Source organism: Lampetra fluviatilis, chromosome 34 (assembly GCF_964198595.1).
Source record: "Lampetra fluviatilis chromosome 34, kcLamFluv1.1, whole genome shotgun sequence".
NCBI classification, from domain to species: Eukaryota; Metazoa; Chordata; class Hyperoartia; order Petromyzontiformes; family Petromyzontidae; genus Lampetra; species Lampetra fluviatilis.
Window position 1 is genome coordinate 983,003 of NC_136308.1, and position 261,845 is coordinate 1,244,847.

General features: G+C 48.6%; 1 protein-coding gene across 4 annotated transcripts; it reads left to right on the top strand.

Annotated features, from left to right (window-relative positions):
* The first annotated feature begins 13,207 nt into the window (after positions 1-13,207).
* LOC144944271 (protein bassoon-like) lies at positions 13,208-171,825 on the top strand. Of its 4 annotated transcripts, XM_078872285.1 has the most exons (15): positions 13,208-13,586; positions 20,353-21,136; positions 23,757-25,040; positions 88,263-88,727; positions 89,495-96,178; positions 97,147-99,652; positions 101,310-101,491; positions 104,457-104,604; positions 105,400-105,537; positions 136,145-136,208; positions 139,096-139,203; positions 141,334-141,537; positions 163,813-163,931; positions 164,759-166,449; positions 166,749-171,825. In XM_078872285.1, the coding sequence occupies exons 1-10, from the start codon at positions 13,336-13,338 to the stop codon at positions 136,183-136,185; spliced, it is 12,483 nt and encodes a 4,160-aa protein (XP_078728411.1). In that variant the 5' UTR covers positions 13,208-13,335; the 3' UTR covers positions 136,186-136,208; positions 139,096-139,203; positions 141,334-141,537; positions 163,813-163,931; positions 164,759-166,449; positions 166,749-171,825. The 4 variants fall into 4 exon arrangements, with proteins under 4 accessions (XP_078728411.1, XP_078728410.1, XP_078728413.1 ...); XM_078872284.1 differs by having other exon boundaries at positions 164,759-171,825; XM_078872287.1 differs by having other exon boundaries at positions 101,331-101,491; positions 164,759-171,825.
* The last annotated feature ends 90,020 nt before the right edge of the window (positions 171,826-261,845 follow it).

Here is a 261,845-nt window from a genome sequence, read left to right on the forward strand (position 1 = left end):
GGCTCAGGTCGGTGTTCTCCAGACAATTTTAAGCCGGTGGACGATCTTATCTGCAAAGTGAGTTCCCAGACAGTATGTTGTGCAGTTACTCATTGGAAATTCACTGTTCAATGTAAATCCTCTCAGCATTTACAGCTATTGCAAGAACTGTCAGATATGGAGGACGTGGGAGTAGAGGAGCACTTTATTTAAAGCGAAGCGATGCAATCTATGAGCAAAATGAGGAATTAAAATAAAATTGAGCACAGCCTATGTACATCATTAATCTAACGAGACCGTAAGCGAGTACTTGCAAAGCACTAACTAGGCTTAGGATCATGGTGCTTGTAAAACTACAGAACCCAGGAAACACTGTAACCATGCGTAACAATGGGTGTGCTGAAGGTTCTGCTTTTCAACATTCCGAAATAACGACTTGAAACTTCTAAACTGGAGTATCCATCTCTATTCATGACCGCAGCCACTGTAACGACCACCTACGCCTGTCACGCTCTAGCTTTGTGAAAGAAATGTGGCACTGCCGTGTCAGTGGTGCACAAGCATACTCCCAACACATTAGTCAATAACACTCCACCATCAAAGGTGAAAACACACAAGTGATTGTTGGCCCTTTAACACAATGGCCCATTGTGCTATGAAGGAGGGCCATTGCCTAAAAAGCCGTTGGCTGTACATCTTCAGTCCCAAATTAAGGGCCAAGAACGCGCCGTGAGCGTTATGCGTGCACCGTTTTTGCGCAGTTGCCGGCTCTGACCCTGCCACGTTATTCAGGCCGTCGAGTGGGTCCAAGCCCCGCATCTAGCACGTGCGCGAGCTGCACCCCGTGCCTCATCCAAACACATTCCCTCGTTCAGGCCCCGCAACAATATTGACCAATCCGCGCCCCGACGCGCACACACCCTGCTTATCTCCCAACAACCCCGTGGGCCCCCGCTCAACTGTCCACACCGTGCAGCGCAGCTTGTCCCGGGCAGTCGCAGCACAGCGCAATTCGGCAACTCTGGGCGCTGTTGGACTCATGCACCACATTCGCCGCCACGCCAGTAGACTATGATGGCACGTGATCTTCGGCATGATTCCATTACAATTGCGATTAGAATTGGATTCATATAAATGCAACTGCATATCAAGATTCTGTAAAACATCTATCCAACGATCTGATCTTACACCACCACTGCTAAGACGATGTTAAGTTGTGCACAGGCACGGCTACATTTTACAAGCTGACATCTCACTGGCTGGATTGCACACTTCGAGTGCAGTGTGTGCAGCAGCTGGCTGCACGCATGGCTTGTTTTGGAAAGCCAACCCCATTGCATGCTGCAGCCTCAATGATGATTTAATGCTACGGCTTCAGTGGCTGGCTTTTGTATGCATCTGCATGGTTACAATTCCTCCCGCGGAGAAATCTCCCTTGTATGGCCCAGTTGTCCTGCTCTCTCACAAATGCAGTTGAATAGCACGCATGCCTTTGGGTCTCAGGTTCGATGTGCAGTGGCGCTGTGTTTTAAATGTTTAATGCTTAACACGGTGTTCGAGGCACCTCTGTAAATCCGTCACAAAGCGTGCCATTGAAGAGCACGAGCTTCACCTCTTTATTGTTTGTGCCTCCGTCTCTTCTATTATTTACTCCTTCGAAGTGGCCACTGGTAATATTGCTGATGCTGCTGATGCTGCTGATGTTGAGAGTGGTGTGGCCTAACAGCCATGCGTGTGTGTATCGTGTGTATGCACGCAAGAGTATGTGCAACGCCCCGAGGGGCAGACGACTGCTCTTGTACATGGTGCCTGTATGGCCGAAGGCAGGAATAGGGTACCTCCATTCATCACTGATATGATGGTAATGGTATGGAAATGCACAGATACAGTGCGTGACAACAATTCACAAATCTCAATACTGAAAGTAGAAAAAGCATTTATGGAAGAAAGCACTTTTTCAAATTTCCTGTGTATAATTTATTTAGCGGAACAAACAATGACACATTCAATGAATAGTGTGGTTTGTTAAAGCAGCTGCCAAGTCAGCTGCTGGCTTATAAAGAATGCATCGACTGACTGCTGCATTTATGTTCTGCCAGCGTGTACGAGCCTAATGTATCTATAAGCTGACGCACTTGCATTTAAAGTATTGCTGGGTGGAAATGCATTCAGTACACTTTAAAAAATACAATATAGAACGTTGGGTCGTAAACATTGTAAACGTTAAAGTCACAGCTTGCCTCGACAGCCCAGCCATATATTCATTTTCGCCACGTTTCTCCAATGCTCACTGTTGTAAAACGAATATCAACCATTCTCCAGTTCTCTATAGTTCTATATAATTTTATACACATCTGTCCTGGATAATTTACCGGAATACGTTGTTCTTTGGAATGTCACATTCATGATATGTTCTTCCAGTATATGTCATTTTCCAGTGCTTGTCTCCCAGTCAGCTCTGGCTAGGCTATTAACCCTCCACCACCCGACAGAGCAAATAAGATCAAGTTTTCACGTCCTGTGAAAATATGCCAATTTATTTTTTGGCTTTTCAGAAAATTCGGACTGTTTAAAAAGTTCGAGTAAAACACACAAGACGTTTTTCTGGAGGTTACAACCAGCATCATTATCAACATTCCTCCGCCTTTGCTGATACACCAAATACATTTGCGTATTTGCCCCAAGACGTGAAAACTTAATTTGATTGGCTCCGTCAGGTGGGGTGGATGATTATAGTTAAAAGTTTACATTATGCCTACACGGCGATCTAACCCAAAAGAAACCCATTATGAATAATAATATTGGTCGTAAAAGCTATTATTAAAAACAATTCTGACTAAAATTAAGCGCTGTAATGTTCACCTGCTTGGATATAATACCACAGTTCCCCACACAGACACACACATTTACGAATATTGGATTATAAAGCACACATCGATAGCGCTACATTATATAAAACACAACACATTCGTTGATAACACTGTGGCCTTGAAAGTAAAAATATATAACTTGTAACTTTTCGGGGAATGTCCCTTCACAACACATAAGATTACGTATGCGCTGTTTACGTGCGATGAAGATATGTGCTGTACACAAGAACAGCACTCGTGACCTTTCCTATCTCCGTTTGGTCTGTGTCTCTTCTATGTCAACTCAGCCTTGAAAAACTGCCTGGTCCAGTGGGTAAATTTATATCTCAGCAATGCGGAGACAAAAGCAGCCGGGATTGATTCTGGCCAAATCACCCTCCACCGTGTGTAGTGTCTGCCTTATTTCTAATTTATTTATTAAAAAAATATATTTTTTGGAAAAATACGTTTGCTGGATAATCCCTTGAGATGGAACATCCCATTTATAGAGGCGTTCAGCGTGTCGATTGGCACATGGTAAATGCGTAATGACACGTGCACAGACGGTTTAAATCTATAACTTATTCAGTGTGCATTCAAAACATGAATGTCACGCCCGATCAATAGTAGGCGCTTACGAACAATACTTGTCTCTCTATTTAGGGCATGGGGGAAATTGGGGGTGAAACCTTTGATGAAATCCAACTTTAGTTTCCTACTGGAATTATGAACTACTGTGTTCAACCCACGCTCATCTGTAACACAGGCTAACGGAGTGTCTTTTAGTGAATACAGCATGGCAGTGAGATGTTCTCTTAGAGATCCTTCACATTCTGGATGGACATGCTTTAAAATAACTGCAGTCTGTGCTTCAGGTGTCACGGCTGAGGGTGCTGGCCGTGATGTATGGGAAGTGAGATTAGCAGTCAGCTCTTGGTGTTTGGCATATACTCCAAACGGATGGCTTGGCCAAAGCAGCCCATTGATTTGGCATTAGAATGCCCTTACAAGCACCGTCAGGTCTGCGTAATGCATTGCGAATTGATGTTCCTCGACGCCACTGAACGTGCACCCCAGCCACTCTTGATCACATAATGTTGGCTTTCATAAAGAAGTGTGATCTAATTTTCAGGTTTCGGTCAATGGATGGCAAATTCGTAGTCCAACCTGCAAAGAGGAAAATAAACATACACGGTGTACAAAGGTCACCCCCTCCCCCACACGTGATTCGATGATTGTCAGGATGCAGGGTCACAACTCCTAGCATTCTTGTTTCCTTTTTACTGTCTATACAACCTATTTAACTTTAATTTTACCAGGTAAGGCCCACTGAGTTGTATAGCTCTTTTTTGAGAAGTGACCTGGCCACAAATGATAGCTCAACGAAGTGGCTTATCACGTGGACATTTTTAGCAGCCAAACACTCTAAACGTGTGTTGCTAAATATGGGGGGGGGGGGGGGGAAACCCGGAGGACCCGGAGAAAAATCCACGTGACCACAGGGAGAGAGAGACGCAAACCCCAAATGTACAGCAGGCGTCAGGGTCGGGATCGAACCCACGACCTCCTGTAGACCAGGCGAGGTAGTTAACATTTTTGAATTTTGTATCGAGTTCACTCTCTCGCGTGTGCCGAGTCCCTTTAACACTCTCTTTGCCTTGCCTCGTCCCATACGTACTGTCTTGTTTGTACTTCCCCATATGTTCTCACTCACAGTCTGTCTTACTCGATGAGTCTAACTCCAATGGCATAATCATTTGCCTAGTTAAAAATCGATTATGAAGAACGCAATTCAGTGCACGTATCCTGAGCGTTACAATCGATTTAAATACACAAAGCCGACGCGTCGCTATACACCTTTCATGTTTGATACGTGAGGAAAATCTCATTAGGATCGTATCTCGGAAACTGTGGCCAATTCCTTGAATATAATAACGTCCTTTATTCAGCTGTGGGAAATTCAGTCTCAATATCTTGTCACAAGGGTCCTGCATAGGACGTTTTGACTAATTAATTTAATACAATAACGTAGTTTATTCATTTAGTAAAGTGCCACTGAGTGTCAACATCGGGACCCTGCAATGGGATGTTTGACAATTTCTTTCATTTAATAAAACTAATCTGTAATGCACTCCGTCCAGAACAGCTCGTCTGCATCACAGATACTCCTTTTGAAGGCTCCTTCATGTCTGTGCGATTCCCTTAAGCAGAATGTTACACGTGGGAGCAAATCTGAATCCAATTTCAAATATACATTCGAGTCTGCATCGTCGTCTGATGCCCACCTTTCTTTAGTCCAGCAGCAGGTTGGATGTCTCGTGCACATTGTGATCTTAGCATGAGCCACCAACCCCAGAAGTTCTCCTGCTATACGAATTTCCTACAGGGAGCAATGATTCCACCTTTTTAAATGATATAGGCGCGGCACCAGAGGTAGGTCTAGAGAGCAACTCTGGAGAGCATTTGGCCTACTCTTTCGTGCAGGGCAGCCGTCGTGGATGAGGTGGGGGCACCCACACTTTACCCCACCACACGCGATCTCCTGATTGACGGACGGGAGGAGCTATTTAACTGCCTCGCCCCTAAATCGATCCCTTAACCTCTGTATTGCAAGTCTAGTGTTGCTACCCATTACATCACGGCACCATCCCCTGGATTGTATCGACTATTAATTATTATCCGTGTAAATAAAATATACGTATTCAATATATTTTAAGACCAAAACAGTGCAATCGATAATACTGTTGTAAAAAGTCTGAGATCGTATCTTCACCCAAGTCATTATTTATATGGCCACGTGACTTGCTGGTTGGTAAAGATTAGGGCCCAGTCGTTACTCTGCATCCGGCCTTCAAATTTATTTCCCTAAGGCTCTTCGCCGCACGTATTTTTTTTTACTTGGAAGAAATGAGAGGACTCCCAAGAATCCGCGACTGACCTTTGACTGGTGGCTCGCGACTGCCCTCGTCGTCCGCGGCGCGCGCCGGCGGATTGAAATCGCTTCGCGGACCGCGAATCGCGATCAATCGACGGCGACAACGCAACACATTCGCCAATAACAGAGCGTGTGGCTTCAACGTATGTGTTGTACTCTCTCTCCGAATCGCAGCACAACAGCCATTTATCCGTTGACCATATGCATGACTATTCTATCCCGTGCTGCTCTGAACCTTGTTATTCTTATTCTCGGGCCATCCGCGACCCTAGCCCTGACCTCGGCGGATGAACATGTGTACTGCTCGCAGCACTCCATCACCTAACACCTGGGCTCTCCAGCAAGACACGGCCGATGATACACCCACGCATGGTAGGCCACGCCAGAGGTACACTTTCCCGCACCTCCGACTAGCACGGTTAGGCTACGTACGGGAGCGAAAGAAGTTCAACATACATACGACAGTGCTTTGTCACCTATGGTCATTACTCGGTGTTGAATTATATAATTGCACTATTTATTTAACCACGTTAATGAGAAGACATCCAGCCAGGTGGAACTGCAGATCGCGTGCTGAACTTACAACCAGAGGGTTTCTGGTTAAACTTCCATAATTCCTCCATGGTCGATACATCGTTTACCGCTTTGTGGGAAGCCGGCAGTGGTTCTGTGGGGAGACTGGCCTTGCCATGGGGATGTGGAATTTCTCCCACTGTATCGAGGTCAGGCGATGACTACACAAAACGTGTAAAGTTATTTCCTGTAAAAATTAGCATTGAGACAGTGCTAACCTCTCCTGATTATAGCGCTGAGCCAATGGTGGGAATTCCACATTCCTATGGATGGGGATGAGTCTGCGCATAGGACAATCGGTGTTTAAATCCCAACAAAGTGGTACCAATTTTGACGACCGCAGAAGGATGATCGGCTGAGTCAACCGTCCGACGGGGATTTTAACTCACGACCTGAGTATCGCGCCGCTCGCTCTACCGCAGAGCCACGTGGTTGGTTGCCACTGCCGCGTCGCTCCATGGAGCGGTCAGAATCTTTGGGCTCTCTTTGTTTTTTAACGACCAGGTCGGTGACATTCCATAACTCAGTCATGGAATGTCACCGACCTGGTCATTCTTTTATATCTGGCTGAATGAACGTCGGTCTCGAGTTTGTATCACATTCACTGTCCAGCGGTGAATTATTCACAGACACATTGATATTCTGTTGGTGTGTGCACGCGTGCGCGTTGGAATGCAGATGAGTGAGAGTGAGTGGGATGCACTCCACGGCATACAAACACTCAGACTGGAACGCAATCCAGTATGTGATTACTAATTACTCTAGACTTTAGAAGGATGTAATTCTACGCTTGTTTTTTTTCAAGTATTCTGCTCCCTAGATTGCTTCGTATGATTAATTATTCAAATGAATGTAAATTATACTTACGCATAGGTTTTCAGGGATGTGCACTACAGCTTTCCGGAACGTGTTCATGTTGTACCCCGTGTTAATAATAAAACTAGTTTCAACTTGGAATGCGTCGCACAACATTCGCTCCCTCTTGAAGAGAGATATCCAGAGAAGAGCGGGGAGGCAGCCACGCCGCGAGTCGGTGCTACCAACAACTGCCCATGCTCTTATTCTTAGGTTTTTTCGGTAAAGTCACGTAGGTAAAACATCAAAATTAATTAAAATAAAATAAAATAAAGATCACGACGTTTCGGAGGCAACACAAGTCTCCGTCATCAGGTGGGACCGTCACAGCCAGATTAGCTGCATCAAGTGAGGCAATGATTCAAGATGTAATCCCTTAAAAGCAAGTTCAGGGGGAGGAGAGGGGGGGGAGCTCATCAGAATTGGCTACCACATTCTGATGAGCCCCCCCCCCTCTCCTCCCCCCTCAACTTGCTTTTAAGGGATTACATATTGAATCATTGCCTCACTTGATGCAGCTAATCTGGCTGTGACGGTCCCACCTGATGACGGAGACTTGTGTTGCCTCCGAAACGTCGTGATCTTTATTTTATTTTTATTAATTTTGATGTTTTACCTACGTGACTTTACCGAAAAAACCTAAGAATATGAATCCTTGCAGTCACGAAAGCTTCAAATCTAGAATTAATGCCCATGCTCTGCCGTCCGATATATATCCAGATATTAATGATCAATTCATGAGTGGGAGGAAACCGGGGCATCCAGAGAAAACCCACGCGTGCTAGAGGGCAACACTCTGTCCCGTACAGACGGAACGGGTGGAATTTACATTTGCTGAAGCGCCTTCTGGCGAGCCAGGGAACGCACCTCGACCGATAAGGGAGTGTGGCAACATCGGTGCGGTGCTCCACCAACCCTCGCTGCATCCACAGTGCTGGGTCACAGAGCGTGCGTTACCACTGTCCGACATTTTTGTCCAAAGTGCTGGGAACTTCTTCAGCGATGTAATGTTGTTTTGCTCCCAATACAATCGAGCGAAACGTCAAACAATGCTGAACCACAGGCGGTACAAATCCGAAAGCACCGAGAGCCTTTGCCAATGGTGGAAAGTCAATTTTCCTATGGTATAATCTGGTATTGTCATTGAACAGACGCTGTTAACGTTCCAAAAATCGGTTCTCATTGTATTGACCGTGGAGGGATGATTATATCGCTGACTGGGATTTGAACTTGTGACCTTCCGATTTGATTCAGACACGATACTCACATTGTTTCTTATTATCATCGGGTGGCTGGGATTCAAACCCAGGGCCCCGATATTACTGGCCAGATATTAGCAGCGAATGCATCTGAAACATGAAGCGGAAACTTCACGTACATTTGATGGCCTCTGTGAATGTCATTTGTGTTCCTTTTATCGCTTGGTGACGCATTGTGGAGTGCCTATAAACAATTATCAACGGTGCTGCTGTTCCTTGGGTTTTGTGCCCGTATCGATCATATTGCTGTGCGTTGCTGTTGGAATCGGTCGATAGATTTCCATTGTAGGCAGAAAATCCCTCATCTCATGATCAATTGCTGTCCAGCAAGAAGTTGAAATCTCAGTCGGGGGTTAAATGAGCTCATCATCTCTCTGAAGTCGATGCAATAATTAATTACTCCCGTAATGTGTTCATCAGATTCGCCTTCCATTGTTTAAAGTCTCCAGTTATTAGTAAAGCGATGAACCACTGTGCACAATACTCGACTTGAGCAGCACAGGTGTGTGGTTACCCTCCCCCTAATCCGTGCCACCTGTGCACCCGCGCCACTCCGGGGACAATCGCCCCCCATCACGTGCCGTGCACAATGCACAGGGCACGTGAGTACGATACCGATCCAGCCGCGTTTGTAATCTCACCTGATGGCACTACATGGACTCGAAGTAATGATAATGTCAACGTGTACGCACCGCGCAGTAGCCACTCTTGCTCAAGCAGACAACAACTCGTAGCGACGATGAGCTACAAGGCCAGCAGGAAAGCAGCCACCACCACTAACCCTTGTCCAAACTGTGCGGTCATCTGTAGGCGTTCTCAGCCAATGAGTGTTTACACGCGGCAGGAAACCGGAGCATCCGGTGAAAACCCCCACACGTGCGAGGGGGGATACCCCGGAGAGATCATACAGGTGGAGTTCCGCTTGCTGTACCGCGTCCACGTGGCGAGCCAGGGTTATGGCTCAGCGACGCCGCACGGGAAGCGAGTTTCGCGACGGTTGTGTGATCCACCAACCCTCGCGCGGGACTGCAGGCCGCGTGGGTAACCACCGCCACCACCACCGTGGGGCTAAAATAAAAGAGGTACAGTAAACCCAAAAACAAGATCACATTTCCTCAAGGCACATTTGGTTCAAATGTGCGTTTGTGTTTCTATCAACCACACACGTAATGTGTGTTGTAGTAATTCACAGATAGACAATTGCGTGCGTAGTGGCAATCGGTACCTAGTTTGGGATTCCCCTCTGTTGACTCGGCGTCAAATGAATGCTCAGCACACGCCGTCGTCTCTCTCGCGTCGTGGGGGACGAACACAAGAGTTGAGGGCGCGTCGCGTGGGCTCCGCCACCGCTTCGTCTGCGACGCTGGCCGCAATCGACGCGAACAAGAGCACTTGGCCTGACAGCCGACACGGCACGCGCGTTTGTGTGCGGGATTTGCGCACACAAACCGTCTCAGTACGTCAACGTCTCCATCGTTGAGTGAACAGTGGGCAGTGCTCTTCTCTAGTGTTGGCACTGAGATATCGGCAACGTTTCCACGTTCATGTGTCAGGGCCCAGTCGAACCTTGAATCCGACAACTGCCGAGTTCTGAACAAGTTGTGCAGCCTTACCCAGGCAATGCTTATTTCTGCGGACTTCAAATGATCACGATGATGGGCAGAGTTGACTCTTAATGCAATTTTGTTGTCTAGTGCACCTCATTATCTCTGATCCCACGAACCCTTATTTTGGTATGAATATATCTGGCACAGCTTTCATCTGTCCATTCACGTGGCTCCGTTAAAAGTCTGGCGTCAAACATGACTCACCCGCTGACGACTGAAGTTGCACTGCCCTTATTATGCGCAATTTATTCTCTGTTTTCTCTTGAAGTCACAATTCAGCTGGGAGGCAAGTGAGAAAATGTCAAAAGATTTAAAGTAAAGGTCATTTGGTTTGTACCGCCCTTCATCCTGTGCAGAACACGCGAAGGGGATCATTCACTCACGGTACAAACGGATTTGTGATAGCTACCTCGATTATAATAATCACGTTTACAATTTGTACAAAGTGTTATGGCCTAGGCGGTGTGGCATAGCCAACTAGAACGACAAGCCAATGCCTTCATTAAATCTCAAACCATCGGAGTACGTATGTTGAACTTCTTTCGCACTGTACGTAGCCAACCGTGCTAATCGAAGGTGCGAGTGTATACAGCTCATGGAATAGGCTCATCCTGACTCGCATCCAAATTCAAGCGATGATCATAGCCAATGTTGATGCCACGACACATCGCCATTGATATGCTTTCTTACTTCCTTTCGCCAGATCTATCCGATTTGTAGCCAACACTCAACCTCCAAGGTCCTCTCTCACAGCACCACACTATTCAGCTTCGCGTATTCCCCTATTCCCCGGAGCTCTGTAAATTCCACCATCTTAGTAACCCGCCTTCGCCCACCCATGTCCCTGGTTATATCTACGATGCTTTATCACGTTCTTTTCCTCACTCCCCGGCTGCGTAACCTACCCTGCCAATACATTAATAGCACCCTCTTATACTCACAGCACCCTCCTATACTCAAAGGCCAGACGCTTATTTGGTATTTGCGTCCAAGGTATAAGCAAATCTCTCTGACCTCAGAACCCCGTTATTAATACGAAAATGTACATTCCGACTCTTCCACAGGAATGTATGAAGTCTGTGAACCAACCTCTGCCCGTAATATTTGTTTATTTTCTTCTCACAACCCCGTGCTTTATGCATAATACTCTCAAAATACAGAACCTATGCTTACACTGCCATTTTGGACCAGAGCCAGAGCTGTAACCACCGCTATATTAGGCACTCGGTTCTAAATTGGCTGTAGCTATATTAGTAACGAGTGCCTTTCTAAATGGGCTGGATTTAAAATGGAGCTTTAGGTGCACGCGCGCACACACACACGTTCAGACAGCCCTCGGCTGACAGGCCACGCACGAGTGCGATTCCCATACTGATGCAGGCATGGAGACATGGTGAGCGGCAAAATAAATGTAAAAATTTTCAAAGGTTCATTTGATAGTATGTTAGATTACACGCCTAACTCACGTGATCCAGTACTTTGGACCTAAGGGTTTATGGATCGCGCAGATATGTTACACTGCTATGCCAGTCATCCAGTATGTACATATAGGGTTATATTGTCGTCGGATTTCGATTTAAAGCTTTCGTGACTGCAGGGATTCATCTTCTTGGTTTTTTCGGTAAAGTCACGTAGAAGGGAAGTAATAAAAAAAACATAATAAAATGAAACAATTCTCACTGAGAATTGTTTCATTTTATTATGTTTTATTTTTTATTTTATTTTTATTATTTTATTACTTCCCTTCTACGTGACTTTACCGAAAAAACCAAGAAGGTTGTCGTCGGATTGTCTGCGGGGATAATGGTCAATGGACGAGAGAGGATATTTAATGAAAGATATGGAGTGAGGAAGTCGGGGTGATGTGCAACAGACCGTGAAGGATTGTGACAATGTGGTGAGGCCTTCACTCGGCAATGGATAGACAAATCGTCGGCATGGCAGTCTCGGGAGACCATTGATGTCTTGTGTCTTGGGGGATTAGGTCTGCTGTGACTGCTGTGACTGTGAAGTCCAATCCGCGAGAGGCAGACTCGGCCGCAGTTGTCACAGTTGCAGGCCGGCCCGGATGTTGTCGATGTTGTTGTGGTGGTGTCCTGATGTTCCTTCCTGGATAGACAACGGTCGATGAGTCATTATAGCCGGGCTAAGCTGAAACAAATACTAGTACTACTAATAAAATACATATACGGTGTTTTGGTAAAGTCGTGTTGACCCGGCAGAGACCGCTCATCAACTCCCCACGCTTGGTACCAAGCTGAATGAGAGGTGGTAGCTGGAATCCAAAAACTGTAACCCAGGGTTTAGCAGTGCTGCCACATTGGTCTTAACATGGCCGTGAAAAGTATCCCGAGCCACCTGGCAACCAATCCATTCATGGTTAACCCTGTCATGGCCACCACACCGGTGGGTGTCTGTTTTCACGAGTTGGGTTTTTATCAATGCTGCATGCACCAAGCCCAATGTACAGTGTTGAGTCGTCCATTATTCGAACCGGGGGGTGGGGGAGGCCTTCAATGCTCGCTTCGTGTCGGGAGGGGTCGCTGCTGAACGCATCGTTAGTGGGCGCTGTCCGTGGTGCTGAATCGTCCATGAACCACGCGAGCCCGGAGATTGCGCTCGCTACACAATCACACACGAGACGCGTCGCATCCTCACGCCAGACCCATTTATCTGTCGCACCTTTAGCCCTGTGGTGTCTTTGTAAAATAATAAGACCGGCGTGATTTTTTGCCTATATGCACATTCGAGCAGATCGCCGAGCATTGTGCTATGGATTATATAAGGCTTGCGTTTGTGAATCGGCATTACAGAATTTCATGAATGTCGTGCATTCGTGTGAATGAATATAAGCAGCTGATGTAATTTGCTGCTATCCACACTCAACCGTAGTTACGTGCTACACAGCCGTGTGCCACGGTTGCGTGCCACAACAGTTGCGGTGAGTGCACACTGCTGCGCCGGCCGCGTATATCGGCAAAGCAGTGAGCTTGCCAACAAGCGCATGCGCGCGTCCCTCTGCCGGAGAGAGCAAGAGAGCGAGAAAGAGAGAGAGGGAGGAGGAGGAGAGGAGATCTGGAGAGAGGGGAGGGAGGGAGATAAACAGAGCGAGGGGGGGGGAGATAGACGGGGGGAGGAGAGAGGATAGGAGAGAGAGAGAGGGTGCGAGCGAGAGCAAGCAACACGACTAATCCGCATCGTCGCCAGCCAAAGATGGTGGAGTAGCAAAAGCAAGAGAGAGAAGAGTCAAGCGCTGCCCTCTGCGTCGTCGGGAGAAGATGGGAAATGAGTTGAGCGGCGAGGGAGAGGCCATGCCGGGGGCAGCCGCTGCAGCAGCAGCAGCGGGAGGAGCAGCAACAGCAGCGGGGCCGGGTGCTGGCTCGCTCCTGCAGGGCGGTGCCCCGTCTGCTGGAGGCCGAGGACAAGCGCCAACCTCCGTCGCGTCCTCCGCCTTCCCCCCGGCCTCTGCCTCCCCCTCGTCCGTGCAGAGGGCGTCCGTTGCTGGGCCCGGAGACCCATCGCTCTACCGGCACGTAGCCCCCCCCCCTTCGCCCCACTGTGTGATCTTGTTGTAGCAGTTGTGATCCACTGGTCCACACGTCGATTCCACACGCGAGCACATCGGATGGATTTGTGTGCGCGTGCCTGGGTGTTGCTTGTGTATCTGTGGCTCACCTGTACGTGTTGCGTATAGGTCACTGTATGGGTGATGGCTAACAGGCAACACGGAAGGTCTTTGTATGGATTCCTATGCTCGTGTAACATGTCCGTATGTGTTTGTGTATATTAATTCATCTGTCTGCCTGTATGTGTGTGTGTATGGATGAGTGTTCACGTGTCTGTCTGTATATGTATGTATGGGTGTGTCTGCCTGTTGATGAGCATGGGTGTGTGAATGAATGTGGCTGCCTGCTACCTTTTACTGTATTTGTGACAATGGTGTTACTCGTGTGTCCGCCTATGTGTATGGGCGTGTTGATGTGTCTCTGTGTTCATGTGTCTACGTGTGTGTCTATCTTGGTGTTTGTGTGTGTTCGTGTCTGTATATGTGTACGTGTGTTCACCTACCTGCTTGTGTGCGTGCTTATGTATGTAAATCCAATGTATATATTTGCATAATATATGCATATAAGGTGGAGTGTATGGATGTATGTGTTTACTGTGGACGCTTCATATGTCGGTCCGGTATGCAAATGATGTATTTAAATATTGTGTTGCGCTGTGTGTGGGTGTGTATGCATGAATGCGAGTGTATGTGTACGTAACAGGACATACATGAAGTATTTTTTACATATAGTACGGTATGTAGATTTAGCGTACAGATGTGTAATGTGAATGATACTCCCATCTTTGTCTTCCTGAGTTTCGGACCGGGTAACACGTGCACCAAATGCACCCATTCATATATTTGCGTGCACACACACACACACGCAAACTCATACCTTCGTGATGAAGACGAGAGTCCACTGAGTAAATATATTTCTTTAGAAGTGCAACCTAAAACAGAAGACATTTTATCTCTAGGTACGTAATGTGGTTGTGCCCGAATGTTTACAAAGCAGGTAACGATGCAATGAACGGCGAAGAATGCGAGCGGGAGGCAACGCTGGGGGGAGCGATTGGGCTACGTGCTGAGAGCTCGACTCACGAATTATTGTCAGAGCATTGTTATCTCTCCCGAGTCGATAAAATAGGTACCACTTTGTGAGAAGCCAACAGAGGCCGATCCATAGAAAGACTGACGCTCGCCATAGGAATGTGGAATTTCCACGCATGCTCGTGGCCCCCCCAACGGCGACGAGCCCCGTGTATTATAAGAGACAGAACAGTATATATATCGCGGTGCTGAACTATGGCTCCCACGTTCATGCCTCCGTCTCCATCAACCCGCATTGACCAGCGCGGTGAAGTATGGCCAAATCACTCTCCCTCCCCTCCCCCTACCCACACGGCGTGGTGTGGCCCTCATCCAGCAGTGGATTGACACAAGGGTTCTCCATGAGCACGTGTCTCTTATAATCGTCAACCAGCAATCTGCGTTTCAATACCATTACAGTGCAGGCGACAATCGCATACTCTCCACATACACACGTATAGCCCCGCCCCCTATTGGGGGATATTTGGCCATACTTCACCACGCTGGTCATTGTGGGTTGGTGAAGATTGTTCTCTGTGTGTGCAACATAGACATCTTTCGTCCATTGTCAGACATGGTGTGCAAATTCCTTGACCTACTTACAGGGAATAACGTGTGTGGGTGTGTTACCATCGTCTTAATATTGTACTAAGTGATGTGTGTACAACCCATCCACACCTAACGTGACATTTGAAGGCAGATAATTGGTGTAGTAGATGTGTAATGTAATGCTACATAATGTATCAAAGCGCATAATGCAATGTAACTTCGTGTATGTACCTATGTAGGACGTTTATAATGTGCCCACTGCATTATAAAATGCCCAGTTATGCATGTCCTTGTGCATTACGTGGGGTGGTGTGTATGTATAATGCACATATACATGATATTATGTAATGCACTGCAGTTGATTATGTGTGCAGCGATGTAATGGCACGCAATGCACGCGATGCCAGTGTGATGCAGGGTGGTGCTGTGAATGAAGACGAATGTCAGGTAATGATTCTGATGGTGGTGGCGGTGATAATGCAAGGTGATTAATACGGTGATGGTGGTGAATGATTATTAATTCAAGGTGGTGGTGAGGATGATGATGCTTGTGCGGATGAGTTAGAAGAAATGATGCAAGGTCGAGATGTGGATGACTAATGCGAGGAGGTGGGTGATGGTGGTAGAATGAGGAATATCCGAGAATGACGTAGTATGCGTGAGAGAGCTGTGTGTGTGTGTCTACATGGGTGTGTATGTATGTGTGAGAGAGATCGAGGAATAGCTGGATAAATGAAAGAGAGCTTGTGTATACGTGTGTGTGTGTGAGCTATGTGTGGTGTGTATGAAAGCTACCCGTGTGTGTGTGTGTGTTTGAGAGTGAACTGTTTGCATGACCGGGCGTGGTGCTGGCCACCCACCCCCGTGTGTGCCATGCCAGCCTTCACAGGTGCTACTCGCTCACAGCACTTGACACAATAGCCTGCGTGGGTTACATGGGGGATCTTTGTCGTTGTCTGTATGAGAGTGCGCTGTGTGTGAGCGAGCTGTTTGTATAATTGTAACGACTTGTGACAGGCATCACCACTGTCACCATCACTCCTCTGTTTGCAGATCACATGCATAGCAGTGCATTTGGCATTCTCTTCTCCATGACACGAGTGTGCACTGATTGGAAACCCAGGCACATTTCTGTGTTGCCTTCATGGATTTAATTAACTTTGTTTTTTAATAAGTACTCAATATTTCTCTTGCATGTATCTCCATTTAAAATGTTGATCCACTTACTGTATATATATAAAAACATGTCATGCAGGATAGTGCTGATTTTCATTGGAATTGCAGTACACACAACGCTACCACTGTTCATCATTGCAACATTATATTACATGATAAGAATGATGTTTAATAATTTGTTAATGTTATCGTATACAATATTACATGATACCAGCCATCACGCATTGATCAGAAAAATACAGACGCTGTAAATTAATGTGAATATAGAACAAAGCAGCTGCTGAGAGCCGCCATCCAGCAGCACGGCGGCGAGATGCGCTTCTTGGGATCGCACCGGGAGGAGTCGAGAGAGGGAAGACATCGGAATGGGGAACGAACGTCGCGTCAGGCTGACTACAGCGAACAGTCTTGTTGAGTGACGGGGGGCAGCACGCAATGACGAGAAGGGACCGATGGTTTAGTGACTGTGATTAGAAGACACCGATGATGCCGTGACCTATGACTAAAAGGAACAGATAATGTAGTGACTGTCACCAGAAGGGACTGATGATGGAGATGACTGTGACTAGCAAGGTTGATGTGTAAACAATGCTGCCAATGCGATGTCAGCTGGGCGTGACAAGGTGCCTGGAACTTGTCGCTGTTGTCGACGGCATTGCCCTTCGTGTGCGAAGGTGACGCTGCTGTGCAGACCGATGCGTGAGTGGAGAGCTTCTCTTGGTTGCCACTTGTAGCTTGGCGTGTGAAGGGATGGTGGTTGCCTGTCGGGAGATCTTACATGGTTTAAGTAGAGGACTGTGGGTCCACACCATGGCGGGGCAGCGATGACATCGGTTTGTGCGCAGGAGTGAGATGGATTGTGACGTCATCGCAGGGCCATGGAGGGATGGGCGATGGAGTGAGGAATATGAGGACTGCTGCTGCTGATGATGATGGTTTCTATAATTGGATTATTATGTTGGCACGTTGGAAATGATGAGACGGAGGGGCTCCAGATCGATAGCAAAACGTTGATCTTGAATAGCTGTGAAACGCAAGGTTATGGACGTGTCGCACCGAGCGGGTCTGCATCAGGCCACCCACTGGCCACAACCAAAATTGACCGCCCGTGTAAATGCAGGAAACCGACAGCAAATCAGGGACTTCATAAACAAAGCCAACTTACAATGTCGCTACAAAAATAACGTGCTACAATTAATATTGAGCATCGCTATTCTACAAAGTGGTGGAATAATCTATTTATAGGTTTGTTATCTATGGGACCTTTTTCCCCCAGTATCGAAGTATGAAAAATAAGAATAGGTATTGGCAATAAAACAGGTGTTCAGATGTTAAAATACCAAATAGATACTTTTTTTGCAAGGCATCAAATCTGCAGAGAACGCCAAAAGTCGAACAGCAGGCTGAACAGAACGCCAAAAGGCGAACAGCACTGTCCGCCTTTTGGCGTTGTCTGGTTTGACACTGACGATACAAGGCCATGAAGAAGGCTGTCTCTGGTGTAGGCCAATCCGTTTCAAAGACAATGCATATTTGATCAAAGCATGAATGTTTTCATGTGTTGCCACAAGTGCGTGTGGTTTTACTACTTATAATATACAGCATTACTGCAGTGGAAATTTAGGTCATTCACACATTTTCATTTAATTAAAATTTACATCATGGGACCTCCTTTTGCCAGTAGCAAAATATGAGAATAGGTGTTTCCCCTTTTATCTAGCAACAAAACAGGTGTTAAGGAATCATGTCTGCATTCTGACCACAAGCATTGTGGTTAATGCAGACATGATTCCTTGTCAAAGGTTTCAGTTTGGTGTTTTAACAACTTAACACCTGTTTTGTTGCCAGGTAAAAGGGGAAAAACCTATTCTCATATTTTGGTACTGGCAAAAGGAGGTCCCATGAAGTAGATGCTCACCCCGAGCTCTCATTACTCGGATAGTTCATTGTCTTTGAGCTGTACGCCTTTTGGCGTCCTCTGGTCTAACACCGTTTGAGACGAGGCTCTAAAGAAAGCTGTCTCTGGTGTGGACCAATCAGTTTCAAAGACAATGCATATGCTATCAGTGTGCTTTTTGTTTGCATTTTGTATTGTGGCTAATGCAGACATGATTCCTCGTTCAAGTTCAGTTTGGTGTTTTAACAACTTAACACCTGTTTTGTTGCCAGATTAAAGGGGAAAAACCTATTCTTAAAATGTACATGTTTATTGTAAAGGTAAAACAGATAAAGGTGCAGCCCCGACTTACTTGCTCATGCCACTGCTGGCGGAAGGGTCTCCAGAGAGCCCCTATAGAGCGTATTTGGTCTCCTCTTCCACACTAGCCGAATGTCTTGGAAAAGAGGTAGGGGGGTACCCAAACTTTAACCCACCATAGTCGACCTGCCAATCAACTAACTGTGGTTGTTACTCATTTAAACCAACGGGTCGACAGAGGCGAGGGGAAATTTAAGCAACTTGCACCGCTCTTTCAACTGTCACACCAGGGAAATTATCTGGTGACCCCAGGATTACAAGTCCATCGTGCAAACCATTACACCACCAGCATGGTGCGTCAGTGAATAATGAGTACATGTGGAATACAGTGCTTAAATGAAATAGTGCATACATTGTGTAGCGTGACACATTGGGGTTTTTGGATGGGATCCAATGATGGGGAATGGTTGTGCGGCGTATATCGTTTATGCCAGGTGAGATTTTTGTGATCAGTAGTCCGGTGCATTGCTTCATATTGAGTGGCTTGATTGATTTTAGTTTAATGTAAAGTTGTGTAAGGGTCAACAGACAGGGCCTAGTGTTATGATAAATCAGGATCGATATATAATCAATCGTCGGGTGGCCGTTGAGAGTAGTTTAGCACTAACAAATCCGTTTATAAACTGGTTGCTTAAATTTTTGTTTTGTAATTTTGTCTCGTGGTTGTAGGTTATTAGGCTTATAGGTTTACAAAAGTACTGTGCTCCCCGTATCCCCGGCAATATAAAAGATCCATATCATGGATCCTATCCGTTAATTTACTCCTATTATCTGTGGGGTAAACACGTCGATAACCCATGGATAATAAGATGAATATGCCACGTGACGACTGTCATAATAACCCATGCCATTCCATTAAGACTTATGGTAAAAATCACGGATAATAGGAAGAATAGGGCCACGGATAATAGAAGTTTTCACGGACCCTGCAGCTGCCACAGATAATAGGGGTATAGATGAGAGTTGTGTATCTTATTGTATTGTACATATACACTGACGTGTTAAGGCTGAGGTAGAAAAAAACTGATAAAATGGGGATATCTCACAATACTGAAAAGATATGTGAACTATTTGACAATTATACTTTTTTTTGTGCCATATTATTATGGAACAGACAAAATCCGAGACTTTAATGTGCCTGGAAGCCTAATAGATTTCCCAGAACTCTGCTACCTCAGGGATACGACGATCCTGGAAAAACCGGGACCGGTGGCAACCCAAAATGCAATCCTGTACTTCTTGATTTACTCAGGAAAACCTCATTCAGTCTCATGGGACTTGTTTCACTATCTTGGTGCAATAAAGATGTAAGTTGTTAAATAACGACGTATTTATTGTTATGACACCTTTCGGAATGAAGTCCTCTTAGACGAGATAATTAATAAAGTGCTGAGGAAGAAAAATAGACAATGTATTGTTTGTTGCTTTATGGATTTTATGACATTAATTTCACTGGCTCAAATGGGAATTAATCTCTAAATGCCTGTTTTACCATGATGACCTTTTCCATTTGATATGTTTTTAGTATCTGATATAACTACTTGCTGTGCATTCGCCTTAAGTTTCAACATTATTTCCATATACTAAGTTGTGATGATTCTCATTGTCATACAGATAGTGTTTAATGACAAAGTTGTTCAATAATATATGGAAACTTGTTTCCTTACTGTGTTACAGAAAACCTGATGCTTCACAAGGAGACTACAGTTTACAAGGAGACCCAGTGCGGGTTAGGCAAGGTGAAGGCTTTCAAAGAGACCAAGGCAGAGCTAGGCAAGGCGAAGGCTTTCAAGGTGACCAAGGCCGGGCTAGGCAAGAAGGCTTTCAAGGAGACCAAGGCCGATCTAGGCAAGGGGAAGTATTTCAAGGAGATGCAGGCAGGAGTAGACAAGGGGAGGGCCTACAGGGGGATGGTGCCGAACGGGGTCGACACCAAAACCGGGAGCGCCGCTCCTCTCGTGCGAGGCAGGGGGAGTCCGGGGAGGTGTCTGGTGGGGAGGCGCAGGGAGGTAGGGCTCATCGGAGCCGTAACCTGCAGAGGCAGCCATCCTCTGCATCTGATCACCACCACAGCGGGGGCAGCAGTGGTGGAGGGGAGGCAGAACGTGGGTCTAAGCGGGGATCCCATCGCGACTCCACTGGGGTGCAAAGGCAGGGTTCGGCGCGTGGGCAGGAGGCCACAGGAACCCGTTCAGAGCAGCGGGGTCGAGGTGTCGGGGCGGCCGCTACCACCGCCCCCGCCTCCGCCGAAGGCCAGGAGAAGAGGTCTCGGCCTAAAAGCGTCCACGGCACGTCCACCCGGGGTTCGGCAGCCCCGCCAAAAGTAACGATGTGCCCCCTTTGCAACACCTCGGCCCTGAACCTGAACTCGGCTGATCCACCCAACTACAGCAGCTGCACGGAGTGCCGAGCCACGGTGTGCAAGCAGTGCGGATTCAATCCCAACCCACACCTGTCACAGGTACACGGGGAAGCGGGCTGACGCATGGGGCTGTATACGCGTGTGTGTGTGTGATGCAACACAGGTACACATACATGCAATCACATGGAGAGATATAATGCCAGAGCTCCACACACACACCCACACAACCACAAAGGGACCGTCACAGCAATGAGCCAATGTAAATGAATATTGGTCTCCCAGGTACAAATATTCAGTGGATATTTGTGCTCCCAGGGAAACTAACATTTGTTCCCCTTGAGAGGGTTCGGGCAAGGTCAGACTCCATTGGTTAAAACGAAAATAAGGCTCCGTTGGGTCGATTTGAGCGAACAAATGGTATGGGAATGTTGTTGGGTAGAACACTGTAAAACTCTTGCCTTTTAAAAGCAATCGCTGTCAGTAGAACATTTTAAATGTATCAGCAAGGAAAGTTTTTTTTTTATCAAACGTTTAAAAAGGGCTCCTGGTACCGCTGAGATCGCGGATTTGAATTTTAGCCAACCATGATTTAGTGGGAGAGTTGATGATCTCAGCCTGCCCACCAATGAATACGAATAAAATATTAAATTTGGTTGCTCAATTAATTACCTTTTTCAAATCTCGAGTATAGAGAGTTTTATACCATGTGACAAACGCTCTGTTTAGTGATATAACGATGTCGTGCCGAGTATGGAACAGAGGCATATTAAAGGAGAACACGAGCAGGATGGAGTGAGTTTAGAAAGTTGTGGAATAATGAAAAAGAGCATCCCTTTGAGTCTGAAGAAGAACAATTTCAATTGGTGCACATTGCCAGCGATGACACGGAACGGACACTGACAAAGGCTATGGAACAAAAGCTGAAAAGTGAACAAAGAAGCACGGAGAGAGACGCGTGCTTGGAATTGAGATCGATAATTGAATGCATAGTTTCAGGGAACACAGACAAATCGAGGATGTCACGTTGACTTCAAAAGTAACTGGGCCTACGCAGCGCTCATCGCTAGACATGTGATGGACGAGACTGGTAATGAAATAGCAGCCAAATGAGGGAATGCAGACACGGAGTGAAGTGGATTGTAGCAATTCTGGACCATGAGGCAACGTGATGGCTTGAAAAGGCCTTCATGCAGCAGTGGATAGACAGTGGCTGATGACGACGATAAATAAAAAAGATGAGGACCGTGTCTGCATCTGCGTGTCTACCATTGTTTGGTTCATCCATACAAAAGAGATCATGAATGTCAATGGATTCTCACCTAGTTAAGTAAATTAACTTTGAACTGAATGTAGAGTTCACCTTCGTATTTAAATTCTGTAAATTATAGCATGTACGTGGGTCTGCAGGGATGTGCTGTATTTTTAATGGAATGTTTGGCAGATTTTGGGTGAAAATACTGACCAAATGGTTTGATCAGATATAGAATTATCTCACCCGCTTTATTGGAAACCCAATTTAATTTTGGCACACCCGAGAACATAATAGACCAATTATGTTTCTTAGCGATTTCCCCCCTCCCTTATTTGCTGATATAATACACGCTTCAGACACGAGCTGATGAAAGTCCCCGCTTTTACAGCACCCATATTTGCGAGTTGAGGGTCCTGCAATGTGTCACCTCATGGCCATTTGGGGTTGCTTTGTAAAATTGAGCAGGATTGCATCAATTATGCCGCCTCAATCAACAATTCATCTGAAGGATAAACATACAAAACCATCCCCATCAACAGCCTTGTTACAGATATGTATGTTGTATATATAAAGAGTATAGAGTTATCGTGTCTTTACGGCTCTGAATACATTTGGAAGGTCATCAACTAGTGGTGGAAACACCGCTAATCTATGGCGGGGTCGAGTCTCCCCATAGGACAGCCGCTGTTTACTCCCATCAAAGTGGTTTTCATGAATGCATTTATAGGCTCGATGTATGTACATTTGTACAGAAAGCTATGCTCTCCCAGCGTTCCATCGATTTGTACTGTATCAATTTAACAAGTAGTGCTGTGGATAGACTCGCCCACACCATAGCCGTTTGGAATTTCCATCGTTCGACCCGGGGCTACCAGCGGAGATTACCACTGGCCAATACTCGTTTGTGCACGAAGACAATATGCCCGTGTAGTGTGTACATTTCCCGTTCGGTACACGATCGCTTTACCATGAGCAGCACCTTGTGCTTCGATCAACTTGTCCAGATGGCACCTTGGTTGGAACACTTTGACGCACGCACTTGGAGGTTACCAGTCCGGGTGTCGGCACCCATCATCATTCTGAGATAGATAAAATGAGGAATTATCCCGTGCAGAAACTGACCACTGCCAGAGGATTGTGAAAATTCCACATTCCTATGACCGGAATGTTGAATTTTCCAAATTTATATGATCGTCATCACAATCCATTGGCAGATAGCCCCGTAGGTGTCCACTGCACATTTCGTAATTTGTTTCCACTTTCCTCTGTCTTGTGCCAATACGCTCAAATAGTGCCACATCTTTCTGTCACCAATCTCTTATGTTGTCCTGTCAGAGGAATGTGGAATTTCCACCACTGGTCCAGAGTCACCAGAGGTGATTGAAACCGCTTTCCGCGCTCGTTCGCACGTGAAGACAAGTAGGCAGCGTTAATGGTTGCGTGTGTCGCCGCTCTCCCTGCGCGCAGGTCGAGTGGCTGTGCCTCAACTGCCAGATGCAGAGGGCTCTCGGAGCGAAGCCGACCGCTGCCCGCGAACCTCCGCCGCACGCTCTGGGCCAGCCCAGCGCCGTCCCTGAGTCGCGCAAACAGCCGAGCGAGACGGACGCCCACGCGCAGCACCGGCCCCAGTCCCAGCCGCAACCCCAGCCACAACCCCAGCCCCAGCACCAGCCACAACACCAGCCCCAGCCACAACCCCAGCCTCAGCACCAGCCACAACCCCAGCCGCAGCACCACAGCATCGCTCAGCAAAAGCGGCAGCCGCACGCCACTCCCGCGGATAAGCCGGCGACGGTCCCCGCCGTGAGCAGGGCCGACGTTGAGCCGCAGGTGGATTTGAAGGCTGCGCCATCACCCAGAAAGCAGCCGCTCGGCGCTCCGCCCGGCCCCGGGGTCCACGATGTGGCTCGGGAACTACCGCACGACCGTGCTCCTCAGCAAGTGCAGCAGCAACAACAGCAACAACAGCAGCAGTTGAATCAACAGCAGAAGCAGCAGCATCAACAGCAGCAGCAGGATAGGAAATCCTCCTTCTCCCCGCATCCTCCAGATCCGAGGCAGCCACCCGAAACCAAGGCAACGGCAGCACCATCGGCACCATCGGCACCATTGGCACCATCGGCACCATCGGCACCATCGTCGTCATCATCCGAAGCCGGTGTGGCGGGAAAGCTGTTCGGCTTTGGGGCCAATCTGTTCAGCCAGGCGACCACCATCATGGGCGCCGTCAACGCTCCGGGCTCTCAGCCCTCCAGCCGCCCGGGGTCCCAGCCGCCCAGCCGCGGGGGGTCCCAGCCACCCAGCCAGCAGGGCTCACCCCTGCGGAGGCCCGCGACACCCGCGGATCCCAGGCAGGTGGCGGCGGACGAAGCGCGTGGCGCTCATCCGGCTTCGGCAGCTGCTGCGGCGTTGGGTCAGCTGTCGGACTTGCAGCATCAACAGCAGCAGCAGAAACCGCAGCAGCAGCAGGCAGCGCCAGATGTTTCGGGGCAGCGGCTACAAGGCCGGAATACAGATGCGAGGGGCAGGGTGGATGAGATGGTGCGGCAGGGAGCGGTGGTTTCGGGGACGCCTGCCGCTGCTGCCGTGGTCGCTGCCCCTGCACCAGCCAAGCCCAAGGTCACGTGTCCTCTCTGCAGAGAGGAGCTCAACGTCGGCGGGCAGGAGCCGGCGAACTACAGCACCTGCACGGGGTGCCGAGCACAGGTCTGCAACCTCTGCGGCTTCAACCCCTGCCCGCATTTGCCAGAGGTGCGTAGAGGGCCATCGTGGTAATGAGGCTTGTGGAACAGTTGCATTGTAAACGTGTTTTTTATTCAAATGAGTGTGACTCTGTGGTCATCTGTGTTAGCAAACACGAGGACATTTCACATTTCTACTCAGAAGCATGTTTATCCAAGGGATAAGCATTGCTGACTTCCATAAAGTTGCTACTTTTAAACCAAGGCTTCTGACACTACTTATAATAGTCGCCAGATTTTATTCTGGCACCTTGTGATTATTTAATTTTTTATTTATATTTTCTTTGTATGTATAATTTTATTATTTTACGAGTATTTTCACCCTCGTCTTTGTAAATATTTTTTTTGTCTTATGTGAAGTGCTGATAAACATTTTTTGTTGATCAACCTGTTCACAGTGCAGTAACAATAATATTTAATCCGAGTTGACCAGATTGTTGCTTTACAAATACCTTCAATAATAAAGCCTGAAACAGGAAGACATCTTCACAATTCTGAATAATCGCCAGTGATGGAAATGGCACATTCCCATGGCCGGGGGTAGTCTCTCCAAAGGACAATCTTTTGTGGATTGAATTTAATTGCTACCAGTGAAACAACACTTACTCTGTTGATCAATGAGCATTAAGTATCAATGTATGCGAGTAGCGTTTAAACATTAAATACCCTGGAATGGTTTCTTGTCACCGAATCTCATCGGCACAGTGTGGTCTATTAAATCAATGTCTGTTGAAAACCCACTGCCACTTGTTATGGGCAACATCTATTCACAAACGCTGTGGCCTAAAACAAGTTTCGCGGTAAAAAATGTAACTTGTGACATTCGGCAGGGACGTTTGCCAAAATCTCTGGATGAAACTTGTCTTTGCAGCTGGAGAGATGATAGTGTTATGGGATAGTGTTATGAGATAGTGTTATGAGATAGTGTTATGGGATAGTGTTATGAGATAGTGTTATGGGATAGTGTTATGAGATAGTGTCATGGGATAGTGTTATGAGATAGTGTTATGAGATAGTGTTATGAGATAGTGTCATGGGATAGTGTTATGAGATAGTGTTATGAGATAGTGTTATGAGATAGTGTTATGAGATAGTGTTATGGGATAGTGTTATGAGATAGTGTTATGAGATAGTGGTATGGGATAGTGTTATGAGATAGTGTTATGAGATAGTGTTATGGGATAGTGTTATGAGATAGTGTTATGAGATAGTGTTATGAGATAGTGTTATGAGATAGTGTTATGAGATAGTGTTATGAGATAGTGTTATGAGATAGTGTTATGAAATAGTGTTATGAGATAGTGTTATGGGATAGTGTTATGAGATAGTGTTATGAGATAGTGTTATGAGATAGTGTTATGAGATAGTGTTATGAGATAGTGTTATGGGATAGTGTTATGAGATAGTGTTATGGGATAGTGTTATGAGATAGTGTTATGAGATAGTGTTATGAGATAGTGTTATGAGATAGTGTTATGGGATAGTGTTATGGGATAGTGTTATGGGATAGTGTTATGAGATAGTGTTATGGGATAGTGTTATGAGATAGTGTTATGAGATAGTGTTATGAGATAGTGTTATGAGATAGTGTTATGGGATAGTGTTATGAGATAGTGTTATGGGATAGTGTTATGAGATAGTGTTATGGGATAGTGTTATGAGATAGTGTTATGAGATAGTGTTATGGGATAGTGTTATGAGATAGTGTTATGGGATAGTGTTATGAGATAGTGTTATGGGATAGTGTTATGAGATAGTGTCATGGGATAGTGTTATGAGATAGTGTTATGAGATAGTGTTATGGGATAGTGTTATGAGATAGTGTTATGAGATAGTGTTATGAGATAGTGTTATGAGATAGTGTTATGAGATAGTGTTATGAGATAGTGTTATGAGATAGTGTTATGAGATAGTGTTATGGGATAGTGTTATGAGATAGTGTTATGGGATAGTGTTATGGGATAGTGTTATGAGATAGTGTTATGGGATAGTGTTATGGGATAGTGTTATGAGATAGTGTTATGAGATAGTGTTATGGGATAGTGTTATGAGATAGTGTTATGAGATAGTGTTATGAGATAGTGTTATGAGATAGTGTTATGAGATAGTGTTATGAGATAGTGTTATGGGATAGTGTTATGGGATAGTGTTATGGGATAGTGTTATGAGATAGTGTTATGAGATAGTGTTATGAGATAGTGTTATGAGATAGTGTTATGAGATAGTGTTATGAGATAGTGTTATGAGATAGTGTTATGAGATAGTGTTATGGGATAGTGTTATGAGATAGTGTTATGAGATAGTGTTATGGGATAGTGTTATGGGATAGTGTTATGAGATAGTGTTATGAGATAGTGTTATGAGATAGTGTTATGGGATAGTGTTATGAGATAGTGTTATGGGATAGTGTTATGAGATAGTGTTATGGGATAGTGTTATGGGATAGTGTTATGAGATAGTGTTATGAGATAGTGTTATGGGATAGTGTTATGAGATAGTGTTATGAGATAGTGTTATGGGATAGTGTTATGAGATAGTGTTATGGGATAGTGTTATGAGATAGTGTTATGGGATAGTGTTATGAGATAGTGTCATGGGATAGTGTTATGAGATAGTGTTATGAGATAGTGTTATGGGATAGTGTTATGAGATAGTGTTATGAGATAGTGTTATGAGATAGTGTTATGAGATAGTGTTATGAGATAGTGTTATGGGATAGTGTTATGAGATAGTGTTATGGGATAGTGTTATGGGATAGTGTTATGAGATAGTGTTATGGGATAGTGTTATGGGATAGTGTTATGAGATAGTGTTATGAGATAGTGTTATGGGATAGTGTTATGAGATAGTGTTATGAGATAGTGTTATGAGATAGTGTTATGGGATAGTGTTATGAGATAGTGTTATGGGATAGTGTTATGGGATAGTGTTATGAGATAGTGTTATGGGATAGTGTTATGGGATAGTGTTATGGGATAGTGTTATGAGATAGTGTTATGGGATAGTGTTATGAGATAGTGTTATGAGATAGTGTTATGAGATAGTGTTATGAGATAGTGTTATGAGATAGTGTTATGAGATAGTGTTATGGGATAGTGTTATGAGATAGTGTTATGGGATAGTGTTATGGGATAGTGTTATGAGATAGTGTTATGGGATAGTGTTATGGGATAGTGTTATGGGATAGTGTTATGAGATAGTGTTATGGGATAGTGTTATGGGATAGTGTTATGAGATAGTGTTATGGGATAGTGTTATGAGATAGTGTTATGGGATAGTGTTATGGGATAGTGTTATGAGATAATGTTATGGGATAGTGTTATGGGATAGTGTTATGGGATAGTGTTATGGGATAGTGTTATGGGATAGTGTTATGGGATAGTGTTATGGGATAGTGTTATGAGATAGTGTTATGAGATAGTGTTATGGGATAGTGTTATGGGATAGTGTTATGAGATAGTGTTATGGGATAGTGTTATGGGATAGTGTTATGGGATAGTGTTATGGGATAGTGTTATGGGATAGTGTTATGGGATAGTGTTATGAGATAGTGTTATGGGATAGTGTTATGGGATAGTGTTATGAGATAATGTTATGAGATAATGTTATGGGATAGTGTTATGGGATAGTGTTATGGGATAGTGTTATGAGATAGTGTTATGGGATAGTGTTATGAGATAGTGTTATGGGATAGTGTTATGGGATAGTGTTATGAGATAGTGTTATGAGATAGTGTTATGGGATAGTGTTATGGGATAGTGTTATGGGATAGTGTTATGGGATAGTGTTATGAGATAGTGTTATGAGATAGTGTTATGAGATAGTGTTATGGGATAGTGTTATGGGATAGTGTTATGAGATAGTGTTATGAGATAGTGTAATGAGATAGTGTTATGGGATAGTGTTATGGGATAGTGTTATGGGATAGTGTTATGAGATAGTGTTATGGGATAGTGTTATGAGATAGTGTTATGGGATAGTGTTATGAGATAGTGTTATGGGATAGTGTTATGGGATAGTGTTATGGGATAGTGTTATGAGATAGTGTTATGAGATAGTGTTATGGGATAGTGTTATGGGATAGTGTTATGGGATAGTGTTATGGGATAGTGTTATGGGATAGTGTTATGGGATAGTGTTATGGGATAGTGTTATGAGATAGTGTTATGAGATTGTGTTATGAGATAGTGTTATGGGATAGTGTTATGGGATAGTGTTATGGGATAGTGTTATGAGATAGTGTTATGGGATAGTGTTATGGGCAAAAGGTCATTGTGGAACTTGTGGTTAACTATAAAGTTGTTGGGCTAACTCCAGTTGTGCTTTTGACGTGTGTAGAGGCAGCCATGCATTTGACAGGAGGAGTCATTTAATTAGCCGAGGCTGTGGCTGCGGATGGATTTCCTGTGGGCCCTGTCAGAGCGTTGCACGAGCACGTCTCAGAACCTGAGTAAAATTTTTGGACTTTGCAACTCTTACACTCACAATACCGTGCGACGAGTTGGCCTATAGCCGCGTCTGCTGCACTAGCGGTATGCGCTGCCTGCTGCTGCACAACTTGTAGTCTATGCTTGTCTTTCCTTAGTTCAACAGAGAAGTGTGTAACCTCTTGAGTCCCTGCTTTCTTCCTCCTTAGGCGCCACCTCTTCCTTGTTAGTTCCCTTCCTCTTGTGGCTTTGCACCTTTCCTTTTGAGGACGCGACCATTCTCTTTCTGGTTTAGGAGTGGTGGGGTTGTGGAAGGGTGGAGGAGGGGGGCTGCAGCCGTGGATAGGCATAGGTGGGGTCCGTAGGGGTGGGTAGGGTCATTGGGGGTAGGGGTGGGTGGGATCACCGGGGGTAGGGGCAGCTTCCAAGACCAAATCCCCGTTAGAACAGCGATGCGACGGGTGCGTCTTCACTTGTACCTGTTGTCAGCCATTGCACGGCATCCGGGGTGGTTAGCTGAGTGGAGTCCCCTTGTTCCACCTGCACACACGTGGATGTATTGTATTAGAAGGATGCAAGGGTGGACTCAAGATACATTTTACTAGAAACAAAAGCAGGTACAACAAGTTCACTACACAATTGTGCATGCGTAATCAGATTGACCCTTGCAAGATAGTGTGCAGTTGTCTTTGATTGAAATGTCATTACAATTAGCTCACAAGCTGGTGCTTCCTGGATGGTGCCTATTTACTCAGTGTGGTATGCATGGTGTGAAGCCTACGGCGGTTGTACTGTGGACAAACTGGCCTCGACTACAGGGAATGTGGAATTTACTCCACACGCTCAAGGTCTGCTCTTCGAAATGTGCACCTCAATTCTAAATTGAAGAGAGAGACGCTTTGCTTCCCTTGATATGCCAAATGCTTCATTTGGAATGTGGTTATCGAACGTTTCCATGCCGCCCTTTTCTTAAAGGTTTCTGGTCATGTCGAGACTGATGTAATATTTGTCAACATAATGGGCTGCCTTGTTCGGTGTGGTGAGACAAGTGAGCATTTCAGGACAAGGTTCAGTCAATCGAATTGACAGACCAATAGGTGTGATGTCCGTGTTGTTTGCAAAACGATACAACTCGCCTTCATAAAGCGTCAAAACACAAAGGTCATTTCAACGTTCCGCAGTGTTATGGCAGGGCAATATAGTCCTGTAATCACGAGAGGGCTGGGCAAGGAACAGTACACATCTTACAGTGCTCGCCAGCCGAATACCCCAGACTCTTCCACCGTTTTCTCAGCGAGCACCTATCAAGGCTAGCGCGTCACACAAAATGATATGGTGGCAAGCACCACACATTGCGCAGCCACCTTTGTGTCCCCAGTACTTATGTTGACCCCATCACAGCAGGCACCCATTTTTGACTGAGTTAACCTCATGGAGGCCTATGTGAAGTTCTGTGATTTATTTCACGAACCAAAACTAATATATTGCTGCGCTAAGCTATGACACAGCCACACGCAAATACCCTCATTTAGCGCTATAGACTGTAGGAGCAGATGTTGTTAGCAAGCACTTATTTAGGTGGTCAGGTGTCTTCGAAATCAGAGCACTGAGCTGGCACGACTGATACCTGGGTTCGAATCCAGGCAGCTGCTTGTGATTAAAACGGCTTCTCACTCGATGGTGCCAGCCTGGTCACCAATGGAGGTACAACACAAAAACCATCGCATACAATGTGGTGCTGCACTGTGGTTTCCGTAAATCCCAGCTCTGAGATTTAAACTCAAACGTTTGTCCATCATGTGACGGATATTACTCTCAACGGCGGGGCAGGTGAGAAAGGGATCTGAGAAGTAGATCTGTTGCATCCACTTCCGTGGGCTGTTTTTTTTCTTCTTTACGGGAAGCATTGCATTGTTGTGCAAGAGTTCCGAATGGATTATCGCGTCTCCTGACACCGACAGCAAGATCGGTACGAAGTGGGGTTTGAGACGCGCGTTACAAAAACAGGTTCACATGGCACGTGTTGGGGTGGTGGTGTGGTCAGAACCCGCCATGCTCGGCCACCTTCGTCTCCCCAGTGCTGATGTTTACACATCGCACCAGATACTCATCTGTGGCTAAGTTGACCCTTGGCGAAGACGATAGAAGGGCAGGTTAAGATGCCTTTTTGCTCCTCGTGTGTGGTGATCAGGGATGGAATGTGGGAGGTTTTAAATCGAGTGCAGTGTGCACGGTCCACAAACCCTGGCTCTTAAATCAATGAGATTAGATTTATTGTTAATTATAGAGAGTGATCCATTAATAGATACCCCTCGAAAACAATAAGGAGAAATGACACCGTTATAGACTGTGTTATAGAGCATGGCCTCCTCAGATCTTACAGCCCTCGCACTGATTTTCTTAACGCCCTTAATTCTTATTCTCATTCTATCCGATGGCAAGGACTGTGGGTGCACGCTATGCGCGCAAGCCACGCGAGAATGCCTTTGGGAGGTGCCGTGACTAGGACTGTCGAGTCCACGCCGGCGAGCGGGCGTAGCGGTCGGTCGATCGCGGTGTGGTCCTTTGTTAGGTCCGTGTGGCCAGAGTCTCACCGTGGGTCCACGTTCTCCCTGACCCCGCGTCACAGAATTTGCGATGCGATTTGGTAATCGTTTACCTCTCACGGAATCGATGCCGGGCCCGCGTGTGTGAGCGCGGGAGCGGTGGTGTCGCGATTACGTGCACTGCGCTACGAACCTGGCAACCCAGGTTCGATTCCAGCTTGCGATCAACACCAGCGACGATTATCTGAGCTAGACCTGGGCCTCCCCTAGGTCGACTCGGCCTCAAATGAGTACCTGGTGCGATGTGTAAACATCGCCACTGGGGAGACAAAGGCGGCCGGGCGTGGTGCTGGACACCCACCCCGTTCTTGTGCCGTGCCGGCCTTCGTAGGTGCTCGCGAACTGCACTTGCCCCAACAGTCAGTTCCAGGCTATACGGGGGATCTTTGTCTTGTGGTAGATGCATGAATCCCCACCTATGTCCACCACCTTCCTTTTGTGTTTCTCTGGAAGATGCGGATATTCAATTGCCTGTTGAAAAGACAGAAAAGGAAATCGTCAGAAATCAGTGTGTTCGGAATACATGGAGGAGGATAACTTTAGCCAGAAAAGCCGAAGACTCGTTACCCTCGCAAACATATTCTACATTGTCCGGTGCTTTGCATGCGTGTGTGAAATCAGCGAAGACCCCAGAGAATGCCCACGCACACAATGGGTCACGGACACCATTTGCTCGACTGCCACCTCCAGGCCACCTCCGAGGCCATTTGGGCTGGGTTACAGATCCGCGTCGTCAACCACCCACAACCCACGACGCCACGCAGCCACAACAGGAACGAAACACGATCCACGCGAAGCAAAAACACATTCGAGTCGGCGGTGCTGCATCGGGAAAACTCGCTCCCAGCCGCAGCGCGCGCGCGAAGGCAGCCGGCGTGCATCCCGGTGTTCCGGCGGGGTCTGCTCCGTGCTCTCCGTTTGAAATCCGCGCTGTTGCTGCACGCCCAGAGCGAGGGGCGTTCATTTTAAAGGTCGGAGGGGGGGACCCGTGAGGAGCCCCCCCCCACCACCAGCTTGCCCCGGGGGAGCTCGCCACAGGGCGTCTGCGTGGATAAGAACCGGCGGCGGCGCGGGGTGGAAGTCTTTTGTGTCTGCCTCTGTGTTCTGACATTGACTCATCAAAGGTCCCCGTGCCTTTTTTTTATAATTCCATGAGCTGTGGCTACAATGTCGCCCTGCCCATTGTGCTGCTGCTGCTGTCCCCGCTTTATCTTTGCGCTCTCAGTGCGCGCAGTGAAAGGCGTCTTGATGTTTGGCGAGAAATGGCATTTAAATATACATGGCTCTGTACATTCCTAAAGGCGGTAGGTTGTATCTTACACACACACACTCGGAGTGTGTGGCACCCAACACTCCTACAAAAACAAAGATCCCCCGTATAGCCTGTAACAGACTGTTGGGGCAAGTGCTTTTAGCGTGTACGCACGAGATGGGAATTGAACGCCACCACCCTCGTCTCCCCAGTGGCGATGTTCGCACACCGCACCAGGTACCCGTCGAAGGCCGAGTCTGTCTCGTGGAGGCCCAGGACCGGTACAGGTATTCGTCACCGATGTTGGCCATGGGCGGGAATCCTATTCGGGTTGCTGGGTTTGTAGTGCAGTGCGCTGACTACTGCGCCACCGCTCCCCACACTCGTACACGTGTGTGTTTGGACTCGAGCATCGGGTGTCATCATCTCCACACTCAAACGTGCAATGGAGTGGCGACCTTTTGTATTGGTCGTCTTAATCTTTTAGTGGTGTTCGTCCCACATTCGTATGGCAGAAGCCAACCTACGTGACTTTACCGAAACAACCAAAGAGTATGAATCCTTGCAGTCACGAAAGCTTCAAATCTAGAAGAAGCCAATGTCTCCATAGAATGTCCCCGTTGATCTCAACAAAGTGGTGTACAACTGCGATTTTCTATCTTAACTTGACGGAGGGTAGGCTGAGGGCTACGCATTCAGAACCTATTTTCTGGACTGCTTCTTACAGGCACCACATTGTTGCCTTTGTTGGTGTGTCTCACGCCCTCCGCTCCATCTCCGTGTGGGCCGCCAACCCCACATTGCAGTGACGAGATTACAGGAAGGCGCCATTGGCAATGGCTCCTTTGTAAATGCGGCCCTGTGTGCAGAGAGGGAGAAGAGGCAGTCTTCCAGAGACAACGACAGAGGCTGGAAGAGAGACAGACAGAGGGACATGGAAGGATATCAACAATGAAACACTTACAGAGACATGGATATATACAGACTCGGAGACAGACGCAACGAGAGACTTGGAGACATGCAGGTAAATGGACACATAGAGACACGGAGGTGAGGCGGACAGGGTCAATGACAGGGACATATTAAGAGACACAGAAGCTGACGTAGGGAGAAAAATATGGAGACGTTTTACAAACCTTGAGAGAAAATGGTGACACATTGAGAGATAAATACAAAAAGAGACTTGAAGCATGATAGACAGAGAGAGGGAGAGACACGCAAGCAGCAAGAGTCGTGGAGAGGGATACAGCGAGAGACCCTGGAGGTGACATACACGAGAATTATGGGGGGGGGGAGCCATGTTGTCCGCTCACGCGGTGCACTGCACCATCTCATTGCGAGCGGAGAGTCGGCTTTGCGCCACGGCTTCCAGACCGTGGCCTGAGAAGGCATTCGCATTCAGAAGATGTCGAGGGCCCATCGCAGGGAAACTCTCCCCCAGCCCCCCCCCACCCCCCACCACTGCAGCGCGCCCCCGTGGCCACGCCCCGCACACCGATCCGAGCAGCGCACATTGTGATGAGGATTGGTGACGAGGATTTCGGCAGCGTCCACGAGTCGGTGGAGGCCGAGTTTGGCGCAGCGTGCCGCCGCATTCATTGACACGGCCAAAGGGTCTCCACGCTTGAGGACAAATGGAGCGACGCCCATCTCCGTCAGCGACCGCGCGTGGCTCTGGCAGGGCCCAGTCCTCCCTTCCCCGGCGATGACGATATTCTCCCCACAGGAGCGGGACTCGTTTTGCTGACCCCAGGTGTGCTGGGATTTGCGTTTGACCCACTGACAGGATTGCAGCCATGCGATCACGAGCCAGGCGCAGTGACAACGCCGTCACTCAGCTGGGTGGTTTTGAATATTAACGCCCGTGTGGAGTGCATCGTACGCGAGCAGACAACGTGTGTACCCAAAGCCGTCCCTAGGGTACCGCGAATCTGGGCGACTGCCCCGGGCCCCGAACTTTGGGGGGTGTCAGATGTAATACGTCTGATTTAGTTTGAACACAAAGGGTATAAGTTGCCCCGGGCCCCTATGGACGGCTCTGCACGTACCATCCATACTATCTGGGTTGTGACGGTGCGCGCACTGGGCTTGCAATCCAGAGGTCGCCGGTTCGATTTCCTGGTGCGGCAATTGAAACAAACGGTGCCAGTTTATTAAATACCCCACCCCCGCAGTACGAGTGGGTACAGCCACAGCCGGTCGGCAAGTCGCATGCGGTGGGGTAAAGTGTGGGCCCTCCCATCTCTTTTCAAAACATCTGGCCATCATGGAAGAGTCGGTAAAATGCCCTCACGGGGCACTCTGTAGAGCTCCCTGTCGTGGCTGCCCTTCCACAAGAAGTGGCGTGAGCAGAACATGACGAGGCCTTGTGACCCGAGTGATGTGTTCACAACGCCAAGGTAAAGGCGTCTCCACCATCAAACGAGCATGGGGCAGTTTTCACCTCTGCGTTTTCTGGCAGCCCTGCATGAGCCGAGGAAATTCCACATTCCCATGATATCGGTCAATTTTTACCACTGGACAACCAAGTGGCACTCGTTGTATAAACCCCACATGATGAAGGGCCTAGTTGAAGGCCATTGCATAAGGATATCTCTGACCTTAACAGACGCTGACCCATGAGACCATACGCATTCGTATTTTCACCGTACTCAAACACCGACGCTATTTGTTTTCAACGCGGTGACTTTGTAAATATCAAAGGAGCAAACGAACGGAAAAAAATAAACAAACGAAAACGCATCTCGTACTGCCTCAGCACTCGTGAGCTGGAGTGTAAATTGTGCCTGCGTGAGGCAGCCCTGCGCTGTGACATCCACGTTTACCATGGGATATAACATCCACGTTTACCATGGGATATAATCACGCCCACCACGGGCTGTGACATCCACGTTCACCACGGGAAGCCAGAATAGCGGTGACCTGGCCACTCCTCCGTGCACCACGGACACTTCTGGAGCCACCAACGTCTGCATGGCCGTGTGCAGTGGCACCTCAATATGGCCGGCTGCATGGAACCAGATTTTTTATGTCATAAGAGCGAATATAATAAGTATACAGTCATCGTAATCGAAGTACACGGATACATTCCGAGTAATATTGCCTGTGCTAGTCTGATGACGCGAACACGTTCCATGTACCGCCTCCGCGGCGGCCCGACTCTGCGTGTCGCTGTTGGTGTCGCTGAGCCACCGGTGCCTCCTTTGAGACGACGCGGCAATGGGGCCTCTTGCACGCAACGTAGACGATTCACTGCTAAGCACCGTGACTTCAGGCTGTAGTGGCTGGGGGTTGACGGCTGTAATTGCTACAAATTGCCCATTCCCCGCGCTCTATCGGGCCCTCGTCCCTCGCAGAACCGAAAACAGCCAATGCCACCCTGACATGCGAGTGAAAGGGCCCTGTCTGGCTCTAATTACTGCCCTGAAACCTCTAATGCCACTCGCAAAGCGAAATAGATTCCAGGGTGCCACGGTGTTCTGAGCGCCCGTAATGGCCGGGTCTTAACGGCTTGACACTCGGCGTGAGCTGGTGCCGTGCATAAATTCATTACGGGAATAACTTTTAACTATTTTCAAGGAACAGTTACACATTGTGATTGCTCTGTCCTGTAGCCAGTGCTGTCATGGTGTGATGGCTAGCACGCTGGAGGTCGCGTATTCTATTTGGTCTGGGCAACTTCCTCTGTCCACCCATGAGTATAATGATGGGTACACCACAGTATAATAATAATGATGATGGTGATGATGGTGATGATGATGATAGTGATGATGATGATGGTGATGATGATGGGTACACCACAGTTTAATAATGATGATGGTAATGATGATGATGATGGTGGTGATGATAATGGTGGTGATGATGGTGATGGTGATGATGGTGATGATGATAATAATGGTGATGATGGTGATGATGGTGATGATGATGGTGATGATAATGGTGGTGATGATGGTGATAATAATGGTGATGATGATGGTGATGATGATGGTGATGGTGGTGATGGTGGTGATGATGGTGATGGTGGTGATGGGTACACCACAGTGCGTAGTCGACTGGCACGATGTCTGACCGGCGTGGAAGAGTAGGCCAATCATCCCCTTTGGCTCAGACTTATCCACTGAGGAGTATCGTGGGTGTCGATTGCCAGTTGTAGTGATGTGGTGCCTATCTTTCAGTGCTTTGTGGGTAGGGTTAGTGGATTAAGCAGAGATCATCTTGTGTGCAAGATACAGTGGTTGTTTACGGATTTAAAACGTCACGTGTAGCTCTTCTCCAGGTCCTATGGAAAATGTCCTTAGCGAGGCTTTCCTAGGTAATAAAGGACCTTTAATATTACTTATTCATCGTGAGCATTACGCCCCATTGGATGTGTAATCGTAGAGCTAAAGTTATTCCTGAGAGGCAAAATAAACACTATGTAATTTCCTTGTAGCACTGATTATATCATAACGTGTTGTGGGAATTAAATAAGAAAGAAGATACAGGTGTCATGTATTGCTCGTGAAATGACACACGACGATGAAGGTACTTGGGCTTGATGGGAGTGCGAAAGGCGTGTAACAACGTTCTCTTCCCGTGTGTGTTTCGTCGTAGCTTGAGCCATCCCGATAATCATGCGGGGATTCGACTGTGCTCTATTTACATCCCATGCACTCAAAGCAGCGTGGGAACTGTGCACAAAGTTTACCCCGAGTGGGGAATCATCGGTGCATCCGGCCAGGTGGCACTGTGGCAAACTTGTCGCGCAATCAGAAGGGTTCGCGGTTCAGAACCTGGTTATGAGGCTCAGCTCAGTCTGTGTTGTTCTTCTGGGGTCGACACAATTAGTGCGGCTATTGGGGGGTGGGAAGTCATCAATGTTTGTCCTCGCTATGAGATCTCTTTTACCAGTGGCAAAATACAGTAGTAGGTTTTTACCCTTTAAAACTGGTACAAAACTGACACCTTTATTCAAGGCATCATGTTTGCAATAACCACAACACAAGTAGTCAAAAAAGCAAACAAAAAGAAGCAACTCTCATTATCAGAGTTGCTTCTTTTTGTTTGCTTTTTTGACTACTTGTGTTGTGGTTATTGCAAACATGATGCCTTGAATAAAGGTGTCAGTTTTGTACCAGTTCAAAAGGGTAAAACCCTACTACAATGTTTGTCCTATGGAGAGACGGGTCCAGACCGTGGAAACGTGGGATTTACACCACCAGCTGAGGGCTGGCAACAGAGATGAGCGCAACCCCCTGTGCTCGTTGGAGAACACAAGATATATAAACTCGTGTTCCACTGCCACATCAGAGCTGAGTCACTTGGGGACTCTCGAAGTAGGTGGGTAGTTTTCTGCACCTTCTCTTTCCTGAGCCGAGCCAGAATCAGGCCGTGATTTGCTGGCCTCTCAGGACTTCTGAATCTGGTTCGGGGGCCAAGGGCGGAGTTTTGATCATTTTCGTCGTAGATTCAATGCGCGTGACGTCGGTGACACAGATCTGGATCTGCAGTGGATAAACGACCAACCTGGTGCTTCCTGAGCTGTGCTGGGCTGGCTTGGCACAGCCCCAGCGCGGTGGAAAAGAAAGAGGTGTAAGGACCAGGTCTTTATGGAACGTTCATTGCGTCAGATTTTTGTTTGATTGCTGCTGCTGCTGAAAATGGGCGAATGTCTACCATTCCCAACAACGGTGCATTTTTGACCGTTTTTGTCAAGAATTCACGAGTCTCTTCCTGCCCGTAGGCTCTGGCTTGACCTTTCCCGCATGTGACCCCCGCATGTGAGGCCCTTACGCGTGTGTTTTCTTTTTCTTGTTCTCGTTCTCGTAACGTTGATCTCAACGTGGTCGGGAGGTGCCGGCGTTCGCGCATGCCATCTGCATGCGAATGCGCCGGGCTGCACGGTTGGGCCGGCGCTGGCGCGGAGAAGATGGGAGAGGGGGGGGGAGGAAAAGGCAGGGTTGCAAATGGGGTTTTACTGAACTCTCCCGCGTTATCTCGTCCGTGCAGCTTGCCCCGGGATGCATGGATTTCCTAAGGCAGTGGCGTCTGGGGCCTTTAATGGGATGGCGCTGAGAGAAGTGAGGGCTGTGATGTCTGGTTGAGCACCCATGATTGTGCCACCGTGCGCTTGAATGGATAATGGCGATCGCAGTTTTTAGTTTTAATGTCGGCCAAGATCGATCCACCACCGGATGAAGGCCGCCCCAAGCCGATGGCTTATTTGTCATGGTCAAGCAAAGTGATAGCAGAAATGTGTGTTTCTCCATCATGTCTGTTTCTATTAAAATATTGTCCAGCAATATTAAACGCCATTAGCAAATACAAATGTAATGGCTTCATCGTCATTATCTTCATCATCATATTATTTAATCATCATCATCATCATCAGTGGCAGCATTATCAGCAGCATCACCATCATAATCAGCATTACCACAGACTACCATAAGCATAATTATCATCATCAATAGTAGCATCATTATCACTATCATTCCAGTAACATTACTGCTAACAGCGGCAGCTTAAATGTGAAACTATATATCCTTATATATCCTTGTCTGTTAATATATTGACATGCAATAGTCACCTTATATCTGTTGAATGTTTCTGCGACTTGTAATTGTAGCTGTGGTCAGTACTTAAACAATTTACTGGAGCTGACTTAAGCGCCGCGGAATTCATTATTTAACTTCAGATTTTGTGTTTGTGCAATATTTTCGATCACTCACGTGACAATGCGGTTAAAAAAAAAACATTTTACGTAAAAAGTCTTCATTGCTGAACTTTTATTTGATTTGCTTCTGTCATGTGCGGTGACTCAGGCCTGGCTCTCTCGGGGGCTCACGTGGACTCGCACAATAAACGTGAACAATCATCATGGTCATTACGGCATCTTACTGTCGCGCGCTATTTTCATCAACTGCAATGGCTTTTACTTTACGTGCAAAGCGAACACATCGTGTATATCACAATAACGGAACAAGATGAAAACGTGGAGACCGAGCAAGCTCTGAAATTTAAACGCATCGAGACGTTCATTGAAATTACCCTGTCTCGCCGGACGGCGAACATAAGCACTTTGTTGACAAACTATAGCGTCGCTAAAGCACCAGCTAAAGATAGTTTAACCCGAGTGAGTTAAACTAGATAGAAAAAAATAACAACTGTGAAGTTCCAAGTGATATGGAAGATGTGGCGAGCGGCACTGGGACTGATTGTCCTTTTATTGAATCGCTCATTTAATCATCTCGTTACTGACTTGTGGGGGTAGCGCAGGTAACCCCCCCCCCCATCGCACCGCCACCTCTGGACACGCAGAGTACGTAGACTGTTGCGACCAAGCGCTGTTAGCGAGCGCCGATTGAGGCCGGAGGAGTGGCATGGCCACAGCGCGTCACAGCACTCTCTCTCTCGGTGGCGTGGCGTCTTTGTCTCTCCAGCGCTGATGCGTACACAGCACGTCCCTTGCTCGCTTACGGATAAGTTGGCCCTGCAGCAACCCATACCGACCGGCGTAGCGAAGCATGGTCCAACAAGCCCCCCCCCCCATTGCTGTCGTGTTGTGCAGACAGACTTTCAGCCAACAGCGGCGGGACAATGGCTGACGATGACGACTGATGACTTCTGAAACTTGGAGTAATCAACAATTAGGTGGTTAACTTTTTTAAAATTAACCCCGCAACGAATGTACCGTACATATGTTGAAGATCCTAACAGAGTAGCAAGCGCTGATTGGATAATGTTTAAAAATGTATTTAATAATAATAATGATAATTTCAACTCGTAGAACGCCACGTGGTAGTCACGTGCTCTCGAAGAGAGAGAACGAGTCGGGGGCGGGACGAGGAGCCACGCGATGAGCCGGTGCAAACAATTGCCCAAGTGCTGCGGTCCTATGTATATTAAGGTGTAATTGGCTAAAGAATGAGTGCTTACATGTTCGAGGGAACCGGAGCACCCAGAGAAAACCCACGAGTGTGAGGGGCAATAATCTGTCCCGTACAGAAGGAACAGATTGGTCTGCACGTTGCTGTCATGCCTTCTCTTGACGAGCTAGGGTATGGCACCTTGATGGAAACATGTGTGCGGTGATCCACCGACCCTCGCTCCCTCCGCAGTGCTGGATCACTGGTCACGTGTGTACCAACCGCCACTTCGCTACAAAGTCTGTATGTTGACATTTAACATGCGCGAGCTAAATGTACCAACATATGGAGATTAAAATAACAGCTCCCTTAAGGCATGAATATTGGGGGGGGGGGGGAATATATTATCATATATCAAAGTAAGGGTGCGTAATTAATATTACGCTCTATCAACAGTGAAACAAAAAATACACTTTCCATCGTACGAATGAGTTATATTCTGTCTCACATGGGACACTCAAATGCACGACACGGCAAAGGCACAGCCCTGAAATGACGTGCTCAAGCTACTGCTGGCAGAAGGGCCTCTAATCGAAGGAGCCCCTCTAGAGGATATTTGGCCTCTCCTTCCTCGCTGGCCAGATGTCTTTGAAGATGTTGGAGTACCCACATTCTACTCCAACACACACCTGGCCTGCTCATCAACCAACTGTGGTGCTGCGTGGAGAGAAATGGGGGGATGGGGCGTGGGGAATTGAAGAAACTTTCTCCGCCCCAGGAGATGGAACCAGGGACCTCTGGATTGCAACTCCAGTGTGTGCTAACAATCGTACCATGGCAGACACACCAAATACATCTTTCGCGTTTTAAACTAAAGTCCAGCGGACCTTTTTTTTATAACCTGGTAACCATTTATGTATTTTCCCCGGTGGAAAGTGGACGGCATCTCCAGCAAAAATCCGGAACACGCAGCGGGGAGATTTTTTAGTGGAGCGAGATTCAGTTGGCTTATCTTGGCCATCAGGGCTCTCAATTGTGAGCCATTTTGAATGATTTCCAAGGCTGCAATTCTCCTGCAAGAGTTGATTTTGTCCCCCAGTAAATTGCCAAAGCGCAATCTGCTGCACGGTGTGTCCAAAAGAGTAATGACCCCATGACATAATTTCCAAGGCGTAGGCCCTCTGTAGGCTCCAGTCAAGCCCCAAATATAAGCATTTTAAACGTCCGGCAAATAAGTTACAGAAATTTCAGAGCAATATTTTTGTTCAATCTGCTGTTAAAACATTTTAAGGGGTCCCATCGCTTGGATTTGTTATGCTCGTCTACAGCATTTCATTCTGCTCTACTTGGAATTCTGTAGTTGGTCATGGCTTAACGATCCCTCATTCTAACCCTTAACTCTGCACCTATTATGCTTGGTATAAAAAATGCAGCTGTACAACTACTTTGCAGAGTGAATCTATATGAACAATTGCATTAGCTTAAGTTATTTGCATACACCATTCAAAAGCTTTTTATGCTTTCGATGAAAGATAATCCATTGGATTGCGTCTGGATATCAAAGTGAGCTCATCACACTGTAGACATGACTCGTTTATCTTCTGGCAGTTTTGTCAACCCGTCTGGCCAATCCTGGCGACAGCTTTTGTCAATTAGTTCCAGTCTTACTGGACTACTTTCCATTTCAACGTTGGTCATGCTTTTGTCTGGTTTTGGGTCAAGATTCTTCGAAGCTTTCCTCTTTTGGAAATGCATTTCACTCTGAGTAAGGCTAATTCGAAGAGTCTGCATGCGTGTGTGTGTGTGTGGTCTTTGTGGTTGAATAGACTGATTCGCGGGACTGTCAGTTGAGTTTGTTGTGAAGAACATTTGATAGTGTTGCCATTCTTATAGCACGAGGCGAACACGAAGGGCGTGATGTTTCACAGATGAGTGTAGTCCGCCATTAGACGGGGATGTTTCTCTGTGGTTTATCCAATGAAGTAAATTTGTGGTATTTGTTTTATTTTGACCGTATCGCTGGCACAAATGGCTTCTTTCACGTCCACAGTGAGAAATGATGGGCTGAGCTCATTCCTGATTAACATTTTAACTTGTAATTTTTTTGTGACGTTCTTATCGGCGTTAGTTCACCCACCTCCTCCAAAATGTCTGATCAACAAGTCGGCCAAATACCCTCCAGAGGGGGCTCTCAAGAGCTCCCTCTCGTGGAAGCCCTTCTGCCAGCAGCGGCGTGAGCGAGGAATTGCAAGGCTGCGCCTTTATCTACTGTCATCTCCTGGGGCCAGTGTCTGACTGAGTGGTGTCCTGCTCACTGTGGTAGTTGCGAAAGGAAACTGCATCGTGTCCCGCCCGACACGGTACCAATGGCCACATAGGAATTTATTTAGGTGGCACAAAGGAGAACCAAAGTTCTTGGTTCTTTCGGTAAAGTCACGTGACTTTACCGAAAGAACCAAGAAGATGAATCCCTGCAGTCACGAAAGCTTTAAATCGAAAGAGAACCAAAGTAAATAAAACACTGAAATATGTCGTGATATTATAAACAGATAAATATGGCAAAATGCATTTAAAATTATATTTTTACTCTCATCTAACCTCATTAGAAGCTTGACGACAACATAACAAATATGATTTTGGTTTGTAATATATATTTATAAATATTTAACACAAGGCAGCTGGGCAGGCATTCTCGTGAAGCCATAATTCACTGCAGTTGGCACGATTTTGTTTCCGTTAACTTTCCCATTTGCACCGCTCATCTGTAGGGACTTTTATTTTGGCAGGAGGATGTCCTAAGTGGCTCGACACACACTGCCTGTACACATCCCAGATGTACGATTCTGCAAGCTCTAAATGAAATGCTTATAGTGCTCTGGTATGCGCCACCGGTTCGCACATGCATGCCAAGGCTCATTTGCGATAAAATATGCAGAGCACGTTACCATTATCATGGCATAATTATCATTTAAGGGGCTCATTGTCTCAATGTAGGCTCTCATAAGAGATATGCAAAATGTCGGTGGGTGTCGGTGACATCCAGGGCATATTAATGAAACATCCTTTATTTAACCAAACAAAATAAAATTCATATTGCAATGAAATTGCAACGGGCAAACCTGGATAGCTGTACAGTAGTTACAACGGAACATTTATATTCCTGAGTTGTCCTTGTTCTGACAAGTGTTGGGTGGTGCGTGTCTCTCCAGCTGTGAATTTCGTGGTGTAAATTCTACATTCTTGTGGCAGGGCCCAGTAGTGTTGATGCTCACAACGTGGTACATACTTTATTGAAACCAGAATTGATTCTTGTGAGCCGAGTGATCCTGACCACACCAGCACTTGGACACATGAAGCAAGATGTGAACATACAATAGAAAACAGCATGTTGATTGTGGGCTGAGTTGATTTTCCAATTAAGATTTGAAAGGCTTACCTTGCCATTGTGAGTATAACTACTTAAACCACAGTACTACTCTACCTGATAGCTGGTGTTTGATGCAGACCAAAAACATGACCTTGTGATTGAGTTTATTTTTTTATCTTTCTCCTAATTATGTTTCAATTGTGAATTCGGAAATGCGTAATTAAAATAAAACTGTAATTCTCAGCTCTCAAAGCAGTGATTAGTGCCACTACCTTGTGAAATAATGCCCCCTGAAATATTACATCACAAAACTTCCCACTAGAAGCCTTTAGTAGGCCCCTCTATCCCCACAACAGGTGCAACTTTAATATAATTTTCAAAATAGTGTTTTAACATGGTAGCAATACTAAAAAAACATTTTGACTTGGAAAATACCAAATTCTCTAGGTGTAAAGGTTTCCTTTCACATGTGAGCACTTGTTAATTGGTCGATAACACCTTAATATATAGAGGACTGCAGAGCTCAAGTAATTTTTGGCACCGGCTCACCACGTGGCTGCCTTCCTGTTGGGCTGTGGTTCCTTCTTGCACCTCCAAAAAATAGTACTTTATCGACAATTATGATCTCAGCGGTTGAGCCGCTCGCAATGAAACGGTGACAGTTCCCTGGGCCCCGTTCTGCCGTCTCTGTTTTTGTGGAAGGAGCCATCGCCTCGCTTTGCTGCCATCTTGAAGGCATCCACGTGGAAAGGGACTCGGTCTGTAATGCTGTGATCCCGCGGTACCCTTGCAAGATGGACGTGTGACTTTCAGAAAAGTTTAGAATGTTACGTGTCGCAACATTTTAAGATGACTCTGTCACAGTCGCAGTGTAATTTTTTTGTTCTGTCAAGGAATTCGCGGTCAGAGTTATATTTTCACTGTGGATGAGATGCCTATCAGACCTGTACATGTCTTGCCATGGAGGAGCAGGGATAAGCGTTCGAATGGCTCTGTGGGTTTGTACTCTGTGCGCAAAAGCAATGATGCTATCCTTGTTCAGCCCGAGCTGAGTGAATGCCTATTAAGGCCAGCACATCCAGTAAAGAAGTCTTATCACCAGAACAACACATGCCCAACCACCTTTGTCTCTACAGTGCTGATATATAACGCAGACACACAAGTACGGTCCTTTATCAATCCACTGCTGAGTGAAAGCCTCTCCACGCTCAGGTGCTGAGGGCGGTTTGCTTGACAACGCTTAAACGCAATTGACTAGCAATCTGTGTTTGTAAAATTTCTTAATGAATGATATTGTTTCAAGACACGTATCTTTAAACGCTAGAGCTTGTTTGCCATGTTTGCTCGGTTTGTTTGCTGCACAGAGCTTGAATTACAGGACACGCAGGGAGGTGTGTGTGTACATTACGGTGTGAGTCTACGTGCTCATTTTTAAACGCGTGCAATATCTGTGGGGAATCCACACGTCTTGTTTCGTTGACCATTTTTGTGTCCACAATATAGGATACACCTTCATATTCCATATACAGATTGTATGTTGCTTGTGTGGTAAACTGTAGTTCCTACTCTCCTCCGGGGGCTGAAATAAGACAAATGTAGCAACAAAATCACATTCGTTGATAGGGGTTTTTCCCCCCCACAAAGTAATTGGAGACTGAGCGCAGACCATCAAATTGCTACATGTGCAAGTCTGGTTTAATGGCGCTGGTCTCCTGGGCCACGACAAAAAAAACATTGAAACTAATTGAATAATTGTAAGTACGCTTCTGCCGTTATGAGAGTTTCACTTTGGTAAATGGATAATGCATCTCAGTGGGGTCCCGGTCTGCCTCCATAAATGATGTGGCACGTCACTATAGTGCTTCTTCTTTTTTGATAGGCACTTCATAAGGGCAACCATTGGTGGAGAGGTGCATCAGACACGCTGGATAAAGATCACACCAGGCTGTGGATATTTTGGTTTTTGCTTTGGGAAATTGACAGAGCTTTAGGCAACTTCTCTCCAATTATTTTTAATTGGTCGCATGCTCTGAGGATTTTCTCGTGCGGGAAGTGTCACAGTCTGTGCTGTTATAAATGTTTAGAAGCGGACCGATGTGTAATCACGCCTTATACATATTTCTGGCTTGTTTCCAAATTATATTCGACTGGCGGTGCATCGTAAGACGAGGCAAACTGAGAAGTGTCACAATGAACGTTAAAACGTTGCTTCGTGTGAGAGAATATCGTGTAACTACTTTCTACAGTCGTTCCAGCGGGCGCCTCATCCACACCTTTCACACGCCCTGCAAGGAGTGTTGATTCTGCGGCAACTGGAACCGGAATGAAACAAATTACCTAAAAATCCATATCGGTGGGTCAGTCGGTCAGTTTATTTTGGGTAATGCCCATTGATTTGAGAATCTTTTTGTTTCCAATGGCAACCCGGACAAAATGGCTGACACGATAGGAGGCAGCAAGTTAAATGGGAAGGGGGAGGGTTTCTAGCCTTTCAACAAAAGCGAGAAGTTATTTTTTTAAACATGGCTTATATACAACCAGAACTATGTACAATGTATATGTCGCTAGCAATCCTAAATAGCACTCGACATGACATTGTGAAAAGAACAGGGTATGTGAAAATAACAGATCTGTGAACATCTGTAGAAAGTGACAGTTACCGGGTGTTAGTGGTATATTGGTGACGATTGGATATGGGGCATTGTACTGTATCACGGTTTTGTGTTCAGTCGTCGTTGGAGGGGCTGCCTGGAGTCGAACCCAGGCTCTCTGTCGTGCCACTGGCGCGGCTGGTATTGGCCCCTTGAGACGACAAGCTAATTTAGCGCCTAATAACCCCTAAAGCCTTCCTGTAAACATGTCACCTCAATGAAATTATGCATACAGAAATCAATTATAGATGTTCTGAGATGCATCAATTAGGGATATCGTAATTATACAATTTCCATCTAATGTTCTCGTACATAATATATTTAAAGATGTACAGCGCTCTCTTTTTACATTTTCTACTTGAGACTGCTGTGCCCTGAAATCCACAGCATTTGTACTTACCCAGACTCAAAGCCAGACGCTTCGCTGCCGGTTGTCGTGTTGATGCCGACCCCTGTAAACGACAAGAGCAAAAGAGGGCCCTGCAAACAAACGGTGATTCCCATTGTTTCATTTCTCACCGAATATGATTTGCTACTGCACGTGACTGGTAGCTCCAGCTATAGTGAGAAGTATGTCGTAGGTACATGGTAAGTAGCTACAGCCATAGAGTCCGAGGTAGAATCATTCCCTGATTATACCTATTTAAGATGTAACACTCTCCCATGCCACTATTCACTTCAACGTGGAATGGAGACAATCATAATGACAAAGCATTTCTCCTTGTGCTGTATTCGGACCTCACTGCATCTCGGGTGAGCAATGAGATGTTGCTCATGTCAATTGGGAGCTCTCTAGCAGAGGTGGAAATTCCACATTTCCATAACGGAGGCCAAACTTCCCATAGGACAATCTCCGATATTGATAGTGATTTTTTTCACTTTTTGGAATCTGGACAGATGATAGTCCGTGCCTTCCCCTGACTGACCTCACAACCTTCCACTTTTCAGTCGAACGCTGTAACCACAGCACTGCCTGGACATATCACAGTTCTTCATGAGTATTTATTTGTCATTGCACATATTATTATCATCACATATTATTGTACCGTGCATTCCTGGCCTTCTTTTTCTTGCGTTTTTTGTATTATTGTCAACGTAATTCACGCTTCCCTTGAAGTCCACAAAAGGCTGAGCAATTTCATTTTTTATTAAAATGCCAGTTGCCGTGATGCATTGCCATTTTGGAAGTCGGGGGCTTTGTGAGGAGGCCCCTGTTCTCAGAGAGCACAGAAAGAGTGCCGTTTTTTTAAATTTCACGCTTGACTGCACTTAATGAACTTGCCACACATTTAACCCCTATTTTTGCTTTGCCATTGTCCGTCTGGTGTTCCGGCAAAACTTTCTAGAAAGCCAAACCCTCATAATGAGGAGACAGATTCAACTTCATAGAAAATTTATATACACACACACAAAAAAACAGATGTCTAAGGGCTTCAGAGAATAGCGGTGAAACGTCCAGCTGACGAAAACTACATCAGTGCATGCTCGTAATGAGTGAGAAACAACGTCTTCATGTTTACTAAGTCCTTATCTTCGTAATCATTAATCATCTTCAGTATCAAATGTGTTCCTGCCTTCATTGCAAGGCGGCATTAAAATTCCGCGGATGTGCTCGCGCTAAGCAGGGAACAAAACGTCGCTTCAAGTTGCATTAATATTGTCCATTACTTTCTGTAATACTTGAAAGTGCGTCTAGAATGAAAACAGCAGAGGAATTTTAAAATACTTCAATAATGCCCTGTGCTTAGAACCAATGTGATCAATGCAGCCAAGGCTGCAGGTTTCTTTGTTTGATAAAGGAATGAAAATCGTTTAACTGATTACAACTCTGAAAGGCTACAGCGTTGTCTATAATGAGCTCGCATTCTTTACATTCATTCAGAATCTCCATCAAATGCTCCCCCCCTCCCCCCCCCCCAAAAATGTGGGTGGTTCAAGACAACCATTAGCTCTACACTTCAAAATGTCATTCATGACCAGATGTGACAAGTTAATATGTGCAAGGCATTATGGGAAATATCCACAACACCCTACGAGAGACAGTGCCGTGTATGGTAGATCTGGGACAATTAGTCAATACAGTGCGTTGATTAGGTCTATTGACCGACTGGAAATGGCAATCGACTGATATTTTTGCTTTTTATTTAATGGGGCGGTTTTAAAAAGGGCGACTGCCCCAAACAGCTTGACCCCCAGAAGGTGGGAAACCCCCTACAAGCCACGCCCAACGAGCCGCGGCTGATGATCCTCTGCATCAATTAAACCTGCGTGCAGTCAGATCAACTGTCCCTCACTCAGTGGCCCTGCCTCTGGGAGCCTCGCAGCCGAGAGATGGAATTCCCCTGCGATAGCAGCGGCAAGCACCGAGTAATCTCCTCCTGGGGCAGCCTGGGTCACTCGGGCGTAAGCAGATAAAACTGGGGTGAGCCTTGTGTTGTGATGCGATGTGATTACCGCAACATCTGCCACCTAGTGCAGGACAAGCGGGGTAGAAGAGTAATTCCTCGTTTAACGTGGTAGATCGGTCCTGAAAAGTGTGATGTGGAGTGGTGGCTTCTCACCAGCGGTAGCATGAGAGAGAAATTGCAGGGCTGCACCTTTACTTTTGCCCTATATGACTTTAGCATTTATTGTACGTATTTGATTCATAATTGTATTCCAGTTGTACGATGGATGTTATACCAGGATGTAGGAAATGTCCATTTGTAACTCTCACAGTGATCAATGTAACATGGCATTATATCCGGAAATGTTCCCGGAATATGACATCACAAAAATGACTTCTAAATCACGTCAATATGTCCTCTGAAGAGAGTTTTACTGCATCGCAATACAACTGATCACTTAGTCCAATGAGCTGGCATTTTCTGAATTATGTGGAAAATATAATTAATTTCCATCAATTTCCTGGTGGCCAGGTTGAGAACATCAATTTGCTACATTTGACAACCCAATTTAACCACGTGTATTTGAAACCCTGACTGGAACTCAGGCTCTCGGCAATATTGGCTCAGTTTCGATTTAAAACTTTCGTGACTGCTGGGATTCATCTTCTTGGTTATTTCGGTAAAGTTACGTAGAAGGGAAATAATAAAGTAAAAATAAAACATAATAAAATAAAAATTCTCACGACGTTTCGGCCACAACACAAGCAGCCGTCCTCAGGTGAAGAAACAGAGCTGTCGGAAAGACATTGGGACGCTGTCTTTCCGACAGCTCTGTTTCTTTACATGAGGACGGCTGCTTGTGTTGTGGCCGAAACGTCGTGAGAATTTTTATTTTATTATGTTTTATTTTATTATTTCCCTTCTACGTGACTTTACCGAAAGAACCAAGAAGATTGTCTCAGGTCTTTGCAAGATCCATGAGCCACCAGGCCACCTCCAGCACCAACAGCTGATGGACGGTGGTGGCTCATTTGCCGGAGGTGGAAGTGAAAAAGAGACACTCGGATGAAACTGCGTATTCACCAGAGGTGTGGACTCGAGTCATGTGACTTGGACTCGAGTCAGACTCGAGTCATGAATTTGATGACTTGCGACTCGACTTCGACTTGCATAACAATGACTTTGTCCCACCTCTGGTATTCACACACCTCGACGCGTGACTCGCTTGCAGAGAGAGTGGGTGGGGATTAAGTGGAGCTCGGCTGAGTCACGCTTTGCACTCGGCTGCAGTGCTCACTTAGACGGTGTCACAGCGGAGAAGCGAGAGCTGTCTGGACTTGGACTTAAGTCGCAGCGCATTGCAGCAAACGCGCGCGGCTCTCCAGTGGAGGGGAAGGGCAAAAGTCCTAATTTATTTTAATAACCCGAATGAGAGGCACTTGTAGTCTGGCACGGCTAACACTCGCGGTCACGGCAATTTTTAAAGGTGGTATTAACTTTCAAGGTTTGTGTTAATGACTTTATTATAATTTTTGTTGGGCACATGCACAAGCACTTGACTTTTTCCCCAAGCCGCAAATGGTTATTAATGGTTTTTGTGATACCACCTGCATGCAATCATTAAGGAGTTTTAATAGGCCAACTAGCTTATGCATACACCACGTAACAAAAGTCCTTATAGGTTTAACACAAGAGTGCATTGCTTCAGGCACGCATTGAGTGCTGTGGTCATGCTAATATGTAATCTATCAATTAGGAAGGATGATTGGTGGATCACACACAGATGGAGCATTGCGATGCATGAGACGCATATTTGAAAGGTCTCGAGGTGGTGTCTACAAGAGGCAGTACAGCAAGTACACTAGGAAAAATACCTATGCAGAGTTTGAGAGTTATCTTTTTGTATACATGAGTTTTGTCCAGGCACTTTGATTCCCCTCCACCACAATACACACGAATGTATCGTCGTGCTCAAACCATGTATTGGCTAATAACTCAACCAGGGGCTTTTGAAAATGAGTCATGAGAGTCAATGAAGCTTTCCTGAATATCACAGCACAATTGTATTTTATTTAGACGTTTTTCATTTATGTTGCAATCATGTGCAGGTTTTTTTTTTCTTTATAATTCTAATGTCTGGGTCCCAGTGCCGAGCAAGCACCACTGAGACGCATGGCTCAAAACCCCTGGCTCTGGCCACCCATGATTAACCTGGGTTCTCAATTGCAGTTGAGTCAGTGGTCTCAGCCCGGTCACCAGTGACTGCACAGCCAATTATTTGTCAGGAATGATCATTGGGAGAACACACTTTACAATGTGTGCCATGTCACATGTGTGTGTGCGCGCGCGCGCATTTCAATACGTGATTATCTGAAGTATACATCACACGACTGTTCAAATAATCTACGCCTCAAGTTTCCTGGCTAACCGCCGGGTGGGTTCCTCTCAATCACCCCAACAGAGACCGTTGTCGTCCGTGGCCGTGGGCAGTTGGCATCCAAACTAGCTGGGTAACTGGCTGCACGAGATTTGTCGTGTAACAAATCAACATTGACTTGAATTAGTGGAAGAAGTTCGCAAGGCAATTCGTAATTATGATAGCGACGCCGAAGACGTGTAAGGGATACAGACTGACGTGGTTAATTTAACATCTCTCAAACGTTTCAATTGGTGCTCCTATTAACGGAATTATTTCGCCAAAATAATCTCTAAATCGTGGAGAATATAAAAAGCCCATTCCTTTTAGTGATCCGAGTAGAGGAGAGGATTGCGAGAAGAGCGTGAAAGTGACAGCCGTCTCTTGTTTTCCACGGCAGAACAATGGGGCCCTCTCTACGAGTGTGTGTCCATAATAATAAATAAAATTCACGGGCACTACAAGTTATTACAGCGTCATTAAATATTAACGGTGCTGCAGGCTGCGTAGAAGCGATGTTAGCCGTGGCTGGTGACAGTCCCTGAAACAAAGCATCCTTTGTCTGCGGAGCGTGCGGCCGGATGAACAAACGGCGGAGGCGGCCGCGTTACCCCACGGAACGCGTGGCCAAGTAGCCCACACTTTCACCTTCGTCATACGGGGCCGTGGTATTAAGCCGAATGAATTATTCATACGCATTGCACTGTGCGAGAGGGAATGGGGGGGGGGCACACTCCTTCTTCATGGGCACTGCGTGCTGGTCGGCTGTAATGGGGGACTCGTGACTATTATGTGGACCTATTAGTGAGGACAATGGTGCTTATGGTGGCGGTGCTACTCGTGTGCTACCGAATACTATGTTTACGTGGATAATTCTGCTGTACCTAAAAAGAGAAAGAGCGCGTGCTGAGCCTGTGGAGGTGAACGCTGTTAGGAGCACGTATCAAGGGCCATCACAGCAGCTAGAAATGGGCGGTGAAGCCAGCGCCACATCAGTTTATCTTAGCTAATTTTAACATGAGCTAACCTAGGGGAGTCCCAGAAGAGGTTCCAATTCCATCCCCCAGTATTGTGCTTGGCCAGAAATAGAACCTAGGTCGCTAGGTTAAAGAGCAGCACACTAACCACTACATTACTTCTCGAAAAACAGCCATTTGCCATTTAAGTGACTACAGATGAAAATCTTGCATTAAAGCTTTTATGACTGCAGGAAGATGCAGTTGTACCAGACTATGTGCACTGCCCTCTACTGTCGAACATAGTACATTGGATTGAAATGCATTTCCACTTCACTTTTTACCAGTTACTTTGTATGTACTTGAATAGGTTTGCAACATAACTCAAAGTTTAAACAAAGCTATTTCCCATTACCATACTATGGCATTGACTCGAAGTGAGCACGCAATTTTAAATCCATTCATTTAATTGTACACTCACAGTGTTTGATAAAACACACGTGCTCACACACCACTCGCACGTATGAGCTAAAGATTCCACGTGGAGCCACACAGCGGTGGTTCTTCTTAACCTGCAGTGCACGCTGCACCCCCTGGGGGTGCGAGACGTGCCAGATTGTCTTAGAAGGTAAATCATCGAAACACAAATTAAACACGGGCATGTAAGTACAACAACTTTGTTTCATCACACCTGTGTGTCTATGAACAAGCACGGGAGGAACCTGTTTTAACGATTGATAACCAAAGGGGTGCAAGGCTGCAGTCAAGGTTAAGAACCAGTGCCACATACAGCCTGGAGGGTGAAGGGCTTTTATGAAGCACCTCGCAAGGCAGACACGGCACGCGCTGTGAGCTGGACACGACAACATTCGCCTGCAATTACAAACCATGTCCACGCGTATGGTTCAGTGAACACGGGGGGAGGGGGAGTACAGGACAAGCTGAGCTTTCCACTCTTTTTATTCATTGCCAGGAATCGAACTGAGGTGCCTGAGTTCATAGTGTGGTGTGTGAATCGCTGCACCAAAATTGCTTGGTGCACACACGGCACGGGAGGAACCAACGTGCCGATAAAAGGTCCGTCTGAAGCTGTGCACAAAATCCGACCGTGACTCAATAATATCTGCATGCGTCAGATCCCAGTTGTGCACGGGCTCTCTAGAGATGCGTTTGAGGCAACTGCAGCGTGAAGGTTTCAATCCACCGGTGAATGTTTGCACTTGTCTCAATGGCGCACAACCAATCCCGTGTGGCAGCGCACGTTTTTTCACCAGTGAACTCAGGGATGTCTTGTCCGAAAACTTCCCCTGGAAATTAATCGATCCTGGAATTACATGGTTGACCCACATCCATCATTATCCTCTCGTGTCTATCGGTGGCCTCGAGGAACTGCTGCAGCGTGTCTGGATCCGCAGTCGTCTGGCTTCGTCGCTGTTTGTCTAATTCACTCGCAATGCTGGCGAACGCCAGGGTCCGCCTCTGCGTGGTATGGTGCACTTTGAATTGGTGTTCGAATCATGTTGGCGGGTTCCCCTCTCCACGTCCATCACGACAAGGAGACATTCACTCGTGGTAGTCGGCACACAGAACTCGCTCTCGAAGCAGTCCTTCTCATTCACGAAGTGGCACCCCTTAAGTGGCGCACAAAATGGTAACCGCACCGTCGACGCGAAAAATGGCGGCCACTTTTAACCCATGTGCGCAATGGCGGCCACGTGGTTTGCACGCTAGCGGCTAGCGGCGTGCAAACCACGACGACGGATCACGTAGTCGGTGTGCGACGACGCCGACACACGGACAAATTGGTCTTGCCGCGATGCCAGAGTGCAACGACGCCGAGCCTCGATAATGGCGAGCGAAGACAGCGGGCTACGGCCTGGCTCTCCGCTCATGCGGTGCTGGATATGCAGGTTTTTGTTTTACTCAAACGAATCTTTTATTCGTCCCACTTTTGAAGCGTTATCTATTTTCTTACTGATGTAAAGGAGCTGGCCGTGTAGTTAGACAAAGATTTTATTGCAGCCAGTAACTCAGCACGCATGGCATTCAGATCAGAGCGGGCTCCAAGATCGTGTACACTATCCCTTATAACACCCATCCCCCAGCCTTATCGAACCTTCTCAACTGATTCCATATCCCCAAAGCCAATCAATCTCCTAATCCCTCAACGGGTCTCTAACCCGATCCTCTATATAATTTTGATTGTTCTGGGCAATGAGCCCTTTAAACAGTTCCACCAATCTTACTCACGGCCCACTAATCACGTGTGCGCTAGCGGGCAGCCAATCACACGAGTTGAAGCTTGTTAGCCAATGGAACACACAAGTGTGCCCATTTGAACGGCAAGATTGTGGGTTTGTGCTGTACACGACGTCGGATCTGATTAGTAAATAATCTACACAGTTGAACACGTAAGAATAGGTTTTACCCTTCCTGGCACTAAAACAGAGACTGGGTCCTAAAGAAGGCTTCTCTGGTGTAGATCAATAATTTACTAGAGCATGTTTTTGTTTTCATGTTCACCACAAGTACTGGGTGTGAGGTTAACGCAGACTTGATTCCTTGCAAAAGGTTTCAGTTTGGTGTTTGAACATCTTAACGCCTGTTTTATTGCCACACAGGGTAAAACCTGTTCTTATAAATATAATCGTGTCGTTAAACCCTCCACCACCCGACCCAGCCAATTAGTAAGGTTTGTCACGTAAACAGAACATGCCAATTCGTCACTAGTTAAGCACTAACCGGTGTGTTGGAGAGGATTGTGAACGAATTGGCACGTTCTGTTTTCGTGACCAACCTTACTCTCATTGGCTGTGTCGGGTGGTGGCGGGTTTAACGACACATTTATATTTACGCGATTTAACAAAAAAAATCTGTATTATAAATTACACTCAGCCTCCCTTACACTAGCCACGTTACTAATTATACAGTAAAGGGTTAATCTCAGTCAATATTGTCTGGTAACAACTAGAAAGTCGTTATTTTTACGAAAAGCAAAGAACAACCACAAAAGACGACCTCCAAACAGCCCGCACGGAAGACGTAATGCCAGTCCTTTCAACACGACGTGACATGTTAAACCTTCTCCTGTTTAAACAACAACAACACATCCTATTGTATGAAGTACAACGGTGCAAGCGGATGCAACCGTCATATAACTGAATACCGAAAACGGAGTTCTAATGTAATTCTGATTACACAAAGAAGCCACTTGTACCGGGCTAATCCTTCACCACGTTGTGGCGGGGGTGGGTCGCAGGGGTTTCCCTGGCTCATGAGTACGGGCGGCGGTGTTTACCTTCGGCTTGTAGCCCCAAGCCGGTGGAAGAAAGTCCACATTGCTATGGTGGGAGCTAACGGAGAACACCCGCTGTTGAATTTGCGACTTAGGTTGCCATGCTTATAGTTGCTCACGATACAATATCAATATTTCACGATACGTGGGTTATCACGACATCACTCACCAATAAGTGTGGAAACGTCTCTCAATTTTATTGCCGAATTTATGTTCTCTGCTGTACTTCCAGTTAAAATAAATTACTTAAAAGTGTATTTTTACTGCACTCATTGCAAGCCTAAAACAATCATAATTTACCTACCACGCAGTCAATAGCTGCAGATGTTAGCTATATTGTTATCATTTGTTTCTTGAGTTAATTTTCGGACCAAAAAATTGTAAACTAAAAAAATTACACGAGATATATATATAAAACGAGCAATTATAACGACGATATACAGTTTCGAAATTTTGCAAAACGGACGATACGATTATCATCTACATCATACGATAGTATCCGAGTACCGCAACTCCCACTCGCACAAATTGGTACTTAAAATGTACTTGTGTTCTATCTGTGCCAAGCGCGATTAACCACCAAACCGGGATTTGAACTCGTGGCCTTCAGATCGTGAGCCACAGTCCGTGACACCCAATGGGAATGGACCGGTACGCGGCACGGTGTAACATTCCGAATGTGTTTTGAATAACGATGAGTGTTGTACCTCACACTGAGTTAAATGAAGCTGAATTGTACCAACGCAATGGTTACAGTAGCACACATTCAATATATCTTTCTCTCTCGTGACCAGGGTAATAGTGTGGTGATTTCCATTTAGATGAGCTGCTTATACGTATGCTGTATTTTCCGGAATTATATTTTTTACTTGAAGTCCCGAATACAGATGTATACTGTACAGTATTTTTAAAGCTGATCTTGGATATGAAACAAATTCTAGGATGCAAATTCTTTCTCGCGCTCCAACTGTGATAACGTGAAGGCACTGGCTTAAACATATTACATTTTGAGCGCTTTCTAACTAAATGTTAAAAGCGTTTGTGTTATCTCTGTCCGTTCATCTGTTTGTGTCTCTATTTCTGTCACCTGTTTTGTCTCGAACATGGGGTCATAATAACTCTCAGGAAAACAAGATGATCCCATATACGTGTGAGCTGAACACTTGAAACGTGTCTCGTCGGGCAGTGGTGGATATGCACGTGGCCTGTAACCCAGCACTGTGGAGGCAGCAAGGGTTGGTGGATCACCGCACAAATGTTGTGAAAATCCCTCCTGTGGGCGTCGAGGAGGTGTGATATCCTGGCTCACCAGGAGGAGGCAGTACAGCAAGTGGACTCATCGCCATCTGTTTCTCTCTGTACGGTGAAGGGTGTGTTGCCCCCCCCCCACCCCTACGACTCAATGCGGCTTTTCAGGATAAATATAATTTCATGTTTATTATGAATACAAATTTGTGTTGCCATTGAAGACTTGCCCCCATAAAAAAAACCGGCCATTTGATCAAAGGATAGCCCAAAATGTGGCAAAAAAAACTCCGGCGATAAATGTAAAATCCTGTTCACGCCACGCTGCGTGTGACATCGTATCGCTGCGCGACTGACGGTTGCGTTATCATTGAGGACACTCGCATGGTTGGGAAACGTTACGGGACACGTGAATATGCGTGATTTCTTTTCTCTCTCTTGTTACTCTGCTGCGCTGTCTTAATGTGCAAACACCGTGTGTTCTGGGCAATACTAAAAACAAAACGAAATGAAATATACGCTACAATATAAAATTATAACGTTTACACGAACACACATTCGACGGAGACATGCAATGAGTCACTTCTCCACCCCTGCAACGTGATGATAAAGTGTCACAATTCACAGTCGCAATTAACTTGGTCTGAGCACTGTCTCATTAGCGCTCTTTCCTTTGTGCTGCCGTATCTGTACTACCACATTCACCCAAATACCCTAACGGTAACATTTGCATCTACTGTATAGTCATTTACGTACAATTTTAAAAGAATCAATATTTACATGCACGACGTTGATGTATGGACCGCAAGGGTGAGAATCAATTTTAATCAATCGATCAATGAATCGTTACATGCCTAGGGCAGGTTCCGAAGATGCGTAGCAATTACACCACATGCTGAAAGACATAGGGCCCCCAAAGGAGCGTTGAATTACAAAGCCCAGTCATGTATGGCAACCACCTTGTAAGGTGCTGCCTTGAATAGCTAAATTTACCAGGCTATTTCCTATCACTATTCGCGATGTTTTTTGTTAATTTTATTCTCACAATTCCTCTTGGGCCTCCTGCTGGTAGCTCTATCAAGTTGTGATGAAGCTACCAACCTATAATATAAAAAAGGCCCCCGGCATGGGAATGTGGAATTATCACTGGCCTCAGCGCTGCCATTTTTTGACTGGATGTGTCTTTCATGAAGTGGTCTAGGAATAGACGCGTATCATTATTATTATTATTAGATGGGTCAGAGGTCAGAGCGCTGGCACCGCTGAGACCCTGGGCTCGAATCCACACAGTGCGTGCAACCCAACCGGCGTCTCAAGTGAAGCGAGCTCGTCGTCAATGACTCCGTAATTAAACCCCCAAAACATTACATTTGGCTGAGCACTTAATTTGTATAAGGTCTAACTCTGAGTGTAGCAATACTGTACTGGTGTGACAAACATTACTTTTAGTTTACCAGGTAAGGCCCACTGAGCTAAATAGCTCTTTTTAAATCCTTTATATTAAGTTCACTTGCTTGCTTGCTTGCTTCCACGCTCACGACCGTGCAAATCTTTGGGTCGTTTTTTAACCCACTTCCCGTGATCCAATCGAGCTGACATTTTGCATACAGACTCGTTGTGCGTGACAATTTCTTTTCGTGAAAAGTTTTTTCCAAAATTTTACACTTTTTAGGTAATTTTTTTAAAATATTGATTTACCAATTGCTTAATGGTGGCAGGCAATCATCTGACCCATAGGTGGCAGCCATCTCAAGCCAGAGGACGAGAGGACTCTAGCCGCCCGTTTCAAAGACTAATGTGGGCTGGGTTGTGGCCCATTGAACACGCATATAAAGGATTTATAGTGAAAAACTTTGTTTTTACGGGTTATTTTTTTCAGAAGCAACCTAGCCACAAATGATAGCTCAAAGAAGTGGCTTATCATGTGAAAGTGTATCGCAGCCAAATAGTCTAAACGCTTGTTTGTAAATGGAGGGACAAACCGAAGGACCCGGATCAAAATCCACGTGACCACGGGGAGAAAGCCATGCAGATTCCAAATATTCACTCTTATAGGGAAGAACAGGTGGTAAAGCACTTACCTGTGTAGACCAGAGGTCATTTGAAGGCATCTCAAAGGTAGCTCTGTGTATCCGCCGCCGTGTGCCGTGCTGTAACACGTGTGATTGCGCTGCTCTGGGAGAGATCTGAATGGATACTTCGTCTCGTGACATGACACCGATAGCACTTTTGGGATGAATTTGATTGATTTTAAGACTAAACAAGCGGGGCTGAATTCAGCAATCATTCCGTCATGCTGTGATATGCGGCGAGGTGTAACCCGCTGCCGTTATCCTCACCCGACCCACTGCATAGCTACACCAGAGCCCTTTCTAAGCCTCTAAATAGAAGCCCATTGATTCTATCTCAGTGACCCGTGCCCTCTCCCGGCATTTGCATGTCCTCCTCCTCTTCATCATCATCAAATGAGCGGGGGGGGGGGGGGGGGGCTCACGTTTGTTTCGCAGGGCAAGCACTGCATTAGCAGTAGCCATAGGATAAATGTGGCGCTCACCAATTTCATTCAATGATCTGGGAAAGACTCGTTGAATCTCAAGACTCATTTTGAGGAGAGTCTTGTTTGGGATGTTTAGACAATTTGTCTTCGAGTGTTATTGCACGTGAGATTAGACCATCGTGCCCGCGGAATTAACAAAAATCTATATTCGAGGGACCACATCACAACGGTACGATGAATGAAATATGCAATCCAACCTGTCAATTGCATATCAATATCAATCGTATTGCATAAACATGACAATGGAAACTCCGCAAGTGCTGCTGCCTCTCGTGAGGCTCCTCGGCCCCGCACCTCCGAGGACAGAGGTGACCCCGGTGGCTGTGTGTGTGTGTGTGGGGGGTATTTAAGAGGGAACTTGCAGCGTTGCTTCAAATGCCGTGCCGGGAGATCGGACCGGCGACCTCTGCGTTGCAAGTCCGGTGAGCGCTGACCATGAACACCACGGCAGCGATGCCATCGTTGGTGAGCATCGCTGTGCTCTGCGCATCTGCGTGGCGCAGTGGCGATGCATGCGTTTGCAGAGGGATTGTGTGAGATTTGTTTTTAATGCTCCGCCGGTGCAAGGGAAACTTGCCACGTCGGGATTTTGTGGGCTAATTCGGGATGTCGCTGACCGACTGAGTCGGTGTCATCCTCGGAGCCCCTTTGCGGCGGTGCTGGCACATTCACTGATAGCGCCGTTCGTCCAGAAACGGGCCTCTTTGCTGTTCTCATGGGGATTGGTCTCGCGTCTGCTGCTGTGAGTACCTCTCTCAGCTCGCCGCTGTGTGAGCGTCGTTCGCCTGCGTTGTCGAGTCGAAGTCGCCTTTGCTGCATGGTATCGTCGTTTGATGTACAGCGGTGCGGTTCGAGAGAGACTGTTTCTGTTAGTTCTGGTCTGAAGGCCTCATCGGACGTCGGCCCGTCAGTCTAAACCGGGGAGTCAAACCGATTGGTTTTCGGGTGCGGTTTTGGTGAACCGTAAACCACTTTAACTGGTTAATAAAGTTTGGGTCTGGTCAACCGTTTACGTGACCTGGTTATAGCGGTCCAAATTTGCAAATTTCCGTGAATTTACAAAAAGGAAAACCTCCTCTGCAGATATTTTTTGCAGGCTACACGGGAGGTCTTTGTTTAGCAATGTTTTTAATTGATTACCAAAATATTCGATGTTTATTGAAACAAAGAGGTATTTGAATCGCTTAAAACATGCATCTCTCTCTGTTGTAACTTACTAGAAACCGTGAGATGGAGATGCACAGATAACGGGAGATGCACAAAAGGAGATTCACAAAGGGTGATGCACAGACAATGGGAGATGCACAGACAAAGGGAGATGCACAGCCAACAGAATCTGCACAATGGGAGGTACAGAGACGTGGACGTTTTTGGGGCAATTGGTGTTTGTGGGCACATACAAGCATGACAAACAGATATGACCAGTGTAATATCGTTGAGAACTCTTGGATGCCGGGGTTGAGGCACACGTATTTATTCCGCAACAGTTGTCACAACCGCAGACATACAACACTGGAGGGGGTATCGGCCCCCTCACCCGGCTAGCTGGGAACACACTTGCTAGCTATCTCTGACCTACCTCCTAGTCCTCCACTAACAGGCTAGGGGAGGCTGTCTGGCCCGACACTGGTAAGTCGGGCTACGGTACCCGGAGTCCCAGAGCACTAGCTCTGGTTCTCGGGACCACGCCGCTGGCTCGGTCCTGCGCGGCCCTGATAAGGGCGGCGACCCAGGGGAGTCCAGGGCTCTAGCTAGACGATCTTCGGTCTTCACTGGTTTAGCTTTAACATTGTTCCCCGAGCTCTCCGGCTCATCCCCTTTTATACCAAAACCCCCCCCGCTGAGGGGTGGGGGCCCCGGGGGATCACAATTCCGGGCCAGCCCCCCAGGCTGCCCGGTGCGGACGTCGTTGAGAGCACCTCCCCGTGCACTCACGAAGCCCCGCCCACTGTGTTTGTTTCCCGTGTGATCCTATGTATACAGCCCCTCCGTAACACCCCTACATCACCCCCCCCCTGTACAGCTCGCAACCGTCCCAGCTGCAACAACCGACAATAAACGTTTATTTACCCCTCGACCCCGCGTGTGCCTCACAATTTTTTTCAACCATAACGCGAACGAGAACAACAACAAGAACCAGAAAAGCAAGAAGGGGAAAATAACCCGACGCACCCCCCCCCCCCGAATAAATACGAATTCCATAAAACCAACGTATATACAATTTGCAGGGAACCCCAGCACACACACAACACACAGTGAACACAACATACGTACAATCCAATGCGCCAGGAACACACTACCGACGCAGCACACAGTGAACATAACATGTGAAAAATATTTTCTCTTTTTTCTTTTTGTGCATCACAAGAGTCTGCGCATTCTTGCGCGCGTCCTTGCAGCAGGCCCGTCACACGGGGCAACCCCGGATGGCGGGCCGTCGGGTGGCAACTGTCCATTTCCGAGTGAGTCTCTTCTCGATGTCGCGAGACCCTCGGCATCCCCCGTAGGGGTTGTCGGGCGTGAGCCCGTCATTCCTGGTGCACCTGGGGGCGGGACAGCCGGCAACACGTCAGGCGAGAGCAGCGGAGACGGACCCTTTGAGTCGGTCGACCCCCCACATGTTTGGCCACGCGTGTGTGGAGTGGGACTTCACACCACAACGAAGGGTTTCAATCTGGAGGGGTGCACAAACCACCGGCGCTTCCCCCATTTGATGCATACGCACTGAGGCCGCAAAACCTCAACCACCTCGACAGGGCCCCGCCACGGCCGCACCAGTTTAGAGGAGGTCGCGAGTGGTACCTGTGGACAGTGCAGCCATGCCTTGTCCCCCGGCTTCCACTGTAGCACGTGCGCGCGCGACCCAGTCTGAGCCGCTCATTAGCTTTCTGACGGAGGTCGGAATTTTGCATGGCAGCATCCCGTGCCTCTGTTAATTTAGCAAGGTTAAATTTAACATGGTCGGCCAATTTAGTTTTACCCTGCGGCGCGGGGATCTGCAGCTGGGCCCGAACAGGTGGGTCAGGTTCGCGGCCATACATGAGGAAGAAGGGGGAAAATCCCGTTGCCGCATGGGGGGCCAATCTGTATGCTGCCAGGACCCCTTGAATTTGCAGGTCACAATCGGTCTGTGAGTCCGAAACCTGCTGTGACAACATGGACGTGATGGTTCGGTGCAGACGCTCGACCATCCCGTCAGTTTGCGGGTGATAGGGAGAGGTACGAATTTTTTTCGTGCCCAGGAGCTCACAGACTTGTTGGAGCAGTTTGCCGGAAAAATGTTTGCCCTGGTCGGTCAGCAGCCGCTCCGGAGCACCTTTGTCCAGGACGTATCCCTGGACAAAGGCCTCCACGATGGCTGCTGCCGACTGGTTGGCCAGGGGCCAGGCCATAGGCCAGCGCGTAAAGTACTCTACCCCGGTCAACAAATATCTATTGCCCCTGGGGGTGGCGGGGAATGGGCCCAGAATATCCAGCGCGACAAGTTCGTTGACTCTGGAGACTCTGATAGACTGCAAAGGCGGGTTAGACTCCCGTGCTGGTGGTTTCCGTTGCGCACACCGAGGGCATGACCCCAACAGATCTGCGACATCCCTTGTCATGCCCGGCCAAAAAAAATCAAGCTGGAGCAAGGCGAGGGTCTTTTGGGTCCCCAGGTGGAGGAGGCGCTCATGAGCGGCCCACACCACCTTAGCCCGTAACCCAGAAGGGACCACCAGCCGGTGTCGATGGGATTTCCCATCCCAATGCATCAGCAGACCCGTGACCATTTCCCATGCGTCGGCATCACCCCTCCCCCGCCCAGCATCCCCGATGCGACGACGCAACGCGAGGAGGGAGGTATCCTCCATCTGTAGGCGCCCCCATTCAGTGACAGGCAACCCCAACAGGGAATCTGATCCCTGTTGTGCGATCTAATTCGTCCTTGACGCTGCGTCGTCGGCGGCCACCAAGACCGGAACAGATATTTCACCCGGATGCCTGCAACGACCCGACCCCAGGAGGCATGCGCATTCGGGGGTGGTTGGCATGCACGACAGAGCGTCCGCATTGGTGTGGCGAATGCCCTTACGGTACGTGGTTTCAAAATCAAAGTCCTGGAGAACCTCCAACCATCGAGACAATTGTCCCGATGGTTGTTGAACTCGCAGGGCGTACTGTAGTGCCGCATGATCTGTACGGACGGTGAAACGCTGACCGTACAGATATGGGCAGTACTGTTGGATGAAATAGACAATTGCCAACAGTTCCCGACGGGTGACACAATATCTTTGCTCCGCTGGAGACAACACCCGACTACCGTACGCGACTACCCGTTCTACGCTGTCAACCACCTGGGAAAGCACGCCCCCAATACCCGTGTTGCTCGCATCGGTGTCGAGCACAAAGGGTTTAGAAAAATCGGGGTAAACCAAGGGAGGAGCTTTAACCAGAGCGTCCCGACGGGAGTGGAAAGCAGCCTCCTCCTCCTGTCCCCAATGTAGGGGCTTCGCAATTGTCGCAAAATCCGCGACAAAGCGTCGGTAATACGACGCAAATCCAATGAAACTCCTGACCTCTCCCACAGAGGTGGGAGTCGGCCAGGAGCTGACGCACTGCGTTTTGGCGGGATCGGTAGCAATACCTGAGCGTCCAACGATGTGTCCCAAATAACGCACAGATTCGCGTAACAGATGACATTTTTGGGGTTTAAATTTCAAATTAGCAGCCCGCATTTTGAGGAAAACCGCCCGCAACCTCTGGAGATGTTCGTCAAATGTTCTGCTAAAGACGATAACGTCATCCAAATAAATTAAGCACGAGTCCCATTGCAATCCAGCCAAAACCAATTCCATCAATCGCTGGAAAGTCGCCGGCGCCGAGTGGAGTCCCATCGGCAACCGGTTGAATTGGAAGAGGCCGTGCGGTGTACGGAATGCAGTTTTAGGCTTTGAATCATCGTCCAGAGGAAGCTGCCAGAATCCCGAAAGCAAATCCAATGTGTAGAAGAATCGCACTCCCGCCAAGGCGTCCAGCGATTCGTCAATCCGTGGGAGCGGGTATGCGTCGGCAACAGAAATTTTGTTGAGGCGGTTAAAATCGATGCAAAACCGCAACGAGCCATCCTGTTTCTTAACCAGGACGATCGGCGCTCCCCACGGGCTGGTAGAGGGAGAAATTACGTCGGCGGCTAACATGTCATCAACAGCCGATTTGACATGGTCCTTTTCGGCGGGACTTAACCGAAAAGGATTTTGGCGTATTGGCGCGCTGTCACCTGTATCAATATGGTGACGCAGCAGATGGGTACAGCCCAAATCGAATTTGTTCTGACTGAAAACGTCGGAAAATTCACGCAGCAGTGTCCTAAGCTTTTGACGCTCTAAATCCGACAGGTCCGTCGATCCCGCACAAAGCGCCTCGAGCCACCCTTCATCGATGTCCGAATGTGGTTGCGGCAGAGGGACAGTGCCTACGTGATTCGCGACAGGTTCCTCACAGGGCACCGGCGTTGCGTGAGCAAGCACGGTCCCTTGAGGAACCACCACCGTCTGCGACCCCACATTGAGGACCGCGATGAAAGGGTCCCCGTCCCCTTTGACGATGGTCTGGGCCGGAATTAAATGAGGTCCGCTAACCCCGGCCCTAGATGGCCCCAGCAGAATTCCCTGGTCCCCAATGCCTTTAGCGAAGGGCCGACGAAGTTTGAGAGGCACCAACATTTGTGCCCCGGTGGTACGCGAACCGTTTTAACGACGAACGCCGGTACCGTCGCGAACGCCGTCCGACCCGCAGTGGGGGACGGCAGAAACGCCATGCGTCGGCCCGACGGGAGCTCAATGCAGCCCTGGTCTATTAAAATACGAATCGGCATTTTGCCCAAGAAGTCCGTCCCCAGCAGGCATGGAACCGCCAGCGAGGAGGAAACAAAAATCGGGCCGGACAATTTGATATCACCGATACAAATTTGTGCTCGAATCTGTCCAATGATGCCAAGTGAGCCCCCGTTAGCGGCATAGAATGGGACGTTAACCGGCAGTAAAGGACGGCTCTGGACAGGGAGAATTGTAAATTAGTTCCGAAATGATGGTCACCGATGCTCCTGTATCGACCAGGATGCGCACCTCAACCCCGTCAATGTGCCCCACCACGGCTGACGACCCCGACGATGCAGCCACAACGCGATGGGCCAACACGGACCACTGCCTGGGTTCGATCTGAGTCCCCATAGTAGTGCGTGTTGGCGCGACGGTGCGCAATGTCGGCCCCCCGTTCGTTGCGGTGTGCGAGTGTGTGACGGGTGTGTGCGTGGGCCAAACATGAGGGGTGCCGCGACTCGCCGGGTTATGTTGATGGAGCTTGGGAGGAGGGCCGGCGTCCTGTCGAGGCGTCGTCCCGCGCTGCCGAGGAGAGCGGCACCCCGAGGCGACATGGCCCCGGATGCCGCAGTTGTAACAGCGCGGGAGCGCAGGCGGCGATGACGGATGGTCGGAGCGGCTTGATCCGTCCCGGCCGGCCCGTACTCCCGCCCTCTGCTGCAGTCGATGGTCGATGGCGCAAACTTCTTCCGCCGGGAGGGTGGCTGCAGCCACAGTACGCCCGGCCGCTGCCCTGCTGGCCTTCCGTCGCTGCGACAGTAGGTTGGCGTGGAGGAGCCGCGCTGCCTGGAGGGAACCCATTTCTGTGTCATCCTGTGCAACGACGGCGATGTCCAGGTCGTCCGCCAGCAGGAGGATCTTTTCCGTTACCATCGCGTCCACGCCTTCGTCGTCCATTCGTGGGAAGGCCGTCTTCGCCAGCGCCAGGAGACTCGTACGGTACGCCAGGGGCGACTCCTTTGCACCCCGCTGGCGATCATAAAAGAGCTGCCTGCATTCCGACGATGGTCCGTAGACCGCAGCCAGCAACTGCAGCGCCATCTGTAGTGTGGAGCGTTTGTCCTTCGGCGCCGATGCAAGAGTGGCGAGGGCGTCGCTATCGAGGAGCGCCGGCAGCGCGCAGAGAGCCTCGGCATCAGTCCACTGCGCCATTTCCTGGTGCGCGAGGAAGCACCGCTGGAAGCCGCCCCAGTCGCCCTTCTCGCCCACAAACTCCTTGAGTGGAGGTAGCCGTTGGTGCAGCGCAGCGGCCGCCGTGGAAGCTCGCACTCCGCTGTCCCCGTCACTCGGCTGGGCTTCGGCGCGAACGACGGATGGCATCGCCGGTCGCACCAGTGGTGACGCTCTGTCCGCAGGTGATGACGCGGCAGCCACTGTGAGGCCGATGTCGGACCCGAGGTTCAGGCTGGCCACGCCCTCAGCAGCTGCTGCGGCGATGGCGGGAGATTCAAAGTTGGGCTCAGTTGGAATGGCGGGAAGGCGCACCGGTCGTCAGCTGTCCTCGCCCCGTGGCGGTCCACCAGCCCCCAGCCGTGTGATGTGTTCGAGCGTGGCGGCAGCAGCGTACAGCAGCTCTGCCAGTCTCGCGTGAGCCAGCCTCAGTCCTTCTGTTGATGGCTCCCCTTCATCCCGATGCTGCGGTAAGGATGCGTCCGGCCCCGGCTGCTCGATGCCTTCTTCAGCCGTCTCGGGCTCCACAATTTCAGCGGTGTCCTCCACCTCCGGTACCCCGGCTCGAGCTGTCCGGCGCGTGTCCATGTTCATGGTCGTTCATTTCTGTCACCAGATGTAATATCGTTGAGAACTCTTGGACGCCGGGGTTGAGGCACACGTATTTATTCCGCAACAGTTGTCACAAACAACACTGGAGGGGGTATCGGCCCCCTCACCCGGCTAGCTGGGAACACACTTGCTAGCTATCTCTGACCTACCTCCTAGTCCTCCACTAACGGGCTAGGGGAGGCTGTCTGGCCCGACACTGGTAAGTCGGGCTACGGTACCCGGAGTCCCAGAGCACTAGCTCTGGTTCTCGGGACGACGCCGCTGGCTCGGTCCTGCGCGGCCCTGATAAGGGCGGCGACCCAGGGGAGTCCAGGGCTCTAGCTAGACGATCTTCGGTCTTCACTGGTTTAGCTTTAACATTGTTCCCCGAGCTCTCCGGCTCATCCCCTTTTATACCAAAACCCCCCCGCTGAGGGGTGGGGCCCCGGGGGATCACAACTCCGGGCCAGCCCCCCAGGCTGCCCGGTGCGGACGTCGTTGAGAGCACCTCCCCGTGCACTCACGAAGCCCCGCCCACTGTGTTTGTTTCCCGTGTGATCCTATGTATACAGCCCCTCCGTAACACCCCTACACCAGCACGAGCACACAGCAATAAACATTGCCGAGCTTTCGTCAGCTATGATTTAAGGACTACTGTATTGTATTATTCGTGTGTTAAGGTAGAACTAACGTTAAAGTTATTAAAGTGTACCCCGCCGTGTGTTTATAAATCTTTTCCACCATGCAGGCTTCCCGCAGCTTTTATATTGTATACACAAACGGGGCCAGTATTCCCAAATCACCAAGATATATACAAAGCAATTATTTTTCACATTCAGTCGGAAACGGCTGAAGTTCTGTGCCCTGTAACTTTAAACGGAGCTCACACTTTTTTCGGAACGTTTTCCTGGAAAAGCCAATTTAAAGAAACGTCTACGGGGTGGGGGTGGGTTTTGTTGGGTCTTCTCCCCCATCCACTTTGCCTTTTTAACATAATTCTCTTTAAATGCAACCTGCCCCATTCCTCCCACACAATCCGTGGCTCGCTGCTGGTGCGGCAGTGGCGGTGTAGGCGGTTTGCTTAATTAAATCAATGGCAAAATCAATCGGTAATTAGGCGTGAAAGGAGGCCACGCGCGGCTCGCCCGGTGCGCAGGGTCCCTGCCTGTGCACGCCGCCTGATGGGCACCGCACACGAAGCCCCGGAGTGGCATTTCTCTTTCCTCCTCCTCCTGGAATCGATAGTTGCCCGTGCTCAGGCGCCGCAATAAAGCCCCCCCCCCCGCCTGACTAAAGTCGTTTCGCTTTCACTTTTATTGCTCGGCGCGTCGCACTCGCGGCGAAATGGGACAGGGCTCAGCGGGAGCAAAGGGACCGACGAGCCAGAAGCGTTAAAAGAAGCGACAATTTGATCTCTCCCGACGTGGCTGCTGCTTCGATGCTGATTTTGGAATGGGGGTCTTAAGGGGGCCCCCCAGCTCTCTCACCGTTGGCAGTACTCGCGAGCCCCTGGGAACGCGCTCAGACATAAACGTGCTACGATGGCGAATTAGGACGACACAATTTAGGGCATTTTATGCATCGTTAAAAGTGAGCGGGCTGACTCATAGCTGCTGGGATCATTGCGGGCTTAAACCAAAGGTCTCCACAGCTTAACACAATACTCATATTTTATTTACCGAAGGAAAGCCACGATCGTGACCGATTCTACCATTCTCGAAGTGGGGCATTTACCCCCCCCCCCCCCGGGCGTCTGCGTTTCTCCACTCTGTCCGCCAGCGTTCTTCCGGATCTGTCTGAGATCCTGGAATGGTGGACAGCAGCGCGATCCCAGCGTTCTTAACCTCGTATCTAACCCTTCCCACTCACCACCTTCAAGTTCAAGTTCATTTATTAGGTATAACCCTGTGAGCCATTCGGCTCTTGAATCGGGTGCAACCGCAACAAACAAAAAACTAAAACATGGACAAGATTTTTTTCCCTCCAGAAGTCGTCAATTGTCTCCGTCGTCATGAGAATGTGGAATACAAACCACGGGTTCCGGCCCACCCACCGGAGATGAGTGTGAGGCACGCGTGTGCTGCCACGCTCAGGGTGGCTGGGAGTGGGGGGTGACACTCGTGAACGCCTGCCGCTGGCGATAAGTGACGCTGCCCCTGCACGCTGGCTCTGCTCGGCGAATTTGTGCATCACATTTGCATCTGCCACCGTGGCCAGGGTTGGCGTGCAGCGTGCAGGTTCTTTTCCCCGCAGGCCTCCCCAAGCAGCGCATGAACTAAAGCTGAACACATGAACGAATGAACGAATGCATTCACGGGACCCACGATTCAATACGTTGATTTATTACATCAGATAATACATAAATTCATGGTTACATTATTGCATGAATGGTTTAACTATTGCATTAATTCATGAAATATGGTTGAATGCATAAACAATGCACGCGCCAATTAATGCATGAAAGAATTAATGCATGAAAGAATTAATGCATGAAAGAATTAATACATGAAGGAATGCACGGGTGAGTTGTTTAGCACGAATGGATTAATGCATGATTTCATGAATAAATTCACGATTGAATGGATTAATACACCAATACACGTTCGGATAAACAGCAATGCATGCACCATTGTAATATTGCTGCTCGTTTTGACTTGGCCTGCAAGAATATTATTGCAGCTGTAGAGAAATGGAAGTTACGGTAAACAGTTTCCCCGGCTTTGATCTTAGTTACACCTCTCTCACTCTGGGTCTCAAGTGTTTGCGCGCGGAATCTCCCAGAGGTCCCTTGTTAGAAACACAAAGAAACTCCCTGCCTAACGATGCCTCTGAAGCCTTGACCTAATTGCTGCAAAGCCTTTATGAACATCAGGTCCTCGCTTGCCGTAATTAAACTAAGCCCGTGACTAATCAAGCGATTGGCCGCGGCTTAAATCACTGCGCCGGTATTTGGCATGGCGTGCGAAATCGGGACTATCATAGGTAATGATTGTCTGGCAGTTTTGGAAGATATTCATGTTTTATTGACTTAAGTGAATAAGGAGTTCTGATGTCTGTACATTCGTCCATTTGGTTTAATTAGGGGCTCGTTGATGATTGCGTCTGCGACATGATTTTTTGCTGCGATTGTTGGATTCTCTACTTTAATTTCCGTAAATCAACAGGGGAGTTCATGGTGGCAGCATTTCTCCATAAGTCGCTGCTGTCATTGCTTGAGCGTTGAGGGTTTGTGGCGTTCATCGGAGGTCGGTTCTTCAGTCTTCGTTAGGCCCCTCCCCTTCGTCAGGCCCCGCCCTTTTCCAGATGAAGCCCCGCCTTCTTTCTGCTTAGGCCCCGCCTTCTTTCTGCTTAGGCCCCGCCTTCTTTCTGCTTAGGCCCCACCCTTTTAATATTTAAGCCCCACCCTCTTCTTGCTTAGATCCCCGCCTCTTTTTCTTTCGGCTCTTGCCCATTCATCCAGACAAGGGCTTGGGATTTTGGGTTTGTGTTTTTTTAAAAGTTAGAGCCACTTCTTTTGTTATCCGCCTCGAGACTTGGGCAACTGTGGGCTGAAGCCGAGTTGATTCGAGTGAAAGGCGGCGTGGTGAGTGGGTTGCAGTGGGGGGTGGGGGTTGTGGATGTGGGGGTGGACATGCTGAGCACACAGGCGTCGTCCTGTTGAGTAGAGAGGGCATTGTGGCTCGGGCAGTGGAAATGATGGGTGGGAGGTGGATGTTGTTGGCTAGAGAGGTGGGCATGATTGGTAGGGAGGATCTGATGGGGAACATCGGTCCGTGGTGGGTAGAGAGGTGGCAACGACAGGGAAGATGCCCCTCGTACATCGGACGGCCTGCCCTCTAGTTGATACATCACCGACGTTATTGTACCTCTCAGTCTCTTGTAGCACGTTAAGAGGGCCTACGGAATATTACCGTAGACATTAAAAAAAACCTTCCAAAAATATTCACCATGGTAATGTTATTGGGTCTTAGACATTGAACATTCTCTTCCTGTTCATTGATTCAGTTCAAAGTTGAGAATCGTGTTAAATGAGTGAAAGATTCACCATAACCGTAGGATGGGCAGGTTCTGGCTTTATATGTTCTATGTACAAGTTTAAAATGAAACAACGGCAAAAAATTAAGTACATAGATATAAGGTACATAACCATGTACCACATATGCACACACAGTCATCCGATATATTTGACAATCTGATGCATTGCCTTCCTTAAGTGCACAATGCATATATGGCACAAAAATTATGTCCATTAGCATTTAACTCTGCATGAGCCATCCGTAGCACCCACTTACAGAACCAACGTCAATATGAGACTCATCTTCGCCCGCGAGTGCGACAATTTAGTAACGGTTCAGGGCAGATAAATTGAAAGAATTGCATTAGCGATGAAATTGCAGCCGAGGTGTTGATGTTACTGCGTCGTTGCGAATAACACGACCGTGTCGTGGGCGTGAGCCCGAGCCAATCATCGCGAGAGCCCGAGGGTTGCTGGCTGTAATCTGCCGAGGCCAGGATGCGCGTGCGCTCGCAGATTATAGCCGAACCGCGAGCAGGACCGTGGACAAATATTGCACGATGTGTATCATTGGCTGTCACTCCCCCCTCCCGTGAAATTTAGAGGTGGGGAGCAGCCATCAAAACGCTTTTATATCCAATTTATTTATTTGCGTCACCGTAAGTCTTAAGGGCGCGGCATTGTTTGTGTTGGACGTGGGCGCGCGTGCGAGTGTCGGGGTGAGCTCCTTTGTTAGCGAGCGCCTATTGCGGGCGTTGTGTGGAGCGTGTGTGTGGATCACGTGTGTGTGTAGCATGTGTGTGTGGAGCACGTGTGTGTGTGGAGCACAGTGCACGGACATCCATCCGCCTGTGTTTCTGCAGGGCCGGTGTGGACCACGTTGCACCAGGTGCTCATCCATACGTCGAGCTGACAGAGGGGAGATTGAATTCGGATTTTCATATCCCTATGATGGTTTTTTTTACCTCGCATAGCAAGTCATTGTTTTGGGAATCGTACACTGCACGTGCATTGCCGTGTTGTGCAATTACCCCGTGCCACTGTTAAACGAAGGGACTGACCACATGCTGGATACAAGGCGTAGTAGCATTGTAAGAGCAGCAGCAGGCTCGGTGATAAATCAAAAAGGCAGAGGACAGAGCCAGGCTGAGTGACCAAGCTCGCGTTATCGGTGTAGGGTTGCAGCGATAGACCGGTCGATAAATCAGAATCCAGGGGCAGGATTAATGGGCCAGAGGATGGACATTGTAAGGTGAATACTGCAGATTGTTAGCAATTTGGGATGAGAGGCCAACAAAGATGTAAAGTATGGAATAAGTGGGCTCTGGAAAGAAATATGATCATCTGTGTCCGGGAGCTCGAAGCAAACCCTGGGGGAGACTGCTCAGGATTTACAACCCAGTGGTCGTGTTGCTGAACAGGAGACCCAAGACTTAGTTCACAGGTTGTAAATACACGTTATATCCGTTTCATAACTCGGGACTCCATCTTGCCGAGTTGTTTCACTGGGACGCCGCCACCGGTGTCCGCACGACGCGTCTGCCATCTCGCGGACACGTCGACACGAATACAACATTAGCTCGTCCCGTTTCGCTAGGCGGTCGTTACCAAACCCCGCAAACAGTATTTCTCTTTCGTGAAATACTGTTCTTTTGTACGGGATTATCGTACAGTATGTATAATGTCTGCGCATTCATTTAGAGAGGAGCGTGATTCTATAATTGTACCATATTGAGAGCAAAAACGCGTTTACTTAAATGAAAGTAAAATCATTTTGTCTTCACAGGCATTATCTCTTCGCTGAAAAACTCCATCATCATTAACGCTGTCCTTTGACACAAACGTATGCGGTATGATAACATTTCTGCCAAAAGCTGTTCTACAAAGCTTGAGACAGTTGTGTCGAGGCACTTTCAAATCAACTCATTGATTGCATTGTAGCTCACAACCGAAGCATTGGCTCTACGATCCTATTTGTACTTGTGTGGCGCAGATGCCACGGAGCAGAAATGAAAGAGCAATCCGATGAGTGACCGATAAGCAGCAAATAGGAACAACCAAGTCCCAACCAATAAATTAATCATGAACATAAAAGGAAGCGTCATGCCAGCGGAAATGGGAACAGGGCAGAAGGGACATGTGAGAATGAGGCAATGATATCTGAAGGAGCTGTATGTGGACATCCACGGCCAGGAAATTGCACTCCCTATTTGAGTCTTGATCAAAGTCTACTATCGACCAAATTGTCTTTGTGTAGTACGCCTTGGTGTGTGTGGGCAGTGATTTCTGAGCGGTTAGTGCACCCCACTGGAACCCCAGTGACTCGGGTTTGAATCCTGGCTCAGGACTACATCGGTTGATTTTGTCTTCCGTCCCGCTTTATTTCCTGGTTGCTCTACATGGCTTTCTCCAATGTTCTCCCAACTGTTCTATCAGCGTTGTGACACTAGATGAGCAATCCATTAGAAACTCTCACACAGTTCAGAGATTCTCGCCCAGTGTTAAGAGAAGCGTTTACTGGGGGAGTGGATGTCAGACAGCAGCATCTGACATCTCTCATAGAGAACCCTTACCCAACATCAGGGGGCTTCAACTTCACACCTGCCCTGCTACATACAGAAATATTCATCACATTGCAGTTGAACTGACATTTGTTTTAATGTGGCTGAAATGTAGCCATATTTTTTCAAGTGCAAAACCAAATTTTATAAATGTTTTTTTTTTTAAGCAGTCATTGGTGTGACCATGTTGAGACCATCAGCTGACTGTATGCTTGAGGACATTATTTAGTTACAAGTGGCTGGAATCCGGATGTGGACGCAGGAACTCAGAGGCGCCGACTCAATCCTCTGAACTTTGAGCTACGTGGCCACCTGCAATTGAGTTGATGAGCACTGGCGATGATGATGATGTCGCCACAAAATACCACTCTAATTATTATGCACATAAAATATAACCTCTATGCGAGTAAATATATATTGTGTAGGTGACGATATAAATACACGGACATAATCAATTCAGTATGGCACTAATGAAATTGATAGCCGCGGCAATATATCGCGGGAGTAATTAGCGTCCGAGATGAGCCGCACGCCGATGCGAATCGCTCCACATCTCGGCAAATCCATCCATCATCGGTCATAATCGACCATTACCGCTCGTGCAGGTTCCAGCATAATTTGTTTGCTCAGAACGAGGACGCGGTAAATCACACCGCGATGATCAACACAACGATCCCCTTTTGGTGATGTGAGCACAACCTTTTGAAAATTTCGAATTTACGTGGAGGATCTTCACCGCCCGTCGGGGCATAACTCACGCGTCTGAACATCATGGCCGGACGCATGCACAAGGGGAAGATAACGCGAAGGCTCATGGGGAAGAGGATCCGTTCGCCCGTGCCTCCTTTATTCACGTGAAATACCGAATGCAGCAGGCTCGCGCGCGAGCCACATCCAGCCATCGGCCTTCATTCTCTAGCAGGTGCCAGACGCTTTTGGCACAGCGAGCATCGTCAGGGAGGGGAGACCTGGGCCAAGGCAATCGACTCAAGACGGCGGGAGTCAGGAGCGCGCCATACTGGAGGTTTTGGTGCACAGATCTCGCCCGAGGGAAGACCGTCGTAATGGATGTTTCCGCGTGCTCCACCTGAGGCAGCGAAGCCCATCGTCGCGAAGCGAGCCACGGGGGCTTCGATTTCGCGGCTCTCTGAAGCGATGTCACCAGGCGCCGTCCTTCCTCGCACATCGTCCGAGGCGTGTTTTCGGGAGGAAGACTTTGCACATCGAGCATTTTGGTATATTTGTGACTCTAAGCAAGGTATCTCCTAAACATCACGTGGTACGATGTTTCCCTGTAAAAAAAAAACAAATATGACAGTAATGTATACCGGCATACTCATCATCATTGTGTCGTTAATTGTGCAGCAGACATAACATGTACAGCACGGGGTATCGCCTCCGAGCGGGGCTCATTGTGGGCAGAGAGTTCCCGCATACAGTGCTATAAGTAATGAAATAGCCCAACAGCTAAATTACTCAATTTAATTGACTCAACACCATACACATTACATTTATATTTTAATATACAAATTTTGACATTTACGTTTGACAAAGGAAGACATCGCGTAGAATTATGCAGAATTATTTTTTCCCGGCACACAGAAGGACCCTGGCGATTCCTTTGAAGCAAATGAAACCGATATGAATATACATCGCAAAGCAGCACTGCCCTTTGAAACGCTATGTTTAAAAGATTAACATTCAGATGTCTCCCCGGGAGGTGATGGTGCTGACGGAATGCCCCCGCGCTGCGTGGTGTTTGTGGATAGATTGACAGGAGGAGGATGAGGAGCGCTTGCCTAGTGACAAGTTGGAGTGCGGAGTTGATGTTGATTCGTTCCACGGATGATGGTCCCGTTTAGCGGGTTCCCCCAGACATGTCGCACGAGAGATGCGTGGTGCGCGAGTGTAGCAGCAAGAACATTAAAAGACGAATAACATCGCCGTTGTAGAGTTTGAGTGAAGGGTCCGTAAGGAATATTTGCACAACCAACAAACGAGGTATTTGACTGTGGTAAGCAAAACACGCATGAATACAAAAAGAACATGTGCAAATGTAATACGAGAGCAAAATAGGCTCCAGACAAGTTAGGTACAAGTAAGCTCACTAGTTTAGCCTAACAGTGGCATGAACACTCGCCAATTGAAAAAGACGATGCAAACTTGTGGGAGCAAGTGGTGCCAGACAAAAGCGTTGCTACATGTGCAACTACGCTGAGTTTTTGTTTAACTAGGGACATAAAGACGGGGGGGGGTGAGTGAAGGGATGGGGGAGGGGGCTCCCCAGCTGTGATTGTGACTGCGAGAGACGAGAGTGCGCATGCGCAAGGAGCGATCACGACCCTCCCGTGAGTTGCTGAGGCCACCTTGCTGCTGTGTCACGCAGAGCTCACGGCTGCGCTCTGATTTGACTTCTGTATGCACGGCAGCAGAGAGAGATGGGTCAGAGTTAAGAATGTGTGGCTTTTTTTTTAAATCAGTAAAAATTCCACGCTCCATAGCTATAAGCATCAGGGTCATTATTATCATAATTGTCGATAAAGTATTGGCTGAAGGCCTCCCAGTCGCCCATCTCTCACGGCCCTGCAATGCCACGCTCCATCAGCATCACGCCACTCATGTTCGTGCACTCACCTCATCACTTCTCAACGACGGTGGTCATCCTCTCGGGCACGTTCTCGTCGCTGACCCACGGCGTTTATTATGTATTCTTGCCACTTGACACCTTCATATGAACGTGAACAACTAACGATTCAACGAGTCTCAGTCCGAGGCGTGTGTGTGTGTTCCTACCTAGGGAGTTATGCACTTTTAAATCTAGATTGAAAACGAATTTCTTTAGAACTGTTTTATGTTTAGATTTTTTGTCTTTTCACCGCACCTCCGATTAGCACCGTTGGCTACGTACGGCGCAGAATAAGTTCTACAAACATATCTATTTACACACAACAACCGCCATTCGCCACTAAGTGGCGGTGACGTCAGCACGACGCTTGTGCCAGGCCATGTGCACCTTGAGGCCACGTATAGTGTCGAACGCCCGCTGGCAGGAGGTCACGGGGCAGACCCAGGTGCCACGGGTCGACTGACGGAGATGACTGAGATGACTGGCTGATGCACCACCTACTATGCCTATTTGCTGTGCGTTTTCCACCCGGCGCTCCGCTCGTTGTTGTGAGCGTCGCTCCTCCGCCCTCTGTTGTTGTTGGAGGGCTACTGCCTCCAACTGCCCAGTAGAGTCATTCACGAGCCTCCTCCACAGAGGCCGATCTTGACACCGCTCGTACCAGTCATCGGCAAGTCCACTCAGCTCCACGTCCTCCTGTACCACATCACTCCATCTCTTCTCTAGCCCGTGCTGCGCCCGTTTAGCCCCCTCGATCCGGCCGAACAAAAGTTGTTTAGGCATGCGGTGACTGGGTATGCGGGCTACATGACCCAGCCAGCACAGCCTTGCCTGCCGGAGGAGCTCACGGATGGGAATTTGTGAGCTCCTCACACAATCCAGCCTGGTTAAACCCAGGATGGATCGTAGGCAGGCCAGCCCTAATGTTTCTAACCGGCGAAGATGTTCCATTAGGGGGGTCCACGTTTCGCAAGCGTAGAGAAGGGTTGGAATGACTGTGGCTGAGAAGACTTGAAGCTTCGTGCCGAGCGACAGACCAGGTAGCTTCCACACAGCGTTACGCAGCCGATGAAAAGATAATGCCGCTCGACTGATTCTGAGTGAGACCTCTGCTGTCAAACCGGAACCAGTCATGAGCGCACTGCCCCTTCATTTGTGCCAGCCAGGGCTGTCTACAATAACCAAATTGACCTCTGGTTAGGCCACCCGTGATTGTGGCTCCACTCTTCACGCGTCTCGTCGTCTTTGTTTTGCACACCCGTCGACTGCGCCCCTACCTTCACCTGTCTCTCTTACATCACAGGATCGCGAGAGATGGTGGAGGCTTGAGGGAGGCCTTCATCCAGCAGTGGATTGATTATAGCTAATAATGATGATGAATATCTCTGGGTTTTCTGTGGTCACTAGTTCCCTCCAAGACACTAAATGTTGCAGCTATGGGAGCCAAACAGCCCAAGCAGAATATTTTTGTGTAAAAAGAGCACACTCATGACTATCCAGGTATACAATGATATACATTTATATAGTTTACATTGAATTCGATGTTTATTGGCAAGATAATAAATTATTATCTTGGGAGCCACTCTCCATCTCATCCCACATTATGTGTCTAAATCTCTCAACCAACTCTTAGTTCCATGACACCGTGGCACAAAAGTAACGTGCGGAATTTTCTGGGATTACAGTGTTGATGATTCAGTGGATGAGCTTTTATAGGGACCAAACAAGGGCAAACTCATAAAACAAAGTCAGTGCTATGATACGAAATTATATCGCAGCGGTGAGTTTACATTTATATTGTGATACCGGGCGTGATGATGCCGTGGTGCGACGGGTTGGCACACGGTTGACTTGCAATCCAGAAGCCACCGGTTCGATCTTCTGGCGCGGCAGTTGAAGCGATGGACACTTTTCTTAAATCCCCCCTCCGTCTCTGTCCACCCAGCAGTGCAAATGGGTACAATCACAGTTCGTTGATCGGCACGTCGAGTGTGGGAGGATAAAATGTGGGTCCTTCCACCTCTAGTGAGACGATTGCCCAGCGTGGAATCGTAGGTCAAACAGCCTCCAGGGAGCTCCCGCTCTGTTTGGAAGATCTTCTGCCAGCAGTGGCGTGAGTGAGCAATTGTATTGCCGCCCCTTTAACGTTTTACCCTCACTGGACGTGACTTGCAGTTAAATTTGTAATTGTGTAGGTGACCGACTGGCTCAAGAGGATATTGCTGCGTCAGACAACTGAGTCGGCAATACTCGGGTCCCGGGTTTGGATTCCCGAGTGGAGCCACTCGACATTAAATGGGGTTCTCAAGTGTAATGAGTTCATAGTTTCAGCCTGGTCATCAATGACTGCAACAAAAAAGTTGTATTTTTGTTTTCTTAATTAGCTCTTAAAATTTATAATTTTCAGTTGGATTGAAATGTGACGTTCTGTTTAAAGGGAGTCAGGAAAAGGCATGTGGATTAGAGTTCGTTTCAGGTTTTTCAGAGGTAGTTCTGACATAATTTTCCAGAACCATTCTCTGACATGTAATGTTACATTGCTCGCTGTGTAAGCTCATGCTCTGAGAGCACAAGCTCAGTACAACGTGGGGAGAAAGCGAAAATAAATGTATAATTATATAAAGTAACGCAATATGTAATTCAAATATTTGACTGGCTCGGTGTGGAGGCAGTGGTAGATCGTGCAGAGCCCTGGGATGTGAGACACCCATTTTTCAGCGCTAAGGGGTGGCCTGTTTAGGGAAGTACAGCAAGTAGGTTGCTAAACTCTCTCTGTGGATCATTGCCCTGTTTTCCTTCCGCACACAGAGCTACTGGATAAATAATAGGCCCAAACATTTCAAGCAGAATTATGCAGAGAAAAATATTGGCATTCAATTGAGGCTTTTGTAGATAAATCAAGAGCTAGTATTGTTATTATTGTTGTAATTGTGATAAGCATTGCTTATGGTTAATCCAAAGTTATTGCACATTTGGTTTTCACAGCGTTTTGTAACCTGTGTCATTGTGAGCTTCATTAAAACATATCTAGCAATTTCCGTGTTAGACATTGTAGGCACCCATTCAAGAAGAATTGCAAATCTATAAATATCTGCACGCTGATGTATGCCTGGGTGGGGTGAAAACATGTGACAACGATTGCAATCATTCAAACCATTTAATTAAAACCTTTATTTATTTATAACTCCACACACTTTTCCATTTTTTTTCAGTTAATTGGCAACATTCATCACGGGAAATTGATTTTAAATCAGTCAGACCTCCTGGATAAACCGTACGTAGGAAACTAAAATGTAGAAAATTTGCAAATGATCGAACGTTACCATGGTATAACGGTGGCACACTGGAATTATGATCCAGAAATCACCGGTCCAATCTTCTGATGCGCCAGTTGAAACAACAAATCACATTTCTTAAATCTCTCCGCCTCAATCCACCCAGCGATATAAATGTTTACCCCAGGGTGAGTCGGTGGGCAGGTCACGTGTGGCCAACATGGAAGAGTGGGCCAGCTCTGACATCTCGAGGGGCTCTCGAGAGCTCCGCCTAATGGCGGTCCTTCGTCCAGCAGTGGCGTGGTCAAGCAATTGCAGGGCTGCGCTTAGAAAGGCACGTGTCACTGGGTCGCCTGGAGGGACACGTGCTGTTGGTGCACGCGGTGCTCGCCACACCGGCTGGCACACAACAGGTGTTGTGCCTGGCACCATGCATATCATAGTTTGATTTCATGTGCCGGTTGTCGGCATATCGTACCACTTGATAATTTTAGGCTGAGTTGACTCGGAAGCCTCAGCCCTGAGATATTGGGATTATTGCACAGTGGGTGAACACCAACACTCGCCGCTGTACATACACTAAAGACAAATATCCCCCGCGTAGCTTTAGAGGCAATAGAGACAAGTGCTGTTAGTGCACAACACCACGCTCGACTGCCTCCCTACAGTACCAGGTATAGTACCCATTTAGGGCTTGGTAAACCTAGGGGAGGCTCAGTACAGCCTCAAGTATGATTTTTGCATGGCCCGGAATCAAACTGAGATTCGTGGGATTGCAGTGCTGCCGTGCGCTCACCGCAGTCACGGCCGCTTCACCCACCCACGACAGTTGAACGCATTGCCCTTGAATTTACCAGATGAGAACCCACTGAGAGTCGTTGTCCCGTGTGCGGCGTAGAGAGTAGTTACGTAAGGACAGTATGTTTAGCATTTAAATAGGCTTCAGGTGATTTCAGATATATAGGGTTAAAGACAAAGATGAAGTTCCCCCGTTATAGCCTTACTCGACGGTTGGGGCAAGTGCCGTTAGCGGGCCTGAGTTTGAATCGAGGTTTCATGAATGAATCATTATCAGCAGCCATGCTCAATCCACTGCTGGATGAAGACATGCTCGAGCCTTCACCATCCCTCATGATCCGACGGGGTCATAATCCACCCCAGCGCCTGCTGCACACGAGCACCGATTACATTGCTCCATCTCTGCAGGAGACGTTCCCACGGTCACGTTCTGTGACTGCCAATCCATCACCTTCACCTCAGGGTGATTTACAATGGCCTTGAGTCCGTTGTAGTTAATTTAAAATTATATTAATGTTCCGCCTCTGATCTATCCACTGCTTGATGAAGGCACCCCCTGCACAGTTGGGGGTTGTTTGACTAGACGTCTCCCTGTGGGTGAGTGTGGGTTGGTGAATAGGGTGGGTGCCCAGGAAAGGCTTCGATATCATTGCCCTGGCCAGGAATCAACTCGTCCTGCAGTGCACGAACCACTGGACCAAAATTCCACCCATGTGAATAGCGTACAACGTTGTCTCTCTGCACACGTGAGCATTAGACAACACTTACCTCCGTTGGTTAACCTGAGTCAGTCGTAATAATTACACATTACCACATCAGGTGCCAGTCTACTACTCGCAGGACAAATTCGTACTTTATTTTATTGACTTTGGAGGGATGGTCAAGCCACACTTGGCATTTGAGCTCGCAACCCTTCTGACTGCAGAACGCCGCTCTCCAATCATTGCGACACCGCCCTACCCAATCAATGCACCACCACCCTACCCAATCAATGCACCACCACCCTACCCAATCAATGCACCACCACCCTACCCAACCACTGCACCACCACCCTACCCAATCAATGCACCACCACCCTACCCAACCACTGCACCACCACCCTACCCAATCAATGCACCACCACCCTACCCAATCAATGCACCACCACCCTATCCAACCACTGCACCACCACCCTACCCAACCATTGCACCACCACCCTATCCAACCACTGCACCACCACCCTACCCAATCATTGCACCACCACCCTACCCAATCAATGCACCAGCACCCTATCCAATCATTGCATACACCACCCTACCCAATCAATGCACCACCACCCTATCCAATCAATGCACCACCACCCTACCCAATCAATGCACCACCACGCTACCCAACTATTGCACCACCACCCTGCCCAACCATTGCATCACCACCCTATCCAACCACTGCACTACCACCCTACCCAACCATTGCATCACCACCCTACCCAAACAATGCACCACCACCCTACCCAATCAATGCACCACCACCCTACCCAATCAATGCACCACCACGCTACCCAATCAATGCACCACCACCCTATCCAATCAATGCACCACCACCCTACCCAACCATTGCACCACCACCCTACCCAACCATTGCACCACCACGCTACCCAACCATTGCACCACCACCCTACCCAACCATTGCACCACCACCCTACCCAACCATTGCACCACCACCCTACCCAACCATTGCACCACCACCCTACCCAACCACTGCACCACCGCCCTACCCAACCACTGCACCACCGCCCTAAGCCAGCTGACAATCCCCGCTGGATGCGTTCACAGACGCGGCGATCGCGTGCGTTGCCGAGGTGCATAGGAGCTCCATGGCTGTTGGATAGGTCGGTGGCTGACACAATGTGCTCCTCCTGTCCTGTGCTTGCCAGCTGCGTAGCCGGTTCCAGCCAGCTGCTGCAGGTTTGCTCTAAGAAGACTGATGCAGCTGTAATTTCCCCATTTACGGATAAATTCAATCACGGGGCGATGTGTGGTCGAAATATGCTCCTGAATCCCCCTTTCCCCCGTACTGCTGTCAACAAAACCATCGCCCGTCCCTCTTGTAATCATAATAGCAATGCGATCATGGGATCCTCTAAGGTTTGACATTCATTATTTTGATGTATTATTTGGAAAGAGAGATCAGGAAGCTAGAGTTTAGTGGGATGGCAAACAATTTGAATTGGAATATTTCAGTAAATATTTACTCGCATATGTATTAGTAATGAGTATTAGTAATTAGCCATTGTACTTCAGACCTATCTGATAGATCGGCTGACGTCCATAGAATATAGATTGTATGCTAATCTCTTACATTAACATAGTCACCTTGGCGCGCTCGCCGTGGAGTATGCTGGGCGATCTTACATTAACATGCTAGTTTTTACCTGGCAGCCCTTTGATTGGTGGAAAACCCACCACCGCCGCAGTCGCTGACCACCACCTACATTAACATTGGCTGCTGGCATTTGGGCTACGTCCATTTCAAACCTTTATAAGCAGTTGTCTTTAGAAGCTAACCCCCATTTTCCTGATGTCGACCGCTTGTGTAGCGGTTGAAACGTAGTTTTTTGTTATTTTTGTTATTTATTTGAACATATCTACGTGACTTTACCGAAAGAACCAAAGAATATGAATTCCTGCAGTCACGAAAGCTTTAAGTCACGCTGGGAAATATTTGCCGACTTGAGAGCCCTACTTACAAGTTGAATCTGTGTTAAAAACCTACGGTATTTACTTGCAGATCGATTTGCAAAGTTAATTACTGTCTACAGCTTCGTGCGTTAAAAAAAGTGTTTTGGTTGCAACATTTGCTTTGAAAATCGTTACGTGGGAAAATAGCAAAAAAAACCAATTGGCAGGATAGCACTTACAATTGGTGTAACGTTGTCCACGGCATTGCAGCTGGGTGCAGTGAGCCGGCAAGAGAATGTGAGCGTGGCACACATGAACACCTTGGCAACGCTTGGAGCATAGAAGGGAGAGAGTTGGTCTATCATGGATATGATATGGAGGTGTGGGATTTGCTGGGGTTTTTTCAGGCGTTAAAAACAGAAGACCTTATTCCGGTCCTTTATAGCGACAAGGCCACTGTACAACAGTCGTGCTATTTATAGGAGCGCTGCAGCACGAACTGGCTCAGTGGCTGCACTGCGACCACCCGGCCACTCATCATCCCATTCAATGTGCAATCTATTTCGCTCACCTCTCTCCATCTTTTCTGATCTCTCCCTGTCACTCGTTACCATCTCCCTCTCTCTCCCTCTCTCTCTCTCTCCCACAACGCGACTTCTCCTTCTTCGTATGGCTGACATTGATCTAGAAGAAGAGCGAGAGCGATACGTTTGAGTGGTGCGCATTACTGCGACGATGATGATGATGATGGCGATTCCCTTCGTATTTGTGAATCGGGCATTGAGTCGTTAAATGGTGTGTTCTGGCTGACCGTGGTCGCACACCGGCGAGTGTGAAATTTTCCATTCGCACATCCAGTATCTGCACCTACTGCTGCCATGGTTTTTCCGCGGATGTGGTTCAGCTTGGGGTTGTGGTCCATGAGCTTGGTGGAAGCTCAAAGCCCAGGGGATCGTCTACATCGTCGGGTTATTGAAGAGGTGATTGTAATTTGTTGTGAACTCCATTCGGCATTCTAAGCATCGTCACATCATCATCAGGATTGAAGTTGTATTGACAACAAAGCAACTTATCACAGTTCACTGGAATGCCTGGACTGTGTGCTGCTCTCCACAGCTGAAGTGAGAGTGATACTCAGTCTACCTGTTTCTTCATTCACCGACCACATGTATTGTGGGTGGAGCGGTGAGACGAGGTGCATACTGTTCATCACAGAAGCAGCAGCAGCAGTCTGGAGAGAAGCATTAATCGGTGGTGGGGAAGGGGGCTTAGAGTTAGCATCACCTCAAAGAGACCTTCAGATTGCCTAAGCTGTTACAGCCGCTAGACAAGGTGACACGTTACTATGGGCCACGTTCACATCTTGACAAAATGGGCAAATTGTTTTTGTCAACTCAAAGATGTGCGCAGTTGTTGGTGATGGGCAGATGACCGTAGGGGTTTGTTCAAATTCCTACAGAAAGGGCTATTTGGCAAGGGTGCATCCAGCGTCAGGGTGAGTAAATATAAAGGACTGTGAAAGATGTGTAGATGTTATTGACTTGCACTTTTTGCTTGACTGTAGATTCTGGTTTCTGGCTTTCAGAACCGTGTTCATAGCACACGGAGAAGAGAGGTCAGCGTTAGAGTTAATTAGGTTTGGAGACTGCATTTGATAACATGGGGTCCTGATTATAATTACATAAAAAAAAATTGTGATGACCAGTTTCTAAATAGGCATTTTAATAATTACTGAAAAGTAGCTATCGAGCAACAGACACATACTTAAATAATCAAAAAGTATTCTAATATAAACGAATTTAAGTTAAAAGTAAAATGTTGCTGGCGCATTGAATTGTGGGAAGGTTTGTTTAGGGCATACTCCTGCCAATGCCACCATTTCAATAAAATTAATTTATCTGCCCTACATTCCTGAGGCAGAGAAGTCTGGGAAATAAAATGAACGATACAACTACAAAGCAGTTTTTTTTTACTAAAAAAAATAAGGTTTGATCAGCACTCAATGACAAAGCTACGTCTGAAATGACGGGAGGCTGTTCATTCAGTGCTGCTGCTGCTGGAACGATGTTCAGTTTTAAAGCGTGGCGATGGGCTGCTGTCCACGTTTGATGTCATCATATTTAATGGGTACGAGCGAGCACCCTTTTGGCAGCCTTTTGGATGAGTTGATTACGTTGAGTGAGAGAGTCGGAAATTGTAGTAATCTTATCTGGAGGTTACAAAGGCACGAATTAAGGTTTCAGGAGCATAGTATAGGACGTTATGGATCCGTGGACATTTTTTGCGGGTGATGGGAAGCAGATTTAGAAGCCTGAGAAATATGTATGTATGTTGAACTTCTTTCACACCGTACGTAGCCAACCGTGCTAATCAAAATATGGTGAGAACTAGATAGCTCCGTGTCGCCCAGGAGGACGCTAAGCTTACACACATGCTCGACCATATCTAAAGTCGGTGAACAGCAGGTGATTGGAATCGTGTACGAGTAGATCTGTTTGTTATTGAGTTGAAGAAAACTTGACGTCATCTGCTCGGAGACAGCGGTGACACAGGAAGAGCGGGGAGAGAGAGAGGATCTGGGGCAGCCACGTCGAAAGCGACGCTTTGAGCTGCGTGTGGGCGGCAAAGAAGTGATGACCAATCTCAAAACTCAAAATAATTTCATCTCGAGGAAGAAGGGGTACATGGCAAGGAGTCGAGGACTAAGCATAGAGCCATGAGGATCACCATACTGCAGAGGTTTGCACGATGGGGTTATTCCCTGGATAGAGGACGAAGAAATTTCGGTCAGATGGAATGCGCGGAGAACCACGCAAGGTTTGGATAAGAGATGCCCACGTGACTGTGTCGGTGGATTTGTGCCTTCTGATTGTTAAATCATGAGCTCTAAGCTCATGGTTTCATACGCTTCAGTAATCTTGCTGGAGCAGTCACACCTGATAACGGATGCTTGTGTTGCTTCCGAAACGTCGTGATTTAATTTATTTGCTTTCATTGTATTTTTTTTTATCTACGTGACTTTACTGAAGAAACCAAAGAGCATGAGCTCTAACCATAGCACCACCCAGTGAGGTGTTTCGTTATATGTATTAAAAACAACATGTTTTATATAGCCAGTGCTGGTGAAAAATGATTTTAATCAGGTTCATTGCTACATTTCCCTGCAGTGAAATGCTTGACTCGCATAGTAATGATTTAATTGTGTTGGCTACACACATAATTATATTCCAGTTGTACATTAGCAGTGTTAACATATACCTGTTGAGAATGCTCCATGGCAGAAAGCCTGATAACACACAGAGCACATTGTGAAACGACTTAGAAGCCATAGCATTTACTTTAGTGCAATCATTAGTCCGACCTTTAAAATAATTACATTTATTACAGAACATTTGTTTTTTTTTTTGCGTAATCGCAGCAGTCAATAAGCTCTCTGAAGCAGTAACCCTGCATCATTATGGATAATGTATTTAGTCTTGTAAACGTAACTAGGTAGTGGACAACGTAGCGGTCATTCCGCAGTCGCATGACGCCACCATCCCCGCCCCCCCCCCCATGCACGTAGTTTATGGTTCAGTGGGGTGTTAAATCACTGACTTGGACAGTTCAAGCCTTGCAGCATTTTCAGCCGAGATTCATGAAAGAGCTCTCAGTCTTACGTACAAGGGAATGTGGAAGACAGAACTCGTGACATCAACATTCGTTATCCAAGTGCGCTGGCACTCGCCAATAATATAAGCACGTCGAGGTAGGGTTTGCGTGTCACTCGGAGATCTGACCGACAGAGTAACACGCTGTCCTGGATGAAGCAGGACCAGCGAGTACGGCTCTGACTCGTCCGTGAGGAGCTTGAGTTTCACATCTCCTTGTGGTTGTGGGGCTTTCTCTGGGCACTCTCATTTCCTACCCCACTCAATAATAAAATGGCCAAACGTTAAAATGGCATTGAGACTGAGCGAGGCGTTTGCAGGTGAACAGTCGTTCTCGGTAGTGTTTAGGAAATAAATCCCCACATCACGAAGCATTCCCAGGGTATTCGCAGGTCCCAAATGGATTCATCTGTTGAATCAAACTCGCCAACTGGTGATGTCAGGAGGCGCCACACGATGCCGTTTATTCACGCAGGAGAACCTCGGGCGTGTCACGTGACACGATCAGGAGGGGTTCGACCCGTCATGTTTGTGTCATTTGCGCTCTGCTGCAAGCGCGATTGTGTAAACATTGCGTATCCTTACGCTGTATTACTTCTTCTGGTGCATTCTGAGTGATTTGGTCACAGCAGTGCACTTCTGTAATAATCTAAAAATCCCACACATGTGAGTTCGAAATGAAATATATAGATTAAAATGTTCCATATTTGTTAATGTTTATCCAGATGTGTTCTTCCACATGCAGCGCACATTGCACTTAATCAGGAGCACAGTGCCAAATCACATTGTTTACCCCTTTTGGTATAGTTGCTGTATGTGTATCGGCGAGGTAGACATGGTTCACTAATTACAATTGTTATTTCAACTGCATAATGCTATGGATAAATAATGGTGCTTGGCATAGCAACGGGAAATATCCACATTTGACTCTACATCGGAGATGAGCCATTGCCCCTCTCTCGCGACCGTTACACAGACAGGTGAGTGGTCTCATTGAACGCTCCCTTGTTTTTCCTTCCTTCGCACAGAAGAAGGAATGGCTCTGCCTGACGTGCAACACGGAGAGGCTTATGGCGGGGCAGTTGGGAGATCTGGATACCCCTGGTCTCCCTCCGCAACAGCAGCCCGCATCTCACCCCACCAAGTCCGTGCCGCCATCTCCCCAGAAACAGCCACCCTCCTCATCGGCATCGCCATCCTCGTCTCCGTTCAAGTCGCCGGCAAAGCAACCGTCTGCTCAAAGCCAAGGGCAGCAGCAGCAGCAGAAGCAGCAGCAAAACGAACGACCATATGCAACTGTGACATCGGCTGCAGCAGCAGCAGGATCTGGGATGTCGGTGGTGGAACCCAACGTACAGCTGCCAGCATCGTCTTTGCTGCTGTCAGATGGTTTGCATCATCAGCCAGGTGGAGGTGGTGCGATGGATGTTAAGTCGGGGCTGGCTGTGGCTCAGAAGATGGACATGCAGCAACAGCAACAGCAGCCTGGCTTGGTGAGCTGATAAGAGTCAAACAGTAATGCCGTGTTATGCAGCTGGTACAGATATTCAACAACAAAAATGTCATCCCGTGTTACAGGTGGTGCGTAAGCACAATAAACAAAAATACACCAATAGCACTGCCCTAAAGTGGAATTTTTAAAAAACTGAAGCATAGAGAGACTCTTTGTTATGAAGAAGTGCCATTGATTGAAACATCAACAATTGTAAATGTTTCCTCTCTATGGCAGCGTTATTGAGGAATGTGTTTTGAGTTTTGGTACAGCTCGATAGGCCTGACCACGGCTTCAGTTCTTACAATTCTCAGCATTCACTTTAAGGGCCTACAGCTCGGAGAGCCAAACTAAGACAAATTCACACAAACAGAACTGACAATAGCAAGTTAGATTACACCAAACAAGATGCAGAGGTTAAGTTGTTGTAGAGGGCAGATATTCACGGCATTTTTCTTCAAACACAACTTTAGAGTGAGAAATATGCACAGTTGCAGATAATGCATTTCAAACTTGGTAACCTCTGCAAATAAACATCCGGTTTGTTGCTTAGTTTGGTTAAATGCTTTGGAAATATCACCATGACTACACAAACTGTTCTGGTGTTCATGTTCATACACCTCTTGAATATTGGCCTGCAACTTATTTGGGAAGTGATCATTCGAAAACATAAAATAAATGACAATGAACAATTCAAAAGTAAAGTCTCATTGCATTTGTGTTTGTAGTGACTGATAACGGATCAACTGTCATTTTTTTTTCTCCCAGGGAATGGCGGCGAGTCAGAAGCAGCTCGATAGCCAGGTAAAAGATGTGCCGGCGGACAAGAAGAAACAGGCGGGCAAACGGTCTGCGGTCACATCGGACAAAGACAACAAAAATCTCCTGCAGAAGCCAAAGGCCAACAACAAGGGGCAGGACAAGACGAGGCAGGGCCATAGCCTGCAAAGGCATGGGGAGGCTCAGGGCAGAGACAGGCGGCAGAGGCCTCGCTCTCTCTCCATCACGCCGGAGTCGTACAGCTCGGGCGAGGAGGACGCGCGAGACATGAAGGAGGTGGACGAGGGCGTGATGGACATGGACAGCACGTTGAGGAGCCACTCGGACGCCAGCCGCCGCGAGAGCCTGGACTCCCTGGATGAGGAGCTGGCGAGGATCCAGCGGCACGACATGGTGGAGGACAGCAGCGAGAGCACGCCATCGCCCCTGCCGTATGGCAAGGGCTTCGTGACAACGACGGCGGCGACAACGACGGCGGCGTCGACGGCAACGTCCGCAGAGGGGGTAGCGGCAGCGACAATGGCGACGGGAGCAGCAAAAGGCCAGGCCGGCCAGCAGGCCCGAGGTAAGGAGCCGGTGCAGCCTGAGGACGAGGACGAGGACTTCATCCGCAGACAGCTTCTGGAGATGAGCGCCGACGAGGGAGGCTCCGCGTCCGAGGAGGAAGAGGAGGAGGAGGACGATGACGATGTGAAAGGGCGGCCGGCGGGTGAGAGTGGAGAGAAAGCGTACAAGAAGAAAGACGTGGAGAAGGGGAACGAAGCAAAGTTTGGGCAGTATCAGGATACAGGTGGTTTGGGCTTAGCTGGGAGCCCCGGTGACGATGTGTTTTTCGACAAAGAGCCAGAGCTGGAGATGGAAAGTTTGACGGACACGGCGGAGGACCGGTCTCAGGGCGACGGCTCGTCGAGCTACCCGGCGGCTTCGAGCATGACACCAGGCAGTGGCACGTCACCCTCTGTGTCCTCTCTGGAGGAGGACAGTGACGGCAGCCCCAGCCGCAGGCGCAAACCCGAAGAGGTGAAGAAGCAGCGGAAACCCAAGCACCACTCGCACGGCCCGCAGCTGCCGACCATCGAAGACTCGTCGGAAGAAGACGAGCTGCGGGAGGAGGAGGAGCTCCTCAAGGAGCAGGAGAAGCTGCGGGAGCAGGAGCTACAGCAGCGGAAGAACCTGGGCCGCAAGTCGAAGCGCGACAAGGAGGAGCTGAGGGCGCAGAGGAGGCGGCGCTCCAGGGCATCTCCCAGCAACCTTTCTCCGATTGAGGATGCATCGCCTACCGAGGAGCTGAGGCAGGCGGCTGAGATGGAGGAGCTGCACCGCTCCTCGTGCTCTGAGTACTCGCCCAGCATTGAGTCCGAGCCAGAGGGCTTCGAGGTTTACACGGAGAAGCTCTACAAACTGCAACAGGAGTTCAACATGCTCACAGCTCAGTCCCTGAGCAATGTGAGCGGCCAGGACGGGATGGAGCCCGGCAGGCTTCAACGAGAGGACACATCGGACAAGCTCCTGCGCAGCGCCGAAGAGGTCTATGAGGAGATGATGAGGAAGGCCCGGCTTCTGCAGAGCCAGCATTCGGGCCACCAGGAGTTTACGCAAGGCATGGACAACAGCCAGTGCGACGATCCGTCGCAGCAGACCGACCTGGCCGACAGTGGTCAGGACTCGCTCTACAGCATGGACGAGGACATGGAGAGGGGATCTCACGGGTGGCAGTCGGTGGGGCCATCCAAGAGCTCCAATGAGATATACGACGAGATCTCCCAGCGTCTGCAGGAGCTGCAGCAGAACAACCGGTCATACAGCACAACGTCGCTCAAGCTGGAGCTGCGCAGCAAAGAAGAAATTGACAGCGGCAACATCTCGGCGAGTTACTCGGACACCGCCCTGGTGTCTAAGCAGGACAAGAAGCTGCTGGATGCGGACGCTGCTTACGATGAGCTCATGAAGAGGCACCAAGAGATGCTCACTCCAGGGACGAGCCCCACGCAGCCGTCCTCCCCGATGACCCCGCCTCACCAAATAGAGCACACAGCAATCTGTTTTCCCACACAGATTATTTACAACAACCAGAGTGTGCCGGCCGTTCAGATCACACAGCACTTCTCGACAGACGATGACGGTGCTGCAGGTCCGGCGGCGGCGGCGGCGATTAATCAACCGGGCAGAGCAGCCACGTCAGCTTCGGGGTCATCGTCATCGTCATCGTCGTACGTGAGGCCTTCTCAGAGCTTGTCTGGTGCGATGACAAAACAAACATCTGTGGATTCTGCAACGGCGCAAGGCTCAGCGCTGTCGTCGACGCAGACTGCCGGAGGGGTTCCGGTGACGAAGGCTTCAGCGTCGGTCACGCCCTCCGCACGCCTCACCAGGCAGCAGAGCCTGCAGGGTAAACAGAGCGGGTTTGCAGCTGACGCTAAGAAACAAGGAGTGTCGTCGCTGCAGCGATCCAGCTCCGTCACGTCCGATGCTTACGAGTCGACTTCTCGTGCTGCGGCAGGATCCGGAAATCTGATGCAGCAAGGTCAGAGGGGTAGTGTCGGTGCCAGGCAAGGAGGGCATTCCAGCTGTGGACCGGGCACTTCTGTCAAAAATGCCGGCATCTCGATGGTGAACAGAACATCGCAGACGGGCATTGGCCCCAGCGCCAACATGAAACACGCGCAGACAAGCACAACTCCCGTCGGCACCAGCGTCATGGATCTGAGATCTTCCACGATGCTCGCCAAGCACGTTATGACCGACGGTGGGATGGATTTAACTTCTTTCAGTGGGGAAGGGAGGCGGTATTCCCTCCCGAGCGAGGACTCCATCAGGCACGTCGTCTCGTCGGGCGTAATGAATCTGAGCGCCGTGAGCTCGGATCAGCCGCAGCCAGTCACCGTGTTCAACCCGGCCACTCACACTTCCGGAGCTTACAGCGCCGTGTCGCAGCCCCCGCCATACCAGCCGGGCGACGGCACGGTGCACAAGCCACTCGACCTGGTGTCTAGCTGCCCCTCTCGCAGCTCGGTCGCGGTGGACGCGACGCGAGCACTGCCCAAGTCAATGACTGCCACCGCCGTCCAGACAGACAACGATGACGATGAGGAGGAGGACGAGGAGGAGGAGGCCATCCAGACTCCACAGCGGCGCATGCGGCGCTCCATCTCACACGGGGAAGGCCACCACCACCACCACTGCGGCGGTGGTGGTGCGAAGCCACACGACACGGTCGTCACCATGGACGATTCGGTGAACCGGGCCGTGACGAGGCTCGCGAGCAGGGACGTGGCCACGGACCCCGTGGACCTGACCGGCGGCCGGGAGGAGAGGCGTGCCGTGTGCTGCGACGTCGTCTACAAGTTTCCTTTCATGAAGTCGGCCAAGAAGGAGAGGTCATCTCCGGGCGTTCCCATCACGCCTCCGCCCCATCACCGGTTCGACCCGACTCACTACTACTACCCCGAGATTCCACCATCGCCGATGAATCCCAACTTCGTGCTGAGCCCGATGAAGTCTTCGTTTTCGGATACAAACCTCGCTGACATAGGGATGTTCTCCTACCGTAGTAGGAACAACACGGAGTTCGATGGCAACGGCTCCGTGGTCGACCTGACATCCAGGAAAGGGATGCAGCGGAAGCCCGAAGGAGGCGACTTGAGATACGACAGTATGTACGGGTCATCATCGGACCTCCGGTGGAACCAGGAGGAGCAGGACTACTACATGAGGCCCATGAGACGTTACAACTCTGACCTCAACATATCAAAGCTGGACCCAGAGTTTGACTACTATGGCAGAAATCTGTACAACGTGAGGCAGGCCAATGCGGGCTCCTGGCAGTCCACCGCAGACACGATCAGGGAAATCAACAAACTGTGCTCTGAGCTCAATGCCCTGCAGCAGGAGTGGACGGCATACAGCGACCAGAGAGAAACTGTGCAGTTCGGCATGAGCCAGGCCAGCGCCATGCCCACGTTCGCCTCTCGCCCCCAGCAAAACGTGCCCATGGGCATGAAGGTCAATCAGCCGTTCAGCGGTCAACTGAGCCAAATGATGCCGAGACCTCAGCTGGGACAATTGCCATACACACTGCACGGCCAGTCGCTGCATGGCCAGTATTCGGACACGGTCAGTAAGCAGCTGGGCCTCTCGGGCTCATTCAGGACGCCCGGCGGACTGCTGTACTCGACCATAACGACGCCAATCTTGTCCACACTGCCCATCACCACGCAGCCATCCTCCATCATGCCGTCGCCCTACAAGGACAACTATAGGCCCACCACGTTCACGCCGGCGCCGCTGGGGCCACTAAACCCACGCTACCCGCTCAACCGCTTCCCGGCGCCCGCATATCCGAGGCCAGTGGGGATGCCGATGCCTCGGCAGGTGCTGCCGCCGCTGGCGTACCCCATGAGGGTCACGCAGGCCGAGCGGCCCGTGGGCAGCGTCACCAGGATGGAGTCGGCGCCGCTCATCAACAAAGCCGGCGCCGTGGCGCAAATGAGGCCCCCGCAGCCGGCCGCCACCGTGCCGCCTCAGTTCCACCAGGGCAGCGCGATGAGCGGCAGCCTTAGCTACTCGCAGCCGGCAGACAAGCCGCAGGCAGGTCAGCAAGTGCCATCCTGCACGTACCAGATGGTGGGCGAGCAGGCAGCGGCCTTCACGAAGCAGCAGGTGCAGCCCATCCCTCTCATCAAGGGGGTGGCCGTGACGGCACACCAGCCCGTTACGTCAGTGGTGCCCGTGATGCACAAGGGCATCTCCGACCCCGGCCTCAACTTGACTGTGGTGGCTGAGAAGGCGATGCCGCCAGCGTCCGAGCGTGGGGAGCAGGCGATGGCCGTCCACGCCGCGGCACCTCCGATCCCGGCGGTGCCACAAGTGGCAAAGGTGGACGAAGGGAATAAGTGGAAGGAGAGTGAGGAGGTTAAAGTGGTGGCGCGGAGTGTGGAGGAGGAGGGGGAGAGGCGGCTGAGGGAGGAAGAAGCGAGGAAGAAGGCGGAGGATGAGGAGCGGAGAAAGAGGGAGCAAGAGTTTCAAAGGATGCGGGAAATCGAAGAGGCACGGAGGAGGAACGAGGAGGAACAGAGGCGGCTGCGGGAAGCGGAAGAAGCGCGGCGGAGGGAGCAGGAGCAGATTCAGAAGAAGCACATGGAGCAGCAGCTGCTGATCCAGCAAGAGATCCTAGAGATCGAGAAGCTCAAGCAGAAGAGGATCCATGAAGAGCTTGAGCGCGACCGCTTGGAGATGAAGCAGCGCCTCGATCAGGAGAAAAGGCTCATGGAGCAGGAGCTGCAGGACTTGCAGAAGATGAAGCAGCACATCTTCCAGCAGCAGCAGGAGGAGCGGCAGGCGCAGATGTCGCTGCAGCAGGAGCAGATGGCTCAGCAGCGGATGCAGATAGAGAAGATCCAGCAGCTACAGCAGCAGCTTCAGCAGCAGCTCCAGGAGCAAAAGGTCAGACAGGTCGGCCCTGTGACGTTCGCTCATGACCCGGCGGCCGGAAGGTGGACACCGCAGATGGTCCAGGAGATGGAAGCTCAGGGCATCGCGAGCAGCCACTATTGGCACGGAGCTCCCCACGCAATGACGTCCGAAAAAGAGAAGGCCGCCAGAGGCCAGGGAGAGGGAATCCCTCATCAGCAACACCCGCGTCACCCCATGGCCATGTCAACGTCGGACGCACCAATCAAGGATGGCGGTTACAGGGGCAGGAAGGTGGTGAGACGGCGGAGTTCCATTTCGGGCCCGAGGGTCTCCTATGACGAGGACGACGACGACAGGGACGTGGGCGCGCCGTCCTTGTTCAGGGGGGCGAGGAGGTCCAAGATGGACAGCGGGGTGCAGACAGATGAAGAGGATGCGGAGCGCTGCTTCGAGGGCCGCCGGAGGAGGGCTCGCCGGAGCGTCGACTGCGGCGTGCAGACCGATGATGAGGAGGACGACTGCGGCGACGACTGGAGCCACCCGTCAAGGCGCAGGAGGCCGAGGTCAGCCAGATGTGGGGACGCCTGCGCGGAGCTTGACAAGTGCAGGCCCGCATCCAAGTCGATGTCCAGCATCGCCGTGCAGACCATCGCGCACCGCTCCGCGCAGACCGAGCCGGAAGATATTGCCAAGTGCCCGGTGGTTGCCTTCCCCACGCTGTCCCGCACCGAGATTGTGCATCACATCTCGGCGCCCGAGCGTGGCACCAAGGGTGGTAGCCTGGCCTGCCAGACCGACCTGGAGGCCTGCATGCCGTTTTCACAGCAGCAGCAAGCCGCAGGCCAGAGTGTCTACTCGAAGGGCTGCTCATACTCGACGGTAGCTCAGCAGCAACAGCAGCAGGCATCCGCGTCCTCGGTCTACAGGAAGCGACCCGCCCCGCTCGAGATCGCGTATGGAGCTGGGCAGCAGCCGCCCGACTCGTCCGGGCACCAGCAGACCTCGCCCAAATCTCCCAAGGTGCTGTACTCGCCCGTCTCCCCCATCGGACAGAGCAAGCCGGCGCCATCGCCGTTTGGCTCCTACGACAAGCAGCACAGGGCGGCGCACGTCTCCCCGCAGAAGCACGCGACGACCACGGTGGCCGCGTCGGTGTCCTCCTTGCAGTCTGCGGCCACCCCCCGCGTGGTCGTCCACCACTGCTCTGCCGACACCAAACCGCTGGAGAGCAGTGGGGCCTACCAGAGCTCCGGCCAGCAGGTATCGGCTGCTCCGCATCATCGTATTGTTACCTTAGTCTTTGGTTCTTTCGGTAAAGTCACGTAGGTAGAAAAATAATAGATCACGACGTTTCGATCGTAACACAAGCAATCGTCATCAGGTGGGACAACCACAGCAAGAAAAAAACTGCTGAAGTAGGCGAGAGATCTGACGTGGCAACTAGGTTACATAGGCCTCGGCAGTAGGGGGAGAGAGAGAAGTGGGGGGGGAAGAGGCGGGGCAGAAAGTGGACCCCGCAGCAGCACCCGGTCACCGGAGTAAAGTGGGCCACCGCAGCAGCACTGGAGAGGTCGGCTGCAGGTGGGGGAGAGAGAAGGGGGGGAGGAGGGCAGTGACCCAGTGTCCCGGGTGCTGCTGAGGGGTCCACTTTCTGCCCCGCCTCTTCCCCTACCCCCTTCTCTCGCCCCCTACTACTTTCTTGCTGTGGTTGTCCCACCTGATTACGATTGCTTGTGTTGTGATAGAAATGTCGTGATCTATTATTTTTCTACCTACGTGACTTTACCGAAAGAACCAAAGAGTATGGATTCCTGCAGTCAAGAAAGCTTCAAATCAAGATTGTTACCTTACGTTTACCCTTATTATTATTATCATCATTGTATCCTGGTTGTGGAACAGTGGTGCAGTGGTTGTTATTATAATTATAATAATGTACACCTTTCACCGCTTTGGAGGTTGCAAAGTATTGTTTAGAGATGAAAACCGAAATAATTTATAAAGGACAAAAACTTGTCAAACCTATTAACCCTAACAGTAAAGAAATATCCAGGAAGTGAAGAGGCTTGTAACAACAGATGGTGTCTCTAGGTGGGATGTGACTAGGCCATGAGACTCGTTGGTAGATGAAACACCATCGACTTCCTTCTTGACAAGCCTGTCGTGTTAAGAATTGCACGACCACCGAATGTACACGATCGTCATTGTCGTCACCCATCGTTATCCCGCAGGACAAAACTCAGCAGAGCCCTTCGTTGGCACGGAAGGTGAAGAGGACGCTGCCCAACCCGCCGCCCGAGGAGGCCGTCCCCACGTCTGCCCAGCTCCTGGCCTCAATGGGGCGCAGCCTGTCGGGCCAGATCACGCCCATGCAACGTGACAAGCTGCTCAAGGAGATCAACAAGGAGCTGGAGCTCGTGGAGAAGGAGTCAGTGAAGCTGCGGCAGAAGCAGGCCGAGCTGGACGAGGAGGAGAAGGAGATCGACGCCAAGCTCAAGAACCTGGAGCAGGGTGTCCTGCGCAAGCCGGATGGCCCTGGCAAGGAGGCCGCGCCTGCCAGCACAAGCGCGTGGGCGAGCATCGTCGAAGAGTCGGTCGTGGCCGAGGCCACCATCAGCAGCAGCAGCAGCATCGTCAGCTGTAGCGTAGGCGGCGGTGGTGCCGCCAGCTCTGTGAGGCTAGACGGACCCAAGACAACTCAACAACAGCTGCAGCAGCAGCAACAACAACAGCAGCATTCGAGCTATACGCTAACGAGTGCCCATTTTACGCAGCCGTCGGCTTTTATTCCGTACCAACAGCCCACCTCCCATGTGCCTCCGACGCTGTACCCGCAGCAGCCGGGCTACCAGCAGCTGAGCTACCAGCAGGTTGGGCAGTACCAGCCGCAGCCACCGCAGATGCACGGGCAGACGGCCTTCTATGGGCAGAGCGGCGTCGGCATGCCGGCTTACCAGGGCGTCGTCGCTGGCGGCGTGGGGTATTCGACGCTGCCGCACGCCTACCCGCAGCCGTTTGCGCAGCCGTACCAGGCGCAGCCGTGTGTGCAGTACCAACAGCAGCAGCAGCCAGTGGCGGCGTACGTCCAGAGCCAGCCACCCGCTCAGGCACCCGCGGTTTACCCGGCAGCCGTGGCCATGACCACGGCGCAGGCGCTGGCCGCACCGCTCGGCAAGCATCCGACCAAGCAGACCAACTTGGCCGACCTGGAGCCCAAACTGATGACCAACTACGAGGTGGTGCCAGGGATGCCGCTGCTGGCGACGTCGGTGGCGGCGTCTTCGTCGTCGTCCGCGGTGGACCCCGCGGCGGGAGGAGGGGCCGGGCGCTACGAGCAGGCCGAGCTGAGGCTTCCGGGTGACGAGAAGGGCAGCCCCGCGTCCAACGTGTCGGCCGAGTCGTTCTACTCCGACCTGGAGCAGAGCATCCCAAGGAACTACGTGATGATCGATGACATCAGTGAGCTGACAAAGGCCTCGGCGTCCGGTGCCAGTTCGCTCGCCGGGGGTGGCCGGGACGGAGGAACCTCCTCGCAGGTGAAGGGCGAGCGTCAGAAGTTCACGTATGAGAAGCGGCGGGCGGACGCCGCCCCCGCTGCTTCCGAGCGACAGAAGCTGCCGCAGCAGTCGTTGTCGCCGTCGCCGTACGACCGCACGGTTGACGCTCCGGCCGCCTCTTCCATCTCCTCCCAGCTGTACTCGTACGACAAGGACGTGGAGCCTCTGCCGGGAGATCCCTACGAGCAGCAGAAGTGTACGAAAAACCACCACCATCATCACCAACGGTCGAAGAACAATGACGACTACGGCCCGACGACCTCCTCCTACGGCTACGATGACAGCGACTACAAGCAGTCGGCTAGGCGCTCCGACAAGCACGGCTCGAGCCGCAACTCGTCGCACAAGCAGGTCTCGCCGTCCTTCTCCTCGGCAGTCATGTCCAAGCGCGGCAAACACAAGAAGCAGAGCGCCGAGCAGAAAATGTCGACATTTTCTCCCATCGAGGAGTCCAACGATGGGGAGGCCGACTACGCCTACTACGGCGGTGGTGGCGGTGGTGGCGGCGGTGGCAGCGGCGTGTCGTCGGGCTCCAAAGGCTCGGTGTCTTCGCGCGCTCGCAAGCTGCAAGACGACATCACCTACGGCCTCAAGAAGAACATCAGCGACCAGCAGAAGTACGGCGGCGTCTCCTCCTCGCGCAGCAGGAGCCACGGCGACCCCGACAAGTACTACGGCGGTGAGGGCCGTTCGCAGCACTCGTCGCACGCCGCCGAGCCGTACTCCTCGTACGCCCCCCCACAGGGGCCCAAGCCGTCGTGCAAGGGTGGCAACCGGGGCTACGGCGGCAAGTACGAGTCGGACGACGGGCCCTACGCGCCGTACGGTGGCGCGGGCGTCGGTGGCGGCGGGCCGTCGCGGTCGCGCTACTCGGATGCGCCTCACGTGTCATCGTCCCACTCGCGCTCCAAGTCGGGCGGCGTGGGCAAGGGCCGCTCGTGCGGGCCGGCCCAGACCTCGGAGGAGGAGGTGGTGGTGCGCAAGCCGTCGCGCGCCGCGGGGCCGCCGTACGCTCCGCCGTCGGTGGCGGCCGCCGTGGCGCGAGATTCATTTGGGTCGAGCCACTCGCTGCCCGAGGTGCAGAGGCACGGCAAGCCCGAGGCGCGGCCCCAGCGCGGCTACGAGCGCGACGCCGTCTTCATGCCCGACGACGCGCAGCACGCCATGTCCGACAGTGAAGGTGGGTTTTTATTCCCTCCAGGCACCCATCCTCATCTAGTCTATATTTACATCGAGCCGCTTACACAATGGCAACACGGAATGGAACGATGTAGATGGCAGGGTTATGCTGTAAGGAGTGAGGGATGAGTGACAGCGATAGAGGGGTACTTGGGAATCACGAATGGAGAAGAGGTGAGGCTTTAAGAGAGGAACGGAAGGAGGTTAAGGAGGGGGAATGCATCATGTACAGGGGAAGTTTATTTCCAGCGAAGGAGAAGGACCGAACAATGGGATTGCTGCTCGAGTGGGATGATCGTGATGCTGGAATTGCAATCCAGAGGCTGCCGGTTCGATTCAACCATTACCATGCAGCTGTTGAAACAAAGTATCGTCTGCCACAAATGAGCGAGGATATACGTTCAAATATATTCTGAGCACCGAGCGCAGTGATTTTAAATGTTTTGTATTATAATATCAGGGATGTTGCCGGAGTTTAATGGTTAGAACGCTGGATTTGCAATCCAGAGATCGTCGGTCCGGCCTGCTGGCATGACAGTTAAAACAGCGATGCAATGTACAATGACAGCACAACGTCCACATATCCAATTCACTGCGGGAGACTAAGGCAAAGGCGGATGTGTGAAAAGGTCGGATAAGTGAACATCTATACACAATGACAATTACACTGTGCACAAACATCGCACTGGGTGTGGGTGGTTATTTGGCCAAGGCAGAGACGTGACGGTCGAACATGTGGGATTGTACTGTGATTGGGTCTCTCTCCCCTCTCAAGTCGAGCTTCCAAGGCTGTAGCACAGTGTACTGGATGGTAGAATCTTTCATTACATGGCACAACGGATCGCCGGGGTTTGTTTATTTGAGACACATTCTCAGTATTCTCGTGTCGTCTTCATGTTGATAAATTGGGAGAGTCGCGAGCCTTAGAACACTTTGTTGGTGCTTTGAGTGGCAGATTTGTGCCGGAAAGGCGCAATGTGTTTGAGCAAAAATAAAATGTACTTGACTATGTTGTATTACACGAATTGCTATGAAATTCAACATCTAAGACTTTTGATGTTTGAACACAACCATACTTGTTTAATTGCCATTTTGTTGTCCGCTCTGTCATGTCGACGCAATACGTGATGAATGATTGCCGTGATCTCACGCTTTCTGTTGCCCTGATTGTGCGCGCGATATTTGTTATTAATGGTTTTTTTCATCGGCTCGTCCAACATTGATTTTATTTTTTACTTCACGAACAACATTTCTGGGTGATATTTCCCGACCACAATTGAGCCATCGGCAGTTGTAAGTTTTCCCAACTTTAAGAGTACTTAAAGTATATGTATAAATACCCAATCCATTGAGATGGACCATTGACACAAAGTGGTTGCTAGCGAGCAGCTGTTGATGCTCAGCAGCAACAAACAGAATTCTGGTAGAGCGAGCACACCTCGCACTTCACCACTTTTAAATCTCCCAATGATATATATATATATATATTTTTATACGTGGTGCATTGAGAGAGCATCTCAATAAATACATGAGGGCGTTAGGCCCGCAGACATCCCACGACTCTCAATGTTGGGCCTCAGTGCATGTAGTGCTTAGAAGGCGGCGCGTGCAGTACATTGTTGTTAATCGACCTGTTCTTGCATGCATTTGGATTAAAGAGTGGCATTTGCCTTTCGAAGCATACCACCTGCGGGGCGAGGAAACGGACTGGTTCGAGAAGCCCCCGGAGCTGGCCCATCAAGAGCCAGTGGTGGCCGCCCTCCCTAAGCCACAGACGAGCGATAAACCCATCAAAGTTGGCCATGAATCAAAGGCGCCTCCCGCTAGCAGCGTTGCCAAGGTAAGCGGTCGCGCGAGGGGCGCCTCGTGCCGTGAGCTGTGACGGCTGTTTTAACGCTCGGACACGGTGGGCAAGGTAGGCACCAGAGGCGCCCCGGTTGCCAAGGGCACTTGCGAGCAGCGGGAGCTTCGGTCAGGATGGTAACCGCGGCCTTGCTATGCCGCAGTGTCACGTGATGGTGCCACGCACGTGTTGGTTCCTCGGTTGTGGCGCTCTCAATTGTCAGTCACTGCCGGCGCGTTAGATTACGTTACGAACCGTCAGGTACCGTACAGTGTTCCAGCTGAATCAATTGCGAAACAAATCACATGTAGACATTGTAGCAGTTTTTTTTGTCTATCTGTGCATTTGCTCTCTGTTCATCCTCAGCCCTTGTGTTTTTTCAGCGGTTTGTCCAATTGTCTTAACATTCACCCAACTGCCTTTCAGTCCGTCTGTTTATTTTGCTCATATGTCCATCTGTTTATTTGTGTCTGCATCTGTCTGACCTCTTTCCTTTAATGTAATTTTCCTTCAATTTGTCCAATTTCTTTATTTTCAGAAATGATTTCATTCAATCATCTGCCCATATGCTGCTCCACCCATCTACTTGCTCAGCTCTTCATCTTTTCATGTCTTTCGATTAATTAGTCTGTCCAATCAGTCATCTTTCATTTATTTTTCTCATCGATCCATTTAAATAACCCATACAATTGTCTCCGTATCCTTTCATCTGTATTCCATTTGTCTGCATGTCATTTGGACTCTTTGTTGATCTACCTATTTTTCGATGTGTCTTTCCATTCGATTGTCCATTCACTTATCCGTTTATGCTTTTTGCCTTTTCATCCATCCAGCTGTCTGCTCACACTTAAAAGAGCTGCACAGCCACATTGCGTGGCACTGACGTCATGTGGCACATCAAATAAATGGCAGCTGAAGTTGTAATCAGAATTACATATTACAGAGCAAGAATAAAAAAAGCTGACCTGGAAAGCTCTGTCCCAAGTCTACACAGCGTGGCCTACATGACATTACAGACATTCTGAACAGACAGAAACTCCCAATAAAGGACAAGGATAAATGGTAATTAATTAAGCTGCTTTTAAGTATTAACAAATATTACCTGTGCAACAATTGTCAAATGAACACTAATAATGGACCAGTTTAACAGGAGCCATTGGAGAGCTTAGATTTAGGGACACGGTAGCGTGATCTTGACTACCTCGCCTGGTATACAGGAGGTTGTGGGTTCGATCCCGACCCTGATGCCTGCTGTATATTTAGAGTTTGCATGTTCTGCCTGTGGTCGCGTGGATTGTTCTCCGGGTCCTCCGGTTTTTACCTCTACATTTAGAAACGTGGCTCTAGATTATGTGATTGCTATAAATGTCCACATAATACGCCACTTAGTTGAGCTATCATTTATGATTGCCAGGTCGCTTTTGAAAAAGGAGCTTTTTAAAATCAAAAAGGAGCTTTGTAAAATCAAACTAGTTATAATGTCGTGGGTGGTGTGTGCTTTCTCTGTGGATCGCTGCCACGCTTTCACGTCCGCATCTCGCTTCTCAGCCTCCCTGTCCCCCACTCCATTATCGCCAGCGAGGCGATTCATTAAAGCCGTGTCCGCCTCGGGTAGCCGGGCGGCTCGGAGGTCAGAGCTCTGAGCCGGAAGCCCCCAAGACCCTGAGTGACTTAGCTGGGTTGCAATGCGTTAATAATGCTTCTCAGAGTGTATTGGACGACTCTATAAATAAAAGATATTACATTTGACTTGCTACTTAATTTGGCTACATGTGAATATAATATACATAACGGAATGTAATGTAATGTATGTAATGTAATGTCTCAGATTGCGGTTTTTAGCTGAGGGGACCCCCCTTCCCCCCCATTATATGGCAGTTGTCCCTGTGACAATATTCCAAACTCTAATCTCATAGCAGCGTGTGTTGTAAAGTGTGGTAAAGTGTTGTAAAGTGTGCGCCCGAACGTGTTGACATAAAAGACGCTGCATGTTCGGTTTTTCACGAGTTGGATGAACTAAATAATTAAATAAAAACCATTCCCAGCCGTTAGCGCGAAATTCAAATCGCACTATTTTTCTCGTGCCGTGATGTCGATCGCGGGGCTAAAAATACGATTGGGAGAAAGAGGACCAAAACATGTCTCTAGCCCTGCCGACCAACTGATGCGCAGACCGTTGTGACCAGCCACGGCATCCACAAACCACCATCGGCCGATTATTTTCGTGATGTTTTATCTCATCCATGTTTCCCACTTGGCCAAATAAGTTGCATTTAGAGATATCTAGTTTCCAGTGCTTCTTTATTTTGCATTGGCTGGGTCGTGTCACCTGTCATTCCCTTCCCCGCATGCCCAACTTGTTCACGTTTGGCAGGATAGAGGGGTTTAAACAGTCACGGCTCAGGCTATAGAAGAGACGGGCTAGAGAAGAGACGGGCTGGAGTGGTACAGGAGGACTTGGGGCTGAATGGAATGGCTGATGACTGGTGCCAGCAGCCTCAAGATTAGCCTTTGTAGGCGAGGCTCCTTCAAGATGCTACTGGGCACTTCTCAGCAGCCATCCTCTAGTCGCGATGCTCACAGTGCACAATGGGGAATATGGATGCTGCATCTGCCAGGCAGCTGATGATTTGCACTAACCCAAATCAGTAACCGGGATGTGAACCTGCAAACTGCTAACCACAGCTGCTACTCAGCTACATCGTTATCGAATGGCAATAACATCACACTCCTACAATTACCTAAACTGCAATTAGGCCGGGAGATTAACAATATTTTTAGCAGTGTATCGCAAGAGGGCTGGAACATAAATGTATTATTATTAATAGGGCAGTGTTAATAACATACTTGGTGACTTTGCCATTTAACTGTCAAGTCCGTGTTTTCATTGTATTTGTGAATAATTAACACGGTAGGTTACTAACAACCGCCCTGCGTTGTGAATGTCTCCCGTGTGGTTCAGCCACTGAGCTCTCAGATGGCCGTGACCCCCCAACCCATCCCGACCCCTCAGCCCGTCCCGGCCCCACAGCCGACGCAGCTCCCACATCAAGAGGCTCCCCGTAACCGGCCCATAATCCAGCCCGTGCCCAAGATGACCACAGTGACAGGTAATGCGCCGACTTGGCATCCGCGTGCGGGTGTGGGTGTGTGTGGCCGTGCTGGTAGTGTGGCGGTTAGCACGCGGCCCTATGAACCTAGCGACACGAGTTCGATTCCCGCTCACGGTCAACACCAGTGACGATTATATGAACCGGTCCTGGGCCTCCCTTAGGTCGACTCAGCCTCAAATGAGTACCTGGTGTGGTGCGTAAACATCGGGCGTTGTGCTGGCCACCCACCCCCCAGTGTGCCGTGCCGGCCTTCATAGGTACTCGCTAACAGCACTTGCCCCCTGCAGTCTGTTAAGGCTACACGGATGATCTTTGTCTTAGTTTTTTACGTGAGTGGGGAGTGGTAGTGTAGCGGTTAGCGCGTTGCACCCCAAACCTGGCGACCCTGAACCCGGCGACCCGAGCTCGATTCCCGCTCGCGGCCAATATCGGTGTCGATTATCTTGAACCGGTCCTGGGCCTCCCCTAGGTCGACTTAGCCTCAACTGGTGCAGTGTGTACACATCTTAGCAAGATTACAGCATTACACGAAGCTGCGTTGGAGTTAACGTGCGGTGAATTATGCGGTGTGTGTGTAAAGGCACTTGGCAACGCAACACACGGATGCTGGCGACGATGGGCCGAGTTCTCCCGTTGACCGAAATTTGAACTTTTGCAGCCTCCTAGTTGTGAATCGAGCAGCCTGGCGGCAGCAGCACCCGGCCAGATGTGTAATGTGAGTGGTGTCGGCGATGAATACAATTTCACATTGATTGTATTTCTCTTCCGTTTGTCCACCGTCCGCTTGGGCAGGCAACGGTATAGGAGCCAAGGCGGCACCGCCCGCCATGGGTAAGGACGGTGGCACCGCCAAGGATCCAGAAATCGGAGCCTACATCAATAAGATCATCCCGGGAGCGGCGGCGGAGCAGGCTGGCAAGCTGGGCGACGGTGAGCCGATGAACGTCGGCGGCAGCGTCATACGCGCTGTTCTAAAGCAAAGCGATCTGCGTGGCGGCGGCCTTCGTGGCCTGCAGGGGCCGGTGTGCCTGTAGCCTTTGTTCAAGGTCCTGGCCTGGGGGCGTCTCGCTGGGGCGATGCCAACGTGAGGGCACGGAGCCAGCGCCGCTCAGGGCTTTCCACCCACGGACTTGTTCAAATGTTCTCGTAGACAGCTGGTCTGAGCGGCATCAGCACAGTCACAAGATGAATGAACAAAACTAAACTGGAAAGAGCCAACGACGTTTCAGAGTCAAAGTGTCGCCCTGCTTTAACGAAAACGTGGGATGGCACTCGTCCGAGTTGGTGTCCCTGAGGCAATGGAGACAATTCTACATTCCCATGGTGGAGGCCAGGCAAACATCAGCGGAGGATAGGGCAGTGAGTGACATCATACATTGTGGGGGGTTTTGTAGCTGAGGACTTTCTGAAATTACTATCTGTAGCTTTTCAAATGTGCTGAATCCATATCTGACATCCGATTCTCATTCACTCCACATATTGCATTACTTTTGGTAGAGTGTCATTCATAACAGGGTCCAACAGTCAATCATACATCCGGTGAGAAATGCTTTAGAACATTGCACGTATGCACATTGTATACAGCGAATGCATTTTGTCATTCCTTTCATGTCGCGTTTGACAGCGAGTCAACAATTTTCAAAACTATGCACATGCTCTCGGTGTGGAAACTGCCAACACAAATAATTGGCAATGATTCACTTCACTGGCAGGAGAAATATGAATGATGTATTTACATTTCAATCGTACATATACAATATGCATAAGCTCTGTCACTAGGCAGCAAGCCAGGAGTTGATTCATATTTAGTGAAGTGTTGGTGAATGTTGTGATAATTCCAATGTATTTGATATCTTGCACATTGACCTCTAAGGTATCCAGTGCATGTGGAGGATTATGGAAAGTACATGCCGGGATAGAGTAGGAAAATTGGATCGGATAGCTTGGAATAGATTTCGGAAGAAACATTTGTCTGGAAAAGCATTTGGTCGAAAAGTATTGCTGGTTTGTAGGAGAGTAGGTTGTCGTGGGTGAGGAATGTGTGCAGCACAGATGAGGGCTGGTTACAACGAGTGGCGTGGGGTGGCACAGATGAGGCATGACATGGCACCTAGAGATGGGTGACCAAGGTGGAAGACCTAAAACCAGATGGTGGGAGACTCTTAAGAACATACATTCAAGGTCAGGTGTGACAGGAGAAAGTGACAGATGATCTGAACAAGCGGAATTTCTCTATACATCTCACATTGTTTTGGAGAATGGGGTGTGGGTGGCTAACGCTCGGATTTCGTGCGTGCCTTCCAAACTGCTGGGTTCCGAGGTGTCCCATGAGATGCCAGTGCAGTAAGTCTGCCACCGAGTTGTCCATGCAGATTTCGAGCTCTTTACCCCGATTATACTCTGCGTTTTCAAAACACATTGAAGAAACGGCCTAAGATCTTAATGCGTATGTAAAGGTAAAGGTGCATGCCTGCAATTGCTTGCCCAAGTCACTGTGTTCGCAAGCGCCTCCACGAGAAGGAGCTCTCGAGATCCCCTCTAGAGGCTATTCTGGCCGACTTTCCCTTGCAGGCCAGATATCCTATAAGAATCACATCGGAAAAAAAATTGAAAATCGCATCAAAGCCAAACAATAGACAGTTTTAGAGTCTTATTTTAAGCTCGTGGGTTTTCTGGCCTGCATGATGTGCCCTTTGATGGGGTTTCCTCGTCATTTTAAAAGTTTCATTATTATTGGCATGAGCCGAGATCATTGTCCCCCCATATTGTGGAAGTGGGGACTCCACATATTCGGATCCCAGAGGCAGACTTTGCACCAGTGAACGTAGGCGGCTGTAGTTTACCGACGAGTCCTAATAATGATGAAACTGGCCTCCAGTGGTCTCTCCACGTGTCAGTGCTGCTTCTGCTGCTGCTGTCAGTTGGTCAGATCTGCTAAAATGCATTTCGAAGGGACCTTCGACAAGAGGACCAGAATGCACCTCATCAGGAACAGCTGATGGTCTTTTTGCAATAATGAGGTGGGAGGAGCAGCCACAACTTTGACGCACCACTTGCCACCTTCCGGTCGACTAACAATGCCGTACCCATTTGTACGGCTGGGTTCCAGTGGAGTTGGGGCATTTAAGACTTTTCCCCATGGCTTTCAACTACCTCATCAGGAAATCGATCAAACCGGCGACCTCTTGGATTGCAAGTCCAGTGTGTGCCCTCTTTGATGCAGTACAGGCATCATCTCCATTAATCGACTACATTCCTTTAGGAAAGAGTCTCGGGACACGGTGAATCTTTGTTAGAAAAATAAAAGAGGTTTTATTTCATAAGCGTGCCCCCAAGGTCATCTTAAATAATACATGTAGGTAGCGCCTTCTCTCCTGGCACATCTTAAGCCACCCTTGGTCGCTTTTATATTCCATATCCATTTATTTAGCGAGCCCGGTTTCAAAATGCAGACATCTCGCGCAAGCATGAAAACAATATATATTTATTTTTCAAAGCATAGAAACGAATGCAATCACAGAGCCCTAGGGACAAACACTCGTGATTTCTTACGCACGACAGAGCACCTCAAAATAGCCACTGCTGCCATTCCTGATCCTTCCTCCTCACCCTGCCACTTGCGCTCACAATTCACGTTCTTAGCCTCGCTCTTAAGTCTCACTCCCCCTCCCCCCCGTCCAGCATCTTCAATCTTGTCCCCGCTCCGTAACGAGATAATGCTCTAACAAGCTGCCATCTGCAGCGCGCTTTTTAATAATGCAGCAGGCTCCTGGGCCATTAGTGAAGAGTCCCGGCTCTGATTTTGTGTCTCTCGTGCAGATGCACTTGTGCGGTTTTACGTCTGGTTATGAGAGCAGAGGAAAATGCGTCACGTTTAAATCACCGTTATCGTTTGGCGTTGTCTACACACTGCTGGATAAAAGCCTTTGCCATGAACCAATCCCATCACTCGGTCCAGGGGCTTGTCGTTCTCGCTCTCGGGTCTCTCTCGTGGATGCGACACGGGCTCGCGCTCGTTTCTTTACGTGCCGCTTGTTTTTTAGGCTTCGATATTTGTCATAAAGTCATTGAACAATTTTAATCTTGTGATCGAGGCACATCGCAGCTTCATTCGAGCTGTTATAACGATAATAATATCAGAACAATTTATAACGTGCCCTTTGTCACGACAAGGCATTTTCAGTCGCAACTCCGGAGGCTCCGCGGAGCCAGGCTCAGGGTGTCGTCTCCACCATGCCCGACTTGAACAGATAAGCGGTCTGCAACTGTCTTTTTTATGATAATATATTTTTTCTTATTAAACATGAGGTCGATACAAAGCCAAGTGGCCACGGGGCAGGGGAAAGGGAAGGTGGTTGGGCTCACTGCCCTCCTACTCACATAGGGGCAACGTTTGTGATCTTGGTATTTTTCAGGGGACAGGGAGATGAGGCAAATGGGAGGATCCTCAGCTGTCTCTGGAAAGTGGTGGTGGACTAGCTGCTGCTGTGTGTGTGTACATGGATTTGGCCAACACCAGTGACGATTATCTGAACCGGTCCTGGGCCTCCCCTAGGTCGACTCGGCCTCAAATTAGTACCTGGTGCGGTGGGTAAAAATATCGCCACTGGAGAGACAAAGGCGGCTGGCCACCCACCCCCTTGTTAGTCGTTATCGCCTTCATAGGTGCTCGCGAACAGCACTTAACTCAACAGTCTGTTTAGGCTATACGGGGGATTTTTGTCTTTTGTGTGAGTGGGATGCAATTCTACAATGATTGGAGCAGCCCTGGAAAGATGGCGCTTGGCCAGGACAGTTTTCGTGTGCTGCTGAGACATGAACCATCTCTGTGCTGCTGAGACATGAACCATCTCTGTGTCGCTCAACTCGCTTTCTGAAGCGACCTGGCCACAAACGATAGCTCAATGAAGTGGCTTGTGCGGAAATGTATCGCAGCCAAATACTCTAAACGCGTGATGTTGATTCTAAATGTAGAGGAAACATGCACACTCCATATATACAGGCGTTAGGGTCAGGATTGCATCCACGACCTCTTATATACCAGGCGAGGTAGTTAACATCTCACCACTACGGTGGTAGTCCACCAACATTTTCTGTGTTATATTTTCCATCGCCACTGGACATTGGATGTTTGGCGTGGGCTTTAATGTGCAGAACAGCATGCCGACGGACGTACAAAACCTGTATCACGAACATCCTGAGAATAGGTTTTCCCCTTTTTTCTGGCAACAAAACAGGTGTTAAGATGCTAAAACACCAAACTGAAACCTTTTACAAGGAATAATGTCTGCATTAACCACGATACTTGTGGTCAGAATGAATCTACATCGCCAGAAAACACATTCCTGCGGAGGGAGCTGGTAGGAACGTTGGGTTGCTCGGTCAATTGCCAGGGTCAACGGCGGCGTGGTGTATTCCGCAAATATACCCGACTGTGAGGGCGGGCACAAGCCGGCGTGAGTAGATTAAACGTTGAGTTTTATAAGGGCACCACGGGGTGACCAGCCCCTCCCGACCCAGCTACACCCCTCCCACCCCCCACCCAGCCCCTCCCAACCCTCCCCACCCAGCCCCCCACCCAGCCCCACCCTCCCCACTCAGCCCCTCCCCACCCTCCCCTCCCCACCCAGCCCCTCCCTGCACGACGGACACAATAATCCCCTGTAGGCTGGTGTAACCAGGAGGTTCCTACCAGTAAAAGGGGAAAACCTATTCTCATATTTTGGTAATGGCAGAGGAGGTCCCATGATGTGAACATCCTCTTGTCATCTCAGAACTCATCGAGCCTGCTGCTGTACTACCCACTGTAAAAGGTGACACTCTGCTCATAGATGTCCTGCAATTTCTAATTGATCTGCTGGACTTTGACCTGAGAGTTTTAATGAATACAAGATTGTGCCATCCATGTTTTAAGTTTGTACATTATTCCACTGCTTAGCTTCAGCATTTTACTTTAAGTGGCAATTACATTTTTAACTCGTGCTTTGTGCGATTCTCCAAAACCCATAATGAATGCTTGTATTCCTTCATAAGGTCTAATATTGTAGCTATATACAATTGTGCCGCAAATCAATTTTTTTAATGAAACTCGCAGCCACAATATTGGGTTGGGTCTGCATGGAGAATGAGTAATGAGTTGGTGCAAGCCTCTTAATTCATTTTTGAAATTCTACATTCCCATGGTATGAACCAGTCGATCCACTGTATGAAATCTGCAGCTTTTGCTGCCTTCCCGCAAAGTGGTGCTCATATTATTGACCTCAGAGGGATGATGGGTTAAGTTAACTCCCCACACCTCTGATTAGCATGGTTGGCTACGTATGGTGCGAAAGAAGTTCAACATACACACATACAACCTAAGTGTAATGCTCTAACTGTAGCACCACTTAGCCAAATTTGAAACGTAGCCGTAGAATTGCAGCCTTTGTTAATAACGTTCAGTGTGAATATCCACCAGTGCAAATAAACACAGTGGGCGCGCTCCCAACAACAGCGATCGGGGAATTGGACGGGGAGCTGTAATGCGTCTAGCTATGAATACAAATGTTGATTTTATGGAATGAATAATTAAAATGCAAATTTGCTTTCCGTGATACTCGTGTAAAAAGACGCCTTCACTAAGCGGCGAGACGTCGATACTCTACTACGCTCGCACCCTCGGTATTCCACGCACGGCGCGCACACTCCACTTTCATCTCGGCGTGTTGACGGCACAATGAGTGCGGAACAACCATCAGAATGTGATGCATGCCGGCACCTTTCCTTGCGCACGGGGCGTGTTTTGCTGAGGCGCGCGCCTGTAGCAGAGGTGCCTTTAAAAGGCGGGAGGGGGGTTGGCGGATCAGGCGCACGGCTGCTTGTGCGAGGCACCTACGAGAAGCTCCGTGCGACGAAGTTGGGATAGGAAGCGGCTCTTCGCGCTTTAATGGTGGCTCGCGCGCTGCGTGGTGAACCCGGCGACACCCCAGTTCGATCCTGGCCGGTAGTGAGTGACATCGGAAGCCTCCCTCCCTTTTCACAAACCCGCATTTGACGAGAGTGGTGAAGTATGGTCTAAACAATTGCCACGACTGACGTGTCGTTGGGAGGCCACGATCCATTGGTGGATTGAGAGTGGCTGGAATTCATACGATTTTACTTTTACGAATAATACTTTACAGCTGCTCTCAGTTCCACTGCTGGACCAAGCCCTGCTTGTTGTGGTGTGTCAGTCTTGTGGGTTGCTTGACCACATTTAATTGCACGAGTTCCCTATGGCCTGATGCAGTGGGGACCCAAGAGCAGCTGCAGACATCTTCCACCGCTGACGTTAGCCGAGGCGTGGCATCAAACTCCGGACTCCGGCCCGGGTTGGTCGCGCAGCGGGGCTGAACCACTGGCGCTGCTGCCACTCCAGCTCGATTCGTGCGAGACTCAATGTATGTCAGCGTTGCACACGTTGATTAGGACGATGCTCCGAACAACGCCGATCCCATTGGGCTGCGCCGCAGACCTCCGCGGCAGTATTCACGCTTCACGGGCGAGGACATTACTGTGCTTGGGGAGGACGCGTGGCGAGGCGTCCTGGCCTGGCCTCTCCAGGCACCTCCCGGTATTCACTTTGTCAGGTCAGTGGTCTCCAGAGCCCTCGGGGATTGAAAGCGCTGACATTTTTTTTATTTAGGCTTGGAAACCCATGCAATAATGTTTCCACGAATGCCTCCTTCTGCCGAGGCTGATGTATCCTGTGTGACGCGGTGTGCCATTTATGGCTTTGTAATGTGTTATTTATTTTTTGGGATTGCAGAAATGATTTGTGCAATTTTGTGCGGCATTCACTCGCTGTCACAAAATGGAGCCGCATCGTTGTAAATTGGTTTTCCATTCACTGGACCTCAAAGGTGGAAAGATTCGTCATCGCTAAAGCACTGTTATTTAGTGGACAAGGATAAAAGTGGAAATATCTTCCCCCCCAAATGAGTCAGGATCTGTGTTCAATTATGTTTCTGGCCCCTGCGTCAGTGTTTCTAATTTTGTATTCTAATGGCAGGGACAATGCTGCTGGGTAAACGGTCGGCACACTGCACTCGCGATCCGGAGGTCATCGTTTCGATCTCGGCGCGGCGGTTGAAACAACGCTGCGAGTTTCTTGAATCCCCACATCTCTGTCCACCCAGCGGTGTCAACAGGTTCTTCACCAGAGTCAGTCGGTCAGCCGGTCGCGTGTGGAGGTGTACAGCCTGTGGGTTCCTCCGACCTCTTCTAAGGCGTCTGACCGGTGTGGATAAGTAGGCCGAATACCCTCTAGTCGAGGGCCTGTTGCTAGGAGTGGCACGAGCAACTAATTGCAGGGCTGCAACTTTACCTTTTTTCCAAAACGCATACGGTAACAGTTGCGTATATCTTGTTGGAAAATAATCCAACAACAGGCCATAAGATTTTTAATCCCGGCAAAATTCAGATTTTCACAAATTCTTCCCGGTACCAGGAATGTCTTTTGCAAACCAGCGCTGTTCTGGCCAAATGAGGATGTTTGCTAGCTTTGACTGTGTGTTTGTAGATACACTTTGTACTCAGACATGTAGTTCAATTAAGGATAGATGTGAATGTGACAATTTAAGGTGCTTATCGCCTTTTGATTGCACCTCTTTTCGGCGTGGTTGTGGTATAAGCACGGAGTGTGTTATGGGTACCTGGCGGACGCTGACCATTAAACAGTCTATTAAAACCGTGACAGTCCAAATCGTGCCCTACTCATAGCTCACGACGTAGCCAGTTAGCGTTGACACGGGTCACCGTGACAGTTCAACGCTCCCTCACTTCAGTCGCAGTGCAGTGTTACCAGGTAGCAAGTGACCGATGAAGAAGTGATTCAAATGGAGTCACTTAATTGCATCGCTGAAATTGCACGCAGTGTGAAATTGCGTAAAAGTACAAAAAGTATTTGTCTCAATTTCGGTATTGATTAACAGGTTTAATGAGTGTTGCAAATTCGACAGCAGTCTGGGTGTTTTGTATTCAGGTCAGCTTATGAGATGCACTGACACTCAAGTGTTATAATTGGCTGATTGCAACATGAATTCCCTTAGCGCTGGCTGTATACACGTGTGGCCAAATTGCTTCAGCAGCCCAATTTTGGCATCAACAAAATCCCGTTGAAAAATGAAAATGGGTGACATTTATTTCTCCACAAGACCATTTACTTACAATCAATCGCACGCACGTTTCCATGGCCGAAATCTCTTACGTCAAACTTGGTCTCCGGGTTACTGCGATAGGCAGCTGCCCTATGGAACTGCAGCAGTATTGTCGCCATCCTACATATCGCATCACATATTTCGAGTGCATGAAGGCGGCCAAGTATGGATTTCGTGAGACTGGTGGAGAGATGATGATCATGATCTTCTTCTATTTCCTCACTGATTTTGACCAGAATTCTAGAACGCACCTTCAGTCAAGAAAGTTACTCGGGTCAAATGGAAACCCTTAGAATCCTGTTCAGTATGACGAAGGATTCGTGTGTCTCTGACGCATCTGGTCGATAATCTACTGCAAACCCGCAATGTAACAATCCACCCAAAACCCGGGCTGATTCCATCGCTCCATCTCCCAGGTGGACGTCCCCTCGGATCATTCTGTTTCCTTGGCCGCTGCCTCTGCCATCATCCGGTGTTTCTGAATGCGTCAAATTACTTTTTCAGGTTTAATATTTACCTTTCGTTTTTTTGTTACGTTGAATTATTTGCCTGATAAATATCAAATTAATTGCAGCAACGCTAACTATTGTACCTCACACTCACCTGAGCAAGACGTCACTCCTCTTCCACTGTAGACATCTCTGGCAGTGTGCGACCGTGGTCACCCCCCAGAACAGACCCCGGGACACGTGGCGACTCGGTGCCCAATTCACAAACACGGAGCAGGTAGCGTCGTCATCACCACGGCGATGAAGCACCACTCCGCTACACCTGACTCAAACGTCTGGCTCGATCACTTTCATGTGAAAGAAGAATATTGCAATTGTAACTCGTTTCCAAAATGTATCACGCTCAATGGGGCATGATCAAATATTCATTGTCAATTGTGCAACAATTGACTGTATAAGGTATCAATTGCTTCCTGGCTGTAAAGATATCAGATTTGCATTATTTTCTCTATACTCAGTGTATAAACACTGACTTTTCCTGTTGCTGCTGTGTTTGGGATTGCTGAACAAGGCAGTAGCAGTTGTGCGTGCGAGATTAGACTGGCAGCCTGTAGGATTGAGGTCACCACGTGTCTCACATGGTCAATGGTGCTGCCCGAGCGGCAAATAACATTATCACTGTGTCTGCTCAAGAATGCATCACGTGATTGTGTACTTGCCCTGTACACGATATACATATATACTTACACGTGTGTGTAGTGTAGCGGTTGGCGCGCTGCGCTACAAACCCAGTGACCCGAATTCGATTCCCGCTCGCGGCCACCACCAGTGACGATTATCTGAACTGGTCTTGGGCCTCCCCCAGGTCGCCACAGCCTCCAATGAGTACGTATTTCGATATTTTATACAATAGCGTTTTTACATATTTAAATATACAGTGAACTCATTTAACCACTCCAAAACGCATTCTATCCAGCTATAACCGTAATTACCCTTACAGGCCGGCAGGTGTCACCCTGTCATTACATTTACGCCAGACACGCTAGCCACAGTGGCATCTCACTGGACATTACAGTGCAACCATTCAACAAATTGTGTGGTGCTGCTGCTGCAGCTGCTGCAGCTGCTGCGTTGGCAGCGGTGCACAAGCCAAATAGCAAACGCAAAACAGCCAACACATTAATCGATAACACTATGGCCTTAAAATGAATCTTATTTAACTGGTGAAATGTAAGGCTAGCATTCGTAGCACATTGATTCATAGCACAGAAACAGAGCTCTTACTGACACAACCGTCATCCACTGCTGTCTCCATGGCCTCTCCACTTTGTGCGCTGTGACGGAGGGCCCATTGCTCATACTCTCGCCCACTCCTCCTTTGAAGGCCACCACGGCGTTATCGATGAGCCCATTTGGAGTGTTTTTGTTCTCTCGTTAGCAGCGGTGGAATGCGTGGTTTGGCCGTGGGCCCCGTCCCTTGCGTGTGCCATCGCGGCCGAGAGAAAGGCGCCTTTCTGTGGAGCGCACAGGTGCAGTGATAAGTGCCCTCATTCCGCAGAGTGGACGGAAAGCATTAATTGGAAACGGTTGAGAGCGGTGATAATTGGCGATGCTTGCGCTCGCACATTCACGCTCCGCCGCCGCTGAAAAGGCAGGAATGGGCGCAGTGACACTTGAATGACTCGGCGACAGTCCTCGGGACACGCAGAGCGGAGAACTGAACACGTGTCAAGAAGCGCGTCACGCTGACCCTCCAGTCTAATTAGTTGGCTTTGTGCTCAACTGTAATTAGACAAAAAGCACACCGCCTATTTGCGTTCGCAGTGCTCTATTCTCTGTGTTTTTGCATACGTCTGTGAGCTCCACGTGGATTACACCTCAAATTTGGAATAAACATAGCAAGCATCGCCCCGACTGCAAAAACCTTGCAGGACCCTCTTCAAAGATAGTCATAAGACTTGGTGAAGCATTTCCAGGGCGTGAAGAAGTTCGGCCAAAAGAATGAAGTAGTAACAATAATAATCTCATCCACTGATGGACGAACGTCTCTCCAAGTGACAGTCATCCTTCGAGCTCTCGCGATGATGCACCAATTCATCGAGCTCCCGAGTGACATCTGATATTGTCGCTCCATCTCCAGCGGTCGCACCCTCGGGCGTGTTCACACGCGTGGCTGCGTGTTTGCGGAAATACAAAATGCTTTCTATATCACATGCGGTGCATTACAATGCCACGCCGTGTTGTCGCCAACATGTGTGTCCTCTTTACCTGCAGTCAGTAACTTGTGCGTTGGATGTGAAATTCTGGACAAGTACTGCGCTGTACCCTGTAAGCGGAAGGCATCGTTGCGGTGTGCGGCATACGAATTGCGCGATACCACAGCCAGCACACAAATGATGTATTTATCTCTCCCCGCCCGTAGAGACGCATTTTTCTGCATGACGGAGCGATTTGACAATTAAATGAACAAACTAAATCTTCGGGGCGTATTTCCGTCACACTCCGCAAACAGTCGACGTGGCTTCAGGTGCCCCCCCCCCCTTGGGCGCGTTTGGCGAAGACGGCAATTATGGCTTAAACCCAGCGCGCGGTCGCACGACCTGACACATTCGTTTCCTATAAATATTCTCGGTCATTGTGAGGCCGTCGTGCAGAAATTGCAATTGTATCCATTCTTGTACCCACGTGGCGCACGAGGGTCACAACGCAAAGTGCCGTGTGCCGTGTGTTTACGCTGCAGGGGCCCTTGGCCATCGTGCTTTTGGTTGTGTGTGGTTTCCTCGTGGCTGCTAGTGGTCCACCGTTCGTTGTAGAGCATAGAGCAATGGCTACAATATGGGGTACAACCCGAAAACAGTCGGGGGAGTTTGGCCAATCCATGAGCGACTAATTGACTATCAGCAAAATAAAAGATTTCTCGAGACTCGGTGAGGCTATCCTGGATATATAACGGACATTATTAATATATTATATACAATGTGAAATATTTCCATATCATTTTGCATCTCAGGTGTCCTGTACAGAAGATAATTTTGTCTTAATGGGCTCTCACCCAATATAAAGTGAATTAATTAATTCACAAGTTATTAAAAAACACAATAAATGGAATGCCACTATTGAATTTCATTGATTCAACATATCCATTTTCTCCTTAAAATTTTCAGTAATTTGTCAGAATCGCAACATTTACTTTAATGTATTCTTCACACGGGCCTCTTGGGCAAACGAGATATTGGATCTCAGAAGGTCCTCTCTGGGTTCGCCCTAAGTTAATTCATTCGATCACCCAGTTTCTCTCATGGGGCCTGACAACTGGACTGGTTTAAACCCCACTTGGGAAGCCGAGAGGGCAATGGTGGTTCTGAGCCCATCGGCCGTGTTTTAAAAATAGCCAGCAAGCGAGTCAGCCAGCAAGCCAGAGAGTGAGCGAACCAGCCAGCCAGCCAGCGAGCGGGTCAGCCAGCCAGCCGGCGAGCGGGTCAACCAGCCATCCAGCCAGCGAGCGGGTCAACCAGCCAACCAGTTAGCGAGCAGGTCAACCAGCCAGCCAGCCAGCGAGCGGGTCAACCAGCCAACCAGTTAGCGAGCAGGTCAACCAGCCAGCCAGCCAGCGAGCGGGTCAACCAGCCAGCCAGCCAGCGAGCGGGTCAACCAGCCAGCGAGTGAGCGAGTTAATCAACCAGCCAGCTAGCGAACTAGCGAGCGAGCCAACCCTTAGCCAGATATTCCTTCTCCACGCAGCCATTGTTGGAAAGGTAGCATTGATTTATTTACATGTGTTAACTACACACACTGAACATCATCACTATCTTCATTATTAACAGCCATGTACAGCAGACAATTTCAATCTATTAAATGCTTTAGCCTTTGGGCCTTCCCGAGAGAAGAGAGAAGGCAGCAGGATTCATTTTTGTTGCCAACTCTCCTGGTTTTCCTAGAATCATAAAACATTTTAAGCAAGTTGCTCTTGGATATCTCTAAATCTTCAGAGGACATTAAAAGTCCTGTTTTTTTTCAGTTGCTTAAACATAATAATAAACCACTCAAGACGATGCGTCGACTTGTAGTTCTTAACTCTTCTGGTAATGTCGTCTCGCTGTGTTATGTCCCCTTTACTTCACGTCGCGTGCACGTGCAGTGTCGTCACTCTGTTAACCATTTTCTTTCTTTATTCCGGAAGGATTCCAGGCGCTTGATCAGGAGAGTACAGTGCTGCATTCTGATTTATACACAATTCCTCTGAGGATTTTTGCACGTCCAAGGACACAACATTGTCTGGAGAAAACCTGCACACGAGGGAATAACACTCGAAAATGAATACACTTTTTGTAGGCTACGCGAACTGTTTGCTGTGCTGCCATCTATTGAATGCCTCACTCATGCACGCACTACCTCGCACAGCAATTATCACATGAAAATATTAATACATAAAAGGCCAGTCCCTCCATTCTCAAAAGGATGACTGGGATTGGCCCTGAGTCGGGTTAGGAAATTCCACATTCATATGGCCACATCAGTCCTTGCATAAAATGACCACAGTCTGTTTAATATACAGTTAATGTAGAGCCTTTGAAGAATGGACGACTGAAGACATAAAAAAGCCTTAAAATAATAATTATTGTCAGGCCTTTACTTAAACCTCCCCACCGCTGTCGATTTCCAATTTCATGCGCGGATCGTGGTGTATAAACTCATCATTAAAACGTATGTTTTCATCTGTGCACGTGTTCATCCAGTGTGCACTGTTGACTTATCGCCAGCAGTGTACATTATTATTGCCGAGCCCGTAATGATTTGTGTCCCTGCTGTCACGGAGGCAAGGCCCCTCTGGGGGACCTACAGCTGACAACGATTTTCGAAAATGTTCTCAACTATAGTGTGCAGCTTTTGTAGTCGATGCAACATTCGCGATGGCGGGTGTGTCGTGATGAGAAACAGCCTGCACGCCTGCTCCAAGGCAGTTTGTTTGTCAGTTTTAGGGGTGGCGGGGGCTCTGGATTTGTTCGAGTGAGAGGAGACCATGGTCAAAGGGGAGAGGCATGCGGTGTCTTCGCATTTTCTCATTTAGCTGAACACTTCCGTTACCCTCAACCAGACGCCTTCCAGGTTTTTGTTCTTTGTCTGTGGCGCGCCTGTACTGCGCTCGGGCTGGAGACATCGTTGGAGACGGTTAAATAAAAGCAAAGTGGGGGCTCAGGCAGAGCACGTCGCGAGTGAGGAACGGTGGCTGATGGTCAAAGAGTATTGACAGATTGGGAGCCAAGGGATGGAACGCGTCCGAGTGGACGTCCAGCGAGGAGGTTGAGCGATGATTTGAGCTCGTGTGCGGCTCGCGAGAGAGATGGTGTGGCGGCTTGGGGCGGAAGGGGGGAGGTCTTCTTCCAGCAGATGGATTGACCATGGCTCATGGTTATTTGATGCTGATGATGATGGTGATCACACCCGTCTATTACAGGTAGGAACAACAGTTCCACACTGCCCACCAGGGATAATTTGTCTGTCTGTCGTGCATGGCCCCGCCCCACCAGAGCCCTCCCATTGGCTCGGGGGCGCCGACCAATGGGAGCGGTGGGTTGGGGTTGGTAGAGGGTGGGGTTAGTGGTGGGGGGGGGCACCGCCGCGACTCGGGCCAATGAGGAGACGGGTGATGTTTCATTCACAAAATGGAACTGGGGGAGGATGGCTCCATTCATGGAAGCCTTGAAAAGAAAAAAGCGGATCTTTTTGCCTCGTGTTTCTTTCAACATTCCCAGCCTTAAGGTGATTCAGTTGGGCGTAGGAGGGGTGGGGCTGGGTGGAGAGGGGAGGGGCTGGGTGGGGAGGGTGGGGCTGGGTGGGAAAGGTGGGGAGGGGCTGGGTGGGGTGGGGCTTGTCACCACGTGGTGCCCTTATAAAACTAAACGTTTAACCTGCACACTACACTATACACGACACGATACACTACACTTATACAGGTAGGAACAACAGCTTCCACACTGCCCACCAGGGATTATTTGTCTGTCTGTCGTGCACGAATGCGCTGTCCAACCAAGTTCCTACCTGCCCACTCCGAAGGCACGTGTAATCCAGCGCTATCGAGGTATGGTTGGTGGATCATTGGAAGATTGCATGCGATACCCACCTGTATGGCTATTGGGTGGCCAGGAAATGGCAGCACAGCAAGTGGGATGCTGGGCTGTCTGTACAAATGTCTGCCATCCATTGTAATGCGTGGATTTTCTTAGGGTATTTGGTTTCCTTTCACATGTACAAAGAAAAAAGCACTCACAACTGGCCAAACTTCCGAAACAGAACTCGACGAAACCATTAATTTTGAAACCAATGCATATTTTGCTGAACAAATATAGGGACTTGTCAAACGAATAACCCTGTCCCTATCAGCAGGGGATTGCCCATAGTTGTTATGATGAATATACTTTGTAGTCAACATGTTTTTTTTCATATCTCTCTAATTGTGAGCCAAATTCTTTGCGCGCCGTTCACTTTGGTGACGTTAAGTTTTGAGATCAATATTTAATCAGGCGTCGGCCGTTGTGGTGATATAAACTATCCTTTAGCGTCGCGTACGGTATAACATCAAATTGTATTTATATTCTGTGCACTGGCACCTGAAAGTAGCTTCGAATGCAGCCAGGCGGCTTTGCGGTCAGAGGTGCTTGATTTGCAATTGGGAGGTTTCGAGTTCAAATTTCAGCTGTGCCTCGAACTCGCCTCATCATCCCTTTCAAGGTTGCTAAAATGATGCACTGCTTTGTATTGTGAGACTTCAACAGCTGTTGCCCTTATAAAGATCTGGCTCCTTGCCTTGGAAACGTGGAGTTGTAATTGTCAGCGGTTCAGATCCCACAATGGAAATGAGCTCAGCCGCGACATTAGTCTGAGGTGGGGAGACATTTGATTTGACCTTTGTGACCCGTCCGTTGCATCAACTGGAAACTCGCAATCCTTTCACGATCTCTCTCTACAATTCACCCCCATGATCTCATTGCTCACGCTCTCTATCTCTCATCATTCCCTCGGCACCAATAACCGGCGCCTTCTCCCGCTGACTCCCATCATCCATCTCTGCCGCACATCGCCCAGTCGGCCGGTGAAACATTTAAGTGGACGTTTTACATATTGACACGGCTTTAGCTTTGGCTTGAGTCAAATGTATTTGAAGTACTTCTTGTTCACGATACTGCATACTGCATATTTGCATTATCAGCCGTGTGTTCATTTCAAATTAAACAAAATTTAGTATATATGGATGTTTTCGGCACATAGAGAGGACCGGGAGTTCCTTTGACAGCATGTAATGAATGTTCCTTATCCACAGTCTCATTAAACAAAGATTACCCTTATAGTTTTACTATTGCAGTCTTCGCATGAATTCCCATCGTGCTACCAGTATCTATAGAGAGTGCAGTGCAGTTTGCTCTTCATAACCTCCGAGAGAAAATGGTGGTAGACTCTAAGAGCAGGCGTTTGGAGGTTGGTTATTTACAACGAAATATGTGAGCAATCTGGAAGAAGGAAGCAAGTAATGGCAAGGTTTGGTGGCATCAGGAACATTGGCCATAATGACCTGTTTACTTGATTTACTTCCCGCGGACAGCAGGGTCACGATATCCCCTATGGAGAATGAAAGCAGAGACGGCAGGATTTAGATCGGTGTCCATCGAGGATCTATCTCAGCACCACCACTACCTCGACTCTGTGTGCTTCAGATGGTCAATGAGTGAGCAGTTAATTATGTGCCTTGCCTGCCAAGTAAGCCCTTCAAACGAATACTGTAGCTTGTAAATGCAGTTTGAAAAAGGTTCCCGTTTAAAGGCATAACTATGTAGCCAGGTGTTTCTTGAGTTGTATCTTCAATTAAGCACGATTCTAAATTCAAATGTTTTTGTAAAATCATTCGTAACTTCGCTGAGACCAACAATGCGCTGCACGTGAGAAGCCGGTTGAATCACGGGTGGTTAAAACCCTATTTTGAACCTAGGTCCTCAACAGCACTGCCTCGTTGTTGTTACATGTGTAAAGGAGTGTTGGAAAAAGTACGTGCTGGAAAGACTCCTTTGTTTAGTCAACTTAACATCACGCCTCGAGTAGGCCTGGTCATCCTCTCTTCCTGGTCCTTCTCGGATGTTCCCAACTGACTCCCCTCTCTTGAGCAATCCCACATCCATCCCAAAATAAGGGGGCTCATATCGACCCTCAATTAGCTTTTCAAATATCCCGTTTTTTTTAACCTTTCACACTCCCCGTCCAATCGGATGCAAGCGCCGTCGCTCTCTGCCAATCGGGTAAAAAAATATCGCTGAGCAGCCAATAGGCTCGGACCAAATGGTGGTCGACTCATATTGCGAACATGTGATAGCTGGCCAATGAGTGGAGGAATACCCCACATCCAAATGGCGAGTCTTAAAACGGATATATCTTTCGGTGTTATATAATTACACCCAAAGATATATCGACACTTACATGTGGCTATTACATAGCTGTCAACCCATACAGTTTACCCTGTATTCTTGTACAGGAAAATGAAGTTTTCAGGTCCATACGTACAGCCGTTTCAATACGGGCTTTATAGGCTGGGCGTTGAGATTTATAAAGGCACGGGGTGACCAATAAGGTCTGAATTGGTCTGTAATAAGATAGGCAATGGTAATGGGTTGACAGGTTTGCTGTTACGAGCCTCTTTAGCCACCCACATACTTCCGAATGTAATTTTTATGCAGAATAATAGAGCTGGACATCTGTTCAAGTTAATTTTACCAACTGACAGCAAGGCTTACTTATCTAACTGGCTTTCCCAGGAGATTAGTTGTCATTCTATCCTCCAGCTTTTTCTTAAAGTTTAAATGTATAAAAAAAGAATAATTAAAAACGGCCTTATTTTGCCCTCGCATTGGAGTTTAGCCGGCGATGCGCTCGACATTCACGGGGACGCTTCGCAAGTGAGGCGTCATTAATCCGGCCCCTCGTTTTTTCACCGGACGGGGGCATGCGGTGGCTGCCGTCACTAGCCTGGCACGCCAGCCCTCCTCCCGCGGCAGTCGTTGGAGATTAACGTCAAGCAACGCCGTGCGTACGCCGTGATTTCTCATATTTTTTAGGGCATCCTCGGGCGAGGGGGGGGGGCGACGTCTGTGCCCACAATGCGCCGCTTCTGGACAGGCTTTCAAATCTGATGTTCGCATGGCCGAGTAGTGGTGGTGCGTGTCCAGCACTCCACGATCGTCATTCGTGAGCCTCGAATTAAAAGCAAAGGTCATCGTCGATGGTTGAAGACAGCAGCACCGCCACTCACGGAAGCACAAACGAGTGTTCACACACAGCTGTGCCAACAAGAGCATATTTCATTCCTCTACTACTTGTTCCTTATTTTTATAATAATACCACCCAGATCCTTGCATTTCATGTTTTAGGTCATCTCCAGACACTCGACACCTTTTGTTGGTGGGGATGAAGGAAGGAAGGTCGTGGTCAGTGGCTACGTGAGAGCCTATTTGCAAATTCTAATCGTGGCAGTCTGTCTCCCTTACCACTTGCACCTCAGTGGGCGCTCTCGCTCGTCGCCGCGCGAGTTGCTATTAATTTAATGGGATCGCTTTCCGAAGGCGATCATTTCGATTGCGGTAAATAAACAGCGCGGCCATCCCTTCGCGCTCGGCACGCATGGCCATTGCGACGGTCTCTCCCAAAGGTTAGCCGTGGCGGCGGGCATCACGTTTAATAGATGGCAGCATTACCCACTCCCCTCCCCCCCACCACGCTCACCCAGAGAGGCTCTCGGGCTTGACGCTACCTGATTTATAGTGGCGGTGCAGGGGGGGGGAGATTATTCTGCACTGCGGCCCCATCCCTCGGAGTGTCGCTGGCCGCATGTAGAACACAGAGAGGACCTTTTCCCTTCACCACACGCGACACCGCCGTCGACGCCATGCGATCTGATGGTGCCCCCCCCACCACTCGCCCCCTCTCCCCCTCTCTCTCTTTCAACAACAATAACCGTTGGCAGCGATAGGTCACCGCGGATTGCCCTTTATGCCCGTACAATACGGCGGCTGAGGGCGGCATGACACGAGAAATGCATTTGTCGTGTGATAAGGGCGCCAGAGATGTAGATTAATCGTGTACATTTTCGCTGAAGAATGGGAATGGTTTAAAATGCTTAACTCTTCGGGTGAGAACCCATTACAAGGGTAACAAAAAGGGTTACAGTCCCGTAGACTTTATTTCTTGTCAATTTACATAAACATGACATGAATTTGTAGCATTTAACATAGCCGACCTCTGAAATAATACATCATGCAACATGACCTATTTTGCATAGCCCTACGATCTTTTCCTTCAATAATGAAGAACTTTCATGTAAGAATATCGCATTCGTGTTTCAACTGTGATGACAGCATCGTATACTTGGCAAAACGCAATCTAACATTACCATTCGGCATTATATTACATGCACACACGCACAGTGGAATGACTCTTAGTATGTCCAGTCCTGGAGAACATCCCTCCAACCCACGCAGAAACCTTTACGCCCCTCCGGGCACCTGCGTGAGTCCCTCGGACTAAAAACCTGCAGTTCGTGATTCGATCTCAAAACTTGCCAACCGTGATTTTATCTAAAAACCTGCGAACCGTGGTTTGATCTTAAAACCTGTGAACTGTGGTTTGATCTAAAAACCTGTGAAGCGTGGTTTGATCTAAAGACCTGTGAACTGTGGTTTGATCTAAAAACCTGTGAACCGTAGTTTTATCTAAAGACCTGTGAACTGTGGTTTGATCTAAAAACCTGTGAACCGTGGTTTGATCTAAAAACCTGAGAACCGTGGTTTGATCTAAAAACCTGAGAACGGTGGTTTGATCTAAAGATCTGCGAACCGTGGTTTGATCTAAAAACCTGAGAACGGTGGTTTGATCTAAAGATCTGTGAACCGTGGTTTGATCTAAAGACCTGTGAACCGTGGTTTGATCTAACGACCTGTGAATCGTAGTTGTATCTAAAGACCTGTGAACCGTGGTTTGATCTAAAGACCTGTGAACCATGGTTTGATCTAAAGACCTGCGGACCGTGGTTTGATCTAAAGACCTGTGAACTGTGGTTTGATCTAAAGACCTGCGGACCGTGGTTTGATCTAAAAACCTGAGAACCGTGGTTTGATCTAAAGACCTGTGAATCGTAGTTGTATCTAAAGACCTGTGAACCGTGGTTTGATCTAAAGACCTGTGAACCATGGTTTGATCTAAAGACCTGCGGACCGTGGTTTGATCTAAAGACCTGTGAACTGTGGTTTGATCTAAAGACCTGCGGACCGTGGTTTGATCTAAAAACCTGAGAACCGTGGTTTGATCTAAAGACCTGTGAACTGTGGTTTGATCTAAAGACCTGTGGACCGTGGTTTGATCTAAAGACCTGTGAACTGTGGTTTGATCTAAAGACCTGCGGACCGTGGTTTGATCTAAAGACATGTGAACTGTGGTTTGATCTATAGACCTGCGGACCGTGGTTTGATCTAAAAACCTGTGAACCGTGGTTTGATCTAAAAACTGTGAACTGTGGTTTGATCTAAAGACATGTGAACTGTGGTTTGATCTAAAGACCTGTGCACCGTGGTTTGATCTAAAAACCTGTGAACCGTGGTTTGATCTAAAAACCTGTTAACCGTGGTTTGATCTAAAGACCTGTGAACTGTGGTGTAATGGAGCTTTCAGCAGCGGCAGCCAGGGGCCGCCTTAACCTCTTAGGATCCGTATCTGTGGTCACTTAAATATCTTAATTTAGGAGCTTTCGTGACTGCAGGAATTATTCTTTGGTTCTTTTTGACTTAACCGAAAAGAACCAAAGAATAACTTCAATATCTGTCTGCCCAGGTTTTTTTGTGCCTTCATTGCAGGATTTTAATATTTAGTTTGCATAATCATGTGTATTTGTGAAGGGTTTGTTAGGCGTTGGGTCCGTTTGCTCTGGTACAGCGTGTTTAGAGAACCGCGTTGCAGACCGCCTATATCGGAGGCCAGATGTTGCTTCTACAGCCAGAGGATCCTTGCCCTTGCTGACTGAGTTAGAGAGCATCACAGTAGACGGTCCAGCTTTATGTCATATTAAACTGTTCTGGGTCTCCCTTAGGTCAACTCAGCCTGAAATTAGAACTGTGAAGAAAAATATGGTATTAGTGACACTTGCCCCCCGCCCCCCCCCGATATGTGATGCTGGCATAAATAAATGCTCACTTAAAGCCTTTAGCCTTCTAGCCTATACAAATAAATGCTCACTTAAGGCCTTGTATATAGCCTCTATACAAATAAATGGGGGATCTTTGTCTGTGGTTGTGTGTTAGGGTTGGGGGTCAGTTGGTGCATTGCAGTTGGCTTGGTGAATGCAGCGTGTGTAGTAAAGGCAGCGTGTCCATATATTGGCGCTTTTAATGTCCAAAGGTTTGCTCTGTGGGAGAACTATCCCGTGTAGAATATCAACCGTGCAGAGTCTGTATGTGGGTGTTTATATATGTGTATAATTTGCTATGGTTATATATATGTGTATAATTTGCTATTCCCAGGTACTCTCTGAAAAAGTAAAGTCGTATCTCAAGGGACCCTCACGCGTTATCAATACAGTTTTAATCTTGATTTGAAATACAGTTTTGTGAAAGAAAAAGCAAGCAAGAGGCACGGGACCCAATTTTAGGTGCAAAGTCACCCTCCTTTTGCATGCTTCCCAAATTACTTTCATGTTGATTTTTTTGGGATATTTAATTGTTTCACACATCGTTCCATTGCTCAGAGTTTGTATAACATCTCTGGTTCTGCCCTATTAACGTGGCTTGGTTTCTCTTAGGAGCCGAATGCCCAAGGTCTGGGCATGGACCCAGAACCTCTGAGGTTCCTGGGTTTGGCTCAACCACCTCAGTGTAAAACGTCGTTGCTCAACATCAACATTGGCCATACAAATAAGAGGTTACCCCCAGGAGTGAACCTGGTCTGATTCAGCATTCGTTGGACATTTTAAGGTTATTTGCAGCAAGCTGTTTAAAACACTTTCCCACACCACTGGAAAATCCAATACCAGTTTTATTATCTCGGTCGAAAAAAAAACTGCAATGTTTTTCTATTATGTTTACCCAATGTAAATGGATCTTTATCACGAAATTGATGTTAGTTTTGGTGCTTCATTCAGCAGAGTTATGTTGGTGTTTAATATATACGCACCAGAGACTTGAAAGTCGTAACACATACGATAGATGGTTTCATGGGATTTCGCTGTGCACATACTTGTTGCTGTATGTGTTCTGTGTTCTCTGTATATTGCGTGTTCTCTGTGTATTGCGTGTTCTGTGTGTGTTCTGCATTCTGTGTGTGGTCTGTGTTCTCTGTGTATTGTGTGTTCTGTGTGTGTTTTGCGTTCTGTGTGTGTTCTGAAAACGTTTTGTTTGACAGGTTCATGGTCTTGGCTTCATAGGGAATTGGACTATAATGAACTCTGATTGCCCTTTGCCACAAAAACTATATTTTTAAAAGCTCTGATGAGATCAAGGTGGAATAGACTTGAAATCATGGATTCCTATAATCTGAAATTAATAATAGAACCTCATAAAATTATCCACTCCCATACATGACATAAAATGTCCGGTGATCTCTTATTTCTAAAAACTTATTTTATATTAGGTGTCCAATAAATATTGTTGGAAAATGTGAATAATATTACGCGGCTATATCATTGTGCGACGTTAATAACAATTTACACCCCCGTTACCGATTGTTTGCCACTGGTGTTAGCCGAGGCTGTGAATTGAACTCAGGTCCCCGGGATCACAGCGCAGCGCTTCAATCACTGCACTACCGCTTCCACCGACTATTTTAAAGCCTCACAGAGAATGTAAACAATGGAGCACAAAGCTTGGACGTTAAATGTTGGTAGCATAACAGATGTGGGGATCTGGCAGGTGTAGGGAAGCAGAACATGCATCGGCCATGATGGCGTCTTTGGTTTAAATGAAATTAGCAAACTGTTGCCATACTCTAAATATAAGGTTTATATTGTCCCCACTGGTGGTCTTAGAACCAAATGTCGATACTTCCACATTCCCCTGGCCAAGGCCAGTCTATCCATAGGGCAACTCAAGTTGATTTCCTACAAAATACTAATCATATTGACCCTTAGATGGATCGAGGGGCCTAATCAAACCCCAGGCAGAATTTTTACAGATGAGTGACTTGCCGTTGAAATCCTCCACGCAGCGTGGCGATTATTGTCTGCGGGAGTCGTGCAATTCGAATGTGAGAAGATTGTTCATATATAAAAGTTATAAAATAACACAAACACCTTTTGTTATCTATTGCTTATAATAAGACCCATAGGCTGTTGCAATCCGCCCAAGTCAAATATACTTATTGAGGTTTTAAACATTTTAAAGTTGCTGACTGAAGGTCCCGATTGTGATCCTATCACCTTCAGCACTGCTGGGGCACACTCGCTATGCGATTGACATTACACTGAACAAATTGCCCAATTGTAAATAAAGGTTTAGGTTTCAGAGGCGGGTAATGACTTCCAGTGCAGGATATAAAAGGTGAAGCGAAGTACTTTGTACGGCCGGGTCGCCGCGAAGGAGATTGCACGCAACGAGTCGAAGGGAGGAGATTAGCAGGAGCGAGTCGACAGGCATAAAAAGTGGGAATGACGTGACACTTGAACAGAGCCACTGATCGCAGCAGCAGTGGTAGAAGAGGCAAATAGAAGCGACAGAGCGACGGTGGTGAGACAGAGGCATGAAAGGCCAACATCGCTGGGTCATCAATAAGGCAAACGGCTTTTGATTTGATTCCGTCCGTAAGTTTGTAGCGCTGGCTTTGACACGCATCGCAACATGGGAGCTGCAGAGCACCAATCGCGAAGCGACCGGTGATTTGATGAGCATCAGGACTTCATCTTGGATAAGCAGTGATTGTTCAAAGCAATGGAATCCAAGTTGCCGTGGAGGCACCCTTAGCAACTAAAACGATCTTGTAGGTTCCAACGGAAGTCAGCAGAGAACTAGCTCCAGAGATGTATATTCCGACTTCATGAACACACTCACAGGACAAATCAATATCTTTCAGGAGCTTCTTCAGAACTGAACTGATAGGATCACTATCTCCCTCGGTTAAAACACATTGGAGTGTGATACGGCTTAACCGCAAACGCCTACGCAGTGGTAGCAGCGGAAGATATGCCTCAAGTGGGGTTGAATGGCATCCTTGTCTTATTTACTGCATCTGTTTTCTTTTAATTACATATTCGCGACTCCAATGACCACATTTGTCTATGTAAGGTGCGAAATAAGGTCTACATACATACATTACCCATGTGTAGAAACTCCTGTCTGATTTAAATATTGGAGCAAATAGCACTGCCTTGTGATAGCTGGGTTTTTGAAGACCCCCCTCCCTCCAAGGTGATCTACTTAAGCCATTTCCACAGCGTTTGACAGACAGAGTTTCCCCCCAGTGTTTGACCTCCAAGGGCTTGGAATGCATTTGTGGGCGAGGGTTGTAACCTTGCAGCCTGTTGGGAAAACGAGACGAAACCTGGGCCCTCGGTGCTCACCACCAACCCCCTCACACCACTCTGATGTTGTGCTAACAGATGGCTCCGGGGTTATGCGTTTGGGAGCTAGAGGGTTGCGGGGTGTAACGCGACTCGAGTTCGTGTTGACAAGTGCATGAATATGGCATGAGCCAATACGGGTTGGGGAAGGCCTTCAAAAAAGCTTCGCTGAGTCTACATAAGCACGGGGCCTGCACACGATGTTTATTTTCTCTTGCAGAGATGTTTACTTGCCCTCGTCGTCTACCACGTGTAGGGAGGTTGATGAACGACGGGCCCAGGACTAGTTCAGATTTCGTTCATCAACAGCTGCTGGCTGTGGCTCAGGGTTGCCACCTGTCCTGGTTTTGCTAGGATCGTCCTACTTTTTTAGGTAGCCTCTGGGAAATCTGTGAGTCTTCTCAGAACATTAACTGGGGCACCACAGAAGGCAATATATTATTTATAAGGTCGTTCTCTCCTCTCTCAGTATTGTGAGATATCCTTCTTCCCATGATATGTACTGGTAGTTTGGTAACCCAGGTGCTGCCCTTTCTCATGAATATTCCCAAAATAGCCCAGCACACATTTTAATATGCAGGATATTTTCGTGGAAAAAAACATCGCTGTGGCTGGAAAACTCAGGTCGCTGAGTGCATAGCACAGCTTGCTAACTAACCACTGCATTGGACTGCAGAGTTGCTACTGCCGTATATTGACTGACAGGAACAAGGCCTACCTCTATAATCGTAGTTTAAAATACAAACTCGAGCCCTGCTTGTCAGAATGTCCATAAATCCAGAGTAATAAGTTATGCACGTTTAATTTTTTTAAATTTTAAGCAGTCGTTCATGAGCTGGTGGTGTGAAAGTGATGAGCTCTTTGACGTATAAATAAATAAATAAGCCACACATTTGCAGCAACGCAAGCCTGGGAGGTGCGATCACGTGACGTTGGTGTCACATGCCCACACATGCTATTTAGTGGCTATTATAAATTTACCTGCTCTAATTAATATTCTGGATGCCATGCAAGTCTCCATGATTATTGAGATTGAGACGCAGAAGCTCTCCCCAGCTCCGGCGACGTATGAGATGAATGCCACAGATTCTGTTACCCGCGGGATTATCCGCGGGTAACAGCATCTGTTACCTGCACTTCTCCGCTGGATAAAACAAAACGGCGTTTAATCGCAGATAATAATAAGATTGGGGCCAACTTGGACCATGACGCTGAGACTCAATGCCCTACGAGTTAAAATTAAATAATATAATGGTTTCATTTAAATAGGAAAGCCTCAATGCTCTTTACGATACGTTTTCAGGAGGGCCGTTGATTGGGATGTGTGGCTATTTCCACTAGTGAGTATCTGACATCTGCCATTTCCTGTGCACCTCACAGCCCAAGTCTCACAAATATATAATACACGAATGCTTGCCTCCAGAATTCTGGATTTTTTACAGGTGTGCACAACCGCTGTCGTTTCTGCGTGCCGTTGTCATTATTAGTGTGTGTGTGTGCATCTCAACATTACACAGTGGTATTTACGCCGCGATTGCCGTGATGAACGAGAGGGCTGATTGTGGCTGCGCCACGTTTCTAAGTGGCAGCACTGATGGATGTGGCCGTGGCCCTGAATCTGCGCTCTCGGGATCGTGAGTGAATGTGAAAATGAATGTGCCGCCACCCCCTGTGTCAATGATTAATTAAGTGCCTGTTTGCCTGGGTCCTAGATGCAAGCGCCGATGCGTTCGGTCGATACCAGTCAATAGTGCACAGCCCACTCTGCTTGGAAAAGTGACACCGATTTCCCGAGCCCTCCGTCCGGGTAATGGCTCGAACTGTCAAAGTGGTAATGCAACGGGTGGTAGGTCCTGAATGGGAGACCCATCGCGAACACATTTGGGTACTGTACTTGTGTTTTAATAAACGCAAAGGTAAAGGCGCAGCCGCGCAATTGCTCACACCACCGAGTGCGGAACTGCCTCCACGAGAGAGAGAGACCTCAAGCGAGTCCCTCTAGAGCAGGGCTTCGCAACCGGCGGTTCCGCGGTGTTTTTGTTGAATAATAAAGGACCGAGACCTCGCTTGTTCGCGAGCTGGGACAGGCGGGCTCTCCTCCGTGGCGTTCAGTGGGCGATCCAGCAGCCTCCCACCTCTCCATTGGTTGTACGTGCGCAGCACGGCACTGGAGACAGCTGTCAGCCCTCACCCCCGGCCCTCTTAGTTCCCTCGGACGCACGTGCGCAGTTGAGCAGATAGCCGCTATGAGCGGCTTGCGTCTTACCCGGGCCCATAGTGAGGGTTTTGGTTCGTTGTGCTGCAAAGATTGAGCAATCTCGAAAGGGAGTGCTGTGTAGTGAAACAGTTTGAGAAGCAATGCTCTGGAGGGTGTCACTTTAATTTGAGACGAATTCTCGCATCGGCCAGGCGGTGGTGGCGACGCACGCCTGTAGGCCAGCACTGGTGGGAGGCGAGCGTTGGTGAATCACCGCACAGATGTTGTGAAACTCCCTTTCCTTGGGTGTCGAGGAGCTGTGTACACGGGCTTGCCAGGCGAATGCGGTACAGCAAAAATATGGACTCCACCTGTTCTATCTGTATGGGATTGAGTGTTTCCCCCTCACACGCGTACGTTTTCTGTGGGTGCTCCAGTTTCCTGCCGTGTGTACGCACTCATTAATTGGCTGATCATGCCTTGATATATAGAGGGCCGCAGAACTTGGGCAATTGTTGGCACGGGCTCACCGCGTGGCTGCCTTCCCGCTCGTCTGTGGATCCTCTTCACATCTCTGAGTGGTTCCCTTTCTTCGACAGTGAGTCAATACTGTTCGCGTTATAAGTTGAAATTATTATTTTTCTCCAAGGGGTAAATCATTCTATCCGTTCTCCTTACATGTACTATATTCTCCAGATAATGACTTACTGTTTTCCCCTTATATCATTAATAAGTTTGATTTATAGAGTGCACTGATTTGTGCAGTGAATCGCTCACACACGTCCAATATAAGTCCTGTATTTTAGAGTAAAAGTTTGAAGTGCGCCGTTTATAATCCGGGGAATAAGTTAGTTTTCCTGCAGACGTGCTTTAATCAAGGTGCATACGAGTCATCTCCTGGAAGACGGTTCTTTAAAGCAATGCATTCTCCTAATGCTAGAACAGTGTGGCGTGCTTCTTACCTCACGGAGCGTCCTATAATGTTCCGAGGACGCGCCGTTGTACGTTTACTTGTGTATATTTCAGACCAGTGGCGGTCTCTGAGTCAAAGGTTGAGGAGGAATAAAACGTCGAAGACTTGATCAAATCTATTAATCACTCGCGATCTAATACCACGAGTAGCTTAAATATATCGATACTTTTTCACATTATTATTATGTGGGTAAAAAAACAACTCATTGTTCAGGCCCTTCTTCTCTGGCAGCAAGCAGGAATTGCTTTGACTATCACCAAGGTCATTATAAATCAATTTAAATTCCAGATACCGCTGGAAAGTATACGTGACCCTTCAGACAATGCATTAATCAAGTGACATAAAAAACACAGTGCAAAATTATAAGTCATTTATTATGATGAATTTTAACTATTTATAGGCTGCAGGGTAGCAAAAGTGAAACCACATACATCCACTCAATAGCATTTTCAAATTGGATTTGCGTTGTGTAGATATGCATACAACAAATTGGCAAGGAATGACGACACTGCTCAGAGGTCAGAGTATCCCTGGGCAGACACCGCTGACAGCCTGGGTTCGATCCCAGGCAGCTGCCGGTCGTTAAACCGGGTTCTCAAGTGCCTGGCCTCCAATGACAGCATTGCAACAAAAACAAAATGAAAACCCATCGCATACAATTTTATTCCGCACTTAATTTGAATAAATTCCAGCTCTGAGAATGCGAATGTTGCTTCGACTTTTGTGCGACGAACATTGCTACCCTCGTATGCAGAGCCAGTGGGAAAGTGCTGCCCCCACTCTTGTGGCCAACCAGATGCCACTTGACGGGACCTCAGAGGTGGCTCTGTGACGTCGGCATCATCTGGGCGGCTTCACGCTGATGGCGTAATTGGGTTAACTTCATGTAAATTATTACATTTAAGAAGAAGAAAACAACTGCTGAGAATTCCAAGGAGTTTAATTTCTTGGAACAGCTTACGGGTGATAAATTTAGTTTGAACTGTGATTGCTAAGATTATGAAGACGGTAATAACTTTGAAGTGAGTCCTGGTGTTTCTCACTGCTTAAACACGCAGCTGGAGACCATGGCTCGGGGGGGGGGGGGAAATCCTAATTCTTGCAGCAACAATACTCTATCGATAAAACTACCACTGTTGGCAACCCCAGGGGGATGATCGATGCGTTATTTTGGGTTTGACCTTGCGACCTTCCAATCGCAAATTTAATACTTTCACCAGAGTTTCTTCCATCACTTTTTCATGAATGTTATTCTCAAGACTATTTTTTAGATGGGTTCCGCAATGAAGTTGTTTGGTTAATTCCTTGTTGAGTAGTTATGCTGATGGGGGAGAAAACCCAGGTGTCAGGAGAAAAGCCACACATACAAGAGGACAACATTCCACCTCTGAGAGAATATCTCGGCAGCTTACTTGCTCTACTGCCTCATGCAGGCATGCTATCCTGCTCGGTCAGGTGTATCGCCACGATGGCGAGATGTTAACTACCTCGCCTGGTAGACAGGAGGTCGTGGGTTCGATCCCGAGAGGACACATGCATATTTTGAGTTGGCACGTTCTCCCTGTGATCGTGTGCATTTTTCTCCGGGTCCTTTGGTTTTTCCCTCCTACATTTAGAATCGCCATATGCATTTAGAGTATTTGGCTGCGAGCAATGTACACGTGATAAGCCACTTCGTTGAGCTATCATTTGTGGCCAGGTTGCTTTTAAAAAAGAGTTGGACAGCTCTGTGGGTCTTACCTGGTAAAATAAAAAATAGTTTATAGTTTCAGTTTATAGTATCACGCGTGTGAGCTCAGAACGATCTGCCAACTCTACCTCCAGGCTGCCGGATTAAATGCGCCCCCGACGTAAGATGGCACTGTGCAAGTTGTCGGCACGTTTCATTCGAGGCGACGTGTGTGATTCGTGCAGTGAAAGCCACACATCACTGCATAGGTCGCGGAACAAGCATTCAATGTTTATTGTTTATTCTTCGCTCTGCTGCGGTGACGTTTGCTGGAGGACGGGGTGTTTCAGAGTGTCTGAGAGCGTGTATTTGTTTTCGCGCAGCCGGTTTAATTTTGAGCACGGTATCCACAAATAAAGGGCTCGACATTTAAACCGCAAGGCTCCTTAGTCAATGCAAATGTTAAATAATGTATCGATAGAGCAGGTGCATGTTTCTGAAGGTTATTTGGTTATTTATTTTTCTTTCACAATCTTTTCAGTGAAAAAGATCGATTTTCGCACCTAATTTCTGCTTTGTGTATTTTTACAATATCATTATATCATCCTCGTTTGCACGCTTCTGGATTAAAGTACAGTGTTCTCCAAACAAGAGATCTTGAATCTTGAGTGCTGAGCTAGTCTGGTCGTATTATGGGAAGGGACAGCGGTAGGCTTTGGACTCTCGATCCGAGGGTCGGAGTTCAAATCACTGCAGCCTATCGTGCCAACACTTTGTCAAAAGGGTGGTGGTTATTTCGTGGAAAAACCTGGGCCCTACTCTGAGAATGTGGAATGTTCACCGCTGGTTCAGGACTGCCAATAGAGATGCACAATACCCCATTGCTCTTAATGAAAATGAAGAAACCTTCACCTCGCTTAAATCAATCCGTGTTTGCATTCTACGCGCTCAAATTATTGCAAGTTTCACGCAGTATCCACTGGGTGTCATCGGATAGACGAGTCTCCTTTGCTCGCTGCGGCAGCGTAGGGCCGAGTTACTAAATGCTCTGCTCGTCGATTGCATTGCTGCATCTGTTTCCGATGCGATATCTGGCTCTGGACGATGGCTTAGCCGGGGCTGGGTTCCCTTTGCCTTTTGAACCCCATACTTCCATCGAGGGACATTGCCGCCGTTCCAGAATCCTGGGAAACTGATCGACGTTTAAATGCAGCCAGCATTCCCGTCTCCACTGCAAGCAATTGATTTCGTGAAATCTTTATTTATGCTGGGTCAACCCTATCGACCACGTACGCTTATTTATAAGTATATGCTTAGCTCTGAGGAAATGGGGAGACAAAGGTGGCTGAGCACAGCTACGGCCACAACAACAACACAAACCTTGCCAGCTTCTTTGGATGCTTGCGATCTCTACTAAATCTTCGTCCGCGCCAGTTATGCCGGTACCTCTGTCTATGCTAATCCATTTTGTGATGTTTTCTCTGTCTCTGTCCCTACAGCTGTGTCCGCCTTTGGCCGCAAATTTGCATCCCTGTGGTGATGGCATCGCAGGCGAACACTGCGGTACGTGTCTTAGTGCACCGCACTCACCACGGCACCGCAGGGGGACACTGCGGTGCGTGTCTCGTGCACCACACTCACCACGGCACCGCAGGGGGACACTGCGGTGCGTGTCTCGTGCACCGCACTCACCACGGCACCGCAGGGGGACACTGCGGTACGTGTCTCGGTGCACCGCACTCACCACGGCACCGCTGCCGTGGCGTTCCCGGTCGTCAGCACACGGGTTGCGTGTGGTGGGGTAAATCAGGATAGTTATTCATACTGGAGAAATCCGATGAGCTATGAAGCTCTTTTGAACAGATGTCCAGCGGGTGAGGTCCTCCAGCCTCTTCGAGGATTGTTTGGCCAGCGCAGGAGAGTTGTCCAAAATATCCTCTGGAGGGGCTGTCCAGGGGCTCCTTGTAGTGGAGGTTCTTTATCCAGCAGTTTCATGAGCAAGGCATTGCAGGGCTGCACCTTTACCTATTTCATGAATGAATAGGTCACATCGGAACATCACATGGAGAATGTTGATATACTTTTGGGCATGTCAACAGTTATCCGTTATTTGAGCACTGTTGAGAAACAAACTCTCTACTGTAGTTTAGCCTCAGCTTGCCAAGCAGCCCGTCCTACAGATGTCATGTGACACACGCATCACATCTGACCCTCGTCAGATGTTCACCATTCACCGGACACTCACCAGCCATCAACTCACCAGACATTCACCACGCACCTGACACTCATCGATCGCAACACAAGCGGTCGTCCTCAGGCAGAAAAAATAATCCAGCATTTTTATTTTTTATTGTATTTTTCTACCTACGTGACTTTACCGAAAGAACCAACGAGTATGTGTGTGTATTTGTGTGTATGTGTATGTGTGTGTATGTGTGTATGCATGTGGGGAGCGGTAGTGTAGCGGTTAGTGCACTGCGCTATGAGCCAGGCGACCCGAGTTCGATTCCCGCTCACGGCCGACACCGATGACGACTATCTGAACCGGTTCTGAACCTCCCATAGGTCGACTCAGCTTCAAATGAGTACCTGGTGCAGTGCGTAAACATCGCCACTAGGGAGACAAAGGAGGCCGGGCGTGGTGTTGGCCACCCACCCACTCGTGTGCAGTGCCGGCCCTTCATAGGTGCTCGCTAACGGCACTTGCCCCGAAAGTCTATTAAGGCTATGCGGGAGATTTTTGTCTTTGAATACATGCGCATGCATTCTATTTTCAAAAGTGTGGAGAATCGTTTGCGAGCCCGTTATGTTGGGAGACGACAGCGCGGGGGCAATACTCTGGCACTCGCTCGCGCGCGCAACGCGTGGGCAGAATTTCTTATCAGCACAGCGCACACGCACACACGACACTAACACACACACGCACACGCTTTGCTCCGCACGAATATCCTCAAAAGAGCTCCGCTCGTGCCCTCGGCGGCGGTCGTCGGATGTTTATTTTAGAAATCGCCTGCCGCGCCTCTGAATTTCCATGTGTGGACCTGCTGATGTCTAATTTGCCCATTTCATCTGCGACGCCCTCTCTCTCCGCTGCGAGGAACATTCGTTTCTCGCAGCAAACTGCTCCTAGGGTCGTGAAAGCAAAATTAGCAGCCGGTTTATTTCTCCGAAGGAAATGTATCGTCGCCTTCTGCGCCGTATTTATTTCTTTGTCTTTAAGAAATGCTTTTCAGGGAGGCAATATAACATTGCATTTCCCCGCCCGCTGCACCACGCTCCGTTTGACCACAACACGAACACTGTGCTGCCCCTGCAGAATGAATGGTGGTGATTAATGTGTGCGGCACTGCCTCTCTACTCTATAATGGCAAATAAGAATTCCCCCCACGGCCAAGCCTTCCACGCGCCGCGTTGCTACACAGACGCAGGGAGCGCCCGAGCAGATAGCAGTGAGACTCTGCATTCCACTGCGCAGGCACACACTTGAGATGCCCGCCGTGAGGTGAAGCCAAAGTTGCAGCCCTGCATGTTTCTTGCCCGCACCACTGCTGACAGAAGGGGCTCCCCCTAGAGTGGGCTCTTAGAGAAACTCTATCCAGTTGTATTTGGCCTACTCTTCCACGCTGGCCACCACACGCGACCTGCCGATCGACTGACCGTGGTCGTCCCCATGCAGACTGCTGGCTGGACAGAGGCATGGGGGGAAGTGAAGGAACTCGCTCTGCTGCTCCAACTCCCTCGCAGGGAGATCGATTGGGTCGCAGGCCCAGCGTGCTCAGCGCTACGCCACGGCAGCGTCCGCAGGGCTGATTCTATGAAATCAATAAATTGGCTTTCTCAAGGAGACTGTCACTGATTCCCAAGATGCTTTCAGCAAGAGGGTTCCGTTGGGCTGAAAGAGTGATTAGCAATGCCGGGCGGTGGTGGCGACTAGGCACGTGGCTGGCCGCCTGTAATCCAGCACCGTGGAGGCAGCGTCGAGGGTTGGCGGATCACCGCACAGATGTTGTGAAACTCTCTCGCCGTGGGCGGTGAGGTGCCATACTCTGGCTTGTCAGGAGAAGGCAGTGTAGCAAACGTGGACTTCACCTGTTCCATCTGTATGGGATAGAGCGTTTTCCCCCTCGCACGCGTGCGGTTTCTCCGGGTGCTCCGGTTTCCTCCCACATGCAAGCACTCATTACTAGGCCGATGACACCTTCACACATAGAGGACCGCAGATCTCGGGCAAATGTTGGTACCGTCACACCTCCTGGCCGCTGCGGTTCGTTGCGCCTGCTGAGTCGTCGCCTCTCTCTTTTGGAGAGAGACCGAATACTGTGCGGCGGCGCGTTACGAGTGAGAATCCTGTGCAGCGCGTTACCAGTTAGAATGACGGTTGTAGATATCGGTCCTGTGTCCATGATAATCACATGTTTAATGTGTGTGCTGAATGTCCTTTGCTCTACAGAATGCAAGAGTATGTGCATATCAGTGGATTATTTTACTTCAGACCACCTGAAACAATGGAAAACCCGTGAAGAAATGCAACCCTTAGCTTGGCGTCTCAACACACACAGTAAGTGTGCACTTTGTTTGTCAATTATTTGACAATTTTTTTTGCGAGTTTATTTCATAGAGCAGAGGGTAAGAGACAGCATGTGCGCTTCCGAGGTGACATCCCAGTCGGGAGTACATTCTCAGCCCAGCATCCTCCTCTTGTGTGGTCGATACAATCGGTATCGCCGTGTGGGAAGTTGACGACGGCCACGCTGCGGAGTAAATGGCCTCCGCCATGTTAATGTGGACTTCTCACAGCTGGCTCATGGCCACAGAAGTGAAGGCCTCTCGCTTGAGCAAGAAGGAGCAGTGCGTGGTGACTCCTGGACGTACGATAACGTTGGCGAGGGAGTCTCCACCGCACATCCTCTCCTGGGCAGCCGCGGCCAAAAAGTGCCCTCGCTCGCAATCCCCCACTCCCTAATCTCTCTCCGTGTTTCTCCTCGAACCTGGAAGGTCCTCCTCCTTCCTCCTCACCAATCTTGTTCCTTCTTCCTTACCCATCTCGAACGCATCCTCCGCTCCCTTATCCCCCTTTTCCCGCGACGTTGAATCCCTCGGCCGATCTCCCCCCCGTTATCCGTCCCCTTGACATCTGTCCCGCGACAGCAGGGAATATTAAATGAATGCATTGAGGCAGCCTACCGGGGCGAGCCCTTACACGCTCTCGTGATATTGAGTAATGAGTGGGGGCCAGTAACTGTACACGGTCGGGAAAATCGTGCACCCCCGTTGATTCTGTAACGCTTAGGCAAAGTGAGTTTGTCTTCCTGAGTACTTAGAGAACAGAAGCCGACTGGAAGCTGTCAGGGCCAAATGCGTTGGCATATTTTCAAAGAGTATTTTTTTTTGCTGTTCCGTGTTGTGGGAAATCCACTTATCATTGTAGCCGGTTTTGAACAGGGCAAGTCCCTAATAGCGACAAACCTTTATGCCATGTTCATGTTGGACCCACTTGACGAGAGTGTTTGTCGTGAGGCCGTGTTACAGGCAGATGGACAGAGCTAATGCACAAATGCATTCAACCTTGCTCGGAAAGCGATAAATGAAAAGGCATCCTCAATTGCGAACCCAAACAGCGCAAGAGGCTGCCATTTGGTACAGAGAAACAACGTAACAAATTGTTTCCAATCGGATAAAAAGGCCTTTGGGACAATGCCCGTGAGCAGTGATTGTTTAAGCAGCGAGCGCGTGGCCAGTTTTGGTTTTTGGAGTCGTCAGCAGAGTGTGTGACCTGTGACACCACGCTGATGTCCATCAGCTGATGTCCATCAGCGTGGTGTCACGCTGATGGAAACAAGAGCCCTCTCCGTGAACACCACGGGGCTCGGTTCATCACGGTGTACAAATCACTGGTGACGCCCACTGGAACTGGGTGTTTTAGCAAAGGCGAGGCCATGAAAAGCCCCCTTTAAGAAGTGAATGCACGTGGTCGTAAATAATATTAACACCAAAAGTCAAGCAACTCTAAATGCCAAACGAAGCGCTTTCTCTATGTTTGTTGTCCTTCCCCTGCACCTCCGATTAGCACGGTTGGCTACGTATGGTGCAAAAGAAGTTTGACATACCATCTCTCTGTTGGCCCTTAATCTCGCAGGTGTTAATTCAACATTTCTGATCACTTTGTACAAATTAGTCTTCATTTTATTGAACCTTGAGGGATGATGGGCCAAGTTTAATTGCCGAGTCGATTTCCACAACGCCCGCAACACACAGCTGGGTTATATTCCGTGATGTGTCGTGTGTGTGTGTGTGATATAAGAGCTGTCACGTCTGTGGTACCAAAAAGCAGGGACATATGGGAAGCAGAAGAATAATGTCTCGCAATATCGCAAGAGGGGAGAAGTCTAATTCCATGGCCTTGAGTGGTGTTAAATGGTACGGTGTGGCCACGTCACACTCCACATCTGCACCCTAACCAGAGCATATCAGTCACCACCTATGTAGACCAAACTGAGCACGAGGACTAAAATCTCGCCTTGTTACACGAACGACAAAACAACTCGGAGTTTAATATCCACGAGAATACTTGACGGATATTCCGGGGCAGCAAAACCACCTTGGGATACCAGGATAGGTGGCAATCCGAGTGGTGATACTCGCGCATGTGCATAACAAGTTGCTCTTCATTCTTTCTGTGTGGTTACAGCACCCAGATGCTTCACGTGCAAGGCCATCTGAGCACTCGCACGCACGCTCGCTCACACGCACTCACGCATGCTTGCTCACACGCACGCTCGCTCACACGCACGCTCGCTCACACGCACGCTCGCTCACACGCTCGCTCACCCTGTGGAGACCCTGGGAGCAACACAAGAGTGGAAACCCAGCACGTGACTTCACCTGCAGCCAGGTACCGTCCCCATTGCCTCTCGCACGAGCGCAGACCACAACACAGGCACTGATGGGCGGACGTGTCGGCCCTATACCGTCATCGTGATCATCAACGGTCACGATCTATCCACTTTTGGATGAGCTCCTCCACAATCGGTTTCCACCGCAATGAAACGATCCGTCTAGAGTCCTGAACACGAGTCGATTTTCATCGTTTCATTTCCGCATAGTCCATCCTTTTGCTGCCACTGTATTTGGTTCTACAAAATTGTGTTCTGTGCCATCGTGGTGGATTGTGAGAAATGCAGCAATAAATAGACAAGTGTGCGTTTTACTTTATGAAATAAATACATTACCGGTCTAGTTCATCAGCCTACAGGCTGTCTACTGACCTGATTTCTGGACTGATGCGTCAGTGAATGGATCTTACAAACATCACGGGGCTTGGAGGGCGACACTGGAAACGTGCATTGCACTCTGGGTTACTCGTTGAGGTTTCTGAGTAACCTATTTTCAAATTAGCATGGTTCGATTGCTTATTTTCTTTTGGGTGACAACTTTCTCCATATTCACGTGAACAATTGTTGAAGTGTACATTGTGAAGTGGGTTGATTCAACTTGAGAAAGAGCGGCGCTGTGATTGTAGAATCTGTGATGTGCATGCGCTAGCTGCTCTCCGTTTCGCCGAAACCCAATCTCACACTGCAATCGTTTCCTTTTAATTGTTTTTTAGATCATTATTTTTCTCTATGATGAGAATCAAAATGTAGTGAAAATGGTACATGCAAAACAACAATTCATCTGAACACTGAGAAATAAATGATCTACAATAAATAAATTGGATTTCTCTGGCACTCCGATTTGTGGAGCGGTGGCACGGTGGTTAGCGCGCCGCGCTCCGAACCCGGCAGTGATTATTTTCTACAGAAAGCCTTGGTTGTTGGAGTGGAGAGTGCGGGGTGGGGAGCAGAGTGAGATTAGAGGAGAGAATGTAGGCAGGGGCAAGTCCATGGAGTCTATTAAAGATGATGAGTGTGATCTTGAAATTGAACTGTAATTGCATTGGGAGACAGCGGAGGGATTTGAGTATTCGGGCGATGTGGTCTCATTTGTGGGTGTGGGTGAGAAGCTTGCGAACAGCGTTTGTGATCACCTGGAGTCGGGAGATGAGGGACTTGGGGAGGCCGTAGAGGCTGTGACTCAAGAGCACTTTTCTCATAACCTCCCTTCCACCACGAGCCTCTGGCAGGAGAAGGAGATGTTGGGTGGATTTCCCTTCGTATTTGCTGATTTTAATGTCTGAACTGACAGTCCATGAATATTTGTTTAAAACGAACCAGATGGCCCACTTTATCTTCTGGTTCGTTTTAAACAAAGGCGGCCGGGCGCGGTGGTGCCCCCCCCCCTCTTACTCGTGTGCTGTGCTGCCCCTAACAGGTGCTCGCTGAACAGCGCTTGCCCCAACAGTCTGTTAAGGCTCTAGGGGGTGGGGGTCTCTATCTTTGTGTTTTGTACGCATGTATGTGCGTACAAAACAAAAGGCCAACTTGCTGTCGTTAATATGAATTATAATCACATGGCAGAGGCACTTCTGTGGCCTAGTTCGGCCCAATGTCCCGACACTGGCACCGAGTGCACTCAGAGAGGTAATCCTCAAACGGACCGGACGGCACGGAACCGCTCGCCAGCCACTGGGTTGCATAAACGAGATGAACGAACGGATGGCTGAATAATTAAAAGTATAAATCAATCACTGCAGCCTGCCAAAGATAGGATGTACGGTCCTGCACGCTTGGAACGTCCGCGCGCGTGGAGCTTGGCGTGCCTGATGAGCTGGGTTCGCACGCGGCGCCGCGTGAATGTTAATCGCGCTCCGGTCGCTACGGGAGGAGGGGTGGGACGCCGATACAGCAGCGAGGCTCTGGCCGCTCGTGAAACCCTCGTGGAACGGAGGGAATTTGCCACGGGTAAAAGTTGGCGACTGAAATGAAAACAAATTCCGCAGGTATCATTTAACAACAAATATTTTCTTCCCAACCGTGCGAGTTTTTTTTTGTCCAAGCGATGGGAATGACGTTCATTGGTTCTTGAGGGTGTGAGTTGTTGGTTAGCGAGCCTTTCCGTTCATGTATCTGTGAATGCGATTTAGATTCTGTGTTACTCTCCGGGTCACAGAAATTGACTTAAGAGCAACTAGCAAAGTCGCTAATAGCTTTTGAGTGTAGGTGCATGCGTGAAAGCTGTGGGTACATTCTAACGCACGTGTGCATTCGTTGGCACGTATACAAAGCATTACGTTACGATAATTGTAAAAGTTAAAACTGCATTCCGAAAGTATTCCGTCGTGGATCTTGCCCGAGTAAACAACGCAGATCTGAGCATTGGTGCTGGCAGGCTCTGTAGCGATTTGTTTAGCGGATTTGTAGTTTTCATGGAAACAAGTCGAGTATCCTCGAAGGGACGAGCAAATGCACGAACACTTTCCCGGCACAGCAGGAAGTGACCTTACAGCTCGCTTAAAAATCAATGTTCACAATTCTGCAGGATCACCACGGCACCTTTTCTCATTACAGTGCCATCCTTGTGTCGTTGTTTGGCCCCGTTTCCCATTAAAAGTTGGAATTATTTTATTGTTGTTTTTCTTCGGTCTACCTGAGCCATTGAAAATATTCACATCACAGAACAGCTTCGTCTCTTTAAAATGCTGGAAGGGATGCGGTTGATGCGTTCACGTGCCCTGAATTTGCTCACGTGAAAGTTCGAGTGGTGTGTGTGTGTTTTTTTGTTTGTATCGCTTCGTTCCACTTTGCCAGCGAGAGCAACAACGTGACTCTAGCCAGGGACCCGACTATTGGTTTTGATTGCAGTCAGCACTTTGCTGCCCCTGTTCCCATAGCTATCGGATAATTTCACATCACACACAGCACGTGCCTCCTCACCGTTCTCACAAATGCACACGCCAGGGCTTATTGCGAACATCTGATCAATTTACAGAGCGCCTTCACTCAAGGTGCTTGACATCGTTTAAAAACAAGCGGGGACGGAATAGAATGAGTCAGATGGCGGAGGGGCGTGATACAAGCGATGAGAAATGAGTGACCGCGATCGAGGGAACGCTCAAGGATCGTGAAAGGGTTGGGGAGGAATGTGACGGAGTGGAGGGGCGAGGGGAGGGATGAGGAAGAGAATGGGAAATGGAGAAGAACCATCATCGCACTCTGCTCTGTTGTAAGCATGTGTGGACAGCAGCCATCGGTATATTTTGGTGATGATTTCATCCCAAGTTTGTGCTGACTTTTTTGTTCCTGGTTGCACGAATCAATAAAAATGTCACCCGCTTACTACGTTTGCAGGGCTGCTGTGCCCGTGCTGTAAGGGTCAACACACTGGCCTAGCAATCTGGAAGTTGTAGGTTCGATCTGCGAGCATGCCAGTCCATCCTACAGGATAACTCGGCGCAGCAGAGCTAATCAATGGTCAGGTCGCGTGTGGTGGGGTAAAGTGTGGGTAACACCACCTCTTTCCAAGGTGCCTGGCAAGCGCCAAAATATATGCTTAAAATAACCTCCCATGTTTTATTTCATCCCACACCCAAAACCACGATAAAACCGACTCCCAATGCAGGACCCTGCCTGAAAGAAAAGTCTCGAGGCATCAACGAGGCTCTCCAGGACAAATTAACCAACCCTCTAAATCATCGCCACCGTTTTGTTAAAGCGGTGAATGTGGGGGGAGGGGGGGGGCTTGCCAATGCGAAGCGTCCACTTGGCCTGCCGCTGCCGCTGTTTGCGCCGCTCGACATTCGCGGCCGGGCCGGCTCACCGGGCCGCACGAGCGGAGCGGAGTGAGCCGTGAGCTCGCGAGCCCGCGAGTCCGCGAGCTCGCGAGCCCGCGAGCCCGCGAGCCCGTGAGCCTGGTGCAGAATAACAATCAGGCCGCCTCGCTCCCCGGAGCGCGCGGCACGCCGCAGCGCGATTAAAACGCGCGCGCCGCCTGCTGCCGGCTCCGCACGCCCCCCCCCCTCGCTCGCGTCTCCGCAGATCTCGAGATTTCTGACCGAGGGAAGGAAAGGGGATGGATCGGGGGGGGGGCACGCAGGATGGGAGCCCCTTTAATGGCTATCTCGGCGGACGAGAGACATCTGCACAGCAATGAATCATTTATTCGCGTTCAGCGAATTCGAACAGAAGAGTTAAATTCTCGGACAGCCTTGCGGAAAGTACGTGTGTGTCAGAAGAGATGCCTGCCGTGGTGTCTAAGGTTGGCAAACGGGACGAGCAATCTGAAGGTCCCCAGTTCTATCTCGCGGTGCGGCAGCTTCAACAGTGGGCCACAACCCATGCCACCCCGCCACCTCCGTCCACCCAGCGGCAGTGCGAATGGGTTCACCTTGGTCCATTGGCAAGCTGCTTGCGGTGGGGCATAGTGTGAGCGACTCCCGCCTCTAAGAAGACATCTGGCAAGCCAGCACCCACCCAAATGGCTGTAGCACTCCCTCGAGTGTGGGGGGGGGGGGGGGCTTCTGTCAGCAGTGGCGTGAGCAAGGCATTGGAAAGCATGTTACCTTTTATCCCATGAAGAGTATTTCAGATTTTGCTAAGCCAAGGCTCTAAGGCATGAACCGCAAAGTGGGAAGCAACAGGTAGAGCTGCTTTTGTGAAAATGATCGCTGCCAAGTGGGCAGTCAACAGTGGCTATCCTATGCAGTATCTTGCCCCCACCATGCGAGTGTGGAATTTCCCCCACCAGCGTTTGAAGATGAGCAGGGAGATGCTCTGACTTTTGAACATCGGTCTATGCATATCTTTTTTATTGTGAAGAAATACGCATGAACACACTATGACACGTGCACCACGTGTCGTTCAGCTCCTGAAGAATCTCCCAGCACGTGGGGCGAAATGTCGGACATCAAATGTCGAACACTCGCTACCAGCAAGACAACCTATGCAGTACTCGTACAATATACCGGAATTAGCCTCGAGAATAAATTATTTATGCCCTAGGAGTATTCCTTCAATAAGCTGCTATCTCTTACTATGACACTCGTGCTATTGTTACCAAGACTGTTTAGTTTCCAGCTTACGTGTTGTGCCGTTTTATTTTTAAAATAACCTCCTTGCTCTCCCCCCCAGAGTGCAGACATGCATCACAGTTACATAATGCCTTATCCCAGCCATGAGGATAGACCACTTAAGACACACATCTGTGGCATTAATCCAAACTGCAGCACGGGAGCCACTCGCCTAGTAATTTTAACAGCTTGAATTTTTGCTTGATGGCAACAGAGGGTAGATGTTAGATTTGACGCTCACTATGGCGCCTGGTGAGTTTCGATTATTAGACGCTTTTGAATATTGTGCTCGGATGACGCATTTGTGTATTTTTAACTCAACACAAAGGAAAGGCTGGAAGATATTAAAACTAAATCCGTGGTGTGACAGGATGAGCAATTCAGTAGTCGGGAAGGAAACATTGCGGGTGAGCGCTGTAGATTTAATCGCACAAAAAGCGGTTGCGCTGGATGGGTCACGAATGCAGGATGGAGGAGGGCCGGTTACAGAAGTCAGACATTGGGGTGGTGTCCACGAGAGTCCAGAGAGCAGGGGAAGAGCAGACCTCGGGCCAGATCTTGCAAGTCACAAGCCATGGGATCTGGCGGAGGGTAGAGGGCACTGGCGAGGCGCGGTGACTTCAACGGCTTTGGCCACGGTGGCATCTTTGATATTATTGGTTGCTCTGGGGACTCGTGCATTGACGAGCACGGGGGTCGGCATCCTGCGGCTCCAGAGACGCATGCGGCTTTCTAAGGGCTGCGTTGTGGCTCTTGGAATATCGAGATTTTTTTCTGCCACCCACCAGTCAATGAGTTGGGAGGGTTATTTTAATGAAGGTGTATCGGTTTGTATTGGAGGGTTATTTTAATCAACATGTCCTGGAGCAAAGTCTTGTGAATTTGGAACGGTGACAATTTTGTGGGAACGTCCTCGCCAAATGAACCACGTGTTTGTTTCTGCATCTTTATTTCTTAACACTCTTTCAGCAGAGCATCATGGATGGACACTTGCACGCTAAATATATATTTATTTTTATTTATAGATCTTCCCATTCTCACCTTGTGTTGCAGCGATAATGACCATTTTTAATTAGGCAAGATGTTTTAATTTCAAATTGCATGCACTCACATCGGATCAGATTTACGTGAAATATTCCAAAATAACCTTCGAAGAAAGCTGATTTTAATTTGACTTGGCTAATCTGGCGTCATGACTAGTTCTGTTGGATTCCACGGTGATTCATGGCGTGAAAGTTCAATCCGCATCTGGAATGACTCAGTGTTATTGGTGTCCATGTGACACACGCTCATAAAGCCATCATGTAATTAGGCATGTGCATTTGGTGTTTTTGGTCAGCGGTGCTATACCCGCGTTTCCAACTATGTTATTCACTACATCACACGGAACATTCATAGCTGGTGCGGCAAGTACTATACTGTGTGTCAACTTAAATAAAAAATTGGGTTTCACGATTCTGCCTTTTGATCCACAAGCTTCATTTACTTCTGATGCTGTGGATTAAACAGACTCCCCAAGGCAGGTACCAATAATGCCAAATGACTGTTTTTCAGTGTGTGTGATCAGTTTGCCTTACTCGAAATGTGTCAGTTGATATTCACGTTTTTGGGAAGGGGCCACAGTAGTGTGATGGGTTCGCACATTTGGCTTCACATTCAGAGGTCGCCGGTTCGATCTCTTGGGCACGGCTGTGAAATCGAAAGTGCAAGTCTCTTAAACCCCAAGCCGTTGCCTCGTGAAACGGAGTCGTGAGACTCGGTGAGGCTTTCCTGGGTAAACGAGTGGAATTATTCCCCAGCCTCGATCCACCCAGCGATATAAATTGGCAGAGCATGGTTGTTTTGCAGGTCGTATGTTGTGGGGAAAAGTGTGGGCACTCCCACCTCTTCCAATACACTATAAAACGATGTTTTATTTTACCAGGTAAGGCTCACCAGAAGAGACCTGGCCGCAAATGATAGCTCAACGAAGTCGCTTATTATCGTGTGGAATTTTATAGCAGCCAAATACTCTGAACGCGTGTTGTTTCTCAATGTGGAGGGAAAAACCCACCCGACCATGGGGAGAGAGAGAGAGAGACACGCAAACTCCAAATATACAGCAGGGTCGGGATTGAACCCACGACCTCCTGTATACCAGGCGAGGTAGTTAACATCTCCTAGCCACCGTGGTGTCACAATGTGTCTGGCCGGCGTGGAAAGAGGAGGCCAATTACCCTCTTGGGGGGGGGGGGGGGCTCTTTAGGGTTGGGGCTCTGGCGAGGCGGATTTCTAGGGGGGGGGTGTTCTCCCGAGCCCCCTCTAGCCGAGGCCTCTTCTGCCAGCAGTGGCTGCAGCGAGGCATTGCGAGGCTGCGGCTTTACCCTCCGCAGCTCGAGCCGGGAGCTGTTCGCGACAGCGGGAGTTTGGACCACGACGATCGCCACTGCATTCTTTCTCGCTTGCCGGCGGCCTCCTCCTCCACACTCACAGCGCTGACTCTTTACTGACCTTTAAGCGCCCTTCTCAAGAAAACATATTTTATATTTGACTTTTACTGAGTGGGTCTTTGAGCTGGGACTCCACGCCTAAGGGGTGCTGCCTTCGGGCAAGGGGACATTGTGCGCGTTTAATGCGGAGGAAGATTTCGCGAACAGTTCCATCCATCACGTAGGTTTGTTTGGGTTAGATCGAGTAAATATAAATGTGTCATTGTTTAAATGCATGCCTATACAGGTCACCGTACATCAAGAGGGATTACGTGTACGTAGGCAATAACAGGTTCTGCTATTTTATTGCACGCAAAAGACAGGAGGTACAAGAGCAATGTGCTCTGCGTAATGTGCATGCATGATGTACGTTGATTACCATGTGAATAACCCAAGCGACAATGATACCAATTGCTATTTAGATGCATTAATTAACCCCCCCCCCCACCACTTCGCATGCGTAGAGCTCAAGTGACGTCATCACATCTACGCCTCTATTTAAGGAACGAAACAGGAGGAGGATTTCTCAACAAATCTGGCTGTCGCCTGATGATGCCGGTTGTAATTACTCGGGAAACGTCGTACTCATTGTAATTATTGTGGATTCACTCTCCAACACACCGGTGTGCTGTACTAGTAACGTATTGACATGCTCTGTTTACGTGACAAACCTTACTAGTTGTCAGGTGGTGGCGGGTTTAACGACACATTTATATTCACGCGATCTAACCCCCCAAAAAAGACCTGTTATGGATTGTTCGCGTTACAAATTATTATTACTAATTATTATTAAGTTATGAATTAATAAGAAGTATTAAGTAAAGCTTTAAGTTAAGATTATTAAATATAATTCAACAGCAATTCTTAAATAATAATTTAACATCTGATGTAAAATAATAATAAAAAATATTCAATTGTTTTTATAAAATGAGTATTACACCAGCATTATCACGATGAAGAAATAAATGTTGTTGCCCATTAATAATAAAGCATAAACTATGGTCTCTAGAAATATCCACAAATATTATTCGTTTCCAAGACTATTACGTGATACAACTTTATATTTAGAATTGTGAGACTCGGTGAGGCTTTCTTTCCTGGGTGCAAACAAGTGTAATACTGCTAATAGTAACATATGAAATGCGGAAATTAATCTTTGAACCCTCATCAATATTAAACATTCCATCGTTGAGCAAAATTAATTACACATTGGAAGTGCTGAAATGTTTCGTATAAATGCAATCCAATACACTTTCAAAACCGGTTTATATTTAACTATGGTGCCAACTGAACTCCAAACACACTCGCAGATAACACGCACACGATTACGCTTTCTAGCAAACACACCATGCGGCCATAGACTAAGAGATCATTACACTGGCAGCTCAATTTAGCTTCTTCGTCATAATATCTTTGAAGTATTCTCTTCAAAAATGTGGCTTTTGCCCCGGCGTGGTTTCTCTGTGTGCGAGAAATACTGCTATCAGGAGGAGTGTAAATATGCCTCCATCTGGTCATAAGTCATTCATGAGATATCCTGCCCTTGTCCCTGCCAGCCTTTGAAGTGAGCCGTAAAGTACTACACTGTCAAGGTTTTAGTCATCTCTTTCAAAGGCACATCAATGTCTCATTAAATAACAGTTGATACACTTCGCACCTCTTCTTATCGCCGCCGCCTCGGCCCTCCCCGCGCAAGAGGTGAGAGGTCGGGCGATCCGGCACGGCTCGCGTGCGACGAAGGCGGCAAAGATTGCGAGGTCTGCGCGGTTTGCACGTCCGCGACACCCCCCTCGACACCCCCCACGACACCCCCCGCGACTCTTCTGTGTGACCGCCGGACCAGGGATCCGTGAATCGCCACGGGGCGAGGACCCCGCTGAACGAACGCCCCCCCCATCAGGTGGCCGCGTTGCTCAAAACGAACTTTGGTCGGCATTGTGGAGAGCCTGGGATTGAACCAAAACTTTGGTCATCCGAGGTTCATCTGGCTCGTCGAGTTTGTGGCTGGACAGAAGGACGGCTGATTGTTGGATGGCTCGGAATTTTGTGGGTAGTTATGTGGCCATGTTGTTACGTTCGCTGCATGGCTGTGTGGCGGCTTCATCGGCATTCATCGAGCTAAGAAAGTGTCAGATGGTGACAGTTTGATACGTGAAATTTAACATGTTAAAGAAGCGCTGCAAATGAACGATTACAATGATGCACAATTCAACAATGCATTGAATGCCAAAGCCAAATCATATAACACGAGCATTGAAACTGCCCAAGTAATTATAACGATTGAAAATACCGTACATTGCGGGAGTAACTGATAAACTAGCCAGATGTTTGGAAAAAACAAAACATCCGAGTCAGGTTTGGTACGGTACATAAAATACAGAAATTAATATCTGGTACGAAAGATGTGTTACCGAAGCTATCAACAGAAGGTGTATACAGGATTAATTGCACTTGTGGCAAATTATATGTTGGGCAAACAGGACGAATGATCAGCACAAGACTAAAGGAACATCAAATAACTATTAAATACTCCCAAATGCAACTGTCAGCAGTAGCAGAACATGCGTGCCAACAAGGACACTCAATTGATTTTGATAATGTTGAAGTTTTGTGCAAAACTAGCTACGACTGGCCAAGACTAATTAGATAATCTATCGAAATTGAAAGAAAGATTTTTTTTGTAACCGTTCGGATAGCTAGCGCCTTAGTGCTGCGTAGAAGCGAATAATCAAATAATATGATCTTTAAATGCATGCCTTTACAGGCCACCATACTTCAATCAATAGAGATTACCGTTGGTACGGCTATTTTAATACACGATGGACAGGAAGGACACGATCAAAGGGCTTGCATAATGCGCATGCATAATGTGATTTGACTCATTAATCACCCCCCCCCCACATTGTGCAAGAGCGCAGCACCATCGTCACCACATCTACGCCTCTATATAAGGAACGAAACAGGTGGACTTCTCCACAAATCTGGCTGTTGCCTGATGAAGCTAGTTGTAATTACTGGCGAAACGTCATACTCAGATTGTAAATGTTGTGGCTTGGCTCTCCAACACACCGGTGTGCTGTACTAGTGACGATTTGGCATGTTCTGTTTACGTGACAACCTTTACTAGTCGGCTGTGTCAGGTGGTGGCGGGTTTTAACGACACATTTATATATTTATCTCTATTACAGATACTAACCACGTGACTCACCACTGCCCCTTGTTCTCTCCTGAGGCCGGCTGCTGGCAGCCCCCCCCCCCGCTTCGTGGCTGCTGACAGAGTCGAGCAGCACCCCGCGTATGTGTCTAAGGCAGTGGTCTTCACTTATTTGCAGGGAAAGGGGGGGGACACTTTTGCCGATAAGACATCATCAATGTGAGGGCCGCCACACATTTGAAACCATTGTGGGTTTGACAGCAGCACGATGATGATGGTGGTGGGGAGTGTTGTCACTCTGTGTGTATTGTCCGGGACCACACGTCAGGGTTCGTACTAAAGGCCACCAGGTGCTGCCAGTGGCCCGCCGAACTTGCAATGAAGAACACCACTCACAGGGCAGGAGGCGCCTTGGCCCTCGGGTCTTAGAAGACTCGGAGGCAATGGGAGAGAGCGGCGCGGTCTGCGCGTTACTGCGTCGCTGTCCTCGTGCAGGCTGAGTTCGATCCTTGCCTGTTATTGACTGAAGATTCGTAATGTGTTAAAAAGTGACGGCCAAAGTAGTCCCGTGGAAATCACCGCACGCAATCTCTCCCATTGCCTCCATCATTTGTGGGCGTCCAAAGTGAACCTTTTCCAAAGCGACTAAACAAGAAGGCCGTCACCTCTGAGGACAGATCTGCGTGGAAGAAGCCGCGCATTTCTTGGAGCGTGATGGGAATGTTTAAAACGGAACGGTGGCGGCAGGGACGTCGCATGGCGCGCTCGGCGGGGTTGTCCGCCATATTTTGCCCGACAGATAAGGAGATAACCCACACAGATAGTAGGACCCGAGCTATTGATCCCCGGGCAATATCAACGTGGATACGAGGAGTTCTCCAGTAATGGTCATGGATAGTGGTGCCGGGGCTAAGTGGGTAATGATTAAGTGATGAGCGTGGGATGGGGTGGTTTTCAGGTCAATTGATAGCGCTGACCCAGTGGCAGAAATCGCACCGCCCTATGCAACGAGCCCCGTTTGTCTGCTGGACGACTATTATTAACGCTTCACAAAGTGGTACTCGTTTTAACAGCCCTAGAAGGATGATGTGCTGTCAGCCACGATCAATCCACTCCTGGATGAAGGCCACCCCAATTCCTCAGCGGTCAACGCGATTTCGTGATCTACCAAGTGCCTGCACACGAGCTGACTCACACTTCACTGTACACCTGTAATTATTCTACGAACGCCATGCGAGGGAATGTATCTCTGTTATGTTACATTGTTGACGACTATATCTTAGCAAGCCTAGTATGTCACTCGGGTAGCTGGTATTATTTGTCATGCAGTGCAGAAAACAACACGTCTGTTTTCGTAAGTGGTGTTGAATGTTATCTTACGTACATGATAGCACAACTACAAACATGTCCAGAAGGCCTTGTTAACTGCTGTGTAGCATACCTACCTACCTTATGGGCGTTTTATAGAGAGATATATAAACGAGCAATACATGTAAAGCTATGTTCACCCTGCCATCCAGCCACATTGTCGTTCAAACGTAAGTCATCTCAGCCACCAAGCCACTCAGCTGTCTGTACAGCCAGCCTTCGCAGTCACCGAACCAGCCAGACATCCATCTACCGCAATACCAAGCTGCCAAGTCTCCCAGTCGTCCAGTCACTCAGACTTGCCACCTCCTTTTACCTTCAGCCACCTATTTACTTAACTACCCAGCCACAAAGCCACACAGCCACGCGGCTAACGTAACAACACGGCCACCTAACTACCCACAAAATCCCAGCCGTCCAACAAATCCAGCCGTGCTCCTGTCCAGCCACGAAAGCGCAACGCGACCGCGAGCCTCCTGTACACGCCAGCCACACGCCCGCCGCGGCGCCCAGCAGACGACTGAATCACGCAGACACCCAGACACCCAGATCCCTATTGATGCAAACTGCCCACTCATCTGAATGTGCGTGCCTCACTCAGGGCGCCAGCTTCACGCGCGCAGTAGACTCGCCCAGGCTGTGAAAGGAAAATGTCTCTCAACTATAGCGGCCTTTTGTAGAACGGCTTCTCAAAAAAGCACGGCTTGGATCGACCACAATTCCACAGCCGTGCCTGTGGCTAATTTCAATGCAATGTTACATCGCCCTGATTGTAATTAACAGCTTCTGTTGCCCGAGGCTACAGCAATCAATGTAGCATTCTGTTGCCAATATGTACAGCAGTTAAACATGTTCAGTGTCTCCCTCTTGAAATTAATGCCGTTATTTAATAAATTCACACACATGTTTGTGATTGCATGGCTATTGATTTGTTTTAAGAATGAGCTATTAAAATAAAGTCGCTTGAGTGTAATTGTAGCCTTAATGTAAAGTCAAATTGCCACACAATCACTAAATAAAAATTACATGTTATATGATAATTATGCAATTATAACACTATATAATTACATAGCTTTTCTATAATATAAAAACGATTGTATTATTATAATAATGATGATTATATTAATATAAAATGTACAGCTCTGATTATTCTGGTTCGTTACGTACAGTTCTACAAACACGCAGCTTTTAGAAGACTGGACATTTGGACATTTGTCGCCCACGCTACATTTCGCCACGATCCCTCATTTAAGTTGTGAATTGCTTCCCGCGAGGCTTCCAGGGCTTCCCCAGCCGAGATTCACCTGCTCACTTGAGCTCGCTCCTTTAAGGGAGAGGTGCGAATTCGCAACGGGCAGTTGTGCAATCTGCACTTCGTGACGGCGATGTCAGCAACCACTAAACCCCAATCGTCAACGAACGTATCGGCGGTGCTACACCGCTGGTGCTCGGTACACACACACACACACAAAAACTACCGAATCTTTCGCAATACTTAGTGACTTTCCCGCGGTTCGCGACCTTCCGTTCAGAAAATCTTGTGTGGTGGCGGTGGCGGCGGTGGCGGCGCGTCGAAATCGCTTCTCGTGATGCCGAATCGGTCGCAAGACGAATGTCAATTCCCCTGTAGATGTGAGACGGTTCTACGAGGACCGGTGTCTCAGGCTGCACCGGTGCACCGCCGATTCGTACAATTGGACACTTTTGCACCGAGCCATTTCTCACCCGCCTGATGTCTTTTTATTATCGTTGTTGTTAGTTTTAACGGACCCTAAATTTCGATTTAAAGCTTTCGTGACTGCAGGGATTCATCAAGCAAGAAGATTTAACGGACCCGTTGAAGAGTCGAGAGTTGGCCAGCGAGTTGTCGTTTGTCGCTAAGGCGGCGGCGTCTGTTGGCTGTGAGTCCGCTCGGCTGTGGGCGCCAACGCAGCGCTGGCTCCGTTGAGCGCTGGGCCTGAGCGCAGGCAGCCACCAGCTGTGCTGGAGAGGTTCGGCCACTCGCCAATGACCGCGCGCACAAAAACTCGACCACATCCCGTTTGTGTTTTACCTCAAATCCGTCAAATTTCCGGTCATCTTCTAAGCGGCTCTTGGCGAGCCATCGATCTGAAGACGCTCCACCGCATTGCGGACGTTCAGATGCGATTCCGTGGCCGTCTGGAACGCTCTTCCTTCCGATATGTAAAAAACACTGGAGAAGCGCACTTGTAAATCTAGATTGAAAAACTCAATTCTGTTGAACTACTTTTTCTGTTCAATTTGTTGTCCTTCCCCTGAAAGAAGTTCAACTTAAGTACAAATCGGCGTATTTCAGCTCTGAGATGAATGATCGTATTTAACATGCAACCAACTTTATTTTTTTTCGAGGTATGCAAACGGTGCATCCCGAGTGTGGATACAGAGTTGCAGACAAAGTGTGACAGTGTGATGCACTGCTCACTGCAAGCGTCCCGAATGGAGGTTTCTTTATCCGTGTGACAAGGCAGCTTTGTGTTTATGTCGACGTCCTACCTATCCCTTTTGGCATCTTTCCATCTGACAGTACCGTACAGGGTTTTCAAATGTACGTCTAGGTTCATATGTGTGTCTGTTATTGTGTCTTTCTCCGTTGGTCCAACTGTCCATCTGTCTTCTTGTCAATCTGTCTATCCATCTGTCCACCTTTCTGCCTGCCTTCCTGCCCGTATATCTTCACATCCGTCCGTTCACTCGTCTGCCCATCTCTCCGTTCATTTCTCTTGCCTGCCTATTGTCTCCCTGCCTGTCTCTTCGTCCAATCGCCCGTGTCACTGACACCTCCCACCCACCACCGTACTCTTATTTGGCTAATGCGAGAGCATAGTTCGTTGCCCGCCGCGTGTCCTTGCGAGGCTGCAGGGTCGACCGTGCAGCGATGGCTCAGATGATGGGTGCAGCAGTTAACAAGCTGTCATTCCAGAGGCCCATTTCACGTCCTTCAGCATTAGCCCCCCCCCTCCCCAGCCGCCGCCGCGCCCCGTTAATAGCAACCTCTGTGGGCCATACGTTCACGATTAATGGCACTTATCAGCAAGCCTCGTTTCACAGATTTGTAATTTTAAAGAGACGGGCAAAAGCGCACGTGAAATGCATCCCGATAGCTCGCCATTCAATAAATAAAGGGCGCGGGTTTAAATATAAATGTCCCGCGGTATACGAATGTACGGAGACAATCAATTGTTGCAGACTGTCCGAATCAGCCTTGTTCATAGTAGTGAGTTGCGACCCTCTGTTAATCCACCGCTGGATGAAATCCTTGCCGATCACTCTCACGCCGGTCTTGTGGGGTTTGTTTGACCATACTTCACCGTGCTGGTCAGTGCAGGTTTGTGCAGAGAGGGTGGCGCAGGACCGGTTTAGATATCGCACTCGACTGACGGTAGCCGTGGCTGGGAATCAAACCCAGGGTTGTCCGGTTCAGAGCGCAGTGCGCTAACCACTGCACCGCTGCTCCCGCACCTCCGATTGGCGCAGTTGGCTGCGTACTGTGTTAAAGAAGTTCAGCTGACATACGAGTGCTATCACATTCTATGGGTCTTTCGGTAAAGCCACGTAGATATAAAAATACAAAAAAATATCACGGCGTTTCGATCGCAACAAAAGCAATCTTCTTCAGGTGACGATATATGTTTTTATATCTACGTGGCTTTACCGAAAGACCCATAGACTATGTATTCCTGCAGTCACGAAAGCTTTAAGTCAAGATTTAGTGCTATTAGTGAAGAGGGCACTATCAAGGTGCACTAAGGCTGCATGGATGCGTCATGGACCCACTTTCCGTACTATTTCCTAACCACCTCGCAGCCCAGCAGACATCACAGCGGATGATGACGACGATGTCTGTGTGTAGCTCAGTGTTCCCTCATCTGCTCAACCTACTTGCGCTGCACTGAGAGACGCGCTGTATATCTCGTACAGTGTTTGTGATGTTCATTTGCTATTCTTTAATCCGCGGGAACACCTAGGGCCCCATTTTCCCCACGTCAGGAATTACAATTTCATCTCGAGTCGGGAATCACAAATGTTGTGTGAAGAATTGCAACACCAGGCCGCGCTGAGTGTCCCAGTGATATGACCATTTATATTGATGTAGCTGTTGCACGTTCGAATAAATTACGTTTTATTCGCAGTGTGCAGTGGGGTCATTAATGCCGAGGGAGAAGAAGGGGTGATTGCATCTCCGCTGCCGATGCGGTTGCTGCTGCTGCTGCTGCCGTGGGATTATAAATGCAGTGGTGCAGCTTATTAAATGAGTGCCGTGTCTTTCCCACATTGCAATTTCTTGTGGGGCCGCTCGGGAACATCACGTGACACAATATTTCTCAGCCAGGTAAAGGCGCAGCTTTGCCCCTTCGCAGAACCGGTTCAGATGTACACCACTCATGTTGGCCTTGAGCCGGAATCAAACTTGGCCCCACCAGGTTCGTGAGCGCTAACCCAACCCCCCCCCCCCCCCCCCCACAATTTGTATTTAACAATTGACGCAACTACGGACGGCATGTTCGCTCTGATAATCCCCTCTAGAAGCTACTGCGTGTGCTGTAAACATCCATTGCGTGTGCTGTAAACATCCATAGCTGGAACCATTGCGTCCGCGCAAACTCTGGCGACGAGGCAACCCCAGCGGCCCTTTGTTTAGCTCCGCGTGGTGCGTGCCGGTGGCGTGTGGGGCCTGACAGCTGCGCGCGTTTACGTCTTAACAAGCTGCATGTGTTTCCATCAATGGTGCGCGTTCGTTGTGACCAACCAGGCGTAACCTTGACGCTTACATCTGGCACTACAACCTTGGCAGGAGACCGGCGGTTTGGCCGCGCGAGCCAACGGCGGGCACTATTAAGTTAACATTTACTGCGGACAGGCCTGCGTTCGACCCTTGTGTGTGGTGCATTGTGATTGATGCACACACGAGCCCAGGTGCATTTGTGGAATCGCACACGGAGAGACGGAAAAACGCATGTGAATCGGGGAACAAACACACATCAGAGACACCCCAAACTGTCTGCCGCAAAGGGTGGTATAAGCGGACTTGGACAGGGCTTCATGAGTGGGTGGTCAGATGGGCAAGACAGGTAACTGAATGGCAACAAGAGGAGGGAACCCGCCCAAGAGAACGACCTCCGTGCAGATGGAGCAAATGAGATGAGTTCGTGAGCAGGAGTTAGAGATGGATCGAGCCATCGCAGGACCATGAGAGATGGCGTCGGTGTGTGGAGACCTTCATCCAGCAGTGGATAGAAAATGGCCATTATTATGATGAATTAATGCTTGTACCTCTGGGCACATTTCATGTGTTTGATTCAGTTATGACCCCGATGAATGTCTGTGGTCAATTTCTTTCGCACCGTACGTGTCCAACCGTGCTAATGAATCAGAGGTGCGGATTAACAGCGACTATGCTGCCCTCTAGGACAATAACTTGGCGGAGTAGATCAGCTTCGCGTTCGTGAACTTTGCTCGGCCTCCTGTAATGCAGTTTGCCTCTCGGTTTTTACCTTATGATTCAGAGATTGCGATATTGTGGCACCAGATGTGTGTGTGTGTGTAATTGTGCACAGGGCTGTCTTTGGATATCTATTTATAAATAACTAAATGTCACTAATTACACCCCCCTCGAATAATGTATGCACTGAGCAAATGCACAGAGTTAATATTTGTTTTGGATCTCCCATTGACGACACAGAGAATAAGCCATCAGAGGGCTTTGCGCATTCCCCTCAAGGATCTGTCTTACACAGCCATGGTCACCACGATGTGGCGGCACTGTGCTACACTGTACCATACAGGGCCCGCGATAATGATCATATCGTACGATTTGCTAAACATCGTCGGATTTTTCTTTCCTATTTTACTTCCTGGCAAAATTACGTAAGAAATAACATACACAGTAATTAAAGTTGTAGACAAATAGCCATGGGCCCATGAAAAATATTTTTAGTAAAATATGTTCTGCAGTAATTGGTGGCGTGGCGATTGTCAGTCGAGGCCAGTGCAAGTGGTGGTCAAATAATCCCCGTGACTCGTATGGCGTGGGGAGGCCCTCATCCAGCAGTGGATGAATAAAAGGGCTGAACGTTTAACCAAGGGCTCGGACCGAGGATCTCTGTAACATTTACAGATGTCGTCGTGGCCAAAGCCGTTGATGTCACCGCGCCTCGCTAGTGCTCTCTACCCTCCGCCAGATCCCACGGCTGCTGTAAGGTCGACACGTGACCCACAGAATGTGCCCTGGGAGTCGTCGCTCCCCCTTGCTCCCTGGACTCTCGTGGACATCTCCCCAGCGGCGGTCTCCGTAACCGGCCCTCCTCAATCGTGTCGCACCCAGCGCAACCGTTGTTGCCCGACGAAATCTCACCATCTGATTCGCTCTCATCACGATTCGATAATTTTTTTGTTTTTACAATTCGGTGGTCGCAATTGCATTCGAGAATCAACATTTGTTTGGTAAATCCAGTGGCTGCAGGGGGTCACGGGAAGCAATTAGCTACAGTGCACTCGAACACAAAATGTACTCCTGCTCGCACAATTCTACGCGCGTATCGTGAGCGTGGGAATCGATTTCAATCGATGGGTCGATTGCACCGCGACGTGGCTGTAAGGTGGTGCTGGCGCAGTGCATCGTTCTCAGGGCGTCATAGCGCCCTGAGAACGATGGAGTCAGGGCGCTTTATAAATGTATATTATCATCGGTCCCACCCGTTTGCAATCTTTTCTCTGTAATAAAATAAACTGTAAACGAAACTATTTGGTATTTTACCAGGTAAGGCCCACTGAGCTAAATAGCTCTTTTATCAGAAGCGACCTGGCCACAAATGATAGCCCCACGAAGTGGCTTATCGCGTGGAAATGTATCGCAGCCAAATAATCTAAACACGTGTTTCTAAATGTGGAGGGAAAAGCCGGAGGACCCGGAGAAAAATCCATGCGACCACGAGGAGAGAGAGAGACATGCAAACTCCAAATACACAGCAGCGTGAAGGATTGGGATTGATCCCACGACTTCCTTCATACCAGGCGAGGTAGTTAACATCTCGCACCGTGGGCCCTTTCCCCACCGTGGCGCCGGTGTTTCGCCGTTCCTTGAGACGGACTTATCTCAGATAAGAACGTGACGTCACTTGCCATTTATTCGTGAACTTCAAAAATGTACCGGGGGAGGGCACAGGGGGTGGGACACGTGATGGGTGGGACACGAGTCACCTGTAAACCACGGTGCTGCATTGACACCCAGAGAATGAAAACGTTCCCCGCCTGTTGCTGAGGTTGGCCGCTTGGACTCAGCCGGTTGCCCTGGTTAACACTGCGGATGCATTAATCGTGAAATATGCGCCGCATGTTTCGCGGGAGACTATGCACTGTATGTTGAACTTCTATCGCACCGTACGTAGCCAATCCGTTACCAATCGGAGGTGCCGGAGAATGGGCAGAAGCAAAGGATCTCGTGACGTCATGTGGAGAAGAGTAGCCATTTTGTGCGCGTGCGTGCCGGCGACGTGGATGGAATTTACTATTTTTTTTTCTAAATGACACCGCAAATTACTTTATTGGGAAACGCGCTACAATCGTCGCCCCCCACCCCTCCTCCATCCCCCTACTGCGAAAACTCTTGAGGCTCTTGAGTTTGAGGCTTTGGTAGGCAAACAAGCATCATAATAATACATAATCTACCAAGGAAAATACCTCTCATACCACATGGTAGGATTCAGTAATGCTGCGTTTCCATGACTCTCGGCTCTCGGCCCAGAGACGGCCAATTTGCGTTCCCGGATCAGGTGCACGGCGCACATTGACGTCGCCAAGGTGGGGGCAGTGGTGGTGGTGCAGGATTGGCGGCTTGGAACGCGACGGCGCTCATGATTAGCATAAACAGAGCGTGTTCAAAATAACCAATCACTGTGGCAGCTGGTCGCTGATGATGATGATCTCTGCATGATCCATCAACCCTGCCACCGCGTCAGCTGGGCTCTAGGCATGCACCACCACAGCCAGTGCTCGGCCCATTGTTATCCCTCTGAGGTCGATAAAATAGATACTACTTTGTGTAAAATCCCACCGCTTGGCCTGCACCAGAGACAGCCTCCTGGCATTGTCTCACCAATGCTAGCCAAAAGACCCCCAAAAAGCGAGCAGTACAAGGAAAATGCAAATACCAAAGCATTAATAGCTCGGGTTCAGGAGTTATGTTAATGATAATCATGATATTTATAAGGAAACACAAAATGGCCAATAATGTGTTTGCATTTCCTTCTAATAATGGATAAGGCGCGCCTGAAATACATTAAAGCAATCGCCTAATGTGCAAGTATTATAACCTTCCCAAACGCTTGCAAAAACACCCACTTAGTAACGGGGGGTATAGAGCACTCGGTAACTGGACATACTGTGCCACGATAACGTGGGCAGGACAAAGAGGGGATTTGACCGTGACAAGGAACGACGCACGCATACGCGATGACATATGCGTGCGCGTACGTCATCAGTTTTGACGGAACGGAGTCGGAAGGAAAGGGCCACGCGGGAGGGCGTGTGGCAGAGTTCGGCGCCAGCTATCACAGAGTGCAGCCGTGTCCCAAATGTATGTCGTTTTAAAACTACTTTACGGAATTCGCATTGATGAATGTACATCGGGCGGGTTTGCATCGATGTATTTGTATAAGTGCGTACTAAGATGGGGAGGTGGTTTAGGGCAGGGGTCCCCAACCCCCGGGCCACGGACCGATACCGGCCCGTGGCCTGTTAGGAATTGGGCCGCACAGCAGGAGGTGAGAGCGGTGAGTCGATGCGTGGCCCTACCCCATTGTTTTATGATTGACCACTTCCATCCGCGCCTCTTTCCCGCACTGCGCACTAGTCTCAGTCACAGTGTTGGTAAGCCCAAAAGCTCTAACCCCTAGTAGCCAAAATGAGTAAAAAACAAACGTCGCTGGAGAGCTTCTTTGAAAAGGGGGAAAGACCCAATGATGAACCCCTCCCCCCTCGGTCCATGAAAAAATGGTCTTCCACAAAACCGGTCCCTGGTGCTAAAAAGGTTGGGGACCGCTGGTTTAGTGGCTCGGAGAGAGTGCAACGACTGTGATCAAGCGCTGAGCCAGCAACGCCGAGTGGCTGGGTTCAAGTCCACGTCCCAATGCTCCGAGCACTTCGAGCTCCTCGGCGCCACCCTGGACTTGGCCTCCTTTCACCCTTCGACCGCTACACCGACCGCACCACCAGCAACTCTGGTGACGACCACCCCAAGGCCTTGCGCCATTCGTGGCCGCTCGTCACCGCTGAAGTCGCCACCACTCTCGTCGGCAGCGTCGTTGGATCTCGCCTCGACTCCCTTCCTGTCCGACCTTCGTCGAGTGACCTCCAGCAACTCCAACGGTCGCAAAACCAACTCGGCCGCATCGTCCCCGGCGCCTGCCGTCCACGGCGAGACGCCCTGACACTCCCTCCGCTGGCGTCACGTCGCCAGCAGGGACAGCGACAACATCGCCTTCTGCCTGTGCCTCTGACAGTCCTTGTTGTGTTCAACCACCGTCTTCCCCCTAGCGCCTGTCTCCCGGCACCACAGCTCACGGTGGAACTCTCCGCAGCAGCACCACTCGCACGCCTCCTCCTCTTCCTGTCTGCACAAAGGACCGGGACCATCACTGCCGGGCGTCATTTCTCTGTAGTAGCCGCCACCACCACCACCATCATCATCATCCTCCCGCTGCACATTCGCAGCAGCAGCGTTCAATCCACACCAACTTACAGGAGGAGACACTTCAAGGCCCCCACACCTCTCTCCAAGGGACACTGAGCTTGGCTCCAACCTCAGAGCCTAGATTATTTATTTCTGTAATATACTGTGCGCATTATGAATTGCATCATTTGTATGATTAACAGATGGTTCCCTGAGCCCCTAAACATTGGTGATCATCCTGTGCTGATGAGTCCGAATAAGGCTGACACCGATCTACAGTTGTCTCTCCCTTGTATCGGTCACATTTGCTCAAATGTATTTTCATGGTGACCTACGACAAGAAGACCGCAATGCAATACTATGGGAAAGGCCGATCAATGTTTGCATAATGCACAGAGGGGAGCTTTTCACATATTGTCGTGTGTTGTTTGAAACTTCTGGGTTTCTAGCTTGGACTATATTTCTGGGAGGATGCGTTTCTCTCTCTCGTCATTCACAGACTCGATTAAACATTCCCCATTGTGCCTCTGTTTCATTGTTTCCAGCAAAGTTTAAAGAACACGGAGCCACTTTGCTACTCGAAACTGGTTCAGTGAGACCGGGGTTCAGACTATCGCCCATGAACACTCGCGCAGACTTGTGGTGCCATGCCAGCCAATCAAAGGTAAGGATTTCATTTGCATGTTTTTTTATATTCACGCATTTTCTAGAGCTGGGCTATCAGATGAATCAAGTAATTGATTACTCTACCGATTATTAGTTTGATCATTCGACGAATCGACAAAAATTGTTGTGGGGAAAAAGGCTCACCTCTGTTCCCACGTGTGCCGCTGGACGGGAGGTGATGGGCAGGGCTTGGTGAGGCCATCGGCATCATCATCTGAGTCATGGTGGGCGTGGCTTGTAGGGGGTTTCCCACCTTCAGGAGGCAGGATTTCGGGGCGATTGCCATTTTTATGGGGCCCTAGTAATTGACAACAAAGATACTTGATAAAACATTTTAGTCAAATCGGCTAACATACTTGTTTTTCGATGTAAAGCTTTCGTGACTGCAGGGATTCATCTTCTTGGTTCTTTCGGTAAAGTCGCGTAGAAGGAAAATAATAAATTAATAAAAATAAAACATTATAAAATAATTCTCGCGACGTTTCGGCCACAACGCAAGCAGCCGTCCTCAGGTGAAGAACAGGTCTGTCGGAAAGACAGCGTCTGAATGACGTCTGAATGACGCTGTCTTTCCGACAGACCTGTTCTTCACCTGACGACGGCTGCTTGCGTTGTGGCCGAAACGTCGCGAGAATTATTTTATTATGTTTTACTTTTATTAATTTATTATTTCCCTTCTACGTGATTTTACCAAAAGAACCAAGAAGATACGTTTTTTTCTTCACGTGCTGTATGAACTATATCTTCAATCGTTTCAATATTTATTTAAAAGTTCATGGTTCACACCAAATATGTTGACACCGTTTTATTGCATCGCTTTTTCAGGACGGCAGCACGATTATACGTTGTGGAATGGCTGAAATCCGCAAGTCTTCTGGTGACTTCATGGGGAATGGATCTGTCCCTCGATCTCCTGGAACGAAGCCTTTAAACCTGCATCATCAGCTATGGCCTATTTACTGCTGGATGAAGGCATCTCCACAATAACTCCACAGTTCTAAAATGCCACAAGCTATCTCTAGTGTGCACACAAATTGACCGAATCGCTTAATCTGCACCGTGACACATCCTTTGGCTCCCATTCCATGACCAGTCTCATTCATCAGTCAGCATCCATTCTTGTGATGCGTCTTGCCCAAACCCACATTCCTCAACAGTCCATACAACACCTGTAATTCGCGTTTGTTCCTCTCCACGTATCTCAGTGTAATTCACAACATACATCTCTTCATGCTTTCTTTGTGCACAATTCAACATTTGTTCCACTTTCTTAGTCATTTTCCATATTTCTGATCCATATATCATCTTAGGTAATATGCACCGATTGGCAACTATTAATTTAAACACATTTGCACTTTGCTTTTCATTGACAAACTCAGTTCATTGACAAACTCAGTTCATTGACAAACTCAGTTCTCGAAATTGCTGCGTCCTGCTCACATTCTTCTTTAGTCCATCGCCCATCGTTGGCAACGTGTCCTCGACTTGAAAAAAACTCCACAACATTCGTCCTTGCGAAATCTCAAGATGTTTTGCCTTCGACTTTCTTTCGCAAGCAAGAGCACGCCTCTTACAAGCGCCATTTCCCACGCCTCTCTTCCCCATTTGTACGATTTTCAATGTTCAGCATCCACGCATCTCAAAATATCTCCTGCATGATTTATCGTCGTTTTGGAGCGTACCTTACGTAACATATCGCGATCCATTTTCTTTCTACATTCTGCCCTCTGGCTCGCCTCTTTTGCATCAAATCAATTTCACCCAAAGCTCTGCGCTTCACTGCCCACGACAGGCCAACAAGCGGCCCATCACGCAGCAGCACCTCGCTTCATGAAGTTATACGTACAAAAGGTGGTCACGTATCACGTGCGGACATTGCAGATATTAATACTAATCATTTACATGTTATATTATAATAATATTATAGCGCCAATTTTACCCAGGAAAGCACGGCTAGGTGAGGTGCTGTATACTGGTACAGATGCTGCTGTGGTGTTGTCCAGGGGGCGGTTGAAACAGGCCGGCTGGGTTCTTAACCCCCCCACCCCCACTGCGTCTGTGCACCCCCAGCACTCTGAGTAGAGTCACGGAGAGTGGTGGGTGGTGGGGTATATCACGGGCACTCTCGCCTCTGGTGCGTGTGCAAGAACTGGGAACACGCACGCCACTGCACCTCTGGGCGGTGGTAGAGATGGGGCGAGGTCATGGCATTGCAGGGCTGCACCTTTGCCTTTTGCTGGAAAGCGGGTAAGCGCCACTGATCAGAATCTGTTTACCCCTCCAGACACGGGGGATGTGATGTACAGATGTATAACCCACGGGAGCAGGTGACCACCTGCTGAACATCAAGCCTGGCGAGGTAGCGCACGCTTTGGGAGGTGGGATTTGTGGATCCCACAGCGATGGATCGTGGGGTGCTCCCACTGTCCAACACATGGCAGTCTGCAAGGTGGCCGGAAGATGTCAGGACAGCAAATGGGTTCCTGACTTATACTTGCCGTGTGGGTCTTCTCCAGGTACTCCATCTGCAACCCGTAATCAAACACCGACACATCCTGTGGACTCAGTGAGACATTCCTGGGTAAAATACATAGCGATACATTATAAAGCCTACAGCTCCTCTGCCAATTACCTCTACCAATGAACAAAATAAAGAATCCTTCAAGAGAGCCAAGATACAAATCCACATGGTACATTGCGTGTGTGTGCGTGCGTGTGTGCATGTGTGCGTGCGTGTGTGCAAACAGCAATTGCCCCAACAGTCTGCTCGGCCTATAGGTGGATCTTTGCTTGTTGTCTTATCTTGTGTGTGCAGCAGCGACTGCCAGCCAGTGTCAGGGGAGTCACAGCGCCACACTTGTGGCTTTGCGAGGCCCTCTTCACACGGGCACACACGAGACAAGACAGCAAAGCAAAGATCCCGCGCGTGCGCCGGTCGCTGTGGTGCGCCGTCGTCTCGACGCTGTGTGGCGACTTGCGTGGCCTCGCTTGCAAGCGTCGGCGGTGCGTGAAGAATCCGAGATCGTGGCGGGTTCGAGTATCCGGCTTCGACGAGGGCTTCTTTCTTCGCAGGGTTTTCCATTGATGTGTAATAATGTACATTAATATTAAGGTGCGGAATATCGCGCTTGACTTGCGATGATGATTTTGCGCGCTTGACTCTTTGCCCCAGGGTTGACTTGGCACATCACCGCTCCGGGCTGTGTACAATGAGCACAGCTTTGCAGGACGTTATTCGCGATCTCGTCCGACGTTGCAAGTGGCTCTGTCATAGGAATGTGAAATGTTGACGGCTGGTGGAGATTAGTGCCACCCTCGCCCAGTGCTCGCTGGAGCAGGGAGACTCTACTCGTGTGCCGTGCGTGCCAGTTCGCTTTGCATTTCGAAATGAGGATGGAGGTGCGATTTGTGTATTTTGTGTTCAATATTGTGTCAATTGAAGATGCCTAAATGTGCAATATTGTTTTGCCAATTTTTTATTTTATTTTCACGCAAAGTATGAAACATTTCATTGAAATATTGACGCGTGTGTGTGTGTGTGCTTAATGAGAAGCAGTGGTGGAGTATTTGGCCCAGGTCTCTCCCAGTTTAACTCAGCCCAAAATGAGCACCTGGTGTGGTGGTGTGCCAACATCTGCACAGGGGATACAAAGGCGGTCAGGCGTGGGCAGCGCTGCACACACCAATCCCTTCGTTTGCCATGCCGATCACAATAGGGACTTACTAACAGCGCTTACGCCTGCAGTCTGTAAGTGAAGCATTGTCGCACATGTGAAGTCGGCGAAAATGCTAGGCAAGAGAATAACGCATTATAGGAGTGCACAGATGTACTCAATACCGTGCCTCTTTTATATTTAAAGCTGGGTAGGTGGTACAGCGGTTTGATTACACGACTCACCAAGGTAAGGTGATCCATCAACTCCTCGGTGGTCAATGACTGCAAAACACAGCTACCACTTTGTATTAACGCAGCAGTGGTTATCCTATGGATATACTGACCGTGACATAGGAATATGGAATTTCCATCATTGGACTAAGGCTGGAGATGGGAATGAGAGAGGGCAGTCTCTTCCTCGCTTAAGGAGGGAAACACTTAACTATTTTATTTAAAAAAATGTAAAGTTATATTTAGCGTGACTAATTTATATAAATTTAATTTATCTGTCTGAAACCCTCTTGGCTGTTATTTGATATGTATAATAATAGACTAATATACTTATATGTACATTTGTGTTCAATACAAAACCCTCCATGCTCATTTAGAATAAACACTGCATTGCTTGAATGGACTAATGTATTGTACGTAATTAAAGTGACTTTAGAAAGGAAATGAATCGGAGCTTCAGCCGTTGTCACTCAGCTTCTCAAACAAAAGGATTTGTAGGGATCGCGTTGAGGCTCAAGGCGCAGGAATTACACGGTTTGCTACGAACGTGTGTGGATGTGTGGACACCTCTGTGTGTGTGTCAACCTTGCGTCACTCTTGCAGGAACTCGGCTCATTACTGCCGATGGATTAGCGCGGTTGGCTACGTACGGTGCGAAAGGAGTGCAACATACATACATAGATGCAAATCGGCAATGTGTTTCACCTGCACTCATTTGAAACTCGCCCATCGTGGTGGATAATGACACGAAATTAAATTGAGGCTCGCTGACCGACTTGCTCAATAGAGTGTGGTGCAGCAGATCTCAACTATGTTGGTACATTCTAAACCAATGTTTTCATTCCACATTTCTGTGGCAGGGCCCACAGAAATGTGGAGTTTGTTCGTCCATATTGGTTTCTTTTTGTTGTTCCTACTGGTTTATTTTTTCCTTACTACTGTTTTTTTGTTGTTGTTCCTACTGGTTCCCCCCCCTCCCCACAAGAGATGAGCAACTGCCCATTGCTCAATTGAGCACTTAAGTATATAGCACGTGTACTTTTGCATGCGTTTTGAATTGTTTAACACTTCAAATGTTATTCAGCCCACACATCAACATCCATTCTAAACGTTTCGACCAAAAGAACAAGGTATGATCGTGCATAGTTTGTTCCAGTGATGCAAAACTCCGTTTACATGGCAACGAATGGGCTTGAATGAGTCAACTTGACAATGCCCCTCGGGCTAATTGTTACATTCAAGGGCAATGATAATTCGCTTAGCAAAAGCCAACATTAGTCCAGGCGGCGTTGTACTTTCTCTTTCAAAATGCCTTTGTAAAGAATCTGACATGTCTACTCTGGCTACAGTTGAATCGCTAATACTCAGTGATGCGCGAGGTTGTGTAACACGCATTTGATTTATCGTTTTAAATAATTTTGCCTTATTTATGGTGGCATCATGGTCAGCCATCCAATGCGCCTGCGTTTGTTAATATCCCCCGATGCTTGTGTTAATTTGTTCCCGCAAGGGTTTATGAATGTGCGCGTGTCCAGCGAATGTGGTGAGCCTCTTACAACGGAGCTCCCGCGTGATGAGGGCATCGACGCAGGGGTGGTGGTGGTGTAAATAGTTAACCCTTTCGTGTTACCAACGTCTCGTTCCCAACCGTGATGGATGGATGACAGCTTGCGAATGTGCATAAGGAGCCGTGAGCGATCGAGCCAGTCAGCCATCAGAGCTTCCAGATAATATGCAAAACGTAGGACCCTAACAGTCTATGCACAGCAATTGCAACAATCTCGTGGGGAAAATTCCCATGAAACATGGAATCTGTCACTACTATAGTATCACATCATAGCTGGCCTGGAAAGAACATTGTAAGAAATGCTGTCTTGCCCATCAGGGCTATGCTATTTGCGTGGGATGATTGCTTATTTAATTGTGACGTCCTCTTGTGTTGGTTTATGTTGAACGACTGATGCCATCGTGGGCAATGGGATGCCATTTAGGAAATATTTCATGAGCTACTCTTTGTGATTCCCCTCCCAACAATGTCACTCGTGTTGTTTCATTGCCGCCAATCAAACAACACACGTTGTTTGAGCGACACGGTAATTGCTTGCGGGCTTAGTGTTGTTCCGACTTCTGCTCTGCATTGACAGTTAAATTGTACATACTAGAGGTTTTTGGGTTATTAATTTACGCGATCTAACCCCAACACCTCTATTATGGATGATATTGGTCGCGAAAGCCTACGAGTTCAATGGTATCTGTACAATCCACAGGTCATACGTTTCAGGTCACATGCGAGAAAATGCGTATTTCCCGCAAGAATGTATATATATAAACACTTAAACCACAGCTAGCTTGTGAGTCGTTAAGAAGTTGTGCTTAACTTTGCCGAAACGCATCAGCCATAAACATGTTTTTACAATGAGCCACATTTCAACTGACAGCGTTGGGTGATTTCAATCTTCGCATCGATTTGAAAAAGTATAAGGTCGAACGTTTTGCAGCTCAAATAGTGGTGAAGTCACGAATCAGTGTCATTGATTTACACAGAACCATGTTGTCAATGTCGGTGTATGAACACATCGCAGCATCGAAGTGATTAGTGGAGCCAACCAAAAAAAAAAGAATTACTCTTTAAAAAAGAAAAAGCACATTTCTAAGGGCAGAGAGTGGCAACGATTCGAAAGATTATTGCCACAACGCCCCTCAGTTGCCCTGCTATATGAATGAAGTAGCAGCATCTTTGGAGGATAGTGCTGTGACGTGACTGTTAAACCTGTTAATCTACTACTAAGACGCACTTGCCATGTACATCGTGTAAATAACGATAGTGTGTGTGTACATAACGGGTGGGAGTTGATATTTCTCAACAACAAAAAAACCCCAATACGAGCATTCCACAGAAGATCACGTGCATGTGCGTCTGTCTGCCTGGTGTTCCTGTAAATATCCCCCCTTGAATGTCACAATGCACTGGAGTGCAGGAGAGATCACGAGATTCTTTTCCGCTGTGTCCCCCCCCCCCCCCATTGCTTTGGAGTCCAATGTTGTGTCTCGAACGTGTCGCCATGTCCCTTAAATGTCCGTGAGTGCTGTCGAGTTTGGGGAAATCCGTACATGCGTCTGCAGTCCTGCCTAAAGCATGGAAGGCTTTGCATTTCCAGCGAGAATATTTACCGTTGTTGTTAAATGCTTCAAAAAGCTTTCGCTGAGAACAGCGACTAAGCAGAAGACGTTAAAGTCATTGGTGGTGGTGACCATGAGGTTTGTTGTCAACCGTGCAACGGCTGAGAGAGGCCTAGCAGAAGGAAGGGAGTGATGGCGAGGTGCAGTGGCTTTTGACAGCATTGACTGTGATTGCCTCTGCAGCTCGACCTTTGAAGAAAGCGGCATTTTCCTGTGATCGCGCACGGAATGGGTGCAGAAATGAATGTGCATGTGTTAATTAATGTAAGGGCATTGTAGGCATCACATTTGCGAGTCAGTGTCGTTTTGTACGGCTGTGTTGAATTATGAAGTTACAAAACAGTGTGTGGGATTATTATTATTACGTGAGTACAGCCAAAATAATGTGTATTGTGTTGTCATGAAACTCTTTGCTAAAACAAAATATTTCCTCAAAATACACATTCACATGTGCAGCTTTGGTTATTTAACGTCACTGAGAAGAGATTTGTATTCATTAGAGCATGAAAAACCCATGAGAATCAATCCATCATGTATGTAATTTTTTAACTGTACATTTTAACTTTGTGAATCATATTAGTAATTTTATGTATCCATAAATGTATCTGCTCCAGTGACATAATTGATGTTTTTTGGATTAAATGCATATTAAATATTTTATGTGGAGAAATCACACTACAATGCCCTTACAATTCAATTTATCTGAGGCTTGCAATTATGTGTAAAAATGAAAAAAACAATACTAAAAATAATGTTAGCTATATTTGTGACTCATTATAAAGAATTTTAATTATTTCCTGTGTTGTGATAAAATGTTATGGAAATAAACAAATGTTATGCGAATAAAATGCCAGTTGTCATTTATCTGCTTTCACTGCTTAGTTACGTTTTTCAAATGTATGAAAGGGACAAAGTCTGGCAACTTTAGGTATGCAGAGCCCCAAGAGTTGTGATTGGGAGGGAGTGAGTCTGGCTGTACGAGGCTGGAACAACAGTTGAAGGTGATTCCTCAGCTCAGCTGTTCGGGCCCAGAAATTAGCAGGCGCAATGTTCTGTCAAGTAGCAATGCGGCCTATCGAACCATACGCGGGTCAATAGAATAAGCACCACTGTTGGAAATCAACAGTCCACCTTCCTATGGGTATACTGAATCCTGCCGTGTGAATGTGGGATGCCCACTGGCTCAGGACCACGGATGGTGTTGAGAGTACCGCCCAGGGCTGTGGCTCTCACTTCGTGGCCTGAAGATGACTCAACTCCGCCTCTTCGCGGCTGAATTCAATGTCTCGTGACTCAGCAGCGACTCGAAGTCCCCGTTGCTCTCTGATTTGACGTCCGAATTACGTCATAAGGACTGTTTCTTTTGTGATCCGGACCACTCGTTCCGTTGGGCTTTCTCTCCAATGTTCTTTCTTTGCTCAAATAGGCGATGTTTTTTTATTTGATTATCAAGAAAGGGTATACATTCAATGGGAAGGATGTAATTAGATTTCTTTGAAAACACAAATCCTACTCAAGTCTTCGACATTTACAGATGACGTGTTATCATTACGAGCAAGCCGCGCATGTTTCGTGTGTGGCCGCCCGTCCGTCCCTCGCAGCCAGCCACCAGAACTTGTACAATATTCTTGTATCGAGCACTCTCTTTCCAACCTCTTACCTTCTCTATCGCTTCGTCTATATCTATTGCTGGCCCATGTTCCTCCTCTATATTCCTTCCCTCCCTCCCCTGTACCTCGCTCGCTTCCCCCTATCTCTCTCCCTGTTTCTCTCTCTCTCTCTTACCTCTCACCCTCGCTCTCCTTATCCCCACCTCTCCCTTCCCCGTCTCAATCTCTCTTGCATCTCCCCAACCTTCCCCACGCTGCCTTGTCACGTTCCCTCGCTCTCCTTTTTCCGTTTTTCTCTCCTGCCAGTCGCACGCGCCCGTTCACTCTCTCCCCGCCCCCTCTCCTGCCTCCTCCACATCCCTCGGTCACCACCCTCCTCTCTCTCCTCGGGGTTGGAGGGTGGGGTGGATGTGTTGGTACGCGTGACGAACCCGGCTCAACCACGTGGGTTGCGGCTGATGCATTCAACGCAGATGCACGCGGCGACGTCACTACCACGCATTCGCATGCGCCAGCCAGACGGACAGGAATCCAGGCAGGAAACATTTTTTACACACTTTTATTGAACTTGCCCTGTTGTCTGTTCATATATTTTTAAATCTTTGGTGATTAATATCTTCGGATCTACGAAGACTAACGAGTTGATTAATTGTTTTTTTTATAGTACGAGTATGATGATTCATGAACACGTTTTTTGGTGGAGTTTGTAAAATGTCTACCGTAGTCATTTCTCCGACTTACAAAATGAAACCGAGTAACACTAAATATACAGGGGGATGCTTCAAAGAAATGTTGATACTTCTGAAAATTTGCAACAATACCACGAGAAATGTGCCTCCGGGCTCTGGAGACCACCTGGAGAAGATTCCAGACACGCGTTGACAACGATGGCGAACAAGTGAAGATTCTTTGACTTTTTGAAGCTATTAACATACATTTCTTTTATTCACGTTACAGTGTGTTATTATCCGTAATTTTTCCCATTCAAAACGATAGTCCCATATAAATGTAAAGATTTTTTAAGCACCCTGTATTTTAAGCAGACAGCCAGTCCGGCTTTGCATAAGAAGCGATATCAGTCTCGCTGAATTGAAATCTAAATGCATTTACAGGGTTATGAATGGTCTGAATAGCGATCCATCATAAACTCCATGATTGCCTTTTAGAATACGTCACTCTGAAGATGTTGTTACACTTTGTAATTTTACACAATCGTTAATAACACCGCGGAATTTAAAGGAAAACATCGTAGGGGACGTTTCAGACAACGGCCCTTCTTTATGGCTCAAGCAATCACCAACTAATCTGCCCGTTAAGCTTCAGTCGTTCCGCAATTTCTTTTGAATTCTTTACTCCGGAGACTTTTTTTGCAGCCTACCGGGGACAATTTTCCCTTGGGAATCCCCAACCCCTCTGAGACCGCGGACATCAGTGAGGCCATCTGGTCGCGATAAGTGCTGCGATGCCTTCAGAATTCTTCCGAATAATTTCTTCACCCCGCGGATTCTCTCTCGCGAGGGCTCCCTCGAACCGTCTTCTCCAGCCGAGCCGGCAAACCACCCAGCGCCATCGTCTGGATATCTACTCGGGCTGAACGATTAATCGATTTCAATTCGAAATCGCAATTTGAAACAATGCGATTAGCAAATCGCAAAGGCTGCGATTTTTTGCGATTTGGAAAGTCCCATTACTTTGTCATTGGAATTGTTTAATTTATTATTATAATAACTTTCTTTATTTAACTTCACAACTGTTCTATGTTTGATTGTTCTATTTCAATTAAAACATTTTAATAAATACATGTTGGAAGCAATTCAAACCTTTTAAGTTCTCATCTTTGCATTACGATATATAGCAGTTCACATTTTGATGGTATCACTTGGTAAAGCTCCATCGCATGTTTAAATCTATTACACAGCGAATATTGAACTGAAGATTGACTTAATAACATTTAATCTCAAATCGCAATCGCAATATGTCAGAAAAATCGCAATTAGATATTTCCCCCAAAATCATTCAGCCCTAATATCTACCTACCGGTTCTGTATCAACATCACCCTCACCTCAATCATTCCCCCCCCCCTATCCCCCAACATAGTTGACAGCTCTCGCTTCTGTAACGCCTCAATATTTCCCGAAAGTCAGATGTCATCGTTCACTCGTTTGAAATGGGTCCCTGCAGCCGACAGGAATTGTATCGCAATGCGAGTCGTAGCATCCTGGTCGCATTCCGCCCCCTGCTGCTCAAGAATGCCGCGCTAGTGGAGAGTTTAGAGTTGCGCTTGAGACGCGTGCGTGTAGGCCAGGGGTCGGCAACCTACGGCTCCGGAGCCGCATGCGGCTCTTTACGGGCTGCTTCTTGACGATATGTACGTATGTACAGTATGTACATAGATGCATTGCGGCTCTTGAAATACTGAATTTTGTACCGAATTGGAAAGAAATGGCTCTTCTTGTTATTTTGGTTGCCGACCCTCAATCGCAGTGCTGCACCGTGCCGTTCACGCAACATTTCATCACGACGGCGCCGATTCCCGGCCAAGGCTAACATCAGTGGCGAGTGATTTTACGAGCTAACAACTCAACCAAACGTTTTACTTTCGCAGGTGAGCTACGTGGCTCTTTTGCCGAAGCGAGCTGGCAATCACAAACGATAGTTCTACGAAGTGGCATTATCATCACGTGGACATTTAAAGCAGCCAAATCGTCTAAACGCGTGTTGATTGTAAATGTGGAGGGAAAAACCGGAGGACCCGGAAAAAAAAAACCACATCCACGCAAACTCTAAATACAGTAGACGGGCGTCAGGGTCGGGATCGAACCCACGACCTCGTGTATAGCAGGCGTGGTGAAGTATGGCTAAACGATCCCCCATAACTGACACCCCATAGGGAGGCCTTCAGCCAGCAGTGGGTTGACACATGGCTGTTAACCTGCGAATGAATGATGACGGTAATTAATTATTTAATGGATTATTAAGCGGGGAAGACCTAACAGGGAATGTCCTGGCGACATGAAGACATTTGGTGCCACAGAGATGTGGCAACTACTCGAGCATATTGGCACAGGGCAGTGGGTTACCCAGGAGCTCTCCGTGCCATGGATCGTGACGACGCTGATGACGAGGGTTGGCACACGCAATGCTGAGCATCACCAAAGTCGACGGACACAATCATTTACTTGTGGCAGTGGCGAGGCGCTGCGCTTCGCAAAGTCTGCAGTGGGTTCGCAGTCAAGGGGTCACGTGGCCCCATTTCGTCATTTCGTCATGTGACCCAGGGGTCCCGCCACGAGGTTAGTGATAGGCTAGCTTTAAACAACTCTTAGAACCTCCCAGTTCAACCAGTCTACGCAACAAAGACTCATTCCTGGCAGCGGTTTCAGTCTCACCACCTCTACATAACAAAAGGCTCAGTCCCATTTACATGCACCTTGACATCAGCCTCACCTGAACAACTCTTTTCAACCAGTCTACACAACAAAGGCTCATTCCTAACAGCGTGCACCGAACCTCACAATAATAATATCCAGGGCCTACCTTGGCTCCTTCCACCCTCAACCAGTATATATAAGGACTGTTTTCTTGGAATTTCTCTTACTTGATACAGCTATTGCGCTGTGATGGTTCCACCTGAAGACGGAGGCTTGTGTTGCCTCCGAAACGTCGTGATTTTCATTTTATTTTTTATTTTACTTTTATTAATGTAAATTTTGTACCTACGTGACTTTACCGAAAAAACCTAAGAATATGAATCCTTGCAGTCACGAAAGCTTCAAACTAGAATTGATTTATTTATTTTGTTGACCAATTTGAACCGCGTGACATTGACACGCAACGGTCACCTCGTTTAGAACGACGTCAGGCGGTTTTGAAAGTCCACCGTGAATCAGACGGCGCGTGGTACGTCACGGTTCATCCACCGGTATGTATTAGTATTATGCAGGGCGGCCTGCCGGCTCAAACCGCGCGCCTCTGTTCACAAGCGCACCGGCACGGCGCTGCTGCTTGGGGCGATGTCACCTCATCCACACACACACATATACGTACTCTATTTTCTTCAATTGAGTCAACTGAGATGATGGATAACTTCAGTCATATGAGTTATATGACCCGACTGCGCACGACTTGTTGACTCAAGTTTCTCGGCTCGGAGCGATCTCGGCTCAGAGCAGTGCGTGTTGTCTTCCACCAGGTGTCACTACAGGCGAGAACAACGTGAGCACCACGGCCACGCGATCCAACTGTGCATCGCGATGATTCGCGTTCCTGTGATTGAACTTGTTGGGAGAAAAAAGAAAGGTCGTGCATACGCGCCGGCTTCTGTGACGTTTCCCATCATGCGTTGGTCGACCAAATATTTAATTAGCAGTAGCGAAGCCAGCGGGGAGCTGTCACACCAGAGCGAGACAGCTCATTTGGCCGACATGGGTTTTTTCGGAAAGTCCAAACTGGTCAGTGTTTCCAGATACCGCCCGTTGTCCTCGGGGTTGTGTCTCCAGGTTGTTCGTCCACCCTGTGATGGACGTGGCCGGTATTTCTTGAGTTGCAGCGGTTCCCGACCTTTTCGAGTGTGTGGACTTCTTCTCAACCTCCAGACATTTCACGGACCACCACATATACGACGAGTTAGACCGCCTTGTCACGGGGAGCACGTGTCGCGTTATAACGGGCGGGATCCGCGTTGTGCGAAAAGTGTTCTCGAATGGAAGAACCGCGTTTTCGCCAATTATACATACAGCACTGTATTTTAAGGACTTGGAACAGTTAATGTTTTTGGCCAGCAGATGGCATCAGAGCTGTTTGCTCAGGATTTGATGTTTAACCAGGTTTTTGCTTAAACAAGAGCTTACCTCATTAGAATCGTCAAGTGTGGTCCTGTTTAAATGAGGGTTGGGGTGGTGCTTATCACCATATTCCCATGGCCAGGAGCGAGTCTAGAGCATCGTCACCAGCCATGGTCATTGATGATTGGTCAGTTCAGACTGTCAACTCAACACTTGGGAACGTATTCTTGGGTCTTTCGGTAAAGTCACGTAGATATGTTCAAAGAAAATAAATAAAATAAAACAGAAAACTACGACGTTTCGATCGCAAAGCAAGCGGTCGTCTTCCTGAAGAGGACTTGGCACAGTCGATACGTTATTTGAACCTATCCACGTGACTTTACCGAAAGACCCAAGAATATGAATTCCTGCAGACACGAAAGCTTTAAGACTTGGGAACGTGTCTTGATTATGGGATGCTTATTACCACAGTCGATTGTTAGGTCACGTTTGGTGGGGTAAAGTGTGTGCACTCCCTCCCCACTTCTCCCCAAGATGGCTGGCTAGCATGGAAGAGTAGACCAAATACACTCTGGATGGGGCTTTAGAGTTCCCTCCAGTGGGAGGCAGCTCTATAGCTAGCATTTGCAAGAGCTATCTAACCTTTATGCATTCTTGAACCCAAATTGAAACCAGGATGTCACCAGGGCTTCTGCATCGCTGTTAGAAGCTCCCACGAGCCACCTGGGTCACTTCAGCAGCAGTGCTTCATAACGATGCAAATTAAATCGGTGTTTAAATAGGACATGAGGTCCCCATTGGGCCAGCATCTCTCCGCGAGATGTCCTGGATATTCACCGCAAACGTTGGCGGGAGGATTGTGCACCACAGCGTTCATTGCGAGGGCTTCCTTCAAAGGTCACTCCTGGGAGGGGGCAGCGCTACGAGACGTCTGCAGAGGCTGCTGGACTCCCCAAGCACGTGGTGCGGGGGCCTTGCCACGTGGTGAGCGGCTTCCACCGTGGGCCCACTCACACCAGAATTAGGCTTCGCTCGAGATTTTCATCGTGATGCTGGCATCTGCTTTTGAAGGACGCCCCCCTCCCTGGAGCGCAGCTTCTAAGCCTCCTTGGTGCTTAATCGCGATGACACCACGGGGAAAAGAAACGGACGACCGCCGAGTGAGCCACGCCAGTCAGGGGAGATTGCTCAGGAGACGAAGATAGATGCTTCATTAGGGCCCTTCGCTCGGTTAATTAAGAGTCTCCGTGTTTAAAAGAGCCACGGGGCAGTTACGAATTTACATTGACGACCCTGAGATCGTGGTTCACATTTATAGGGTCCTATGGTGAGGGCCAATCTAGCCAGTGGACAGTCCCTTGTTGGCTGCCATAGAATGGGAGTCATTACAATGACAGTTTGAATTGATACCAGACTTGGATTTTAACCCGCAACTTCCATTTGTAAAGCAAGCCAAGTGGACGGTGTGAGCGAACGGAAGGATGAAGACCCAATTTATCGTGCAAGGCACCCAAGTTGAAAGCCTTCAAACTCATTTTGAGGAGGACCCTTGCCCGAGATGATGTCTAACCATTTGCTAAACTTTTTTGTCTTGAGATGCCAGATGAATCTCGAGTGCCCAGAGATAACCCAAGCGTCGCATCGATCTTCTCTCCTTAATCCCTCTGACAGGCGCAACGCGTTGTCAGCTGGGATGCCTCGCATTGTCTCAGCGTCATCCACAGAGGGCACCCTGCAGGGAGAGATCACGAACGCGCTGCATCCGCACATCGCCTCCAACATCGCAAACGCTCTCGCCTGCAGCGTCGTTGCGTCGCGGCTCGACTTCTGTAACTCAGGCCTCGTCCGCTCCACTCTCAGCGACCAGAATGATCTGCAGCGCTCACAAAATCACGTTGCCCAGAGTTGTCCACGGTCCCCGCAACCCTCGCCCTGACACCCTGTCCATCTGTCGTGCCCTTCATTTTGCTGCCCATTTCGACCAGCGCGACCTTCAAGATCGCTTGCCTCTGCTACCGCGCTCTAAAATCCGGCTCACCCACGGTACCTGCCAAGTCCTCCGCTGACGCCTTACACACCTCACCGAATTGTAGTCAACTTCGTGCACGACGCAGAACCTCCTTGAAACTCGCAGGACGAGGGCCGTCATTGCTTCTCGTCGTTTCTCAGTCGCAGCCCACACGGTCGTTTGGAACGCCACCCTCCCCCCCCCTATTCACATCTGCGACGATCAATTAATGTTTTCGTTCAAAAACATCGAAGAGGCGCATCTCTTCGGCTCGATGTTTAATCACCGAGTCTCCCCGGAACCGCGCGACGAGATCTGACACTGAGCTCGGTTCAGCGCATCAGAATTGCGTCTTCGGTCGGCAACATTGCGCGCCTTATAAATTGTATTATTATTATAATTACGATTGAGATGCCAGGTCTATTCAAAGGTGGTCGAAACTGGGATTCGAACCCAGGATGTGCGAATCGATGGCTCTGTGCTCTGAGACAGTCATGCTTTATTCCGTTGATATGTTGTAACATTTAGCTGTCATAATTATGTTAGCACAAAATAAAACAGTTCATGCCAGAGATCAATATCGGTTGTACAAACTGCCCTGACTCTTTAATGCACGCTTTATTTTGGTGTGCTGAAATGAAAATCTTCATTTGCTGCATTCATTTTTTACATTTCATCAATTCACCCTCATCGGTTAAATACGCGTCAACTTGGAAATATTTCATAATGTGCTAGTTTCACATGAATCGTGTCAAGAGATGTGCACGCTTTACATGCAAAGAGAGGTATTTAATTGCCTGGCAACTTTTGTCCAAATTTTCGATTACAACGCGTTGGTGCAAAATCTATCTTGAAGGATGATTACACATTACAGTTCACGCGTGCATTATGCACAGTGATGCTAAGTTTGACTTTGTCTTGTGCACAATGATTCAATTATGTGTGCACTCGCACACACATACACGAACGTGCTGGCAGGTCTGCGGGTGAAAGTTCTGTAAGCGAGCACCTAAACAGCCCGGCAGGACATTCACACACTGCACCAGGTATTTATTTAAGGCAAACGACAAAGATCCCTCGTGTAGCCTTAACAGAGTGTTGGGGCAAGTGCTGTTCGCGAGTAGCACCTATGAAGGCCGGCACAGCACACGAGGGGGTGGGTGGCAAGCACCACGCCCGGCTGCCTTTGTCTCCCCTAGTGGCGACGTTAACACATCGCACTAAGTACTCATTTGAGGCTTAGTCGACCTAGCGGAGGCCCAGGACTGTTTCAGATAGTCATCACTGGTGTTGGTGGCCGTGAGCTGGAGTCGAACTTGGGGTGCCGGGTTCGGAGCGCAGCGCGCTAACCGCGCCGTGCCACTTATCTAAGGCACACACACTCACTTCACAATGCGGGGTAATGACAGTCAGCGATTTTTAGTGTCAAACATTTCTGATTTATAGTTTAATAAAGAGGCTAAGATTTGTAAAATAGCTTAACGCCATCACACTAAGTGTCTGCCATCTGTTACGACTTTTTTCCTCCCATGAAGTAACGGGTTCACTCTGAGTTATGCTTTGTGATGGTGTGGACCTCTGCGCATTTTGAGAGTCCAATTTATTTTTGCAATTATTTATGCACTTTAACAGTGAAGAGAATCACTTGGCTTAAGTGCTCTCTACCCCGGGCTAACGTTTGTCCTAGATTTTAAAAATCCATGTACATGAGTTTTAAGTTCCAATTTGCTTCAGGGAGAGCAAAAAATAAATTATATTGCAACAAGATGTGATTACTGCTTTGGAATAGATACCTGCATAACCAAATGGGTTTTTCTTTTTTTGTCCAAGAAAATTGATTAATTAATTCAGAGTCTTACATTGTTTTTAATTGAAGTCAGCTTTTAAGGAACTTAATGTGCTTCTCTCTAAAAAATAAGTTACGTTTTGCACTTATTCCTGCAATCTTGGAAAATAACTTAAAAAATCTAATGGTGCAGAATTAATGATCGACTTTAATGGATGGTGGAATTAAAATAAAGTTTTGGGGGGAAAAACATGAAGCAAAGCTATTATAAGTACATTAGCTGTAAAATGTTTCGTAGAACTGACGGTCATGCTGTGACGTGCTTCAAAATATATCCCATCTTTTAATGCTTTAAATGAATACGTTTATTCACCCACAATGTATATGCAATTAAGCCAGATGTAATTTCTCTCTTACCGTGCTTAACAAAAAAAAACTCTCAAAATTTTGATGTAAGTCTCAAATATGTGTTTTTTTTATCTTTCATTTAAATGTGAAATAAATAAAAAAGAAACCCCTCCACTAAAACATGTTCACAATTTCGCAGTTTAGCGCTCTGCATCTCAACTCTGAGCATAACTCTGCAACTTAACCGCGTACGAATATTTAGTAATTATTACCCATGTATTATGCAAATAATCCCGCCGGGGATATAATTATGAATCGGCGAGCTTCAAATGAATGAGGAATTAAGATGATTTTTACTAAAATCCGCACACTTAACGCTAAAAAACACCGAATGTCATCACCAAACTATTCCTTGTATGACACTATGTCTCTGTGCTCTACAGGCAATTAGTCGCAGGGCGAATCGTGATCCGGTCACTTTCGAGCGCCTCGCGTTTCCAACGCACCGAGTCAGGAATTGCCTTGCGACAGCGAGTAAGTGAGCGAGCGAGCGCGATCTTCGCGGCGAGACTGAAGCGGCCCTCAAGCGGAGTCGCGCTCGCCTCGCCGATCGGTGAGGACGACAGAGATGTCGTCGGAAAAGATTGGAGCAAGTCCGTCGCCCCTAAATGCCACGCTCGCAAGTGCAGCCGCACCATGAAGGCAGCTCCTCTAATTCTTCGTCTTCTTGTTCCCATCATTCCACTTCACCGCCCAGCCCCCAATTTTATTTCCACGTCCGATCCAAAATCGTTTCCCTTGATTCCAAAGACAGAGTCTCATCTTTGGGGAAGCCGTCACCCCCTCTCTGCATCGTATATGCACGCTCTAATTTACGAATTAATCGTCGTAATTTAACGCCCACGTTAATTCCCGCCAGCTAGGAGGTGGGGAAGGGGGGGGGGGAGACGATGGCCTGCTGACGAGATGCCCAGCAGACAAAAGCCTCTCTGGGTGATACCAGCGAGTACCCGGACCCCCACCCCCAGCTGCGTGTCGACAAGAGCCCCTCGGCCGTGGGCACTCGGCGCGATCCGCTGACGGCGAGGAGCGCCGCACCTGCAGGATGCTCGCTGCGCTCTCCGCAAGTGCCGACATCAGCGAAAGAGAAGTTTGTGAGAAGCGAAAAAAAGAATGTGCAGGCGCTGCCAAGTCAGGAAAGGGAAACCCCTCTGGACTCACGGAAGGAGATCTCCGGATTTCCAGAAATTCTGCTGTATACAATTTTCATTTTTTTCTTCAGACGGTAACATTAACGGTAAGAACATTGACCTCGAGGAGGAAAATTGGAATCGTTAATAGCCACGAGATTCAGACGATGTTTATTAAATAAGAGTTGCCGGTAAGTCAATTCATTAGCTGTGGTATGGCTGAGAGAAGCTGTGCATTGAGCGCTATTGGAGGTGACAGAGGGTATATTTTTTCTTCCTGTGGAGATACTAATCCCCGCCATAAGAATGTGGAATTACCACGTAATGGCTCAGGGCCACCAGCAAACATGAGCAGGGAGATATTCCGCCTTCGTAAAGAAAAGTCAGCTGCGGTTGAACCCGAAGTCATCATGGAATTTAAACGTGAGGCTGTCAATTTACCTTCCGATTCCGATGCAGTGGACGACGGCGACATTGATGCGTAATCTTTGATATTAGTTAGCTGGCTTGGCACATTCTCACACAGTGTGTCATTGTGCCCAAGTCAGCCAACACATTTCACGTTGTCCTCTGTAACCTTCCAACGGTCATTGTTGTTCCAGTGAGGCCCGCATTTGTTAATGTTCAGTAGAAGCTTGCACATACACCCCCCACACACATATTTGACCAATATATATGCGCGTATATATATATGTATCACGTGCTTTACGAGGTGTAAAATTGTTGCCGCTTCAGCGATCTTTCACAATAAATAAGAGGTTCAAGTTAAAATGCAAACATCGTTTTTGCTTTCACCGACAAGAATGTCTGGAGAGTGCTCGCCACCTGCCAGACCTTAATCTGCAATTCTTAAGTTGGAGCCTCAAATATGAAGCAGCGGAGAGAATGAGCGGCGCTAATTTGAAGTCTTGACGTCTCCCTTGCTCCAAGCGGAGCGTCAAGCACAGATCATCTCTGATGGCAGCTCGGGGCCAGTGCTGGAGATTTCACATCGCTTTGTTTTTACCAGTTTCAGCACAAGGCAAACCGCTGTTGACTTCCCACAAAGTGCTCCTGAATGTTCTTTATCTGGGTACAAAGCCTCTACTAAATCTCAACTGTGCCTAAAAAAATTGCTTTGCTCTCAAAGCCATATTTCTCTGAATGTGAAAGCAAAACTGTTAAATCTATAAAGAAAATCCCTGAGCTGGCAACACTGCAAAGTGGGATGTATGTCAAAACTAGGAGTGCGTGGCATCATTACATTTTATGTGTGATAACCCTTTTATTTAACGCACGCCTGCTTTACAGAACGTTTTGAATACAGCTCAGTTGATGGGACAGGAGGGCTCACAATTGTGGGGTTGTGAGTTAAAATCCTTGACATTGGTCACTGATTACAGGATGATGATGATAATAATTAGTAGAATGATCGTCGTCATCTGAGTCATCGTTGTCAATGCCACCTTCGTCATCGCAGAAGCATTGTTAACATCACGACAACAGTTTAACACGTAGGGTTTCGCGACCAATATAATTCAAAATAAAGATTTTTGGGTTAGATCACGTTATTTATTAATGTGTCGTAACCCTCCACCACCCGACACGGCCAATCAGCAAAAACAGTGTCACGTTGACAAAAGACAAATAGTTCACTACTTTAGCCCACCGGTGCGTTGAAGAGTGAATCCACAACATTTTCAATTTGTGAGTACGACGTTTCGCTGGTAATTACATCCAGCATCATCGGGCAATTTGCCCGATCTTTAACACACCGGTGGGCTAAAGTAGTGAACTATTTGTCTTTTGTCAACATGACACATTTTTTACTGATTGGCCGTGTCGGGTGGTGGAGGGTTGCGACACATTTATAAATAACGCGATCTAACCCAAAAACCTTTATTATGATCACAACAACAGTCATCATACACAACACCTACAACAACAATATCGTCATCATGACTGATAACAATCGTATTTATTAATAACATTCAAACACGGGTGAACAGGAGGCAGCAATCTAGAGATGCGCGCGTGTCCACTACTTTGTAAACATTACACTTGGTACAGTGAGTTTGTGTGCCTCAAGTCCTTTAGTCCATCCACTGCCGGATGAAGGGGCTCCCTGTGTAACTTGACCATACTTCACCACGCCGGTCAGCGACGGTTCGCCAGGGTGGGGGAACACAGAAGTAGAGCACGACACAGAAGTACAGTGCCCCGTCGCAGCCTATAGCACCTTGTTATGCACGGCCGTCGCCCATTACCGCATGACCCAAGCTCCAAGATGTGGAGATTTCGGACGCATTCTGGGTGATGTTGGCCTCTGTCACGAGGCCCTTGCTATACCCATTCTCAGTTGGTTTTAGTAAGCAAGTCCAACGCAGGTCATCGTTATGAAAGATCGACCGGTCCTCGCCATGCACATGTGGACTTTCCACGCTGGGCCAGTACCACCAATGGAGATGTGATGGGTGTCCCACGACGTCTGACTGATGACAGACACAGATCTAACCCAAACAAAACTTCTATGGTGGATGATATTGGTCGCGAAAGCCTCCGACGTGTTCAACAGACACCGCTTCGTCATCGCGCAGAAGCGGCGGATACGGGACGCGGACATCAACGGTCAGCGATCGTCAGCTACGTTGCAGAGTGCGACTGAGTCAACTGTAAATGTATCATATTTAATGAAGCAATACTTAATTTCACACCCAATGCTGCGTACAATAGCGCATTTTACGATGTATAATTATTAACATAATAAACAGTGCTTGGCAATTGACGTAAACGCGTCCTAATTTAAATACGCCTACAAAAAAATGCAAAATCCTCGTTCGGCGGATTATCGACAGTAGTCTCGACTTTTGTAGCAAAAATAAATGAGGTTCCCCTTTTGTGGAACGACTTAACGATCAATATAAAAAACACGAATAAAAGTTAAAACTAGCAAGACTCAGAAATTACAATGTCACTCCAATCACGCCTTTCAGTTGCTACGGGACTAAAATAGTCACTTCTTGTTTTCTTGAAGTTCTGTACTCATCGCTGCCGCTGCATTGATCTGGCAATTCTGAATTCGATTTCCGACCAAATGCAAAGAGTTAAATCTGAACCTTCTCCAACTCGCGCTGACCGGCGTGGGGAAGTATGGTCAAATAACCCCCACGCCTTCATCCAGCAGTGGATTACACAAAAGTCTGCAAATTATGATACGAAATAATGAACCTTTTGTTCCTAATGTTGCCATTTGACAAATAATCCCTCTGAAGCCAATACACTTATTACTTCACCGTCTCAATCGTAATCTCATCATGGGTTAAGGGTCAATATTTCGTGAGATTCAGCAGTCGGCGGCTCATGGACAGAATTACTCTTGCCATGGTAATGTGGAATTTCCACGGCTGGCTCAGGATTGCCAAAAGATACGCGCAATAACCCACGCTCATCTGGGCAGTTGGACACACACGTGGGCTTCGTTTGAGCGATCAGCAAAAGCACGCGTAACTTGTCTCGATTTGTATTGGGAAATGTAAAACATCAAAGAGACGAAGCCCCATCTGCTCAAAGAAGCCATTGGTCGGTGATAATTTCTGCTATCAAGACCCGAGCCATTGCTTGAAATTCCACATTCACATGGCAGGGATAGGTACATATAGTACGAACACCACCACTGTCTTCACGCTAAAGGATACAGCCTCAAACCGGTGGCGTTAATTTGTTTTAACAAACCCAGCCAAACAATGACCCTGTCAATGCTGTTGACGATGACAATGATGATATAGCAATAATAATTATTACAATAAATATTCCGATTATGATGATAGTAAAAAAATAACATGTTTATAAGATGACTCTGATTATGATAATGGGACCATGATGATGATGATGATGATCTTCATCATGAATTAACCCTGGCCAGAGTTTGAAGTGATCGCTTCACAGATGTGGAGTCTCGTCACCTGCAAGTTATATTTATATATCTATATATATAAAACCACCCCACACACCTCAATGCGCGCACACAACCCCAATGCGCAGCCCACTCGAATTGCGCACTCGCTTCTAATGTCACGTGATCTACGGCTTCCTTCAAAACCTCGCATTTTCTCCATGACATTGAACGGTCGTGGGGTTTTAAAATAGTGCTAACTGAAATAAATCAAATCTCTATTTAGGAGATTATCGCTTTCCCCTCTTGCCACGTACACAGGTCGTTTGTAACCCGTGCTGGATGGGGGTCCCCCGCTCTGATGGATGTGCGCACGTAAACACTGCGGGGAAATGAAACATCTCGAGAGGAGGAGGAGGGCTCGCGAGCCGGCAAGCTGCTGCAACGAAGTCGACGGCGCATTTCAATCGCAACTTTGCAGACAGATACTTTGGAATTAAAAACACACACACACGCGTACTTAATTTCCCCAGCCTTGGCCTCGCTCGTGAGAGCACGCGCTGAAGAGGTCGTTACGAGGCTTGTGGTAGACGCGACAGCAGAACGCAAGTGGGCCTCTTTGCAGTCTGCTGATGTGTAAGTGATGCATACGATGGCGTCTTGAGACAACACGATGACAAGTCACTGCCCTGCGTGCCTGGGGGTAAAGGAGCAGCCCCGCAATGTCTCGCTCCCCTCCGCTGCTAGCGTAGGGGCCTCCACCAGAGGGAGCGAGAGAGAGAGAGACAGTGGACACTGGATCTTATCTTGCACCCCTTTGGTTCTCAATAGTTAAACATGCATCATGCTAATAAACACATAGGTGTGATGAAACAAAGTGGCTGTAATCTTCTTGGTTCTTTCGGTAAAGTCACGTAGAATGGAAATAATAAAATAATACAAATATAACATAATTAAATTATTATCACGACGTTTCGGCCACAACGCAGGCAGCCGTCCTCAGGTGAAGAACAGGTCTGTCGAGAAGACAGCGTCTGAATGACACACCCCAGGCTTGGATCCCTGCAGTCACGAAAGCTTTAAATCGAAAAGTGGTTGTAACTTAACGTGACCGTGCTTGATGTGTGTTTTCTATGATTTACCTTCTAAACAAAATCTGTCGGTGTTTCGCACCTCCAGAAAGGACATCTCACACCCCCAGGGGGTGCGTGCACCTCAGGTTAAGAAGAACCACTGGCTCAGAGCACTTGGCCTACTCTTCCACGCTGGCCGGACGTCTTGGAAGAAGGGGGAAGTCACCCGACACTGGAACCCACCGCTCGCGAACCTGCGGTCGACTAAGTGCGGTGTACAAACAAAGGTCGCGTGGGAGGGCCGGACCCGGCAAACTCGCTGCTTCTTGCCCGCCGCGCCAGGAGATGGAGTCGAACCGTCGAACCTCTGGATTGCAAGTACGGAGGTGCGCCGACCGTTACCACCACGGAAGCGAGCGGCCACCCCCCCACGCCCTGAACGTTCTATCTTTATTAAAATCTGCGCATTAACATTTTTTTCGGCATCGCAAGCGTGCGTTTCCGCCCTTCACGGCTGCCGATCGTGGCCCAACCTTTGAGAATGTCAGCGAAAGACGCGGCGTTATTATTTTATTATTATTATTACTACGACTTTTTTTTATCACCATCGCGCCTTTATTTATGCCCGTCGGTGAGATCGTCCGTACGAGAAGGGCTAAAGTGGGTAATTGCCAAGGACGATGATGCATGAGCAGCATCTGTGGGAACTGTCCGTGAAGGTTCTCATCCATTGAAGACGCATGGGCAAAACTTGGCCGGCGAAAATGCTCGTGCTGGCTGGGGGAGAATTGAAAAGGGCGTGCTGACAGGTCTATTAGGAGGTGGGAGGCGGGGGTGATGTACATGACATTGACCCACGGCGCACTCACCGCGGTGTCAACGAACGCAATTGAAGAGCCAACGAGGTCAAGCTCACGGTGACCCGTGCCGCAGCACGAGGATGGAGCATGAATAAGCTGTCAGAACTAATAGACTCCCTGATACACTACGGCGAGGAATGGAGCCGATGGAGATAGATACGCATATAGAGCGTTTGTTCTGTTGTGCTGCGATGAAGATCTCACCACGAACAGCCTGCCTGCCTGCCCTCACGAACCATCCTCCTACAACGACCGACCGCCTTCCTCGGTGCCCAGCATCGACTGCTGCAGAAATGATTTGCCGCTAGCAAGGAGACCATGCCTATGCGAATCCGTGCTCAGCTCATGAACACTCCGGGGCTGATCGAGAGATGTCCTCTTTTTTGTGTGCAAGTCGGCTCAAGAGTGATTGGACTTTGAGGTTGGCTTGGGTGGCTACGAAAAGCAACGTAATGTCAGAGCACTGAGCCAGCACTGGCTGAGATCCTTGTTTAAATTCTGGGAAGCTTCCCGTGATTAAACTCCGGCATCTCAAGTGCAGTGAGTTGATGAGTTTCGTGCCAGTCATCACGGACAGCAAAAATAAACAATCACGATAACCTTGTGATGGTGATCAAACAATGCAAGTCTCATTTACCACGCAGGTAACAACGTCAGGGCAATGGAGAAGCCCCACCACCACGTGTGGATAATCGGGAATTCAAGAGGTCTCAGAAGCAGTTCTGTGATGTCAGATTTTTTCGAGGCATTCCTCTCAAATTCTGCGAGTTACAAACCGTCTCCATCAGAGCTTCGATTGGAGATGGGTGGAATGGTGGCCCTGCGGTTAGCACACAGTGCTATGACCTTGGTGGCCTGAGATCGAATCTCGGCACGCAGCTGACAATTATGGCCTTGGGCCTCCCTTAGGTCGGCTCAGCCTTAAGTGAGTATCTGGTGTAGTATGAAAACATCAGCATTGGGGAGACAAAGTTATTCAGGCATGGTCCATTCTAAATAGGTGCTTACCAATAGTCTGTTCAAGGGTCCTGGGGGATCATTGTCAAACAAATCGTTGTTCCAGCAGAGAGACACTTTGACTTTATACTTAATGAAATTGTATCAGTCTGTTTTATTGTACACGTAATATGTACGTGTTAATTCCATTAAAAATATTTTGTATCCATCCAAGCAAATATGCGGGTCTTTACACAGATGTCATACCAGTTCAAATTTTGGGAAATAGTTCTGCGTGTCTTCTTTCCAAATGTATTTTTAATCGGTATCACATTCATTAAGAATGCGTTCGGACAGTCTTAGAGCGTAGCACATCACCACAATCAAAGCGCTTGGGCTGTGGAAATAAATATCACAAGAACCACTTCTGACACACATCTTAAAGTGACCTCTCATCCACACCGGGCGAGAGCACAATCTCCCCCACCCTGCTACAGGCTACTCATTCATTGCATGCCAATCAATCTCATTAGTTTACGTTCGCAGAACTAGGATTTATCGAAAATTAAGTGCAAAACCAAATTTCATTATTTTTGTGTGCAGTCATTAGTGACTGAGCTGAGTGCCCTTGTCTTACATGTGGAGTCAAACTGCATTGCCCAGAGAAGCTCCGAACACGTGGTTCGTTCCAAGTTAAAACAATGTACGCGAGTCATGAGTAATAGTTGAGCTGTAGATCGTTGATGATCGATGTCCAGTGGTGGCTGGGTCGATGGCGGCGTGGGTGTGGGTGGCGATGTCTCTCTCAACGGAGTGGGTCACGTGCAGGCTGTCACCCTCTCCTCCGTGACGTGTATCAGTGGACATGTGAGAATCACAATGTCCTGGATTAAAGTACACTTTGGGATTCAAGGGAAGTACAACGCTTGGTGACCTGGTTGCTTGTGGTGGCTGCTGTGTGTGCGACCACACCCAGTGAGGCCCACTGAGCTACGCAGCTTTTTTTCAGAAGCGACCTGGCCACAAATTACAGCTCAACGAAGTTGGCTTATCACGTGGAAAATCACAGCACCCAAAAACTCGAAACGCGTGTTTATAAATGTGGAGGGAAAAAAAACCAGGAGGACCCGGAGAAAAATCCACGTAACCACGGGGAGAGAGACACCCAAACTCCAAATATACAGTAGGTGTCAGGGTCGGGATCAAAGCCACGACCTCCTGCATACCAGGCGAGGCAGTTAACATCTCAACACCACGGCGCCTCAATGTGTAGCAAGGCGAATGACGTCATTGCAATTTATAATAAATAAGTATACGTGAAAATGTAATTGTAATTCATTTTGAACATTATTCAATGTGCATTTACTTTTAAATGACCGAAAAGCCACACCTAAAATTCTGGGATGAACATTTTTGCATTCGGTAAACCATATACGTCCTCGCTGGGAGGCTTCTGTTGCCTTAGCCCGTCGAGAACGCGGCTGCACAATCACAGCGTTTCACGCAAAGCTGTGCAAGCGAGAGCTCTCTGACACGGCCAACACGAACCAATCCCCGGCCCAGGAATTTGGACAACGTGGCCTCAAGTGCGGCCGTTGTTGCTTCAGTTGCTTTGCAACGTGGCATTTGTCACGAGGCACGCCCCTTTGCAGTTGCTCAAACATCGCAATAGGTGGCAGCAAAGGATTCGCGACGCGGACGAGGCCAGAGCCGTCGCCGTCGTCGCCAGGCCTGGCCCCCTTGGCCATTTCTGAATTCTAAATGCAACCGTTCATTTCACATTGCTGTGCAGCCTCATTAGGCACAGACACAGGCCATTAACGGCCGCCATTAGTTCTCCGCTTAGCTTCCACCCTCTAATAAACCGCCAGTGTTCCATAAAAAAGAGCTGTAACAATCGTGACACGATATTTATTGGAGTCTCATCGCCTGCGATGGCGGTTTTTTTCCTCTTCTCGGCTGGGATTAAATTATTTTTACGGGCATGAATCAATGGCACGCACAGCGGGGGAGAGGCAATCTAAAAGTTAAATGATAATGATTTCTCATCCCTTCTTGCCCCTCCAATGCCTCTGCTTCTCACTATCAAATGCATTAAATACATATTGAATTGTTATATTATTATGGCTACTGGGTTCTCCCCATAACTTGCCAACTTTATTGTTAAGTCATTTATATATAGTTATAATAAATAAATAGAGGCATATTAAACGATAAATATGTGTGACGAACGTTCAAGGCCCCAGCGATATCATTCACGTCGGCAGATCATTCTGTCCAAGTGTTATAGCCAAAATATTACAATTACTCAAATCTAAATATATAATGATATTACTATTATTAATTTAAAATTCTTTATTTGCCTATATTACCCTTACTTTGCCTCAAGATTTAGTCAGGAGAGTCCTGCTTACAAGTGCATTATCAGCAGTCATGATCCATCCACTGCTGGATGTATAACAAATAATGACAGCGTATTTAGCGCCTTTCATAAATTATCGAGGTGCTTTAAATCAATGACAACTGCGGGCGTGGCTCTTGAGTTAAAATAGAAAACGCCTGGTGAGAGAGACATGCTTTTAGGAGGATTCCCTTGAAGATCACAACCAAACCAGACTCCCTGACAGCCTTCAGCAAAAAGTTCCACAGTGCGGGTAACCACGGGAGAGAAGGCCCAGAGAGTTGCACAGTGCGGGTGTCACGGGAGAGAAGGCCCAGAGATCGCTACCCATGTACTTGAGCTTCGTTTTGGGAATGCAAAAGAGATCCAAGTCCACCGACCTCACAGTTCTCGCGATTGGAAGCTTGGGGCTCAGTAGGAGCAGCAGCAGCAGCAATTCCCCAATCTGCTAGATGCCAGACTGGTTGCAAAGTTGACACCCAACGTTAGAGATTGCTCTTATGATGATTATTATTATCGTTATCATTGTTTAATATTATCCTACTTTAGCACTTTTAATACAGCATACTGTATTCTCCCAGAGTTAAATAAAGAACATTTGCATATAAGTCTAAGAAAATATATTTAATCATGTATGATATGCACACCAATATACACAAACTGTATGTGCCCAGACACGTATGCTCAATAATTAATAATGAAAATTAGTCCGTATCGTTATCCTCATTATTATGATAATAATGATGGGCCAATTAAAATTACTTCATCTCTGAAGAACGGTCATTAAGCTAGGAAAATAGAATGTCAGTCTTGCGATTGGAATTCTGTGAACGCACCCTGCATTTATTTCGGGTTCGTCATAGCTTTACTCGAATGATGTTCGCGAAACGCTCATACATTTACAATTCGGTCGCATAAACACGTGAGTCCTTGTCATTCCACTGTTGCGTGAAGGCCGCGTTGGTGGTGACGTTGGTTGACCACACAGGTTGGTGAAAGCGAAGTGCCCAGGATACTGGCTCGGATATCACTCGCCGTTAGAGAGACAAAGGCGGCCGGGCGTGGTGCTGCCCACACACCCCCTCGTGTGCAGTGCCGGACGTAATAGGTGCTCGCTAACAGGCTGCACAGAGGGCCTTTGTCTTGTTTGGTGGAGTGGCAAGCACACTGTGCTGCAAACCGATTACTGGACCGCGGCTCTCATCAGTGGCCTTCTCGAGTCAATTTAGTCTCAAACGAGTAGCTGGTGCAATGAGTATGAACATCAGTACCTGGGAGACACAGGTCTGGAGGGGTGTAGTTGTTCGCTAACAGCACTTGTCCCATAAGTCTGTATGCCGATAAGGGTGATTTTTGCCTTTGCCTTTTTGACACCAGAGTTGCGGTCCCGACTGTGTTCAACATCCGTGGCAAGTGGTATCTGAAGCTGTCCTCTGACTTGCCCAGGTCGAATCGCCTGGTTGGTGTCGACTGAGGTGGCCTCGTGGCTATTAAGGTGACGAGACACGTGGTTGGCCATGCCACCTTCTCCTCGCGTACCAGTCATGCCAACGTAGCAGGTGCTCGCTAACAACGCTGCAATCTATCAAGGCTAAACACAGTACATTGCGTGCAATAAATGAAGTCACATTCAATATTAACGGCGCAATGCATCACAATAATAAATCATTTTTCACTTGAAAAATGCCGCGTTATTTCCTGGCATTCCGTTTAAATTGGTGCCGGGCAAAAAAATGAAATAAATAGCCGGTCCCTTTAAAAAAAAAACTTTAATAAATCTTACTTTTTGAGAAGCGTACAGAGTGCCCAATGAAGCGAATGTCTCTCCAATTATCCACTTAGACTGCAGGGGCCGTTTGCTATTCGTTGTCGCCTATTTAGACCGGGGCACCAAGTCGCAGCAGGCCTCATGTGGTGGGATAATGTGTGGGTGCTCCACCTCTTCCAGGACTTTCGGTCAGCTTGGAATAGTAGGCCAAACACCCTCGAGATGGGCTCTTTAGAGCTCCTTCTCGTGGAGACTTATTTTGCCAGTTGTGGTTTTAGAATCATAATTTGTATTTAGACTGGAGGAATCCGATGACCTATATGACTCATTATGCTTATGTCTTTACATCTGCAAACCACGTTTCTGGATAGATTTACTGCACTGGCATTGTTGTGCAGAGTCTTGGCGGGGGCATTTCTCCATGCGAGACTCATTTTTGTTTTTAAATGCTACTTCATTCGCGAAATCTTCGTACGGCTGTTTTATATTTTTTAATGGATTCGATAATTCATATATGTTTTTTTGGTATAAAATTTATTTCATATTTTGATTTATTTCTTTATAGATTTTTTTTTATATATCATGGGCACTTTTACATACGTAGTTGCCTGTAGATTGCTAATGAGCATTGTATCATAACGATTAATAAAATATATAAATATAATTTGTGTTTGTCCTGTGATCCATGTGTTCCTCTTTCTGTCTCTGTGTATAAATTCCAGCATGCAATCTCTGCATGCTTCGTTGTGTACGCTTCAGCTCTTGTTCTCTATTTAATTTTTCATTGTCCCTTGCTTCCAAAATCTGTTGCGTGATTCCCGCCACGCGCGTCGATTTCTCTCTCCGAGTGGCTGCCGATCCAGAGATCCAGTATCCCCTAAACAATCCTTCCCCAGAGGCCGTTCAGGAGCAACGGGGCACTCCGATTGTCCATAGCACGCTCAAACAAATGTTGCAGCGGTGGCACAGAGGCAAGGGGTCCCAAAACACTCAGCAGCAGCAGCGGCAGCAGCGTCCACATAGTTTGGGGTCATGCATGGGCGGCGTCTCGCCTATGGGGGATGATGGTGGGGGGGGCTCAGTAACCCGTTCATCATCCCGCGAGCCGATGATGTTGTTGTTTACACGGCTGACCTACGGGGTCACGGCGATGTCACGTGCGGCTGTCTGCTGCCTCCGAGCGGCGCGGCTGATATCCGTGCCGCAGCTGTGAATGCCATTAATGCCGCTGATGCTGCTGTCCATTCATTTATATAAAAAAAAATCTCTCTCTCTCACACACGCACACACTTGTTCTCCCTCCCTCCCGTCTCTCCGCGGCTATCTCTGTCTCTCTTTATTTGCCTGTTTGTGACCTATCTTGTCTCGCTGTCTTCCCCACTGTATTTTTGATCGTTTACCCCATCGCGTCTCACTTTCTTGATATTTTTATATACATTTTTTGGATATTGCAATTTATTTTTATTTTTTCCATTTGAAAATGTAAAGGCTTATGCCCAATAATTAGCCCAAACAGGAATAATTAACCCTGTTTAAAATACAAAATACGATTTCTCGTATTTGTGTACAAAAAGGTAAAAATATATATTAAGGTGCAGCCCTGAAAGTTCTCACACAAGCCACTGTTGGCAGAAGAGTCTGCGCTAGAGGGAGCTCTAGCAGTCTCTTTTGGCCTACTCTTCCACGCGAGTCTTGTAAGAGGTGGAGGTGCCCACACTTTACCCCACCACCCTTTGATTAACTCCACCGCTTGATTAACTCTGGCTGACTCGTTAACACTACTGGGGGGGGTGGGTGGTGATGGTGGTGGTGGGAGATTTAACAAACTGGCAGCAGTGTTCCAAACGCCACGTGGGGAGATCGAACCGGCCACCTCTGGATTTGCAAGTCGAGCTTGCTGGCCATGGTCAGCATCCCACTCCTGTAAACATTCAGACGTCGCCGTCTTCATCAGCGAGCGGGCACAGCGGGAGGGCTCTGCTGCGTTGGCGGCGGTCGATGCAAGTGGACACTTCGCACATTGCTACTGCGGAGGTCAGTCTCTCTGTTCGACAGACGCTGCGCAATTGCACAGCGTTGTCCTCATTTTATAGACCCATGTTGAATGATGTGCTGAGTTGATGCAACTCTATCCCCCGCTCTGTATAAATGTTCAAAACCCCAACTTGCTGATGATAGATTTCGCGAGTTCCACTCCGACTGCCAACGCCGCCGCCTTCCCCCATCGCTTCTCTGACTTGTTCACATTTTGTTTTGTTCTTCCCGTCGAGGTGGCTCAAATACATTTTAAATATTCCCGAAAGGCCTCGTCATTTGCGACCCGCTCAATTATTCTGTAAATGTTTGTAACATTTTAATGGCTTGCATCGAAGCGTTTGGCTTATTATGCTCAAGAGCATTGAGATACATGCGTGCATCGAAGAGACAACAGCAAAACAATCCCAGTGCATTCATTAAAATAATTACACTTAGGGTTATAATAACATTACAAGGAGCTTTGGGGCCTCTTGAATCATTCACTCTATGATGTGACAGAATACGATACATCAAAGATGTGTGTTTTTAAACCTCATGTTTCTGTAAATGATTTTCACATCATCTTTCCTTTTCAGATCTCAACAATAGCACGACATGTTTCAGGGAAACCAAGACTCCGTCCGTCATTTGCATCAATGGAGCATGTATTAATGATCTGTGTTAATGAGCACGCCGCATGCTGCAAAAGCGTGAACTCCTTCATTGAACCTAGACTCAGAGCTGCACTCACCATCACTCGCCAAGTGTGACAGTCCAAAGGCACATGTGTACGTGCGTACAGGGTGGCCCAAAGTTAGGACACATGAAGGATTTTTATATTTATTTTAACAAATCACATAGGGTTATTTAATAATTTTTAACATGTTCAAACTGACTTCCATTAACATTAATACATGCATGAATTCTATTACAAAATGAGTGTGGGACGTTTTAAAGATTACAGGTGTAATCTTTAACATACATAAAAACTAATTGAACTCGTTAGTCTTTAGTAAAATTTCTTTCAATTTCTAAATGTCATCTAAAACTAAGAAGAAAATAGATGATTAAAAAATGATAACATAAAAATCATCTATTCAACGAATAAACAATTAAAATGTTGGAATTCCAGTGTCAAAATAAATGAAATAACCATATGTGCGATGACGTTTGGGCCACCCTGTATAACCATCATCATCATCATCATCATCCATTGCCTATCTACTGCTGGATGAAGGCCCCCTCCCCACGACGATGCCGTCTTTCACGGTCCTGCGATTCCACAATTTCATCTGACTCCTGCACATAAACTGGATCTCATTGCTCCAACTCTTCGATCGATCTCGAGGTTGCGGTTTCTACCCTTTGGCTGCTATTCCATCACCAGCCTCATCCGTCGTTCCTCATTGGCCTCGATGTCTCCGATGTGTGTTTGCTCCCTGAACAAAGGCCACCCGTGTCTGTAAAACCAAACACCGTACGGTCGTTTGCTTGTAGCTATCTGCCCATGGACGTGGCCATCAACTCTATGCACTCGGCATCCCAGTTTAATTCAAGGAGGATGAAACTCAATTTAAAAGCCAGAATTTAATTCGTGCTGGCCATTATGAACCACATGGGCAGCCGGGCCTAAGACATGAACCTGCAAACAGCGGAATCATTGCCACCGTCACGTGGCCCGGTTAATAAACTGGCAATGTTTATTTTAACTACAGTAACAAAGTCCCAACCAGACGTACAGATTATACACAAAGGAGTTGCTTCAACGCTAATGACTACAATTTGCACTGAAATGCAATCTTACTGTTGCCAGAACTGTTGAGCAGATGTGTTGTGTAAATGAACACCCTACTATTTAATCTAGATACTATTTGTTGAAAACTGCAGTGATGCCTTCATCAGAACAAGTTAAAATAAAACAGAAACCATAGCAGACAAAGCTTTTTCTTTTTAAACTCAGACTGCAATGTACAATTTCACACCCATAACCTGTTGAATACTAAATAATAATACTTAAAGCATGTCTTTGAGTTTATTTCATGAATTAATTGCATGGTAATCGAAGAATAATTATGTACACTTTAAAATAATAATCTTCACCAGCCCTTCCCTACCCACGGTGGAACGAATGCCTCCACAACCATGCTGTTGCAATGCCGCACACCGTTTGTGATGCCTCCAGGATAAATACTAATTCTGATTCTGACATCTCTATTGAATTGTTAGTTTGAGTAATATTTGTTTATAATGATTGTAGTCCACACACCTATGGCAGGATTCATTGGTGACTTCCAACAATGCGCTACCCTGTTTATTGACATTGGTGAAATGACTATTCGCCGTGGTGTACGTATTTCTTGAAGGCACAAAGAAGAAACAAATATATATATATCACTCCGACCTCAAAAAAGTCCAATCACATTAACAACCTAAAGTTCGAACTGACATTAAGGAATACGAAAACCCTGTGAACAATTCCCCAAATTGTCTGCAACAAGAACACAAATGCAGCGTTGTGTTGAACCGGCCAGCTTGACTCGTCGTGTGTTGACGTCAAAGGGCAATGATTGCGTTCCTCATCCAGACGCGGTGCTCGCTAACAACACAGCCAGCCCTGTTCTCAAGGGAGGCCATCACCACTGACTGTGCACTAATCACGCGGTAATTGTTGTGGACCAGTGTGCCAAGGGGTTGTCTGGATGTAAGGAACTTGCACAGTTGTTGTCGAATGTCCCTTCCAGCGAGTTGAGCAGCACCGCTCTGGTAACTCGAGTTGCCCCTTGTGTGACCGTGGGGAATTGTGTGAGAAGCCACATTGTGACTCAACATGTGTCTCGCTCTCTCTCTGTGTGGCCGTGTTGTGCTTCTAGGAAACCGAGCCGGGTCAGAAGTCGTGCTTATGGCGATGCTGTTTTCTGTCTCGAGGGAAGGAATACATTAAATCTTGACTGAAAACTTTCGTGACTGCAGGAATTCATATTCTTTGGGTCTGTCGTTAAAGTCACGTAGATAGGTTCTAAGAAAAAAAAAAACTACGACGTTTCGATCGCAACGCAAGCGGTCATCATCAGAAGTGGTATTTTCAGTCTGGAATCAACAGAGAGAATTGCCACTCTGGGGTCACTAAAACGAGTATCACTTCAAGTGGTGGCCGAGTGGCTTAGAGGTCAGGGCGCTGAGCCGGCTCCCGCTGACAACCTGGGTTCGAATCCAGGCAGCTGCCTGGGGTTAAACCGGGTTCTCCGGTGTGGTGGGTTGATGGTCCCATGCCAGTTACTCATGAACGAACAAAGACAGATCGCATTCAACTTGGTTCTACACTTTACGTGGATACATTCCAACTTTGAGAATAAAAAATTGCGGTTTGGATGTCATGCAACGTACAGGATTGGAAAGCGCTCTCCACCGGTGTATTAATAAGAGGTCACTTGAAGCAATGTCCCAAGTAGTCTTGTACATTGACAATTTTGAATTGCAGCATTGCTTTGCATGTCGAGATGACATCCACAGTTCTCATGCCCCCAGCTGAATTTGATTTGATATCAATGTCTGCAGACACTGTGCACTGGTTCATGCTGATTAAGGACTCATCAATACTGTAGAGTATAGCCACCCTGGTATAACCATCACGCCACCTTTGCAAGCATGTATGCTATAGTATATTTAGCATATATACCATTACGCACATGCCACCTCATAAACACAGCAGAGGTCATATGTATAGACCTGCCTCTACCATGGAAACGTGGAATGTTCAATTCTGAGTGACGAGAGATGATTGCTGAGAGACTGCGTTTGTCACTCCTGAAGGGAATGCGATGGTGTGCCAAGGTGACGTGCACTTTCTAAGAATAAAATGCAATTTTAAAATCTTCTTCGCATATTACCTCACTGATTCCTCCCTGGTATAAAAAGGTCCATAACATTTGTAATTAATCTCAGTAGCTATTGTTATACCATTAATAGTGTATGTGATATGTACCACGGGAAGTCACTGCACATTTGTTTACAATTATTTCATCCGATACTGCCCTCTCCACGTGTTATGTTTATTCAGATGGACAGTATTAGGGGTACATTTTTGGATTTCGTTTTTCCTCGACATTGGATTTTTTGACAATTTCAAATTTCATTTCCTCTTTAAATTAATTACACTTCAATAACTCCTATTGTTTGAGAAGTAAAATGTAAACGTGTTAACTCATTTAAACATTAATCAGTCAGGTAGCCTCACGGTGGAGCGAGTGAGTGGCCCTCAAAATAAATAAAGCAAAGATCCCCCATGTAGCCTTCACATCCTCTTGGGACTTTCACAGACTGTTGGGGCAAGTGCTGTTTGCGAGCACCTATTAAGGCCGGGACAACCCTCAAACGGGTGATGGGGTGGCCAAAACGACTTCCCTTGTCCCCATTGCTGAGGTTTACATAACACACCAGGACAAGTTCAGTATATTTATCACCACTGACGTTGCCGTGGTCAGGAATCGAACCCGGATGGCTGGGTTCATAGTGCATTATGCTCGTCCCTATGCCACCACTCTCCACCCACATACAGACACATACAGACACATACATACGTTTACACACATGCAGGCAATGTTGCTGTATTACCCAAACTTGCTGAGTCATATCAAGAATAATTACACATTTTAATTGGGTGTTTTATGACTCTTGCGTATAACTGTGGTACACATTTCCTCCAACTATAATGTAATGAATAGTCAACGATATAGACACAGACTTGTATCTTCCATCTGACGCCCTCACTTAATAGAACACACAACACACGGTGTTGCCTGTGCGAGTGCATGCTGTAAACTTATGACAATATGACATCAAGGGCAAATGAACAAGACGATGGCACTTTAGCGCTGACAGTAATATAATCGCAATTTATTTGGTATGCTTCAAATTAGCATGAAACCTGCTCTTGCAAGCCACCTAAAATAGGCATCTGCAAGAAGGTTAACCACCGCCAAGGCTGGAAATGCCAGGAATTTAATTTATTGGCAGAGCTCAAAATTAATAATTTCATGGTTGACTTTACTCAATTTCCCCCCCGCTGCTCCCGGTGGCTAACCGACACTGTTGCTCAACAATATCGCGGCACTTGACTGAGGATGCCGCACTTTTTTTTAGCGGATGTTAACGGCGAGAGGGGAGAGAAAGAGAAAAAAGTGTGGCCGGTCTCAAGCCATTAGCTGAATAAATCACGGCACTCTGCTTAGTCTCCGCATCCCCTTCTGAGTAATTGGGAAGCTCGCGGTTGTGTCTTGAGGCTTGGCTCCATCAGGGGATACCCATGACAATTATCAGGATGATCAGGGTTAGCATCAAAAGCGGGTGGGCAGGAACTTGGGAGGGGATGAGGGATTGCAGGCCACCCGGAGCTGTGGGCACGCAAAGGGGTCTCAGTGCGCTCCGCGCGTGGGGGGTTCAAATTTCACAAGGCAGGGAGACTAATCACGAGCGCATTATAATGGATGCTTACAGCGGACCGCAAGGACAGTCATAATGAGACGTTGCTTCAGGTGAAAAATTATCGTACGGTCTAGAGAAGCATGAATTGGAAGGTCCCGGAAGGCCTCTGTGCTGGTGAGGTGCGAGAATTTTTTTTAAACAAGCAAGGCTTCTCATTATTCAAATCAGACATTAAATTTCGTCTCATCTGAATGCAAAAATAGGACCTCAAAGAACTCATCTCCCAACCATTTTTCAGCCTGATTTGGCTTCTACATATTCTGATTTCTTTTTCTTTATATATTTATCATGAAGGCAATTCGCTGGGGTTTTACTCTTTCGATTGGTTTGGACTTTTGAGCATCAGCACAACTCCAACGGTTTTTGCTTCTGAAGCACTTTTATACTTCCCAACAACTTTGCCTACCTTTAGAGCCCCAATTATAGATGTATAAATTCTGATGTATACTTTATAACCAGTCGAGTTAACGTGTAATCTATCACTTATGGTTCAAGCACATCTTAAATATACAAATACGTATCCTTTAAAATATGAGAACACAAACTGGAAATGTCTACACACGATTAGCGTCCATATTCCGTGCGCCACACTAATTACCATTCACTCATTTTAAAATAAATTAACATCTCATATGATGAGACTATAAACAGCCCAACAAGGGAAAAAAATTGGTATTAAATTGAAGTCATTTAATTAACACGTTGACATCGCATCGCGGTCCAAGATAATTTTTACATAAGCTAAAACGTTTAAGAATTAACACTCTGGACTATAATTACTGGGCCAGCCTAAAAGGTGGTGGCACATGCATTATGGGATTTAGTATGTTAATTATAAGCCCATTACTGAATGCATTCATATATTTATACATAATGGTGCTTGAACCAAAGCGTTTCTGTGTGTATTATTACTACAACACTGAATTTAGCGCCTTTATTTAAAGCTCAAAATTAAGCATTGGAATTTATAATAAATCCGTATACGCCTAAGGAATGTAATGAAATTCGCGTGAGCTATTACAATCGTCGCGCGCAATGCGGCTCAGATGGCTGTCCCGATCGACAAAACCGACGGCTGAACGAATTACGAACAAAATAAAACGGCGTTCAGTAATAAAGCTGTTCCACTTGACGTTATTACTTATTTCCTTTAATCTTATGTGCACACGTGTCTCTCCAACGTGCACACGGGATTGGTGGATCGCGCCGAGATCACCGCGTGTGTAAAACACCGAGCTCCGGTTAACGTGGAGGCTGGAATGCTCTCGAATGTCGGTACATTTCCTTCTCTAGGCAGCGTGGTTTTATTTGTATTATTATTATCGTCACGCGAACGTCGAGGTTACTGGGCAGACATGAAGAGCAGAACTTTAAAGGTGTGGAAATGCTCGATTGTGCTTAAGAAGTGAGCGAATGTGCGCCAGATGAAGACTGCTCCATTGCCATGCCGAGAAAAAGGTCACAGATTCGTGAACATCGAGCTCAGCATTATGGGGGGGGGAGCAATAAAATTAATGTGCAGCAGAACACTCATGCATGCATAGCAGACTAATTTACCTTAAAATGTAATAAAAATATATATTTTAATTAATTCATTTAAATGCGAATACAAATCAGTCTTAGGAATTTCACCTTTGTTGGTTGCTAGTTTTTAACGAAGTATCTTTATTTCAATCTCTTCTCTACGTTTCATTGTTGTGGAAATCATTACTTGTTTAAAATTGTGCATTTGAAATAATTAAAGATATCATATTGTATTTTACAATTCCACATCATAACCAATATGTACCAGTGCAACTGGTTTCAGATTTGAGGCTCAGTAAAAATTTAAATTTTTATCATTTTGATGCCAAAACCAATCAGTCCGAGAGCAGCCACGAAGGGGATAATTCACATCGCAGGCTCGCGAGAGATGGACACATCCAGCGTTGGATTGATCATGGCCGTTGACGATAAATATCAAAATACTTTTAATTTGAACAATGGTAAAATAATTGTTATCCTTTTTTGTGTTTTACTTTCCACACAGCTTATGAAACCTTCATTTCAACGGGCCTTGTGTAATGTTAATGGCTAACACATCAACACTAAAGTGGAGTTAAGAGGTGAAAATGCCAGTTTAATTAAGAGCACAGGCAATTGCCCATAGCAGGGGCTGATGAAGATGTATCGTTTGCTAGGTGTGTAACTTTATTAACTTATATTTCACTTTCTCAGTGCAATTTCAATTCCTCTGTAGATTTTTTTTTATGAATAAAGAATCCCAATGGGGGTCTCGCGTGGTTAAATAATGAATCTAGTCGAGTCAAAGTGCCCCCACGCTGAAACGTCGCGGGCTGGTGGTCCTTGTCGTTGTGCGGTGGCCCTGGGCAAGCGATGGCAATTCCACATTTTCATGTACGAGGCCAGTCGTTCGAAGGATGTAAACAAAAAAAACTCTATAAATAAAATTACCACCCAGTGCAATGATTTTGTGATAAAAAAAAGTGACAATGTTATAAAATTTAATAGATTCCTATGTTTTTTTACTTTTCAGTTTGAACTGAAAAATGATGTCTTTTACAAACTCGATGCAAATGTGTGTTGAGTGAAGCATTAATCTTCCACTTTCATACTTTTTCATTCTGAACAATTTTAGACAAGCAAGTTAAAAAACATTACAGATGTGCGTACATAAATCACGTATCTTACACACCGACCACGTAAAACGGCAAAGTTGCAGGCCTGCCATTGTTTCCTCACACCCACTGCCTGGGAAGGGGCTCCACTCGAGCCAGCTCTGGAGAGACCCTCTAGTTAGAGACTCACTTGGCCTCCTCTTCCACGGTGGCCAAATATCCGACTCGAGGAGGGATCTGCCGACCCATCGACTGCGCCCACTGCCCATGGATACCGCTTGAGAGGTCGCACCGGTGATCTCTGCGTCACGAGTCCAGCGTGCTCGCCATTATACACCACGACATTCATACGCAAGAGCTGTGATCATAAAACAACACAAGTTAATCTGCAAATTCACCATGGAATGATGTATAATGGGGAGAGGTAATGGAACACAAGAGGTCAGAAGTTCCCCAAGCTTCGTTCAGAGGAGACATGGTAAATATCTATCTATCTTTTTTTCCCCCGTTAAAGTTCATGTTCTCCCCGTGGTCGCGTAGATTTTTCTCCAGGTCCTCCGGTTTTTCCCTCCACATGTATAATCAACATCACGCGTTCACAGTATTTGGTTGCGATATACATTTTCACCCGATGAGGCACTTCATTGAGCTAACATTTGTAGCCTTGTCGCTTCTGGAAGAGAGCTATATAGCTCAGTGGGCCTTAGCTGGTAAAATAAAAAAAATAGTGAGGTTAGTTTAGTCTCATCAAGCAAGGGGTTGAACAAGCAGATATCAGACGGAGTGTTGACTCACCGCAGTGCACTTACATCTCAGAGTGCAGCGAGCGAGGATAATTAGACGAGGTATTATTTTAGCCTTTAAGGAGTCCGGCATCAACGACGGTCCATGTCTGTTGGACAAGACTTCTCGGTTCGAGCCGAGTGGGCCTACAGTAATGAGTCCGCGCGTGGGAAGCGCAATCGAAGTCGCCGCTGTGCGGGCGAGGCTCGCTCGCTCGCGCGAAGAAGTCCTCCCGGATGCGTAGTCAAGTCCCCCGTTCAATGTGCGACGGTGTACAACTGATCAGACGGTGGTCCTGTAACAATCACACACTCCGCGAATGTGCTACTGTGAGAAAACCGGACCGTCTCTTTCGTAGAATCTCTGTGAAACGTTATTCCTCCTGTGTTTGCAAAGAGTGTTGTTGTGACACCTGTGATTGTTGTGTGATTGCTGTGCGCTCCTGTGTATTGTTGGGGAGTTGGGTGTGTCAAACGCTCTCAAAATCCTAAAATCCTGCAGCACGTGGTGTGAAATGGCTCTCGGCCGACCCACAGCTATATACAAACCGACCACTTGTCAAACATTAATTCTGGTTGTGACAATGGCCCCTTGCCAGTGGAGCACATGATTAAGTATTCCTATGAAGTGGCCATCATTGATGTTACTGGGTAAAGTTATAAAGGAAAATAATTGTGCTGGAGCTGTGTCAACAAGGGCCAGACCAAAGGCAGAACTCATTAAAAAAATACATACCCTTACTTAAGAAACATGAGATGTTAAATAAATATTGAAGCTCCCATACCCATTTTACCAAACTTTATTTATGTATGAGGTAAGGCAATGTAGGTAGAATTAAGTAATGCACAACAGTACACACCTATCTTAATTAAAATCTGACTTTGTGGCCCACAATCTCACTGTGAAAAAATGCAGTGAAATGTAATCAGAGGTTTAAGGTGCACCAATGTATTCCAAATGGGCCTTACACGTTTTTTCTTACTCTCCAATATGATTGCATGAATGTGCGTTCAAATCTCGGGGGTCAATTCAGCCAATAATTTCTCAAGGGCCATTAAAATTAGTACCACTTTGAAGTCGATGGATGTTGTTCATGTTGACGAAGTCGTTCACAGCTGCCAATCGAGCACTGCCCAAATGCTCATTTCAGCAGAAAAATATTTAGGTGTTGACTCCATTTCATAGTAAAATTAGGTATCATTTAGGCATCATCATCACGATCATCTTCCCTACAATTCTGGCAAAATGACCACCACCACCTCCGGGCGAGGCTGCACCGCTCACAGTGAGAAGTCGTTCAAAGAGAGCGAGCGAGCGAGAGAGAGATCGGGCCCCTGCCGTGGACATTGCAGAAATCCCACCGCTGGTAACGTGGAGCGAAACGTCGGACGTCGTTTGCCGACCGGCACGCGGCAACGCACCCACTGAACACGGCACGAGCTGGAGAAAACTCCGCAGGGTTAGCGGCTGGAGCCCCACGCCGCCACGGACTCGCCACGAGCCGCAGGCGGCGTCCGTCGGGGTGACGTTCTGCCAGCGGCGAGGTGAAAGCGGCGTCACGAGAGATGGACTCTCACGCCTCCTTGCCCCCCCCCAGCCCCCCTTTTACATCACCCCCGAGGTGTGACCCCCCCCCGTGCTAAACGAGGGCGCCAAACAGCGGCTCACTCGACCGGACACCCGCGGAGTTCGGGGGGTGGCGCGGCGGTGAATCCCACCCCGTACGCTCCCGCACTTGCCGTTGCTTACAGCCTTCCCTGCCCAGATGTGTCAACAACAAATAAGCACACAACGAGAACAATGCGTGATAGTCATGAAATCAACAGCGGGGGGGGGGGCTGGTTCAGGATAGGGAGGTGGGGAAACAGCGTTGCTTTTTCATTTAATCAACATATTCTGATTTGAAAGCGTTTTGCCAAGAGAAGGGCAATGGGTGGGGGTACGGGAGGAGAGGGGTTCGTGCAGGAGGAGATGGCGAGGCTTTATGTTACTGCCCCCCAGCCCCCCCCCCCCGGGCCCCCCCGTACGCGGAACGTTGCGGCCGTGTCAAGTAGCAGCAGCAGCAGCGACATCGCCGCGCCATCGAGTGAGATCCATCACCGGGCACCGGAGCGAGATCCACCTTGGGGGAAGGTCACCCGCTCCGCTCGCGCTCCCGGCAACCCGAGCGCCGTGCGATTGGTGCTTGTTGTTGTGCTGTTGTTGTGCTGTTGTTGTGCTGTTGTTGTGCTGTTGTTGTGCTGTTGTTGTGCTGTTGTTGTGCTGTTGTTGTGCTGTTGTTGTGCTGTTGTTGTGCTGTTGTTGTGCTTGTTCCCGCGACGGCCGTGCCGCTGTGGCGCGGTACCGTCCCCCGGGACTCGCCTCTTCCTCGCGCGCCCAGACGGAGGAGCCGCGCCTTGCTCAGCACGTGCGTGTCGATTGGCGCCCGGCGAACTACCAACTACCATTACCACTATCACCACCACTACCACCACTACCACCACTACCACTACCACCACTACCACCACTACCACTACCACCACTACCACTACCACCACTACCACCACTACCACCACCACCACTACCACCACCATTACCACTACCACCACCACTACCACCACTACCACCACTACCACTACCACCACTACCACCACTACCACTACCACCACTACCACCACCACCACTACCACCACCACCACTACCACCACCACCACTACCACCACCACCACTACCACCACTACCACCACTACGACCACCACCACGACCACCACCACTACCACTACTACCACCACCACTACCACCACTACCACCACCCTCCTCCCCACTGGGGGTGCTCTGACGGTGACTGCCGTCACAAAGTATAAACTCGTCACAAAGTATCAACTCGTCACAAAGTATAAACTCGTCGCGTCGATCGGCGAAAGGGTTAACGCGAGCACACAACCTGCCCGGCCGTCATTATCGCCCAGACATGAAAATAAATGAAGCAGCCGTGCACCGCGCTGTCATTATACAAGGCATGCGTCTGGGGAGCCAATGACAGATGAAACTTCCATTGTTACGGACCCAAAAGTGCCAAATTCAATTAGACCGCCTGAAAAAAAAGGGAAGGCGGGGGGGGCGAGGCATCTTTTAACCCACGCCGGTCGAGGCTGCGCGTCGTGTCTGTGTGGCCGCGAGTCCACCTGCGGGAGAGTGGCAGCCAGGTGCTGCGACATCGACACGAGAGAGAGACAGAGGCAGAGAGAGACGCGCTAGTCGACGGTCTTGTCTCACGCGTGCCAAACCGGAGTGTGACGTTCCCGTTATCCGACTCGCGGTTATCGGGACCGAGATATCGGCGGATGTGTGCGTCTCTGTGTGTGAAAAGGTCGGATTTTGTGATGGTGTGGACATGTAAAGTAACGGTGACACGCAGTGCAGCGTTTGTGCACTGCGTGTGGGCAGCTAATTGGTCTGGGCGGATAAGTGACGGTGGGATATGTGGCCCTAGACTGGCCTCAGTAGGAATTGGCCAAGCGAGGACATGCATGGCCCTCTTAAAATGTTTAGAGACTCGTTGAGGCTATTCAGGCTGAAATATTATTATGATTATACACAAGCAGATATAGATAAAAAACACATTTATAAATACCCATAAACATAGACACATGTATGTATATGAATACACATACATACTCTTGTCTTGCGGGATGAAGGCCCTGCCACCTCGTGTCGGTTCGGGGTTGTTTGGCCAGACGTCACCCTGCTGCTGTCGTGGGGTTGGTGAAGGCGGTCTGGGCTGTTGGTAAGAGGGGGAGTGGACAGGGTCGGTTCAGATATTGCTCGCCACTGCTGTTCGCCAATGCCGGGAATCGAACTCAGGTGGCAGAGTTCATAGCAATGCAATGCGCTAATCAATGCACCATTGATGTGTGCACACAGAGAGACAAATACTGAACGTGTCTCCCTGCTAACGTGAGCGTGAGACGGTGCTCATTATATCCGGCCAAGTCGCGTGCGACGGTTAGAATTATCATCTCTCGATCTTAAGAATGCTAAATTAAATCTCACAAAAGACTGACCTAGGCCCATCGTCCCACGAAAAGTCTAAAGATTTTGTACCACTGTGGAAAGTCAAAAGTGGTTGTTCTAATAAAATATACTGATCCCCTTCAATAGCAATGTGGAATTTCCACATCGCTATTGCTCAGGACTGGCAGTGGAGATTAGCAATGCCCCGCATTCAATTTCGCAGGGAGACACTTTATTTTAACTTTATTTTAACGCCATAAAAATTACAAACCTTCCCTGTGTGTAAATCTTTGACAGGCGACATGGGCTAGGATGGGAAGGGAATCTCGTGGAAGGCCATGTCATGACAACAGAAACTCACAAAACTCCGATCATAGTCATGTATTTAACGAACTCTGAGATATATTCTTGGTTCGTTCGGTAAAGTCACGTAGAAGGGAAATAATAAAATAATAAAATGATAAAACAATAAAATTCTGACGACGTTTCGACTGCAAAACAAGCAATCGTCATCAGGTGTGAAATTCCTTCTATGTAACTTTACCGAAAGAACCAAGAATATGAATTCCTGCAGTCACGAAAGCTTTACATCAAAATTGAACTCTGAGATATTAATTTCTGCAATAATTACCGCGTGTGTAGTCTTAGACTTAGGGTGACCAGTGACTGCTTAAGTTAATTCTCTGATGACAAAAAAAACATACCCAATGATAGCAATAGGCCAACTGAACCGGCATGCGTAACCTACTGGGGGACACTTAGGGGCATTTATTCCCCTAATCAAGTTCAATATGCAATGGGTTAAAAAATAAAGAAATAAACGCAAATAAATAAATGAACGCAGAATTTCCAAAGAAATTAAGGATTCATTTTTCGGCTTCACCTTTTTTATTCGCTTTTTGAATTTCAGGTCTATGCTTGGTGTCATCATATCTGTGAAATTATTTTTGCTCCCAACTCTTCTTTATGGTAATTCATGTTACAAGGAGGGGAAGGTTTGATTTTTCTCACGCAAAGGCATTTCAGGACTTTCATTATCGGAATAAAATTTCCCACCTTGCTCCAGGTTATCACGTTCTTAGAATATTTCTCATTGAAGAATGGATGCCAATCTCGCCTCAATAAATGAGAAAAGCTTAGAATGTATTACCTTTCCTGTAATTTCACAAAACAGATATTAGGCACATTCTTTACATTAATCATTGATGATGGACTATTTTTAAGTTAAATATTGATAGAAGGGAGAAATTGCCAAGAGAGCCTTTGAATTTTAATTTCAAAATGATTAGCACTTAGGTTCATTCATACCAGACCTGGGTCTTGTTTGAAAACTTTAGAAATATCATTATTGCTTAAATGGAATATGTCTACGATGTAAATCTGTTTTAAAAATATAAATCCCTTTTCACGCCTGAAAGTGGTTTTAAACGGGGCGAGAAAAAGGAAATAGCAAATTGGAATTAGACGTGTGAGCTACGTCAGGTGTAATGACTTTAATGGAGGGACAGATTGATCTCGGTGCATTCAGATGTCAAGTAAAAGGGTACCGACGCCTTGTAGACAACAACAAAAAAGTTGTTTCAGAACATTCCGAGAATGTCTCTTTGTACAAGTGTATTATCGGCACGCGTGTGTGGAGTTTGCAGAGTAAGTAGCTCTAGTCGAGCGGATCGCGTGCTGCTCTCAGAATCAGGCGACCCGAGTTCGATTCCTGCTAACGGCCAACGTAGCTGACGATTATTTGAATCGGTCCTGGGCTTCCCTTAGGTCGACTCAGCCTCAAATTAGTGCTTGGTGTGATGTGAAAACGTCACCACTCGGGAGACAAAAGCAGCCGAGTGTGGAGTTGGCCACCCACCTCCTCGTGTGCTGTGCCGGCCTTCATAGGTGCTCGCTTACTGCACTTTCCCCAACAGTCTGTTAAGGCTATACGGAGGGTCTTTATCGTTTGCCTTAAATTAATACCCGGTGCATTGTGTGAATGTGCTGCCGTGCTGTATAGGTGCTCGCTAATAACCTTGGGTGTGGTACTGACCACACCGCCCTCATATGCGCAACTCCGGCCCTAACAGGTGCTCTGGAACAGAACTTACCTGCTAGGTGGCATTGTGGTTGAGTGCTTAATTCACAATGGAAGTGTAATCCAACAATTTATCAATTAAGCCCATCAGCCATCCAGGGCCAATAGAATAATCAAGGCGACCAACAGAAACCAGGGGGACATCTCGTGTTTCATTCAAGAGGGAGTTTACTCTATTAAAGAAGGTGGTTAAGGGATGATTAACATTACCATGGTCACTCCTGAAAGGCTGCATTAAACCACGACCGGGATTGGAACTTGCAGCCTCTCGTTATTGAGCCGTGTGTGCTCTTGCCGCAGTGCCAATTGGCTGGCTACGGGTTAGGCAGGAGAAAAAATGCAGTTGTCAGATATCCATTGGCATTTTTCAGGCTTGTCCAATTTGAATCTACATCTCTGGGACTTTTGACATCACTTCATCCCCGCGTGCTGATGATCACATGCCCCGTGATGTAGATTCAAATGTAGGCAATTTCGAAATCTGAGCTCTTAGCATCCTGCATCGACGGTGTATTTCCCTACACAGTTGTACCTGTGTCAGCAGTGCTAACGGCATGAATAAGTTGAAGGAAAGAAGTTGATTGGGTTGGCGATGGTCGTGCAGTCAGTGGGGTGGAAATATTGTCTCTTCCATGAAAGCAAAAGTTATACTCTGATGAAACGAATTGTTTGGTGATGCTGCTGCTGTTGCATTGGCAATGGTTCACCAGCATAATCATCAATGACACACTCAAACACGTTCGTCAATAAGACTGTGGCGACGTTTCGGGCAATGGGCCTGCTTCATCACACTCTAGCATGGCTTGTTGAATCGACGCTCTCACAAATAAAGGTATTCGTCAAGAATATACAGTCATTGTTACAACCATTCATATACATATTCTTTGGGTCTTTCGGTAAAGTCGAAACGTTGTGATACTCTATTTGTATTATTTTCTATTCACTTTATTTTTATTATTTTATTGTTCTATCTACGTGACTTTACCGAAAGACCCAAATAATATGAATTCCTGCAGTCACGAAAGCTCTAAGTCAACATTCATATACAGTGATAATTACAACTATTCACAAACAAGGACCTTCCACGTTAAGTTGGCTTGCAGAGATCAAGGATAGAGTCAAATCAGAGCAGTCAGGTAAGTTGATACGCCCTCACCAACATAATGTACAGCAACATTAGAGGATATCCTCAGAAAATGTGGTCTTTGGTCACGTAAATGAAGACATTTTCAGCCATCTCAAATTCCAGGTGGTGGAAGTATTTTAACAAGCAGTGAAAAATAATAGGGGAACTCAGAGGTCAGAGTCCTGAGCTGGTACCGCTGAGTTCCTGGGTCCGAATCCAGGCCTGTGAATAAAACAGGTTCTCACGGAGAGTATAGCCTGGGCACAGTCACCAATGACTGTACAAAATAAATCATCGCATTCAATTGATTCTGCACTTCATTTGGCTACATTCCAAATCTGAGAACTAAAATATTGGTTTGAATGTCATGCGGAAAACTCTACTGTCACGTGCAAAGTGAGTAGGAACGTACTGCCCTTTAATGTGTGGACCAGGGGCCACTTGAAAGGACCTCAGAATTAGCTCTGTGATAGCCGCTTCTGTGGGCTCTTCTCTAACACGACGGGTTGCACTGCTCTCCGGGAGATCCCCGTTGATACGTGGTCTCGTGACATATGTGGGGTTTCTCCAGATGCTCAAGTTTCCTCCCATACCTATAAACACTCATTAATTGGCTGAAAACATATTCATGTATAGAGAACTGCAGAGCTTGGGCAATTCTGTGTGCTGGCTTTCCACCTGACTGATTTCCAGCTTAAAGATTTGGCAGCAAATCTTGAAGACGGCAGCTCAAAAACTCTGTTTGAAGTTTCTTAAATTCAGTAGGTCTCAGTCGCTCGACACTTAGATGGCGCTCATTCACAATGTTGAGCGTGCAATTGATGATCAATATGTGTGGCGAACGCTTTCCTCACCAACAGGCAGAGACAGGTAAGGATTCCAGTCCTTCTACTCAAACTTCTCCATCTCACGCGGCTCCCTCCTTCATCCACAGCATCCTCCATCCACAGCTCTCTCCCATCATTCTTGCCGATGTCTCCATCTTATTCCCACGGCCCCCTCTTCCATTTTCTCCCCCTCCCATCATCCCTGTCTCCTTTACACCTCGGGGCCACTACTCCCGGTCAACTTGGTGCACGGATGGAGTGAGCGTGTAGTGGGTAGGGAATTGTGATGTTGTGCGGACCGTTTAAGGGGACTGGTACGCGCGGATCGCGAGCCACGGCTGGATCGCTAAACATTTGTTGTGGATCTCAGGACAAATCATAACGATCACCTCTCACAACACTTGTCTTTACGGCTGATGGCAAATACAAAGCCGTGACTAAGAATTTATACGTTACAGTTGAGGTGGTTCTGGCATCTGGTAAGGATGCCCCCCGGTCAACTCCCCCTGGAACTCTAGCGGGCAGCAGCAGCAGCAACGTCCACACTGGGCGAAGACCCCGGGGGGGGGGGGGGGGGCCGGCCCAGGATCACAATGCTGCTGCTGGCGGTGGGACGATGTCGCTCGGCTGGCCTGGGAACGCCTGGGAACGCCTGGGAATTACCCAGGAAGAGCTAGAGTCTGTGTATAGTAGTGTATAGTATAGTAGTGTATAGTGTAGTGTATGGTGTAGGAGTGTATAGTGTAGTAGTGTATAGTAATGTATAGTGTAGTAGTGTAAAGTATTGTAAAGTATTGTAAAGTATTGTATAGTAGTGTGTAGTAGTGTAATAGTGTATGGTAGTGTATAGTGTAGTAGTGTATAGTGTAGTAGTGTATAGTAATGTGTAGTAGTGTAAAGTATTGTAAAGTATTGTATAGTAGTGTGTAGTAGTGTAATAGTGTATGGTAGTGTATAGTGTAGTAGTGTATAGTGTAGTAGCGTATAGTGTAGTGTAGTAGTGTATAGTGTAGTAGTGTATAGTGTAGTGTAGTAGTGTATAGTGTAGTAGTGTATAGTGTAGTGTAGTAGTGTATAGTGTAGTGTATAGTGTAGTGTAATAGTGTATAGTGTAGTAGTGCTGGAGTCTGGGGAAAGGGAGGTGTGGACCGCCACCACTCAACACGCTGGCGCCGCGACCCTCCCCAGGACAAGCGGTGTTGAGAAACGAGTGAACACAAAACTCAATTTCTACCAACAGATGGCGGTAGTACATTGGGTCTGTCTCTACTCTCCGGTGGCGATACCTCCCTTGTTGGCCATGGCCTTGTGGTGGATCACCGCAGAGCCCGTTAAGATCCACCAGAACGCATCACAGCGCTCGGTGGACTGGCCACGACTGCTTGAACCCCTGGGAGCTGATTTGAGGGCAGAAAATAAAAAAAAAATACGAAAGTCACGAATTGTTTTACGTTGGGATACTTGACCCGACTTGGACGAATCAACTTGCGACCGACAAGAGACGAACCTCGGCACAGGTGGCCAAAGGCCAGGTCTCAAACCCAGCATCTCGGCAATTGTGGCCTAGCACATTAGTAGTGTGAGTGCACAGAGGCACCAGACGGGGAGGCAGCTTGTGGACGTGGGTGGGTGGCTCGGTGAGCAGGTTGGTGAGCAGATGGACAAGTACGTCGGCAGGGGAAATACAACATGTGCAGCAAAATAAACTCAATGTAACAAGAAACCGAGCGCAAATTCTGTCAAAAAACTAAACTACATTGTTTTGTTTACAGCACGTAAACAAAAAACACCGCACACTGCTTCTGTTCTCTCCTATATTCGTTGTTGAGAATATGAGTGGAGTAAGGCACGAACACATGTCACCGGATCTCTGAGAATGTCTCCTACCCGGCCAGACCTCGCAAGCTAAGTCGGCTTTGCGCCTGGGTGAGGGTGACGGCCAAGCGCCAAACCACACTGACCAGCACGGCGAAGTATGGCCAAACATCCCTCACCGTCCGCAAGGCGTGAGGAAGGACTCGTCCCGCAATTGGCCGAATGTTGACATTACACATTAACAGATGAAGAAAAAAAATCCAAGCTTTCATCTGCTCTGGTTCAGGAATCAAACTCTGAACTCTTTGATTGGGTGACCAAAGACCTCACCAATATGGCATGTTGACGCAATACGCGAGCAGAGCGCCGAGTTAATACCGAGAAATTATCTATCCGGGGAAATGGGTAGAGGGGGAGAGCGAGAGCGGTTGAACTCTTACTTCTGTGCGCATCTTTGTTTTGGCGAGCTGTTTTTTTCGCTCTCTGTGTGTGTGTGAATAAAATGAAGGGAGGAGGAATGAGTTTGTTGGGGATCGCTTGCCCTCTGTAATGATGCGATTCATTACGACGCAAATCGCTGCGAAAAGTGGTGGCTGTTGCCCTTTCAACGGCGGAGCTAATAACCAGCCCAAGGAAACGCCATCAATCCTGACAAATGTGCAGCAGCGGGAATAAACACGAGGTAATCTCTGCGTCTCTGACTGCATGCATTTTATTTATAATGCGTACACACAGTCGCCTGCACACACACACAGAGACACAGACACAGATTTTGTATTAAGCCATTTTTGTACATTAGACCACGGTGTAAATTGCTGTTCGCAAGCACCTGTTAGGGCCAGCATGAACACAAGTGGGGTGGCCTGTGCTGCCACCACACATGCCAGCCACCTTTGTCTCCCCCATTGATGTTGGCACATCCCAAGTCAACTTGGAACGTTGGTCCAGTAGTTCCGCCCGAATGCCAACGTTAGCCCAACGTTGCATGTTTAATCAAACGAGGAGACAGGCCAGATTCAAATAATATTTTATAGTGATGAGCATCACACACGGACAAAGATCCCCCTCCTAGTAATAGCCATCCAGACTATTGGGGCAAGAGCTGTTAGCGAGCACATATGAAGGTCATCACGGCACACGAGTGGGTGATCGTGGTTAGCATCACCCCTCGAGCGCCTTTGTCTCCCCAGTGCTCTTCATTACACGCACTGCACCAGGTACTCATTTGAGGCTGAGTCGACTTAGGGGAGGCCCAGGACCAGTTTTGATAATCGTCGCCGATGTTGGCTGTGAGTGGGAAATGAACTCGAATGGCTGGGTTCGGAACGCAGTGTTTTAACCACTGCGCAATCACTCTCTTCATACACACACTCACACTCACACACACACTCAATACACAACTACAACAACCACCATTCGCCACTAAGTGGTGGTGACGTCACCACGGCGCCTGTGCCAGGCTATGTGCACCTTGAGGCCACGTGAAGTGTCGAAGGCCCGCAGGCAGGTGGTCACGGGGCAGACCCAGGTGCCATGGGTCGACTGATTGAGATGACTGGCTGATGCCCCACCCGTGCCCCCTACTGTGCCAACTTGCTGTGCTTTAGCCACACGGCGCTCCGTTCATTGTTGTGAGCGTCGCTCCTCCGCCCTCCGTTGATGTTGGAGGGCGACTGCCTCCAACTGCCCGGTAGCGTCCTTCAAGAGCCTCCTCCACAGAGGCCGATCTTGACACCACTGGTACCAGTCATCGACAAGTCCACTCAGCTCCACGTCCTCCTGTACCACATCACTCCGTCTCTTCTCTAGCCTGTGGCGCGCCCGTTTAGCTCCCTCGATCCGGCCGAACAAAAACTGGTTAGGCATGCGGTAGCTGGGCATGCGGGCTACATGACCCAGCCAACGCAGGCTTGCTGCCGGAGGAGCTCACCGATGGGACTTTGTCCTGATCTTTCAAGGATATGGGAGCTCCTCATACAATCCTGGTTAAACCCAGGATGGATCGTAGGCAGGCCAGCCTAAATGTTTATAACCGGCAAAGATGTTCCATTACGGGGGTCCACGTTTCGCCACTGACACACACCCCATATACGCACACATTCACACACATACTCACACCCACTCCACACACACTTTACAAAGTCAGAAAAACATTACATTCCAAATTATTTCTTAACCGAGAACAAAATTACAGCGCTAAGCTCCAGCCGTATTATCGTAATGCTCTCAATTTGCAATGGAGTCTATAAAATATGCACAACTCATACCTTTGTTGGATGTCAAATCACGTCCTCCACCTGTTCCTTTCATACATCACGGTGAAACACGTCTGGGTAAATACGGGGAGGGCTCGCGTCACATTACCGGAATATAAAATGACAAGGTGATGTGTAGCGGCCCCATCCGTAAATATTAAACCGTATCGTGCAGCGCTTTTCGCGCCCTTATATTTCATGAGGATGTTCAATGTTGCAGTGAATTCGCGGTTATGGAGATGCACCACAAATAATCACCCCGACTTGCAGAGACCAGCAAGGAGCTCTCGTTTCATTTTCCCAGCCAGCAACCTCAAGCCACCAATTTGTTAAGGCATCGAGACGACGTCCTTTATTGTGACTGCTAATACTGGACGCGAAAGCCTACGTGTTCAACTGAGACGACGCCCTTCTGGAACGCTCTTCCTTCCAATATTCGGGAGCCACTGGAGCTGTGCACTCTTAAATCATCTGGGTTGATAACTCGTTTCTTCTGAACTTCTGCTTGTGCTCAGCTTGTTGTCATTCCCACGCACCTCCGACGAGCACGGTTGGCTTCGTACGGTGCGAAAGAAGTTCAACATACACACATCTGCCTATACGCATGAGATATTGTCAACAATTGTAGCTGCTTATTTTCTAACTTTTAAGTAACAAAGAGGTGTCTCTATAATTAAAACAAGCACAGGAGGGCACACATTTGTACTGTGATATGAGCAAGCAAATACGGTGGGCTTCCCAGTACATCATAAATTACCATTATCATAACATTATCGTCATCGTCGTCATTATCAGGGATGTTCCCAGGAACTTGCAATCCAGAGGTCACCGGTCCGACCTCGCGGCGCGGCAGGCTTATTCACACCCCCCCGTCCCCCCCCCGTTCCCGCCTCTGTCCACCCACAGGTGTGAACGGGTTGTTCGGCTGGTCACATGCGAGTGGTGAGGCAAAGCGTGGGCACTCCCACCTCATCCAACATGTCTGGCCCAGTATGGAAGAATAGGCCAAATACACTCTCCAGAGAGGTTAACTCCCATCACTTGAACATGATGCTCATACTCACACATACTCACACACACTCACACACTCACTCACACACTCACACTCACTCACACACTCACTCACACTCACTCACTCACACACTTACTCACCTACACTCACGCACTCACACACTCACTCACACACACTCACACTCACTTACACTCACTCACACTCACTCACACTCACTCACTCACTTTCACTCACTCACACACTCACTCACTCACCTACACTCACTCACACACTCACTCACTCACACACTCACTCACTCACACTCACTCACACACACACTCACACACACTTACACACACTCACTCACACACACTCACTCACACACACTCACAGACTGACTCACACTCACGCACACACTCACACGCGCGCGCGCGGGCGCCCGATAGTTCAGCAATACCCGGACTGTGAGCGGTAGGGGGGGCACCAAGATTATTCGTTCTGCATTTGAAGTTCAAATAGACCCCCGGGTGGGTTGCTCGTCGGCAAATTTCATCTGTGAGCCACCAACATTTTATAGGCTTTGTAGTGTCCGCAGCCTGAGCATGCGTTAAACAGCTGCCACATCTGCCTTCAAGTGTCAAAGCTCCCACGATACTCATTGGACAATAACACAGTCGTGTCTGTCGTCTCGTACACAATTGAATCGTGCCTTCATCTCGGCCCGTTTTTATTTTCAAAGCAAAATGTGTGTTCCTTGGAAAGTCTTATCTGAAAGTCCACTAAACGTCTACTGTCATCTAATAATGATGCGCCGTGCCTTGCGCGCGGCCGCTGACGCGTGTGAATGGTCTCGCCCGATATCTCGAGTACACGTGAACCGGCGCGCGTGGGTGTTTACATGTCACTTGCTCGCTGCGCGGCCGTGGGAAGTAACCCACGACCTATTCGTCCAATGCCGCACTTGTATAACTTACTTATGTCACTGGTACAACCCAACACGAACAAAAACACATGTCACCATTTACAAAAGGCCGCGTGCGGGCTCCGGGTGGCTTCGTTACGAGGGGCGTGAGCGACGGCGGCGGCTCGGGAAAGCCTTCATCCAGCAGTGGAGTTTCTTTTTTATATACAGCGCCCGTGTGTAGCCGCCGAGACATGCGGGGGTGGGGGGGGGTGCCTCTCGTGGCCCTGCTGGACTGAGTCGATGGGCAGCCATCGACAAGGTGCGGGAGTTGTGGCATGACCAAGGCTGCTGCTGCTGCTGATGATGACGATACTAATGCATTGACGTTAAACACTGCCGACCCTATCTGACTTGCGTGTTATTTTCATTGCCCCAGGACGCATTTCGAGACTTGCATCATTATCAGGCCCGGCTTGGCTGCGCGTGAATTGTGGCGAGAAAGAGAGAGGGGTCCTCTGAGCATTGGGATTACCGCGAGTGAGAAGGTGTCATCAGCGATTCCGATAATGAGCACGTTGCTCGGGCTGGCAACCCCCCAGTTGTGTTCTCACAACCGCGTGTAATGAAGCAAAGGGCGGTCAAAAGTCATCCCCATCATCAACTCGAGCCCGAGTAGGACGGCTGAGCGGCTTGGGGCTAAACTCAAGCCGGAAGGACTGAAACGGCAAAAAAAAAAAAATTGACGTACTCTTTGGTTCTTTCGGTAAAGTCACGTAGGTATAAAAATAAAATAAAAGATCACGACGTTTCGATCGCAACACAAGCGGTCGTCCTCGGGCGGCAAAAAAGAATCCAGCAGTAGTTCAGCAGTTCCACTGCTGTCCACGTGCAGCCAGTTCCGATGTTGCTTTGGTAAGAGCGTCACTGATCGAGCGGTATCTCCAGCGTGCTCCCATCACACTTTTAACAACACCCCTCGCTACGGTTCGTCCTCATAGAAGCGTACACTTCGTGAGTCCATTGCGTTTGTGTGCACATTCAGTGACTTAACGAGGGGTTAAATTATCGAATGAACTAATAATTCGCTTGTAATCGTGAACTAATGTGTATAAATTCAATCTAAATTAGCATTAAAATAAATAATCGGAACACACATGCTCCTCCATCCCATGTTTGTCTCACCACATACAAAAACGGATAACATTAAATGTTTTCACACCATATCAGTCACAAGCAAATACTCTCAGAAGGCTGCGTGGCTGATCGGTTGCGTAAAAACAAAATAATTTTTCACGTGGAGATGTGGCGAAGGAGGCGTGAATGTCTCTTTTGCCATGTTTATTCTCCACAACGCCACTCACGATCATTTCGCGCTGAGTAAACATTGTTTGGCGATGCTGCTGCGTCGGCCATGATGCACCAGCACAGCCAATAACAACATCAGCAGCTCAACACACTCGTCAACAACGCTCTCATTTCAAGTAAAGCCATGACGAAGGCCCATTGCCTGAAACGTCGCCGATTATATTTGCGTTTCCTTTGAAGCGGTCTTGTTGATGAGTATGCGCCAGGCACTGTGGGTATTGCTGCCACCCTGGGCACACCAATAAAATCCTCCACACATGTTCCACTACTTCACGAGGATTTTATTCGCTATACAAATGACGTGCCAATGGGTGGCGATAAATTGTCGCGTTAATCAGTGGGATGCTCCCTCCATAGGAGACGATCATTGTTATCATTCAGTGTGTGCGGGACGTGCCACATTAAGTTGTTTTGAGCATTGACTGATGCGATATTTATACATTCGGCCAGTTTGTGTGCATTTCAAATGTCGTTACAATGCATTACAAAGGTCTCGCGTGCTTCTCCATGTGCAAATCATTTTTGAAACAGGATGCAAATAGCCCCCTTTAAAAAAAAGTATTTAAAAATACGTTATAGCACACACACACACACGAGGGTCCAAATTTAGCCAAGTTCAAAAATCACATCGCAAATTCCTCAATTTGGGTTTGACACAGTGGCAATCATCGCCCGCTACGAGCAGAACAATGCCCCAGAGTCACCCTCGCAGATGCCACGAATCCCTGGCCTCTTGAGCTTCCACCCGGTCGACGCACAATCGCCTTGGAACTGGACGATCACAAACACATCCTTTTGTCAATCGACTGCTGGATGAAGGCTTCCCGCACCGCCCGTGGTGCTTACGACGCTTGACAATGGGGGACATCAGAAAGAAACAGTGGGTGGAGGTGGTGAGGGAGGGTCGAGGCTGGGTTGCATGTTGCATGCCGCCCCACCTATATTATCCAGTTTGACTTATTTAGCCACACGTTTCATTTTCGTGTTTTTCTACAGACATCATTACACCAACGGAAATGCATTCCTCCCAGATAGAGAGTGGCCCGTGGAAGGATATACCACGGAACTACCCCCGATTGCTGTTCCAGAGACTTCTTACAAGCGCTGCCCTTTTCCACATGCCCGGCTGATAGAGGCGTTCATCACATTTCAGTCAAAGCAATAATTTCATTTGTTTTAATTTTCAGTTATGGAAATTTGACAAATTAGGTGACAAAAACAAATTTAATGTTCTATTTTATTTTTAAATTGTATGCATTAATTGATGACGGAAAATAAAACAATGTGTAATTTATACCGCGCATAACATGCATCTGAACGTGGTTTAATGATGCCTTGATTATAAAGAGGAACTATTGGAGAGTCAGTGGTAAGTGGTGTGGTCGTTTGGTTGTTGCTAGACGTGGTGAATTGTAGACACCCCCAGTGCCTTCACGTTAATATTTGGGGCAGTGCAAAGTAAAATGGTCTATGGCTCGGAGTTTGTAGCTTTCAGTGGCTGAATGGATCTGACCTCAGCACGTGAGTGGGGTGAGTTCAGTGCTGTCACCCCTAAGGGACCCGACTGCCCCTCTTTAAGAGTTCATCACGGAGTTTTTTTATTCGCTCACAAATAAATTGAAGCCCATCTGTGGTTACATCCCTGCTGGCATCTGTCCACGCGGCAGTGCCAGGAACCGCGGCGGGTCGATCGGCAGGTCGCGTGCGGTGAGGTCAAATGTGTGTATTCCCACCTTTTCAAAGACATCTGGCTCGCATGGAAAAGTCGACCAAAGAGCCCTCTTGGAAGTCCTTCTTACGGAGTGCTCTGCCACCAGCAGTGGCGTGAGGAAGGACCTCCAGGGCTGCACCTTTGTCTTTGTTTTTTTAAGCTATCGAGATGGAGATTTTCCCATGAACGTACCGTGGTTGTTGACTTTTACAACAGAGTCTTCACGTGAACCCGGAGGTCTCCCGCGAGCATCGCGTAGCTTAGTGGCAATCAAGCCGCAGTGATCGCCTGCGAAAGCGCAGTGGTATATCACGCGGCCTGCCGGCGATGTTGTACTGTGCACCGCAGTGCTATAGGAGCCTTGAGGAGGATTATTAAACAAGAGACTCGCGGCTATATTTGGGTGGTGAGTGGGTGAGCGGGATATTAAACATGGGGCACTCGATGCGTTATGTGCTCCGTAGTAGGAACGTGTGAGTGGCTCAGGCGAGGATTGTTAAACCGAGGAGGGGTTCTAGAAAATCCAGCCGACGCTATGGGGCAAAGCTGCTTCAATTGGTAGAATAAACTCCCGTGGTCAGACTGTTGGTGTGTGTGTGTCCCAGAGAGGTGTTTTGGTGAAACGCGTGCTAGGGTAACGCTGTGCTTGGTATTCGAGTCAAGGGACAAAGTGGGTAGCTGCCTCTGCTCCAATACGCGAGTGTCAATCCAGAGCAAGAGATGATATGAGCTGAGCAACTACAGTCAATAAAGAAGCAGACTATACGCCTTCCTTCCAACCTGCACATAAACGATGACATTGTTTTTGTTTTACACATCACATCTGGGCATTAGCGTCTCGTTAGCAGAGCCAGGCTTGCTTGGACAAATGCTGATGAAATTCCAGATTTTATTGGAACACTGGTGGCAGAAAATGACACAAACACAGCACACTATATAGTGAGACTATTGTTTGTTTAAAAAATGTCCATATTCAGTGTTGCCAATCACATGGCCACATTCCTAGCATATGGGAGCGCACCTGTTGTGATTGCGATCACTGTGAGGTAGTTATCTTCACCACCAGGATGTCCACCCCCCACCCCCGTCTGTTCAAGGTGTAAGAGCTCAGGGTGCAGGGCTACTTGGTAACTCCACTGCTGCGGATTGGCCTCCACCAGAGAGACCTCGAGAGAGTCCATCTCGCGGGTCTTTGGAGAGGTGGGAGTACGCCACACATTAACGCATCGCACACGACCTGCGACTAATTGTGGCGTGACCCATTGATGATGTTGCGGGGCAGTTAAGAAACTCGCTCCCTCGTTTCAACCGCCGCTCCGGAAGATCGAACCGGCGGCCTCTGGGTTGGATGCCCACTGCCCCAGCCATTGCGACCCATGCTCCAGATCGACTTGATGATGGATATCCGTTGTCAACAGTTTGAGGGCAATTTCCAAGCACAGCCCAGTAGAGATTGGACCACGGTTCATCATCGTGATGGACGGATGCAGAACAAAAATTAATGAGTACAAAAAAATTCTTAAGGTGAAAAAGGCACTTATTATTTGGAGAATTGGCTACGGGGCTCGGATATTAAAATGTGTGGTGTGTGATGCTGTCTCTCGGCAGATGACGTCAACACTTTTAGCCTTTGGGTTAACTAAATGTGAAAAATATATGATTTAAAAGACTTACTTTTTTAACAATGTGTCACTTCCCAAAGAATAACTGCTCGTCAAAATACATACAACTGTGAAGTTAATGAACATCTGCGGCTTGTGAATGCAAGTAAAATACCGAGTGTGAGTCGTACTCAACTTTATACGCGTAAAGTTTATCATCCCTTAATTGATAGCTACAGTGTTAATTCATTTAGGATCATTCATTAACGTGACTTTTTTTCCCCTCAGGATGCTTGCCAGTCTTATACGTTGAATGGAAGATATGGTTCGAAATTATTCTTTAAAGCCTTAATCTTGATGGTGCATAATTACTTGACTTTTAATCACAGTAGCGAAAAAATGCCCAGTGTCTTAACCCTCCGCTAATCCTTCTTTCGCGGCCTATCGCGTCGTGGAATTTCAAGTTGCGGTAAGATCATCTGAAAACATGTTTTGTTAATTACATCACGATGGCAGGGGTGCACACAAAGACGTATAGCACTCATGCGTCAACATCACTGCCTTGAAAGGGACTCATGTAAGAGCCAAAGTGTTTCGCAATCTCTCTGCGTTACCTGACACGTTGCCTGCCTGCCATCATTTTTTTAAAATTCCCCTTTAAGACGGCATTATTGAGGAGCGTGTCGAGTTTTTGTTAAATAATAAATACAAATGAAAGGTTGATGCTGCTTCGTTTGAATTTCGGCCGTGTTGGCCGATATATAAAATAAAACAATTGGGAGTTTATCTTTGGTTCTTTCGGTAAAGTCACGTAGGAAGAAAATAAATTAAATAATAGAATACGACGTTTCGATTGCAGCACAAGCAATTGTCATCAGATACACACAGTTAGACACAAGCAGAGAGAGAGACAACACAGAGACACACAGAGAGAGACACACAACATAGACACGCCGATTAATGTAACACCTCTGTGTGTCTATGTTGTGTGTCTCTCTCTCTGTGTGTCTGTGTGTACCTGATGACGATTGCTTGTGTTGCAATAGAAACGTCGTATTCTATTATTTAATTTATTTTCTTCCTACGTGACTTTACCGAAAGAACCAAAGCGTATGTCAGGAAAGCTTCAAGTCAAATTTGGAGTTTATCCGTACGCGATTACCACAAAATGTAGCGTGACCTTACAGAGCATCCCACCACAGAGGCAGCTCCGCGCGATGCCGACATCTGCACGCGTTTGGTGGAGATCTTAAAGTGAAGTCAGCGGGGACTTTGCTTCTCGCTTCTGAGAAAACACCCACTGGACTGGCACACCGCCTTTGATGCAAATCCTATAGGCCAGAGCTCAGTGAATTCAACATTTGAACGACAAACTCGGTCTGTGCGTTAAGGGAGTTGGTTCTTACTAACAACACCGGCGAGAACAAACAAAAAAACCTCTAAACTCGTTGACTTCATTATTACTCCTTCCAATAATGGGTTGTTGTTGTTGTTGTGAGTTGTTGTTGTGAGTTGACGGGGCATTCGTGAGAACACAATTATGCTTCATTGGGGAGGTGTATGGCCTGTTAATTTAACGAGAAGGTTTCGGGCCCCGCGAGCTCTCGTCTCCTAGGCCCCTTGGAGGCCTTCGAGCTTCAATCCGAACCGACACCGCCGCCATTTCTGGTGAATGGCCTGATGAGGCTGGTTGTCATCACCAGCGAAACGTCAAGGAGCTCAAATTGTAAATGTTGTGGCTTTACTCTCCAACACACCGGTGTGCTGAAGTCGAGTAACTAATTGGCACTTTTTGTTTACGTGACACACCTTACTAATTGGTTGTGTCGAGTGATGGTGGGTTTTACGACGCATTAATATTTCTGCGATCTAACCCAATAAACCTTTTTTGTGGATAACATTGGTTGTGAAAGCTTACTACTACTACGTATTAAAGGAAAGCCTCATTTGAATATCCTGACTGGTCGTCAGGAGGTTCCAGTGTTGGACTGTTTGGCCAATCCCCTTTTAAGTGAGTGCCTTGCGTTTGGAAAGGAAACTGGAGAATAGTACCTGGGACAATATAATTTTTTTCTGAGAAAATAAAACCCCAAGGTCCACACAGACATGTCCATGATCCACCAACCATTGTCTCCAAGGGAATAGATTATAGGGGTGTGCCACCAAGCCAGGGAATACCTACTTGCTGAACTACCTCCTATAGGCACCTCGTTGGCCCTTGAAGTCAGGACACTCATGCATGCTCCATTTCGTGAGTAGTTAACATATTGCTCTCCAAGATGCTGGCTTACAGGTGCTCACCATCGCTCACAGACATGTATTCAGATGCGGGTCCAAATATATTAATTGCCTCTTTTTAAGGCTTGGAGAATTGTAGCTAAATCGAATCCAGAATTTGCGTTTTTTAAACAAATGACGTTGGAAAACAATGCGTTTTAGAAAGTCAATTGGACGACTGACTTAAGGTTTATTTTATTTTAGAGCGGGTGGGAAAGTGCTGCTGCTCTGCCGTGTGGACCAGACGTTACTTGAAGCAACTTTAGAGGTAGTTCTGTGATATCTGCTTCTGCGGGCCATTCTCTAACACATTTTCAAGTCTATTGGTCTAACCAGGCAAACACTGAGCAGACCAGGATAGACGTATTTGCAAGAGTGATCTGAGTCATACTGCTCTGTGACAGATCTGAACGGGTTCTTTGATGACACGATGCCGATGGCGCATGCGGAGTGACATTCAGGAAAACAATTGCCAGCGATGAGGATTTCCCCAATGCTTATTTGATAATAGAGAAACTGGCTTTTGGAATGAAATTAACAATTGCAACACCGTATGGAATTTGGGTCAAGCTTTTGGTTTGAGCGTTTGGGAAAGGCAAAATAATTGGTAAATGAGGGTAAATTTGTTGGTTTTCTTCGAGCATATAAAATGTAACTCATCTGCTTGGAAGGTTCTGACTGAGCGCGATGACAGCCAACGACGCGTATTCACAGAGTGATGTCGTGACGGCTTGCTCGCTCGCTCGCTCGCTCGAGCAGGGCTGTTGTCTGTGCTCCGATTGCTTTTCAAAGGAATCACCTCTTGTTGGCACTCGTTGTTTGAAGTCCAAATGTGACAAAACACCATCGTGAAGAATGCAATATTAAATTCATAAAGGGTATCATATATTGCGAGACAATCTTGTCAAGTCTTGTCTCGAATGCGTCTGAACTATAAAAGATAAGAGCAATCAAACGATGCACACACACACACACGTGTACAACACAAACCCCGATACTTACTGGGGTTCTGTAGCAAAGTCGGTCTTTTTTAGCAATAGACCTCTGAAGGTAAGCAGAGTTGTCCCTAATCACCGCAAGCGATGGGCAATCTCCAAGCAATGAGGAGTTGGAAGGGTTAACTATTCATATCCACATACGGTGTTGGGAAGAGCACTCCATGAGTGCCGTTGAAAAATACGCTTATTGAGTTTGTTGATGTGGACAGGTCGCTTCTTAAAAAGAGCCACACAGCTCAGCGGGCCTTACCTGGTAAAACAAGAATGGTTTATCTTCTTGGTTCTTTCTGTGAAGTCACGTAGAAGGGAAATAAAAAAATAAAAAAAATGAAACATAATAGAATTGTATTTTATTATGTTTTATTTTTTATTATTTTATAATTTCCCTTCTACTTGACTTTTCCGAAAGAACGAAGAAGATGAATCCCTGCAGTCACGAAAGCTTTAAATCGAAAAAGAATGGTTTAGTTGAGAGTGCATGGACAGCAGTAGGTAGGTAGTGGTGGTAGGTAGGGGCTTGGTGGCTTCACACTGACCAGAATCCCTTTCAAAGCAGCAACATCATCACCAGAATACAGGGTGTTTCAAAATGATGGAACCTGTAGATTGATGTGTCGAGACACACAAACGCAGTTATGTTCGCGTTTGTCATCTCATTGCTGTGGCAACAGGCACAAGTAGCAGTCAGCGTGGCACGACACGCGATGCTCCCTTGAGCTGTTTACAAAGACAAATATCCCCCGTGTAGCCTTAACAGACTGTTGGGGCAAGTGCTGTTAGCGAGCACCTATCAAGGCCAGAACGGAACACGAGGGGGTGGGTGGCCAGCACCACCCCCAGCCCAGGTACTCATTTGAGGCTGAGTCGACGTAGGGGAGGCACAGGACCGGTCGAGATAATCCTCACTGGTGTTGTTGGCCGTGAACAGAAATCGAACTCGGGTGGCCAGGTTCGTAGCGCAGCGCGCTAACCGCTGCACCACCGCTCCCCTCCGAGCCGCGCGCGTGCCCACGTGGGCACGTCGCTCTGCGCGGCCATTCCGTGGCCACGTTTCCGCGGGGCCAATCAAAGTGCGTCGCGTCGCGCTTTGATCGGCGAGTTTGAAAGCCTTCATTAATTTATAACCAGAGGAGGCTCTGGTGCGAGCAATCGCCTGCGATGGGAGGCAGTCACCATTCCCGCACCATCGGCGGCGCTGGAATCGTTCCAGGATGCCGTCGGCAATCTGCTACCATTTACACAAGGCAGCTGCCCCAACACCTGTTCTACCCAGGGACACAATACACACAAATTGCTGTGTTTGCTACACTTCTATGAACCGGTAATTAACGCGCACCAAAGACTGGCGATGTTTTTTTTTCTCTTACACGGTGCTTAAAAGAGGAAGAGTGTGTGTGTGTGTTTTTATTGGTTGTATAATACAAAGCAAAACTGCAATGCGGGTATTCAAAGAGGCACAATTATTGCCAGCACGGCAGAACGAGGTATGTTCCGGTCTTGGCATAGTGCAGATATCTCTGCTGTTATGCAATGCGTTTGGTTATCAAATGATAGACGGGTGTCATTATTGGTCGGATGGGGCAATAAGGCAAGCATGGTGTGGTCGGGATTGCAGGCACGAAATCCTCATTCTCATGTCAGGGGCCAGTCTTGTCCATAACGATGACTTATATGGACTTTATAGACTGAAGTGATTACACGATGTGACGCAATTTTTGTTCCCGGGTAGTAAGTGTTATTTCGTAATTGCTTATGCCTCAAAAGTATAGAAAATGGTTATCATTCCCCACAAACTTTGCTTTTGTGACCAGGACAGTGATATTTTGAAATTGACCTATTTTCAATGAGAAAACGGGCGAATTTGAGTCTTTTCGTTCACATAAAGTCAGAAAAAAACAACATATGAATCAAAATGATCATGTATTTATACTAAAGTAATAAAAAAATTACTAAAAAATATTTAGAAGTGAGTAATTTGTCGAGATTGTTCATCTCCACAGAGAACTCGGTCCGCTGTGGCCAGTCCCACCTGTGGTAGTGCGCCTTAGTGTCTAAATATTTTGTAGTAAATTTTATATTACTTTAGTATAAATACATGTTCATTTTGATTCATATGTTGTTTTTTTCTGACTTTATGTGAACGAAAAGACACAAATTCGCCCGTTTTCTCATTGAAAATAGGTAAATATCACCATCCTGGTCACAAAAGCAAAGTTTGTGGGGATTAATAGCCACTTCCTATACTTTTGAGGCATAAGCAATTAGGAAATAACACTTACTACCCAGGAACAACAATTAATTGTTACACAGTGTTACCTATTGTGTCACCTCAGAGGGCCGATGGAGCAAGTATATCACCGATTGAGTTCGTAACCTATGCCACTCTGATTGCGAGTCAAGCTTTCTACCAAGACCGCTGGACACATCATCTTGTGTAGACTACCAGTGCGATCTCTCTACTGCCGTGATTGCAACGAAAGATTCGCACGGTTGGTGCGAAAGACGTTCAACATCTATACATACATATGGCAAAGCAAAAAAAACACAACCATTCGGGGATGCTTTCGTGACTGCAGGAATCCATACTCTTTGGATCTTTCGGTAAAGTCACGTAAAGAGAAATAAAATAAATTACGACGTTTCGAATGCAATACAAGTGCCCGTCTTCAGGTGAAAATCGCGACAGCAGGCGTCGCAGCTGTTGCGACAGAACAAAAGAGTTCGGGGATGATTGATATAAAGTTGCGCTCTGTTCCAGACCTCTTCTCTCCCACACGGATGGTTGAGATGATGGCTGAACAATTTCAATAAGTGAGAAAATCAGTGGGTCAATGCTTTGTTTCGAAAGTGTTCTTCCGGGGAGACAAGACACAGAGAGGGAGGAAACAATGAGACACGTGGAGAGAGAGAGAGAGCTCATGGAAGTGGCTCATCGTCACACGTAGCAATGTACAGCAGCGGACAAATAATCTCAACTAGTCACGTGTTGATTCTAAATGTGGAGGGGGGCAAAACGAGGAGAGATATCCACGCGACCACCACAATCGGGAGAGAGCACGCAGACGTCGTCCAGGTCGGGGTGGGACACACGAACCACGTGTAGGCCACCGTGGAATCACAACACAGGAATGACAACACAGGAAGTGGCGTGCGCACTAAAACAATACCCAACGCAATCGTCGTGCGCGTGGAGCCACCGACAGCTGATCAGTATGCGGACTATGATGTAATTAACCAAGGGACGGAAATTCCACCAGCTTGTGTTTGCCTAATGCTAGCACGTCTCATTCCAATATCAATAATTTGACTAATCCTCCGTAATTGTTACACTTTGCCGGAATAAAAGCTTGATTGTGATGTTACAATGCACCATCTGCCGCGTGTACAGGTGTTGCACAGTTTCTAAGGACAAATGGATTAATTATGGATCTCCTTACAGCCCGCATATTATCTCATTTCGGGACACGTAATGAAGCGTGGTAAATTGCCATGCACGTGCTGCTGTATTGATTAATGGAAACATAACGAGAGGTTTTTGACGAACGTGATGCCGATACAAATCGGAAGGACGTTACCGCCACAGACTGGCAACGCCAATGATGATGATGTTTGTATGCAGCCTCTCATCACAAAACATTTGTCGCCTTTGTGTTACCGTTGTGTATAGAAACATTTTGTAAAAAAAACATGATATTCATAATAGTTTTTTATATCTATTTTTTTATATATTTTGTTATTTGATAGGTTATAACACACTTGTGAAACACTATGCAGGCGGATACATTTGTATAAACTCAACTAAAATAGGGGAGAGATGAAGTCACTGCTTGATGGAGGGATGGGTAAGCATTGCATCCTGTATCTCGCAACACGCTCACCATAATTATCCCAGTTTTTTGGCATATTCTCCTTACGTTCTAAATTGAACCCATGTCACGGAGTTTGCAAAACAATAAAAATTACAAATATTTATTTAAAATAGTTTTTTATTTTATTTGTGGTTAATGCCAAAGATCTGTAAATGTCCACCCGTGGTACCAAAAACCAGGAGCTCAGCCACAGGAACCCCGAGTGAGTGTGGCTGGGGACCAGGCTCACAGGAACCCTGAGTGAGTGTGGCTGGGGACCAGGCTCACAGGAACCCCGAGTGAGTGTGGCTGGGGACCAGGCTCACAGGAACCCCGAGTGAGTGTGGCTGGGGACCAGGCTCACAGGAACCCCGAGTGAGTGTGGCTGGGGACCTGGCTCACAGGAACCCTGAGTGAGTGTGGCTGGGGACCAGGCTCACAGGAACCCTGAGTGAGTGTGGCTGGGGACCTGGCTCACAGGAACCCTGAGTGAGTGTGGCTGGGGACCTGGCTCACAGGAACCCTGAGTGAGTGTGGCTGGGGACCTGGCTCACAGGAACCCTGAGTGAGTGTGGCTGGGGACCAGGCTCACAGGAACCCTGAGTGTGTGTGGCTGGGGACCAAGCTCACAGGAACCCTGAGTGAGTGTGGCTGGGGACCAAGCTCACAGGAACCCTGAGTGAGTGTGGCTGGGGACCAGGCTCACAGGAACCCTGAGTGAGTGTGGCTGGGGACCAAGCTCACAGGAACCCTGAGTGAGTGTGGCTGGGGACCAAGCTCACAGGAACCCTGAGTGAGTGTGGCTGGGGACCGAGCTCACAGGAACCCTGAGTGAGTGTGGCTGGGGACCGAGCTCACAGGAACCCTGAGTGAGTGTGGCTGGGGACCGAGCTCACAGGAACCCTGAGTGAGTGTGGCTGGGGACCGAGCTCACAGGAACCCTGCGTGAGTGTGGCTGGGGACCGAGCTCACAGGAACCCTGAGTGAGTGTGGCTGGGGACCGAGCTCACAGGAACCCTGAGTCAGTGTGGCTGGGGACCGAGCTCACAGGAACCCTGAGTGAGTGTGGCTGGGGACCGAGCTCACAGGAACCCTGCGTGAGTGTGGCTGGGGACCGAGCTCACAGGAACCCTGAGTGAGTGTGGCTGGGGACCGAGCTCACAGGAACCCTGAGTGAGTGTGGCTGGGGACCGAGCTCACAGGAACCCTGAGTGAGTGTGGCTGGGGACCAGGCTCACAGGAACCCTGCGTGAGTGTGGCTGGGGACCGAGCTCACAGGAACCCTGCGTGAGTGTGGCTGGGGACCGAGCTCACAGGAACCCCGAGTGAGTGTGGCTGGGGACCGAGCTCACAGGAACCCCGAGTGAGTGTGGCTGGGGACCGAGCTCACAGGAACCCTGAGTGAGTGTGGCTGGGGACCGAGCTCACAGGAACCCCGAGTGAGTGTGGCTGGGGACTGAGCTCACAGGAACCCCGAGTGAGTGTGGCTGGGGACCGAGCTCACAGGAACCCTGAGTGAGTGTGGCTGGGGACCAGGCTCACAGGAACCCTGAGTGAGTGTGGCTGGGGACCGAGCTCACAGGAACCCCGAGTGAGTGTGGCTGGGGACCGAGCTCACAGGAACCCTGAGTGAGTGTGGCTGGGGACCGAGCTCACAGGAACCCCGAGTGAGTGTGGCTGGGGACCGAGCTCACAGGAACCCCGAGTGAGTGTGGCTGGGGACCGAGCTCACAGGAACCCTGAGTGAGTGTGGCTGGGGACCGAGCTCACAGGAACCCCGAGTGAGTGTGGCTGGGGACCGAGCTCACAGGAACCCCGAGTGAGTGTGGCTGGGGACCGAGCTCACAGGAACCCTGAGTGAGTGTGGCTGGGGACCGAGCTCACAGGAACCCTGAGTGAGTGTGGCTGGGGACCGAGCTCACAGGAACCCTGAGTGAGTGTGGCTGGGGACCGAGCTCACAGGAACCCTGAGTGAGTGTGGCTGGGGACCAAGCTCACAGGAACTCTGAGTGAGTGTGGCAGGGGACCAGGCTCACAGGAACCCTGAGTGAGTGTGGCTGGGGACCGAGCTCACAGGAACCCTGAGTGAGTGTGGCTGGGGACCAGGCTCACAGGAACCCTGAGTGAGTGTGGCTGGGGACCGAGCTCACAGGAACCCTGCGTGAGTGTGGCTGGGGACCGAGCTCACAGGAACCCTGAGTGAGTGTGGCTGGGGACCGAGCTCACAGGAACCCTGCGTGAGTGTGGCTGGGGACCGAGCTCACAGGAACCCTGAGTGAGTGTGGTTGGGGACCGAGCTCACAGGAACCCTGAGTGAGTGTGGCTGGGGACCAAGCTCACAGGAACCCTGAGTGAGTGTGGCTGGGGACCGAGCTCACAGGAACCCTGAGTGAGTGTGGCTGGGGACCGAGCTCACAGGAACCCTGAGTGAGTGTGGTTGGGGACCGAGCTCACAGGAACCCTGAGTGAGTGTGGCTGGGGACCAAGCTCACAGGAACCCTGAGTGAGTGTGGCTGGGGACCGAGCTCACAGGAACCCTGAGTGAGTGTGGCTGGGGACCTGGCTCACAGGAACCCTGAGTGAGTGTGGTTGGGGACCGAGCTCACAGGAACCCTGAGTGAGTGTGGCTGGGGACCAAGCTCACAGGAACCCTGAGTGAGTGTGGCTGGGGACCGAGCTCACAGGAACCCTGCGTGAGTGTTGCTGGGGACCGAGCTCACAGGAACCCTGAGTGAGTGTGGCTGGGGACCGAGCTCACAGGAACCCTGAGTGAGTGTGGCTGGGGACCGAGCTCACAGGAACCCTGAGTGAGTGTGGCTGGGGACCGAGCTCACAGGAACCCTGAGTGAGTGTGGCTGGGGACCAGGCTCACAGGAACCCTGAGTGAGTGTGGCTGGGGACCGAGCTCACAGGAACCCTGAGTGAGTGTGGCTGGGGACCGAGCTCACAGGAACCCTGAGTGAGTGTGGCTGGGGACCGAGCTCACAGGAACCCTGAGTGAGTGTGGCTGGGGACCGAGCTCACAGGAACCCTGAGTGAGTGTGGCTGGGGACCGAGCTCACAGGAACCCTGAGTGAGTGTGGCTGGGGACCGAGCTCACAGGAACCCTGAGTGAGTGTGGCTGGGGACCGAGCTCACAGGAACCCTGAGTGAGTGTGGCTGGGGACCTGGCTCACAGGAACCCTGAGTGAGTGTGGCTGGGGACCGAGCTCACAGGAACCCTGAGTGAGTGTGGCTGGGGACCGAGCTCACAGGAACCCTGAGTGAGTGTGGCTGGGGACCAAGCTCACAGGAACCCTGAGTGAGTGTGGCTGGGGACCTGGCTCACAGGAACCATGAGTGAGTGTGGTTGGGGACCGAGCTCACAGGAACCCTGAGTGAGTGTGGCTGGGGACCAAGCTCACAGGAACCCTGAGTGAGTGTGGCTGGGGACCTGGCTCACAGGAACCATGAGTGAGTGTGGTTGGGGACCGAGCTCACAGGAACCCTGAGTGAGTGTGGCTGGGGACCGAGCTCACAGGAACCCTGAGTGAGTGTGGCTGGGGACCGAGCTCACAGGAACCCTGAGTGAGTGTGGCTGGGGACCGAGCTCACAGGAACCATGAGTGAGTGTGGCTGGGGACCTGGCTCACAGGAACCCTGCGTGAGTGTGGCTGGGGACCGAGCTCACAGGAACCCTGCGTGAGTGTGGCTGGGGACCGAGCTCACAGGAACCCTGAGTGAGTGTGGTTGGGGACCGAGCTCACAGGAACCCTGAGTGAGTGTGGCTGGGGACCAAGCTCACAGGAACCCTGAGTGAGTGTGGCTGGGGACCGAGCTCACAGGAACCCTGAGTGAGTGTGGCTGGGGACCGAGCTCACAGGAACCCTGAGTGAGTGTGGTTGGGGACCGAGCTCACAGGAACCCTGAGTGAGTGTGGCTGGGGACCAAGCTCACAGGAACCCTGAGTGAGTGTGGCTGGGGACCGAGCTCACAGGAACCCTGAGTGAGTGTGGCTGGGGACCTGGCTCACAGGAACCCTGAGTGAGTGTGGTTGGGGACCGAGCTCACAGGAACCCTGAGTGAGTGTGGCTGGGGACCAAGCTCACAGGAACCCTGAGTGAGTGTGGCTGGGGACCGAGCTCACAGGAACCCTGCGTGAGTGTTGCTGGGGACCGAGCTCACAGGAACCCTGAGTGAGTGTGGCTGGGGACCGAGCTCACAGGAACCCTGAGTGAGTGTGGCTGGGGACCGAGCTCACAGGAACCCTGAGTGAGTGTGGCTGGGGACCGAGCTCACAGGAACCCTGAGTGAGTGTGGCTGGGGACCAGGCTCACAGGAACCCTGAGTGAGTGTGGCTGGGGACCGAGCTCACAGGAACCCTGAGTGAGTGTGGCTGGGGACCGAGCTCACAGGAACCCTGAGTGAGTGTGGCTGGGGACCGAGCTCACAGGAACCCTGAGTGAGTGTGGCTGGGGACCGAGCTCACAGGAACCCTGAGTGAGTGTGGCTGGGGACCGAGCTCACAGGAACCCTGAGTGAGTGTGGCTGGGGACCGAGCTCACAGGAACCCTGAGTGAGTGTGGCTGGGGACCGAGCTCACAGGAACCCTGAGTGAGTGTGGCTGGGGACCTGGCTCACAGGAACCCTGAGTGAGTGTGGCTGGGGACCGAGCTCACAGGAACCCTGAGTGAGTGTGGCTGGGGACCGAGCTCACAGGAACCCTGAGTGAGTGTGGCTGGGGACCAAGCTCACAGGAACCCTGAGTGAGTGTGGCTGGGGACCTGGCTCACAGGAACCATGAGTGAGTGTGGTTGGGGACCGAGCTCACAGGAACCCTGAGTGAGTGTGGCTGGGGACCAAGCTCACAGGAACCCTGAGTGAGTGTGGCTGGGGACCTGGCTCACAGGAACCATGAGTGAGTGTGGTTGGGGACCGAGCTCACAGGAACCCTGAGTGAGTGTGGCTGGGGACCGAGCTCACAGGAACCCTGAGTGAGTGTGGCTGGGGACCGAGCTCACAGGAACCCTGAGTGAGTGTGGCTGGGGACCGAGCTCACAGGAACCATGAGTGAGTGTGGCTGGGGACCTGGCTCACAGGAACCCTGCGTGAGTGTGGCTGGGGACCTGGCTCACAGGAACCCTGAGTGAGTGTGGCTGGGGACCGAGCTCACAGGAACCCTGAGTGAGTGTGGCTGGGGACCTGGCTCACAGGAACCCTGAGTGAGTGTGGCTGGGGACCTGGCTCACAGGAACCCTGCGTGAGTGTGGCTGGGGACCTGGCTCACAGGAACCCTGAGTGAGTGTGGCTGGGGACCGAGCTCACAGGAACCCTGAGTGAGTGTGGCTGGGGACCGAGCTCACAGGAACCCTGAGTGAGTGTGGCTGGGGACCGAGCTCACAGGAACCCTGAGTGAGTGTGGCTGGGGACCGAGCTCACAGGAACCCTGAGTGAGTGTGGCTGGGGACCGAGCTCACAGGAACCCTGAGTGAGTGTGGCTGGGGACCGAGCTCACAGGAACCCTGAGTGAGTGTGGCTGGGGACCAAGCTCACAGGAACCCTGAGTGAGTGTGGCTGGGGACCGAGCTCATAGGAACCCTGAGTGAGTGTGGTTGGGGACCAAGCTCACAGGAACCCTGAGTGAGTGTGGCTGGGGACCGAGCTCACAGGAACCCTGAGTGAGTGTGGTTGGGGACCGAGCTCATAGGAACCCTGAGTGAGTGTGGTTGGGGACCAGGCTCATAGGAACCCTGAGTGAGTGTGGCTGGGGACCGAGCTCACAGGAACCCTGAGTGAGTGTGGCTGGGGACCGAGCTCACAGGAACCCTGAGTGAGTGTGGCTGGGGACCGAGCTCACAGGAACCCTGAGTGAGTGTGGCTGGGGACCGAGCTCACAGGAACCCTGAGTGAGTGTGGCTGGGGACCGAGCTCACAGGAACCCTGAGTGAGTGTGGCTAGGGACCAAGCTCACAGGAACCCTGAGAGAGTGTGGCTGGGGACCGAGCTCATAGGAACCCTGAGTGAGTGTGGTTGGGGACCAAGCTCACAGGAACCCTGAGTGAGTGTGGCTGGGGACCAGGCTCACAGGAACCCTGAGTGAGTGTGGCTTTGGACCGAGCTCACAGGAACCCTGAGTGAGTGTGGCTGGGGACCGAGCTCACAGGAACCCTGAGTGAGTGTGGCTGGGGACCGAGCTCACAGGAACCCTGAGTGAGTGTGGCTGGGGACCAAGCTCACAGGAACCCTGAGTGAGTGTGGCTGGGGACCGAGCTCATAGGAACCCTGAGTGAGTGTGGTTGGGGACCAAGCTCACAGGAACCCTGAGTGAGTGTGGCTGGGGACCGAGCTCACAGGAACCCTGAGTGAGTGTGGCTGGGGACCAAGCTCACAGGAACCCTGAGTGAGTGTGGTTGGGGACCGAGCTCATAGGAACCCTGAGTGAGTGTGGTTGGGGACCAAGCTCACAGGAACCCTGAGTGAGTGTGGCTGGGGACCGAGCTCATAGGAACCCTGAGTGAGTGTGGTTGGGGACCAGGCTCATAGGAACCCTGAGTGAGTGTGGTTGGGGACCTGGCTCACATGAACCCTGAGTGAGTGTGGCTGGGGACCAGGCTCATAGGAACCCTGAGTGAGTGTGGTTGGGGACCTGGCTCACAGGAACCCTGAGTGAGTGTGGCTGGGGACCAAGCTCACAGGAACCCTGAGTGAGTGTGGTTGGGGACCGAGCTCATAGGAACCCTGAGTGAGTGTGGTTGGGGACCAAGCTCACAGGAACCCTGAGTGAGTGTGGCTGGGGACCAGGCTCATAGGAACCATGAGTGAGTGTGGCTGGGGACCAAGCTCACAGGAACCCTGAGTGAGTGTGGCTGGGGACCGAGCTCACAGGAACCATGAGTGAGTGTGGCTGGGGACCGAGCTCACAGGAACCCTGAGTGAGTGTGGCTGGGGACCGAGCTCACAGGAACCCTGAGTGAGTGTGGTTGGGGACCGAGCTCACAGGAACCCTGAGTGAGTGTGGTTGGGGACCGAGCTCACAGGAACCCTGAGTGAGTGTGGCTGGGGACCGAGCTCACAGGAACCCTGAGTGAGTGTGGCTGGGGACCGAGCTCACAGGAACCCTGAGTGAGTGTGGCTGGGGACCGAGCTCACAGGAACCCTGAGTGAGTGTGGCTGGGGACCGAGCTCACAGGAACCCTGAGTGAGTGTGGCTGGGGACCGAGCTCACAGGAACCCTGAGTGAGTGTGGCTGGGGACCGAGCTCACAGGAACCCTGAGTGAGTGTGGCTGGGGACCGAGCTCACAGGAACCCTGAGTGAGTGTGGCTGGGGACCGAGCTCACAGGAACCCTGAGTGAGTGTGGCTGGGGACCGAGCTCACAGGAACCCTGAGTGAGTGTGGCTGGGGACCGAGCTCACAGGAACCCTGAGTGAGTGTGGTTGGGGACCAAGCTCACAGGAACCCTGAGTGAGTGTGGCTGGGGACCGAGCTCACAGGAACCCTGAGTGAGTGTGGCTGGGGACCGAGCTCACAGGAACCCTGAGTGAGTGTGGCTGGGGACCGAGCTCACAGGAACCCTGAATGAGTGTGGCTGGGGACCGAGCTCACAGGAACCCTGAGTGAGTGTGGCTGGGGACCAAGCTCACAGGAACCCTGAGTGAGTGTGGCTGGGGACCGAGCTCATAGGAACCCTGAGTGAGTGTGGTTGGGGACCAAGCTCACAGGAACCCTGAGTAAGTGTGGCTGGGGACCGAGCTCACAGGAACCCTGAGTGAGTGTGGCTGGGGACCAAGCTCACAGGAACCCTGAGTGAGTGTGGTTGGGGACCGAGCTCATAGGAACCCTGAGTGAGTGTGGTTGGGGACCAAGCTCACAGGAACCCTGAGTGAGTGTGGCTGGGGACCGAGCTCATAGGAACCCTGAGTGAATGTGGTTGGGGACCAGGCTCATAGGAACCCTGAGTGAGTGTGGTTGGGGACCTGGCTCACAGGAACCCTGAGTGAGTGTGGCTGGGGACCAGGCTCATAGGAACCCTGAGTGAGTGTGGTTGGGGACCTGGCTCACAGGAACCCTGAGTGAGTGTGGCTGGGGACCAAGCTCACAGGAACCCTGAGTGAGTGTGGTTGGGGACCGAGCTCATAGGAACCCTGAGTGAGTGTGGTTGGGGACCAAGCTCACAGGAACCCTGAGTGAGTGTGGCTGGGGACCAGGCTCATAGGAACCATGAGTGAGTGTGGCTGGGGACCAAGCTCACAGGAACCCTGAGTGAGTGTGGCTGGGGACCGAGCTCACAGGAACCATGAGTGAGTGTGGCTGGGGACCGAGCTCACAGGAACCCTGAGTGAGTGTGGCTGGGGACCGAGCTCACAGGAACCCTGAGTGAGTGTGGTTGGGGACCGAGCTCACAGGAACCCTGAGTGAGTGTGGTTGGGGACCGAGCTCACAGGAACCCTGAGTGAGTGTGGCTGGGGACCGAGCTCACAGGAACCCTGAGTGAGTGTGGCTGGGGACCGAGCTCACAGGAACCCTGAGTGAGTGTGGCTGGGGACCGAGCTCACAGGAACCCTGAGTGAGTGTGGCTGGGGACCGAGCTCACAGGAACCCTGAGTGAGTGTGGCTGGGGACCGAGCTCACAGGAACCCTGAGTGAGTGTGGCTGGGGACCGAGCTCACAGGAACCCTGAGTGAGTGTGGCTGGGGACCGAGCTCACAGGAACCCTGAGTGAGTGTGGCTGGGGACCGAGCTCACAGGAACCCTGAGTGAGTGTGGCTGGGGACCGAGCTCACAGGAACCCTGAGTGAGTGTGGCTGGGGACCGAGCTCACAGGAACCCTGAGTGAGTGTGGTTGGGGACCAAGCTCACAGGAACCCTGAGTGAGTGTGGCTGGGGACCGAGCTCACAGGAACCCTGAGTGAGTGTGGCTGGGGACCGAGCTCACAGGAACCCTGAGTGAGTGTGGTTGGGGACCAAGCTCACAGGAACCCTGAGTGAGTGTGGCTGTGGACCGAGCTCACAGGAACCCTGAGTGAGTGTGGCTGGGGACCAGGCTCATAGGAACCCTGAGTGAGTGTGGTTGGGGACCTGGCTCACAGGAACCCTGAGTGAGTGTGGCTGGGGACCAAGCTCACAGGAACCCTGAGTGAGTGTGGCTGGGGACCGAGCTCACAGGAACCCTGAGTGAGTGTGGCTGGGGACCGAGCTCACAGGAACCCTGAGTGAGTGTGGTTGGGGACCGAGCTCACAGGAACCCTGAGTGAGTGTGGCTGGGGACCGAGCTCACAGGAACCCTGAGTGAGTGTGGCTGGGGACCGAGCTCATAGGAACCCTGAGTGAGTGTGGTTGGGGACCAAGCTCACAGGAACCCTGAGTGAGTGTGGCTGGGGACCGAGCTCACAGGAACCCTGAGTGAGTGTGGCTGGGGACCAGGCTCATAGGAACCCTGAGTGAGTGTGGTTGGGGACCTGGCTCACAGGAACCCTGAGTGAGTGTGGCTGGGGACCAAGCTCACAGGAACCCTGAGTGAGTGTGGTTGGGGACCGAGCTCACAGGAACCCTGAGTGAGTGTGGTTGGGGACCAAGCTCACAGGAACCCTGAGTGAGTGTGGCTGGGGACCGAGCTCACAGGAACCCTGAGTGAGTGTGGTTGGGGACCAAGCTCACAGGAACCCTGAGTGAGTGTGGCTGGGGACCGAGCTCACAGGAACCCTGAGTGAGTGTGGCTGGGGACCAGGCTCATAGGAACCCTGAGTGAGTGTGGTTGGGGACCTGGCTCACAGGAACCCTGAGTGAGTGTGGCTGGGGACCAAGCTCACAGGAACCCTGAGTGAGTGTGGTTGGGGACCGAGCTCACAGGAACCCTGAGTGAGTGTGGTTGGGGACCAAGCTCACAGGAACCCTGAGTGAGTGTGGCTGGGGACCGAGCTCACAGGAACCCTGAGTGAGTGTGGCTGGGGACCGAGCTCACAGGAACCCTGAGTGAGTGTGGTTGGGGACCAAGCTCACAGGAACCCTGAGTGAGTGTGGCTGGGGACCGAGCTCACAGGAACCCTGAGTGAGTGTGGCTGGGGACCAGGCTCATAGGAACCCTGAGTGAGTGTGGTTGGGGACCTGGCTCACAGGAACCCTGAGTGAGTGTGGCTGGGGACCAAGCTCACAGGAACCCTGAGTGAGTGTGGCTGGGGACCAAGCTCACAGGAACCCTGAGTGAGTGTGGCTGGGGACCAAGCTCACAGGAACCCTGAGTGAGTGTGGCTGGGGACCAAGCTCACAGGAACCCTGAGTGAGTGTGGCTGGGGACCAAGCTCACAGGAACCCTGAGTGAGTGTGGCTGGGGACCGAGCTCACAGGAACCCTGAGTGAGTGTGGCTGGGGACCAGGCTCACAGGAACCTTGAGTGAGTGTGGCTGGGGACCAAGCTCACAGGAACCCTGAGTGAGTGTGGCTGGGGACCAAGCTCACAGGAACTCTGAGTGAGTGTGGCTGGGGACCAAGCTCACAGGAACCCTGAGTGAGTGTGGCTGGGGACCAGGCTCACAGGAACCCTGAGTGAGTGTGGCTGGGGACCAGGCTCACAGGAACCCTGAGTGAGTGTGGCTGGGGACCAGGCTCACAGGAACCCTGAGTGAGTGTGGTTGGGGACCAGGCTCACAGGAACCCTGAGTGAGTGTGGCTGGGGACCAGGCTCACAGGAACCCTTAGTGAGTGTGGCTGGGGACCAGGCTCACAGGAACCCTGAGTGAGTGTGGCTGGGGACCGAGCTCACAGGAACCCTGAGTGAGTGTGGTTGGGGACCGAGCTCACGGCTGAGTCAAGTTGGCTCAGAGCCAGCACGAGCTACAGGGGAGACGGAGTCAGCTTGTGCACAGGTGTGAGTTAGGTGGATCATTTACAAGGTATGATAGTGAGAGATTTCAACACCATGGGTGAGATCTTATTCCAGTAGTGGATTGATCTTAGCTGCTGATGATTACAACAAGTATAGTGTCATAAGGTTATAGGACATAAAGATTATATAATTAATTAATCAGCCTGAGAGCTTATAGGAATAACATACATTTGTAGGGGAATCAATTTAGATTAATGGAAGTGCGTGTGTTCTTCATTGTCTGCTTGTGTTCTATCAGTGCTGACTTGCTATGAAAGGATTAATTTGCTTCTTGCGAGAGTGGACATGAAAACAAACATTTACAGCCCACCACGACGCCCTTCATTCACAAGCATCTGAATGCAAATCACTTCCCGTCAGGGTAACGACAACAGGAGCTCACCTAAGAGGCGTCGGCGTCTTACCCCGTCGGAACAATTTCGCTCGAGTCGGGGCCACGAAGGTGCCACGCTTTGCCCTGCGTGTTTACGGCGCTTTAACGATAACACGCGGCTTTAACGGGCACAGGGTCAATCAAGGCTGTTCGGGGATCCACTTTCCATGACACCGAATGGCAGCGCGGCCACGTGTACTGCACCCTCAGTGCACGCTCGCCAGCGGTGGCTCGCCGCCGGCGAGGCTGCATCATTCTGTCAGCAAACATTTTGTTGTTTGAGAAAGTAGCATTGTCGATGTTCATAGGGGCAATGTTTTTTTAATGATTCAAATTATTCCAGTGTTCATTATTTCGGTGGAGTAGTGGCAACGTGGTTAGGGCACTGCATTCATATCAGCGGTGAGTGATTTCTGAATCGGTACCAAGCCTTTCCTCAACTGACGCACACTGACTGGCAGGGTGAAGTATGGTTAAACAACTCCCATGGCCGGCACAGCACGTACATATACCTTCCTTCATCCAGCAGTGGATTTAAAAAAAAGTATTTACAATACACTTGGCCATGTGGGTAAGGACTGTGTCTGCTTCGGTCTCCACTCGGCCATCTAGGCTCCTTTGGCCATCCATTTTTGCCGGACCAGTTCACCGGAATCGGGGTACAATCGAGAAAGATTCTACAATCCAGGCAGCGGCAATGCATTTCGATGGTGATTTTGCCCACGTGGAATTGGTTTCAATTGCCATTCTTGCCATCTAGGAGTACTGATGCTTAGTTAAGCTAGATTCACAAAAGGATAATATAATCCCATCCTATTTCAAAATATTTCCATGGCAGACACCCAGTTATAATTCTTATTAAACAAATAGAGAATTTGAAATGGGAATCATCCGTAGCAGAATAGCAAATTCTTACTGCAAATGTCCAGGATGGAATCTCCTCGCGCCAGAAAGAAGACATCAGCCCGGCGTCCTTCTGATCTTAACAAGAGCTTCATAACAGCACTTGCCTCAAACTGACTATTTTGGTGGGTTGATAATTTTTTTGTATCTCTGTCTGTATATATTATATTACGATATACAATGGTCTATTTCACAAATAAGGCATAAAGGAAGCGCCCTTTATACTGAACATTTAATTCAGTGATAGTTGTTTCACTCCACTCCCCGTGCTCTAGTTTCAACGCGTGCCCATGACGCACAGCACCAGTGGCAATCCATTGGAATATACACCTGGTCTAAAATCTCCCTTTCAATGGTGCCGCGTGCGGTCAGCATCAGTAATTGAGAGAGAGACACGGATGGCTGAGTTTTCGCGGAAGAGCAGCACCACCCCATTCGCGTGCTCTTCCATCGCAGCTGACGGCAGGCAGCCAGGCAGCCTTGCTTGAGAAACTCCCTGCGAAAAATCCCCTCCCAGTCGCTTGCACCGGGAACCAACCCACGAGCTTGCGCGCAAACTTCCTCCCGGGATGGTGAGCTCTCGAAGCGCTTGGCTACTGGGGGGGAGGGGGGAGGGGGGGGCTTGTGAAGAAACGACGGGGCCGAGGGAGACGTTCACCAAGACAAACACCCAGCGATGGCTTAACGCTGCTCCGCTGCCGCCACGAAGCCGGTTGTGCGACAATGCGCGGATGTCAGGAAACACGCACAGGCCCCCGTCTCCAGGATTTTATGGCACCTGGGGGTCGTGGTGGCGGCCGTGTCTGCGTGGCGTGGGCCTCCCCTAGGTCGACTCAGCCTCCAATGAGGTGCGAGGTGCATCTCCGATTACCGCGGTTGGCTACGTACGGTGGGAAAGAAGTTTAACATATATGGTGAAGTATGTTCAAATAACCCCCATGACCCGCATGACAAAAGGAAGCCCTCATCCAGCAGTGGATTTAAAGTTTGGCTGGGTGTGTACACTGATTTGTCCAGTCTTGTCTCTCTATGTATATTCTGCACGTAAGGCAAGGGGGTAAACAAAAACCATGGAGAAAAGTTATCTTGGATCGAATGACAATTCTTTGAAATGCGGATCGCAGCAACGTAGAGAATGCCACAGATGTAACTTGCAGCACACGTACATTTCTCAACGTTTTAAGAGCTGTGAACGGGAATTAAACCTCAACAACCCTGGATTGCAAAAGACGGGTTTCCCACTCTCCAACATCATTCCAGACGCGATCACGTGCGAATATGAAACCATTACAGACCACTCAACGGCTCATCACCATTACAAACACCTCAACAATTTAAAGTGCAGTCCCACTGCAATTACACTCACAATTGCAATCACTCAAAAAACGATGTATCTAATTACATGCAGCCATAATTGTAATGATAATCATAATTAACTGTGCAACGGCTATTATCCAAAGTCTCTGGACCGTAAAAGTGAGTTCATACGGATGCACCGTTCCTGAGATTTATTTTTTATTCATGACACCTCTGCATGTCACGAAGCGTCCATGCGTTAAAGACTTGGCACGTTTTTTTTTATTATAAAAAAAAGGTCCAGACACCTTTAATTTGTCATAATTTTACGTGACATCCACATTTTAGGAAAATTGCCACTGAAAGGGTTAAACCGCGTGTCAAGCAGAGGCACGAGATGCGATGAATGAGCCTGCTGGACAATCATGCCTTTCATACACTCGGCGCTGTTTCCTACGGAGTCAGCTTGCGTCTCTATATATATGTGTGTGTATATATACTGTATATATATACAACGTGAACGCAAGGAGAACAGCCTAATGACAGCCAACGCGCTGTATGCAGCAGGTCAGTAAACCTGAGCGGAACGACGGAATCATTAAATTGATGGTCCTAATGAGATTTGGCAGAACCTTTCATAGACTGACATTTCATCCTTTGTTCTTTCACTTTCTCTTCCTCTCCCCTCTCTCCCTCTCGCACATCCAACCCATCTCTTCTCCACTCACTTCTCTGGCCCGTTAACCCCGCACCTCCCCCACCCGAAACTCTCCCCCCCCCAGCATGAGGAGGTAGAAATTAAATTAGGGCTCCGCGGACCTCGTGCTTGTCCCCCCCCCTCCGAGCCCATCATTCCCCCCCTACCATCACCCCCCCCCTCTCCTCGCGACGCTCACGTTTGGCGAGAGTCCCGTGGTAATTGCGCGAAGGGAATGTCCGCGCGCAGGTGTCAGCTGTGAACTTTAAATAATCTCCTGGCTGCAAAGGGGCTCAACGAGTCTCAAGCGGCAGGGAGCCTTCAACCGTGTCACCCAGTCATCCACCCAGTCATCCACCCACCAACCCTGCCACCCACTAATACACCCAACCACCCACCATCCCACTCGGCCACCCACCCACCAACCCAGTCACACCGGCATGCCACCCACCCAACCAGTCACCCACTTACCCAGCCACCCAGCCACTAACCCACCCAGTCACCAACCCACCCAGCCACCCGCTAATGAGGGCTCTGTTGACCCGTGGGGCCGGCCACTCTCCTGACATTGCCACGAGGCGATGCAAATTACCCGCATGGGTGCCTCGGCAAGGCTCAGCGATGGTGGAACCAAGGCGGCTTCAGGAAGTCGCACATTCTATTCCTGAATGCACGCAATTAAATGCACACTAGCTTGGAGAGTGAACAATGCGCGTGTGGCTCATTGCCTGACCGCGGTGGTGGCGGTGGCAGCAATGATGATGATGAGGATGCAGACGCACTGGATATCCCGTACGAGGAAGTAGGAGGAATTGACGTGTGTATTTGCTAACGCACTGGCATTGCAAACAATCGTACCTGGACCTCACGACGTCTATTTAGCCCAGATGACAGCATTAGTTGTGTTTAGGGCGACACGAAAACAAGAGGATCACAGCTTACCACGTAGTAGGAGGCTTTCGCGACCAATATTATCCATGAGGTTTGTTGGTTTAGATCGCGTAAAATATAAATGTCTCGTTTAACCCGCCAGCACCCGACACAGCCAATCAGCAAGGGTTGTCACGTCACCAGAGCGTGCCAGTGCGTTACTAGTACAGCACTAACCGGCGTGTCGGAGAGTAGACCCACAACAACATTCACAATCCGAGTACGGCATGTTTTGCTTACGTGACAAACCTTACGAAGTGGCTGTGTCGGGTGGCGGCGGGTTGAACGACACATTTATATTTACGCGATCTAACTCCCCCCCCCAAAAAAAAAAACCCTCTTATGGACAAGAGGGTAAGAGACACCGCGAGAAGGCCGCCGTCTCGCACCCGATGGACCACGCGGAGAACCACGGTGGGTGGTCTGCGCTCCTTCAACACAGGAGAAGGGGGGGGAAGCAAAACGAAACAAACTCTCTCGTGAAGCCCTCTCGTGGCCAGCAAACATCGACACTGGCTATTGGCTGCTGAATGTGTTGCCACTTGCAAACCGGGACATGCGGAGTCCCCATTTTTGCCGTACTGCCTTCTCCTGGCACGCCTGACCACCGTCGACCAATGGTTTATTTCGCGTTATGTGTGAAATAATGTTGTGCTGAACGAGCAGATATGGCAGTGTGGCTACTCATCTCCTCCGCGACGATGCGGATGATGACGTCGCCTGTCGCCGTTGACTTACATGTGTTCAAATTTGCACCAATACTTGCACGTGACACCTCATAACATAATAAAACCTACAGCTGCCGATTGCCGAAAATCACTTATACTGCCTTTGGCAATCTGGTTATTGAGGTGTTATTTCAACGTACACGAGAGCTTTGTATCATCCGTGCATTTCATTGTCACCTTGGCGTTGTCACGGTTCACTCTTCTGTCTGCTTTTCGTAAAGGACATATTTGCTAACATTTGACATTTATTTCACTAATTACTCCGAGTGTAAATGTGCACGTTGTTTTAACGCCAGAAGTTCGATAGCTCAGACGCCAAAACCCACACGAGCGTAAAGCCAAAGAGTCCGTCTTGAGTTAAATAAATAGCTTCCCCTGCGGACTGTGAGCAGAGGTGGACGTTCATTAATCACGCTAAGTCTCTGCTGCACCACAACACATTACCTTGCACTCGTAGCCGTAAGAGCACGCATGCCAAGTGTTAAGTGAACTGAAAACAAACGGGCTAATGAGTTTGTTAATGGTAAGTTCAAATCTGCCAACGTTTCAAACAATGCAAAGCAATAAATAATTAGGCTACACTGAAACAATTTGCAAACAGATTCACGAGTTCCACTGCATGAGCACTGGGACCAGTGGTTATCTATCCACGTTGCTGCATGTTTCCAGCTTTGAAAATTCTACATTCATATGGCGGTGTCTAACTGAAGGACAACAAGTGTTTACTTTTCACAAACTTCTACTCGATGTATCGACCCTAAAGGGACGATGCTCTTAATTGATCCTCGCCCTGGGATGAAACCTCTTCTAACATTCTACATGTGATGCGAGAATCCTCCAACCGCACTGCCACGTGGTTGGATTGGATTTTTTTAATGACTACACGTGACATTCTGTACGTCACAATCACCAGGAGCCTCCCCACCCCCACAAGCCCGCCCACTCTCTCCCTTGGCCCCACCCATTAGAGCGCCTCCTCCTCGCGCGTGCGCCCCCCCCCCCCGCACTCAGCCAATGAGAACACTGCTGAGTGATCCGTGATGGTTTTCAATCTTCAGCACACCACTACAAATGTATATCAATGTATACAAGCAATCAAGAACTAAGTTCAATCCCCAGTCCGAGGCTGTCTCAGCCCTTCATCTCCGTGGGCTCGATGCAATGAGTGTGCTGCTGCGAGAAAAGTCCATCGTAATTTGTTTTCCTATTGGCACTACCGTACCTGCCATGGGAATGTGGAATTTCAAACCACTGACTGGCTCAGGTGGAGCAGTGGCGGAGTGGTTAGGGCACTGCGTTATGAGCCCGGCATGCTGAGTTCAATTCCCAAGGCACGGTGAACATGAGTGACGAGCAATATAATTGAACCGATTCTGGGTTCTTCCCTCTTCACCAACGCGCACTGATCAGCGTGATGAAGTATGGCCAAACGACTGACACGACACGTGGTGGGGAGGCCTTCGTCCAGCAGTGCATTGACAAAGGGCTGCTGCCCGTTATTATGCTTGGCGTGTGCGTCACGTGTCGCGATGCATCGGACTTCCTCACCACACGGGCTCGGGTTAGGCAGCGGAGAACACGAAGCGATTGAAGTCCGCAAAACAAATGGCGTTGTCGCTCTACGCCGGCGATAGCGAGTAGCCTGCGTGATCGCGGGTGGCGGTCGACACGATGACATTGTGCGTCTTGGCGCACGCAACTTTAAAGAAGTCCTCTCTGCGGCTAGAGACACCGGCGCGAATTGGAACAGAGATGTCCAATTGCGTCGATGCGGAGCGTGACAGGAGACCGCACGGCTCCATCGCGCGCCTTTGCTGCGAAAACCTCAACATCCTCACATCGCCGGCATCACTCGCATCCCGTCAGTAAAGCCCGCAGCCCCGCGCCGAATCTCGTATAATCGTCGTCCCGTGAGCTCGGCATGACCGGCCCCGCCGCATGGACAAAATCGATACGTGAACAACGTGTTTCCCCGCTCAGCTCGATAACAAAACACTCTTGGAGGCTGGGATGAGCTGCAGCGAGACCCTGCGGGTGTTTTAGTGTCGAGAGCCGTAAAAATTGTGGGGGGGGGGCAGCTTTATTGACTTAATCAGTCAGGGGGGAATGCGCCTATCGGCAAAGGGATTACACATAAAGTGCTTTCATTGCCTCTGCATTGATTCCCACTCTTTACGTGTTACGCACTCAGCCTCATGCATTTCTAATGGGGCTACATTAACGCATTAGAGTAGTTGATTACAGGGACAGCAACAAATACATGAACGCGCACACACCGGGACGGGCTACGTCTGTCTACGCTAGGGGTCAGCACACGAGCTGCAGATCGCTTTTCAAACTAAAATGTTGGCAATCTTCTCTGGTGACGAATGATGCGTGCGTGTGTGTAAACTCAAAGAGAGGACAACTTTGTCGGGAGTAAATGGTGGGTGACCCGTGGATGGTCTGACCCTGGTATAGGAATGTGGAATGTGCATTGCTGCTGGAACACAGACTGCGACCGGAGATGACCGTTGCCTCGTGCCACCGGGTAGAAGGAGTGGAGGGCGACTGGGCAAGATGGAAGAGATGCCGTGGACAGGAGAGTCGATGTGACGACAGAAGAGGCACAGACGAGACTCGACGTAGAGAAGACACATCATCGGAGCAAGCCTCGTCCGTGCACAACGTTCCGTGCCCTCACCCTGACACGAGCGCTTGGTGGCCCTCAGCCAGTGTTGGAAGTGTCCACGTTTCATGGCAGAAACCAGCACGGTGTTGATTTCCCCAAATGTGGTGCCAATTTGTATGCATCCAAGTGGGATTGATGAGATGCGTTATCCCCGAAGCAGGATTGGAAGGCGTTGGGCTCTAGCTATTGTACTACCCAGACGGATATGATCCACATTAGCTATTGTACTACCCAGACAAGTTCAAGTTCATTCATTAGGTGTAGCCCTGTGAGCCATTCGGCTCTTGAATCGGGTGTAACCGCAACAAACAAAAAACTAAAACATGAACAAGAAAACATCTTAAAGTGACTATGTGACTATGTGCAAACTGAAAATCCAGGAAAAAAAACGGCAAAAATTCCGGAAAAAAGCACCGTACACCAACGCTGTGTGCAAACATCCCAGTGGGATGCAAGTCAAACAACAACAACCACAAGACAACTTAGATTAAGGCCATCAGTCTAACTCCGTACTACAACAAACAAACAAAGACGGATGTGATCCTCATGATTTATATCCCGTACTGCGTACTATGGGGTAGCAGCACACCGGCTAAAATCATTGGCAAGTGATATCCGAACCAATCCCTGAACCCCCCGTCCCCCATACTTCACCAATCCACAACTGACCAGCGGGGTGAAGTATGGTCAAACAACCTACACTACTGACACAGTGTGGGAATGCCTTCATGCAGCCGTGGATTAACAATGAACTATATATATATTTTCAGAAATTCTACATATTTAAAATGCTTTTTGTTAGCATCAAATTAGTTAAATAGTTATATTCTGCAGTGGAGCAATGGCTAGTGGCACGCCAGTCCGAACTCATCTTCCGTAGCTAGGGTCCACCACGGCGAGAAGGTCGGCAGGTCGCGTGTGGTGGAGTCAAGCGTGGCGACTCCCACGTGGAAGAGTAGGCCGAGTACCGTGCCCTCTAGAGCTCCCTCTAGAGGAGGCCCTTCCACCAGCAGGGTGTGAGCGAGCTGCGGTGATGCACGGCACAGGTTCACCTCGCACGTAGCTCAGCACTGACTGCTGCCGCGCCTTGCAGTGCAGCAGCAGCGACCACTCCGGCTCGAGCAGGAAAACACGAACACAGTCGCGTTAGGTGTCATCTGTATCATCATCATCGTATATCAACTGCTGAACCAATGGATGCAGGCCGCCATTGTGCTGTCCCTCACAGTCCAGGACTACAATGGACCAATTCATCCCAACCCCACAGTCCAGGACTACAATGGACCAATCCATCCCAACCCCAGAGTCCAGGACTACAATGGACCATTCCATCCCAACCCCCAGAGTCCAGGACTACAATGGACCAATCCATCCCAACCCCAGAGTCCAGGACTACAATGGACCATTCCATCCCAACCCCCAGAGTCCAGGACTACAATGGACCAATCCATCTCAACCCCAGAGTCCAGGACTACAATGGACCATTCCATCCCAACCCCCAGAGTCCAGGACTACAATGGACCATTCCATCCTAACCCCCAGAGTCCAGGACTACAATGGACCATTCCATCCCAACCCCCAGAGTCCAGGACTACAATGGACCATTCCATCCTAACCCCCAGAGTCCAGGACTACAATGGACCATTCCATCCCAACCCTGCTCGTGAACTCATCTCATTGCTCCATCAACATACAGTGGTCACATCTTTGACTCATGGTGGACCCTCTGGTCTTGTCCATCAGCCGTCGCCGCTTCTCTGGACGTTCTCCACCCAAGCCCACTCGCTTTCCTTAGCAGTCACCACGACGTCTCTAATTGGCATCTGTTCCCTGCTCCATTTGCCCATCTCTCTGTCTCGGTATAATCCTAAGCATATTGCCACGCTTCTGTGCCTAGGGCAAGTAGTGAAGATGAATCGGGATAAAAGCGATGGCATTAAATGAAGAGGCAAACAAGAGCGTGGTGAAACACCATTGGAAGGATGAAGTGTAATCTTTAATTTTCGTAATTGGTCTTAATTATCATGTGAGCTTTAATTCGTTCTAAATTAGATTGCCACGGGAAATTTTGGTTTTGTTATTTTAAATTAAAAGTGTTGGGGCCTTCATGTATATTTGATGTAATGTGAAGCTCCCATGTGCCTTTATTGACGTGAAGTGGCCTGACGTTAAGAAGTTAGCAGTCTGCCACCGAACGCCTCGAGATCAGCGTCAGCCTCCAGCCGCCACAGGCACCAGGAGCGCTGCTGGACGCTGGCAGACAAACAGCCGAGGAAGAGGCACACAAAGACAAAGACAAAGATCCCCCATATAGCCTTAACAGACTGTATGGGAAAGTGCTGTTAGCGAGCACCTATGAAGGCCAGAACGGTACACGAGGGGGTGGGTGGCCAACACCACGCCTGACCGCCTTTGTCTCCCTAGCACCAGGTACTCATTTGAGGCTGAGTCAACCTAGGGGAGGCCCAGGACCGGTTCAGATAATCGTCACTGGTGTTTGCCGTGAGCGGGAATCGAACCCGTGTCGCCAGGTTCGTAGCGCAGCACGCTAACCGCTACACTACCGCTCCCCCTTAGGCAGGAAGAGGTACACACACACACATCGAATTCATTTTCTCTCTCTCGCTCTCCAAAAAACGTTGCCAACATTGTAAGAAAAAAAATGCAGAAAATAATTATACCGGCATTCAGTTCCTGGCTCAACCTCATCGACCGTTTCGGCAAACACTTTGGCAACGGCGACACTTAATTACGTAATCGTTCGCGGGTAATTATCAGGTAATTAGATGTAGCGGGCTAAGGACGGAACAATTCACAGACCGTTGGTTACTTTTATTGCAACCGCAATTACCAATTTGTGGGGTTTTCCGTTGGGGTAATCACCGGGCAATTGTCAAATAATTGTCCAACCCTGATCTTAACCCTTCACCTTTCGCCCTTAACCCTAACCCAGTCTCCTAACGCCTAGCGCACAACGCTAACAGTTTGACATGAACTCTGATTGATGTGCAGCAACCCAATGAGAATCAATCGCGACAGCATATGTCCCTTTTGCACTGGAGACGTAAAATAAATGTAAGTAAAACAACATTTCTTTCTGGAGTAGGGGAAAAATAAATGGTGCGTGTTCGGTGTCAAACAAAACTATCCGAGCGAAAACTGCAGCTCCACGTTATGAGATGTACATTACGACTCACTGCACTTGACCGGGAGAAAAGTGCTTGGGCACCACGGAAGCGAGATGTGAACTACCTCGCCTGGTATACAGGACGTCGTGAGTTCGATCCCAACGCTTAAGCCTGTATGTTTGGAGTTTGCGTGTCTCTCTCCCCGTGGTCGCGTGGATTTGATCTCCGGGTCCTCCGGTTTTTCAATCCACATTTAGAAACATTCGTTCAGAGTATTTGGCTGCTACATATTTCCACGTGACGGGCCACTTCGTCGAGCTATCATTTGGGGGCAGGTCGCTGCTGAAAAAGAGCTATACCGCTCAGCGGGCCTTACCTGGTAAAATAAAAATAGTTTAGTTTAGTCACAAGTTGCATGGCTCAAATCCTGGTTGGGCTGAAATCAGCCCATTATCCCTACAGAATAAATACAGACATCAACTTCGACTTTGCAGAGAAGTCGATATTCGCCGTCCTGCCGATACACTGCCCACTGCCGGCACCGTGCCGCCAGCATCAACGAGCACTCATTGATTAGAGTCACGAAACGTCGATGGTCATCGATTATTAATTGTCGTACCAGGTAGGGGACCCCGCCGTGGTGTAGCGGTCATCACGCCGGACATATCGCAATCCAGAGGCGGCCAGTTCGATCGCCCGGTGCGGCAGTTGAAACGAAATTCCTCCCCACCTCTCTGTCCTCCCGGCAGCCTAAATGGGCACGACCGCAGTTAGTCGATTGACGAATACACCCGTGGCTATTCCAGCCTCTTCCAAGACGTCCGGCTAGCGTGGAAGAGTAGGCCAACATACCCTCGATAGAGTGGCTGTCTGGAGCTTCGGCTCGCGGAGGCCCTTCTGCCAGCAGTGGAGTGAGCAAGGCATTGCAGGGCTGCACCTTTACCTTTTAGCTTCAGTAGCAGGCAGGTGGAGGAGCGTTCTTCTATTCGCGTTGATTAGCGCGGTTGACTGCGTATGGTGTGAAAGAAGTTCTCGATACGTAGGCTACCGAAGCAGGCATCGGAGTGACACCCAGGAGTTATCGACCAAGCGAGTGACCTCGAGGCAGGTGGGAGGCTCCTTGTGCAGAACCAGACTCTGGACTCTTGAAGGTCACGTTTCAACTGCCCATCAGCTGTGGCATGCTTTGCTTGCGTGTGTACAATACGTGCAGTCGCTAGGTGACGATGTAGAGGTCTGCTAGCCACGAGAGGACCTCAGGAGAGACTTCATGCAGTTTTGCTTTTTCCTCCTCCTCCTCTGTTTAAGGAGTGCAGACTCCGTGTGGCCCACTGGTTGGGAGACAGCGGCAGCCTCTGTCTGGTAGTGGCCCCACCTGTCACCTCTTCGTTCTGTCGCCTTAAACACAACTAGGACCGTCGGCTGGGCAAAATGGAGATGATTCTAGACCCATAGGACAGCAGAGGAGAAGGAGAGACCCCCCATTGAGCAGTGGTTGACAGAGGCATTTGAGGGAAAGCAGACGGCCAAAGAGGCGAGAGTCGAGACTGTGGAGGGAGATGGGATGGCGGCAGGAGAGGGAGAAGTCCATGGAGGATGTTGAAGAGGTCGAGAGACATCTTGGAGGAGGAGATCTACGACTGGACATGCAGCCAGTGGAGGGATCTGATGAATGAAGTGATGTGGTCACGTTTTCAGAAAAGTCCTGCGATGGCCTTCTGAGTGATTAGAGGGTGGTTTGCTAACAAACTTTGATTCCCCTATACGAACACTGACCGCTGCCATAGGAACGTGGAATTTTCACAACTGACTCAGGGTTGCCAGTGAGAATGCATCACATCGCACGTGTCTGGGCACGGACGAAGGCTTGTTCGGCTTTATTGCGCGCCGCCTCCGCCGTGCACTATGACAACGGTGATTAGGATCAGTACTCGGATTAATTAGGGGGCAATTGAGATGTTCAGCTTTGATTACGACATTGTCTTGTCCGCATGAACATCGCGACGCGCAGTGCCTTCTGAGGTGTTCATCATTAACACGGGAGGAGGCGTCTCCAGTGTTGGCTGTGCTGCGAACACAATTGTTCCAGACAACCCGGTGCTTGCTGGAAATAAAAAAAAACGAGGAATATTTATATGGTTCTCTAAGTGAGCAAGATTATTATCAAAATTAAATCGTAATTGGTGGAGACAAAAGCTTTTAATTGGCGGTTTGCAAGTGAAATGGATCGGGTTTTCTCCGGGCGCCACGCTTACCTCTCGCACATTTGTTTTAACACGTATATTCACGTATTGATACATACTTTGTTAGGACATATATTTAACAAAAAAATTTGGCCAAATATTACAAGCACGAACCTCCGGTTCATCTGCATCGGTGGTTTGGCGATTTTCCGAGTAGCACAAGTAGCTACATTTGTAGTAGTAGCTACATATGTAGTAGTAGCTACACATGTAGTAGCTACACATGTAGTAGCTTCACATGCAGTAGCTTACATATGCTACAGGCCCCGCACTAAATGCTTTCAAGCTATCAATTCCGGTTCAGTGATTCTGCACTTGCTCTATTACTATAGTACTATACCGCCATCAACTTTTATGAACGACTGGGTGTTTAAGGTTAGCGATTTGTCGTATTATCTGGCTGTATAGCAAATGCAAAAATACAATTACTTTATTGTGCAAGTTAAAAAAATGGTGTTTTAATGTGTTTTTGTACATTTAAGTCCCCTTTATAACAGATGCTACAGGCCCCGCACTAGCTGAATCCGGCACTGTGTGTAGCGTCAGCGGAGGGCAGCCTCTCTGAAGCACAACCAAAGTTGAATCCTCACTCGGTGGCTCTCGCTCGATTTTACTGGAGGTATTCCGGGTGCGGGAGGCTGCCACAGCGGTGCAGGGGCCAGCGACACTGAGCCTGCGTCGCAGTTGGGCGGCCGTTCGATCTCCCGGCGCGGCAGTCCCAACAACGGGGGCAAGAGCTTCGAACAGCAACCCGCACATGCCAGAAGATCAATCAGCAGGTCACGTGCGTGAAGTAAAGTGGTGGGGGTACTCCCCAGCTCTTACAAGCGTGGAAGAGTTGGCCAAATACACCGCTCTGCCGCGCGTGTGCTTAGTTTGTTGTCCTTCCCCTGCGCCTCCGATTAGCACCGTTGGCTACGTACGGTGCGAACGAAGTTCAACATACACAGTCCTACGGCGTCTGGTCAGCGTGGAAGAGGGGCTGTCTATGGCGCCCTCTAGCGGAGGCCCCTTCCGCCGGCAAGCGGCACGAGGGAGCGTTCGCAGAGTTGCGTCTTCACCTTCGCGCTGACCGCAGGGAGAGAGGCGCAATGAGCGCCCGGGAGCGCCGTGGGACGCGGCCACAGCGGCGCGCAGTCGACGGCCGGGGCCACGGGCTCGCAGCGTGCCGAGGCAGAGGGCCCACGCCAGGAGGCGGAATAGTGGGAAACACCACGACAAGAAGCCACACAGGGGGTTTTAGGAGGAATTAGCTGCCTCTATCGTTGCACATCGAGTCAGCGGTGCGGAGAGCTCGCTGATGGCAGCCGCATGAGCACGGGAGGCTCTACAACTGCGTGGCATCGCTAAGTCCCCCGGACGTAGCGGGAGATTTGCGAGTGATCGATACCCGCGTCTTGAGGGTCCTCTTGCCCTGCTGCTGCTGCCGCCACGTGTGGCCTGGGATGGAGGGCTGAGCGATTTGGGAAAAATATCTAATTGTGATTTTTCTGGCAGATTGCGATTGCGATCTGATTTGCGATTACATTTTTTAAAGTCAAGCTTCAATTAAATTTTCACTGCGTTATAGATTTAAAACATGTGATGGAGCATTACCACATGATACCATTAAAATATGAACTGACCTACATATTCTAATGCAAGGATGAGAACTTAAAAGATTTGAATTGCTTCCAACATGTATTTATTTAAATGTTTTAATTGAAATAGAACAATCAAACAGAACAATTGTTAAGGAAAATAAATAAAGTAATACTAATAATAATAAATAAAACGATTTGTGAAAACAATGCCTTTGCGATTTGCGAATCGCATTGTTTCAAATTGCGATTTCGATTTGAAATCGATTAATCTTTCAGCCCTACTGGGATGTGCGAGTGTGCGCGCACGTGTGCAATACGGTACCAATTCGGGATTATCAGCGTCATCGGCCATGATCAATCCACTGCTGGGTGAAGGCCGTCCACATGCTGGAGGTGCCAGCTTGCACGGCCCGAAGATGCAACAATCCATCCGTACGACGATGTGACTCGTGGCGGCCAATCAGTGTGTAGGAACATTTGTTATTGCGTGTTCTTAAAGAGTCCAGTACCCATCACGAATGCGCATTGATCACACGTTGAAGTAGGCTCTCTACAACAACGCTGTTTTGAGTCTTGTTTACCCAGGAAAGCCCAATGCATACACGTAACTTAATACACAATCAATCCAGCATCTGCGCATGAACTGTTCACATCAGGAGAAGATCCCTCTTGAGCACAGTGTTCTTCACTCATTTTCAGACAGGGACACTATCGCGCTAAGACGTCATCAGTGTGAGGGCCGCCACACATTTGAAACCATTGTGGGTTTGACAGCAGCACGACGACGATGATGTTGATGGGGGGTGTTGTCACTCTGTGTGTAGTGTCGGGGGTCGCACGAAATACCACCAGGGGCCGCCAGGGGCCCGCGGGCCTTGCGATGATAGAACGGCACCGTTGACTCCTAAAGTCAGTTGTTGTATTGTACTTCTACGATCACGCATCGATGCCCCGTGCCTTCACCAATGCGCACACGAGTAAAGCGTGGCCAAATAACCCCCAGGGCCCACTGGGTTGTGGAGGGGCCCTCATCCAGCAGTGGAATGACAAACGGGGCCTGCACACGCATCCTTACCGTGCACCGCAACGCTGACAATGACGCAACGAATGCTTCCCGTGCTCGATCGAAGTGGTGATAATTCTCAGAGTAATGGGTGGGACGTTCCTTGCCAGGCCTGGGAGCAGCTGCTTGCGTTTGTTTTATTCTTACCATTGCGTGGCTTGGATTATTATGACAAGACCTAAGCAACAGTTGACAAGGTGGCATAAGTTACCTTGGAACATGTGGCTTGTTTCCTACAATCACTGCCCCGGTTGCTAAGGCGAACTGCCTTTATCTGTATGAAATGCATTCCCAAAATGCATGGGCCGGTGGTCTGCGTTTCCTCAAACTGCTTAAATATTTGAGCCAAATTACTCATCTCATAAACACGACTGTAGATAACGCTCCTCAAGGTGGTATCTCAGTGTGCAGCAGGGAGGCCAACCCAGATAATGCATGCCCTGGTAGCTCTTGTTCGGCTGGACAGAAGGGAGCTGAACACAAGGTTGAGTGACGCTTACAACAACGAGAAGCCGATCTGGTGGATAAAACATCGCAAGTTGTGCCGGGTGGAGAGTGAAGGTGGTTCTCCAATTCATCATGGTCTCTTAACCCAACACATTTGGGATTGCCCAGTGACCATATAGATGAATATATATCGTATATTTATATTGAAATAAACGTGTCCTTCCTGTTGGGGAACTTGACACTCCACAAGGCCTACAGCTCTACATACCAGCTTTCGTGCCGTACTTTTCCAAAAGGTACCCCAAAACATGTGATGCTACATATTTATTCAGCATGGTAAAAACCCACAGACATCTACGTTTAAATATAATAGCATAGGACACATTCGCCTCCACATTTTTGTGGTCCTGAATACAGAAATGTGGGTTTTTTGGACTTGAAAATCTGATGTCACGTTTTGATTCAGCACTCTTCAAGCTCCCTCCACAAACTCATTGATTTTCGTTTTGGGCTTTTATCCATTCGAACGGGGACCCACAGTTCAGACGGAGTGATCTTGTCCACGACATCAGGCGATCCAGCAAGCATTTGTTTAAACCAGCTGACTCTGCTGATGGGACCCAGAAGGTGAAAATCGTTCCGGAGTTTGCTCACTTTAAGGAATGCTCTTGGGCAATGCAAAAGCCGAAAGGCCGATAGACGACAACACAGTTGCGTGCGCGTGTGGAGACGCGACTATTCTAGTGATAATCACAGCGATGGCTGGGTTGAAAATGTCATTGTTAACATTATTTTCCCCAACATTTGAAGGGCCCAAAATTTATACAAATGCTCCCATTTTCATTAGATTGTAGTCACATTTGTAATTCGATATTTATTAAAAAAAACCTCCAGGCACAAACTTTTGGAGGTCTGGGTTCGTAAACCAAAAGGTACAAAAGCAACAGCTACATCTTGGAGAGCCCAACATCTAATGTTTTAGCTTCAATATTGTATTTTTTTTATATCAAGATTGTAGACTCAAATATAAGTTGTCTACATTTCGAGAGCGTCCTTAAGAGTTTACATCATTCGCTCAGCCACTCTCAACCAGGCACAAACACCCGAAGCATCAGTGATGCCTCGACGCGGTTTGCACGACTAAAAAAGGCTCAGTGCTATAAGTGGCAACAAATGGGCGCTGATAAAGTCTGGCTGGTGCGTCCTATTAACTCAAATCACGAGGCACTAATGACTTCTAAGAAACGGCCATTTGGAATTCTCCATGCAAAGCACTCTTCCAAGAAGAATGGAGGAAGCCGCTTGTGGGATGCGCAGAAGCGCTGCGCGTGCCATCTCGCGCCCCACTCTGTGGCCGGCACGTTCGAGTTGGCGAAGGTGACGAACGCCGCGCTCGAACATTGCGGCGACGACGAAACGACGCCGAGGGTTGCGGAATTTTCCAAAGTATTTCGTAACCGTGGAGGCACCGGTGTACGAGAGAGTGCGCCGGTGTTGAACAGCCCAACGCAATGTTGAGGCGACGTTAACAGACTGGCCTGCTCGCTTGTTGTTCGTGCTATAATTAAATGGAGAGCTGCCAGATTTCACAAGAACTCAATTCTCTGACCAGATGCACCGCGAGGACGATTAGATGAATAAATTAAATCGGTCTCCACAATGCGTAATTATCACACGTGAGGCTAATCCATCCTCTAATGCAACATGGGTGTAGTCGTTTAAACACACACACACACTTGGCATGGGTTTTTTTTGCTAATCTGCCAACAAAAAGTTAATTCCCGAGCAATGTTTATTAACAAAATCCATTTCGAGCACGCTGTCTTTTTGTTATTAAATATTTCCCTCTGCTCGGAAACCCGTCGAGTCTACGTCGTTTTAATTGACGGGATTATTGTTTGTTATCGGCTCCGTTTTGGCAAACCACAAATCACAATAGGTGGTTTACACAGTCGTTGACTGGCGCTAATCGGATTATGCTTCTGCATAATACAACGTTCTTCTGTGCTATTTACCAACTGAAAACTATTTACACACGCGTCTTCGCTTTCTCGCTCTCTTTGGGGTAAACTCAGCACGTGTGACATACAACCAGAAGGTTTGCGAGTCCAAGTCCGGGACTTGTCTCAACGCACTCTCCATTCTTTAAATTAAAACAAATGAATATTAAAATCACCGGTGTACGGCCGTGGTCACCCACAACCCGTATCAACTTGGTGCCCGGTTCACAAACGCGGAGGAGGCATCTTCGTCGTCGTCGCAGCAGCGATGATTCACCACTCCGCCTACTGCCGACTCAATAACCCGCCTCAACCGCCTCAAAGTAAAAATGATAACCGTTTCCCTACATCAACATCGGGAGCAAAAGTTCTGCCAGGGTAAATAGGGGCTTTTATTTTGGGGGACGTCAACAGTGATTGTGCCATGGAAAGTCTGGCCACTGTCATACGAACGTGCCAATGTCCATCAATGGCTCAGAGTGTGTACATCCCAAACACACACACACATCAGAGAGCTTGATAACAGCACAGATGCGAAAAAACCCCACACACAATAGGATAACGCGGTGTCAAGCAGGCAAGGGAGCCCACGTTGTCTTTGTTACACCTATAATGTGCCGGCTGGAATGGCAAATTCACAGTTGGAGCCAACGATTTATGATATCAGCCTCTACACACACCACACACACAGCAATGCCATCATCCTCAAATTTATTGAACTATATTTTACATCAGTACGCTCAGTAGTGTTAACTGCAGCCTTTAATTGATCCACATTTAAAGCGATATGGCTGTTAACATACTACACCGTTATCAATGCGACGCATTAGAATATAAACGATCAAAAGCAAAAGAAAACGCACATATGACACAACGCAAACCGTTTAAGCTGCACAAATATCCATCACGATTGCAATGTAGCTAATTGGTCAGTTATGTAGCTTACAAAATGGTCCATATTTGAAACAGTTAACATTGGTACATTAACAATAATACTAGTACATCATCAATGTAACCTTGAAAATATACTTTGGTATATACCATATACAGAGTCTGTAGTGATAAACGTATCATGTGATGGCAATGAACAGGTTGGTAAAACGAAAAAATAACGAGACTCAAAGTTGTATTTGCATAGAGATTAAAAATCCCAAGTGAAAAGTTAAACTCCTAACGTTATCTTCATCACGCAATAGATGATTGTTCGACTATCACCGTCTTCACCACACAAGACAATGGTTTGTATTCGGCACCAGCATTCAAAGCCATCCCTTGCCTTGGCACGCTAATTTGTGACCTTAAGAACCATTCACCACCACCACCACCATCCACTGCTGGATGAAGGCCTCCCCACACCATCACCACCCATCTCGCTCCTGCGCGCAAACTCATCTAATCACTCCATCTCCGCAGCGGGGCGTGGAAGACGTCAGCGGCCTCCGCGTGGCCCCACTCCGTTGCCGCGCGAGACGTCACGACGAATACCTCCGACGCGGCGACCGAACATCGATCTTCGATCTCCCGGCCTCCACAGCAACAGCAACACGAAGCCACGCCACCGGCCCTGCTCAGGGCCAAACAACAAGGCGCCAGACAAGGCCCTGGGGACAAGGATCCTCCAAGTGAACCGATCTCCGCAGCGGATCGTCCCCTTGGTCACGCTCCCTCCTTTGGCTGTCGTTCCGTCACCAGTCTCACCCACCGGCCCTCATCCCACCCAGCGATGCGTCCGGCCCAAGCCCCGTTTGATTGTCAATGTGACGTCTCCCGATTTCTGTTCGTTCCGCGATCCACGTGTCCCTTTTGTCTGAGGCTCAGCGTAATGTCCCAAGCGCGAATCTCCTCTCCACGCTTCTCTGTGCAACCGTCAGCTTTTGTTCCAAGTTCTTTGCACGTGTTGATTGTTTCAGATTGGTATTATAATGGAACACAACTGTTATTGCTTCATTTTCATAAAGCTGCCTCCCCCTACAACACAAAGCGATGCTTATTTATTTGGCACCAGCATTCAAAGGCATCTCTTGGTTTATAAGGATGAGGGTAATTTATCGGACATTAATATATTTACATTTGAGGTTCTCGCAGCCTTGATCAAAATTAATATTTCAACCGCGTAATCGGGTGTCACTGCGCGTGAGCACCTTCATCACCGGTTGCTGCTTCCACGCGGACTCAGGAGACCGCAGAGGCAAACACCAAACCAGGAGTGGGATTGTGGGATTCACGCCTTGGCTGTCTCCCCCAGTACAATGTTTCGTAATACACGTTTTGTCGTATGTATGCATGTTTAACTTCTTTCCCACCGTATGTCGCCAACTGTGACATACGGTGCGAACAAGCAGCATTGTGCTTAGTGAGCGCGCCCTCCTCCACGGGACGCAGACAATTCGTAAAGTCGTCACGCGATGTGTTGTTGGAGAGTGAGCCACACACATTGAGCGATTTGTGTGCGGGCGTTTCGCTGGTAGTTACAGCCGGCATCATTAGGCAGTTACCAGAATTGCAAAGATGTCGTCCGGTTTCGATTTAAAGCTTTCGTGACTGCAGGGATTCATCTTCTTGGTTCTTTCGGTAAAGTCACGTAGAAGGGAAGTAATA

Bases quoted from the DNA above. Each gene is read 5' to 3' on its own strand.
- LOC144944271 (XM_078872284.1), top strand. From the start codon at position 13,336: ATGGGAAATGAGTTGAGCGGCGAGGGAGAGGCCATGCCGGGGGCAGCC. The intron at 88,728-89,494 runs GTGAGCTGATAA...TTTTTCTCCCAG, and splicing joins AGCAACAGCAGCCTGGCTTG to GGAATGGCGGCGAGTCAGAA. The intron at 101,492-104,456 runs GTAAGCGGTCGC...CGTGTGGTTCAG, and splicing joins CCGCTAGCAGCGTTGCCAAG to CCACTGAGCTCTCAGATGGC.